This window comes from Anthonomus grandis, chromosome 12, assembly GCF_022605725.1.
Source record: "Anthonomus grandis grandis chromosome 12, icAntGran1.3, whole genome shotgun sequence".
NCBI classification, from domain to species: domain Eukaryota; kingdom Metazoa; phylum Arthropoda; class Insecta; order Coleoptera; family Curculionidae; genus Anthonomus; species Anthonomus grandis.
The window spans coordinates 11,938,920-12,227,277 of NC_065557.1; the positions used below are offsets into that span (position 1 = coordinate 11,938,920).

The window sequence follows — 288,358 nt, forward strand, 5'->3', positions numbered from 1 at the left end:
TGAAATGAACGTTTTGGCTTATGTGCTCAGTGCTCTGCTCAATATCAGTTTTTTTTCCATAATAGGAACAAAAGGGAAAACATTTAAAATGGAGACAATATGTTTAAACACATACCAAAGTTAAAACATTTATGATAAAACAAAAATTTAAACTTTGTTTAACGACAATGCTTGTTTTTTTCTTATTTTAACGAGTACTGGCATCCCTGAGATACCTTCATGACATTGTTTAACACCCTGTATAGTATATAGATATATAATATCATGTTCATCACAAAACCTTTTTTTTGCAAATAATTGATCTTTGTTTTTTTGTTCCTTGTTTCCAGAAGAAACCTAGCTATTAATTTTTTCTCCAATCTAGAATAAAATCATACATACAATTGCATATGTAAAAGCATGTAATTAAATAAAATCATAAAATGTTTAACAAACTAATAAATTATTTAAAATTTGCAGTAATTTAATATATTGGCCACTTAATTTAATATTCTGGTCACCAAAATAACATATTAAGCTTTCACCTATCGCAAACAATTGATTAATCATCATCGAAATTTGCATGTATAATTTTCGTTGAATTGTGTCTTTTTACAAATCTAATAATAAACTTGTTTGGAATGTAGAAAAGAAAGTAAGCAAGAATTTTGGAAAAGAATAAAATAGAAAACTGATTCACCCGATATCTGTAAAAGATCTTTACAAAAACCTACCACATAATGATTAAAAAAGTTCGTTATATACTCTTTAAACCAAACTTATCGCAGTTCAAAATTATTTAGTTTGGGCATTAGATGGCAAAATAATTTAAAAATGTAAAGAAAATCTAATGCTAAAACTAACCAACTTTTAGTAAGCTAGTAGGCTTTTTAAAAAAACATAATGTATTGCTTATGTGTTTTTTGTAAATGTTTGCCCGTCAAAAGCCAAAAGATCAAGTTATATAATAATAATAGTATTAACATATGATAATCCAAGGCACTCAAAAACATCTTGAATTTCCAAAACCTTGTATTTCTTACCACACAAATTTAATGCTTTTTTTACCCTCTTATTCAGCACATATATTGAACCGATAATGATATCTTAATTCGATATACCCATGATGGATCATGCAAATGTATTCCTATATAATATAATTTAAAAATAAGTAAATACAAAATGATGTTTTTTTAATATAATAAGATAAACTACGGCAGAAAAACACAATTTCTAGATGATCCAGACTGAAATTTGGAAATGAATTGATGATATATCTTTTGTTGAGGCAGAGGTGGAGGAGTTGTAACGTATTATAAAAATTATTTACACATTATTGGATACCGTGCACCTTCATTTTAATTTTAATGATTTTCAAACCGCCTTGGAGGAGCAAATTAAATTACCAAAAACCGATAATTTTTTTTGCATGGAAATTTTCAATGTTAAGTTACTAAATGTCTTTACTTTTTAACTATTGATTTTAATAGCCTTGTTTATTCAACTATATAATCAACCCTATAAGAATTGCTACTAGCAGTCAAACCTTCTTGGATCTCATTAGTATTCAGATGAACTTTCTTTGACAACATCAGATAAGAGCTCAGTGCAACATATTATATAATATCTTATATAATATTTGATCAGATCTGCAATCGGTTACAGAAAAGGTTTTTTTTGACATACCAACTGGCCAGCTTCTCTCTTTATCGTAAAGTAGGAAAAAACAAATTAATAAAAAAAATCAGTTCAAATTTAAAACCAATAATATTTTAAGTCTACTGAGATCAGACCAAATTCAACTGAAAACACGTAAACACTTTACTTAGTTAAAGATGTTAACTTTTGTTACAAATAATACCAATTTACATATATATGAAACCTATACACCCTAAAATTAATGCTATTATTAAGTAACTCTGTATCGTCTTTATTCTACTACAATAAAATTTCTACTACTTTATTCTACTACAGAAAAGGTAAAACTTATTAATGACAACCTAACGATATAAATCAATCTTCACATTCCTATAAAAACATCGAAGTTTACTAAAAAAACGACCTCTAAATAAATGACACGATTCGTGAAATCATTAACGATCGCTTCAAAAAAACTAAACTGGAAGTCCTTATGTAATTTAACAATCGTGTTTGCATACTATTAAAATCCTTCGTTTATAAAATTGAAAAAATATTATTGAAATTCACAATTTATTAATTGCAACTTTAAAATATGTTGACTTCCGTGATAGTTCCTTAAAACTAATAAATATCTACTTGATCAATAGGTACCAATATGTTTGCTACTAAAATATTAAACTATTCAACTTTTATTGGAGATACTTGGTCCTCTGATGTTCTTTCTATATTATCATATCATTCGGTTATTACTTGGATCGTTTTTATGCCAATTATAATCAGCTCTATCTATCCTCTAAAGAATCAGATTTGACAGTTGCTCTAGAAAAACTAAATATTGACCTTCAAAAATTATTTTTATTATCTTAAAAGTACTGTCTGCTTCTAAATTCCACCAAGACGAGGGTCATGCTTTTCGGGTAAAAGCAAGCAAGAGAGCGAGTTACAAAATCATCAACAATTTACAAAGTGATAACTAAATATTTTCCCTTTTCTAGGTGATTTACCGACCAATACCTCTACCCCACGAACCACCTTTAATAGAAAGACTCTTCTCAACATACTGGGGCCTCTCCATTGTCTTCGGAGGAGTCTCCATTCTCACAATCCTGTTCATAGCAGCTGATGAATGTAGACAATGCTTTAGCAAGGCTGGAAATTTGGAATATCCAGTCTCATTGTCGAAGAAATTCTGGGCATATGGAAAAAATATTGAGGGCGGGCACCTTAAGGAGGTTTATACCGTTTTGGGGAGGTTGGGCTACAAACAAGATCAAAATCCTGGTAATTTTATAGATTTAAATGTAATAATACTCTGTAATAATTTTTTAATGGTATTTCAGGTGAGAATTGGGATCTACTCTGGTCTCACGACTATCCATTTAGATCTCTTAAATCTGAACTTTATAACCTCAAGCCGTACCAGAAAGTAAACCATTTTCCTGGATGCGGTTATATTACTAATAAAGTTGACTTGGCGACCAGTGGGTTACCTTACATCCCACCCGCTTTTAAACTACCAGAGCAAAAAGAACAACTCTTGGAATACTCAAAGACGCATCCCAATAGGACTTTTGTGCAAAAAAACAACGACCATAGAAATATTAAGATCGAAAGGTTGCAGAACATCGATTTGGACAAGAGTGGTACTTTCGTGCAAGATTTTATTGATAAGCCCCTCTTGATTAACGGACATAAGTTTGACATTGGGATTTATACAATTGTTACTTCCATTGATCCTTTGAGAGTGTATATTTATAATGGAGAGGCTCTATTAAGGTAAGCTGAAGTAATCCAGGAGCTTTTTGGGGAAAAATGGCCAAAAGAAATTACTGATAATTTTCCTACCTTTGCCGCTAGAGGGTGTATTATCCCCATATATAGTTACAAAGAAATACTATTTCTATAGTTGTTTATTTGATAAACTTATTACCATTGATAAACCCTATTAACTACCTACCCGATTTGTCCTTTAAGCTACTAGATTATTTATTGCTGAGATATAGTACCTCGTCGCCCTTAATAAAACATTCTTTATATTCAATAAGTTGTGTTAAATTTTTAGGTTTTGTCCTCAAAAATACTACCCATTTGATCCAACGAATTTGGACAAATATGTTGTAGGCGACGACTACCTTCCAATTTGGGAAGTGCCTGCGCTAGACTACTATTACAATCAATTAGGTTTTGGAATGAGAGAAAGTCTTAACGCGCATCTACGAAGTCTGGGAATGGATCCCAGTAATATTTGGACTCAGATTGAAGACTCCATTAGACAGGTTTTGTTAGCAAAAGAGCCTCTGATTGCTAACGTACTAAAAAGGTATTAAATAGATAACATAAATTAAATATAATACGATTACTTCTTCTTTATCTTCTTCGTCCCTTTTTCTTTTTTACATAGTGTCAAAGATGTAAGTATGGTTTATAAAACTCTATACACTGTACCTAACAAATCCTGGAATCCCTAATAATTAATCCTTGGTAGGTGATGAATCTATGTTTTATCAATCTATAAGTTATATCCTTCCTATTGTGATGTTAAATACTACTGAGAATATTATTGCTTAGGAGTTCTGTCTTTTTTTGTTGTCGTATCTAACAATTAAACCACATTACTGACTTATCTTTTAATTAGGTTTAAATACAAAAGCAACTTCTTTGAAATGATGCGCTTCGACTTCGTTATAGACGAAAATCTAAATATTTACCTGCTGGAAGCCAATATGAGTCCAAACTTATCCTCAGCTCACTTTCCACCCAACAGACTGCTATACCAGCAAGTTTTGTATAACGTTCTCGGATTAGTGGGAGTAGGAGAAAGGATACAAAAGGGTAGCTTAGAACCTAGGTAACACCTTTGATAATATTGTAAGAACTTAAAAATAATTCTTCTATTAATTAGATCCAAAGAAGATGAAGCGATGATAGTATCAGACAAACATTTGGCCACTTATCCAGAAAAATGCAACAGCCAAATGTGCAAAACCAGCTGCGTTTCACCGGAGTGCCAGTTATGCAAACCATGTCTTTCGCCTGAAACTAGAAAATATTTGGTGCAAGCCTTTAAAGAGCATTTGAATCGTGGGGATTGTAAAAGGGTGTTTCCTCCTATAGAGGTAAAAAATGTTTTTTAGGGTAGCAAATGCTTGAATTTATTATTTTTAGTCACGTGAAGAAGCTTTAAAGCCAGTTAGTGACAATTATTCTGCAGAAAACCAGTTGCATTACAAGTGGTTTAAAGGCAAATGTCTTTTGGATAGTACTTGGTGTTGAAACTTCTTGCCGGAATATATTAGAAGCAAATGTTTTATTTTCCAATAAAGTGACTTTATTAAATTTTTAATTCAGATAAAATGTAAGATTTTCACCATATTTATTTTATTTATGTATAATGTAAAAAATCTAGTAGTCTGTTAATAAAAAGAGCTGTTATTCAGTTTTTTTTTAATCAATGACCGAAGGGCCTCCTCGCAATATAAAAACAGAATGACTTAAGTTTAAGAATATATGAAGTCTCAGTCTCAGGAAACCACAGGTAACCACATATTGCAAACCAGAGCCTTATATGTTTCGCATAATAAAAAATGTAGATTTAGTTGAAAGCAACATCAGACCTAGAATTACAAAAATAAACACCGTGGGTTCAGTGATTAGGCTTATACTACCACAGTATAGGTAGTATCTTTAAATCGAAATTTTATGTTTTCTTGACCTTGGATTATTCTGTAGATGATTGATTACAACTATATCTAAAAAGATTTATTAGAGACATAATAGATATTGCAATTAAATTCCTCCTTTTGAATAGGCCATCTTATAACATCCGAAACCTTACAGATATCTCTAATTTTCTCGTTTCTTTTCCTATGGTAAAGGTTATATCGTAAGGGTATCCCGTTATAGATCTTAGAACTCATATTTCTGTTGATCTTAGCATACGTTTGGTAATTGTATTTTCTGCTTTTGTTTCTTCTGCGTACGCCATCACTTACCTACACAACACACATTTAATAGATTCTAACTTTGCTTTATATGCTCATGTGTTTCTTTCTCCAGATGATGTCTCACAGATACCCCAATATTAGGGCGGCTTTTGATGTCTGAACTCTTACTTCTTCGTTTGGTTTGCTGTTATTCGTTATATTTGCTCCAAGATATTTGAAGGTCATCATTTCTGAGTAGAGATTTCCATTTTAAATTTATCCGTGACTTTTTCAAAGTTTTTGTAGTTTGCCCTAACCTTCGGAGACTATTTTTATTTTTGCATTACCCATTCGATATCCCCTTCCGCTGTGTTGTGTTTTGATACTGATTTCGTGCATGATGATGTTAAAGAATGACGGGCTTAGATTGTCTCCTTGTCTGATTTCGATTTTAACGGTTATTTTTTTTGTCGTTTATTTTCTACTTTTACGAAGATATGATTGTCGGGGTTTAGCTCTTTAATGATAGATACAATATAGAACTTTTCTCTTTTGTACAAGTTTTGTGACGTCTGTCAGTCTCACTTTGTCAAAAGCTTGGGTGAGATTTCAATAGCTTTTTTAGCTATTTGACGAAGTATGAAGACGGCAGCTATAATAGCCGATCTATTGTGTCTGAACCTGTGTTGTTCCTCACTTATTCCAGTGCTAGTCACTTTTTCTGTATATTTTAATGAACATCTTTGAAGCCGAACTCAGAAGGCTGATTCCTCTCTATTTTTTAACTTTACCATCCTTAATACGAAATTTTCTAAAGAGGTCAAAACGCAAAACATTAGTAAAACTCACATTGTTTAAACAAACATCCAAAATCATCCAAATCTATATTGGTATAACTTCATGTTTGTAATTTATTTACGTCTATCCGAAAATAAACACAACAGAAGAAAAAATAGTACTACTGGTAGGTAATATTTTAAAATCCAAGCGTCTTTCAGATAGTATTGTCAACCAAATTCTATATTTATTGAACTTCTGCTTAGCTCAAGACTTCTTTACTTTCAATAAAACTTGTTATCGGCAACGCGAAGCTGTTTATCTCTTTTTCTGCCAAATGTCTTATAATCACATACTCTCAAATAAGGAAATTAAATTTTATAGAAGATACGTTGATAATTATTTTTTAATATTAAATGGCGACGCAGATATGGCAAATAATTTGATCCAAAAATGTAATTTAATTCATTCTAATATCAAATTCACTCTCGAAATGGAAAACAACTAAGCTTTAAACTTTTTAGAAGTCACCATTCATAGAAGAGTTAATCATGTAGATTTTAGTATTTACAGAAAAATACATATTATATTTTCAACATAAAATGGCAATTTTAAGCCCTTATATCCAGATTTAGAGATTATAATTCAGAAGTCAAAATTGCCAAGCAAATAGCATACAATAATGGTTATAACCCAAATTTTATCGATAAAAATATTAGGAAAATTAAAACAAAAGAGAAAATGTCTATGCAACACAAAAAACAGTTACAAAATATATTTGTATCCCGTTTTTAAATAATATTATGAATAAAAGTATTTTTCAAGCTTTTTAAGTATATTAACACCTGAAAAATCCTAATAAGGACCCATTTGAACACTATATTAAATTCTCTATAAACACAAATTTGATCCGGCAAAGATTCATTGTCAAAGGTAAAAATTTTATGCGTTTGGATTTCTTGGAAGGCATAGAAATCAATAAGGAGATGTCTTCCTCTGACAAGTGCTTAAATACACAAGCTGAATTAAGAAGAAACTTTGTTTCTCTACACAGGAGAATAAATAGACTTCATTCACTATAGTTGTGAAATTTGCATACCCATGTTGGCTCATTTGGTGAAATACTTTGCTTATTTACCATCAATTCCGATAAATTGATAAAAACAACAATTCCAAAAAATGAATACCACTCATTTTTATGTGTAACTTACATATATAGGTTTTTTGTAATTTTAAAAACCCCTTTAGCAAGAGGGTTTTATTTGTTAAATTTTGGCCCGTAGGTTTAATAATTTTAAAAAAAATCTTAACTTATATTCTTCTCACCTTAGGTATCACTGATAATGGCTATTTATTAGCCGATAGCGCTTTGTTATTGGTTTTTGAAAAATAATCACACGAAATTCAAATCTCTTCTCTAATTTTATGACTTTACAACTGTTAATCAATCAATTTTAGATTCAAGAAGTTAATCAATTTTATGACTAACCTTACGAAATGTTAATCTTCAATAAAAATAGTGTAGTATATCGAGATCTTTAAAAAATTTGTAGCTTAAAATTTATCCAAAACCGTTCGTCAGATACTACAGGTACATTTAGAAATTAAAGCTGCAACACTTCCAAACTTTTTTTACCCCAGAGTTATAAATAAAACAAATGTACTTTGTTATTATTTTACTAAATCCTTTAACACTAATATAAAATCTTAAATATATACAGGTATCAGACAAAACAATAATTCTAAAAAAATTATATAAAAACCATACATTTACGAAGGTCTATAAAACATCAGTCATAAAGTCTTTATTACAAATAATTTTGATAAAAAAGTTTTAAATTAAAATCATACCTTACTTGGTAAGAAATATCATGATTTTCATGGATATGGTTTAGCTCTGATGGGAACCACTTCCACTTTGTAAGACTCCACTTCCCCCACTAATTTCATTTGAAACTCTCCCCTGCGAAATCTGGTTGCTTAATGTCATAACTTTTTCGTTCAGTCTGGCATTGTGTTCTTTAAGGTATTGTATTAGATCAGCCTAAAAAATGAACAGCAAATTGCTCAAGCTAGAAACTGAGTCATTAAAAAGAGGTTTAGAGAAAAAGTATATTAAAAAAAAATTAAGGCAATTAAAAGTTTTTTACTGACAAAGTTTAGTTCTGAATTTGATTACAGTTGTCTTGCCATGAATGCCATATAAAAAGAATAATTTAAATTTTTCTGACCTGCTTCTCTAATAACTCATAAACTTTGCTGCCCATCTCTCTATAACCCACTTCGGTATGGGGAACACCATCCACTTCCGCAGCATTAGTCCATTCGCTTTTTAAAACGTCAGGTGGCGCTTGTTGCTTATTAAATTGCATCACTTTATCTGCACAAAGTAAAAAATTGATACTATAACCTGAATGATAAAATGTAGTTACTTACTGATATAATTGATATTAACTCCAGTAATAACACAAAATTCCAGTGTGATAAGCGCACACAGGTACGCTTTTGGTGACATCGTTCCTCCGTGAATGCATTTCTCATAAAAATTGTCAGGATAAAAATGCTGCATTAAGGTTTGAACGAAAAGCAGAGCTACAGTCCAGACAGAGACGATTATAAGTGGTAAGCCCGAGTGTGTTTCAGTTTCTTTATAAAAGTCCAAGTAGCCACTAAGGCGAATGTTAAAGTGAATTGTCTTTGTGACAATATGAATGATCTGTAATGAAAGTGAAATTATTAATAACCTTTGCTATGATATGTTTATTATGTACAATCAACTTTCAGTAGTTGATCATAGAGTAATATAGAAAATACTAGCTAATAATTAGATTTATTTGATAGCGTTTTTAACAGTTCCACTCGATCTGTCAATTTTAATTATGTGCAATGTGCTTCTCAAAATATTCATATTTATAAATTAAATCATGTGGATGTACTAAGATAAAAAACTAAAAAATAAGGGGACTGCAGGGTTTGACAGTGTTCCATTTTTTCATAAATCATTGTGCTTCTGCTTTCACTGAATCTCGGTGTACACATATCAATTTGTCACTACCCCAAAGTACTTTTCCCAATGTCTGGAAACAAGCAAAATTTGCCGTCTTTAAATCACGAAATATGATGGAGAACTATCGCCCAATCTCCATTTTGTTTAACTTTTCTTATTTTTTCAGTGTAGATTAACGGTTTTTCTGTGAAATTCATATGAGGTTATAAAATGCAAATGTCAACTTGAGATACACAAATTTTGCTAAGATCTTTGATAGGTTGAATAACTTAATTTTTTTGCAAAAAGATTTTTAAGATTCAATTGGTTCAGATCATCTACCTGCATTGTCCAAGTGTGGGCCCCATTGGAGCAATCTTGCTCCATTTTTGTTTTTTATTTCTATCAATGACTTTTCCAATAGTATTGGCAGTAAGTTTCTACTGATTGCTGATGACATGAAGGTTTTTCGTCTTGCTAAGAATTGTCATTACTGCATGCAGCTGCAAGCAGGCTTATAAATGGTCTGAAGTTAACAGACTCTCACTTAACCTCTGTTTATGACCTGGGGGTCTGTGTTGACAAAGAGCTTATCTTTAAGACTGATATAGATATAGATCATCTTTAAAGACCCATTGCACCATTATATATACTTCATTATCAATTATAAGATTAACAGAACTATTTCCTAATACCTCAAGCAGAACAATCTTGTTTAACTCCCTAGTAAAATCACGTCTACCGTATGCATCTTTATTATGATTTTATGTGTTGTTTTAGTGACCCAGGCCAATTATGTTAACTTTTAAGGGTTAAGTTGAATAAGGGGTCAATAAAAATCCAAGCTGTTCAATTTTTTTTCCCTTTTAAATCCAATGTTTCGCCCTCTATTAAGCCTTCTTCAAGGAGAACAGAAAAATCAAAATTTTTTGTTAGACTGTAAAAAGAGGAGTTTATTACTTTTTGACGATATCAAACTGCTTGTGTGTAAGCAACAAAAATAATGTTTTGTTACTGTTTACATGGATATAACTTGGGAAAACATTATTACACCATTCTTGTAACCCCAATTTGTAAGCTTTTCAGGACACAATTGGTCACTATCAAAGGCAGAGCATTGGATAGCAAAATCATTATAAACTAAACCTTGATATTTCAGGAGAGATTGGAGCTTTTGCTGATGACTGTACAGCACTGTGGTGGACAACCCTCTTGATCTGCAAAATATTATTGTTCTTGATGTTCAAAAGATCAAGGATTGGTGTGATGCTAATCAATTAGCTCTTAACCTATCAAAAACTCAGGTTGTTAAATTTAGAGGCATGCACTTGGAAAATATTGTCGTTGAGGCTCAAATTTTGAAGGTTGTTGAAGATTCCAAATATCTGGGATTGAACATAGATTACAGCTTAAAATTTGACTCTCATGTGAGCTGTCTAAATAGGAAGCTGGCTTCTGGTTACTATAGCATAAAAACAACTGTAAGGGAACTTGGTCCGATTATTGCACGGACTAGTAATTTTGCCTTGGTGGAATTACATTTAAGATACTGTACTTATATTCCATTCTGGGGTTTCTGAAGCCAATATCATTTTCAATCACCTTTTGTTCGACAAAGAAGAGCTGTTCAGTCATTGTCTCTGGTACATCCACATACTCATTGCAAACCACTGTTGATTAAAAATAAAATCCTTTCCCCACCAACTCTTTTTGCTTTGGAAACAGTGTGTATTGTTTACAACCATCTTTCTAATTTCTCCCTTATTGTAAATAACTGTAAATAACTCCCTTATTTACATGGGCATTAAAATGTATAACCACTTGCCATTGAGTGTTCATTGTATTGAGAATTTGGAAATGTTTTGAGATAAGTGCAAAAACCTTTTAATTGACCATCCATTTTATTCTGTTGATAAATATTTTTTGTTTTAATCTTTAGTAGCATCTAGTCTCTATTAGGCTTTTAAGATTCTGTAATTTGACCAACAATTGGATTACTAAAATATTTCTGGCATTGTTAAATGTTGCTATCCCTGTGAGTTCTATAAAATTTTATTGTTTTAGTTTTTATTTTTTTACATATATTCAACAACAAAAGACTAAGCAAGCTATTTTATATATTTCGTCAACTGTAGCTAAACAAAATAAAAAATTTACATAATGCTTAAACTGCTTGTTAGGAAAATTAGCAATACAACTCCTTCTGGGAAAGCTAGCTAAGGAGCAAAATTGTCATTAATTTTATTTGGATCTTGGACATTTACAGAATAGAAAGATTGAAGACATTTTTTTAGATTATAGGTAGCTCTCCATTATTGAACTGTGTGTGATGAAATTGCAAGTAATTTCTTTTTTCTTGTCTAATCATTCCAACCACAAGATTAAGCATCTGTCTATAAAATTCCCCATGCATGAGATTTTTAAATTTTAAACCTTGACAATACCTTACCTTTTTTCTTATAAAAAGCTGCACATTTGCAGTTATCCACAGGTTATAAAGCTTAGTCTAAATTATTTATATAGTACATACTAGATATTGGTCTATATAGTTCATGTTTAGATCATTTTTCTAGGCATAAAATGTAATTTTAATAAATAAACATTCAAATGGGTTAGGAATGCCATGACTGGACAGACATTTATGTATGCATGGTTTGTAATTTATCCATCTAATGAAAAATCAAGCATCTGATTCCTCATTAACATTACCATGAAGGTTTACTATTTACTTTTAATTGATATTGTTAGCCTTGTGGTTATAAACATGATTATCCTGAAAAATCATTATTATTCAATATTACAAACTTCTTTTATTGCAAATGTTTGTAATAATATTAAATAATGATTTTTGCAGAGACCTTAGAATGACCTCATAGATGTTGAAATGTTGTCTAATTATAAATGTATGATCATAAATATTTAATTTAATCTAAATTAAAGACATGTACTATTAAAACTGATTTCAATAAACAAATAGTGCATTTTTACCATAATGTATATACTAATATTAACTATCAAATTTTCCCACCATACACATTATAAAATGTTTGTTCAATTTTTTTTCATTTACCAATCATATTGATTGTAATACATGAAAAACAAGTTATTTTATTTATCATGGGTATATATTTGATACCCAATCTTATCAATCTATACCACAACCTTATAAAGAAACACTAATCCCTAAACTGATTGTATATTATAATTATTTAGAAAACAAGTTATAATTCTTTGAATAACAATCATCTTAACTTTGGTCTAAATAGGAATTAGCTCGGGCATTTGCCTATATACCTATAATAGTTAATATCAAAGTAGTTATGTTCTTTAAATATACTTACATAAGTAATAATCCATAAAGCCACATGTAGGTATATTATAATAAAATACTCTCTACATTTGCTGCTGTCATCTGGATGTATGGCTGCATAAACTATGGCAACAATATCCAGAACCAATGTGAAAAAAATATGAAATGTAAAGAGTGGTACTGTCTGGACCTTCTTAAACCCACCAAAGGATTCCAAGATAGGCTGTAGCAGCTCCTGATCATTCATGTTGACTGATTCACTGAAAAACGTAGCTCCCTAAAAGAGAAAATCAACCTTATCAGATGTTAACCTACAATTTACCAGGATGCCGATAAACAAAACATGTTTTTATCAAAAATACACACCCCGGTGTTAATATGGTAATTTCTAGATAAGCTAACCATAATTACACATACTTTACCGCAAAATTGCAATCTATGCTATAAATAGTCATAAAGTGAGACAGGGAAACTTACTGAAACTTTATATCTTCATAATAAATAAAACATGAACAAAGGCAAAAATAAAACTAAACAATTTAATTTGACATTTATGAATTGACATTATTTAAGACAGTTAAGGCGGGTTCTCACTTGTTAGTTTGACTGAAGCGGTCTTATTGATTCAGTGATACTGTAGAATTAAAAAAGCGACGCTTTTATTCACACGTTTCATGTTTTACTACATTCAGTATTCAGTGATCAGTTTGTTCTAATTTTATTTTACCCTGGTGATTGATTTCGTAGGCTTGAAAACGGTTAAAACAAAATTAAAATTAGCGGTTCGCGAAGTAGGTTTGCAATTAGCAAATGAATTACAAAATATTCTAGTAAATCAAAAGAAAAGAAAACGTCTTAAAATAATGGGTCAAGTCATAGATATTGCGAAGAAATAAATGCAGTGCTAGTGAAACGATAGTGAAGTAATTGGCTTTGGAAGATTGCGATACCTATAGAAACCACTTAAGAATAAGTGAAGACAAATCTCTAGAGATTCTACAAAAAGTTGCTCCAAAAATACAAAAACCGCCATGAGAGAGGCTTCACCAGGCAAACTAAAACTACAAATAACTTTCCGATATTTAGCAACAACTCGCTGTCCTATACATAATGTTTTCAAAAAACAGTATTTCTCAGTTTATTCCACATATGTGCCATGCAATATATGAAGCTCTGCAAGATTTTATGAAGTTAAGTAGGAAAAACTTTACTTTAAGTTATAATAATTGTTTATATATTTAACTACCATTTTATACCAAGTAGTGCTTGAGAAATGATATCTTGATTTTATTGGATAGAATTCTCTTAGAATAGAAAGACTATATCGTAGAATCCGCGGCTGCTACTGAGTACATGATACATTACCGTTATTTTGACTCCAATGGGATTGAACTGATTCAGATGAGTTATGCAAATCTAGAGGCAAAACTGCGTGAGTACTTGTAGATGATGAATTGCTACGTAGCTGATCTTGATTTTGATGACTACTATTTAAAATATGTAAGCTCTTCTGCTCTCTTATACTCTGAAGATTCTACTGGCAAATAAGAGCCCTATTAAATGACATTTTTTTAATTGCAGCGCAAGGTTTTTCAAAATAAATCAAACTCGTCTTCATCATCGCTCTGGCAAGGTTTGGCAATCTTTTCCAGTTTCTTGACACTATTTTCATTTGTGACATGCTGGACGTTTCCTGACTTCTTTGTGTTCGTATGGAAGCCTGGCTTGTGACTTCATCGGTATTCTGGGTATTTCCCTGTTCAACATCCGAATGCGACTGGCGGCTTGCATAAGTATCCTCAGATGCCGCCAGTTATGCTTTAAGCTTCTGAAAACAAAAATTAATTTATAAAGCACCTACTAAATCTTTATAAAGTACAAAAAAAAAATAATGACAATTCCATAAAATCTTAACTTTTTTTGCAAGTACCAGAAATAAAACAAGAGTGGCAAATTATCCAACGAGAATTCTATACCCGCTGGAATTTTCCAAAAACTGTTTGGGAACGATCGAAGGTAAATATACGATCGAACGTAATAATACGCCTACCGCCACAAACTGGCTCTGAATATTTAAATTACAAACATTCCTACAGCATTATCTTGATGGAGTCGTAGATGCAAATTATTACTTCTCGTGAATAGGTACAAATGCTAGAGTATTCTCGAAATCGTCTTTTTATGATGCTATGAAACAAAATAGTCTTCATCTACCCTCAAAGGAAGTATTTGTAACAGTTGATGCGTTTTCATTAAAAAACAACCTTTTAAAATCCTACAGTAGATCTGGAGCCAATTAACAGAATGCCAACAAATATTTAATTATCGTTTATCAAGAGCACGACGAATCGTTGAAAATGCATTTGGTGTACGAGCTTCCAGATTTAGAGTATTTGAGAAACCGATACCCTTTGCTACAACTCCAGTAACCAAAAGTTCATGGTGTGATGCTCAGATTAAAGGAATAGCACCTTTAAGTTATAATTATTCGAGTAATAATCAATGCAGCCAAAGCAATTCGAGACGCATATGCAGAAAAATGTTTAACTGCTAAAGCAGTGCCTTGGCAATTAAAAATGATTGTCAAAAACAACTAATGAGAAAATTATTATTTTTGTTACACCAAATAATAAATTATATAAATAAAATATACAGCGAATCTATTTACTACTCCTCTTCTCTACTTTGGCTATATTTTTTAAGCAAAAAAATATCAACATAAATTTTTTAACTCAAAAATCTTAAAAAAACTTTTTCCTGCCTTTTAGAACCAACGCTTATAGAACCAAATACTATACGTCGTAATTGGCATAATTGAGAACACGGCTTTTATAGTCCCCTCTTAATTTAAGATGTAAGTAATTGCTGTACACTGTCACTTGTAATTTTTATTAAATTTAACTTTAAAAAAAATGTTTCTTAAAAACTTTGACACTTAAGGGCTTAAAATATATGCCATTGCATATACCATAAAAAGTTAAGGTAAGAATGTACAAATTATTTTATCCTGTCTTAAATAGTATTGGTTCTATCTCCTGTAAAACCCAAAGAACTTTTTTATACATATTTAATTTAAGAATTATTCATATTACTTTTATAACATGTGATACATCAATTTACTTCAAATTTTACGCAGAATCATAAAACATTAGATTCTTCTACCACACGTTTTGTGAACACACTGTATAATATGTCATAATAAGTTTAATATGTAGCTATTTTGCTTTAAAAAATAAAGACACCTTGGAGGAAGGGAAATTAGAGGTACTTTCCTTTGCCTCACACACCCCTCTCAAAAATACATCGGCTATTTGCATGTTGCGAAGCTGGACACAAGCATTTTCTTGTTCGGCCCTATTTTTGTGTCGTTAAAGATACTCCAAAGGCAATCATATTTTCTATAATTGTCCAAGAATGCATCCATGTATTCGTCACGAAAAACCATTTTGAATAGCGATTTTCGATATGTAAGATGTGTAAGCAATAGAATTAATCTAAGTATAACCCCAAAACATACCACACTGAACAAATGCAAAAATGTGTGCTCTCACGCTTTAGTTTCTATTCATTATTGGATATAATGATCAGTTAAAATCACAAAAAGTAGCAATGGTTTTTACTTTAAGTGAAAGTACGAATATACAGGGTGCAACATAAGTAAGGACTTTAATTTTAAGGGGTGATTCCTTGTAATTTGTTAATTAAAAAAAAGTTAATATAAACATATATCCAGAGACGCTTTTTTTTCGAGATACAGGGTGTTAAACTTTTTTGTTAAATCGGTTTTTCTTTAATTTTATAAGGTACCTCTTGGCTTATTTGTACGCGTATGCTTAATTTCTGTGAAAAATAATAGAAACTTACTAGTTTTAAATATCATCAAATTTTCTCTAATTTATTAAATCAAATGCTCGAAACGAGAACTACGACTCTCAATACAAGCATGCAATCTTGTCCCCAGCGATTGTCGCACACGTTAATACACACGTTAATGCACACGAAATATTCCTGGAATGTTGCATATGACATTAGAAGAATTTACAATTCTATTTCTTAAATCATTTTCATCCACAACTGGCGTCGCATAAACAAGCGATTTCAGATATCCCCAAAAGAAATAGTATAAAGGATTCAGGTCTGGGGATCGTAATGGCCATAGCTGAGGTTCCACCCGACCAATCCATTGCTAAGGAAAAATGTTATTAAGATAGTTTCGAGCAACAAGACTAAAAAGAGCAGGTGCACGTCGTGCATAAACCACATTGTATTTCTTGTGGATAGTGCTACTTCTTCAAACAGACCTTTCATCTAAAAATTGTCTGTAAGCGTCACCATTCAGCCGAGAACGGAAAAAATGCTTCTCGGCTTTAGAAGAGCAATTCTATCGCTCCGATCATCTTATCGGATGGATAAGATGATCACCAAGAATTTCTGCCCAAACATTTAGCGAAAACTGCTGTTGGAATTCACTTTCTCCAATGGCATTGGGATTTTCGTAGTCCCAAAATGATTATTGTGGAAGTTTCGGATGTAAATAGAATTTTATACGTAAAGTTTGGATTCTGCGTATTTTTTTGATGAAACCACCGGTCAAACTCTAAGCGTGTAGGAAAATCTCTTGGCAACAGTGCTTGCACTCGTTGAATGTGGTATGGATAAAGTAATTTTGAATGCAAAACCCTCCAAACACTTTGGTGACTAATATCAAACTGTAAAGATAATCTTTCGCGTACTAGTTGTTGGATCGTCTTCTATTGCTTCCTTTAATTATTGAATCAATATTATTTTCTTGTTTACCAACGCACTCAGCATTAGCAGTTAAAGATCCATTTTGGTACAGTAGGGCATGGGTCTTGTGAAAGTCCTTTCTGATGTAATTGATCTATTAAGAAGCGTGGTAAAGTCGACGGGTCTGTAAGCCCATAAATAAAATGCATTTCAGCTAATTTGACGTTATTCATAGTTATCAGCACACTAAAACACTTTCAACTGACCGTACCTGGTTAATGTAAAAACTTTGGAATGTTCTTATCAGAGCTATTTTTATACATGTGCATATTATTTCAAATAAGAACAATTTCCAAGCATTTTATTTTTTTTATGGAGGCCAGAGACAGGCTGAAAAAGGGTTTTTAATTGTTTTCTCTAAACAAAATTTAAGGGACAAAAATTTCATTTTAATTTTAATTGTTTTATTTAAAAAAATGTTAACATTCTGTATCTCGAAAACGAAGCGTCTCCGGACCTATGTTTATATAAACTTTTTTACTTAAAAAATTACAAGGGATAACCCCTTAAAACTAGTCATCACATATGTAACACCCTGTGACAGTTTTCAACTATATTTTTTTTTTACTTAGAGACGGGAGAATTTTGCATGTTTCCAGATATTTGGGAAAGCTTGTGCAGAGGGATAATTGAAAAATGATATAGAGACGTTCTCAGAGACGTAGTCACGTAGAATAAAAGAAGATACTCATCATTTAAATTCTGTCTTATAGAAAACACATTTTTGTGAAATTTAACAAATCGGCTTTGTCATCATTTACTACAGGTATTTATTTCTTTTTATATTAAAAATATTAGTATTTCTAATATTTTTTTAAAATAATTTATCTAAGTTTCTTCCAAAAATTATGGTTTTAGTTCCAGGAATATGTTCAATGTCCTTTCACTATAGCAATCACAAAACAAATAAGCAACAGATTACTTTTAGGAAATTTTTCACAATATTCAAGGCACAAAATTCAGAATTCCTTTTGCCAGTCACAGAAAATTCACCTTTCCTATGGAAAATCTTTCTTGCTTTATTTTTCTTAGTTTATCTTAGTTGTCTTAGTTTCAGTTAAAGTTCCCACCAAGCATTTAAGCATCTCCATGGGTTTCAGATCATTCTGGATTTCTCTGGGGCACTCACCACTCCCTTTGGAGAGTTAATATAGAATTATATCGAAATGAAATATATATATAATTTTAGCTATACTGGATCTCTCTATTTACAGACAGAATAGATAATTATGAGGCAAGAAATTATTTCAGTGATGCTAGTAAAATTGATTAAGTCTTATCTTCAGGATAGGGGATTATTTGTTAAAGTCGGTATTTTGTTATCTAAGAACAGGCCACTGAGTTTAAGTCCTAGAACGTTCCAATTCTTTGTGTGATTGAGCCTGGCTTAAGATACTGCAATTTTATTGATGTTGGTTTGACTGCAACTGTTTAATCCGAATCTCTCGATAGTTAAGATAAATTTTTGCCGTATTCGCGCCTTGATAAAAACAAATGTGGTTGGAAGGTTGCTTGGTTGAAGCTGACTCAAGCAGAGTGAGAAGAATTGGAAAGATTTGCAACATGAGGTTTTGTTAAAATGTTTCACTGTTGATGAAAATAGTTCCAATATTCTCACAAACTTCTTCTGTTTTAGGTCTAATTGCAGATAATGGAAAAATTTAAAAAAGAAATATTAATGCATCGACATTTAGTTGGGCCTAAAAGAATTTGCTGTTTTTAATATTCAAAAATAGAATCAAAAAGGAATGAGGTTATCAAGTTAGGCTTATGATTGTAGATATAAATTCAAAAAATCCATGCCGATTTGGCATAATAAGATATTTAACTGAGTGAAAAAGATTGCTATGAATGCCGAGCTGAGTTTTAGAAAATATAGAAAATATGGAAATTGGATGAGAGCTTTTAACTATATTCTTTTTTGACTTAGAGAAAGAAACAATTTTGCATGTTTTCAGGCAATTGAGAATAATTAAGTGGTGTTTAAGTCTATTATATGAATCATATGAAACATAATAAATATACTACATTAATAATATATAACATAGAAGTAGTAAATAACATATTCCTGAAATTTCTTTAGTGCTTTATCGATTAATGGAAATCGCCCTTTATGAGATCTGTCTGTCAAAACAAATTATCGATCACGTGTTCACTTTGATCAGCTGATTGTCATTTTGTATTTTGTGGTTTGTTTTTATTTTTCAACTCCTGAAATCTCTATGTAAGTTCCAAGTATTTTGCTGACCATTGAGCTGCAGATAACTGGAACTATATTATTTAGAACAAATATTACTTAAAAAGATTTCTCACGGAAAAGTATGAATAGCTCTATTAGTACCTCAAACAATTGTGCAAGTCTATTTTTCATGTTCACCCTCATTCCAAATTTCAATCTTCAATGCGTTCCTCTGTAAGTTATATTTTATCCACAAGCGTTAACGAGCCGAATATGTCACATCCGGACTATGACCAAATATCCCATGATCACGCCGCCCTACTTGTGCTTGTTAAACACATTGGAGCCCAACTGAAGCCCAAAACTTTTTCAAAATTCTATGATCGCATCGCCAAACTGAGTCAAGTGAAAATAACGGATTCCTCCGGGCAAGTGCGTACCATATTTGTAAGATACATTAAAGAACACCCAGTTGAGAACAGTGACTGGGGTGATTTTCAGACTCACAGAAGACTTATAGGATTAATATCCTTAGGGAAGTATGATTCCCAAACTGAACTTAATGAAGTATGCAGAGTGCATGAAAGTCTAAAGGTAAAGTACAATAATACTCTTTACGACTCAAGAAGTATTTTATTTGGACCTACTAAGGAGGTTGAATCACCTACAAGCCCTATTGATAAATCCAGTAGCTCTGAAGAGAGTGAAGCCATTAAAAGTGAGGTTAATGTAGAAAAATTTACTACCCCAAGCAATTTTAAAACAAGAGCACTATTTTACGATGAAAATTCTCCTTGTGCAGACCTGGAGAATCAAATAGTTGAATTTATTAATTCACTGTTTTGGGTCTTAGAGTCCAAAAGACAAGATAGATCTAGGGAAAAACTAGAGCGAGTATCATCATTACTACTTGCTCCCTTTGAAAAAAAAGATTTTGTTGGTCTTGACATGGAATCTAGGCAAAATAAGAAAAGATGCACAGGAAGAATGACCAAACATCTAGGGGATCTTTGCCTGCAAGCAGGTTTAGTAGCAGAGAGTTTACAATATTATACAACTGCTGCAGAAACTCTTAAAAGTGTAAATGATTGGTTGTGGCTTGGTGCTGCATATGAGGGCCTCTGTACTGCGTCTGCCCTTGTATTATACCCCAATATGCAAAGAACTGAAAACTTTCAACGCATAGGCAGTCTACCAGAGGGATCCCCAAAAAAACCCACTCAAGAAACCCAGAGCAGTAACATTCCAGTAAAAAAAACAGTACCAAATGTTCTAGCACCAGATGAAATTTGCAAAAGATATAGAGAAGCCATAATACATTTTAGTAAATACCAGAATGCAGGAATTGTAGAGACTGAGGCTAGTTTTAAAGCTGCACGGATAGCAGTGGAGCAAAATCATGCACTACAAGCAGCTGGATTTTTACAGAATGTGGTATATATAAATTTGGCCCTTTCAGAACAGGAGAAGATTCAGAGGTTTGAAAATTTAGCCCAGTTATATACTCAAATTGGTTTTAATAGGAAGGCAGCCTTTTGTTTAAGATTAGCTGCAACTAGGTAAGAATGAGTTACATACCAATATATAGGTTTTAAGCAAAAGTCTCAAGTTCCTTTATCATTAGTGTTTGTTTTGCAATAGCAAAATTTTACATTCCTGCATATTTAAAGTGTAAAAAAGGAAATAGTATAGATAACATTCCAGCATATTCAGCACATCCTTTTTAGTAATAGACCTTCATTGTTCTCGTTTTTTATGTCTATGGCCCATCAACACTTATCTGCTCTTAGTTATTTTTGTGTTATAATCTGCACAATTCACTTTGAATTTCTTTTTTATCTCAATTTTATGTGCCTTTAGTTACTTTTCATTTTACTGCTAGATCAACTTTGTTTCTTTGTTGTTATTATATGGTTACTTTTTTATGACTGTTATTGTGTACTTTTTTATGACCCCTAACATTATGTGCTCCTAGTTTTTAATTTTAAGACTTACTTACCAATCAGCTATACTTCACTAGGAATGTTACTTCTTGTTCTCAAGGGTCACAATCAAATCTTTGCTGATACTTTTTCTCTAAATAAAATGTAGATAATCCCTTATCATACCTGTATTTATTTATTTAATAATGTAAGTTTACGATATAAAATTATAACTAGTGCCATTTGGGCATTTGTAAGCATAACATCTCAATAAACAAATTTACCTTACTAGGTACCTATATAATGAAGATTAAGATGTCCAGAACCAATCTGATGAATATCTGTAGAGGGTTTCTTGTATTTATTGACAAAACTGATACTTAAATAATTATAATAATAATAATAATCTGTTACTTTATTAGTTCCAAACAAGGCTACATAGGCTACTCTACTTAATTTAAAGTACAAAAAAAACTACATAAACCTAGAAACTGTACTTATGACCTAAAAAAAAATTGAGAAAAAAAAAGAAAAAGAAAACATATTCAAAAGCAAACAATCATAACATAATAATAAAAACATAAAAAACACACTACCAGTTTACCTGTACATTTGATGCTTATGGAAATCAAATTTTCTACATTTTTAGGAAATCCACTTTCTGCCAAAAGCTTTATACTTTAGGAATCTTGTTATAAATAATGACAGCATTGTTTGAAAAAGTATGCCTGAAATATGTAAAATAATACTAAGGAATGCTTATCCAAAAACCTTACATTGACATTATGTACTTTATCTCTATATACTAATTTGTTAAACAAATAGAGGAGTGAAGATGCAGGATTAACTCTGTAAAACCAGTGGGGTTACACTGAAATAAATTTTCTATAAAAAGCCAACACAACTCACTATTTTTAAATGATACTCTTTCATATTTTCTAAGGTTAAATGTAAATCTGCAACAGTTAAGTTGCTGCATGGTTAAGAATAGGCAATACTAAGGATTCACAAAGCTTTTTCTGAGCTGATTTATTTTTCAAAATATGCTTTTTTAGGGACTGAAGAAATATGAAACCCAAATCTGAAGTGTTTTTCAGAAATGAGACTTAGATTTTCTGCTTTCTCTGTACATTGTAGTTCTGTTAAATAAATATATAATTTACAATATTTTTTGAATATAAGACAACCTATTTTTTGTCCAAAACATATAACAATATGGTTATGTCTATATTTAGTATATATTATTTTAATGTAAAAAATGCAGAACAAAAAAATTGTAGTGCTTTAAATTTTTTCCCACAAATCACTATTGTTTGTTTAGTTTAATACAACAGTTCTTATTTGGTTTAAGGGCTAAATTATGTGGTGCAAAAAACTCTATAAATATGTAGGGTTAAATTCTAGAATTATCTGTAAATCTTAAATTGTAATATTATGACTTAAACATATTTTTTAGATATGTATCTTCTCAAAATCCAAACCCGAACTGGAACAAATGTTATTCCCTGATGTTACAAAGTTTGCCTGGCCACAAGCTTATTTTAGATCCCGTTGAAATGATTGAGGCTGACCAGGGCTGGCCAACATTGCAAATTCAAATTTTGCAGGTACTATAAACAGGTACATGAAAAAAATCTGCTACAAATCGATTTTTTCTAGGATCTAGTCGTAGCGGCAAAACGAGCTGGTCATTCAGCACTAGCGACCCGTCACATGACGTTCTTACTCCAAACCATGTGGCCTCATTTAAGTTCCACAGAGCAAAAAGAGCTGGCCATACAGCTACAGAGCTTATCAGTACAATGCGAGGGTTCTCCTGTTCCTTTGGTACTGGAATCGGGAGTTGTTGTGCCTCCGGCGAATTTAACAGACATTCCCAAATGTTGTGGATTTATTTTGAATGACTTGAATCCACATTTGAGACCTAGAGTGATTAAAAAAGAGAAGGAAGATACTGGGCCATTCTTGTTTACTCCCATACATTTTGGCAGTTTGGATAGAAAAACTAGGGATAAGGCTGATCCTAAAATGGGTAAGACTTTATTAAATATGTCTTTTTTTTATTATAAATCAGTGTTATAGAATTCTTGTGGGTAGAAAACGAAGTGTGCGAAGTATCTTTAAAATTAGTAAACCCGTTGCCATTTGAATTGAAAGTTTCAAACATGCGGCTGTTAACATCTGGAGTGGTTTTTGAGTCTGCTCCGGAAACTGTTACTTTATTACCTGATATGGTGACTTCTCTCACGTTGAGCGGATGGGCACGTGAAAGTGGTGAATTAGAAATAACTGGTATGTGTCAAAGGGATTCCATTATTTTATTTGTGTACAACAATATGGCCTTTTTTAGGATACAGTACTCATGCCTTAGGTGTTAAATCTAATTGTCGTTTGAAGTATATGAGTGGAAATTTTCCACCACAATATAAGATTGATGTCATACCAAGTTTGCCAATCTTGCAGGTGAGTTTGTGTTCGAATATAATTTTTAAAAAAGACTTTCATCAAATAATTAATGTAAAAAATAAACTTTTGTGGACAATTTAATTTAACACTGTTTTGCTGCAATTAAGCATTGATTTGTACTGCCTTCAGGGGTGCAATAAATGAAAGACATCTTGCAATTAAAAATTACTAAGTGTAAATATTTTTTTAGAAGTGTAAGTATTTTCTAATAATTTGACTACATTAAAATTATTTTTGTTTTTAACATTAATAATTTAAAATTGTTGTATACTACTACTATATCTATGTCTATATGTAAAAATTAAAACAAAGAGGCAACTAAATAATAATTTACAAAGATGGTTTCAGATGAAAATATACGTGTATTGTATACGTCTAATATCCAATAAGCTGGGTGTCCGATAGGTCAACGATAATACAAAAAAGGCTTATGGAGCAACTCATAAGCATCCAGAAAAACATAAAATGACCTTAGTCAAAAATAGATGGTTATTGAGATCTTGGCGCTTTAATGAAATTTGTCAAAATTGTACTCTTGGATCAGATTCTCCATTGTCACAGATCAAAAATTCATATTTTTTGGATTCTAATTTCAGTTCTGCTACATTAAAAGAAATTTATTTTAAACTGAAGTGTGACTTATTTTTATTTTCAATCCCATAATTTTGATCCCTCATACTGGACAAAAAAATTGTACGCTAACATGGCTAGTACCTTAGAAAGTTTGCTAATTTTAATCTATTTTTGAAAACCCATTATTTTAATAAACAGTTTACTTAAACAATAATAAATCAAACTCTTCAAAAGAGTCGCATGCCTCATATAACAGATAATATAACATTTTACTGGTATTGTATGAGATTGAAAGATAAACCAATAAAAAATCAACAGACTAATTCTCATCATCTTAAAAAAAGCTACAAATACTTTTTTAATTCAGTTTGTTTACAGTACTCCGTCTGCTCTGCATTGAATTGCATTTGTATTCATTGTTATTGCACACAGTGCGTTTTTCAATCGCGTTTTTGGCTAAACCACTTATTTTTCAAATTTTCAGTTTGGACTGTTTTTGTCTCGGACACCCTCTATACTCATTCACCCTGTATCTATCTTCTAGGTTTCCACATCTCTCCCTCAAAGTGCATCATTTTCAAACTTTCACGACGATAGTATAGTAACATCCGCCAGCCTGAGCTTATTCCATGGCGAGAGCTCCCAATGTACAATTACATTAAATAACACCAGCCAAATACCGGTGGAAATGCTCGAGGTGACCGTTAACAGTATTCTGGACCAGTCGTTACAGAACGAGATATTTTTTATCGATCAGGAACAAGTTAATTTAATTTTACCTCTTTTGCCTGGACAAACTGCATCCTTTGAAGTGAAGTATGTTCCTTCTAAATATTTTGGGTGAAATTGAAGTTGAGCTTTTCAACTGTTTTAGGATATATGCAGCCGCAAACTTTTTAGCACCAAATATGCCGGTATCACCTAGTATCCCGCCAGATTTGAATAGTGGGATGTTTAGTAGTTTGAGCAACTCTTTGCCTGGAAATTCATCGTTTTCCAGAGTAACCTCCAGGTAACTTTTTTATTAACCTAGACCATATTATGTAATAGATATAAACCTGACTTTATTGGGGCATATTAAAGAATCATTCAAACAAGCATATAGTAGTCATAAAATTTAAACTATATATTTTTTTTTAATTATTTATTTATTTATTTTATTAAGACTAATACTAATATACTAATCTTATAATAAAATTAAAAGCAATATAATAAATCTATAAAAATTTCATTCCATAAAAACAATTAATACAAAAAAAAAATTCGTATATATCTTATTATAATATTAAAATTAGAAACCATCATTTGACAATCAGATATTCCATGAATTTCTCTGTCATTTCTCCAGATTTTCTAAATTAATTAGATTTAACATGTAAGCCCCGTGATCGTATTTAAATATTATTTATAAGCCATAAATCTTAAAAACTTCTGCTGTACACATTCACATACATTCCCGACCTGAGTAAGGATAAACATAGACATTTTATTAAATCAGGAGAGAATCACTGCATATTCTTATCTTTCACTTTGAGTGGATATTGTGGCATTCAGAATTGTGGCATTGAATCATTCATGTATTTTAGAAGATCAGATCATTGATGAATAATATAAATGAAAGGGAAGCGCAGTTGTACCTCTGAGGAACTTCATTAATTGTTACAGGAAACGAATTAGATATGGAGTTATTGATACTTGAGTCCTATCCAGATGGCTCTCTAAGCAAGCAAGTGCACTTAATTTATCTAGAAAAACTTTAAAATTCATCCTGTCAAATGCCTTTGCAAAATCGGTGAAAATTTCAAACCATAATTTCAAACTTCATCTTCGTGAATAACAGCGACAATTATATCATGTTAGATAATATATACATACATGTACTATTTCACTCATTTGATTTTGATGCTACCCCACTTGATTGTGAATTAATTTGTATAAAACTTAAATTATATTAAAAAAATATACATTTATATCAATTTTTAAACCTCCGACATCCAACGTTAAGAATTTTATTGCCTTTTTAGAAGACGGCATGCCATTTACTGGATTATTTTTTATTGGTGATTTAATCATAGATTTTCTAAAAGAGTCTTTTCAAAAAAAAAATAATTTGACTACTAGAAATGTTTAATCTTAGCCAAAGTAATTTTACTTTAACTCATCTCACGCATTGATATGGTTTCAAATACGTCAAGTTTAATTGATGTTATTACAACAAACAAAAATATAGATCGCTGTTGCCACAACGTATTACCAATTTCCGATCATGCTCTAATTTATTCAACTAAAATTGTTATACTTTATTAACCTAAAAATAAAAACAGAAGATTTTATCATAGAATAGAATAAATCATAGAATCTCATTGTTGTAATGATGTTATCCTTCATAATTTTGAACAGGATTCAAATCAATTAATTTGAGATTATATATTTTACACACCCAATATAAATAGTAAATTAGACATTTTTACTTAGGAACTTTTATATCTAGTTAACAAACATGCTTCTCTTAAACGAAAAAAAAAATTAAAATTCAATAAAATATTAACAAAGCTCAGAGACAAAGCACATTGAAGATATTTAAAATGTATGATTCAAGCTTTTTGGAATTATGACAAAGATTTGCGAAATTTTACAAAATATGCCATTATTTGAGATAAAGTAGCATATTTTAGCTTATTATCTACTACAAGGGGTAAAGAATTTTGGACAATTGTAAATAGGTAAAATTTATCTTCTAACAATATATAGTGGCCTTCGGATGTAGCAAACCCTTCATTACTTAATATTTATTATGCAAGCTGTAATAGTGTTCCTGATACGACTTCGAGAATGATTTGTTATAATTCTAATTGTGGGGGTGAGAGCAATAAATTTATGAGAGAAAAAGGATAATAAAAATGAACATACCATAGGCTGTTGATTCCTTTCTTCTATATACTTGAGCTGCCCGTCACTCCCGCTACCGGCCGGTATTTTCGATAATTGGCAAGGTTTTACGGGATTAGTTACTTAATTTGAGTACTAGTGAAGTATACATTCAAATGCATCGAATACATAAAAATGGTTCCCTTTTAAGTGCTTGTCCACTTCTCTCACGTCTGGTTCCTCGTTCATTTTTAGGAGGCGAATGAGGAATTTTGGTGTTAGCGAGCAGACATATTTTTAGATATAGGGGTCATTTAAAATTTACTTAGAGAAGTGAGATTAATATAAGTATTTAAACAATTACTGTAAGTAATGCTAATGCCATTACTGAACACTAATAAATATTCCCGCCTAAATACAAGAATTAAATTTTCAATTAATAGATACGGACATGGTTGATAAAATAATTATTGGAATAAATATAAACGCAATCGAGTTATAACATAAATTAAAAATATCTAACATTTTAAATATATGTTTTTTAAAACAAATATATCCTGAAATTTAGAAACGAGCAATAATAGACCCTTTGCCTAAAGTCTGTAATCCGAATAACCCTAAAGAACTTGGACCTATTAGTATATTGCCAGTAATGTCAAAAGTAATTGAGAGGCGCATCTACAAATAAATAAATTCTTTTAATTATAAACATATAATATAATTCCGGATTCTTAATCGGAATTTCTCACACGTTCTACAATCTGCTTATGTAAACGTAATAAAAAATATTCCAATCCAGACTTGACCCGGGATAAATATCGGCGCTTTTTTATATCAGGGGAGAATGTTTTGCAAATTCTTTTCAGAAAACCTAACATCTTCATAACTCCTAGAAAAATTCTTAAAATATGCTGCTAGAAAAACAATCCTTTAATAAAATAGGCATCAAGGTAAAAAAGTAAGTCAGATGAGTTATTTAGAGGATATCGAGGTAAATATCATTTAAGTAATGTCAAAAATAATTGAGAGGCACATCTATAACCAAATCAATTCTTTTACAAGTACATATAATATAATTCCGGATTCTTAATCGGAATTTCGTAAAGACTTTAGCACAAAAACTTGCTTAATCAATCTAACGCATGTAAGAGTAAATGCGGATAAAAAGGAGGTCACCTGTTTGTGTTTATTAGATTTTAATAAACCATTTGATACCCTAAATCATAAAATGCTACTATCTAAACTTGGTTACTTTGAGCTCTCAAATAATGCAAATAAATGTTTGAGAATTTTGAATCAATAGGTTACATTGCGTTCCGATAAAAAATAGTTTGACTCAAGAGCAATCGGAGTATTTGCCAATGAAAGCAGGTGACCCCAAGGGTCAATTTTGTGGCAACTCTTGTTTTGTGTGTATGTATCAGAAAGTGGTAACTCGTGCTAGTCTTCAAAAAATAATATACCGAGGACTTCCAGTTGTATGTAAAATAATTTACAAGAATCTGAATTAAACGTTAACTTAAATTTAAATGAAATTGTTCAATTTGCATATCAATATAATTTAAAATTAAATGCTTCAAAATCTTGTGTTATTTTCGTTGGCTGCAGCATAAATTAAATTAAGCAATAATATTGTTATACCGGTGGTTACCGAAGCTAGAAATGTTTGAAAAAAAATAATATAAATGTAGAAAAGAAAGAAAATTGTACCACCTAAAAAATATTTTGCTATATAAAACCAAATATGTAAATTTCCTGTTTTATCCTTATTGGATTATGGCGACTTTGTGTACAATACTGCAATCACAGTAAAAGTTGCGAAATATATACAAAAAATCCAAAATACATGTATGCGCTTTGCCTACAATATACCACTTCGTAACTACATAACTCCATAGCTAAATAAATATTCAATTTTATCAGTGGCTAGCAGATGTCAATATCATACACTTTATCTTATTCGCAGAATTATAAAAGCAGGTAAACAACCCAATTTAAAACTATTTTTTAATACGCAGGAGCACTCATATCATACTAGATTTCAAAAGAATTACAAATACCCCATCATAAAACAGCTAACTTTCATTTTGTTGCAGTTCAGCTTTGGAATATGCTTCCAAATAGCGTAAAACATTTATCTATGTACAAATTCTCTACGTATATAAAAAATTCTAGTTAGTTGACCAGACAAGTCGTTAAGTATCTTTAAATTGTATTTTTTTATGATAATATCACTGCCCCACCGTCAAGTCTGTCTTGCTCTTTGCTATCCCTTGGCGTTCCACACCGCTCATGCTTCGTTTTGTTTCCTGATTGTTAGAGACTGGACAATAATTATCATGCCTTAGTATTCCGCCTCCAGCTGACGTAGCTATTAATTTGTTCAGGTTTTGCTTTAAAGGTCTATACCACACCGTTAAGCTTTATGATGCTTATCTTGTGGTTTTGAAAATGGCATTCTCCTTATTGGTTTATATTATTATATTATATTACAAATGCTCTTTTGTGAGTATTTAACAGATAAAAACCGTTTGATTGATTGATATTATTATTGTAGCTTTAGATCTTCAAATTCTGGTCAGTCCAGTTTGGCAGGCGGATTAAGTGCTCTATTTCAGCAACCGCCGATGACGTCTTCGGTAGAAGCTCAACTGAAAATAAGGTAACATTGGAAAAAAATCATAGTGACCTTAATTTTTAACCTATATTTTAATATTAGGTATAGTGGAGGTCCAGGGCTACAATCAGAACATTGTAGAACTAGTACAGTGTTCTTTATGGTAGAATTAATACCATCTCTTCATGTTACTAATTGGGATGTATTACCAGCAGAAAAGTAAGTAGTGACATAAAAATTGCTTCTTTGGTACTGAATAGTTTTATGATGAGTGGCAAGCGAGTTGGCAAGTCAAAAATTAAAAACCTGAAAAAAAGCTTTTGAAAATTTTAATATGGATAATTTTATAAATTTATGTACTATTTGGTAAAAAAAAATCGTTATGGTTTATAAACAAGGGTTTTATCATGTTCTTGAAGTTGATTTTTTTTTTTTAAATTGGTTCTCTAATATCCTTTATTTTAGCGTAAAATTATTTTTTTTTTCGTTTTACTTGATCTGAAAATTAACAAAAATGAGTTTGTGTATGTTAACAACTTAAATTTAAATTTTTTAGTTTTATAATTTTGCTTTTTTCCCTTAGTTTTAAATTATCTATTTAAATTCTAATTAGAATAATTATCTGTTAAATTGTTTGTTCCAAGCGTCGTAACTAACTGTTTCTATCCTAACTTAGTTGGTATAAATCTGTCATATTAACTTCTTAGAAAAATTTTGTTTTTTAATGTTTTGTTAACATTGTAATTTAAGATAAGCAAGGTCACTCTCCATACAATAAAATGCAAAACACGTGCGTATGCATTTCGGCCATTGTAATAGCCATACCACAAAACAGAAATTCCAAAATTTATAGCTTAATTAGTATTAAAAACCTCCCAGAACTATATAAAACACATTACAAAATTCTTAAAATTTATATAAACATTATTTTATGGTACTGACAATAACAAAATTAATAAAATAATTAAAACAATACAGCTAGAGGCGTCTATCATAAGTAAATACAAATAGATAAAAATTCAATCAGGTTAGATCTAGATATCTACATTTTTGGTATGGGTCAAAGAACGATACAGAAAGACTGGATTACATAGCTAGAACAGACTTTTGTTAAAAAAAAATTATCATTAAACTAGAAGAAATTTTGAAGGAGCATAATCCAAATCAGCAAAAGTCCATAAGTAAAACCAATGAGCATAATTCCAATGTCAAGTGAGAAGGTAATAGTAAAATTATACCGTTCTTTGGTTTATTTTATGAATGTCTCATGCTGCGTTGCTAAGTGTTTTCGCTCTAATGAATCACAATTAAAGCTTAATATATGCTTTAGAAATGTAAACAGTTTAGCGAAACACTTAAAGAACAATAAGGGTAAAGTTTGTTACATGGATCAAAGCGGAAGGAGTATTGAGGTCAGAGTAAATGAACACTCCATCATCATTAATAGACATAAAGATACTTATAACCAACACCAATCTTCCTTTCATGAACCATATTCTAGAGTCAGGTCATAACTTTGATCCGGGACCCAATACCGAAATCCTTCATGTCTGTGAACGGGTTAAAGTTAGACTAATTGGAGCTTTTGAAATAAAAAGATCCATAAAATTTGTTTCTTAAGTATCCCCCTGGTAAATAAAATCGTAGCCGACGGACCCGAGCGGTTTTTAAAAAAGCCAATGAATGAACCTGTTACGTTGCCTCTGTTTCGTACTCGATCCGCCACCCTGTATAGTTCCGCTCCATCGCTAAGCATGGCTTTTACACTATTTTGTAATTTCATTGTTTTGCTTATTATTTATTATTATTGTGTTTTTATTCGTTAACTTAAATTATCGGTTTAATTACAATTGCAAAATTTGTCATTATTCGCGATTGTATTCATTTAAATTACTAGGTGTCTTTTCTATATTTATTTTGTTTTTAAATTTCACAAAATTAAAAGTAATGTATGCACCTACGGCATCTTTTCCAAGTAGACTTTTACATATCGTTTAAGGAGTATTGTAAATGCATCGCTTTGAAGTGGGATTTTCCGTGAGGCACGGATGGAGTCGACTATGATTCCTGTGCAAAGGTTCAAAATACCTTTCTTAATAAATACATAAATACAGTTGAAGTTGTTGAGAAGGTATTGGAACTTGAAATTGATAAGGGTAATTATGTATTAGCAGTATTTTTAGATTTCAAAAATGCATTTAAAACCGTTGATAGAAAGATATTATTGAAAAAACTAAAATTTATTAGTTTTGGTCATACAGTATTTAATTGGTTTGAATTATATTTATCCAGCAGGCGACAAAAAGTTAAATTTAAAAATTATATTTCAGAGTCATTAAATGTTAAGTTTGGAGTTCCGGAAGGTACTGTCTTGGGTCCTATTATTCCTATTTGACTGGCTTATTAGCTTTAACAAATATTTCCTTTTTTTGAGGTTGTTAATAGAGTACAATGTTATTATTTAATTTGCTGATTACTTTGTACTGTATTCATTTTGTTGTTCTTTAATTTATTTTCATATGTAACAGAATTATGAAATTTTCGCAATAACGTTCCCTTAACAAATTATTTCGAACTTAGGAATTTTTTTGAGTAATTGAGCATTATTAGATCATACTAATTTAATTGCACAATATTGTATTCTAATATTTAGACAAATGGATGGAGCAACCGAAAAGATAGGAAAAATTACTTATTTATGTTTTTTTTACAAATTTGGACTAACATTCCGTTGCCCATGCAACATTACAATTTAAAACTGTTTGCCACCACTTTTAGTCTCATCACTTTTTTTTATTAAACAGGAACTCCCAATTTTATCTCGTGCTAGACGTGGCGAATCTGACCAATCAAGAAATGGAGTTGGAATATACAACTAATAAACATATGCTGATCGAAGGCCAAGAAAGTTGCAGAGTACCGGTGCCTGTTAATAGATGTCCTTTGTCAAAGTTGTCCGGTAAGAATTCTATAAATAATTAATAAGTTCTTTACAAAAACAACCCATTTCGTTTATTGGATTTTTATCTTAAACTGTGGAGCTACTATTAGTACATTTAATTTCTTCAGAGTATTCCACAAAAACCTATTCACGTATTCTATCGTGAGAAACATATCTAAGTGTCATAGAAATTTGATTATATTTATAAACCTTTAAAATAAATTCCCTTAGACTAAGAGGTTTGTTAGATACATAGCCAAGTTTATTAAAAATGGAAAATTCAATATTTTTTTAAATAATTTGCTTAAAACATCAAGCAAATCCTGTTAGTGATGGTGAGAAAATATAATTGCATTGTACGAATATACATAATATATACATCTATCATTTTGCTTAAAATAATTAATCTTGTCAAAAAATTAAAATAACTGGAGCAAATTTGTATTTTGTTGTAAAGAAAGCACTTGTTTTTTTCTCCTATTGACAAAGAATATTTTAAAAAAATCTCATCATTTGTAATTGAAAGAGCTATACTACTTTTTTTTGTGATATTTTACAGATTTTTATGAGGAACCGGACAAATCTAAAAATCTCACTAATATAAATCGGATCTGTTCGGAGCATATTGCCGATTTAGTGAAACTTAAATGGATGCTTAATGCCACTGATTCTGTTGGTATTGCATCACTTAAAGGTATCACCTTAAACAGTAGAATGTTGGATATTGTTAGGATGTCGCCTTTGGAATGGGGTAAGAGTCATTTAGAACTGTACTAGGGCAAATTTTAATTTAACATTTTATTTTTAATTTTTATTGTAATCTTGGAGTTATTTGCCTAAATCATATTAACTTCTTTAGACGTAAAAATCAACGGAGATCCCTTCAGAGCCCAAGAAGATATCTCATGTGAAGCCGGCGATTGTATGGAACTTCAAATGTCTATCGCAAACAGTCTTGATGCCTCTTTAAAAGAACTTACCTTATCAGTTCAATTTTACCAAGATTATAATAATGGCACTCTAAATTATAGAATGGATACAAGATTGGCCATATCTGGAGCGTCAAAGTAAGTATGAATTGTACGCTTTTAAACCGATTAAGGCATATTTATTTCCAGAAAAATTTTATCATCGCTTGAGCCGAAAAATGTAGCAAGCCATAAGTGTAACGTCGTGTTTTTCACTCCGGGACTATATAAAGTGGATATTCAGTGTTATACACCTGACAGTAGTAATTCTAGTACCGCACCTTTAGTTAGTACCGGTCATATTTGGAGGTTTACTCCCCCTATTGCAATACAAGTAAGATAAACTCGTTTATTGTTACGTAATGCCATTTTTGTTATTTATTTGTAAGTCAAAATACGTATAAGAAGAAATAAAAAAATTCAAAGTTAGCAGTCGTAGTCATTTATCTTTGTATTTTTTAATATTTGATTTCAAACTTTAAGTATAAGGTTATAAGTGATGATGTATATATTTAAATAGTTTACTCAATATTCCTGTTGTTATGAAATAATACTCAAATATGTTATCTTACCAACTATTTCCTACCAACTCATAGGAGAGCGATTTAATTTAAAAAAAAAATATATTAATTATAAACATTTTAAAACTACCGAATTTCAGAAAAAGGCCTCTCCTCTAAAAGACGCACAACCCTCCAGGGAAAGTTAAAGTAACAAATTTTTTTTTCTTAAGTTATTATTAATATTTATTCAACATTATTATTTAAATACAAGCAAAAATTTTAACAAAAAAAAACATCAATGCTCCCAGTTCTAAACTGGCCCATACACGTTTTAAAACAAGAGAACTAAAAATTGAGTTTAAACTACATCTATAATCAACTATAATTTTACTTACTTTTACTATTATATGAATAAAATAAATATAAATAATATAAAAAAACACAATTAAAATTTATATAAAAAAACACAATTAAAAACCAAGAATTCATTTGAATCCCAGGAACGTGGCCTAATTGGTGTCGTATGTCGCTTAATGTTATTATTTTTACGTCTTTGGTACATTTGGGTTTGGTATTTCCCATTTTCAATATCGAAAATTATTATTGAGTATATTTTGTTGAAGTGCACTGCTACTTGCGTTCCTTTGCTACGATAAGTAACAGAACGAGCTTGACAGCTAAAGTCATGTTTAAAAGGCTTCGAAACAAAATCTTCTACAGTCTCCGTCTGATATGATATATTTGGTTGTGGATTGTCTATTGCAGTTATGGTTCACCGTATAAGGTTGTAGACAGTGGCTCTGCAGAGTCACTTAAAATTTCTAAAATGTTCCTTCTTTTGACTCTTTTCTCGCCACTTGTTGGAGGAACACGTTCATTTTTGTCCGATTGGTACAGACGGAGTTCCGACATAAGTAATACTGCTCACTTATTCTATCGGTATCTAAGCTGACAGTTATTAATGTTGCCTTTGCTTATAATCAATGTTGTCTTTTTAATATTAAAATCCAGGCCATATAGCTGCACTCTGTTATCATATTTTAATTCTATGTTGTGGACAAAAAGACCGTTTTGTCCGATATTCCTCAATCTGTGTGTCCTAAGGCTACTCAAAATATGAGTTCTGAATAAATATTGAAGAATAATGGAAAGAGTGCCCTGCTTTACACCACTTAGTATCTTTATTTCCTCTGTTGCCTCATTTCCGATTCTGACAAAAGCTGATTGATTCCAGTACAGGTTAACTATTATGTGGTTGTTCCTTCTTTCCAAGCATACATTTTTCAGAATTTCTACCATTTTTGGATGTTTTACCCTATTAAAAGCCTTCTGATAGTCAAAAAATCATGCAACACGCTATAGTTCATATCTCTGCATCTTTTAAATAAAACTTGGAGCTATATATGTTTTATATTAAATATAAATATGTAATAAAGGTGCTATTTGCTTTTCACAGATCCTGTAGATTCTTCTGTGTATGATTTTTAGAAATAGTTTCAGTAGATGGCTTATCAGACTTATTGTTCTAAAGTCTTCACACTTTTTAGCTCCTGATTTTTTAAGCAAGGTTATGAACTCCGATGTGAGCGGAATATTACCAGAACTATGAATTTTATTAAGCACATTTGCTGCACAGATACCTTATGCTGTCTTCATCAAAAAGTTTCAAAAACTCTATATTTATATTATCGGATCCCGGGATTTTCCTTCCTTCATGGATTTTATTGCTGCTCTGATCTTTTTAATGAGGATATCTGGCCCTGTATCATTATCTACTTTGGAAAGTTCGGCTTTGGTGTCATAAAAGAGTTATTCTTTGTATGTTTTCCAGTATCTTTCAAGTCAGCAACATTAGTTATGTTTGTTGTTCGTAGTTATGTATGTTATGTAGTTAACATTAGTTTATGTTTATATTAGTTATGTTTTTCGTCATTGTTGGTTGGGATGGTCACATGTTTAAGCTAAGACGTCTCAGTTAACTCTTTCATCTTTTGGTGTATGTCAAAAGTATCATGCCTTGTCTGCAGTGTATAGGTTTTTACTTATTGGTTTATTGATGGTTCCTTTAATTTCTGCAAATCATGCTAGCGTATATTACTCTTTTTTAGTCTCTTCATCTTTATCTTGAATACACCGACCAGGGAATTATGAACTGAGAGTCTGTCAGCTCCTGGATGTGCTTTTACTGACTTACAGCTATCTAGGTATCTTTTGTTCATAAGATTAACGTTGATCCGGTTTCTAATTATATAATCGGTTCTGTCGCGAGGTGAAGACCAGATATACAGTGTTTTTATTTAAAAAAGAACCACCCTTAAAAACTTCTTGAAAAAAAGATGTATCACACTATTACAGGACAGCCATTTAACATACCAAAGTATGACGTCTTAATTTTAATTAACGATTTAATTTTTGTTGCCACTGTTGAATAGACAATGCGGCTTACAATGATGTTTCGATGGAGGTTCCCGTTTGAAATATCAAAGTGAGTTTAGCTAGAGGACGCGACAGAAGTTATTAAGGAATGTTAAATAAGAAGTAATTTTGAAATGAAAACATTCTATACCCTCCGAGCTGGGAATTTGAACTATATGTGTTTGTTATCATAAATTCTTGCTCTTGTGCAAATAAACCAAGCAAGTCTCTTCTATCGTTCCTCTCCCTGATTCCATATGGTCCTATGATATTTGTCCGTCTCCCATCCGTCCCTTTTCAATCTTTGTATTAAGATCACCCATAATTATTTGTTAGTTCTTAGTGGGCGAAGTATGTACGTTCTAGTGTGTAAATTTTCTAAAATAAGAAGATATTTGTAGAATGATGGTCTTCGGTTTTTGTCTATGTTTGTTCTAGTAGAGTTGTCCGTTAACGAAGTCCTGATGATGACCTACGGCCGAAAGCGCTAGTCTGGTATATTAATATATTTCTTACGCTGAATACGTGTTGGTATTCTATTTGACTTTCCTGATAGTCAATTACAAGGTACAACTGACGAAATTCAATTTAATTGTTAGTATTTATTTCGGCAATTCCTTCAATATGTTTCTAATTTGGGAATAAAATTCTTGTACTTCCTCGTCCCAGTGTTGTGCTATTCGCGCCTATATCCGAATTATATTTATGTAGATTTTATCTATATTAACATAATTCTTTCAGAGATTAGAGTAACATTTGTGACGGATCCAGCAACTGACTTATTCATTTAAATGCCCACTCCATGTTCATACTCTCCATTCGTGCTTCCCGAGTAATATATAACAGAAACTGGTGCCTGGCCATCGCATTTCACATATTCCTAGGATTGATCACAGAACACAAATATAGGGATTGATTAGAGAGGATTTTCGTATATTAGGATGCGGAAAGTTAGATAGGGATGGAGTTATAGTAGGGATTGGACTAACCTATATCCCCATACAATGAAACCCGAGTCTATAAGGACATTTATGGCGCGATTTTTCCGCGCCATGATTTTCTCTTAACTCGTTTACTGATTACATACTATTTTTTCGATATCGTAGACTTTGGGTTGCCGTTGTCTATAGACATTCTTCGTTAGAGATTGATAGTGAATACTGTTTAATTAAAATTTTAATTAAGTTGAATGAGCCGATCAATTGATCTAAAGAATTATGGAGGCCATATTTCTAAACAATTTCGATGATAAAGTGATGGAAAAATTCATTTCTATGAACAAACGTAGAGCAGGCAATAAGAAAATATTTATTTTATATGTTTTGCTTTATTTGTGCGCGTCTGTTAGTTTTGTTGGACTTGAACACTGGACAAAACCTATTTAGCGAAGTAATTTTATATGACATTATACAAGCTATTCCGTTGTTTAGTTTAAAAATTACGCTTGCTGCGTATATATGTCATTTGATGCTCTAGTGCGCCCTACCAAACGATATCACGATATGCCACTTATTTCTTGTAGAGTAAAGGAAAATTTTAGAAAATTTGTATTAAAAACTCAATGCGTGATTAAAAAGTGAAACTTTACAACCCCTGAGAAGTATGTAAAGTGAGTACTTTACTTGAGTTTTTAATTGCTATAGACAATGTTCATCATTTCGCCATTCCTCTCGAGGAACGAAACGGGTGATCAATTTTTATGCTTGTCTGGAAAAGTCTCCCGCCAGGCTATTCGCCCACTCCCTATACTTTCCTGTCTGTTAAAAACCTGTTTCTACCTATGTGCGCCTTCAGGGAAATGTAGAAATCAAAATCTGAAGACGGCAGGTCAGGACAATATGGGGGGTAGTTTAAAACTCCTCATCCAAAAAAAGAATGAAATTTTCAAATAAAAAAAAAACATGTAATATCTTTAAACCCGCCACTTGTACAGGGTGAGTTTTTCAAAGCGCGGAGTAGTATTATGCATTGATGATATTATTTATCGATGACGTGCTCCTGGACTATTATTTGGTTAAGCATTCTTCACATTTTAAATATATTTTGGACTATACAGAGTGCTCCGAAAAAGCAGGGCACTACAAAAGTTAATTTTTTTAAACAGAACACCCTGTATTGCAAAACATTTTTGAATTCTTTGCGTAATTACCAATCTTTTTTGATAATGGTTTAATATGCCAAAAACTAATAGTTTAGGAGATAAATCAAATTTTGCTAAAAATTTAGAATTTGCACGCATCTCTTTAATATTAAAATTTAGCACCTAAATTTTGAATACAGACTTAATTTTTATCATCAGAAGTAAAATAAAGTTACTTTGATATGCGTGCTATGTAAAATTATTCATTTTGTTATACAGGGTGTTTTTTTTGAAAGGCCAAACTTGCCCAACTTTAAATATAAAAATCTCTCTTATTTTAAATGAAACACCCTGTATATTTTCATGTCATCTAATAGCTTACTTAAGAGCCTATAAATTTTATTAATAATATTCTATCCCTATCTCTAATAGTTTTTGAAATATACTTATATTTCTTCATTTCGTGTTATTTTTTTCTTATAAAATGAAACAAATTTATGGATGTTTCTTTTTATTAAATTCACTTATTTTTATATAATAAAAGTTAATTTCTGTTCAACAAATGTTCAAAGATATGTCCTCCTTGTTCGATACAAATATTAATTCTTTTAATTATATTTTGTCGAACATGGTATAACATTCCTGGTGTTACGGTTTGACAGGCATCCCTAATTCTAATAATCATATCCTCCCTTGTAGTTGGTTTTGTTGCATAGACTTTATCTTTGAGATAACCCCACAGAAAGAAATCTAGCGGCGTAAGATCGCAAGACCTTGGCGGCCATGCAACAAATCCTCCGCGACCAATCCATCTTTGAGGATATTCTTGATCCAAATATTCCCTTAATGCACAATGAAAATGGGGAGGCGCACCATCTTGTTGAAACCACATACTTTGCCGTTCCTGGAGATTGACTTCTTCTAATAATTCAGGCAATTGCTGCTGTAAAAATACTCGATATGAATGCCCATTCAAAGGTTCATTAAAAAAGTGGTCCAATTATACGGTTATTATGGATGCCGCACCATACATTAAGGGACCAATGATTCTGGTGCTGAACCTCACGTACCCAATGAGGGTTCTCTGTTACATAATAGTGCATATTATGCCTATTGACAGCACCATTGCTTTTAAATGTCGCCTCGTCGGAATACATAATATAGTTAACAAAATTTGGATTAATTTCAATTTTGCGAAGTAACCATTCACAAAAAGTTACACGTAGCTGAAAATCTTGATTGTGAAGTTCTTGATGCAACTTAATCTGATATGGGTGGTATTTATATTTCCGTGTTGTCCGGTTTACCGTTGTCTGCGAAACATCAGAAAGTAAGGCTAACCTACAGCTACCAATGTGGGGATCCTCCTCAATTTGCAAAAGAATTTTAAGTTCTTTACCTTCATTTGCCACCCTATTAGCAACATTACGTTTTGGCAGATCCACGCTACCAGTCGTCATAAATCGGTCCATAACAACGCGAAAACTGCGAGAATCGGGTGTGCGCCGTTGAGGATATTTTTCTCTATATAGCCTTTGAGCTAGCAGACAATTTTTATTTGCTTCACCCAAAACAAAAATCATATCAATAAATTCATTTCTTGAATAATTCATTTTTAATATTGAAAACAAATATCTAAAAAACACCTTAAAACAAATCTAACTATTAATCTCTAATTAACTAATGTAACTGTCTTTTTGTTATTGAGATTTTTTTCATTTGTTTCCACGGCGCCTTGATGGATACATAAAAAATACGAGGTGCTTCAAAACTTTAAGTCGGCATTGTCAGTTTTTACAGGAGAAAAACAGAAAAATCCATGATATCTCAAAAACTGTTAGATATAGAGATAGGACATTATTAATAAAATTTATAGGCTCTTAAGTAAGCTATTAGATGACATATACAGGGTGTTTCATTTAAAATAAGAGAGATTTTTATATTTAAAGTTGGGCAAGTTTGGCCTTTCAAAAAAAACACCCTGTATAACAAAATGAATAATTTTACATAGCACGCATATCAAAGTAACTTTATTTTACTTCTGATGATAAAAATTAAGTCTGTATTCAAAATTTAGGTGCTAAATTTTAATATTAAAGAGATGCGTGCAAATTCTAAATTTTTAACAAAATTTGATTTATCTCCTAAACTATTAATTTTTGGCATATTAAACCATTATCAAAAAAGATTGGTAATTACGCAAAGAATTCAAAAATGTTTTGCAATACAGGGTGTTCCATTAAAAAAAAATTATTTTTGTAGTGCCCTGCTTTTTCGGAACACCCTGTATAGTCCAAAATATTTTTAAAATGTGAAGAATGCTTAACCAAATAATAGTTCAGGAGCACGTCATCGATAAATAATATCATCAATGCATAATACTACTCCGCGCTTTGAAAAACTCACCCTGTACATACTCGTACGATTCAAAATGTTATTACCATAAACAGTTTTAAAAACCTAAAATGGAGTTTTTCCCTTCGCCCCTGTGTCCAGAATTCTTAACGCATTAATCTGGCTCATTTTGAAGAGGAGCGGTCAGGCAACACGGCAGTCTTAGAAACATTTTGAAAAAGCATTTCCTATAGCCATGAGAAGTCTTTATTTATTAAAGTAATTACAAATCCTAGAACTTAATACATTTCCTAGATCACATTCTTCATATTATACATTATGGCACATCAAAAATATTAAAATATACATTGTATTTCATTTTAAAAAAAAGTAATATTCCTAAACGCAAAAACTGCTTAAAGATCATCGGGGATCCTCAATTGACTTCCACTCCTACTCAAACTTTTTAACTGAAAATCAAATAAAATGTCATTTATACGTTTTTCTGCTATCAAAGCATCAATCGGGTCCAATCTTCTTAGCTTGGCGGCTACGCATTTGCCGATTAGATCACATTCATCCTCCTCTATTAGCGAAACCGATCTTTTTTTGGTTATAGTTTCATATTCCGGATGTTTTTCTTGGTCCTGGATGTTATTTTCTTGCACCTCATCTACTTGTTGACTATCAGTCTCGTCCTGAAAAAAATAAGAATAAGACGTCAGTATTTTAACAAAAGTTTTAGTGATATTAAAAGTTGTGAAAATGGTGTTATTTAATAAAAAAAGTTGTTATATGCAGTTAACATTTAAAGTTATTTCAAGTTCAACTTTTTTTCTTCGGAAATGAACACTCTAATTTTTTATGTTAATCGAAATAATGGAAAATTTGATTTCATGTGACTTGTAAGTTAAATGTTTTGATGATAGAGCTAACTGTGAAGGCGATTCAATAAATTTGGATGAATCATATACACCAACTCCTATTTATCTTTCCTTAAGTGTGAAGTGTATATTTGAATACTTATTATAAGAAAATGTTTTTTTGTATATGTTTTATGGTATATTAAAAGCTGCAAGGCTCCTCTAGGTACAATTTAATGATATTTGAGGTACTCTTTTAAAAGGAAACTTAAAATTTAATTACCGATAGCATTTCCTCCTTGACAATGTCAGAGTATTTCAATTCTACAGAACTGCTAGCATCTTGCATATGTTGTTCTGACATGATCTGAAAATAACAATAGTAATAATTAACTTTAATGTAACCTAAATTGTAGAAAATTTTTCTGTTTCTCTTTTCAAGCCTTTTAACTTTTGTAACCATTATATCACCTGATATGCTCAACAAACGCAAATAAATTTGATGAGAGCATTTTTGTGCATCGGACAAGTTGTATAGGAATATTCTGAAATAGTATTACTCACATTCGTTAAATATGCTGAGAAGAGATAAAGTACCTATCTACTCTTAAGGCTAAAGGTATCGTGAAAGCACTGGGAGATTTTAACTTAAAGGTTTAAAACGAAAAACAACATTGAAGGACCATTGGTCAATTCGGAAGGACCATTTCTGAAGAAAAATATGCCCCTATGTTGAGTGGCACATCAAAGGTTATATATAAAAAAAATCTTTAGATGGTACACGCGCCTTTTTGGGGATCTGTGCATTGAAACTTTACCTAAAAATAAAAATGTTTTCTGCTTGGCCTTTAACAAATCCAAACTAGCTCTAATGCTAATAAATTCAAAACACTGTCTCTTCTTACTGATTTGTATTTATAGTTGCACAAAAAAAATTCAAAACCCAGATAAGGACAAAAAGACCACTGCGTTCAAAGTTCAACTTTTTTTCTTCTGAAATCTATTTTTTATGTTAACTGAAATTATGGAAAATTTGATTTCATGTGAGTCGTTGAAGTTAAATGTTTTGATGATAGAGCTAACTGTGAAGGTGATTCAATAAATTTGGTTGAATAATAGACACCAACTCCTACTTATATTTCCTTAAGTGTTAACTAGGTATGTCTTTATATTTAAATACTTATTATAAGAAAATGTTTTTGTATATATTTTATGGTATATAAAAAGCTACATATAGAGCTGGATCCTCTATGTGCTATTTAATGATATTTGAGGTACTCTTTTAAAAGTAAAGTTAAAATTTAATTACCGATAGCATTTCCTCCTTGACAATGTCAGAGTATTTCAATTCTATAGAACTGCTAGCATCTTGCATATGTTGTTCTGGCATGGTCTGGAAATAACAATAGTAATAATTAAATTTAATGTAACCTAAATTGTAGAAAATTTTTCTGTTTCTCTTTTTTCCTGATATACTCATTAAACGCAAAAAAATGTGATGAGAACATTTTTGTGCATCGGACAAGTTGTATAGGAATATTCTGAAATAGTACTATTCACATTCGTAGAATATGCTGAGAAGAAATAAAGTCTACCTATCTACTCTTAAGCCTAAAGGTATCGTGCAAGCACTGGAAGATTTTAACTTTAGGTTTAAAACGAAAAACAACATTGAAGGACCATTGATCAATTCGGAAGGACCATTGATTACCTACCTACAGGATGACTTAAAAACTTTTTCACCCTGTAGTTCCTAAACGGCCTAACCGATTTTGTAAAAATTTTGTATTAAACACCAATCAGGCATCTACCTACAAACATTTAAAAAGTAGCAAAGTTCCAGGGCCCGATTCAGAAAAAGGGCCCTTGAATTGAGCTTTTTGACTTTTTTCTTAACTACATACATTTCTGAAGAAAAATATGCAACTAGGTTGAGTGGATTGAGTAGATGGTACACATATCTTTTTAGGGATCTGTGCATTGAAACTATATCTAAAAATAAAAATGTTTTCTGCTTAGCCTTTAACAAATCAAAACTAGCTCTAATACTAATAAATTCAAAACACAGTCTCTTCTTACTGATTTTTATTTTTAGTTGCCCAAAAAAATTAAAAACCCAGATAAGGACAAAACTATAAATGGAGCGAATTCATAAAAGACATGTCAATGAAAGCGGGAATTAATTTTTTTTAAAAGGAAGAAAAACGTAGCAGATGGATGTCAACGCGTTAAAATCTATAAAATATTTTCAAAATTATTACCACTGATTTTTCTACATTTTTGCGCTTTTATAGGTTTGCAATCAAGCGGTGAATCAGTTGAGGGTTTTCTTTAATCTCGTCGCAATAGAAATTTATCCGATTTATTAATTGATCCCTAGTTTCGATTGGAACACTCTACAGTTTTTGTTTTAGATGCTCCCATAAAAAGTAATCTACAGGATTAAAGTCTGGCCAAGGATGTGGACATCTGCGTCCAATCCACCGATCAGCAAATTGTTAATCAAGATAATTTTGAAAATCAATTCCAAAATGCGCGGGTGTCTCATTTTGTTGGAAGTATATGCCTCTTAAATTTACTTCTTCTAACAATCCCAGTAAAATATTTTGAAGAAAATACACAACAGCCGTTAATCGTTCGGTGAAAAAATGTGGTCTAATTAAACGATCATTTATTAGGCCGCACCAAACCTTAACAGCAAAATTATGTTAAGAATTAGCCAATCGTATCAAATGTGGGTTTTCATTTGCCCATACGTGAGAGTTTCTTGAAATAAAGACTCCGGCCCTTGCGATCACATAGCAAATGCCAGTCTAGGAAAGTCTTTTACTTTTCTCTAATCTTTGTATTTCTTGTACATGGAAAGGGTATAAATTTTCATTTTTTGTAGGTAACCATGCTCGTGACTGTGGTACCGCAAATTGAGCAGAAATTCGCCTAGTGCTAATGGTGGGATCTTATTTCACAAGGTTGAGAATATTCTCTTCTTGAACCACGTTATTAGCACCCACTCTCACGCAATGTACTAAAAGTTATGGCAAACGTTCGGTGATTCGGAATTCTTTAATCCGTCGACTTTTGTATTCTTCTGCAGTAGCCCTTTGGTTACCATTACAGAATCTGTACACAAATACGATATGTGCATACTGAACATTTGTAAATAACGTCATTTTTACAATTGAAACGTATAAACTTTTTGCAGAATATGTGTAAAAATATGTCTGCTAGCAAAATCATGCTCGAGATACTGAACGAGAGGCTGAAAAATGTCATCCTCAGACAAATACCAGACAAGGACTTTGACAAGATAAAATGGTCGAAATTCTGTAAAACTTTTGCCGAGGTGGGAACAGCGAAGCTTCTGATACACCTAATTGGCGAAGGTATAATTGACTCATATTGATATTCTCTCTGACACCTTCTCGACTGCTGCTGGGTTGAGACAATTCTGCATTTTATCTCTCCTTCTCTTCCATATATATAGTGAATAAATTTTTAGGAAGATTATAGAGGAGACGTTACGGACTAGAAATCAATAATTTAAAGACTAAAGTAATGATTGTTGACCGTGCTGGCTATCAGTCATCGGTCAATCACTTTTAATATTTTGGATCTGTCGTCACCAGTACCGGAGATTCCGGAACTGAAATCCGTAGGCGTATCCGCTTCGATAAGGGTATCGCTATAGCACGAAACTCATAAGCGAAATTCACTCGTATCTGGAAGTACACTTCAAACACGTACACTTCAAACACCAAACTCAGGCTTATACGAACTTTTATTTTTTCCTAAGCGACTTATGCAGCAGAGACGTAGATAATGAAAATGGCAGACCATCAGAATTGACGCTCTAGAAATGTGGTGCTATAGAAGAGTGCTCCCAATTCCCTGGACAGTATATCGCGCCAATGAATCAGTTCTGAGACAACTGCGAATCAAAACCAGACTATCCACTTATGTCAGCCAGCAGTATTTAAAAAACTTTGGACACATTGCCAGGAGATGAGAGGCAATGGAGAAGCTGATCATACAAGGAAAAGTAAATGGACCAAAACCGAGAAGACCTTCATCGTCACGATGGGCACCACGGTCAGGATATAGAATCCTGGAGGAAAACTATTGATGGACTTACTACATGATGCGACCACACCCCTCGAGGCGTTGACGGATGAGGGATAAGTAGCAGTGAAAATGAGGACAGTTACCAAGAAAAACAAATCAAAATTCAATAGGCCAGAAGCGCTAAGAGATTTTTGCCAAGACCTAAGGCTAGAATGAAATATACGTCTTATTAGATACTGTGTCCCCTCGTATAATACGGACAGAAATCTGGATGTTGACGAAGATTGGCGTGAAGGAACTGGACGCATTTGAGATGTGTCTATATCGACAAATGCTGAGGATTTGTTGAGTAGAGAGAATAACTAACACAGTAAGGATGATCCGCTATATGTTGTATGCAGGTGATAAGACGTATGCATAAAGAAAGAGAAGTACTCCTAAGAATTAGGAGGAAAAAGAAACTATTATATATTGGACATTTCATGAGGGGAGAAAACTATTAAATATTGCAGTTACAAGGAAAAAACCAAAGAAGGAGACGAAACTCATGACTGAAAAACTTGAGGAGTAGTTTGTAAGAACCACGAACTGTTAAATAAATATGAAAGTTTGATTAAAATATCTGTCAATACTGGAGAGGCTTGTAAGAATAGTTTTACACACCCTGTTTACATATACCCTACCTCTGCCAACTCTTGACCACAATCCTGTTCATTCAAAAAACAAGCAGCCGTCTTTTGTCCGTTGTCGCACTCCTCTGACTCTTCCTCCGTCTCGACCAAGAACAACAACGCATCAAAATACCACAGTTTCGGCCGGTATACATCTTCAGGATTCGTTTCAGTCTCCTTCGACTTAAGATACTTTTTCAGTTCTTTCCGAAAGGACGTTCTCATATTGTTGATTTTCTTTACGACTTTGTCCCGGTTCGCTGTAGGATCCACCTCTTTTAATTTGTTGGCGAGCACATCGTATCCTCGATCTTTTTTATTCCGATCGTTATATTCTTTCGAACTCACTTTCCATAAGAACGGCATGTTTCTGTAAAGTTCTATGAATTCGCTGAGCATTTTTTTATACGCATCGATTTGGTACGCCATAACCGTTATGTTCGACTTTAGAAGCAACAGTTACGCGAACGAGAGAAAGCGCTGAACTGAACTATCGAGTTGGGCGATTCGTCTGTCGGTCGGGGAACAATCGTGGTCGTTCGCAAGCCAAACGCTTACCATCAACAGTGGAAGGTCATTCATTATACAAATCGTGTTTTCGTTCGTTACTTATAGGAAACCGCATAGAGGCGAAATTTTGCAACGTCGCGCGTGTAGGAGTGCGTGCAACAGAGCACTGCCCCGGCCGGCCCGAGGACCGAGGAGGACGGGATTAGTAAACATCTGACTTTCGTGGGAGCTGCGTCGTTTGGCGACAAAATGTCCCAAAATATTACGCGAAAATCCAAGCATTTTTAAAATATCTATTCTAATGCGGGTTTTACAGACATGAAAATGTGTAAAACCCGCATAGAATTGTAATCTTAAGATGTTTAATATGCTGTGTTTTGCATAATGAAAATTAAAGCGTTATTCTAATAAAAAATAAAATATCAACTCTGATAAAAATATAATAAAAAATCAGAAATAAAACTTTAATAAACAATCTTTACAACATATCATTTTTTTAAATAAAAGGCACAAATAAACCGCCTTCTTTCGCTAAACAAAAACTTAACCTATCGTAAAAGCTATTTCGCACCTCCAAAAGAGTTGGTCAGGTAAAATGGAATTGGCACCTTCGACAATTTTAGTTCGCAACTCCTCTAAATTTGTTGGCCTACTAAACTCATGCTTGTAAATAATCTCCTTAAGGTTACCCCACAGATAAAAGTCATCTGGAGATCTAGGAGGCCATTTAATATCGCCAGTCCCACTAATAAGGCGGTTAGGAAAACTATTTGGTAAAAATTCTTTTACCCTAGCCGCGTTATGAGCAGGACAGCCATCTTGCTGAAAATAAACCGATCCCAGGTCTACATCAGGTAGGATTTGAATGGCAGGAAGAACTTGGTTTTGCAGCAACTCAAGGTACTTTTGGGCGTTTAAAGTGCCATCAATAAAAAATGGCCCTATAACATTGTCGCCCAAAATACCTGCCCAAACATTCAATTTCTAAGGATACTGGGTACGAAACTGAAAACTTCTGTGCTCGTTTTTCTGAGACCATTCTTCATTATTCCAGTGTGTTTGTTTGCAATTTAAGTCTCCTCCTATTAGTGCTTTTTCATGGTTTATTAATAATGCCAGCTTATTAGTGTTTATTTATCCATAAGGCATATTGCATGCAGTGCCTATTCTGATGTTATTCGTTTCTAGAGCTATGGATTCAATATCTTCTGTGTTTATATTCAACTCTCTGAATTCAAGATTATCCCTGAAATAAAGAGCTACAGCCTCCGCCAAATTTTGTGTTCAGACTCTATCTCTGACTTCTTTTAAGAGACATTGGAATTCGTTCAGGTTTTCGTTTACATTTACATTATTAATATTAATATTAATATTATTATTTGCATTAGAGGCGCTGGGCACGCTTTGGTTTGGAAGGCTTGGAAAATTTGTTTCATATTTTGTTATTTGATTGAAATGTTTTTGATTTGCTATTCTCGATAAAATCAATTATTACCGGGTACTTTAAGCAATTATAGCTGTGGGCTTTCCCAAATAAATTGCACATTTTAAATACTCTTTTAATACTACATTGGACAACACTTTAAGGAATTTTGGTACCCTTTTCCAGATGTTTCAATTCTTGGCAGCTCTAGCATTGTATGTGTGTGTCTGTTCTTTTTATTTTTATTATAAGTTTTGTTTAACTGTAAAATTAAATTCTGAGAAAACTAAATGTATGATTATAGGTACTAAGAATAATTATAAAAAATTACTGATAAGAGTTTTATAATAAGTTTTGAAGGTGAAACTATTGAACATATATGTACAAGAAAGTACTTCTATCTAAACACACAATTAAATTTTAGACATCATGTTCAGTATATTGAAAAGAATAACAATCCACATAATTATCTTCTTGGACCAGAAAGGTTATTTACAACACAATTATTTTGCAGCAATTTAATTAAAGAGATTTTCTTTAACAAGAGAGATCTACAATATGTAGATCTCTCTTGTTATCTTGTAAGCAGGACGATATAAATAGATTCCAGGTACAGCAAAATAAAGTTATGCGAATATTTTTAGGCTGTGGTAAATATACGCCAATAAAATATGCAGACTATGCTTAATTGGCTTTCAGTTAGGCAAAATATTAAAAGGCCAAAGGTAGTATTGATTTTTAAAATTCAACAGATCTTATTACCATCATCCCAGATGTATATAGATCCGCACGGAGCGGTTTTAAAGTTTTCTCGCTATCTGAAGCAAAAGGGCTGCTAAAGAAAGCACTATAGTTTTGAGGAACTGCATTACTCTTCAGATATTTTTGGTTTTCGGTCCGGAAGTCCTCATTGTTGAAATGGTTTTTACAAATGTATTTACCACGTAAGCTTTCAACTGGAACTCCAGTCAACTTAGCGTTTCCTAAAATATTTAAAAGAATCTTAATAGTTAATAAAGCATAGACGGGCAAAAAAAACAATAGTAAAAACTATTTAAATACGTTTTTATAATGAGTTTAGTTGTGACATTTGTCCTTTAAAGTTTTTGATTTTATAAAAATTGCACGTGCATATTGAAAGATATTTTACAAAAGTTTTATTAAAGATATTTTTTGATATTTTAGAAAAGAATTAAACAATTGTTTTTTTTGGAATTGGAAAAGATATTTGTTTAAATATTAATAGCACAAGAAGCGAACTTGTACTTTTACTTACCCGAATTTAATATCCATTGATTGCAAATGTCCTTAAGTTTCACTGGAAACCTAAACATCCTAACGGTAGAATTTCTGCGTGAATTGTCACAATTAAAATATTCACATTTATTTCCACATGGACGTTTTTTAGCACTTATTTTATCCATTTTTAATTTAAGACTTTAAAATGAAGACTTTAAAGACACAACTGCGAAAATATTTTTCTATAATAACACACTAAGGAAAAAAGACCAATTGGGTTTTTGGGTATTTGGAATGCTCTCATTCGTCGAGAGCAGGTCATGTGAGCGTGGGAAAAACCCAATATCTAATTTCGGATTTTGGGTATTTCCTTGATCATACTTATTGTATAATTAACATTTACAATTTCTACATTGATATACATTTTATGAAACAAAAATATAATTAAGGATGCTTTAAATTTATTCTGTTATTATAACTATAGAACTTACTATAGAACTGCTTTTAATTGAAATATAAATTTAATTGACATACATATACTTTAAGTATGTATCTATAGTTCCCTCCATCAATAATCTATTTTGTGGTTTCTTTTATCAAGTATCAATGTAAACTTCGTTAAATGTAAAAAAACCTCTTGGTCAATACCCCAACCAGGACACACTAAATTTATAAATTTAACTAAATACCCAAGATCCAAAATCCTTTATTACCCGCCGTAACGCAGAGGCACGCAACGAACCGGGATGCTCAATTTAGCAACATAGATTAATAATTCTGGCTTGGGATGCTAGAGCTCACTCAGGTCAGCATCCTTTTAGGCAGAGTTGCCAGATTAGGGGATTTTCCCCAAAAATCAGGGATTTTTTTTTATTTGGGTATTTATTTTTATGGGGATTTCTGCTGAGGAAAATAATTTTCCTTTGGGGTATTTAAGCGGATTTAAGATTTTATCACTTACAATTCAAACTCCAAACTTTCCGAATATATTATATTCTTGAAATTATTCTACATAAATTTTAATTTTTATTAAATGCAAACATCGTGGCGCTCATGTTAATGCAATAATGGCCGTTCACAACAACGAAAAAGCAGTCATTCGAGAAAGATGTAAAGATTTTTTAATTACTCTCTGTCTTCAAATTCAATGCCGACTATCATTAAACATTGACATTTTGGAAAAAGTTGCCTTTTTTGCCCAGAAAATGCCACGTCACAAAAATTAGAATACCTGACACAACAACTTTAGCCAGTCATTTTAAAAATCTAATCTGCCATGATATTGATTCCACTGTTAACGAGTGGAATGCTCTTCACGGAATAGAGTGGACACCTTCAGAAGATCCTGAGACTTTTTGGATTGAAGTCCAAAATAAAAATGCCGTAGGTGAAAATCGGTTTCTGAATATTTCAAAATTAGCTTTATCACTTCTTTCTTTACCATTCTCTAACGCTGCAGTAGAACGGGCGTTTTCAATAATGTCTATAATTAAAGATAAATTACGAGACCCACTTTTAGTTACGAGTGCGGATGCCATAATGAAAGTACGATTTGATCTTGTAAGTAGCAGTTGTGTAGCTTTTCTACAATCAAAAGCCATGCTTAACAAATTTAATTCTGACATGTATATTGAACATACATATAGAAGTATGAATTATACCAAGACTTTTTACCTTTTATGTATTTATATTTTCTTATGTATTTTTGTGTTCATTGTTGTATTTGTGTGTCATTTAGAGTAAGCCTCGATCATTTGGTCTCCTTTTTATAGTTGTCACAAAATGCAACTTGAAAGAGTCCAAAAGAGGTTTACCCGGTACTGTTCCTACAAGTTGAATATGCAGGATAACCTACTTGACATGGAGGCAATATTGGGACTTCAATCGTTGGAATCTAGAAGGATTCAAAGTGACCTCAGCTTTATGTATAAGGTTATTCATGGGCTTATTGATTGCCCTGCTCTCATCAACAGCTTTAATTTAAAGGTCCCTGCACGCACCCTAAGGAGACATGAACTATTTGCTTTACCAATCTGTCACTCCAACTATTCTTTACATTCTCCAATCTGTCGTAGTCTTGCCTATTTAAACTCTCACTCTGAACGTGATCCATTTGCGAGCTCACTCTCTGGATTTATTGGTCAACTGGGTCAAATATTTTAATTTATTGTTTTCTTATTGTGTTTATTTCTTGTGTATATGTTTTGAAGACTGTCTAATTGTGTCCGTGATAGTAGTTTTATTATGTTAATTATACATCTTTTACTTTATTTAATATTGTAACCAAATCTTTTGTAAAATGGGGTTTCCCGTATATTGATTGAATAAATGAATAAATGAATACTTAGATATTAGTTTTATGTTATTTGTGTCTTAGTTTTAGACCAACAGACCAACGATCTTTTGTGTAAACTTTTGTTTATTTAGGTACTATTATGTTTATTCTAAGTCGTAATAATATAGTGTATTATTAACATTGTATAGGTACATTAAAATTTATTTTTCTACTTTTGGGGATTTATTCGTTAAGCATCCTATTTTTGGGGATTTTATGGGCATGTAGAACACATTTTATTTTGAGAAAAATCGATTGAATTTACTATTATTATTATTTAAAAAAAAATGGGGATTTTTGCTTTTGAATCCAAATAGGATTTATTTATAGGGGATTTTAAAATAACAATTGGGTAAATTCCGCTGACTTATCTGGCAACCGTGCTTTAAGGGTCCCCAAATTTAACATTGGAGTATTTATTTATCTGGTGCGGAGCTATAGGCACAGATGTAAATAGCTCCGTGCGATTTACATCTGTGCTATAGGTATACATCTGTGCCAGCATATTTTAAGTCATAATAAAAGAGCCGGTATCCATTTATATAACATACAACAAAACTTTAAAAATCATTATTCTAGGAGGGATTATGCCTTTTAAATGATTTGCCAACAAACATAAAATCATCGTCAAACCACAGCATAAAGAAACCAGCAGTCGCACTTCAATAAAAATACATTGGCTTGAATAAGCGAGGTACAATAGTGATGGTACAATAGACAATTTATATATAAATTTTATTTATAATTTTTATATGAAATAAAAATCAATTTTTACTTTTATGTATTTATTTTTTCCAATGCCCAACATCATAACATAAACCTATTTGCATAATATATCTAACACACAATAAACAAAAAAATAAAATAAAATTTTCTATAAAAATTTAATCCACAAAAGTCAAGGTACTCTTAATTTGTGTAAATCAAAATATGCAAGTATCTTTTAAATTTATTGTTATTTTGTTATTTGCTAATAAGAACATTCCTCTAATACTATTCTGGCATTCGTTTTCAGTATTCACTAGAATATTTCTTCTTAACTTTGACTGGTAAATACAGTGATAATCATGGGAAGAACCGAATTAAGTGTCAGTGAGCGGAAAATTATTATTAATTTGCATAGAGAGGGAAAATCATACACCAAAATTGCAGAAGTGATTAAAAGAAGCAGGTCCACTATACAAAAAGTAGTAAATCGTTTTCAAAATGAAAACAGAATTGAAAATAAAACGCGAACAGGACGTCCTCGGAAGCTGTCAGAGCGCGAATCCCGGTACATATTAAATGAAATTAAGAAGGACCCAAAGAAAAGTGCCATACAAATATCATCAGAGTTAAGAGAAATGTTTGGAGTATCTGTTCATGAAGAAACTGTTCGCCGGAAACTTAACCAGGGTGGATACAAATCCTGTAGTGCACGTAAGAAGCCCCATGTTAGCGATATTAATAGAAAAAAGAGACTGGAATTCGCTGAAAAGTACAAGTCTATTGAACTTGATTTCTGGGATAAAGTTATCTGGTCAGATGAAAGTAAATTTAACATTTTTGGGTCCGATGGTCGTGTCAAGGTGTGGAGGAAACCCGGTGAAGCTCTTAATCCGAAAAATACAATCAAAACAGTGAAACATGGAGGAGGTGGAGTAATGGTTTGGGGTTGCATGGCAACTTCAGGTGTAGGAAATATTGTTTTTATCGACGAAACAATGGATCAAAAAGTATACTTAAATATTTTAAAAGAAAATTTACGTGCCAGTGCTGAAAAATTAGGGTTGCATGAGAACTATTACTTTCAACAGGATAACGACCCTAAGCACAAAGCTTATACAGTACGTCAGTGGTTGGTTTTTAATACTCCCCATCTGCTGGAAACTCCTCCCCAAAGTCCCGATCTTAATCCTATAGAACATTTATGGGATGTTTTGGGGAGAAAAATTCGGCAACATGTGATTCATAATAAATCAGACTTAAAACAGGTAATTTTAGAAGAGTGGCCAAAAATATCCAACGATGTGACGAAAAAACTAGTTCATTCAATGCCAAATCGCTTAAAAGAGGTTATTAAACTGAAGGGTTTTCCCACGCGTTATTGACAGAACTTTATTAGCCCATAGTCTGAAATGTACCTTGACTTTTGTAGATTAAATTTTTGTAAGAAATTTTATTTTATTTTTTTATTTATTGTATGTTAGATATATTATGGAAATAGGTTTATGTTATGATGTAGGGCATTAGAAAAAATAAATACATAAAAGTAAAAATTGATTTTTATTTCATAAAAAAATTATAAATAAAATTTGTATTGTAATTCTCTATTGTACCATGACTTTTCTGGGCCACTGTACATAGTACAAATATTTATTTTTTAATAATAATAAAGTTCATACATTAACAAAATATTTAAACAAAAATAAACATCGCATTTCTACATCTAACAACGACGATATAGAAGAATACGTGCAGGAAGTTAATTAGGTATGTACCATAAATTTAAGAGACCATTATTTGAGTAATTTTAAAACAAAAAGTTCATATAAACATATGTCCAGAAATTCTTCGTTCTCAATATACAGGGTGTTAAAATTTAACAACAACTAAAATATACGCCACTGACTTTAGTGCAATTTTTATTATGTTCTGTGGATTATACAAATAAAACTTTTTTGTCTCTTGAATTTTTTTCGTATCTTGCTTAGTTAATAATAAATTCCAAAAGAAACTTTTCCCCAAATTCCTTGTGTGATCCAGGGATATGCGATTAAGTGGACTTTTTTTTTCTCGAAAAATAAGCAAGATACGAAAAAGTTGTATTTGTATTTGAGTAAATCAAATAAGATATTAAAAATGGCACAAAATTCAGGTGCCCCAATTTTTTTGCCACAAATATTTCTTCAGGTCCCGTTCGAGATTACACTGAACCTAATAAATTTAATCATGTTAGGGGTAAATTAGCTCCTTAATGTTATAAATAACACCGCCAGAGAACTTGCGGACCTATGTTCATATGAACTTTTTGTCTGAAAATTACTCAAACAATCGCCTGTTAAATTATTTATGGTACATACTTAATTAACACCCTGTATAGTAACGCTATTTTTATTATAGTACGCGTACTTTAGATTAACATCTGACTACATAGTAGTTTAAGGATTTAAACTAATCATACAAATAAAGTAATATTTCAAAACAAATAGAAACTCTTAGACCAATAAATAAAGACAAATATTTGGCAACAATTCAAAACAATTTTAACATCTGCAAATTTTTGTTATATTATTAAGTACCAACTAAAGTAAAAGTATACAATTTTGCAACTCTTTTAAATATGGCAACACTGTTAAAATGGCAGAATTATAAATAATTTCCTTAAAAATCCAAAAAAAAAATTACATTGCTGCAACTTTAATTGATACTTAATTATGTTATTTAAGCCATACAGCCAAATTTGCAACTATTAAAAACTTTGGCAAAGTCAATTATTTTGCTTCATTAATAATTTTTGACATACCCCTCTTTTAATACTGTTTTGGGAAATATATACTGACGCTGTTCATATTTTGATTTGCAAATTTGGATAAATCTTTCTTAGTGTCAACAGAACTAGATGTAAGATTTTCCATAAGCGAAATTTTATAACCTATATTTTTTTTTAACTTCTAAATCGGCAAAAATATATCTTGCTGTTATAGAAAACAATTGCAAATTTACATAACTATTGGTATTAATAATGGAAGGTAGTATACAGTTTTGCAACAATGTTAAATTTTTTTTCTTAAAAGTTACACAAAAAAATATTAATGAAGCACTAAACACTTTGGCAAAGTTATTTATTTGACTTTGCCATAGTGTTTAGTAGCTGCAACTTTGGCTTTATATCTTAAATATACCATAGTAAAGCGTCCATTAACTTTGTAGCAGTGTTTTTTTTTTACAAATTTATTAATACATTTAGATTTTCGCCATTTTAACAGTGTTTCTGAGCTTAAAAAGAGTTGCAAAATTTAATACTTTTATTTTAGTTGGTACTTAATAAGCAACGTAACAAAAATTCGTAGATGTTGGAATTTTTTTATCTATACAGGTTTTAGGTTTGTACGAACTGTGCATCACGCTATTTCAATAAATAATATTTAGAACAATATATAATATATCATTTACTTATTTCTCCAAATAATTAATTTCCTATTTCTATTGGGAACCTTAAATTGAATATTTATATGTTTTATTGTGTAATATATCCTAAGCCTTGCATATAGTTTAGCAAGATATTTATAGGGAAAACTTTGACAGGGATGTGTGTATTCCACCGTATTAAACACATTGATTAATTTCAGCACAATATTGTCTTGAATTGAAAAGTCTTCAAAATTTTTTTGAAACAAATTTTCCAAGCATGTGACATATCGAACAAATGTTTTATTTGACATATAGAGGCTTCCAAATGGTTCAATTTCAGTATGACTGTAAGCTTTTAGATAACAAAATAAAGAGCTCTCATCTATTTCGTCACATTCTCTTGCGTAAGTTTCACATTTGTCACACGAATGAATTGATAGGCATTTTTTAATAAGATATCCACAAATATAACGAGTAAAATTTTCTATCAGAACATTACAGTTATAATAATCCGTTGGCATATCTATTGAAGGCTGATCGATTGGTGCTTCATTTATGTCATTGTTACTTATGTCCACAATTTTCAAAAGAATTTCGGTATTATCTTTTTCACAATTTTCTGATCCCGAGTGAATCATATCCAAACAAAAGCTTTTTTTGAATGCCCTTATAAACTGTATGGAAGTTGGATTAACAGAGTTCCCACCTTGTTGCCTTACCGACCCAAAAAAAATTTCTAAACAGTCCTGGTTAACTCTTCGAGTCAATAAAAATCTAATTTCATTAGATTCTAATATGTCCCATAAATGCAACATTCCATTAATAGATAATTTCCAACCATGAACACATTTGATTGTTTTTGTTATATCATCCCCTTTCCAGTTTAAAACATGCAAATTGTTAAACATGTCTAAACACTCTAGCAGATATTTCTTTTGTGCAATATCTCCATTGTAGGCCTTGTGATATTCTGTTGGTCCTGTGGACGATGATGAATTCAACATATCGAAAAGATTAATAATTTTTCTAACAAATTGTTCAGTTGCTTTTGCACTGGGTGGTAGATGGCCAAACCGAATATAAAGATTCATTCCAGTAGCAACTGCATTACTGAATAATTGAGAGGCATACTTGACCTTCATTTTGTCGAAATTTCCAGGAGAAATATGTGAATCAGTCAATTTGGGGGCTGCTCTAACCGAATATTGTTTATCATGTTTATAAAATGTTTTGATAAATTCCCATAATATGATTTCCTCATTTATAATAAACTTGTATTTCATAAAATTATTTCTGAGCGCTTTTAATAAATAAGGGACATCAAAAAGAAAAACGATTTTTAACTCATTGTGGAAAAAATATGGCGAATCTGAAGACACATTTAACAATTTAGACAGCTGGATATTGTTTGATCCCATATCTGATACTACCCCGACCACTCTTAAAGTAATTTCATTTAATTTGGAAATGACATTTAGAATTATTTCTTTTAAGTTTTTACCAGGACACGTGGAATTAACGAAATAGTAGGCAATAGGTTGTTTTCAGTTGTTGCACAAACCTCGAACCATTATAACAGTTGCTGCTAAAGCAGGTTTGAAATCTCTTTTATTTTTAATACCGAAATCTTCAAAACCTATTATTTTATCTGTTTTAGTATTATAAAATAGGTTTGCTTTAATACTCATTTCGTCAACACAGAGTATACATAATTAATCTAACTTTTGGAAACTATTAACCTTTTTTTTAAGGGTTTCAAAAACGAAATCATTTATCCCAGGCTGCAAAATAATGTGCATGATAAATTTCTGTAAAGTTTTAACGCTTGGTAAACAAAATGTAGCGCTTAAAGAATTTTGTATAATTTTGGTCCTGTAAAATATAAACTGAGGCAATAATTTTTGAAATCGTTCGAATATCTTTTACCTTTAGGTTTCTTGAAACTTTGTTTAACTTGAATATTGATAAAATTAGCTAACTCTTTGGACGGGCAAAGTTTATGTGTTAATTTTGCATAATCCTCCAAAGTAATGGATTCTAACAGACTGTCTGAACTAACTTCATTTGTTCTAGCTATTTTCTTTTTTAAATTGTACCGTACGTTTTCCAAATGCCTCAACTTCCTTTTCAGTCTATTTTTTCTTGGAGTGCTTGATGATAAACTTAAGTCCGTTTGAGTTTGGTGGGATTGCGCAGTAACGAGGCAAGATCTACTAACAGAAGCCACATCAGATGAATGTGGGAAGGTTTTAACTAAATCTGAATAAAATGAATAAAGTTAGTTACAAATACCAGATGTAAATATTTTTCAAAATGTTTACCTTGGCATAATTCTTTGGTTGAATGCGAAGATGTGCTTTCTAGTGCACAAAACAAAGTTCCTACAGAAGCTACATCGGATGATTGTGGTAAAGTTTCATCTAAAATTGAATAACATGTATAAAGTTAATTATAAATATCGCACGTAAATATTTTCAACATTTTTACCTTGACATAATTCTTTCGTTGAATGTGAAGATGTGTCTTCTAGCGTTGGAGAAAAAGTTATAACAGAGGTCACATCGGATGAATGTGGAAAAGCTTCATCTAAATCTGAAGAAAATGTTTAACATTAGTTTAAAATACTCAATGTAAATATTTTTCAAAATTTTTACCTTGGCATATTTTTCTGGTTGAATCTGAAGATGTGCCTTCTGCGAATAAAGTGGGCACTGCATTTTTTTGTAGTCTGTTGTGCAAATCGTTTAGAAACATCTTGTTTTCAAAATGCCTCCCACAAATTTTATAAGAAAGAGTATGGAGGTTCTCCTTTGTTATCAAATCTTCTCTGCCAGAAGCAATTGCCCAAATCCTTGCCCTGAAGTAAAAAAAAAAATTTACCGCCGAGCGCAACATCGTAGTAAAATAGTTGTCATCCTGTATATCCATAGAGAGACTGATTAAAAATATGCTAAAAACGGATTATTGTTGGGCACACAAGTACGCAACTTTTTTTTTATTTACCCGACCCTGTATTTCTAAAGGTTTCCGATTATTCTATTCCTATATTTATCCCCCCCTTGTACCTCATTTGATTCTAATCACCCTGCATAGATCTGTTTTTTCTCTATTATATAATACGAACTAATTATTATAAATTATATTAATCATGATATTCATGATAACTTATTGCTATGTACTTACCTTTCTGATTCTCTCGGAAATCTAAAAAAACTCAAATCACAATTATTTGAATTGTTCTTACATAAAACAGCCGCACAACGACTCATTCCCCGCGATTCTGTAGCCATTTTAATAAAAATCCCAATACAAACACACAAAAGTTTTTATAAAAAACGCTACGCTTTGTAAAAACGCTATCAAAATAGTAACTAAGTACGGCGCTGAACTAAGCGATACACCTATGAACACAGTTCGATAAACACTGAGCTCGGCATCCGGAGAACATGGCTGCGGTATGGCTAAGGATGCTATTAGTTCGCTTACAAATTCGAGCGGAGTGCGACTGCTGGTTTCTTTATGCTGTGGTCAAACATTAAGGTATTTACTCGATTAGTTGATAACTATATCACCGAACAATAACAGGACAATAACAGGACTAGAAGGTTCACTTAACGCTCCGCCTCTTCTTATGCCTATCTCACTCGAATATCGGACGCTACTCTTTTTAAGTCTCTCGAAGTCGCTCCCGAGCGAAATGCATATACCGGCTGTCTGATATAGCATATTTAAAGTAGTATAACAGTTGTCTCAAAGAGTAGCTATTTGTAGGTAGAATTACTATACTGTGCTAGAACGTTATAGCGATTGTTTTGCGATTTGGTTTTATTAGGGATTTTATTAAGGATTCTGATAATTCTGATTTTATTAAGGATTCTAATAAAATGCCACGAATGTGTTGTGTTAATAGATGTTTGACTAGAGAAGGGACAGAAATATCATTGTTTCGGTGGCCCAGTGATGAACATAGGTAAGAATTTATAGAATTGTTTTAGTATAATCGTATATAATCGTATAGTTTTGAATGATAATTTTTTTAATATTTTTATTTTATGCATAATAGAGGGTAATAATATTATTAAAATGAGAGACAATAATAATAATAATATTTTTTTTTCATATTCGTCAGTATAAAAGAAATTGTAAATGATATTTCTAGATGTCTTTATTCTTGGGGATTTGTTAATAATCATAGGTATACCAATATGACTCCAGAAGAATGTAGTAATAAATTAAAAGTCTGCGAATTACATTTTCCTCAAAAAACCTTAATACGTAATACCGTAAGAACAAATCTGCTGTATAACGCTGTCCCGTCAAAAAATGTATGGCAAAATAGCGGAGAAACTAGTGTGTTCATTTTTTATACAGATAAATTTACCTTGATTTATTTGATGAATTGTAACAATTTGTTATAAAACATTATTGTTAAGATAAAATAAGAAAATTAATATTTCAGGTGAGGCTAGAAGATTAAAAGAACCAAAAGCAACACAAACAAGTGTAGAACAAGTATTATTCAGCAATGAAACAGATTAAGATTACTGTTAATGTCGTTTTTCTTATTTTTTAGTTATATGATTGTATGCATGTAATGTATAATATAATAATTTAGGATATGTTATAATTATGATCTTCAATCAATTAAACAGTTTAAAATATTTTCTTTTTTATTTAAATACCTACAACTAAAACAGAATGGGTCACAATAATATTAATTATATAGTTTGATTGTTTTGAAACACCCCGGTAAGTGAACCTTTATTTTATTTTGATAGCCAACGCCTGCATTACCCTCGTACGAGCCGACACAGCTGAACACTTGCGTGGTTTTTTTGCGATCGGCGGCTCGTATTTGAGAGCGCTACTTCAAACACCCGACCGAGAGTGGGACTTCTAGTCTTGTTATTGTTGGGTGACTATATTTTAGGATTATAATAATTACATACGTTTTGTGTCAATATTAGAATTGATTGAATTTAAATGATAATTGTATATTCAGATTCAACTAGCAAAGTACTAAATAAACAGCATATCATTTCAACCCCATACTTTAATGGCATATAAACTTTTTTGGTGATCTTGATACCTAAGATCAGATGCTTTAAAAAACTGACCTTACAAAAACTATAAAATAGACGACTATAGCAAAGTCTGTATTTCAACTTGTTGATATATATATATACACGGTGATTCATTAATATTGCACGAAAATGAAATGCCGGTTTTTTTGGGTTAAATTATGACGAAAAGTTCCTATAAACATATGTCCGAAAGTGCTTCGTTTCCGAGATACAGGGTGTTCAAATTTTCTTAAAAAATCGATTTTTTATTAATATCTAAGAAATGCCTTTGCTGTTTGCAATGTCATTCACACCATTTCTGGAAATCTTAATAATGTATCTTTTTGACATATGACAGTTGATTTGTTATTCCAGGGACGTGCCCACGGGGTAAGCGGGTTAGGTTTTTTGTACAAAAAATAGCACCTAGTAGATTTTTAGAACCTCCTGTACATTTTTTGGATGACGCAACTAAAGATGGAATTGTTTCAACTCTTGGGTGTTTTTCGTATCTCCCTCCGTTTTCGATAAAAAAATTAAGAATTGCTTTTTTGCATCCCTCTGTAAAAATACAAGTAAATGCTTTTAAATCACGCGAAAGCAAAGAAATAATTTTGTTCCTAAAATGTAATACTTACCTATTCATAGTGTCGAATATCAAGTACAGCATTAACAACTGCTGATCTAAAAAATACTGCGGAATGTTGAAATTGTAAATACGTATTAAACAAAATTTAGTAAATACTATTATCGTTTTAGTTTTTGTCGCATTCTTTTCGTTGCTTTGAAAATGCAATAAATAAAATACCAGTTCATTTAACATTACTAGGTGTGGCTCAGTGATAAGGTGTTGTTTTTTTCCTGTCAAGTAGACAATTTCCTCATTTTTGTCTAAAATGGAGTACACTTATAGTGAAATGTGCGATATGCACTTTGTGTATGGTCTTGCTAATGGTAATTCACAAGCAGCGAGGCGTATTTACGCGGACAAATACCCTAACCGAGTACTTCCTCATAGTCAAATGTTTACTCGCCTCCATCAACGTCTCAGAGAAAGTGGAAGTTTTAAAAAACTTACAGTCGACAATGGACGACCCCGCACAGTTGCAACCGCAGAAGCTGAAGAAGCAGTGCTCCACGAAATCGAGGATAATCCTTCAACGAGTACAAGACAGATTGCTGCCACTTTAAACATTAGTCAGCCAACAGTGTTTAGAATACTGAAAAATCAGCTTTTGTACCCGTATCACATCCAGCGGGTACAAGCACTTTTGCCAGACGACTATCCTCATAGAGTGGCTTTCTGTCGATGGTTACAACAAAACATTGTAGAAAATCCTCCTTTTTTATCAAAAATACTTTTCACGGACGAAGCTAATTTCTCCAGGAATTCGATAATGAATTTCCATAATAATCACATTTGGGCAGATGAAAATCCACATGGAATAAGTGAAAGTCGCCATCAACACCAATTTTCACTGAATGTTTGGGTTGGAATCATTGAAGACCACTTAATTGGTCCTTTCTTTTTGCAACAAAGGTTAAGTGGAGAAGTGTATCGGCGTTTTCTTCAAGAGGAGTTGCCAACACTATTAGAAAACGTCCCGCTTGACTTAAGGTACCAAATGTTTTTCATGCATGATGGCGCTCCGGCGCATTTCAGCTTAATTGCTCGACAGTATTTAGATAGAGTATATCCCAATCGTTGGATAGGTCGTGGAGGTATACAACCCTGGCCTGCGCGATCTCCCGATCTAAATCCAATAGACTTTTTCCTCTGGGGCCACCTCAAGCAATTAGTTTATACCACCCCCATCGAAAATGTTGAAGAATTAAGAAATCGTATTATTGCAAATTGCGATATTATTCGAAACACGCCAGGGATCTTTGAACGTGTTCGCCAGTCAATGCGTCGCAGGACAGACGGATGCATTGCAGTTGGAGGAACTCATTTTGAACAACTCTTATAGCGTACGTTTCTTAGTCCATAGCTTTTCATTCCTTCATCAATTTACTAATGTTTATTCTAAGAATTTAATTAATGTACCTAAGTTTAATTAAAACTATTTTTCAACAGGTAGTACAGTTAATGTCATGTCAAAATTCCAAATTACCGTATTTACTATTCTTCACCCTGTAAATCGATAAGTAGGCATTTTATTATGTTTATTTAAGTTTTTTCAAACGTTTGCATTAAACTAATTTTTTTATCGAAAACGGAGGGAGATACGAAAAACACCCAAGAGTTGAAACAATTCCATCTTTAGTTGCGTCATCCAAAAAATGTACAGGAGGTTCAAAAAATCTACTAGGTGCTATTTTTTGTACAAAAAACCTAACCCGCTTACCCCGTGGGCACGTCCCTGGAATAACAAATCAACTGTCATATGTCAAAAAGATACATCATTAAGATATCCAGAAATGGTGTGAATGACATTGCAAACAGCAAAGGCATTCCTTAGATATTAATAAAAAATCGATTTTTTAAGAAAATTTGAACACCCTGTATCTCGGAAACGAAGCACTTTCGGACATATGTTTATAGGAACTTTTCGTCATAATTTAACCCAAAAAAACCGGCATTTCATTTTCGTGCAATATTAATGAATCACCCTGTATATATATATATAGACTTTGACTATAGAATACGACTATATTATTACGACTTATAGAGGTTCTTGTACTACTTGAAAATTTTATTCAGGCTTTAACAGCTTGGACTTTAGTCCATCAAGAGTAAATAAATTCACCCTAACAAAGAAGTAATTTCCTTCATGCAAAAATCGATAAAACAGGTCAGAAAACCCTTTGGTCCTCGAAAGAAACATGCCGAAATTCGACACACCGCACCCATGGGCTTAACAGAAATTATATTGGAATTTCCTTTGTCTGCTTTGTTGTTCACCCTATACGAAACGTAAACACGACAGGGCAACACAGCTGATCTAATCAAAGCACATGGCTATAACGATATGGCAGCGTTGCAATAGTTTGGTTGTTAGGAGGCAATTCTTGAGCAGAGTGAGTGAAAAAAGGTTTTAGGGTATTTGAAACTGAATTAAAAATATTAAATTTTATAGATGCGCAATCTCTTTAATAAGTCTTAATCCGTATCAGGTTTTCATGATAAAATAAATGTTAGTCTGACTCTGATTCGAAATTGATGCAACCGTAAAATTTAACATCATCGGATTTTGATTGGAATAGCTGTAGAAACAAACCGTTATCATGCTAGAAACAAATGGTTATCAGATCAGATTTAAAATTAATGTAATAATTCCGGTACCATAAATACTAATTTTATGTAACTACCCAACTAGTACGTTATATACGTTATATAGCGTAATATCTTGCGATATACTGTTTTTGTTATTCTAGATATATTTGTTTGCAACTCGTAAATAATATACAGAGAATATATCAATCCTGTTATAATGTTATCTATCATATGTCAGTATGACATATTTAACCAATCCCAATATAACATCTAATATTGCTCTTGCAACGTCAGTCTAACGTTTAAGTGAAATTTACTTAAAGATCTGCAACCATCTTTTATATATTTTATGCTTGGTCAGTCTCTGTTTCTCTTCTACTGGTCGAGTTAGGTCTGATTTAATCAAGCAGTATTTACAGTTTTTCTCGTAAGTTTTCTGTATTTGTGTCTCCTTTTTGCGACTTTTTGGGTTCTAATAGCTGCCACTCCCACGTCTGTCCACTATCAGTTGGTGAAAGTTGAGGTTTGATTAGAAAGGTAGGTTAGCATTTAGATAGTATAAGTTTAAAATTTGTTTTAACTCGAAATTGTTAGAATTTCAAGCGATAGGCCATGCCATATCTAATAGTATATATTGTTTGTTTAATTGCCATATTACTGATAAGATATTTAAATAAAAATGTATGTATCTGCTTTTAATAGATAAGGTTTTTATTTATACTTTACATAAATACAATAAAAAGGTGAGGTAGGCAGGCACGACTTAATATTTTTTTGAGTAAGATTTTTAAATGCCAATATTCATAGAATAGCCAAACTCAAAGGCGATTTGGATTTGAATCTATATATACAGCAGTCTATAAAATTTTATTTAAATTTATAAAATACAATTTATTGAAATCAAAAGAAATACCAAATTGTGTGATCATTTATCTTGTAATTATCAAGTTAGCACGGTATTTATTTTTCTTCATACCTAATAGCTTTGACTTTAAATTTTAGCTTAAAACAACTTTCAAAAAGATAATTTCTTGTTTTAGGTGTGGTGCATCAAAAAACGAAAGTGCTCCCGAAAAGACTTTGAGATAATAGACAAATACAAAAAAACTTGTTGCTCTCTGATTCCAGGCATACCAATAATGCAATTTTTTTTCAGACATATACACTACAGTGACCGCGATAAAATAAGTTTCGTCTCGGTCCTAAAACACAAACAAAATGCATTTTTGGAAAATGGCGTTACGGTTTTGTTTCATAAAAATACCTTAATTATGACAATTATTAAATCAATGATGAAAAGGGTTAATGAATGTAGATTCGCTAACTATGCTGTCGTGTTGCATACAGCCCAGACTAAAGTCCAGAGTTTAGAAAAGTGATTTTTGCAAAAACTGATGAAGAATGTACGGAATATTTTCGGAGTTTGATAAAATATTATTGTCAAGAAAATTATAAACATTTGAAAACATACCTCAAGACGCTTTGGAAACGTCGTCAATTCTAGTGCTTCAATAACCGCTGTGACTCAATTACTCGAGAGACGATTACTAATAATTACGTTGAGTCGTCCATTCGTATATTTAAAGACGTTATGTATTAGAACATTGTCGATCTTGTAATGTCTGTGCGTTAGTTGACTTTATAGCCGAGGTATTTGAAACTTACCACAAAAGGCCAATTCAGAATAGTTGGCAATATACTAGCCGCCTAGTATATTGCCGACACAAAGTAGCATATTTAAAGTTTACTAAAAAAATTGATGGTTCATGCATTACTTAATTTACAAAAAATGTTTATCTCGTGACATCGCAATCGGACAAGCAACTTTGTCTACACTAGATACTGATATTGCTAATTCAATTTAAGAAAAATGTGGAATTGAGATTCACACGGTCCAAATATTAACTACCGATGATAAAAAAGAATTAGCTTTAAGAGAGAATATACCTGCAGATTTTTTTAAAGATATGAATGATATTCATATTGAATCTGCAGAAATATCAGAAGATATACAAAAAAAAGTGTGGAAAAAAGAAGAAATAAATATACCTATTACAGTCTTTAAAAGAGTCAATTGAAAAACACGATTTCAAAAAAAATCATCTCTAGGCTGTTAAAAATCTTAGCCAAAATTACAACTCGAGCACAGGCAGGACGTTTTTTGGTGGGAATAAAAAGTGTTGATTAGCCCTAGGCTAGACTTAGCCTTTGTACATTTTGTTATAATAAAGGCATTATTAATTTATTTATTTATTTAAAAAAAGTGTAATTCAGCCTGCTTCAGTATCGTCTCGCCAATCTAGACCAGGCTTGCATTCAGCAAATGCAAAAAGAATTCAAGCTGATCGTCAAACAAGTATAGAATTATGAAAAAGACCTGGAAAACGTTAAAGAAACCTTGTCGCAAATATTGTTTAATGACACGAGTGTAAACAAGTCATTGCGTGTTATAAAGCAAAGTTTTACAACTTTCCTTGATTTTTACCGACGCCTAATGCATGATAACATAGAATATGCTATGTAGCAAGAAAATTGTTGTATAACATTGTGTTATATAACTTTTTTTCTTGAATTTTTCCAACAAGTTTATATAACTTTACACATTAATAATTACAACAATATAACTTTATTAACATATTTTGTTACATAGACTGTACCCGGCTTTAGGTGAGTGCACTGGACAATCCTAGGAAATACTCAATGAATTAGCTCCCTGTATATGTATTTAAAATCATGAGCTCAAGTTTAAGAGGCGTCTAAAAACCGATTTTTTTTTTTAATGTTTACATAGGTAGTTAAGTTTAAACATTTTATTGATAAAAAAGTGAGGATAAAGTAAAAAAATGCAAAATTTTAAAAATTATAATGGATTTTGTATTAACGTATAATTCACAATTACACCCGGATTAACTACACTCTATTTGCAAGTAGCCATCACGTTGATCATTATATATGCTATTAAACGCCTTCATAAGCCTCAATATAATGCCTTAACTAGCCAAATTCTGTAATTTAAAAGGATTTACATCACTTATTTAATTAAATTACGAGATATTTTTACCACTAACCAAAACTCTTTATTTTTAATCTCGACACTGTAGTTTTATCCGGAAGATGCTAACATCGTTAGCGAAACACGTGAACGAACCTCAAATTTTTTTAGAAGGATGTAATTAGTTTTGAAATTATTAAATTAGAAGGTGTAGGTTAGTTTATTACGTTGAAGTTTTGTTCATCAATTTGCAATAAATTCGTATTAGTTCTTTTAGACATGTATTTAGAACAATAGTTAATAATTTATAGTTAGAAATTAATTCCATAGCTAATGATTAGATTATAGTTTTGGATATAGGTTCTTATGGTTGCGGTTAGTTATTCATATATATGTTTTATTAATAAAAATATTTATTGTTTTAACTATAAAATAATTTACATTTAACCTCATCTTTATTATTTAGCTATTAATAATTAAATATCTTAAATAATGTTTTTTTTTAAATGTATGCTAATAATATATTAAATTACATAAAATATCAATAATTTAAATAAATAATACCTATTTCTTAACACCTGATAAATGTGTTTTGTTCGCAAAATAATGTAAAATGTAACTGTATTATGCTTTTATTATCTAAAATTGAGTTCACAGCCAAGCCCAATTAAAAAGTGCCCCAGACAAAACCAAAAAATACTACTGGGGATATACTAAAGCCACTCCCATTTTTGTCAATAAGATTGTTGTTTTATTTTACGTGTTTGTAAATTACAAAATATGTAATTATAGGGATACAAAGCGATAAAAAATTCTATCAATCTATAATTTTAGCACCCAAAAAGTTTCAAGATTGCCTCAATATATATATTTTTTAATTATAGCAAAATAAAGAGCTAAAAAACCTTATGCAAGCCGACAATAATTACATATTTAGTGTATGTAGAAAAACCTTCATAATTTCCAAAGTTTTGTATTTTTTTCAACCATCCTCACTTTTTTATCAATATTTTGACCACACTCACTAATTTTTTTTTGTAAACATCTTTATTATCTCCAATAATGTTTACATGCGTATATTACAATAAAAACTCCCTAATCAATGCATGCAAGCATTAGTCACGAAAGTAACTATTTTAATTCTATACACTAAGCCTATGCCTAAAAAAAACGTATCAAAGAATATTTTATTTTTTTTGAAATAATTACTAAAAGGTTGAACACATCTTATATTTTCTGGCAATTCATTAAATACCTTAAAAGCTTTTGCAATAGGATTTCCTAATCCTATGTTAGTTCTTGTATAGTTCTGATAAATGTTATTTACATTTCTTGTTGGATAATTATCTATCATATTCGTAAAAGTAATGTTTTTATTAGATTTTTGCTTTTTGTAGATAATTTTATATACTAGTTTACATTGTTCTGTTTTCAGTATTTTATTTAACTTATTAAAATGTCATTGTTCATAAAGTGTATCTGTATGAGTAAGCCTATCGTAATTAAAAAGAACTTTAATACATTTATTTTGAAGAGTTTCAACAGTAGTAAAATTAGTTTGAGTACACACTTCCCAAACAGGGAGTAAATACCTAAGGTGAGACATCAAGAAAGCATTATAAATATTATTTTTAGTTTTTGCAGTTAAATAATCACGACATCTGTAGATAACTGCAATAATTTGCATAACTCTTTCAACAACGCTGCAGATATGTTCCCGCCAAGTTAATGCTTCATCAATTATTAAGCCCAGATACCGAATTTTCCCAACTTTTTGTGAATATGTACCAATATTGAAGTCATCAACTTGTCTATTTTTTTGTTTAAATAACATGTATTTTGTTTTATTTGAATTAATTTTTAATTTATTAAAATGTAACCAGTCCATATATATTTTGAGATCGGCATTGATGTTATTCTCTAGAAAAACCTTGCTACTACCTGAATAAACTAACACAGTATCGTCGGCAAAAGTGAATTAACGCGTTTAATACATACAAGGAATAAAGCAATGGTCCGAGTACGAAACCTTTTACTTTAAAAAAAATCGGTTTTTAGGCGTCCCTTTAACTTTACTTTAGGACCCCTATCGTTATGTTAATGATATACGTTAAATCGTATTTTCTCACTAAACCACATTAGTATCCTAATGCGTATTAAGAATCCATGTAAACGTGGTAAATAATAAACTCATTATATTCACGAATCAGCTCCCAGTAGGCGGCACCCAAATAAACAAAGAACTAGAGTGGGGGAAAAACGGCTCCAATATCTGTCAAACCCGAGCTAAACCTAAACGTCACGTCAGCTGTTTTCTAGTTTTGTTGACGACTGGTCTGACTCTGAACTTTCTCAGCTGTTCAGTGTTTTGGTTAATTCCAACGAATCGTTATCTCATTCCATTCATCTGATTTAACATGTCGGAACAAGAGGCAGCGACTTCAAGTGGCGAGAACCCAATGGAAATTCCCGAATCCCAAGAAAAAAAGGAGGAATTCGTCGAACCCGATGCAAAAAAACGTAAAATATCCAAGCGAAACGACGAGACAACATTTAAATTGGAGGACAGACTGGGCGGTATCCTCTGCTGCGCAGTTTGTCTGGACCTTCCCAGGGCCGCAGTTTATCAGGTAAGTGACCATCGGTTTGTCACACATCCGGGTTTTTTTTTTGTATTATGAACTGTTTATATTTATATTAAACCTGATATCCGAGTTACGTAATTCGACGATTTCCTGGGTGCCGTTTTTCTTTGTTCTATCTGTGCTGCTGCTGCGGCGCCTGGGCACTGCACCACAGGGCTCTATATTGATTTTTTTACTTTGCAGCAGGCTAAAAATATTCAAGGCGTAGGAGGTGATACAGGGCGTTTATTTAAACCTCTTTTATCACCCCCTCAGCTGATCTTTGTGGTAGGTAAAATTATTTTAAAACTTCCAAGAATATCTGTTTTAAAATATTTTATTTGCCTTGTTTATTGTTGGATGGCCTTCAGATTTTTTTTTAAATTGTTTTATTCACAAGAAGGTATGTATATAAAACATGCTATTGGATTTTCACAAAGGGTGTGTACACAGGCAGTTTTTATTAGAACAAATTTAATTTATCTAGTGATTTCTAACTTTTGTTGTTAATCCCTTATTTTTCTAATAAATTTAATGCAGAATCATCCTTCATATTTATTTATTGTTCAGTACTTTTGGCAGGTAAGTACCTAAAGCTGGTCCCGGTAATAATATATTAAATGAACATAATTAATTTGAAACCAAATACAGGGTGGGACAGTTTGTGCAGTTAATACTTAATGGTCATCAGTCAATATACACATGTCCAGATTAAATAGTTATTAATTTTAATAAGTAGAACAACAGATACACAATATTAAAAATTACTTAAGGAAATGCTCCAAAGCTATTTACTGGAATCATTGAAGCAATAAATTTGCATTGGTAATTTTTTACTCATATTTAAATATTGATTGATTTTTTTAAAAATATCCATTGGTGCCACAGACTGGAAAAGGGATAATTAGATGTCAACCTCAGTAACTATGCCTCTGGCAAATTTATCAAAATCATTACATAAAGCACTTCTATAAAATGGTAATCAATCAAGTGGTTCAGGAGTTACAATAAAAAAAAGCTGTCTAAATAGGAAACATATTTAGTTCACATATTATACAAGTTCACTTTTTACCTAGATCACCCATTTTATAAAACATCGATATGTTCAAGGTTGTTAAATAATTGGCTTTCAACAATGCATACAATGGTTACATTTTGCTTTGCTATTTCTTAATTAATTTAATAACAAATAAACTTTGAATGTATTAATTTATATAATTGGGTCAACTACACTCTGATATATTTAACATTTTCAATACAGATAAGCAAAACTTCACTTTAGTCTAAAATCTAATACTATTATTTGGTATTAGTATGCATGCATATCTCATCTATCAATGTATACATGAAAATGGGTAAAGATAATAGTTTCAGTGAAGTTCTTAGCACTATGGTAGCAAGTCTAGCGAGTAGTGGTTATAATGTTAAATTCTTTCTTCAAAGACAAATGTGAAGAAATGAGAAGTAGTTTTATAAATTGATATTATTTAATACTGAGCTGTTATTTCATAGCATGTATATGTGGCTAGATGATGTAATAGTGTTCGTATATAGATGAAAGTCCTTTCAATTTTTTTATTTCATTTAGTTTATGTTTTGTTATGTCACACCAAATCAGTGCTTAATTTGTTTTTGGTTTTAACTTTGCACTAATTTTTCTGTATTCCTGTTTTTTCATATATGCAATAATTACATTGCTATACAATTTTATAACTTAAAGCTATACATTTTTTTACCCTGGAAACCCTTTTAACCTAAAATTTACATTATTCTTCTGTTACTATACAATCTTCTTCTATAGGAAATAATTTATTCTAATCTTAAACCATTTGAATAAATTCTTGCTTTTTAACTTTTTTTTATATATAAATCTTTTTTTAATCTTCTCTTAAGTGTGCTTTTCCTATTTGCATAGAACAGTAAAATATATAAAAATAATATTTGTCTAAAGTGTCACATTTAATTATTCAAGGTACAGGGTTATTAATTATATTATGATATCCCCTAGTGCAGTTATAAAATTTAGGTGGTACAAAAAACATTAAATGCATAAATAATAGGGTCCTTTAAATTACTAGAAATATCAAAGAAGTTATATATTTTCTTAAATATCTATTTCTATCTATTGTGTAAATTCTATCAGTTCATACTAAGCCATAATCCCATTGATTCCTAGAGTTAAGGTCACAAAAACAGGTACCATAGTGCAAGAGTAATTAAACCAAGGGATCATTTACTCAATTTATGCTAATTTTATGCCCCTTTTTACCTGAAAACCTTCAGGTATTTGTATGGTTCAAATCAAAGAAATATTGTTTTTGCTTACATAAGTGTTAGTGAAATTGCTGCAAACTAGCCTTTCAAGCACCAGTTGCACAAACAGTTTATATCACTCCAGAGAAGTTGTATCATCTGCATATATGGTGAAGGATACCAAGATGTAATATCATTGTTATATATAAAAAATAACAGACTACTGAGAACAAACCTCTGATATACACTTGCATTAATTGAAGTTTTTTAGTTTTATTAATAACAGAACACATCAAAAGGGAAAGGTAAGTGTCTAAAGGTTTACAGGCTATTTACAGACTCAACAAAGTTCAATTATTTTTGTTGTAGCTTAAATGTTCTTTGTGCATAAGCGGGATACCAGTTAACATACATACAACTGCATAGTAACCATGATATGCTGGTATAATATATGGTCATTAATAAGGATCTTAATTAACAAAATAATGAATTACCTAATACTGAAAGAATCTTCTATCACTGGACCAACAGAATATATGATTTATTGAATGCCATTATTGTTGCAAGTTATAATTAAAACATCCATTACAACCTGGAAGGTCTGACTCAAATAAGTAGATTTTAATTAGTTTTTTTTGGGGTTTTTAAAGCCGGTCAGATCATATTTAAAAATAGAAAAATTTCTTAAAATTTTCGGGTGAATTCAATTTGGCACTAACACATATTGTTTTAATGGCAAACATCCTGGTTTGATTAGCTTATATAGTGAGCCCTTAGATGGTAAGGGTACATTGAGTAGCTGATTAGCATTTTTTTTATGATTGAAATACAGAAAACTCATTTTTTTCTTGGACACATGAGAGTATGATGTAGTACTGGTAAGTGAAAGCATTTTTTGAAAATTCCTATAAAAGATCCTATAACATTTGTGTATGGTCTTTTTGTACCACATATGGGTGGGTGTCAAAATATAATATAGTGAATAACTTTATACTTTTTGCATTTAATAAGAAAAACAATATTTTGCTTTAAAAGGACCACTAAAATAACTTTTCTATAAGGTGCCACATTTAATATTAAAAAATCCAAACTATATCAGTTTTTTTTTATTTTCTACTTTTTACAAAGCTGCAAGATCTTATTTTAAGAATGACCTAACTGGCATTTACCTTCTTAACTAAACATTTAAGATCCTAAAAAAATCTTGTTTATGGCAACATTAAAGAAGCTAATTTTATTTATTTGCTACAAACTAAGTATAGTTGTTAACAAATGAATAAAATATATAAGTATGTAAATATTTATTTAATAAGTAGGTATTAAATAAATATATTAGGTACTAAATATATATGATCTAGTATAGTTGATAAAAAATTTGTATATTGATGCAAAAAAAAAGTAAAAACTGATTTAATGAACATCCATCGCCCCAAGGCATCCGTTCTTGTTTAAAGGTTGCCATATGCACTAGAATGCATCATCAAACTATAATTATTCGTAATTGCGTCTATTTTCCTTTACTTCATCCATGCGTTAAATGGTAATATGAGTCAGGCAAAGGTTGGGCTAAAATCTTATATTGCGCATTAAATAATAATTCTCTTTTCCACTCTAATGTATTGACCATGTAAAACTATATAGTTTGTTTGTTCGGATAGTAATTTAATTCTTAAATTTAGTTTTTAAGCTGCTCGAGTTTTGTTAAATTAGAATTTACACAAAAAAAATGTTGATCTTATTGAAGTTCAATAAAAGTTTTAAAACTTAATTTCGTAGTGGTATTATTCACAAATAGATTTAGTTTAAATCCTTATCCTTTATCCTACATGAAAGCATTTATTTGCAATATTGCCTATTATGCCTAGTAGAGAAAAGGTAGGTTGACAAGCATAAAAACTCGATAGACGTAACATACTTAAATTGGTTACAGTTACGTGGTTCAATGCCAAAATATTGCATGCGATATTATTTAATGTAGGCAGTGTGCTGAATTTGGCACGGGTTTATTTAATCATATTTTGGTGAGTATCTGTGTACGTATATATAGGTCAAGGCTTTTTCATTTCATTCATTTGATTATGAAATACTAGAAATGAATTCATACCTATTATTTTGGGTTTTTCAGGATTTGAAGAGGAGTGGTAAGTCCTTTGTCCTTTTTACATGTTTCAGTTATGATGTATGACAATCTTCTAAACTTCTTAATAATTGCAAAAAGAGGTATTTAAAATCAGAGTCAAAGTTCAGGAGGTTAATACAAATACAACCTTATCAAATTTGATTTTTAAATAAATTGTTAAATTGGCTGGTGCATTTTAATTATTAATCAAATATTTACGCTATATATTTAAAAGATCATATGTTTATCATAATATGGAAAATATACATAGCAAACAATAAATTACGAAATTGAATAAGAGCTCACAGACATTATTTTTTACGTCATTATCTGCAATTAGTCTAATAATATGGCTTTTAAAAAATCTCATTAGTTTAATAACACGCCATCAAATTCGGTAAAACTATTGGAGTACTTATAATTAATGAATCTTTATTAACACTCAGAATTATAAGGCCAAATGGCTTTTGTAGAAATGTAATTGTCTTTATTTATAAAGGCCTTTAAATTGGAATTACCTTAAAGTGAACATGGAAAATATGCCCGAAATGGCACATTTTTTATGCACACCCAAGTATTATTTCCTCTAATTGCAAATATATAATCATTTTTCTTTTCTTTTTCAGGTATTCAATTAATAATCTTCCACCGTTTCCTCGCTAGGAAACTGCGGAAAATTATTCTCTGGCAAGGTTGCCATCAGTTAAATTAACATTTATTGTGCCACATTTAACGTTTTTTATATCTATAGTCATAATTACGAAAACCTAACTAGATTTTTCTTCTGTCCCGCCTTTGTAGTGTACCAACGGGCACTTGATGTGTGCCGGATGTTTTACGCACGTGTTGGCGGACGCCAGGTTACGGGACGAGACCGCCACGTGTCCCAGTTGCCGCGTCGAGATCTCGAAAACTTCGGCAACCCGTAACTTGGCCGTCGAGAATGCCGTGAGCGAGTTACCGAACGAGTGCCAGTTTTGTAACAAGGAATATCCGCGAAACTCGCTCGAGAGGCACGAGGAACAGGAATGCGAAGAGAGGTATGAAGTTGCTGTCAATATTAATCTATTTTCTTTCATTCAAATTCTATTATTCATGCTCATATGCCTATATACGTCAGAAAGAAGAAAATCATGTAACGCAACACGTGTCAACGTTACAATTAAAATAACACTACTTATAATGAATTGCAGGAAAAATAAAGGAAACACTTTATTTATTTATTTATTTATTCATGACGGGATACTTCATTAAATAACTTAACGATATAATAATAGTATTCTACAAGCTTAAGGCCAAATGTTTTAACTATTTATGAGTTTACAGTAACGATCTATGGGAGAATTTTGACTATTAAGTGTATGCACTCCAACAAGCTGCTACAATCTATATAACCATTAATTAGCTTATATTTGAACATCATACCCGACATATTCCGCCGTTCTAACGTAACGAGATTTAAACGACTCAATTAATGCATAATCATGATCAGCAATAAACAAACCCATCCTGAATGCGCAAAATCTTAAAAAATTATGCTGAACTCTTTCCACAGACAAGTTGTGTACTGCCTGATTAAGTGACCAAACTATGGAGGCATATTCTAGCTTAGAACGAACTAGAGAGCCATAGACACTCCACTCTTTATAGTATCCGATAAAAAATTCTTAAAATGCCTGAGCACAAATGCACAAGCATTTTTGATGATTTAACTGTAATTTTGTGTAAATGTTCATTGATAGAAAGATTCTCTTGAAAAAAGGCTCCCAAATCTCTTACGTTGGTCACATATTTTAACTGTTCCCCATAAGTAAGATAGGAAGTAGTATGTTTTCTCATCCCCTTATAAAAGCTAATAAAACGGCACTTTAACACATTCAGACCAAGCTTACTATCCTTACACCAATTAGCAAGTCTATCCAAGTTTTCCTGCAAAAAGTGTCTGATCCCCTTGACAGTAAATCGTTTTCATAATTTTAAAGTCATCAGTGAAAGCCAAAGCAAAACTATTCTGAAAGCAATTAAAAATAGTATTTGCATACCCATTGACATATTAACTCCACTGCAAGTATGGACTACTTCTTCAACTTCAAATAAATTAAAGAAAATTGGAGAACAATGTTCCCCTTGAGGTACTCCTGAGGTAACAATAGTCAGACAACAGACAAAAAAAAATCTATTTTCACCCTTTGCTGACCATAATAAAAGTAGCGATGCAACTGAGTACAGTAGACGCACCAAAACCCAAATCAAACAAACTGATCAAAAAAGCCCCATGATCAACTCGAAATTACATTCAGATAGGGTTGAGGTATTCTTCAGGGTGGAGTATCACATTATTAAGTGAAGAAAATGAAAATCCAAATCTACACTCTTTGTGGTGAACAGGGAAAATTTGGAAGATTGGAGAAAATTTTTTATTTTTTTTTCCTTAATGACTTTGAGATGTTATATGAATGTGTATTTAGAAAATTAATATATACCTGGTCTATTCAAAAATTATCAATGCCAAACATTCCATGAACATGTATACATACATAAATAAACATACCAGGGATTTTTTCTCAAGGTTCAGACATTACAGTTTTGGTGTTTTGTATATCGATCAAGGTTATGGAACTTCTCAGAATATTGATATAATTTTTTTACTTTCTCTCCACCAAGTCCCATTAATAATCTTGTAAATTTTAAGTCACTTAAAGGTTATTATGAATCAAGCCATTAAAATACAGTCAAAAAGATCAGCATGAAAATGACCTGATACATAATTATTATTTTTATTTTATTAGATAAAAGCCAAGAATTTACATTCTGTATAGCTCTATCAACTAAGTAGGAATTACAATATATTTGAATAAATCTTTAAATGTCAGCTTCCAAATTTAAACACTAAACATGTCCAATCTATCCAGACGATTCTTGAAACAGTTCACAGAAGGAGCAGTTATGACATCTACGGGTAACGAATTCCAAACATCAAACACTCTATTAGGCAAAAACATTTGACGTGTTTTTGTTTTATACATCTGTTTTTTTAATTTTAAAGTGTGACCGCGAAGTCTAATATCTCGATTTCTTTCAAATAGTTCGTTTAGATCACAGCCCAAATAATTATACAGGATTCTGAATGTAAAAATTAAATCACCACGAAGCTTTCGTTTATCAAAAGTTTGCATTTGAAAGTCTCTCGCTGTAGGTAGATCTCAGCATACGCAAACCATAGATCGTGTAGCGCGTCGCTGCAACAATTCAAGTAAATTTTTGTCGCGCACCAAGTCCGAGCACCAGACGGGACCCGCATATTCAATAATAGGCCGGACAAACGTAGTATACAACTTCATAAAATTGTGAAATGGAATTTTAACAAAAGCCTTTTGTAGCACGAAGAATTTGCACGTTTCACAATTGAGGCAATATGCTGGGACCAAGAGAGATCCTTAGTTACTATTATTCCGAGATCACAATAAGATTCGACTTTTTTAAGTTCAATGTTATTTATTTGGTAGGGTAGCTGGTGAGAGGCGCGTTAAGAGGAAGTAACCATTCACTGCACCACTTCCAAATAGTGTCCAGATCGGTTTGCAATTGTTGATGAGATGTTAGGGAACTGCATATATTTTTGTGTCGTCAGCAAACATTGATACGCAACATTTTAGTTCTGAAGGTAAATCACACGTGTAAGCCAAGAACAGGAGAGGGCCGAGGATGCTCTAAGTTTAAAAACATTAAAGGTTTAAAAAAAGATAGAGGATAGAAAAAGATAAATAATTATTTGTTGCTTTTATTATCCTCATCTGTCTTGTCACTTAAAAGTGACATTACCATCTACCAGCAATTAATGACCTTTATACATTGAACCTAAAACTGAACATTCGTTTATCATTCTAATACAGCTTTAATTGCTTTTCTATTCCTACTTTAATGATATTATACAATTGATGATGGCATTATGCGTTTTCATGTACTTCTTTGTACATACAAATATGCCGTATTATTTATAATACATACAGCAATTAATAGCCATACGTTGAATATCCTAATTTGAATAGTGGGTGTTGTATAAGTCTAACTTCCGTATTCGAGTAATTTTATTTTATTGTAATGGCAGACGTGATTTAACCTCTAGTGGATCATCTTCATCATTACCATCGTCAATGTTTTACCTATAAAATAAAAAAGCATTTACTCGATTGCGATACTAGTTTCGCCATTGAAACCAAATGACTCCGCTTCAAGTAGCCTGAAAGTAAATTCTGAATTTTCTCTTTGTTAAAGGATTTCCGGTTGTAAATTCTGCCGCATAGGGTGCCCATGGAGAGGTCCAGAACACGAACGTCAAGAGCACGAGAACCAGTGCGCCCATCCACACCGTACCGGTGCGGAGGTGATGGACTCGTTGCTAGTGATGGACCAAGAGCAGGCCGAAGAGAAAAAGCTCTACGACAACATTTTTGACTTGTTGGGGTATGAGAAAATAGCTTTTAATGGTGAGTAAATATATAAATATTAATACTTTTTGAAGAGGAGTCCAAAAATCTGAAAAACATGAGAAATTATTAAAAAAAACTCCGTTTGTGGTTCTTTGTTTTCCGTTGTTTTTATAACATTAAATATTATTTAGTTATAAATGTTTAGTAACAAAAATGGATAAGTTAAAGTTACACGCAACATGGTATTTTTAACTCAGATTTGAACCTCATAAATCTGTATGTTCTTAAAATATATGCAAGTAGCCTCTTTATTTAAAAAAATTATAAGCAGACACTAATGTATAGCCTAATCATTAATTATATGGATCTGTACCATCATATGAACTTGTGGTAAATCTGGGGTATGTTTGAAATCCACTCTTAACCGAAATTTGGATCTTATCGGTAGCAATTATGACAGATAACCACTCTGTTATCTGAAATGGTGTGTTTGAGAACCTTAAAAGCACACTACCACGTTTTTTACTTTAATGCCAAATTAACATATAATTCAACCAACTTTTTCTTAACTTTTTAGAGAATCAATTTTTATTCATTTTGTGTTTACACTTCACTCAACTTTCTCGGTACTAATGACTTTATATTTCATTCTTCTAGAAATTCAGTTGAAGCCATATCGTACAGACGAGTTTGTGCACAGACTTTTCTACGAATCCTCTCGGTTTTCGGCATTTAATAATCAGTGGGTCGTAAAGGCCAGGATAAATAACTGCCACAAAGACCCTACTCAAAGTTCAGAACGTGATATGACTTATCAGGTAAGACCAGTTCAGCATATGCAAATATTTCATTAATTTTCAGGCAATCCAATCAAATTTTAAGGTCTTTTTACTTTTAGTGATGTCTCAAATTTAATAATTAAAATAAAAACTTTAGATAATATGAGTTTTAACAAAATTCGTTTGAAAGGCTGAAAACAACCAGTAGTACAGCCAATGCATTATTGTTGGCAAAACTTTGTTCTAGATCAGAAAACCTGATTAGTCAATTTTTTACAATACTTATTATTTTAAAAATACTTGTAATTTTTTTAATTATCATTCTTGGAAATCTTCCAATATAACGCCCCAACAAGTTAAAATATGTTTGTATTGTATTTCTTTATAAAATTTAAAGTTTCCTCAATTTGTTGTAACAAAGCTCTTGTTCGCACTGTGTTTTGGCGGGCGAAACTAATTCTAGCTGAGTATTAAACCTACAAAGATGCATTAAATATTAAATCATTTTCCACGGATTTTTTTCAATTTTTCAGAAACCACCGTTCTCATCCACTTGTGATACCATGCATTGTCTTGGTGAAACAGCAGTTTTTTCTTGGTCATGTGTGGCTTTTCAAACTTATTCGCCTTTAGTCGCTCAGCTCTCTGCAACTGCGCTCTACTGTGAGATCACGTCTTTGATTAAGGTATGTCGGTGGATCCATGTTTCATCCATTGTCACATACCGACATAGAAAATCTCTTTTACTCGCTTAAGTAGCTCCAAACGACGCTCTGAGTCGTCGACGCGTTGTTGATCATAATCATCGGCCATTATCTATCCACTGCAGAATGTAGCCCACCTTCAAATTATTCGTTCGTTCCATTTAGGAAGTCGACCAACTGACCGTTTTGTTATACGTGGTCACCAACATAATAGTCTTTTTGCCCATCTTTCCTCTGGCTGTATGGTTATGTGTCCATTTAACGTTGGATATTTTCTGGATGATGTCATTTTCGTTTGTCGACGAATGTCCTCGTTCTTGTACGGTCTATCCCATGATGGACATCAGCCATCTCTGAGCTCTTTCCACAGCTCTCTAACTTACCCTAAGGCCTGTTGGCGCTTCGAGCTGGTCATCGTCTCTAGGCCATACGCCATGACCGGCAAAACGCATTTAACGAAAACATCTATTTTTAGACTGTTCGGAGTTTTGCTCTTGAAATATATATTTTAGCCTACCAAAAGCTGCCCATCCAAATTTGATGCTTCACGAAATTTTGGCTGTTTGGTTTTCTTTGCCGAGTCTTATGGCATACCCTAAATATACATATTCTTGGACAGTTTCGATTCTTTCTTGATTGACTGTAATCTGCTTAAAATTTTAATTTTGGAGAGATTCATCTGAAGGCTCACTTTTGCAGATTTCGTGATGTAATTGTTTGAGCATTCTCTGGAGTTCATTGAATCAATAATAATAATGTCATCACCAAATCGCAATTGATTGAGCATTTTACCAACCACTCTCATACAGTTTTATTCCCAATCCAGTGTCTGAAAGACGTCTTCTAGCGCCAGTGTGAAGGGTTTAGGGGATCTCCCATTCTTCTTATTATTTAAATTTTCTTCGTTATTGTTATTTCCTGCTCTGGTGGTTGTTTTAAATGAAACTGGTTTAGAGCACTTTTATACTGATCTGTATAGACGGCACTGTATTTTATACTGCAATGTTTAGAATTAGGATAAGAGACTGATGGGGCGATAATTTTCGACTTTGGTGCTATATTCTTTTTATCGATATTTTTAGTTTGTCGATTACTGCGTCTTAGCAAGGCTGGTTAATATTGACCTCATATACACCTATGAAAGATTTCTCTTCAGTATAGATTCTCCGCCATATTTGGGCGTTTCTGTTGTCAGTCTGTTTTCTCCAGATGTCTTACTGGTTTTAATTTTTAAATTTTTTCTCATTTCGTTGATGCCTCTCTTTTGGGATTTCCTCTTGTGGTGTTTGGTACCACTTTCTTAATTCCGAATTTACTCAAATAAACTGCTGCTACTGGAATATTAATTTATTTCTACTTTGTAGCAACTATTTGTATGTGGAGAATGGGCACCCAAGTAAAAAGTATATAACACATCATTTGCACTGATCTTAATAAGTAGGGATAAACTTCCGCTTTGTTGTCAAACTGAATCGTAATAAATTATAATATCATTCCAATACACTTTTCAATACTAGACCTCTGAACCGGTGTTAGTGATCGATGGCCTAAAGAGTTGACTGATTGTGGATTTTTGTATAGTGTTTTGTAGAATTGTTCAACTACTGTCAGCATTGATTCTGTTCTTTGAATCCGTGAGTTAGTAGAGTTGAGTTTATTTTTGCCTCTGATTCTATTCTTTCTGAGTATTCTCATGTTGACATTTTTTTCTATACATTCCTTTATGATATTTGTGTTATGAGTCCTGATGGATGTCCGTATTAATTGTTTTATTCATTTCTTTCAGTTGGGATCTCGTGTGTTGTACCAGATAGATCATCTAATGAGAGTTGCACTGTGTTTTGCGCGTTGGATAGTTTTCTGTCTACGTCCAGTTGGTAGTCAGGAATGTTTTGGGGAAAGAGATTTAGATGGTGACTTTTAGTGTCAATGAGTTATGATCTGTCTAGTTTTGTGTTAATTCTAACTCGGGCCCTAATTTACGAAGGACATTTCCGAAAAAACGCTCAAACACGTCGCAAAGTTTGGCATTTTAACTTTTTTTTTTCATCAAAAAAATATATACAATACAGAGTATGACTCACTTGTAACAGTAGTTAATATCAACTTTTTTATTTTAATTGCGACAGCCTGTATATTACTCAAGTTTTGGGTTCTCCAGAATATTCTTGATCTGCTTCATGTACAATGTTTAACTGTTTCGGAGATTTAAGTTGCCGATTTATTGCAAAAAATTAATATTAAAAACAAAGAAAATTATTTGATTACATAAATTCGTTAATCTTAAATAGAATTTCTTCTAACGTTGCTCAACATTTCAGGCGTGACCGAACTAATCTTGTGATTTGGTAATGGTGCTTCATCTTGTCAAAACTCTATATTTGCTGGATCAGTATATAAGTTTATCAAAGTTAGTACGACATTATTTTGGTTCACTCAACAAATAACAAAACATGCTCTGATTCATCTTATCATCATCATTCACTTGATCTCATTGATATCTAACTTTACCCTCATTTGTTAACAAAAATCCGTTCTCCTATCGAAATCGTCTTCCATAGGTTCCTGAGTTGGTATCAATTTATAGGGATGCATTTTATTTTCTTTCAATGTCTGACTAATGGATGAATGGCTAACATCGAACATTAGCGCTGCTTTTTGGTCAGAAGAATGTGGATTTTCCTGAAACTTTTACTAACTGTCCCTTGGGATATATTAGGAGAATTGGAAAATTTTTCATGGATAAGCGAGCAACTTGCATTTGAGTTATATTCATCTGTAGAATTATTTTATGCGTTTCTGTTAAATGAACCATTCTTCTGACAAGCTGTTAACGGAATTCAAACGACTATGACACTGATAACTATTGCTGACAAACAATAATTTCCATGGCCAAGCATCTTAAACCAAAGTGAAAAACATAATTTTATTTATTTTTTTTTTGCTCTCATATTAGTAAGAAGGTATGTTGAAATAGTTTGTTTACTTTCCGATTATCAAAACTGAAAGACTAACAGAGAGCAAAGGATAACACTTTTTAAGCCATTGCTAAGCTTGTACAGTATTTTTTCCCGTTAAAAAAGGAATTTTGTCAGCACACGAAACACATTTTCTTTAATTTTTTTTAAAAAGTAGCATCACTTAGACCACTGTAACTCAAAAACTAATTGTTCTAATGTAACAGTATCGTCTAAAAATCATATGAATATGTCAATCAATAGTGGCGCCATCAGTTGGTTAATCTTATTTTTCCATGTATGTATGGAAGATAATTGACCAAAATGAACAAGATTTTAACATATATATTAAAATTCCGAACGTTAAAGAAAGAGTTTTAACTTAAAATCAATTTTTTTTACAAAGAATTTATCAATAGAGTTCAGTGTATCATGTTTGCCATTATATACATATTTGCATTATAAGATATTTTTGTAATTTCTTAAATATCTACATTATCTCATTTTTTTTTATAATATTAAAAGCCCACTTCATTAAATATTTCATATCCCAATTAAGAGTTAATAAAATACTAAATTATATGACGGCCCTATTGGAAAATCGTATGTATAACAGAAAAAAGCATCATGAATCTCCAGACTTATTTCTATTTGACGTCACTCTCATTTGGTTGGCCACCCTCTTTAGTATTTAATGTATTACGATGATTGAGCACATAACATTTCTGTAGGTTTCGTCTGTTTCGTTTCAGTTAATTTTAAAATCAAAATCCCCTACACCTTTAAGCTTAAACTACGTAGTTTTAAGAGGACCGGTGGGCGACATCAAAGTGAAACCACGCATATACGAGTTTGACTTTACAGAACAAAATAACGAGAGCCCGTACGTGTCCCTGCCTTTACCGGACACCGCGGAATGTAATCGACTGTTGGCTGCGAAAACGATTAATTTCAGGTAAAGTATAATTTTTCTTCTTGTGTGCATCTAATTTAAGTCATTTTTTTGATGTGACTCACTAATTAAATCGAATATTTCTTGAAGAGACTAAGTAATATTAAGAAATTTGGAGAAACTCTCCATATTTTTGACTTTTTTTTGATAAAGGTGTAAATGAATGCATTATTTAATACAAAATCAAGTAAAACTTGATGCGAAATTGAATTATAATATTGAATACGAAAAGTCCTAGTAAGTAGTCTGATGGGACTACATACTTACTGTTCAGAGCTGTATATATTATTTTTAAAAAAAACGTTAGCATGGAGAGTTGAAGGATATTCTTTACGATTTACGGATTGTATTAGTACCCGACATACCTATAGTTTTATACAGGTCACCCAAATACGTCAATTTTATTTGTACAGCGGACACTTTGTAGATAAATATTTTTCCCCTAGGAGAGGTAGATGTTCTCCCTAGAATCTTGGGAAAATGGACATGGAGGTAAATTGGCACGTCGTTTTAAAGGGAGTTCAATTTTCTTTTTAGTGGTATCCTACTTCGTTACTTTTGGTCCAGAGATTTCCGAATATTCGCATTTCAAAGTTACAGAAACAATTAAACTTACTACGTACAACAAGAAAACTTCACCAGGAATTGACTGGCATTCTGCTGCAATTCGTCTTTTAAGATCAGCAATATCTGCAAGTTGTGTTTTGTTAACAATGCATTTAAGATATCCCCAAAGAAAGAAGCCTAAGAGTGTTAAATCCAGTGATCTTGGAGGCCATTCAATTGATCGTCTTTTAGCAATCGATTTATCCGGGAATCTCTCGCTCAACCACTCTCAGACCAGAAGAGAACAATTAGGTGGAGTACTGCTTGAATGTTAGCAAATCATCCTGTAGAACTGAAATACCCCTTGTACTATATTGAAATTGAAATTGTCGAAACAGTGGGCTGCCAAGGCAGTTGTGCATATAGGTCTCCTGATGGAACCGTCGGTTACCAGAGCCCAACGGCCTTAGAGAAACCGATAAGGCTCTCTGGTCTGAAGGACTTAAAGTCACTCGGTACACTAAAAGTGTTACCCAAGTATTTAAACCTGGCGCGCGTGAATGCTGGGCACTCCGCGACTACATGGTCAACGGTTTCATCCATCTCACAGCACCATCGGCATTCCGGGTTGTCCGCAATACCAATGGCATGGAGATGGCTTCTTAAGTGCCAGTGACCGGTTAAAAGACCTGTCACCAGCCGAATTTCGTATCGCGTCTTTTTAGGCGTAGTACATTTTTGGTGAGACAGGCAGAGGGCCCACCTATGTGCGCTTTGGCCTGTCTCATACCAGAGGACTCAGCCCATTTTCGGTGAGGCCACTTGTCCAGCAGACCCTTCATTGACGCGACCGCTACGCATTTGCCGATACCAATTATGGGTTCCGGCCCCATCGGCACGTTCTCGGATCCCAATCTGACAAGAGAGTCCGCTTCCTCATTACCAGCACGGCCTGCGTGGCTTGTACTAATAATAAGACTTTCTTTAAGCATATTAAGGTAGAGATCACATATCCAGTTTCCTTCAAAAAAAAATAAAGGACCAGTAATGGCATTTTCAAGAATACCAACTCAAACATTAATTTTTTGCAGATATCGTGTATGTCTTTCTCGAAAAATATGCGGATTTTTATCACGCCAATGCCAGCAATTTTGTTTGTTAAGATTTACATAAAAATAACATTCGTCGCTTTAACAGATGTTCGAAAGAATATTAGGGGTGACGTTGACTTGATGACTTATGAATTTACAAAAGACTATTGTTTTATCGAAATCATCGTTATAGAGTTCTTGAAGTATCATTTTGTATGTATGGAGTTTATGCATTTTCAGAGCCTTTCTTACTGTCTCGTGTAAAATTCTTGTCTGCTTTGCTACTGTCAGCAAGCAGCTGGTAAGCTTTGCAGCAAATAATCCCAAAACAACAATTTGATCTCCTACTTTTTATTTCTATTATTCGCCGAACCAGTTTCGGAGAACTTTGCTACCAGATCCAGTACATATCTGTGACTTACTTCACGAATTCGATTTCTTTCATTGAAAACCAATGCCGTCCTTTCCTGCGCACTTTACAACCTCTGTTTCGAGTGCGAGTACGCACTTAAGAAATAATCCTTTATTTTAAGCACAAAAACAAAACTAAGCTTAAAACACTGTTCCATATAAAATTGCACAGTAAAAAATGAAGAGAAAGTCCCTTTTCTGTAATAAACAAAACAAAAAATGTAAATGCGCCCTCTTAGCAACTTATCGTTCAAGAGTGGGTTTAATATGCGGCTAAGAGTACGCACTATTTATAAAACGCATAAGTTGCACAAAACGCGCAAGTGGCAACAAATAAAATAAGGAAAAAAAACCTGAATTTGTTCCTTTCATCGGGAATGCACTGTATAGCCCTAACGGTCGTTTAAGAGTGAGTGGAAAAATCGTCTAAAAGTACGAGCAAGAATATTAGTAGTAGAATATTATATTATAATGGCTTAGTTTGATCTACTATAATTATTTTCTGTTTTTAAGATTTTTTTTGTTTAGTTAATTATATTCATTTTACACTTGGTATCAATTTTATTGTTTTGTGTATAATCAAAAATGGATCCTTTTATAAAGTTTGTAAATTTGTATTCACAGATATATTATTATTGTGTAATAGTTCAGCAGAAGGAATTAATAATTATTGTTAGAATGTATTTCTTCTCTAGAAAAATAACCAAAATCACACTTATGCTCTTTCAGAAAAAAACTATTCAATTATATTTAAAAAAGTTCGGTATCTTTTCATCTTAATTTACACTTTTTTCTTTTTTTTTTCAGGTTGATAATGTTTTTAGCTTCCAAGTAAGACATAACATCTCAAAAGTAACCCTCGCAACGCACGTGTTGCTGAATTAATTTCACTTTTGAAAACATTATTGTGCTGTAATAATGAATCCTAAGGATTTATGACATTAATTTTAAATCGACCGTATATATCTTTTTAAATGAAGGATCTCAGACTCGCTAGGTTTAGTAATTTCGGTTGTTCGCCCATTGATGTAAGTCGATTGCGCTTGATATGAAACTTGAAGAATATTATTAAATTTTAAAATTCGCTTTGACACTACCGTTCATTGTGCAATAAAAAATCATTAATTTATTGTTAAGTAAATTTTTCATATTTTAATTGTTTCTTTATATATTCTTCGGCTTTGTTCTTGCGCGCTTTTATTTATAAGGATATTATATAATTTAAAATATAGATTAATCTAATATATTATTATCTTAATTTGCCAAAAGTATTTATTTAAACATATATTGTATATTTTCACTTTGTTATAGTTTTCTTATAGTAAATATGGAGGCCATATTTACATTTTAATTATTAAGGATTTATATAATTTTTTTTTAGACCTTAGTTTCTAATTGTTCTCCTTTTATAGCTACAGACTGCTCTGAATTTTATTAATTTTAGAGCTTCTATTTTAAGGGAAATGGTGTTAATAGAATTTTAATTTTTTAGTTTCAACATACAAATAAAGATCTATTTAACTGCATTCGATGGCTTTTATTTTATCAAATCCAAGCTTATTTATTGGATATGTCCAGCAGGATAAACCCAATGCAAAGACAAGTTAATGCAAATTAGTGAAGTAAACTTGAAGTAGCCCATACATTAAACTAAGAAAACATTTTATATGACATAAATGACATAAATAGCGCTGATTTGAAAACAAATTGCTTGAATACCGGTTAAAGTTTTAACTTTCTGCGTGTTAATTATAGTATTTGCAATAAATTTGATGATGACGTTAAAAATTTGGCAGATGGCAGAATGGCAAATGATGCTCGAGTCCATATATCGAAAGAGTTCTTAAAATGGGCCTAAAATATTGGAATCCACGTTTATTTTCAGTTAAAAAAATTTCGATATTCAGGTTCTTGATTTTAACCTTTAATGACAAGAAATTTATGGCATATCCCTAAAGGCAGAACAACTATCAATAAGGTTACTGACAAAATGGTGTATATTCACACAGATTGCAGACGAGCAGTCTAGGTCACAATCGGAGGAGGTGAACCAAGTAATTTGTAATAACTTATTTAAATATGTTTCAGGTAAGTAATTTTAATTATGTTAATTACCTAGTAAAACGTTTAAATAGCAGGAGTTTTTTTCTGGACCTTTTGTTTTGCCATTCATCGAGTAACGGGGTGGAAATCGCTCGGGACGTGCTATTGCCTGTATGTCTACATCATGCAGCCTATACCTTTAATTTATTAGTTGAAAAACAGGCATTGATTTTAGAAATGCAGACAGACTATGCTGCTTTAATAATTTGTTAACCTCTTGTGACTGGAATAACTGGCTTCTTTATGATGACATAAACACGGCTCTGGCTAAATTTTATGAAATATTGAATGCTATAGAATTTCAGGATTTTTACCTGTCAAATGCATAAAAAGTTCTTAATTTTCCAAGTGGTTTGATTCTGACCTCAAGAGGCTTGTTTTTCAAAAGAAAATTGCCCACAAAAAATGTATGATGTAAAGAAATTACATAAGAATTATAAGATATAATAATATCAGTATATAAAAATTACAATGATTACTTTACCTTTTCAAATCTAAGGACTTCTTGTAGGGTTAAATCCGGGGAATGTTACAATTTAAATGTAAACAATCTGTAAAGTACGCTTAATGCAATTTATTTTGGAAACATGTCAATATGAAACGTAATTTAAATAGATTACCTAACTCCATGCATTTTGCTAATATGGCAGGTAATTCCAATACATAAATTGTGCATCTATTTGCCAGGCATTTTTCAGATACAGATTTGGATTGTGCTGTTCCCGACAACCAATTTTCAGTTCATAGATATATTTTGCTTAATTAAAAGTGTTTAACAAACTTCAAAAATTGGCCAAGAAAAATTACTCTAGGACCTGATAATATTCCAAATATATTCCTAAAAAATTGCTTATTTACCATCACTAAACCTCTACATATAATATTTAATAAATCAATCAATACTGGTATATTTCCAGAATAAAGAAGCATAGTTAAATTATTCCAGTCTAGGGAAGCGGATGATATGAGTAATTATAGAGGGGCATGTAGTCAGTCCGCACTTGCTAAATTGTTTGACAGTTTGGTGGCGGATCAGTTAGCAATATCTTGCAGAGGACTTGTGAATGGTCAGCAGTTTGGGTTTTGCCGAAACCGTTCTAGTACAGATACAAAATACTTACAAAATAGCTCTGCTACATGCCTTAGAGCATGGCTTCCAGGTAGACGCGATCTACACATAATTTCATTAGTCATTTGGTCTGGTTGGAGAGTTTTCTTAAGGGTAGAACACAAGCTGCAATAATCAATAACTCGGTTTCCAATTCCTTCCCTGTAGCATCTGGGATACCTCAAAGTTTTCATTGTGCTCCCCTGTTATTTATATTGTTCATTAATGATCTTCCTGAGTTACTAAGCTATTCAACTGACCTACTACTATTCGCTGATGACTGTAAAAAACTATTCGAACTGATTCTGATGCATTGACGCTTCAATCAGATTTGAGTTTTCTCTAGTTGTGGTGTGGACTCAAGAAAATAATTTGCTTTTGAATGTGAGAAAATGCTGTTTTATTAGTTTCTATCGAAACAAAGCTAGGATACCAACTCAATACAGCCTTAATAAAACTCATTTATTATACTCCCCTTCTTTTAATGAGTATGCTTCAGCAATTTCTCTTAAGGGTATGAAGATGTTGGGTCTAGTGATGAGAAATTATGGTGATTTCTCTTCATTTGTCATAAAAATGCTACGGTTGTATAGTCACCTTATTATGATTTGCAAAAACAAATGGTGGAACGGGTGCAGAACAAATTTTTGAGATTTATGGCAACCATGAAAGTTTTGAGAAATATCATAGTTTCATAGAGTTCGATAGCTTGGAGCATAGACGGGTAGTCATAGATTTATGTTTTATTTTCAAATTAATTAATGGAAAATCGGATTGTCCTCAACTATTGTCTTAAATTCATTTAAACGTTCCAAATCGTTCCCTGCGTCACTTAAATCTATTATGCATACAACATTACTCGACAAAAGACATAGGTATCTCATCATGTGGTTTTCAGGGTTATTTACTTCTTGTTACACCTAGTATACTAGGATTATTCTTCTTTTTTTGATAAAAATAGAGTTTCCCGTAAATCTTGCAATAAATAAATAAATTTTACGATTTTGCTCCAATAGACTCGCAGAAGTACTTACAAGTATAAAATTAACTGTGGTTGGGACAGCTTTTGGTTTGTAAAAGTGCAGCTCTCAATATTCATTCTATTAGCAAAGATCGTGTCCATCGGTTATATTTATTTTAACTTGCTAGAAAATCGCCTCAAGATCTATGAGGAAGATATTTTCTAGGCAACTCCAAACCGAGATTAAAAGTGTTTAAAAGTAGGTATTTAAACGAAAAACTTGATATTGCACAATCTGTTTACTTCTAACTATTCCAACACATTAGAGAGTAACAGAGGTAAGATGTTCAAAAGTTTTGAAATAAAAATCCAGGTTAAGTTTTGGGTAGACACTTTCTATTAATGTAAGGAACTAACTATAAAAATAAAATTCAAAGAGCTTTTTCTATGTATTGACGAAAACCCTCAATTTGTATGATGGACATGTTATATGTCTGAAACATGTAGGATGAATAATTTTTAAATAAATTTAGTGGAGGATGACCGAAGCATTTTCAGTTACCCTTTGACATATTAACTCCACTGCAAGTATGGATTACTTCTTCAAAATTCAAAGAGTTAAATGACAATGCTAAGCGCATAGCTGTAGCTGAAAAGAATATCTATCTCAGATGTGCTAAGAAGTTGCATTTAAAAATGAATATGCATTGAAAGATTATCCTCAAGATGATTCCAGTGTACCGACACTAGGTGTCGACTATATGCAAAACATATTCTGACCCCAGGTTCAGATTTAAGGCATTTTTTACCTGCATTAACTTACAGCCTCGGTTTTTGACATACATAATGTTAAAATGGGTAAGACATATTTGTACATTTATCATGAAGGGTTGGATGTTCGGGACAAAACAAAAACCACACAACTGTGAAAATGTTGGCTTCATTAACTCAAGTAGAGGTTTAGATAGTAATTCAGTACCTCCCAGATTTAATTTCCACTTGCTTTATCATGGTTTTTTATTAAAGAGATACCTTAAAAGTTAAATACCATGATAGAGCGTATATACACTAAATATGTAGATATAGTAAAAAGTTATTCGTCTCCCACTGCCATCAGATGTTATAAGCTCGATGGACTTTGTATAGAATCAGCCTATCCTATAACATCAAAATACCCAGAAGAATTTAAAAAAAATGCTTAAGAACATAAATTTAAAAGCTTTAATTACCTGATAAACACGAACTAAAAAGTTTTTATAAAGAATTTTATTGTGGCCGACTGAAGATGGTGACTACAATTTCGTTTTTTTCATATGTTTATTGAATTATGTTTCTAAATACGAATATTTCAATTGATTAACAGAATTTATTTAAACAAAAAGGCTCAAAAATATACAAAAATCGATTATTGGGCGGTATAATGTTGCTTAACGAGTGATTGCATTTCCTTAGCATCTGCTTCGTTCAAATTTTTCAAAGGAGCTCTGGCCAGTCCAACATTCAGGTGTGTCAAATAGTTCATCGCAACCTTCATTGTGGGCACCCAGTGACCTACAAAATACAATAATTATTTCAGCCTTGAGTATATGCAGGATAAGAAAATTTTTTTTTTTTGCAATATCGGTTTTATTGATTATATTATATAGTGTCCCATTTTAATTTATAATTGGCGATAAAAAAGCGTGAACCATCCAACTTAAAGGTCGAAGGTGATTTTCCTATATTAAATTATTTTTTTATGTCAAGAAATTAGTTTGACCTTGAAATTACTTTCAAAAGTAAGGTCAATATGCTAGCGTTGATCAAATATCTAATTAACTATGCTAGCTACCTCCGTCGCAAGCAGCTTCTACTGCATTTCACAAATTCTAACTGCCATTTCTAGTTAGATAAACCCATTACGTATTGTGACCGTTTCTGTGACCTTGAAAATACAATTTTCGTACGCGGTGTAAAAAATAGTGGTTTCAAATTAAAAACTCACTTAAACCTTGAAATACAGCGTTAAGGTCAAAGTTATTGGATTCTTGCTTTGCCCCAGGAACCCTTTGTATAAAACTTCTTTTTCTTCGTATCGACTCAAAACACCGAGTTCTCCGCAAATCATAAAGATACAGACAAAAGATCATACTGTATATTTTTGAATATTTAGAATCTTTATAAAATTTTTAAATTCTAGACATGTATTCTAATTATGCTTAAAAAATATGCTAAACATATATAGTGTTTAATTAAGAAATAAATAATTTAATGCTAAAATTGTGTAGGACACCCAATGATATTCCCAAATAATTTTTTTTCATCTTGATGGTTTTTATAAATTTGCATATACAGTGCCTTATACATTGATAAGACAGTTATTACATTAAATGTCGATGTAAGTAGTAAGCCTTGCACACCCTGTATGTCAGCCATTGCTTGAACATTTATGGAATATAAAATGTGAAAAAAATGTGTTTTGGTGGATTAAAATTTAAATTTTAGTAGAATTTTAAAGCTGATAATTGCCAAGAAAAATCGTTTCGAAGGACCAAAATCTGAGCAGTCATAACTTTAAATAGAAACTTTATGATACGTATCTGGGAAAAGATCTGTGTCAAGATATGAAAATATTTTAGGTGGTTCTTGAGATATGTCTTAATAAACAAAAGTTTCGAAGGTTCAAATTTAGTGGCTGTAAGACCTTGGTAGACAAAAATGTCTCTAACTCAGAAAGTTTATAAGGGACAAAAAACGTGTTATATGAAACTATTGAGTAAGAAATTCGTTCGAATTAAGTTCTTTCTTTGAGTACTCTTCCAAAATATTCTAATTATTTCGTGCTAATATTTTCAAGCATAGTAAACATTTGCTAAAAAATTTAGCAATGCTGCAACCATAACTACGTTTTTGAATTACAGAATTACGTTTTTGCCCTCAAATCCCTCGTCAAATATTGTTACATACCATATTTTGCAATCACTTTACAGGTAGCAGTAATTTCATCCTGCAGTTTTCTTGCTTCTTCTACCTGATTGTTTTTTAAAAATTGAGCTATTTTCACATGGTGCCTCGGCATGAAATTCAACGAGGTTGCAATAATCGAATCAAATCCTAGCGCTAAAGCTGGTTGTACTAACTAAAACAAATTTTGTCATAGTCATATGGAATAAAAATATACTTCATAGAGTTTTTACTGTGTCTGCTCCTAAAAATACAGCATATCTACCCCCTGCAGCTTTCAAAGCGTTGTAAGCTTCAGTCAAATCATTCGAGGTATATTTAATCCCATGAAAAGTAGGAATTTGTCCTACAGAAAGATTCAGAAACTGCTCCATGTTAACTATAAAAAGAAGAACGTTTTATACCCGTTAAAAGAACAATAATAATAATTTATATTCTTACTATCGACAGCACTCCACATAGGTATATGATAGTAAAGTAATGGTGTGTTCGGTGCGGCAGCAGCAACATTTTTAAGATAATCAATCAAGTCTTGAGGGGTTTTCGGCTTAAAGTACAAGTCAGGTAGACAAAGAAGAGAGTCAGCTCCTATTTGTTCGGCGTGTTTAGCCAATTCCAGAACGTCCGGTAAGGCGCAACCTCCTACTTGGACCATTACATGTTGCTTTGTTGATTTTCCTGCAGCTACCCATGCTTCTGTAACGGCTTTTCGTTCTGCTACGGAAAGTAAGGGACCTTCTCCAGTTGAACCAAGAGCTGAGAAGAAACGACATGTTAAAATGGGTCTTAATGGAAGTATAGGTAACGTACCTAAAACGGCTGATATCCCATTATCGTATAAGAATTTTGCGTATTTTGGTACTTCTGATACATCCACTGACCTAACAAGTAAAAAGAGTTTTTAGTAGAAGAATCAAATGACCTAAAAACAGAATTTGCCCTGAGACTAAAGTTGAATCACTAAAAACGATTATTAAATTTTATTTTCAGTTGGATTTCTTATTTGGAATAGGATCAAAAAAACTGTATTTTTACAATATTTTAATATTTTTTTTGCATCGTCTGCAAAACGAATTAGATTTATATGTAGAATGTTATACACAGGTCATTTGTATAAATCATGAATAATAGGACCAAGGACAGAACCTTGTGTTATACTAATACTTATGTTTTTGTTACTCAAAATGCTGTTATTAAAGCCAATAATCTGAGTACACTACTAAAGGTACAAATAAGACTTAATTAACCCTATACTTCAATTACCTACCCAGCTGATATAATTTTAGTTTCTGAAGGATTTAAAGAGAGATACGACCAAATGTCTTAGTAAAATAATAAAAGAAAGCAGTTCCCATTCTTCTGTAACTTTTTTAGTAACATTATCTTTTGCTGAAGTCAAATTGAGCACTACCAAACTCCTGTAAATATAGTAATAATTTTCGCCTTGTTAGTAATATTTAGCTTACGAGTTTTGTCAGTGAAACAACGATTAATTATCATTAATTAGTGTTAAAATTGAAGCACTTCCTTCTTCTACTTATAGCCGATTGGATGGAATAGAAAGGAGAGATCAGATATAAGAACAGACGTATCTGATGAGATATAATGCATCTGAAACTGACAAAGAAAGAATTAAAACAATAGATATTATTTATAATTGGATGAATTATATTTCATAGGCTACCATCAACAGGCAAACAGGACTTTCTACTGGATATAAAATCCTTCTATTCCAAAAAAATAGGAGCCAAAAACTAGAAAAACTTCTAAGTGAAAATGGCTTTGGAAAATGAAACATGGGGAGATATTGAAAGATGTGCTACTAGTTTCGAAACATTTCTAAAATCAGATCATGAAAGTGCATGCACCAACTCATACATTCAATGTAAAGATCGCAAATTAAATCTTTCAATTACTCTCGCTCTAATCAGAACGAGGGACATACTAAAGAAGAAAAGTGGAACACTGAAAATTGCTGGAACCGATAAAGCTTTTGGGGACTATCCTGATAATCTTTCAAAGTTAATTAATATTACAAAAAATAATAATAATTTCACTATAAAAAGCTGGCAGAATACATACATAACACAAAACAGGTCTGGAAGGTGGAAGGTAAAGAAGCAACTAACGTAAAAGTAAGATCAATTTCCGATAATATAGAACAGTTTTTGATAACAACGGTATAGAAATTATAGATATTGCAGATGCTTTTAATTCTCACTTCAGCATAATTAAAAAAGTGATGGCAGGTAAAATTAGAAAGCCAAAGCAAAGTAGCTTAAATCCATCGACTAATCCAAGTAAAAACTCTATATTTCATAAACCTAAAATGCAAAATGAGCTGATAAGCCAAATAATAAGCACTCTAAAGAGTAATACTGCATCTGGGATTGACCAATTTTGTGCATTTTTTTAGGAAAAATATCATAAATATCTTACTCTAGTGAATTTAGTATTTGAAACTGGTAAATATTTTCTACAATTTTCAACTTCATTGCATAAATCCGGAGACAACAAAATTCTTAGTAATTCCAAACCTATAGTTTTAAACAGTTATCTTTCAAAAATAATGTAGAAATGCATGAAACATAGACTTGATGAATTCTTAGAAAAAAATATTGTTTTGTAAAAATTAATTAAGTTTTAAAGAAAATATGAGTACAGAAGATGCGGTAAACTGCATTACAGAACAGATTGGAAGATGTTTTGACTGTGGCGAAAAGTGCATGTTTTTGTGCATTTTTCTAGACTTCGTCAAGGCGTTTAAAACAATGGCACATGATATACTACTTAAAATGCTAGAATATATTGGAATCTGTGGAGTCCCTTATATGACTTTTTTAAAAGTTATATTAAACAAAGAACAAAAAGTGTAAAAATAAATCGATGTGTCAGTTTACCAAGGTTGATGGAATATGGTTTGCCTTAGGCAATAACTGTGTCAATTTCGTGTTCTATATAGAGTTGTGATCTAATGTTAACATAATGTGCTTTGCAGATGATATCGCAATATTGATTAATTATAAAATTAAAGTTTGATTTGATATAAGTTATTTGACATTAAACTCTATCTATTACGCAACGCAAAATTATATTTCACGAAAACGACAGTAAGAACGAAGACAGATCTAATGCATGTGCATTAGATCTGTGTGTCTTCGTATGTTTAGGTGTTACTTTACACAACAATCTAAAATACATCTTACCGCACCAGAATATAACTCTTAACCGTACGATACGTGTTTTTTCACTTCAATACTCTTAACGAAAAACAAGAAGAGTTAAGCTTTATGCAACCTTAATCTATCGGTGTTTCCCACTCTAAGTAACGAGTTCTTTACTCTGGGATAAAACATAGGGATGGTCTCTGGGTATTGATCTTGAAATTGGATAGTTCTGAAATATAGGAAGTTAAGACGACTGATTTGTCACAATTGAAAAGAGGTTTGTTGCTACTTTAGCACCTCTGATCCGTGGCCCAATGTCTGATCTGGTTTTTGATAAAGAGTTCCTGATGTTTAACCCAAACCGAAGGCTATTCGAATCATCTGCAAAATCAATAATTAAGCTAGACGAACCACGGTCTGAGGCAGGTCATTAATATAAACCAGGTAAAAAAAATGACACTTCCTGGGGTATTCCTAATTCAACATTAAGTAATTGATGCAGAAAATGTTTTGCGTCTCTCCATCTCCCATTCTACCAACACCCACTCAAAGACAGTAGAGGTGTAGAGGTGTTATTGATTCTACCCATGTTAAACAAGGACCTGCAACTCCCGTTTATTTTAAAGAAGCTCTAACCTGTTAAAAGCTTTGGACAGGTCTAGGAAAGCTCGTAAAGTTTTCATTTTACTTTCTAAATTATTCGGCAGATAAAATCGTAGGTAGCATTTTCAACTGATCGGCCTTTACGAAAGTCATGATGTGAGTCAACGAAGATGCTCCTAACTCAAAGAACATCTGTAGTTTTGCAAGCATCGCAAATTTTTAAAAATGATAAGCTAATAAGCTTATTGGTCAATAGTTTACTCTTTTTTAAACATCTCCTTTCTTACGCAAAACTTTAACTATTGCCTCTGGAAAGTATCCCTGTTTAAATGATAATATGTCTGCTTATTACACAAATAAAAGAGGAAACGCTATATAAGAAGCGACATTTTTAATTAAATTTGTTGCTATTTTAATTTAAAAAAATCAATAAAAATATATAGCTTTTTCAAAAATTTCCAATCTAATTGTTACTTTTCTGCAAAGCATATTATTTTTTTCTGGCTGAAAAAAACAAAAACTATAATTTTCTGATGTCTGAAAAAGACAGAAAAAATTCCCCCTGACAATTCGAAAACACTTATTATGCACCTACAGAATTTTATACTATTGGTCTTGAGAAATGAGAAGTTTTTATAGAATATGCCTCACACATAAACAAAGCAGTCATAAGATTTTTTGAATAATTTTTTCAAAGGTTTTAATTTTATTTCTAGTCTTATTTTAATACCACAATAGCAATTTCTCGACAAAAACCGTATTTCAGGAAATTCTCTCCTATATATAATAATGAATAAAATGCTTTATACAATATTTCCTACATAAAACTATATGTAAACCTTATCCTAGTCCTTGAATAAACTTACTAAATAATTTACGTAAATATTCATGGTTTTTGATAGATATCTTATCTTTTTGTATAACAAAAACCACTCCAGTATTAAATTAATTTTGATTGTTGCTCTTAAGCCGACAAAAATGTGCTTGTATCGATTATAATAATTTTACATACGAGTTAATGATGATTATGAATAAAATTTGATTTTATTCAATCGAATATCAATTAGTCTATAGAAATATATAAAGTATATGCCTAACTATAGGATGTAAAATGACATTTTAAAGAAAACCATAAAGATAATGTTGATGGATAACTTATTAGTAGGCAAGAGAAATTAATTATAATGGGATTCTAGAGAATATAGAGATTTTGCAAAACTACATATATAACCTTGAGTTTAGTTGTGGGATGGGATCGAAGGAATAAAAACAAACGTCACTTTATGTACTGACCAAGTTTTTATTCCTTCGATCCCATCCCACAACTAAACTCAAGATTTCAAACCTATAGGATCGCAACTAGAATTTATTGAAGATTACATATATAACGTTATCTAATTGTAGTTAGAAATTAAAAATAGGAGATGTATGTCTTCCTTATAAAGTACACTTAGATAGTGTTTTTTACATAAAAAACAGACTTACCAATCCTTATTAAAGGCGGTGAACACTGGAGCCATCAGCCCTCGAAAAGTGAATGTAGCCTGAAAATAAATATATAATATATATCAAAGTTAAATATATGTATATCTAATAAATATATAAACGTATCTGGCATTGGTTAATCAAAAATTTAATATATTGTATAGTTTGCTGTAGTTTATTAGCTTTACCATTATTTTTCTATTTTCAGATGCTGTCGACCTCACAACATTTACGTTACTAAACTGTTATTTCAAATTTTTTTTATGAAGTAATGTTATTTGCTATTGCTTTTCTGATAAGGCACCAGATAATATATAAATACACTCCATATATTTATCACATACATACACATGGATATAATTAATTGTTAAACAAATACATTAGTATCAAATATACTAAGAATAAAAGTAACGTTTCTTGGTGCCTTCCAATCTTTTGCAAAATGCAAATATTCCGGTTGCAAATTTTTTTATAGAAAACATTGTTGCTGTATAAAGTTACTAGTTAGAAGTTGATACTATATATTTAATTATTTTTTTAAACTTTTATATTAACGAATGTACTCTGTAAACATTTTTTAAAAATTATCAATTAAGTTTTTAAAATGTTACATACACTATTTATATTAAATAAGCATCCAGAACTTTACAGAATTTTGTAAAAATAAATTAACTGAAATTAATAAATAAATTTAGAATAACTAGCCTGTAACATTTTACGAGCCTCCTCTTTTACCTTGTCTAAGGTTTGATGTCTGTCACTGTCAAACATTTTTTGGGGTTATGTTAGAATTTTTACCACGTAAACAAATAAAAAATTATGATTTTTTAGTATGTTTGTTTCTTTTAAATCTTCATTAAAATGGTGCTAAAACGGTCAAAATATGAAGGACTCGACGGAAGCTCTTCTGTACAACCTAGAAATGAACCTGTCGATCCCGATACTACGATACCACAAGAAATTGAGATGGCCTCAGTTTCAGTTGTTCCTGATGGTAAAAACCTAATTTTATTTAAAATACACCTTTGTTGCCTAATTATAAGGGTTAAATTACTTAATTATAAGGTAATTGCTTATAAGAAATGAATTGCAACTAAATATAACATAAGTGTTGGGATAGACAGTTAAAATTATGATGCTGGTTCTACTCATAGTAAGTAATTTAATAAATTAATGCTTATCCTTCAGGAAAACATCCTCGGTATGTTTTAAAAAATTTTCTAGATATGCCATAAGACAATAAGTAAAACACACTGCAAGATGGAAATATCAGGTTCTATTTAAAAACTTGATTATTGTTCCCTTAACAAAATTAAATTACTTAGATATCACAAAGGAGAATTCCAGATTATATTAAAGTTGCAAAAGTCATACTGATTCAATAAAAAGAAAGAATGATTGGCCAATTTCTTTAGTCCCAATTTTTGGTAAAATCTTTGAGATCTTACTGAATAGTCAAATAGAAGTTTAGTTTGAGCAGAATTCATTTTTGTTAAGCCACATGACTTTATCAAAATTCAATGGATAGATTGGTCAGGGACTTGTGTGACAAAACTCTGGAGGGTTTTGATTTTTAAGGTGTGGTTTCCACTCTCCGTAAACATTTTACGATTTTTCAAAAGCCTTTGATTGTGTTGAGAATAGCATAGCATAGTAGATGAATAAATGAATACATAAATATTTGCTATTACAAGCTCTTTACAAAAGGGTCAATGAGTACAGTCCAAGATATACTGTGACAAATTTTGTCTCATTATATATGTGGTACAATGCAATTGAAAACTCTTTAGCTATAAGAGAGGGACCAACTGTTGTTTGTAGTTGCTGCTTACAATTATGGTTTCCTTCATCATGTATAGAATATTTGGCTCATCAAAAATGGATAATAAACTTTGGAAATGAATTTATAATAAAAATATACAATGATGGTAATCAGCTCTGTAGGTCCTGCTTAACCCACATTTATAAGAGGAATTTAACTAAATATTGGTTTGGAAATTACAAAATTTGATTTGATTTGGGAACAAGCAATATTGGAAATGATCAAGGTGACTTTGAAGGTTCAACAGTACCATCCTGAATCATTTTATCTCTTCATTGATCATTTTTTGTTTATAGGGAGAAACAGGGTAATACCTTTGCTTAATGGGTGAATTATTTGTAGACCAATTGGACACTACATCATTAGAGACAGTGCATTTGTTTAGCAGTCAAATATTCTTCACACTTTCCACAGCCTATGTCCGGTACAATACCCATATTTTTCCAAATGATCAACTCTAAGCACTATTTTAAATCACAATATAAAACTTTGTGATAAGGGTAAGGAAGTCAACCTTCCCATTGATTCAAATTACAGTCACACAACCTCAACATAATGTTTAGAAACTTCTTTTGTTTGGCAAGATTCTAGCTCATCTAAGCATGATCTTCAAATAGTACTGTTTCTGATACTTGTGTTCCAAGATCAATACCAAGATATTAATGGAATTTTAAATTTTTAGGTTTTTATCAATGTTTCATATAATCAATAGCTTTATGAGAAGAGTTGAAGAACTATGTAGGTGTCATATAGTGGCAAAACATGCTAATGATTGGGATATTTTGATTGCTTTAATAAAGAAACATTTTACACACAAATTATGAACAAAGATTCTCAATAGAACACAGGGTCCTGAAGATATTCATATATCTTGTTCCTGAGAAGTTAAAAGACCTGACAACATTAGAAGAAAGGATGGTTTCAACTAGAATACCATTAATGCAAATGAGGCAAGTTGTTTATGCTAGACAGTATTATATCACTGGTCAAATTGTTAATGTACCAGTAATTGATACCTCCACTAACATACTTCTGAGGAATCCAGATGACACCCATACTATTAAGGTCGAGCTGAAAAGAAAAATGAATTTTAAGTATTCCTATTTGCTTAAAACCATTAGACTTCAGTTGTAATAAAAGCAGGAGCATATTTGTGCCAACAACCTCTTTATATTCAAAAAGGTATTCAAATCTCAGACAATTGGGAGGAAAATATTGAAGAGTGTGTTGGCTTTCAACAAAGTATTGATGACAATGCAATTTGAGAAAATTTTAGTTGCTACTCACAGGGACATATGTGACTATTCAACAAGAAATAGTGATAATCTAATACCAGCTTTCTGGCAACTGAAAAGGTGTCAGAATGGCCCAGGCTACTGGTCCATCAATTTTTTTTTTACATATAAAAATTAGAGAGTTACCAATATATAAATTTGAGGAAAAAGCAAAACAAATGTTAGTTTCAAATGCATATTATTCAAATGAAAAGTCATTTAACTATTGTCTATAGTCTAGCGCCTATGGTGTCTATATGTCATCAGTGTTTTGTTTAAACTCTAAAGTTTTTAATCACTATATTTTATTTTTATTTATTAAAGTATGTATATTGCTTTGTGTAACTTTAACATGACTAATAAAAAATTTGAATTTGAATAAAAGAATAATAAAGTATATATATTATATAATATAAAGAATTTGAATTTGAATTGGCAAAAAAGGTGCTTAGTTTACTCTTAATTTAATCATTTTTCCTGCAATATTAAGATGCATAACAATTCATGGTTTCTAAGTTAACAAATGGAACATTACATTTAATTTTACCAAGATCATATGGTCATATAGTTTTTAAAGTCAGCACAGTGGTGCATAATGAAAATATAGATGGTTAATTGTGAGAGACCCTTTTTAGAGAGAGTACTAACAAATTTTGATTTCAGATCAATAATACAAACCCAAATTAAATTGATAATACAAACTTAAAGAGTTTCATAATCAGACTCTAAACCAACTTTATGAAATACCTTTAGATCATCAGCAGTGATAAAATCAATATTCAAAACCCGTTTTGATAATAACAATGTCAATTAATTAATATGTTAATGATCAATAAACTGAATACAGAATCATTTCTAGCAGAAACCCGATGGTGTGGCAAAGATTAAAAAAGACAATTCTCAAACCATCTAAAGAGGTCTGACAGATTTCTGCCAGCCTTTCATATGTGATGACAAAACTTGTCAAATGCTTTGCTTCAATCTGTATAAGTTACATCTGCCTGATTAAATAATGAATCATTTGATTTGTAAATGTACTGGTTAATGAGATGCTTGAGAATATTCCTGAGACAGTTTTGTTCCTAGTAAATAATGGTTGAAGTTTCAAGTGAACATTCAGTGGATATTTATGGAGTATATTGTACTATTAGCATTGTATAGCTCTATTAGCACAATATTCCCATCACACCAAGAACCTCTTAACTTGAGTACCAGAGATTGTGGATCACTGTATGAGACATAGTAATATGGAGATTTATAATTAGGAAAAAAAATTAAGAAAGTTGACCAACATTAATTCCATAGATTATAAAATACAAAACTATTCAAAGTGAAACAATAACCTTCAGTAATTACAAGCCACATGATCATTCTTTATTTTGATGGCTGATGTAAAAAGTTCAACTTAAAGTATTGACCTTAATTTATTATTTATTATAATCCTTAAATTAATAAATGGAAATATTTTAAATATTTTTCTTTATAGTTAAAACATCACTTATATAAAACCATAAATAATTGAGACTTTTGATTCATAAAATAATAATCAATTTCAGATACCTGCTTCATAACGAAAACAAATGTACAATTTAAAAAATCAAAATTTGAAAAGCTTTTCTATTATTTATGTATTAATTATTAAATTCCCTTATTTTGTTTTAATAACAACGAAGCAAAAATAAAAAATGTTTCTTCTAGACACATTTACAGTCACGCAAGCTGTAAATGCTCTGGGATTTGGCTGGTTCCAAGTAAAACTCTCATTATGGACAGGCCTATGCTGGATGGCTGACAGTATGGAAATGACCATTTTATCTATACTATCTCCAGCATTACATTGTAGCTGGCACATTACTAGGTAAGGCCTTCACCATCTTACTTTTGATCATTTAAAGATATAATTACATAGAGAGAATTTTTCTGCTCCTAAACAGCTTTCACTAACACAGCTTTGGGATCAAGGTACTATATAAAACAATTAACAGAATGCAACTTATTACTTTATTTTATCATATATCATTGTTAAAAAGTAATAAGTAATTTTGTACCTCTAGGTATCAACAAGCTTTGACTACAACAATTGTCTTTCTTGGAATGATGCTTTCGTCAACATTCTGGGGAAATTTAAGTGATAGATATGGACGGAAACATGTAAGGGTACTTTCCACATTAAGTCTTCAATTAGTAAAACTATTTTTATTATAGGCACTTAGCTTATGTGCGGTTCTGCTATTTTATTATGGTCTTCTCAGTTCCATAGCACCCAGTTTCATGTGGATGCTCCTCTTAAGAGGTCTAGTTGGATTTGCTATAGGATGTACACCTCAATCGTAAGCGGGTAAGAGATTTGTTTGGGCCATTGTAGCAATGTGTGTTCACGTTTTAGAGTAACCCTTTATGCCGAATTTTTACCTACTAAGCAGCGTGCAAAATGTGTAGTCTTGCTTGATGTGAGTGTTGGAATGTTTCAAACTCTTTATTTTAGTTAATCCGTTTGTTTTTTTAGTGTTTTTGGGCATTAGGAGCATGTTTTGAGGTAGCTTTGGCATTAGTTGTTATGCCGACGTTGGGTTGGCAATGGCTGTTGGCATTATCAACTGGCCCTTTACTTGCATTTGCTATGATTTGTCCGGTAGGTACCTCATTCTTTTTGCACCACTTTTGTAAGAATAAATATTAATTTATTTGTTTTCTATTAGTGGTTGCCAGAATCTGCAAGATACCATGTTGTAAGTGGCCAAACAGATAAAGCTTTGGAAACTTTAGAAAAAATTGCCAAAGACAACGGAAAACCCATGCTATTAGGCAGGCTAGTAGTAGATGAAGCCTCCCTAAACTCACCTCACAGAGGGCGCCTTAGGGACTTACTTATACCTTCTTTGAGGCTCACCTCACTTCTTTTGTGGTTCATATGGTTGGTGTTTTAAAATATTTTTTTTTTCTTGTTATATTTGTTGTAATAATTCTAGGGCTTCTTGTGCGTTTTGCTACTACGGGCTGGTTCTGATGACGACTGAACTATTCGAAACTACAACGATTGTGTGTAATGATGGGTCGCAACCTGTGCAAGGATTAGATACATGTGCTGCCGATTGCAGGCAATTACAGACAGCCGACTATGTGGATTTACTGTGGACTACTTTGGCTGAATTTCCTGGTATTTTTTTTACAATCTTTATTATCGAGAGATTTGGAAGGAAGAAAACTATGGCAGTGCAGTTTATTGCTTATGCGGTTTGTTGCGGGTTCCTGGCTGTTTGTCCAGGAAAGTAAGTTCATTTTCATTTCATCATACACATTTTTTAAAGTAATTTTTAATCAATTTTCTTGAAAATAAGACTTCTGAAGGATATCTGGTCTTGTGTGTTTACTCCCGATTTTGCAATTTCTAAACGGGTTCATAAGTTTTTTAGACAATAAGATATATAAGCCTTAATAAAGTTTAGCATTCTTAGTGGTAAACGGAGAGAAAGTGTAACAGTTATAGGACCTCAAATAAAATTGATTTTGCCGCTCTTTTTGTTTGTTTCTGATGAGTTGTCGGGGTATTTTTGTTTTAATTTAGTTGCCATGAATACAATGACCGGCTTCATAATGTTTTCTTATTCCATCGTTAGACATAAACTGATTTTTTAAACAGAAATAGTCCAGAAGATGGCCTAAAAAAACGCCGAAACGTAGGCATCTCTTTTGGAACAAAATCGGTTTGATTTGAGGTTCTAAACCTGCTACAGTTTCTCTCTATAAATTGTAAGATTGAAATGGTGCCTAATCTGCTCACCATACAGCTATATTTTAATTCTTTTATTTAACGGTTTATAAGTAAATAGTTTTTTAAATAGACATTTTTTATTATATGCAGATGATTTAGAAATCTTAAGTCACTATGGGGATCTTTATAGAATTAATAGAGCAAAATAATTAAAATGATACTTTAGATTTCTAAATGTGTGTTTATTGCTTTTTCAAAATTTTCAATTCACGATATTAGTATATTTAAAACAACCTATTACGGTAAAGTATCGTAATATGTAGGTGTAATAAGACCCTACAGATATGGATGTTATTTTTTAAAGACATTTTGATAATACTATACTTATAGAATTGAATATGTTGAAAGAAATTTTTTAAAGAATTGTTACTTTCAAAACCTAAAGTCAGTACAATTCTGTAAGAACTTAATTATTTCGATCCGTCCACTTTCGCAATAATTAACTCAAATGCATAATAAAAGGTATGCAGTATGTTAAGAATAATTTTTGTTAAGCATATTTTATATATTTGGTAGTCCTTAATTATGACTTTCTAAATTAGTCGTCTCATCAAGAATCCAAAGGCATAAGGCATCCAAATTTCTATAAAACTTTATACAGGATGTCCAAAAGGTAGGTGTGAAAGCAGACCTAATTTCGATTGCATTTCAATTGTTTATTGCAACTTTTGCATTTTTTTCAATAAGTACCGAAATTTCACACTTAATCGGTAATAAAGCGCAATTGATATTTAAGTTTCAAAGTTTATTTTGTTTTTTCTTATGTTTATTGAATTGAATACTATGAATTCCAAGCATCTGTGTTAACTGAGAGAAAAAATAAAGACATGAAAAATAATTGTAGATTTGAAATAAAATACTGTTTGATGCTTGAATAAAATTAAATAAAGTTGCTTTTATCGATCAAATCTTTTTAGAAATACGCCTAGTTACTGCCTTTTATTCTAAGTTATTATTCATGTTGATGTCTGGCTAATTCTCAAAAACTAGAGCCTCTAATGTGGGGTAATTTCAAGTTTTAATATTTAATAAAACACAATTTTGTTTAAACCATGCTTAAAATATGATACGCTAGTTCTAATACAGACACGGGCTCTATTTCTTATCTCTCCATTTCTCACCCTTTCTCCTTCTTTTTCGTGGTGATCACCCTTAACTTCATCTCTTTTTTAATTCTGTTAAGTGCCTGATTGATTCTGCTCACCAACTCTTCCCTCGTTGTCTCTGTCGAGTATACAAGCTTCTTTGCCCAGCCCCAGATGAAAAAATCCAGAGCAGTTTAGTCAGGTGATCGAGGAGGCCAAGAAAAGATTTTGCCTCTACCAATCCAACCCTCCGGAAAAACAGTTCTTCAAATAATTCCTGACAGCCAAGGTTCAATGCGCTGGACAACCATCTTGTTGGAAGATCATTGGCCTTTCTCGTTTTAAGAGTCCAGCTTCCGCTAGATGATCGGGGATATCATTTTGCAGAAACTGTAAATAGTCGATTGTAGATAATGTGGCTCTAAAGTTTTGCCTATTACTCCAACCCACACGTTGACAGAAAATCTGCTCTAAAATGAATTATATTTTTTCCAGTGCGGATTGCATTCTTGGTAGCCCATTCGTAAAGGTTATGGAAGTTGGTAATAACCTCTCTCAAAAATTTGGACTGGCAGAAAACTCTTAAAAAAATTACGTCTTTGATGTCCATATTCAACAAAAAAAGCAAAATGGCATTCTTCTTGCAGGATTTTCTTTTTGTCGTCCACACCTTCTATATATGGTACTGAGGAAGCCAGTTTAAAAATAAATAGTGATCTTCAGTATTTATACGAAAAATCGACAAATATGCAGCTTAAACTTAATCCAGCCAAATCCGTAGCAATTGTGTTTGCCAGTGACATTCACCGAACGAATATAGTTAATGATCTACACTTAAAAATATGAAATAAAAAGATAACAATTAAAGATAGTGCAAAAAACTTGGGTCTAATTATAGATCATAAATTACGATTTAAAGAACACATCCCTACAAAATTTAAAATAGTCTATTCAACCCTAAAAATGCTTTATCCACACAGACATTATTTAAATCAAACAACAAAAAAAACATTATGCGAACCCTTAGTCTCATTTCACTAACTTTTGTGACTCAATTTATGGCCCATGCCTGGATAATGAAACGAAACGTCGAATTCAAGTTGTTCAAAACTCCTGCCTAAGATTTATTTTTGGTATACGAAGACGCAACAGCATTACTTATAAGCTTAAAGATGTAAAATGGTTAGATATGGCAAGACGTAGAGAGCTACATTCAGTTTCTTTTTATTATAAAATTTTAAAAAATCGCACCCCTCACTACCTCTTTAATAAAATTAAACTAAGAACTTCAGCACATCATGTAAACCTAACACAAAGATATCTTGTTGACATTCCAAGACATCATAAGGGAATTTTTAAATCATCTTTTTCCTATAATGCTGCCAAGCTGATAAATAAGTATAAAATTAGTGATTTAACATTGTCAGTCCGCTCATTTAGAAATTCAATTTGGAAAAAAATGTTTGTTTAATATGTAACTTATTTAATTATACAATATGTGACGTAGCGCTGCATTTATAGTGTCATCTCTTCTTTTCTCTCCTTTACGCCTTCTTTTCTTTCGATCTCTCTTACTGTTCTCTCTCTCTTTTTCCTTCTTTATTTTGTAAATATATTCTTACATATATTATTATAAAAAAGTAAATTAATAAATATACAGTTTACTTCCGGGCTTCAACAGCCCCTACGTAATTGTAAGGATGCTGAAAATTAGGCCATTTAATCCCGCACAATTATATTATTATTATTTCTTTTACAGCAATGTAATTATTGAATTGTTAATTGTATTTGGAATTAATAAACGTTATTATTATTATTATTATATAGAAATGCCAAGGTCTCCAGCTTCTTTTCTTGCAGTAAGATCCGCGGAAAAAGCTTCCAGTATTTGTTTGTCAATTTCATGATCAGGGTTGACACAACGTGCCGGGGTGTTACCAATACCAACTTTACTAAGGCCATAGGTAGTAGTAGGCCGAGAGCCATTCCAGTGAGCTCTTCATTGGTAAAAGCTATTTCACAATAGTGTCCAATAAAATGTGAAGGAACTCGATTTAAAGAACAGTAGATGCACTGAACATGAAGTTCGTGATAACCATACATATTTAATCACAAGACTAAATGCGAAGAAGCAAGACTAAAAACACTTTTTTGTTTATTAAGTGGTTCCCCTACCCTATAGTGCAGATCGACAAAATGCTACCAGTTTAGGTAAACTTAGTTTACATGAGCTGCTCCACAATAGAAGTGCTATAGTCCTAATTCTAAGAACTCTAATGAGAAGCCCTAATCTAGTAACTTTTGTTTATCTCAACTGTCCCACAATAGAGGCTTCTGAGAATTGGGCAGACATAAGGCAGGCATAAATGAATTTAAAATAAACGGCAGTAACTAGGCGTATTTTTTAAAACGGTTTGAACGATGAAGGCAACTTTATTTAATTCCTTTCAAGCATTAACCAAAGTATTTTATTTCAATTTTACAATTATTTTTCACGTTTTAATGCCTCTATTTTGTCTCTCAGTTTACACAGATTTCTGGAATTCATGGTATATTAGACAAAACAAATTAAACTTTGAAATTTAGATATCAATTGTAACTTGCGCTGTATTACCAATTAAGTGTGAAATTTGGGTTAATATTGAGAAAATACCCTAATTTAAAAACAGATTTTGACTTTAAATGTTTGAAATTAGGTCAGCTATCTCCCCTTAAAGTATTGCATCTACCTTCCGGACACTCTGTAGAATAACTTATGGGTAGCATTTCTCACTGTCCAATATATGCAGTTTATATAATGTCTGATGTAATAGCATACCTTTTTTCTTTTAACAACTGTTTATTTTTTAGGAGATCTGTTTTAACAGTAATGTTATTCTTCGCACGAGGCATTATAGCGGGGGTTTTCCAAGCTGCGTACGTATATACTCCAGAAGTATACCCAACATCTTTAAGGTCGATTGGAGTGGGGTCCTGTAGCGCTATGGCTAGGCTAGGAGCTATGGTTACCCCTTATGTTGCTCAGGTAATTAGGCAAAGTACATAATCTAAAAGTCACAGTATAAATATTTAAAAGATGTTTCTAGGTAAGTACGGTTAAATTGTTTTAAAAAGCAATTTTAGGACACACATTCAATAATCAAATCAAATCAAGATTATATCTTACATACTTAAAATTTTGTAATCCTTAAACCTTTTATTTAATGACAAGGTTTTAAAAATGTGATATACACATACAGGTTAAAATACTTGCTTGCTTGTTGTGTATTTTCTAGTCTGGGTGGTAATGCTTTTGCGCTACTTGTGAATGCACACTCTGTGCGAGCTGAAATTTTTTCCCAACCTATGTCTTAGGATACGTTGGGAAAATTTTAGGGGAAGGAATAGAATTCACCGTAGAAGGTCTGAGATGAGATCACGTTTTCGGCCCATCCATGAAAAAATTGATTCGGAACTTTTTTTTTCTGTCAGGAATACTCGCGTAAATTTTTGTGCTCCAATTTAGGTACCTTTTCTTTGAATTCACCGGACAATAGTGTAAGGAACTGCCTGTATTTAGGTAGTCATGTAATTTGCGGAAATAAAAAGAGGTGACATTACATAAGTCGACCTGTCTTTAAGTGTAGTAGTTATAATTGTTTATTGTCTCCACGAACAAGATATTTAATTTAATTTTTCCAGGGAATTGTTATCCACCCAAAAACGGTTTAGAAGTTTTCTCTTTTTTTCTGAGAAAATGATTGCTACCAGTTGTCTTTCATTAATATTCATCTTTCATCTGTTTGCCCATAGTATCAGTAGGCTGTTATTCAGTCGTTGTGTTGTAGCTAACTGGTAACGATTGCTGTATCATCGGCGTACAGGGCGAGCTATGAATATCGCATGTTTTGAGATGTTTGCCTGGTAAATATTAAATAAAGCTGGTGAGCCTGAAAGTCATTACAAACATAAAAAAATGCAAAAAGAAAACTAGATTAAGTAAAAGAAATAACTAGCCTTGAAAAACAAGAGTGATTTTTAACTGCTTCTTTAATTTAATTTACAGGATCATTTTTAAGTAGGTAATTTGCTAAATAGCTTCACAGCAGTAAAGGATCAGACATTCGTTTTCAAACTTTTTGCATACAGCATAACTTTTAAAGTAGTGTCGACGTGTAGTAAAGTTCCTAATTAATTTACACAAATCAATAATAAGCCTTATTTCAATTTTTAATTTTTATTTATTTATTTCCACAACAGTTTTGTTACATTTAAAAAAAAAAAAGACAAATGTTACATAAGCGTTATGGAATTTCCTTATAAAAGAACATTAATATAAAATCCTAAGACTAAAAACAAAAAAAAAATAAAACAAAGATAAAACATCATGTACCTATACTTATATTATAGACAAAATTATAAACGAGGACTGTTAGAATATTATGACTGCAGTAATTATATCAGAAAGATGCAGGAATGGAAAGACAGTTAAAATGTCATATTAATTTAATTTATCCTCCAGGAGTTCTTGTACAGAGTAATATGCCTTTTCTATCAGCAGGGCCTTCATTAGATTTTTGAATTTTCTGATGCCTAAATTTTTATAGGCGTTGCAGGTACCTTCTATCTTTGTACTTTTGCTATCGGTCCAATAGCATATTTTTGAGTTTTGAATGCTATCTGCCAATCAGTTGGGACACCCCAAAGCAGAATGCTTCATTTAAGGCTAGATTCAAAATGTGCATAGTACACAATTTTCAATATACCATTTTGTTTTTTGTCTCATTCGAAAAAATCTTAAACAGAAATATTAGATATTCTATATTAATAATATTATCAGATATTATAACTAGTTTTTTATTAAGGTCTGGAATTTGACTTTATCTGTTTGTCTAAAATGTACCTCAACAATCTTATTATTTTTTACTTCTATATTGGATTATATTTCTGGTGCTGTATTTTGTGTTTAAAAAGCAATGCATTTGGTTGTTTCAAAGTTTATTTGTATTCCACTGTATATACACCATGCGTCAATTTCTGAAATCACTGTTTTTGTTTTACAAGGAAAAATGTATCATCTGCAAGCATAATGACATCTGCAACTGTTATGGATAAAGGTAAATCATTTATATATAGGTGGAATAGAGTTGGTCCTAGGACTGACCTTCATGGTATCCCTGAGTGTGTCCCTTCCCATTCTGAAAAAACAGATTCTCATAATTTTACTCTCTGCCTGCCATTTATTAAGTATGTTGTAAGCCATGTATGTGCGACACGCTTTATCCCGTATTTAAGAGCTTTCCGAAGTAGTACCTCAAGATGAACACTATCGAACGCTTTTCTGAAATCACACGATGAGTCCATAGGTGATTTTGTTTTGTTCGACTGATTGAGTGTTGTCAGATATTACTTTTTGAACTGCAATAGATGTGGACTTATTCTTTATAAAGCGAAACTGACTTTTACTTAATATGTTGTTGTTTTCCATAAAGAAGTCTGTAAACAAAAGATTTCTTTATTAGTTTTACATTCAAACAATTGGGGAAAATGCCTTTTTGAAAAGATCTCATTTATTAAAATCTCCAGTATAATTCAATAATTTTTTTGAAAATTTCTGGTTACGCCCATCATCTTTAACGTAATTTCTTTAACAGAAAAATTATGTCCTATGCATAAAATACTTAAACTAAAATAAAGGTATTCATTCCTGTTCAGTGAATGGGCCGGGTATTGCCGGAAAAGACGGTGAAATATCGGTGGCCGTTAATTAGCAATTAACGGCTTATATACTTATATAACCGATACTATTATCCCTAATTCATTCTGTTTTCATATTATTTCTAACAATTTTCATTGTTTTTTTAATAATCGGATAGACTTTGTCTAGCTAAGGAAAGGTACAGCACGTGTTGTTCGGCTCGGTTGCGCAGTAAATTTGTTTACGCCACTGCCAAAGTAACGGTATCGATCGCCCCGATTTGCATATAAACAGTGCCGTTGCATTAATTCTTATATTTGTGTTCTGTGCCTTTTAGTGTTTATGTCTTAAAGGCGCGCTACTGTCGCTAATCGCGCGTTATTAGGGGACAAAACTTGGCGCAGCTTTGAAACAGATGGTGTACCTTTCCTTAGCTAGACAAACTCTACTTAAAATGCAGTGCTGGAATAGTTAAAATTTTATGTTTTTGGAAACAAGTTATGTATAAAACCCTTATTCGAATAACTCTTTTTTGGACGTTAAAAACTTGGTTCTAAAAACTCCTCAAAAAAGTACCCCATACACTAACTGTACAGAATAACAAAATTGTACAAGTTTAAAGACATATACCATCCATACTCAATACTTTTGTTCCTATCTGTAAGTGGATCTAACAGATAGGAACATTACTTAAAGATCAATAATAAGCTTAAGAAATTTATTTTGAATTATTTGTTGCATTGATTTATCATTAATAACCATGATAAATTAATGCTAAGAAAATTGAATACGTGAATTTTTACAGTGTTTAGGTAAAGATAATTGAAGTTTTACCGAGTAGGAATAGGAATACACCAATAATAAAGTATGCATTTTGCAGGTTTTATTGAAAACATCTATATCCTTTGCTACATCTACGTATGCATCAGCCGCGGTGCTGGCAGCGATTGCCTGTTTGATACTGCCAATAGAGACTACAGGAAAGGAGTTACCAGATAATACGGTGGAACATAACCAAGCCAGTACGAACAAGTAACTAAAAGACATTTAAATAGTAGGATCAAGTAATTAAGCTAAAAAAGTAAGAATTCCGTCCGATAAATGTGCTTTTATTTATTAATGCTTTTTATTAAGTCACTTATACAAATTATTTAGTAAATTTATATTTATTTTATTAACGTGTCGAATGCTGCACTTAATATGAACAATTGATACATTAAATTTATAGTTATTAGGCACGTTATAGGGTTACTAATGCAACTTAAAACCAAAGCTCTTTACACTTACGGCTATTTGTACTTATTATTTATTTTAATATTTATTTTTCTTTGCATCAACTTTATATTTTTACTGATAAGTTAGATCAAAAACCATTATAATAGATCTCACATTTTTTGATAGAGATACTGTAAAAAATAACTTCTAAAAGTTATTGGTGTACATTAGTACACCACATTAGTATGTACAACATAGTAAAAATCTTTTAAATTACCAGGTGTGTCGCAAAAGTATCTGACCTACCACCATATTTCTCCCCTAAGTCACCTAATTGAACAACGCGATTCCACTTATAAAGGTTGTTTGCTTTCCAAGGTAGCCTTTAAAGCGTTCGCCCCATTAGTTTCAATCATTTTGAAAGAACTCGTCCATTATCTGAAAGACACCTACGTAAGTAGAGAAGTCTCGGTCTCCAAATATCTTTTTTATGTTACATGTTTCGCTTAAAATAAAGCATCATCAGACCTTATAAACTAGTAATATCTCTCACGAGATGCTGCGGCTTCAATCATTTATATATATTCAAATCGGAATTACATCAGGACTGTACGAAGGCTGATGAAGCTCTATATACATACATACAGTAGTGGCCATAATTATAGCAACAAGTACATTTTTCCTTCAAATTATATGATGTGGTAGATTAGAAAAAAAACTGGTATATATTATGATGTATTTTTTACAAAGCTTTTTATTTATGTTTATTTTTTTGGTACTTTATAAAAGTACGGTAAGGTTGGACAAAATTATAGCAACACGTTTTAGAAAAATCAATTTATTTATTCTTCAAAGTCAAAATAAGATTACAATACAATAATCTTCTTCAGTATTTAGTATAGTACCCTTTAGCCCTTATTTAGCTTAACAGCAATGCATATTTTTGGCATGGATAAAATAAGTTTGTTTATAACATCATGATCGATTGACAACCAAGTATCCTGAAGAGCTTCGAAAAGTTCTCCAGCATTTTTGAAATTCCTGGTTCTACACCTGTTATCCACAATTTCCCAAAGATTTTCTATTGGATTTAAATCCGGAGATTGGGAGGGCCACTTCATAACATTTATTTTTTCATCATGGAGAAACTCTTTTATTAGCCTTGAAGAATGTTTTGGATCATTGTCATGTTGAAATTGATATAACAGCGGCATATTTTCTTCAGAATAGGGTAACATAACATTCTTTAATATATCCTTGTACATAAATCGATCCATAATCCCTTCTATTCTGTGAAGAGGTCCCATACCATACCCCGAAAAACAGCCCCACACTAAAACTGAACCACCACCATGCTTAACTGTAGGAGAAGTGTACCGAGGATTAAATCTTTTGCCTACAGGACGTCGAACGTATGCAGCACCATCACTTTTAAATAAATTGAATTTTGATTCATCGCTAAAAATAACTCTGCGCCACTGATCAATAGTCCAGCCCTGGTGTTCTCGAGCAAATTCAAGTCGGGCCTTCACGTTCTTCTTGGAAAGAAGAGGCTTTTTTGCTGGTCTGCGTTCAAACAACTTATTTTCAAATAGACGCCGCCTTATGGATCGTTCACTAAGATCGGAACACCCACTTGCCATCCAAAAGCCCTTTAATTTTTGAAGAGGACAAAAATGGGTTTTGCCTGGAAATCCGAACAATCATTTTGTCACTTTTTTTTGAAGTTTTCCGGGGACGTCCCGAACTTTTTTTGGGTACTACCAGCCCTGTGTTATTGTATCTTTTCACTATACGTGATACAACTGATCTGTGAAGAGCAAAATTTTTTGCAATGGATGACTGTTTGATGCCTGACTTATACTGATTAATTATAAGTTGCCTCACTTCAACAGACACGGTTTTACCACGACTCATACTGTTATTTAAATAAGTTAATAACTACCAAGAAATCACAATATAAATTGTTTCAATATTGCACTTCAACAGATTGAAAGAGCACTAAATTTCAAATGTTGCTATAATTATGACCAGGTGAAATATTTGCAATTACAAATATTTATTGTCAGAAAAAAAACAGGTAGGCTTTTTTTTATTTGAATGAGAAATTTTGTTTAAATATTAAGAGGCCATCTAAACCAGTGGCGTACTTTTACGATTAAAACATACATATAATAGTTATTATTAAATATTAGTAAAATTCAGATTTGTTGCTATAATTTTGGCCACTACTGTACATGTTTCAGTGGTACATAAGAGCTGTAGAGCTTCAGACCCTACCATTAGAAAAATTAAAAAAATGTCTTTAAATGTTATTTGTCACCCTAGAAACAATCGATTTCCATATAAACACGCAAAATTTACGCAAACGCCGTCAACGAAATCGAGTCGTCCATCATGAAGTCAAGAAGTAAATACCCCGTCTTCGCGCTGCTTATCATGTAAACTAAACTGGGCGATAAAAAGTGGGGCTTCGGGTTCAATATTACTGATACTCTTACGTCGCGAGTTGCGACAGCCCTTGCCCCTCTCTTCATAGTTTTTTCGTCATATTTGGTAATTTGTAAATTAATAACCTGAATTAATAGCTAACACGTGGAGATGTGGAAAAATTGAAGATCCCACTCCAAATGCCACAATAAATAAACTTTATATACTTTTATATAACCTTTTTGACCACACATACGGTTTTTCCTTTAGGAATGGCAAATAATTTGGATATATATGTATGTGGATGGGGTGCTAATGGGCTGCGGCTTCTGCAGTCCAAACGCAGAAATAGATGCTTACCGGCAATATCTCGGGACGTTTTACGGTTTTGAAGTCGCTTGTGGAGGTGTCGCGTTTTATTTTATTTTTTTGAGCAGTTTACTGAAAGAATTATAAACCGCAGATCTGTCATCTTACCGAAATATATTGGGATTACATTGTACCCTATTGATCTTAACTGTAGTTGGTAGCCACAAAACTGGGAGTTACACCATGGTTCCTAGCTACTGGTGATTGTTAGTACGAGAGTACGAATTGCTTTACTATTCATCCATTTAACTATCTGTGTTTCATTAAGCTCGCTAAAAAGACTTTGATTGAAAAAAAAATTGATCATTTTATTTTGGTTCGATTAGTCTTTATCTTTTTTATTCTGTAACACTGGAAAAATATTGTGTGTCATTACTATCGCATGAACCGATTCTCCTGCTTTTAGACTCGTGGACTACTCGCTACTAAACTCGCTTAACCTTTAACTCGTTTTGCTGGTAACAATCGCCATCACATATATGCAGCTAGGTCAGATACTTTTGGGACATACCTCTTTCGGGTGTGATACACACTCGACAATGCTGTAAACTATACAGACGGTATCCAAAAAGGGTATCAGCAATCTATATCTACGATTGATAGCATATCAATCTACATACTACTATAAACCAAAAGTAAATTGTCTAAATAATGTAGGTTGGGTTTTGAGCACAAGAAGATAAGCCATCCACACTTTTACCTTGATATTAGGCTCCTAAGAGGCCAGTAGCACACTCAATAAAGTGAATAAAATAATATGATCTTCAGATCACATTATTGGGTGTACCTTACCCTTTTTGGACTCCTTGTATGTTGACTACAATATTTATTAAAAAATCTTGTACCTATACTTAGTAATATGTGGGAACTACTGTACACTAACTAATGCTTTATGCGTTTCTGATATTCGTAACTTGAATGTGATAATTTGGTGCTGGGATTTGATATATTTTCACTTATATCAATTAAAAGACACTTTATGTTTTTCTATTGTTTTTTATTTTTTCCTGACCAGATCAAATACTGTCTTCCTATTTATCAAAAAAGTATGGCCAAACAAACAATACACACATTAAGCGTCATGTTTATTTATTTTCTTATTGACATATTAAATCCTTTGTTTCACAATCAGCTCCCTGCTCTCAAAACCAATAATTATCATCTTTATAGTCGCCAATGAGAGCTTAAGGAAGTGTGAGGTAACAGAGCAGAGAGCCGGCTGCATTTTTCTATATTCTTTAACACGGGATCGCGAATCAGTTTATGCCCGAGAGCATGTACTAAACGCCACTTGTAATGCCAGAAGTCCGTGATAAATAGCACACGTTATAGCAAATCTGCATCAAAATGGAATTACACTAACAGCATTCCGGTTAGTACTTAGTCGAAACCTGGTAAAACCACGTGGCAGAGGTTATGTTTTAATTTTAAAAGAGACACATATAAATACAAATATAATAATGAATAGTTTCGCTGAATTCCCTAATTGCTACGGTTAGAAAAGAATTTGAGAAAAAACCTTCAGAATAAATTTAGAAACCAAAGAGCAGAGTTGAAGTAAGTGCGTAATGATTCAGCTTAAACTTGTCTTCTTGTTTTGTAAATTTCATTTCACAACAATTTTTATGGTATATGATTTAATAGGTTATTTGGTAATTTTGAATGTAGTCTTGTTTAAAGAATGCCCATAATATATAATTTCATTTTATGGCTTCTCTTAGAGCCGTTTTACACGGCACAAAATTATTCTAAAAATGTTTTTAAGTTTTTTATTACAGCTAATTCTAATCCTAACTCATAAAAAAGTAAGCAAACGTATTTTAAAACTATTGTTAATTATGAGCAGCAAATATAATACAGCCGACAATTTTCGAAGGTAAATTTTGAACTAATTTTAACTTTGCCATTACAAACCACAAGTCTAACAAAGAAGTAATTTTTTATAGATTCATTCATTTTTTCCCGAAATGAATTTTAACTAAACTTCAGTAATTTTTCTTTTCTTGCAGCAAGGTATATCAAAATATCAATTGATATCTAAAACAACATGGGCTATTAAAAACACTATACAAAACACACCAGAAGCAAAAAAAAATGTAAAAGATATTATCAATGCCACTTCAACACAAGACAAATGCGTCTTATAAAATCCAGTTGCAGGAAAAAATAATTGCCCTGCTCAAATGATTAAACAATAAGCAGACCTCAAGATATTCTAGGGCTTTTAACAAGACAGACCATACTCTGACTAGAAATTGGCCATGTTTTGTAAATATTAAAAACGACCATAATTATACGAAAATATAGTGCAGCTGCTTTAAGTAAACGACCAATCAGTGATAATATCATTTAAGAAATTTAAGGATATTTTAACATTGTGTCAGCTTAGCATAGTTTTTGCATTTGTTTTTCCAAAATGGAAGAGTACAGTAACAAATATCAAGAATTAATGTCAGACAGAAAATATTTTCAACAAGAAGGACTTTTCAAACATAGGTATGGCAAAAACATTTTAAAGCAACTTTTGGTTCTAGATCGGGTAAAGATACATTGAAAAACCTGGAAAAGAACTTGCCCAATACAGACAAATTATTGAAAATACAGCAAATCGATGATCATTACGCTGTGTCAATATGCACTTCTATAATGCAGAAAGCTGCCAAATTACTAATTTAAGCTTCCGAAATCATGTTCGTTAATGCCACAGGCAATTGTGATGTGGAAAATTAAAAAATTTATTCCTTTGTCAGTCAGTCATCTATTGGGTGAATTCCTATAGGAAGTGTATCACGTAGCCGTAAAGAATTGAATTGATATTATGCCCACAAAGGTGATATCACAGGTAATTATTACAGATGACGACTTGAATGAACGAAAAGTGCTCAAGATTTTTTGGTCGACTTCAACACTTCTGTTGTGTGCGTTTCATGTGTTGAAAGCCGTATGAAAGTGGCTATGTACTTCTACCAATCAAGTAGATCATGAGAACAGACAAAAATTGTATCGCAGTTTTAAAAATGTTCTACAGAGCAGTGAATCGGAGTCCATACCATATTATTTGCAAATTGTGACCAGTATCCATTATTCAAAAGTTACGTAGAAAAATTGTAAAACGTAAACACATGTGGTGCCTATACCCTAGAAAGCCATTTTTAACTAGGGGATCTAACACTAATAATATGATTGAAGTTATATTTCGACTATTTAAAGATATTCCCTTGGAAACAACCAAAGTCTATAATCCGACTCAGCTCGACGATTTTATTGTGGTGAGTATCTCACATGTATTACAAACAAATTGAAAATAATCATCCATTATTCTCAAAGAGACTTAGATATATGACCAAAGGAGAAGAAAGTATACTCAAAGTCAAAGTTTCACAAATCAAGCGTCTATTAAAAGGTTACGCGTTTCGCCGCATTAGGTCATCATCAGACCTCATCTAAAAACAAAAACTACACACTGACTCTCACTAACATAATTAAAAATTTAAAAATATTAAGCATATTACAAACAAAGACTTTTGGACTTGGTGCTAAACAAAATAAATATACACCGATAGATATACTCCTGTTAAAAAAGACATTTATCTCAAAAACATTACTAAGACAGATTACTTGCGATATTCTGTTTTAAGATCAGACAAAAAATAAATATATTATATTGATATGGAAATATGCATATGTTCTTGTCCTCAGGGTCAAATATGCAAGCATCAGGCGACAGGCTGCCGCCATAAAAAAAATAATATTAATCGTGCTTGAAATATTTTGTAAGAGCAGCAAAATCAAATTTTATATGAAATTGCAACAAGTAGTAAGTCACTTTCACAATTACTTCACCTTTTACCTCTTGAAAATATTTTGGATCAAACCATTTAGTCAGATACAAATGAAAGTAATAATCATTCAAATTTTTGTGTAGATAATGTAGCAAATGAGATAAGTGGTGCGGATTTTTAACTAAGCGGTGAAGTAAGCGCTTAAATAATTACCATAACATTAACAACCCAAATACAAAATTACTGATCAACTGGAAAAATATCATTTATAAATTTTTTCAAGTGATCCAGACAACAAAGTAATAAAAAAACTTTAAGATAATCCTGAAAATTTTCAGGTGTAGTGGAAGCCTGCCTTTCAAACTACACAAAAATATAAATAGTTCATCATCTCTATTAAGTGGACTGTACACAGCATTTCAACCTTATTCTTCTTTAAAAAGACAAATGGCGCATACAAGAAGAAGAGGCATAAAAATTTCTGTATAGCCAACTAGTGTAGCCAGAAGAAAAACTAAGTTCACTGACAGAAGGCGGTTTTAGTCTGGTAAAAAACCAGCGAAATTTAGGAAAAACGAAAATATAGCTCCTCATAGCTTAGCTCCGTGTGTTGAACAAAACCGAGCTTTAGGAGGCCGAAAGACTGCAAAGTGATATTTTTGTTACATTTGAAGTAGTGTATAGTGTAAGTAATGTGTTTTTTTGAATAAATAAAACAATGTATTTAACGTAGTTTGTAAAAAAATATTATTTTTCCTTAAAATTAAAACCCTTTTATTTTTCACCAAATCGAAATTTGTTATAAAAAAATGTATTTAAAATTTTGTGTTTCCCAAGTTTCTACCTACAACAGTAATAAATGCATAGTTAATAAAAATAAATAATGTCAAAAAAAAAATAATTAATTTTTAATGTAAATCAACAATCTTGAATATTTAAAAGTTATTTTTAATTCAAAACATTCTAAACATGTAACTTTACAACTTAGCACTTGAGCAATAATACATATATCTTCTTCAGACCAGGTATCATAGATGATACGTTGAGGTTTTATTTTCTCAAACAAAGCGCGCATTAATATTTCGTTCGCAACCAGGAATCATTGGCGATGCCCACTGGCAATGCCGTTTATATTTTTTTCCGCACGCGATTTTGACATTTTCAGGTTATAATTTTATGCGGTTTGTTTACGTTTGGACTTGTGTTGCTTGGACCAGGACCATGGTTTTAAGTAGAAATAAACGTAAGTATAGAAAAATTAATTATTTTGTTTTGTTTAAAACATAGTTTGTTGCTTGCAGAATTACAATTTAATAAAAAATTTTGAAATAAGTTAAAATTTCGGATGATTTGGATAGTTTTAGTTAAGGTATCATTGGTTATACCTTGGGATTCTACCGATTCAGATATATATTATATTATTATTTTTTAGTTGATAAAAACTACTTTTAGTTTTTATTTTTTGATGATAATATTTTTGTTTTAGGACCTTTAACGCAAAAGGAACAAGATTCAAGATTTAGCAGACAACATTGATTTGAACCAGTCGGATATCGGAGAGCTGTCATCAGAAGATGAAGAAGAGGACCTGACAACGCATTTTGCTGAAGATGAAGAAGATCAACAACCCGACTCTTCATCATCAGACGATGACCTACCTTTGTCCCATTTTCTCCCAGCAAGAAAAAAAAGTTGGGGCCGAACTGCTAAGCTAGAGGTACATTCTTTTCCATTTTTGAATGATGCTGCTGATGTAAACAAAGAGTTAGAGTACCCCATTAAATATTTAGAAAAATACATTTCAGACGACTTTTACGAAGTTACGACTTTACACAAACATGAGAGAAGTAAAGGATAAAGATCGTTCTTTCGAGACTACTTCTGATGAAATAAAAATGTTTTTTTGAGTGTCGATATTAATGGGAATTTACGGACTTCCAAGAATTCGGATGTTTTGGTCCAGAGAAATGAGGGTTCCCATGATATCTGATAATATTACCAGAGACCGATACTTTGGTTTGCGCTGTCGTCTGAAACTTGTAGAAGATGACAAGATATCAAGGGAGCAAAGGAGTTTAGATAGGTTTTGGAAAATAAGGCCAATGCTTGACAGAGTTTTGAAAGGATGTAGACAAAATAAACGTACTGAGGCGGCATCAATCCACGAACAGATGATACCATTCCATGGTAAAGTATAAATGCGACAATTTGTGCGTGGAAAACCTGAACCAGTAGGCATTAAGAATTTCGTAATGACAACACCAACTGTGGAATTCCTTTGGATTTTTACTTGTACGAAGGAAAGGGCTCATCACTAAAGTCAGCGCTCACTCCTGTACCAGAGAAGCTTGATATAGGTGGCAGAATGGTACTCAAACTAACTGACACTTTACCAGCTGGTGTTTCAGTTTACACTGACAGATATTTTACATCAATTCCACTAATAGATGCATTATTGTCCAGAAAACTAACCCTAACAGGAACCATGTTGCTAAATAGGCTTCCAAAAAACGCAACATTTTTAAAAGATAACGATTTAAAAAAATCAGGTAGAGGTTCCCATGACCAGTTGGTAAGACAGGATTCCAACGTCAATTTAGTAAAGTGGTTTGATTCGAAACCTGTACACTTTGCTTCATCATCTACTGGCGTTGAGCCACTAGAAACATGTTCACGTTGGTCCATAACCGAAAATAAATACATAACAATAAATCAGCCTGCAAAAGTAAATGAATACAATTTAAAAATGGGAGGTGTGGATCTACTGGATAGAGTGATTGGAAAGTATCCTATGCGTGCTCGAACAGACAAATGGACGATTCGAACCCTTTATCACTTTTTTGATTTTTCAATTGCTGCTAGCTGGTTAGAATACCGAGAGAATGCTATGTCTTTAAACCATGCAAAGAAGGATATTATGGATTATCTTGATTTTAAACTCTCGCTGGGTAAGCGAGTTTAAAATCAAGATGGGAGCGTAGGTTCGTATCCTATCGACTGCGCCAGTGATGGAATTATATATGAATAGTAACTTTTAAAAAAATTAAATTTATTCAAATAATTCTGCACAAAAAAGGGTTGACTATCTATTTAACTACTCGAAAATTAAAAGATAAGTGAAAGTAAAACTAATTATAGGAACTAATATTACTTATAAATGCTTATTTTGCGATACAATAATAATGAAATAATATTATATGAATAAGCAGGATTGTCCGGTCATCGGGGTTATTGGCCTGGTTGCATCACTTAACTCTCGTTAATTCATTCTGCTAATGAAAGCAAAAATGAAGGAAATAATATTGAGGAAGAAGAAGATGAATTACAAACTTCTCGCAAGCAAAGAAAAGTTGAGTCCGTACCAGACAAGAGAGACAGAAAAAAAGGAAATAAGCATTTACGTACTTTCATGAAGGACCAGCAAAAATCACGATCTAAATGTCGAAAACCTGGCTGTGGAAAATTAACATTTGCAAAATGCACCTCCTGCAATATTTTTCTGTGTTGTAGCGTTGACAGAAATTGTTTTGAGTTATTTCATAACATTATAAATATTATATTAGTTATGAAATAACTCGATTAATTAGTTCATATATGATACGTATTTTTTTCCAAAAATATAAAAAAGTAAAACAAAAAAAATTGAAAATTGTTTTAATAACATACTACCTACAAGGATAATGTAATAGACTCTTGGGTCTGAAGAGGATATGCATTTTTGAAGAAACCTCGTATACAATTGTATTTTAGGATTTGTACCATGTAATTTTTTTATAAAAAATTACCTTTTTCATGCCTATATTTTTCAAATAATTATATATAAGCGTTGATTGGCGGTAAGAGTATAAGATGATTTGCGATAACGCGCTGTTTAAGATGGAGATTTTGCGGTCGCAAGTGGCATTTAGAATACGACGTTCAAGCCGATACGAGATCCCATGTGGCATATAGAAAAATACAGCCGTCACAACCTAATGTGAATTGATTTTCCAGTCAAAAACAATATACTTACGATTCGAACAAATTCCGCGAGGTGAGAATGGAAACCGAACACGCGTTTGAACGTACATCCGATAAACCGTCGATTCGGCAAAATCCTGTAAAGTGTGAACGAGCCCTTAGATTGTTAAAAATTAATTTAGGTTTGCGCTATGGTGTGCGCCTTTTATTAATGTACAGGGTGATTTTTATAAGAAGGTCATGCTTTTTGGAGATGATAGGGGACGTTCAAATATAACTTTTGATATAAGACACTATGGGTCGGAAATGCCTCAGAAGCAAAATACAGGGGGTTAAAGTTTTAAAAAAAATTAAGAAATTAATTTTTAGTTTTTTGACTGTTTAAGATATCGGTGTCAAATTTTCTCAATAAAGCTACCTAATAAAGATGCTTTAAATGTAAAAAGTAAATGTTTTAGTTTCAACCAGTGGCGTAGATCAGATAGGCATTAGAGTAATTTTTTAATTAAAAAAAATAGTACGCCACTGATAATCAAAAATTTTAAGAATTCTTGGTTTATTTAACAGAAAAAAAGGTATCCTGCATCTTTTTCCCAAAAGGCACCATTTTATCAGAATTTAAAAATAAATAACTTTAATAAAAACTAAGGAAAAAAAAATCGCCTGCAGCTACTGGCAATGCGAGCCACATGATTCTTTAACTGGTGTCAAGTAAATAAGTAGATGAAACTGATCCCACAAATAAGATTACAAGGATTTCAAGTAGGGGATCTCGCTGGCTAAGAAACCATGCAGGCCACCACAACCAAAAGCTTGGCAAATGTCTGGGTGTTTAGCCCCTTGTTGAAGATGGGTCAACAGATGCAGAACCTTTTGTTTTTTAATTGGATAAAGTTGGTGTCCAGCAATTTTTCGGATACTTGTATTTGGTCTCGCACGAACTCATCGGATTCGCCGAGTGTGCATATCCGCTAACTCAATGCCACGCAAATTGCAAAGAGGGACATGATAACAAAATAACTAATAGCTTTGACGGTTGCTAGGATATTTTTGACATACGAATCAAATATTTGTTATAACGTCATCTTCCTGATTAATTTAAATAAGGTAGTTGTTCTGCCGTTGCTTGATTTTGAATGTTATGCAGCGATTTACGTGGAATGAATTGGCAGATATGCATTTAACCCTTGGTGAATCCAGAGGAAATGCTGTATTGGCTCGCGCGATTTATGCTGAACGTTTTCCCAATCGAATGGTCCCAGAGAGAAGATTTTTTTCTTAAGGTCGATAGGAGTCTACGTGAGAGAGGATAATTACAAGTAAGTACCTACTTAAAAAAAATAAAAACAAAAAATTAACATGTACTTTTTGTTTTAGGTGAACCCAGGCATAAGAGTTCGTGCAAGACCTATTCGTGATAATATTGAGGAGGAAATACTTCACAATATTGAAGAGGATCCAAATACAAGTACTCAAAAAATTGCTGATCACCTGAGGATAAGCCAAACGTTGGTTTGGAAAGTTTTGCATGATAACCACCTTTATCCATTTAAAAAACAAAAGGTTCAGCATCTTTGCCCCAAGACTATGCTAATAGGTTCGCGTTTGCCACTTGGTATCTTCAACAAGGGGCTGAACATCCAGACATTCGCCAAGCTATTTTGTTTAGTGACGAATCAACGTTTTGCCGAGAGGTACATTCCAACCCAAGAAACAATCATGTCCGCTTCTCTTTGTTGGTGGAAATTGTAACAGAGTGTTCCTAAAACATTTACGTTTAAAGTTTGCAGCTTACTACAAGGTCCAGTGTTTCCTGAAGCCGGGCAGTTCAAGCAGTGAGGTGATTAGGACAGCATCAAATTTAGTTAAGGACTTTACGAAAGAAGATTTTTTAATAGTAATGTTAAATGGAATTTGTTCTTCATCTGATGTTTTAAAAAATTTAATTCAAAATCATGTTGATACAAACACTTTAGTGATGAAAAGCCCTTATACTTATTTAAACCATAATGTTATCTATAATAGTAATAAGGCCCTTTATCGTACTTTTCATGAGAATAATATTAATCTGTGTGGGATTTTGGAGTCTAATCACGCCAGTAACTTTGGTTCAGACTTGGCATCATTATTACATGCACATATTTTCAAATATTTTAAAATTAATATTTCATCGAATAAATTGTCTTTGAATCATCAAATTAATGAGTCTGAACTAGTTACTGATCGTGAATTGGATTCTTCTTTTTTATAGACATGTCCACGAAAGTTGAGTCTCATTCATGTTCATATTCTACTAGTAAAATTGAAATTAACTCACTTACTTAAGTCTCTTTAATCTTAATATACAATCCCTAAGAAACAAGATGGATGAGCTTCATCTTTTGCTGGACACATGTAATTTTCCTGATTTTGTACTTCTGACTGAGCACTGGTTGAGGCCTAGTGAATGTTTTTTAATATCTGATTATCTTCCTATATCAAATTTTTGTCGTCAACAATCTATACATGGAGGAACCATGATCTTGGCTAGGCAAACAATTGAAACGATTTTTTGTAATATTGATAAGTATGATAATCTTCTGTTAGAGAATGTTTTTGAATTCTCTCTTTCTTTTTGTAAGCGTTTTAATTTATATATTCTTTGTGTTTATAGGCCACCTACAGGAGATATTGCTATGTTTCTGGACAAACTTGATTCTATTTTATCCCAGTTGTCCCTACACTCTAAGGTTGTATTGGCTGGTGACTTTAATATCAACTACACTGATGAAACGTTGCCACGTACTTCTCTTTTAAGTATTTTAAATTCTTACGACTTGAAAATGCACGTTCTTTCTCCCACACGAATAACTTCTTCATTTGCAACTACAATTGACTATTTCTGTACAAATTTTGATGACGTTTTATGCACAGTACTCCCATCTGGTATTTCCGACCATGAAGCTATTCTTGCTAAAATGCCATATAATACTGTATCATCTTCATCTCATTATATGGGAAGAATTTTCAGCAGGAGAAATTTCAATGCTTTTTCTGCTGCTACAGCTTCGGTAAATTGGAATGCACTTGAAACGGCTTCTGACCCACTTACTTTATTTTTTCAAGTTCTGTGTGATAAGATCAATCAGTGCTTTCCTAAAATGAGGCTTAAAACTAAGAAACGAAAACCATGGGTTACAAGAGGCCTTAGAATTTCTGCTAAAAACCTCCGTTTTTTGACTAAATTGTGCAAATATACCACAAATGAAAATATCCTTGTATATCATCAGAAATACCGTAGTCTGTACAGAAAGACAATTAAAGCAGCAAAATCTAATTATTATAGGGATCGCTTAAATATGTCATCAAATAGGCAAAGAGAGTGTTGGTCGATTATTAATGATTTTAGACATTGCCATAGAAAAGTATCGGAACCGGAGTTAAGACCTGACCCTCTGATGAAAACCCTCATGCTAAATTTAACCGTGGCTACCAACAAAAATTCTCTGTAAATGTTTGGGCAGGCATTGTAGGGGAGAACTTGATTGGTCCGTACATTTTGCCAAGACGTCTCATTGCAGGGAATTATTTGTGAACTTTTAGAAGATGTGCCATTGGATGTTCGGCAAATAATGTGGCTTCAACATGATGGTTGTCCGGCACACTATGGTCGCGTTGTCAGGGAATATTTGAACCAAAGATATCCTAGACGTTGAATTGGGAGGGGAGGCCCAGTGGCTTGGCCAGCGCGCTCCCCCGATTTAAATCCCTGTGATCTTTATTTGTGGGGTCATTTGGACCAACTCATTTATTCTACACCTGTGCCAGATGAACATGATCTTTTGACTCGCATTGCAGTAGCTGCAGGCGAAATTAAAGATAGGGGTGAAGTTATTCAGAAAATTCACGACAATTTAACATTACGCTGCCGGCTCTGTATCCAACAAAATGGCGGCCACTTTGAGCACCTTTTAAATTAATTATTAATTATTATTATTTATTATTTAGTATTTTTTAACGTTATCCAATAATTTTTTTTCCTTAGTTTTTATTAAAGTTATTCATTTTTAAATTCTGATAAAATGGTGCCTTTTGGGAAAAAGATGCAGGATACCTTTTTTTAAATAAACCAAGGATTCTTAAAATTTTTGATTATCAGTGGCGTACTATTTTTTTTTATTAAACAATTACTCTAATGCCTATCTGATCTACGCCACTGGTTGAAACTAAAACATTTACTTTTTACATTTAAAGCATCGTTATTAGGTAGCTTTATTGAGAAAATTTGACACTGATATCTTAAACAGTAAAAAAACTAAAAATTAATTTCTTAATTTTTTTAAAAACTTTAACCCCCTGTATTTTGCTTCTGAGGCATTTCCGACCCATAGTGTCTTATATCAAAAGTTACATTTGAACGTCCCCTATCATCCCCCAAAAGCATGACCTTCTTATAAAAATCACCCTGTATATGAAATAACCAAACTTTCCATTGCCCATACTGACAACGCCGCTGTTTTTTATGCTGTCTTTACGCTTTCCTCTATATTTGTTGATTGGGAAATATTTTAGGTTAGGAAGAAGTGGGCCAAAAAGTAAATAAACATTAAAACGTTTTTTTCACAATGGGCGTAACCTTATACCACTATCCCTTAAGTGGACCTTCCAGGGGCGCCCTTTTGGCCGCCAGAGCCCTTGGTTTAAATATTGATATAAAAATTATAAACCTGTTTAATAAGGAACAATTAACTGAAGAATTTGTAAAGGTAAGTGGGTTAATTTTCTTAAATTTAGGAATTAGTAGGAATAATAAAATAAATGTCCTTTTACACCTTAAGATAAATCCTCAACATACAGTTCCAACACTTGTCGATGGTGATTTTGTTGTATGGGACAGCCATGCTATAGGAACTTACCTAGCAAATACTTACAGCAAAGACCCCAATTTTTATCCTACAGACCCTAAAAAGAGAGCAATCGTGGATCAGAGACTGTACTTTGATATTGGTACAATGTATAAGTGTATTAGGGATATTTGTGTAAGTTTTTTTACCATCCTAATTCATAGTGTTCTAAAGGTGCTTACTGTTTTAGTTCCCAATTCTTTTCAAAGGTGAAGATGAAATTTTTGATGAGCACAAGCAACCATTAGAAGAAGCTTTAGGGTTCTTGGATGTGTTTCTTGAAGGGCAAAAATTTGTTGCCGGGGACCATCTAACTGTTGCAGATTGCTGTTTGGCTTCATCCGTCTCTAGCATTGTGGTAAGAGTTGTTGGATTCGGGTCAAAAATAAGTTACTCCCAAACAAACATCTTTTAATACTTAGTCAAGATTTTCATGTCTCTGAAATTATCCTTAGAACTAATTTAATGTGAAAAAAAACTGAAATAAACAAATATGTTTGTGGAATATGTACTGTTGCTTTGGGAAAGTATGCATAGTAATGCATTAACAGCATATTCCTATATAAAATGTTTTTACTTGTCTACAGTTTTTTTATCATTAAATGCAGATTTATATTATAATTTATATTAGTTCATTACAGCATGTTATGAAATATTTAAAAAATATTTCTGTTGATGAACTCTTTGGCTTGTCTTATATAAATATATTTGAAATCAGGAGTATATTTACAGAAAATTTAAAATAGTTAAAACATCCTAACTCGTAAATCGATAAAGCTGAAAAAATTGAGATTTTTATGAAAACTAATATGCAGTCCTCATGTTTTGAAGTAATTCTCTGATTCTTTTTATATTCTTAGAAATTTGCTTTTTACATTTGTGGTTAAAGTTTAATAAGGGACTAGATTCAATATTTGGTGAAATTTTAGAAAAAAAAGTTAGATTGGACTTGTTTCTTAATAAAGTAATTATAATAAAAAAAAATATATATATATATATTTCGACTGATTTTTATTACAAACACAGGAGTTACATTTCAAATTAACATTATAACTAAATTTTCTCACTAATAAAACATTAGAACAATAAAAAAAGTATGAAAGTAAATAATGAAATCTTACTGGAAATCTACATTTTCTTTATTGTCAGTATCATTATTTTGGGAAACGGCTAATTCCTCCAGAATATCATTCGGTTAGCTGGAATAATAGGATGTAGCTTAGAAATCAAATTTTGCTTTCTTTTTAATTTTACACCTCGACATTGTGTTCGGCAAGAAGGTTTTGGTTCTTCCGAAAAGGCATTTTTGTAGTACAACATATTTTATCCCCTTTTAAAGTGCAAATGTATCATATTCTGCAAGTAATAATAATAATGTCTCTATTAAAATTTACAATTAGTAAATTCTAAATGGCGAAGTTGAAGCTTACTTCCTAGCTTAACCATACAAATCAGCTTGAAGTTAGATATTACAAAGAATTTCAAAATGTATCTTAAATAATTGCATAGTTATAAAATATTAAGTTCTAACTGCCTATATGCACAACCGATTAACATTACAACGTTTGATAACCACACAGACTTATGAAATTTACAATAAGTTAAAGAATAGATATTTAACAACACTCTAGGCTAACAGAGATCAGTAATATAACTGCTTATTTTTCGTTTAAATATAGAAGGTGAAATATATTTTAACTCAGGAGGAATTTTATTATATTGCAGATGAATACAGTAACTGAAGCTCCTCTCAAATAAAACAGTTTTATGAAGAGAAGGACAAGGATTAACAAGTAAGGTTTGGGAACATTTTTTTGAAGCCCAAACTTGGATGAACAATCTTTCCATTCAAAAAAGTTTTGTATGTTCATCTCTTTTACATAGACCTTAGATGAGTTTGCCTTTTTTACAGCCAATTTAAAATCATTAAAATCGATCACCTTACCGTACCTTTTCAATAATTGTTCTACCTGGTGATGGAACGAGTTCGCGGACATAAAAGTGTGACCAGATTGAAAGTATTTTATTCCCAAATTCTCCAGTTCAGGCTCGGTAGAGTTTACAACGTAAACAAAAAAAAATCCCGGATCGTAACATAAGTCTCTGTTATATAAAAAAACATTTAAAAAAAAAGTTGAAATTAAATTTTCCTTATTTCGACCCGCAACCCCTTTGCTTAGCACTTTTCGAATAGTACTGGCATATTCAAAAGCATTTTATAGAGTTTGAAACCTGGACTATAAATTCAGCCATATTTTCATTAGGCCATTTTTTTACGACTCTTAGAATTTTTCTCCTGACTTTTGTTGGCTCTAAACAACCCTCCCTGTATACCGATTTTTTCCAAAAACCATACAGTTCTCAAGCCTCCATTGAACTTTTAGTCCTGGAAATTTCAAGCTGAAACTTGTTTTGAACAACTTTTAGATTCTTGTCTTTCTGAGACTGAAACCCCTAAATATAAAAAAAAAGATTATATACTTCTGAATGCACAGGTGTGTCTCTCTTGTCTCATCAATGAATATTCTACAAACGGAAAGCTACTTAGGACATTTTAACTTAGAAATAGATAGATAGGACATTTTAATTTGGGATTATCGTCTTTTCTGCACATAGAACAATATATTTAGGTGAATTTAAGGCATAAAAAATGTAGTTAGGACTTTCTAATTTAGCCAAGGAGGTAGATACCATTTGATAGGTCAATAAAATATAATAAGCCAAAAAAAGATAATTTTGTAGTTAGGACGTTTTAACTAAGGAGGGCAGAATATCCTTATAACAATATTTAACATGCTGATACCTGATTATGTGTTAGTAATTATAGCTTTTAAGAAGCCAGCCTTACTAAGACTATTATTTGAAAGAAGGCTTATTATGCTTTCATTCTATTTGGCTTCTCCATACTTTATTAAAAAGATCATAGGGAAAATTGTTAAATCTAGAATGGCAACCTGTCTTCAAAAACATAAATTGTTAAATGTCAGCCATGCTTACTTAATATTATGGTTTTATAGGTTTTTTTAAGCATTTCTTCAATCATTTTTAAATAAGCGCAAATAATTTGTAAAGAGTAAGTATGACCTCTCAGCATAGTCCACAGATTTTTTTTTCTATTAATGATTATTTACTTTGCTTGCCCACTATAGTGCTATTTTATAATTAGGAACTAATAACACATTAAGACACACTGGTTTTCATGACATTAAAATAATATTGAAATAGTGTAATGTCTTCAACTTTACAGTGAAATTTTGATCCTATTTGATGGTAGCTTAAAACAAAATCCATAAATAGCAATGTTATAAGTTTTTAGGGCTGTTTATTGATCAGGTTAAAATTTGATAATCATATGCAGATTTTGCAAAAAAGGTGGGCATCTTTATCTTAGGCTGTAAGGGCTGAAAGGATAGGTTTGAGAAATGATGTTTCAAAGGAGGTATAATTTGTCATAGTTGAATTCCACTTAAGGTATGGAATAATTTTTTGAGATTTTTCTAGCTATAAAAATGCAAATCTAGCAAACACGTAGATTCGATCTGTCATTTTCTGAGGGTATAGGTGTCAAAACTACTACTAAAACTACAAGGACTACAGAGGCCATATGGACTCAAATGAAAATCTTTGGCAAATTGTTCTTTAAATAATTAAAATCTCAAACCATAAATTTTACTCAACATAAGAACACAGGTGATGTACAGCCATTACTGTATCAATACAATTTGGAAGCCGAGTTTCTTGGTGTACACATTGATACAGGATAAACATCTTGTTAACCTGTAAAAAAAACTAACCAACAGCTTTTTCAGCTTGATTAGACAATTTTGATAAAAAAATTGTCACGCCCTATAAATTACTTTTGCCAGACTCAGATATCGTTATCTAACAATATGATACTTACGGTACGGTACAATATGATAGAATTGGTCCAAGAGCATGGTACAATGATTATATTTTTCATACCTTGTTTTAAGAGAACGTTATAGGCCTCTATATTTCAGATTGGTCAGTAAGCCAGTAACACTAACCAGATTTAGAAACAATAATTTAGGATATACCCCTTAAACGTCATTAATTAAAAATTCTATTTTTTCAAAAGCATTTTTTGACCTACACCAATTACTAAAAAGTAATTGAATTTCGTATTTTGATTAATGTATTCCAATTAGCGACAATTCTGGTCGAAATATTGACTAAATATATATACGTGCGGAAAAGGTGAAATTTTTATCCTAAATCCAAAAAGATTTGTGTACAAATATAGCCTAAGCTCTAAGGTTACAAAATTATTGATTATATTTTTTAGGCTGTTGGTTGGGATATAAAACCTTATCAAAATGTATATAACTGGTTACCAAGAGTTGCTGAGACTATACCAGGGTATGCGGAAGCAAACCAGGAGGGTGCAGAAGCATTTGGGAAGGCTGTTAGAAGCAAACTGGCTCCTGGACAAATCTAAGTTTTTCAAATGCTTTTATTTACTAAGTTTTTTGAATACACCAATTTTATGAAATTAATTTGTTAAAAGTTTTCTTTTAATGAGATGCATTTCAAGAGTTTTCCACAAACTGCAAACCCACTTGAATCTTTAAAACTTATTTAGGGATCTAAGTGTGTTTTTTTATATGTTTTTCGATGAATATATTTTGTCATATTTTTTCAAGTTTATATGTTTTATTTTGCGTGAGTATTAGAACCACATTTGTCAAGATACTTTATATTTTTTTATTGCTGAGTGCTGAGAACTTTGAAAAACAATTATCAGGAGCTACATTGCAGGCCGGAACGTGAGGGCATAAACTGTAATAATGTCTTCACAAGTACAGTTTTCAATTCAATCAAAACTGTAAAAGAGTACTAAAAGTAAGTAGTACTAAAATATAACACAGTGTTATATTTTATTATTATACACATATAAAGCATTGTAAAATTGTTAAAAATATTAAATTAGATCAGGATTTATTTTCTGAGTGCTAAGAATTATTTCAGGTACGATTTGTTATAGATTCCATGCTGTGAGCAGATTGAGCAATTAAGGAAAAAAAGCACAAAGATGGTTGGATATGGCATATTGTAGTATGGCATATATTGTAGTATTTGGAAAATATTGCCAGTAAAATAGTTTTCTGGAAACTAAAGGGAATTTTAATTTCGCCTGGCAGTGGACGCAATTTCATGTTTTTTCCACATGCTTGAGGTATTTTTTTTGTTTATTTCAAGCAACTGGAGCCTATTCTACTGTTTGGGACACTGGGACTATTATTGTTGAATGCTGAAATGAAGTTTTATTTTCTCCAGGCAGTTGGAGATTTTTAATTTTCTTCAGGGACTTTGAAGTAATTTTCAATTCATTACAGGCAGTAAAAATTCGCTTTGTTATTACAAGGGTTGCTATTTATATTTTGAGCATATTAATCAACGGGTAGTAATTTATTAAGATTAATATTTTGATATTACTCCATGACGATCAATACACTTTTTGCCTAGGCTCTAGTCAATGTAACCCTATTTCGATTGAGGTAATAAGATGTGAGGTCTATGACTTAGTTGTTTCAGCTAATGTGTGAAAGCTTGCACTGTCACAATGAAAAATAAACCCTCGTTGCTGCTTCTTTTTCCGTATTTCACTAAACATTTCTCGTAATTGTAAAGTTGATGATAACAACTCAAATACGAAACGTCTTTTTGAAAATCTGACACCATTTCGTAAAACGCAGAAAGTTACAATGAGTATTTGATTCTTTTGCCAAAAAATTTCGGATACTTTTTAATTTCAAAAGGGCTTTTTAATGATCAGCTTTGCCTTCATTTAACCCACCTCGTATTCGAATCTAGTTTCCGAAATTCCAATGATGGGGTTCGATTTTTAGACACCTTGTACAGGCAATATGGAACGTTTAATAATAAAGCCTTTATTACTTCCAATTAACAAAAAAAAATAGTTTAATATAATATATAAGAAATATACTAAAGGAGTAAAAGGCAACTTCAGCTTCGTTTCTTTTCAGCCTAAATTTAAAGAAAATTACGTATTTACAAAATAGTTGTTTATTTGGAACTGTATTTCTATATAATAATAATAGCATGGCTTGCATATTATGACAAAGTTAATAGTATATTTTTTTAAATCTTAAAACCTTAAGTATTTTGTAAAGTTCATACACAGACATAACTTTAGGCATTGCAGAAATTAAACACATGAAATGTTTACGGTTTAGTTAATTTAGGGAACTGAGAATACAAATGGATGCAACTAGCTACGATAAGATAAAGGGTAATATTAATTAAAATGTTCACATGTGACTTATTTAAATGTGTTCTAATAGTCAAAGTCAAAATATACTTTATTTGCTAAGTTACTTGTGCTAAAAGCTTCCTAATCCTAGAATTTATAATACAAGTATTTATTTGGTTATACAGGATACAGGACAAAAACAGAATACAGAATCGTTGATATACAGAAATGTTGATTGTACATAGAAGCATATTTTATATAATCAAAGAAAAAACCAAAAAAGAAGAAAAGAAAAGGCGAGAACCAACATAAAACAAGAATAATAAAAAAAAATAAAATAAATCTAATCAACAGATATATAATTAATTTTAAATATTAAAATGAGTCGTTAAAATACTCTTCAATGCTGTTGTAAGCTTTTGGTAAGATTAATTTCTTTAGTTCTCTCCTAAACTTTTTAAGGTCTGTAACAGTCCTAATCGAAAAAGAAACATGATTAAATATTTTACGACTAATAAATATAAGAGAGTTTCTCGTAAGTGAGGAGGTGGGTATTGAAGAGATAAGTTGCCCACTTAACGAGTATTATGACTGGTGCAGGATGGTGGACTTACGGACTTATGTATGAGTGTTGCAGATTCAGAAAACTGTTAAAATTCTTTCAGCTACAAAAAGAGGTTTACAAGAGACTCTCAGACCAACACCACACAGATACCTTAATGCTTTTTTCTGAATAGTAAAAATTATGTTAAGGAGTCCCTTGGAGCACAAACCCCAAAATGGCAACCCATAACGGATATGAGAGTCTATTAAGGCGAAATAAACTGAACGAGCAAACAACCCCCCCAACTCATGCCTGGCAACCCTGACTGCAAAACAACCAGAAGATAGTTTAGCAGCGAGGCCCAAAACGTGGTTGTCAAACCTTAAACTCTCATCAATGAAGAGGCCGAGAAATCGACAATAATCCCTACCATGTAGTGAGCTCTGCTCATCAAACAAAAAACTCTCTTCATTACACTTAAAGCCCAGAACAAAAGTCTTATCAATATTGAATACAAGCTGATTGCAGATGCACTACTCTTTAATTTTGTGAAGATCCTCTACTATGAGAGATCTGACTACTTTTTGATCTTTGTTATGCCACAGAATTGTAATATCATCGGCAAACTGAACCACTAGTCCATGCAGTGATAGAGAGCTTAAGTCATTAACGTATAATAAAAATAAAATAGGACCCAACACTGAGCACATCTTAAATGAGGTACACCACATTTAAGATGTGCTATTCCTGATGAAAATCCAGATGCAACCACCCTCTGGGTGTGGCCAGACAGGTATGACTTCAACCACCCCAAAGCTTCCTTGCTGCTGCAGCCTCCTTGAAGTTCATAGATAGATACACAATCTCCAAGAATCTGAAAATGGCATCCTGTGTGCCCTTAGATGACTGAAATCCATACTGATTAGGGGACAGCACATTGTATTTGGTCAAAAAAGAGACAATTCTCTTTTTTGCAAGCCGCTCAAGAACCTTGGAGAGGGTAGACAAAATTGATATGGGACGGAAGTTAGAGGGTCGGTCCAAGCTACCACCCTTATGAAGAGGGATAATCATAGCTTCCTTTAAACAGGATGGGAACTCGCCCCGAAGAAATGACTGATTGATTGCCCAAACCAAAGCACCTAAAGCGCTCGCAGGCAGAAGTGACTGCAGACGTGAAGAAATACCATCGGAACCCGAAGACCTATGATTGTTCAAGCACTGAATTGTTTCAAGGACCTCGGTGGCATCTACAGGGTGGAAAAAGAATGATTGGTTGATAGCATTCCGATTAAGATACTGCAATGGATCGCCGTCACTGGGAACTGCTTCCAGTAACTTCTCAGCAATATTAGAAAAATAGTCATTGAAATCATCGGGCCCCAAGTCCGATTCAACCAACCGCCGACGAGAAGACTGCCTACATTCGTTAATGATTAACCAACTTTTCTTCTGTCTGTTACCGGACGAATCTAAGCGCTCATTGTAATACAGTTCCTTTCTGACTTTTATCAGATGCCTATTAATTTTTCGATAATCCTGAAAATAAGTCCTGATAAATTGATTGTCAATAGATTTGAGAAGTCTTGCTAAGCATATATATAATAGTTAAAGTAGGAACTTTTGCCTGTTAAGAAACTGAACAGACATTGTAAAATTGTTAACTCTATATTTATTGAAAGTTGAGACAAGTATAAAGAGAAGACTTTATATTTGGTTAAGATGAACAAGTATAGTTCAGATATACTTTCGCCGAACGTTTAAATTATAAACATCTGTTCGAAATCTGATTTTGGTATAAAGGTAAGGTGGATATTTAAATTTAATTATTTATTTATTTATTAAGGAGTCAAGCCTAATACAAAATTATGTAAGTAACTAAATACAAGCTTAAGTACCAAAAATCAAAATTAAACATAAAAGATTCATTGACTATTAACTTAGTTTATAGATGAACGCCGGATTAACCTCCCAAAAAATCTTCAAAGGTTGAAAGAAATCAAGGCTATGTAGCTCATTGTCCAGTTTTAATGTTCGAGGAATTAATTAATTTTTTACCTTATAAAAAGGTACATGAAAAGTCTAGATGGAACGTGATGTATGTGAAATATGGAAAATCTATAGTTGAATGAACTAACCTATAGAGAATTTTGAAGCTTTCTTCTAGCTGAAAGGTTTTAAGATTTGAACAGAGTCTCATAATAAAATTCTTAATCATTGTAAAAGCTCTAGTAAATGCCTGCAAAATTTACGCTCCACTCTCTCCTGTTCAATTTCTGTTGAGGTACTGCGATTAAAACTACCTGTAAAATCTGGTACTACTTTAATGAATCCTAGCAACTTTAGAGATTTATTAATAATGTGATTCAAATATAGATTGGAATCAAATAGCAGTCCCAAATCTGTTATCTGTTGCACATATTCTAAGGGAGTACTGTTTATATGATAAATAAAGCTACATGATTGTTTTGCCTTAGGAAATTTGATGACTGCATTTGGAGATGTTGAGATCCATACCATTGGCGTGGCACCAAACTGCCAGATTATTGAGGTTAAACTGAAGTACGAGGCAGTCATCAGGACATACCACTCCCCTGAACAAGGAGAAATTGGTTATGTTTAAAACAGAAATTGATATCATCGATGAAAAAGTTGAAGAGCAGAGGATCCAGGTGAGACTGCTAAGATGTAAAATTGTTAATCCCCACAATTTGAGTTCTACCAGTAATGTAGGTCCTCAACCAGTCCAAAAGAGAACCCGATATACTAAGACCAAGAAGTTTACTGAGTAAAATCTAATGATTGACCCTGCTTTAGGATTATCAATAAAATAATTAAATCTGGTGCTGTATCTTAATTTACTTTTAGTCCATTTTTAGAAAAACGGTGATATTTAACGATTTTTGCTGAGAGCACCTTTTTTATGCAAAAGGCATAGAAGCATCATAATCTGATACCCAAATGAGCAGAAATTGAAGTCTTGGAGAAATGGTGTTAAATATACCAAATATCCCACTGGTTTCCACGCCCGTAAAATTATTTTTGTTTAGTAGGTTTAAAAGAATAAACGTACTAACAAGAATTTGTTGTCTCTTAGCCATAGTAAGCCATCCCCATTTCCTCAATTTGTAGGACATAGGATCTATTCTTTCTACATCCACAGAGTCCAGAAAGGAAGCATGAAGAATTTTTAAAAGCAATATTGCATTCCTTAACTTAATTTTTAAATGAGTTATTTGCAGGGCATAATAAAAACAATGTAAATAAAAACAAAAAAAGTGGGATTCAATTTAAGCAGATGATTTGACGCAGTAAAAGATCGTTTTCTATTTAATTTTTAACATTATGAACCTGATTTATGGAAAAAGCTTTAAATAAAGTCCAGTGCAACGATATATTAGAATGGTCACCCGTCAAAACACCAGCATTTTACTTCTCAAACAATGTAAATAGAAGGTGGATGACATTGTTTGGCAGGTGGAATGCTGGTGTTTTGACGGGTGACCATTCTAATATATCGTTGCACTGGACTTTATCTGTTATGCTTTTTGCTAAGTTAATTGGATGTGGGGTCAAAAGGTCTTAAATTTTAATACTGCTGACGTTTCGGCCTATATTTGGACGCTTGGGTGAATTTCTTCATGCGGCGTCACATACATATATACAATCATAAAAATATAGTAAACCCCCAAAAAAAAGATTAGTATATACAACGGTATTTCTGGTTGAGTGGAACCAACTACTGATTTAATTAAAACTTGTAATAATTGAATTATATGATTATTTAATTATAAGTTATAATAAATTAATAGTTGCCAGCATTTCTGTTTAAGAACCAAAAAAAAACCATTGTAAAGTCCAGTGCAACGATATATTAGAATGGTCACCCGTCAAAACACCAGCATTCCACCTGCCAAACAATGTAAATAGAAGGTGGATGACATTTTTTGGCAGGTGGAATGCTCGTGTTTTGACGGGTGACCATTCTAATATATCGTTGCACTGAACTTTATATATTAAGCATTTTTTTGTGATTCACTACATTTCTATGGCTGTACATATGTTTAAGGAAAATGGGTTTTTACTTTTTCTCCCCTTGAGGTTCAATATAGGCCGAAACGTCGGCAATATTAAAATTTAAAACCTTTTGACCCCACATTCAATTAACTTAACAAGAAGCCTAAGCGATTTTTGGGTCACAGAAACAACAATTTAAATATCTGTGACGTAAATGTGATATAACAAATACGGTGATAATTCTGCTATAGAGTAAAGGATCTAATATTAGGCCCTGAGGAATTCCAACTGCCAATTTTTGTAAGTTTGAAATCTTGTCCTTTAAAATGATTTATTTTAGAAAGAAAAACACTATTGTGATATGTGTATATATAATTTATTTGAAAGGATGCACTCCTTGGAAGTAATAAGTCAAATTACAATAAATTCTGATTGTACTATAACTTTTTAGGCAAGTAATTTATACAAATAACCACTTAAATGAAATAAGTAAACTTACTCAAATAATACTAGCTGATAATAATAAACAAAGAAAAATGTACAATATTTTACATAATAAGAATAATTATATTAAAAAGTAAAAATATAAATGCCGTCTCGCTCGCAGACCCTCGTGCCATTTTTTGATACAAGGGCTAAATACTACAATATATACAAATAACGTTAATAACCTATAGGCGTTGATTAGACAAAGATTTAAAAATAAAACGGTAAAGCGGCGTTTAGTTTTTAACGAGTTAAATTTTCCCAAAATACCCCTCCACAACCATTACTTCTAAAGTAGATAACGCATTAAAGGCTTTTTCTTACAAATATAGTAATACATTCTCATATGTTTACTATAAAAATCTTTTAAGGGTTGGACAAGCAGTGATTTTGAGAGATACACGGATAATCTTATTCCAGATTATTTAAAAGTTTAATAAGAGTGCGTTGAAGTGTTATTTACCCTGTTTATGTTTATAAAAAACCCCAAAATCACTACACATCGATACCGTTAGTGGGTTAGTGCATTATGAAAAAACGTTTTACTATCTACAGGCAATAAGAAACAATTCTTTCTCCGAAAGAAACTTGTACAGTTAACAAACAGCATCGTTTCAATAAAAAAAATCCTTAATATACTACGGAATTGGAATAGACACAATTTTCATGACGTGTTATCACAGTTCGCTAGTTGATCATGAAAATGTTTCGATCCTCACAAACGTGTTTCGCCCCCGCATTTACATTATATTATTACTTTATTTATAGTTTGGAATTGGAAATCTCTTGGGGCTAGCTTCACGTCGCGTTCGTTGTGTTGTTGATCAGACGCTGTTTGAGATGTTTGTTGTAAAGCCATTGGTCCTCGCCTATTTTCCTAAATAACTAAAATAAAAAGAGAATATGAATTAAAGTTCAAGAAGTAGTGCATTCTGGTAGTGGACTCGCAAACTTTAGGTCTCCCTACACTTATATAAATTCAAATAAATTTACATTACACATATAGGATTTTTTGAATCCGTGTAAGTAGTTAATATCCAAGAGCTACCTTTGTACCCTAATTATAATTACCACTATTCTAGGTATACGTCTTTTAATTTAATAACGTTATGAACAAAAAACTAAAATAGAAGAAAATTAGCAAGAACACAATAAATTTTTTTATAATTATTTAATTATTCGTTATTTTAGTACAAAAATAATTCAAATTTATATAGGAACCAACCTGGCTCACACCGATTTAAACTCAAATTATATAAAACTCTACCCGTCGAACAGTCCCAAATCATTTGCTAAACCAAAATTTCACTTTAGTCTTTTTCACTTTTTTTCTGTTATACAGGGTGATTCAAGATTGAGTGCAGAGATTTCAAGGGCATATTTACTAGTCAAAATAGGTTTTTTTCATGAAAACGTATGTCCTAACTTGTTTCATTTTCTAGATACAGAGTGTAAAAGTTTTTTAATATATTTTTTTTTGGTTATGAAAATCTGCTTTTGTATGTATCTGTTACTTAAGCTAAGTTAAATTTTGACAAGAAATTAAATGAATCTCAATAATCGATGCGAATTTATTATTTGTTTTAATAGGGCCAGGCAGAGATTTTAATTTTTTTCCTGGAAACAAAGCTAGATACGAGTAAGGCTCAAGAGGCAAGAAAGTTACATTATCGACCGCTTAATCTAAAAAAAAATTAAATTGTCAAAAAAGCGGTGGCGTACCATAATTTTACCTATAAGTATCAAGCAGGTAGCCCCCTGAAACGCCACTGGCATTAATAAATTTATTTTATTCCCACCAAAGGAGGGCCTTTATGACGACAAATAAACCTACCAAATCTTATTTAAATCGATTGAAAGGATTTTGAATAATTGATAAAAAATCGATTTTATTAAAAAACTTTTTCACTCTGTATCTAACAAAACGAAGCAAGTTAGGACATACGTTTATATGAAAAAAAGTTCTTATTTTTGGCTGGTAAATACGCCCTTAAAATCTTTGCACTCAATTTTGAATCATCCTGTATAACTTGATAGATTTGAAGAAATTTAGTGGCTTTTCCATATATTTTTCGATTATCACCCACGCATCATATTTTTACTTTTAGTAAAATATAATCCTCCCCATCCATTTGTAGGATTCCATAGTCTGGCTGGTTAACAAATTGATTGACTATAGGCCGAATAATATTCGAGCTACGATTAGGGGCTATGAAGAGGCCGATATTCTTAAATATTATTCTTAAAATTACGTAGAGATAATTAAAAAAAAAACACGGAATAAATAACCACAACAAATAATAAATAATTAAATAAATAAATAATAAAAAAATTATTAATCCTGCACAAATAATAAAGATATTTTTACGGATGATTTTTTTGATGGATTCTCCTTTCAATTTCATCCAAAAAATTCTCGATTGACTTGAGATCTGGGGCCGTATTTTTAAAACCATTAGACTTTGATTCGCATACGAAATTTGAGGATTTCGCATGAAAAATCGATATTCGTATTTTCGACCGCTTCGTATGCAAACTTTTTCGCATGCGGTGTCAGGAATGGGTATATACCATTCGAATTTCAAAGTTCGTGTGCGATTTTTATTTGATTCCGTCACTTGTCTTGTTTTGATTTTAAACTAGCTTTGTTTTTTTTTTAATTTGCGTGAGTTAGTTAAGTATTTTCGTAATGTTTTTTTGTTGTTTATTGAAAAAAAATAACAATAATCAAATGGCAAGATTAAACAATCTTGTGCAAAGAAACGTCGCCGATGCACTGGAATGGACTGAAACTCTGGCAGATAGAAGGAATAGGATGTACTCTTCATTTATTGACTCATTTGAAATGCATTCAGATGCTCAATTTAATAAATTATATAGATTAAGCAAGCCTATTACGATAGAATTGATGTGCTCTTTATGTGCTCCAGAGACTGTGTAATCTGTCCGCTACTTTTATCCACAAGGCTTGTGCAGTTTTAGCTGAAAAAATCTTGGGTGAATTTGCCCGACTTTAATTTCGGGTGCTCTTCCATAAATGAAATTAGTTCTTTCTTTTGCTCACTCGACACAAAACCGCAATATTTTTTATATTTTTTTAATCCATCTTAAAAAAAGTCAATTCGAAAAACCCAGGAAACGCCATGAAAGAAACCTTAAAATTCCCTGATGTTTTTAAACTTAAATTTTAGGTTAGGTTAAAAAATCTTTATCGTCTTCATCCCGTTTGACATGGCCTCCAATAGCACTCGCCTTTGCTACGTTGCCACTACATTTCATGTTCGTATGCGAATGAAATTTCGAATGCTGTTCAAAAATGCACTTTTCAATTCGTATGCGAATTTTGCCGCTCGACTTTGTTCGCATTCGAAGATTCTCGCATGGTTTCGAAAATACGGCGCCTGGGCTTTGGGTTGGAAAAAGCACGATATTTTGATGTATGCTTTGGGTCGTTGTCATGCTAAAAAACCCATCTTAAGCACATGTTGTCTTCTGCCCAGGGTAGCATCCCGTTTTTTCATATGTTTTGGTGTACAAAACAATTCATAATACCTTGGATTTTGACCAATGAACCCATAACAAAGACCCCAACGCAATCCCTAAACCACGATTCCACCACCACCATGTTTTATTGTGGGTCGCGCATATTTTGGGTTAAACCTTTTATTCACTGGTCTCCTAACCCAGAAAATGCCATCTGATCTACACAGTTTAAAACGACTTTCATCTGAAAACACTATTTTCCATTTTTCGCTCTTTAAGTAACAATAGTAATAAGATGCTCTTTGGAAAATCGAAGTCTAATCTCCCAGTTTTCATTGAGATGAGGGGATTTTTTCGGTGACTTTCGACCATATAAACCAGCGTCCTTCAGTCTTCCTTTTATAGTCCTTACCGATATTAAAACATGTTTCAACGGTTGTTTAACTCGAGAAGCACTAATGAATACATCTTGCACAACCAATCTCTTGATATTTTTATCCACCACCCTATCAGTTTTTCTTTTCTGCCACTTTTTGGACCTCCTTCTAACATTATTAAAATTAGAAATGTTTCTAAATTTAGGTCCTTTGCTATTTTACGTTGCTTTTCAGCATTTTTTAGTTACTCTAAATGTTTTTTTATGTCCACAGACAGATTTACACCCCTTGGCATGTTGAATCTTTATACTTTTAAATTCACCACAGCAACAAAACTCAAGAAGAAATAAATATAAAACTTAGTTTCTATACATATGAACTGCTTAAAAACAAACAAAAAATATCAGCAAAGTTTTTGTAAAAAAATTTATGTCTGTTTTTTTAAATATTATGGTATAAAATATATATATTGAATATTTTTTAAAAGTTGCTCTATTGGTGAGCGATAGCGTATATTGTTTTAGGTATCTACCACAGACATAGAGGTGTATGTTTCATTTTAATTTAAAAAAAAATACCCACCCTCAAGTCATCTTAACTTTACAATTATACTTAAAAAAGAAAACTGAATTATGAAGAAACAACAAATAAAATACCTAAATCTAGCCTATAACTTACGGCTACCAAAAAATTAGTCAATAAAATCTCTGGACTGTGTTTTAATAAAATTGCTTACCTTAGTTTGCCATTCTTTCCCGTTCCCCTTCCTGTCCTTGGCCTCATCTCGCTGCTTTTGTTCTAAGGTCTGTTTCGCGTTAGTCGCCTTATCGATATCGTTAAACCTTAACCCTGCCGTCACTTCTTTCCATAGTCTCCTAGATTCGTTCTCCTCCTGTTGACTAATTGGTCTTACTTGCTTCTTTATTATGTCTAAGGCGTTTACGTCGATAAATAATTCTGGATCAGGCTAAAATAAGGACAAACCATATGATAATTATTATAATTCGAATTACGAGACAGTTTTACCACCAACCAAAATTCTTCATTTTACTCTCGACAGGTGTTTCGATAACGATTTTAGCAGATATTTTATGACAAGTTAAGAAACATTATTAAGAAGTAATCTCTGATAGCAATATAAATTATATTAATAGATTTATATTTATATATTAGTAGTTAATTTCTATAATGATATAATTTAATACTGAAGTTTTATAATAATTAGTAATTGAGTCAGCGCTCTTAACATCTGAAAAAATTATAAATTGTTCTTTTTCGAAATTCTGCAGGTTCTTGTCAATGTTTTCCATATGATGTTAGCTTCGTTTTCTATTACTATTTTCGGGATTATAAAGACTTTTTCTATATCGATTTGATAAGTGCAGAGAGTGGAATATTGACGTTCTTTTTTAACTTAATTTGCGTTTGCCAGGAATAACTAAAGACTAGTAAGCGAATTTTCTTCTTTGACCAGTATTTATTTGTATAGACGCAAATTGACAATTCATTAGCTTTACTGACAAAGATACTTTCTTTGTTAAACATTTTGAGTAAAAATGTATCCGTAAGCAATTGTCTTCTTAGGGACAATGGAGGATCAGCAGCTTCTACTTGAAGGGCATCTATAGAGGTGATATTTCGCAAATCAATGCATTTACGAAGGCCTTTTTGTCAATAACTTCTATTTCCTTGAAGTGGCATTCCGCAGCCCATCAGTCCCTTATATACCCTTCCATAAATATGAAATGGATCCAGATCAAAATTACCGTAAAAAAAGAACAGTGTTAACGTTTAAAACAGAATTATCCGTCCCGTTACCCGAGAAATTTTCAGTATTTTTTTTAATGCAATTTTTCAGTACGAGTTGTTCCAAATGCAGCCTGGGGCTTTTTATTTAATGCTTTCGTTATTAACTAAATGAAGCACCCGGGTTAATGTTGGGGGGTTCCCTCCCCGGTATCAACGTCAATTTTCTTATTAATTACAACAATTAAAAAGACCAAATAATAAAATTCAGAAAACCGACGAATTATTACACCTTCTAGGCGTTTAGACGTTTTCCTTGGAGGCAGAAAATAATGTGGAGGCCACGTATCAACAAAGGAATCTGAAAGACAACAAATGCAGAAGACTATGTGGTATAAATTGAAGGATCCAAAACTAAACATATGAATGGCTATGCAAAATGGGTTGTTCGACTAATATTGGAATGACAAGTTACAGTTCTGAAGTCTGAATAGTTCTGAAGATATTTGAAAGAAACCGAATATTCGTGATTTCATTTCTATTTTTTTACGACTCTATTTAGATAGATATAACAAAATAAATTACTTAAACACTAATATAAACATAGGTTTAAAAATAACATAATTAAAGCAAATATTCAAATACAGGGTGTCATTGAAATGGTGTAAAAAAATTCGGGGGGTGATAGTACTCCTAAAAATTTTAAAAAAAGTTCCTATAACTATAGGGTGGAAAATGCATATTAAGGGAGTTAGGGGCACTGAAAGGGTAAATTTAAAAAACGGTTTTTTGAAATTGTAGGCTTAAAAAACGAGATAAAATTTCGAAAAAAAATCCTCTGCCATAAATTTTGACCCAAAATCAAATGGTGATACTGAAAAATAATTTGGAAAATCGGAAAGGGTAGTTTTTGCAAGGGTAGGGGGTTAATTCGTGAATAACTTTTTTTAGGTTATTTTCTTCGCAACGTGGGTTCATTTTTTAAAAACTACATACTTTTTCCTACAAAAAAGGTACTCTTGTTGCACATCGCCCAGAACGATGGTTTTCGAGAAAATTGAAGGCAAAAAGTTTGCTCTGATGGGCTGCTAACTGGTTAAACAACATAAACTTATGAAAGTTATGGGGTTTCAAAAGTAAACAAGTAGTTATTAAATAATTAATTGAAAAATCTAAATTTCATGATTTTTAAAACATCGTATTGCTTTAAAAAAACGAAATAAACCAATTACCAAAATTCCTTATTAAATGCATACTTATTTGATTCATTAGCCTAGTTTACACCGCGAGTACCAAATATTCAGTACGCGGACTAAAACCTCTACATATTCTCAAACCTATTAAGTCACAATTTGGAATAATTTACGTGTAAACTTGTCAACTCGCGCACGTTGAGTTTGAGAATAGGGGATTGGGTCCGCGTATTGAATATTTGGTACTCGCGGTGTAAACTAGGCTAATGAATCAAATAAGTATGCATTTAATAAGGAATTTTGGTAATTGGTTTATTTCGTTTTTTTAAAGCAATACGATGTTTTAAAAATCATGAAATTTAGATTTTTCAATTAATTATTTAATAACTACTTGTTTACTTTTGAAACCCCATAACTTTCATAAGTTTATGTTGTTTAACCAGTTAGCAGCCCATCAGAGCAAACTTTTTGCCTTCAATTTTCTCGAAAACCATCGTTCTGGGCGATGTGCAACAAGAGTACCTTTTTTGTAGGAAAAAGTATGTAGTTTTTAAAAAATGAACCCACGTTGCGAAGAAAATAACCTAAAAAAAGTTATTCACGAATTAACCCCCTACCCTTGCAAAAACTACCCTTTCCGATTTTCCAAATTATTTTTCAGTATCACCATTTGATTTTGGGTCAAAATTTATGGCAGAGGATTTTTTTTCGAAATTTTATCTCGTTTTTTAAGCCTACAATTTCAAAAAACCGTTTTTTAAATTTACCCTTTCAGTGCCCCTAACTCCCTTAATATGCATTTTCCGCCCTATAGTTATAGGAACTTTTTTTAAAATTTTTAGGAGTACTATCACCCCCCGAATTTTTTTACACCATTTCAATGACACCCTGTATAATTATAGTAATCCGCCTGCTTGGACGCATTTTCGTGTCTGTCTGTGAATTTTATGAATCGCACGCTGAATAATTCTTGCGGGGATAGCCCTGATCTCCCTTATTAGGTTTTGAAGTAACGCTTTAAGATTTTGTTGCTTATTTTGATAAAGACGGTTTTGAAAAAATTCCTAAAGAAAGTAATCTAAAGGGTTTAAGTCGGAGCTTCTAGCGGGCCAACGTACGGGTCCTTGGTTTCCAATCCATTTGATAGGGAACAATTTATTTAATAAATTGGTGACGCATCGTCCAATATGGGGTGGAGCACCGTCCTGTTGCCACCATAGTTGACGTAATACATCCAAAGGTTCTTCCATTAAGGAATCCATTATGTTGGTCCTTATTAATTCTGCATATCCTTCGGAAATTATATTTCTTTCAAGAAAAAACGGGCCGATAATTTTATTGTGCTACATACCGACCCATATATTAAATGATTTTTGTCCCTGCGGTCTTACTTCTTGATTCTGCCTTAGGTTTTCTATTGACCAATAGTGTTCGTTATAAAATTACGATACAGTTTTACAACTAACCAAAACTCTTTATTTTTACTCTCGACTCGTGTTTCGCTAACTATGTTAGCATCTTCGGGAGAAGATTAAAACTAAATATACTAGCACTGTAAAGAAAACGTTTTTAATCCTATTAAAAATATATTTTTTGTCTTTCTCTTTAACACATGAGTCCCTATTAATATAAAATTTTTGAATAAGTGCGATACATCGTTGGTTTAGCAACATAAGGGGCTCATAAAACCCGTAATAAAAAATTCAGGGCCGTATTTAAAAAAACAAACTTGATAATGACAGCTCAAATACGAAACGTCTGTTTGAAAATCTGACGACACCATTTTGTAATATAGAGAATGTAGAAATAAAAATGAGTAATTTATTTTGTTATATCTATTCAAATTCAGCCGTAAAAAAATAAAAATGAAATCGGCAATATTCGGTTTTTTCCAAATATTTTAACTATTCGGAATTTTTGAAATTTCAAAAGGGCGTTTTAATGAGCATTAAATTGCGCAACTTTGCCTTAATTTAACCGACCTCGTATCTCTTCTAGTTAATGAGATCCCAATGGTGAGGCCCGAATTTGGGACACCCTGTACAATTAACAGCAATATCCATAATAATAAATTGAAAAAGCAAATATTCCCTTCCTAGAGAAGAAAACTATATTTTAGGTATTAAATTAAGCAGCTGAGCCACTGACTTGTATTAATTATTTGCTGTAGCTTGTGTAATCTTCCTTCCCCAGATACAGTTTCTATAATTTTGACCACTACTATTATTTATCTTTAACATTTACTTCACAAAGAACCAAAGAGCATTTTCAAGATTTACTCATATGAGATATTTAATACTAAAGTTATACTAAAAAGGCATCAAAAGATATTGCAAGTTACGCGAAATCTCAAATTACCAAATAATACCAGTAAATTCTTACCCTATCTGGCCATTTAGCTTCCATAATGCCGGTCCATTCACCGTTTATACTTAAAAATGGTTTTTTATCGTCGGGAGCGTAAACGTCCGCTTGCACCTTATGTTTTTTATTGCCGTAAAAAGGCTTAGTAAGGAATTCAATATCACAATGGTATCCCGTTTGCGGACAGTGAATATTAACGGTTCCACCGAGCTCTATCCAGGGGGTGGTTAGGATCGATCTGCCGTATCCGTTCGGGAAAGTTACGATATACTCTTCGTTGTAGTCAAGTACCTAAAGGTAATTAAATAAATAGTAAACTACGAAGCTGTTGATAAATGACACTTACTGAAACAACACCTTGGCCAATATTGTACACACAGACGGAAAGACCTAGGAATTTCGATTTCGTGTAGACATGCGCGTTAAAGCTTATCCGTTTATTAAAGTGTTCAGCATAAAAGGCAGAAACTGAAAGGCAAAGAAACATAATAATAATGCAAATATATGTAATTGTCTTCTTTTTATTGTTTCTCGTGCCAATACCAATGTGTGGCTAAAAACACGAGCAACGGATGAATTTCTCATTAACTTTAAAAAAAGTGCGCGTTTTCGAATTGTATAAACGGTTTTCTGAAGGCCAAAAGAGCATCGAAGATGATTACCGTCGGTCGACCCTACTCTACTTTAACTCCGCAAATAGAAAATCAATAAAATTAATAATAATAGTTTAGCAGACGTCGAGATCTTGCAATGCTATTCTATCTAACGGTCTATCTAATATAACGTGCCACTTAATATTACTCCCCAATATGACAACTAATAATCATAATAATTAGTGATAATAAAAAACAACAACCACAACTACCTATTAAAGAAAAAACGAATAAAAGTAAAAATAACCCTGATATAACATTACTTTAAAACCTAACTGTCGAATATATAGCAGTTATGTTGTTTAAAGTATTGTCGCAACTATTGGAACAGAGATGTCTCTATAATTTTATCAAAGACGGGAAATAACTTTATTGGTCGAAAACCTGCAAGAATCTTTGGACTGGTTACTTTTTGCTATTGGAATTATTCTACTATTTTTTAAATAACTTGACATTTGTCCAGTTGATCTGCTGTACTGTTTAACTTATTTGTTAATGATCTCAAAAGTGGTGGTAGCGTGTTTTTAATGTTGATGCCAAATTGTTTCTAACTATTCTTAATAGTTCGTCTTAGATGTTTTCACGAATCTTTCGAATCACGAGTTAAGTTTGTATACCAATTTTTCACCTTTCTATTGCATTTTGCGTACCAGTTACGGGCTGCATCGCCTAGAAATGTAATTTTCTTGACGTAATTATTACAACTACAGACGAGAGTCTGACTTAGGTTTATATGCATAAAATTGGGTAAAATGTAAATTTTCTAACTTTTTATCACATATCACGCCCTAGTTACAGTATAGATCGGTAAAAGTTTCGTTTTTCTTACGTAATAAAAGCAACTACAAAAAAAAAATCGTCATTTCACAGATATTGTTAAAGATTCATGGGTCTTTTCCGGGCTAGGAAATTTTTTTATTTTCTAACTTTCTACAGCATTTTACGTTCTAGTTAGTCCAATCCTAGAATTGTCGTTTTTCATACGTAACTAAGGCAACTACAGATGAAAATCATCATTTCATGTGTGATCCTTAAAGATTCATTTATCTGAGTTGGATTGTTATGTCTAACATTGGGTATTTTTTCACTTTCTATCGTATTTCAAGCCTAGAAATATAGTTTTTCTTATGTAGTTGCCTTCTATATGGGGTGTCTCTGATTAAATCAGTACTATTGGTATCTTTGTTCATATTTAAAATACAGGGTCGGGTAAATTAGTAGGATTTTTTCTGTTCTAATAGCCTAAACCTAAATTATAAATACATTTTTGTAAAATCTAAATTAGTAAAATGTTTTTTACGTATATTGAAAAATGTGATATGTTAGAATGTTACCTTGTATACCAAAAAAATAGTAAAAAAGCGCTAGAAGAGTACCGCTATAGATTGTAGATACTTTTTAATTCTCTACAAAAAATTTAGATGTAGCTAAAACGTGTTTAACTAGAAAAAGGAACCAATTTATAGTAAGCGAGGATGTTGAAATATCTATTTTGGCATCTTTTCAAACTCATATGGAAAACTCAACTAGAGATTTAGCAAGAGCTTAGTAACAATATGGGGGATCTTAATGAGGCACAAATTTCTGCCCTCTAAATATCGACCAGTACAAACATTGTTGCCTGGCGATAAAGAAAGAAGACTTGCTTTTTGGAACCGGTGACGTAATGCATATGAAGGAAATAATAATATTTTAAACTGTATAATTAGGAGCGACGAAGCTAATTTTTTAAAAAAAGGTATGTTTCAAAATCAATAATCCAAATAATAGAACCTGTGTTTTATGATGGTACTTTGACCAGAAGGAAAGAATATGTTGACCTCATAATATCTGTAACGCTGGAAGATTATTTGGATAATGTTAACTTGGAGAGACGGCAACAAATCTATTTGGATGGAACACCTCCCCATCAACTAAATGATGTAAGAATATTATTGAATAGACTGTTTAACGATAAATGGATTGCGACACGTCTGATTCATTGGCCACTTAAATCACCAAACCTAACCTCTCTCGACTTTTATTTTTGGAGTTACATAAAGACTGAATTGTTTAAAAAAATATATAGAACCGTTGATGAACTTCAACACGTATTCGGCAAATAATTGGATAAACAGATGGAAAGTATTCAAAGCTACAAGACGCGTGCTTCAGTATGCTTAGAAATGTATTAAACAAGATGGCGATGTTTTTTCTAATTTATTGTAAATTAAGTAGGTTTACTTGATGTTATTTTTACTGCAAAGCCAACTTGCCTAAATTTGATAAAATTATTGAAATCGCTAGAACTTTGTTAGTTTTAGATTTAGGCCATTAGTATAAATAAACTTCTGGTAAATCTTCAGGGGATTCCATTTAACAAAAGTACATTTTAAACATTTACTCGAAAACGCGATGTTCAATTTTTTTTCTTTTTTCACCATTTTAATCAATCCTATGACCAGACTATTAATACTCCTACCAATTCCTAAAAGAAAAAATCCTACCAATTTCCATAGTATAGTTAACATAACTAAATAATTAACAAAGATGCCAATAGTACCGATTTAATCGGAGGCATATATATAGAATACATGTGGTTCTCAAATGAAAAGATTTTTTAGAAGTTTTTAAAAAATGGGAAAAGGAAATCAATTTTTTGACTTATGCGGTAAATAAGTACTATTTTATGTTATAAATAAAGGATCGTCAGCCCTCTTTGATTATTTCGACTAGTAGCCAATCTCCTATAGCACGATGAAGTTATAATGAACTTTCGATTAATTTAACGGCACTTTTTAGTAATTGTGTTTAAATATTAATAATTTCTCCTAACTTACTCGGTGGATGATGCGAGACTTGTTCAGCAACGAACGTGAGCTGATCCTTTTTACACCACGGCACTGGTCCATCCGAAACAGTTTCGTCGCTAGAACCGTTACTTCCTCCGCAACTTTCAGGCATATCCCAGTGGCATCTGAACATTTCGCCCAAAATAGGATTATAAGGTTTCTTTGCCACAGAACTCTTTCTGCCGGCATGGTATGATGAAAGATACCACCTTACTACTTGTAGCATTCGGTCTCGTGGGTCTTTTAAATCGGCTATTCTGTAAACAAATCAACATATTATTATTTAGTTTTATTCTATTATTAAAAACCATACCTTGTAAATAAGTCAGGGTGAGCAAAATAATCAGCATACATCTCTAGTAACGATCGCCTTTCCAAGATAAACGTAGGTAAAACCACTTTGGTCAAATCCATCCCGATTTTAACCTGAGACAAAAGATGCCTGATGACGGATCCGTGGCTCTCCATCTCCACGTCTGGTTCATCGTCATCTTCATATAAAGCTAGAAAAGTACCATGTGTAAAACCCAAATAAATAATATCGGTGTTAACGATAATCTAGTTTCTTTGATGTTAAGCCGCAATAATCAGGACGCATATGATCTTTTGCATGCATCAAGTTGATTTCTTCGGTCGAACGTATTTGTAAAACCATTTTTGAAACAAAAACTTGTTTTTCCACAAAATGTTTCCACGCATAGGTTCCTCTGAAGTAAATAATAAGAAAATCGAGACGTTTTCATCCATATAGCCGTATTGATCTTAGACAGTAATTTGTTTTGCATCTTTTTTTTGCGAATTTCTAAGAGATATATAAAATCCACGTCTGACAGTTCTCATCACACACTTAAAATTCTGTATTCTTTATTCGTACAGACGCGATTTTACATCTTATCGCGAGCAGGGTAGCTCGCGAGTGTATTCAGGGTAGCAGTGTTTTCTGATTTTGATTCTGCCTGTATTTGATTTAAGAAGCGACTCCTCATAAAGTCGAGAACAGTGTCCAATGTCAAAACTGCAAAAACGATCATCTGCTATTGCTATGAGACTCAGATAGAGGGACAACATTTTAAAAGGCCTACAGACCGTGCGGATATATGACAGGAAGGAGGCCATAATAGATCGGGACTGATGAAGACAAATCGTTAACCCAGACAAGATCCACCAAAGGTCGTACTGTTACCAAGAAGAAAACATTGCTCACCTTATATGTAAGATTCACATGACAAAATGTGGAGAAAATAGTTTGTATAAAAAGTGTACAAACAAATATCTAGTAAAATAAAGTAAAATCGTTTTCAGAAGACAGCACGTTGTACTTTGTCTTAAGTAATGACGATTGTAGAACTATAATATCCACACTACTTCTAATTATTTACCCTTAACATTAGTTTTAGGATTTACGAAACTGAATGTGAAAAAAATTGTTTATGAATATTTGAAAATATAGGGCCTCAAAATGATTTCAACAAGAACAGACCTTCGTCATTTGTGAACGTTAAACAAAAACATCAAATTCTGTTTTTCATGGCAGATAATACTCTGAGATTATTTTTAAAACTATCCCTGCATAATTTATTCCCGATATACTAGCTCCTTTTTTTAAATGGCATCCCCATTTTTTTTGAAAATTAATAAACCATATTTCTTTACAATGCATAAACACGTTTTTTTCCATTGGGTGAATTACGCAGAACATATTGTCTTGAACGAAAAACACAATTTCAAACCTTTAAATTTTAGAAATTTTTGTTGTATTTATTCATTTATTATTATTTGAAGCACCGTTAGTTGTACGTTGATACAAGTTTTTGGCAGATGTAGAGAGCCTGCAAATATCAATAAATAACATGATACCTGATATGTGTTTGTCGATAAAATGCTTATATGGTATTGATACGAGAAGTACGGTGCATTTTTTCCCAAAAAGGTAACAGTCATCTCCGTTAACAAAAAAATTATGTAATTTTTTTCCAATTAGCTTAAGGTCTCCATCATATTAAATCATAATTTTTACGCAAATTCATTGCCTAACGAAAACGACGCTTAAAAAATGTATTGGAGTGAAATTTTTAATACAAACATTCTTTTATATAAATGAAATAAATATATTGGCATATAGTAGGAAGTAAAAGTTATATAGATATTTAACTGTGTGCCGCAATCCTGTTTTATTTATGATCACAGCATTACGACAAACAGAATGAAAATGTTAAATTGGCAAAGAAGAGCATATTTTCAGAATATACCTCATTTTACGAAAACAAAAATTAATTGATCACTAGTGAATGCTGAACAAAACCCTAATTCTAAGTATTTTTTAATTAATTTTTTTCTTAATTTAAAAAAAAAAATTATAGATATTATTAATAAAAAATATAATAATACAACCTCCTTATTTAATATAATAATTTTTACTCAAAGAACGAAAAAAATAAGCATTTTTACTGTTCCCTTTTTTAAATATGAACCTATAGTGTGTACTCATTTGTAACAAAACTCTATAAAATTAAAATTTTCAAACCGAAATAAACATACATCAAAGATTTAAAATCCAGACCTATACAGCTGAAAATAACAAGAAAACCTGCAAAAATCGTCAAAAAGACTCTGAATATTAGTCCAGTAAGGATTTTTAGGTGTACAGAAGAGTAAACTGGGAGAGGAAAGAAGAGGAAAAAAGCAAAGCTGGATGACTCATGATATTCTATAATATACCTATTCTATTATATACCTTATGGATCAAAGACATAAGTGTAAGAATAAAAACGAGACAAAATGTTTTGCATTGTTAAATTTACATTAAAAACCAAAGCAACTTAGCGGCAATAATGGCTTCCAACCCACTATCTAGAAGACCACATGTGGAGATCAAAATAAGAATATAGAAAGCTCAAGTTTCTTTTGTGAAGCTGAAGAGAACGTTATCACAACTTAATGCTGAAGTTGGGAATGGAGATATGGTATGCTGCTATATCTTTCCAGTTCTCTTGTACGGCATAAAAAACAGTTGGGTAGACAAAATTAATAACAACATAGTTCTCAATGGCAATTTAAAAGTATTTAAAACTATGAAACGATCTTGCATCTTATTATTGAGGGAAACTCCTAGGCAAGCGTAGTCCATGAACAAGGAGAACATCGTGGTTAAAGAATTTGACATACTGGAAAATCTACAAATATAACATTTCCGAGCAGTAGTAGATAAATAGTTGTCAACATGACAGCCAAGGATTATTGAACGGTCATGGTACCAGAATAAGAAGGATTTTTACAAGGGGATTGTCATATTTATTAAGTAATTGTAAATAGTAACGTTTTCCTAAAAGAATAATAGGAAGTGAATTTTGTTGTTAAAAATTGGTTTTACGGACACGTTGCATTGTGTTCCAAAGAACATTGGAACGTGCGCACTATGTATGTCGCTCAGATCATATAAAATAATACCTTCTTACCATCATAATCCAAGTCTTCTTGGTTACGGCTTTTAACCGAATTTTGGCTTCCTTTTCGGACGGACTGAACCTTGGTGTGTGGAGAATTCGCGGTAATTGGCGGGCTCGATCTGGACGTCGGTATTTGGGTCGTCTGGCCATCGCTATCAAATGATCTAAGGCTACTGAAAAAAAGAGACAATTATTGACTTTATTTTGGGGTTAAACAAGTTTTTTCATAAAAATTACTAGTCCTATGGTTGAAACCTTTGGTGTGATGCTCAAATTACGAGACAGTTTTACCACTAACCAAAACTCTTTATTTTTAATCTCGACACGTGTTTCGCTAACGATGTTAGCATCTGCGGGAGAAGATGAAAACTCAGTTATTCTCAACATTCTCTTCAATCAAAGTATACAGGTTTATTCACGACATACGACACAGAATATGGCTAAACTACAATGCAAAAAAAATAAAATAAATTTGCTTCCAGAAGTACCTTTGAAAATTATTTTTATGACATGTGGAATTTTACTTGATTTTTGGATTTGACCTCGTAAATCAATGTCAATTAAAAATTCCTTGAAATGTGTTTTCTCTTTTTTTACCATATTTGCACTGAGGAGCACTAAACTTATTATTTCAAATGTCATTCATTTTCACTTCCTTCACTCTTCCTTAATACATATTAAGGAAGTTTTATTTTTTTTTACCCTATAGTTTCGCCCAAATATTCTATGTCGTATGTCATGAATAACCCTGTATATTATGCAGATGATAATGCGTTATATTTTCTTATAAAATATCGTTTTTTTAAATGCAATTGGTAATACTACAAAAGAATGCCAAGTAACGACGCACCTTACATGTACACTCTTAATAATAAACCTCCAGTTACTACGCTTTAGCCACTAAAACCACACTTGCATAAAAAAATTGTATTAAAAAAAGTTTATTTATTTTTTGAGGTGTCATAAAAACGGTGAAAGAACAATAGTTAAAGCAAGCTATAAGACAAACAGAGATACCTCATGGACTTATTTCAAATATGTATGGTCAGGTTATGTTATTGAATGTCCTAAATGTGGAGAGAGAAGAAATGTAGAATCAGGTAATTAATTTATTTTATTCGGTTTTATATAATTATTCGAATAAGTTATAAAATGTGCACAATTATTTTAAACGAAAAATTTAAATAATAACTGAAAAAGACTAATTTAATATATTTATTGCAGACAACATTGATATGGTAAGAAAAGTCCGAAAGACAGTGCTGCCCGAACAGAAATCGTACATATTTGGCCATGAGTACGTATTATTTTTTGGTTTATTCTAGACTTCTTAGAACATGTTTCCTAATCTTCATTTTCACGAGTCTTCCATTAAAGGTAAAGCCATGAGCAGGGCTTCTCAAATTTTTTTTAAAACTAATAAAAGCTCAAATAAAATATATGGCTTCATTTTTTCAAATTCGCCAACCTTGTGTAACCGATGTATCCGTCGGCCCGTGATAATCGCTTACTCATTAGTGCGGCACGTGCCCTTTAAAACGTAAAAAAAACTATTATACATAAAATAACAAGGTGAAATTTTAAAATATTCATGTAGACCCATTTATATTATTTAAATTGGATCGGTCGACTTTTAATTTAATATAGAATAGAACATATAGACCGATGAACATGTTAGATGATTTATTTATTATTTGAAATCAACGGGGAAGTTTTTAAAACAAAAATTAAATATGATGGCCTTGTAAAGCGCAAAATTTCCGAATCAGTAGGTATTTCCAACTCCCGTAATTTTCAAACTTTGTTTCGCCTAAACTAAACTTTTCCAATTTCAGTATGTATGCCTCCTCAACATCTCGCCTAAAATAGTACTCAAAACGTGATGCCTACTCTAACTAGGAGTCTAATTAGTTTTTTGACCTGAAAGGCTGTTAAAGGGCGTCCGAATAATTGTTCCAGAAAGGAACGGTAATACGGTTTTCGAAATTAATAGAGCGTAGCGGGAAAATTGATTTTCATTATCTTAGGAAACATCGTGTTCAAGGAGTAATAGTAATGAAAGCCTAAGGCCAAGTTTCAGATTGACTTGGAGGTTTACTTAATAAATATAATATTCTCGTTGATTAATTTTAACCGGGTCTTAAACTATATATACTTTGCAGATCCACACCATAGAGAGAAAATCAACTTAGGGTTCCTAAGTAGACTAAAGGCAGGTATACTGTCCCGGCGTTCACAATCCAATCTGAGATGAAATATTTCCTGTTTTGTTAATAGTTTATCTTTTCTAGATTGAGTTGTAATAAGTATTTCCATTTGCTTTAATTCGTAATTACTTCACTAACTGAAATACCAAACAAATTGTTGGGATATTCGAATGTGCTTTCAGGCGAAAATTATAAAGATTATAAGATTTTTTTTATTTTATTTTTAAAATGATAGATAGTTGTTGCGAAATTTAGGTATTATGCGAAATTTAAAGAAAATGCAATTTTAAAATTTAAGATTGCCCTCTGGTGGTTATTTTTAGAACTTAGAAATATTTTCCATCGATTCTTTATGACCGATTTATCCAATGATTTTTTTGACTCCTAAGTCATACGACGAACGGCTCCCGAGATATGGCCGAGGAACAGTCTTATTGGGTCACCCGGTATATGCTAATTATCGTATATCAAAAGCAATATTCCTGGCATATGTTTATTACATATGAAGAGAATAATCGAGTTTCACATCAGTGAGATTTTCCAGTAGCATAAGTTGCTTAGAAATAAGTCACCCCTTGACAAAAATATGGTGGTTCTAGTTTTTTCAACCTCTATGAGTTATTCCATGCCGCATTTTTTCAAATCTCATAGTTTTCAAGATATTCACCTGGAAAGTCTTTACATTGACACTGAAGTTGAAAAAAAGTTGCAGGCATAGGAATTAATTATTCCTAAGATACACAAAAGATATGCTTAGTATATATTATAGAAGATAAAAATATATTGCTGACGTATGTTTTATCGCGACCTCGAATATGCCTATCATATGCCAATTAGATATCCTGGGCATATGCATGCAATGTCAAAATAAATATTTATATTTACTTTTAACTATACAAGTGCAGAATCTGGATGATAAAAAAAACTTAACTAAAATTAAATTAATAACGACTGTTTGTTTTTTTACTGATATAATTTTTTTATTTCGTTTACATCAGTGTAATACAGACAAAATGTATCTCATTCAGATACATTCTGCAAGATCGACAAAGGGTCAGTAACAGAATATCTATTTTTTCCGAAATTCCCCATAAAAGTTAATGCATTTATCTGGATCCATATAGCCCTAATAACTAATCTTATTATTTCAAGTGCCTCTTAAATATTTTATTCTATTTTTCGAAGTACATATTTTAGTATAGTAATAATCCTTGGAAGTCCTATATAAGTTGAATAACTAGTATACGACAAAATGTTCACAAAAATAAAATCTTTTGCACGTAATCGATTTTTTTGCTAAACACTAAATTTACCTACATCAAAAAATATGGCTAAATACTCACCTTTTACGTCTAAAATTGAGTCGGTTGTTAATAAGGCGCATCATATTGCTGCTGGACTACAAAAACTATAGCACTCACATTTACTTTTACCTAATGTAGTTCAAAACTAATTATGAACGTCCTAAAATATTCTCATTTACTCAAACAAAACCCCATAGATCTCACTTACATCAGTAAAATTTAATGAGCAATAAAATTGGTTTTAATTGATCTAGATGATTTTTATGTTGGACGCAAATTGTTCTATAAAACCTTTGTTGGCTAAATTTGTAATCCTTGAAGGGGCCGGATTTATTAAGCTTAAAGGTCGATACCCTTAAATTGGCGATTAATCGAGTGGGTTGTTTACGGTGTGATCTTAGCACCGAAAATATTTCCAAATAAAAAATTTATGACCATTAGTACGGTTAGGCCAAATATTTCTCTTAATAGTAAACACTGTAAAATAGAATGTGTTTAGCTAAACAATTCGATTTAAAAAGCTCCATCCAGCCTCGAACCTTATCACCTTTTGACCTCGTAAAATCATCAAACCCCCTTGTTTCCGACAACAACTGGCCGTCCTAATGTGCACCCCAAAGGTTCAAAGATCCACATTTCCCCACAATAAAATGACTAACTCATTTTAATATTAAACGTGGCGTGAATAATCGTTATAGAGTTACCGAATTATTTGGCTTCGTGTTTTTTTTTCGTGAGGGTGAGAGTGACATAGGGTTGCCGGTAAGCGTCACGACGCCTGCTTGGGAACTAGACGCGACGCCGATTGCCGCCGCGCCAGGGGGTGGAAACGCGAACGGTGGAAGGAGGATGAAAATAATTGGGGAGGAGAATGCTCGGTGCACCGCCAGTGGCGGAGTTTGCACGACCATAAAAATAATATATTATTATCTATGTGCTAACTTAATTAGGTTTAAAAAAAAAGAAAAGGAGGAAAACCACTGGGTGCCATTTGTTCTATTTTTAAACTCAAATAACCCAAATTTCAATGAAGCTCAAATTCCAATATCTTAAATTCCAGTAGCTGTCGCTTAAATATCTGATGTAATTTTTTTTCTTTTTCACTGGTGGTAAAAATTAGACTGTTAAAAGAATTAGAAGTTAAATATTAAAATTACTCAGTTCAAGATATTTAACAAACTAAATAGGGTTGAGGGTTGTAATTTTTAAAAGAAAATTTAAATAGAGATCTGGTAGGTCTTTCTTGTGCCCAACTGAATTATCAATTTTACCAGTTTACCTCATATTAAATTAACCAAAAGTGAAGTAGAACGTTCGAAATATTAATGAGCGCCACCAGATTTTTAGGGCTTTCAAAATATTATTAAGAGGACAAGATTTTACATGCCAATCGTTTAAGGTCACTTCCGACTATTAAAGAAGCTCCTGTGTAGAATAAAAATCACAATCAAATTATTTAGAATATTTGGTTTAAATCATAGTGATAGACTCACCCAGTACCCCTTCATTATAAAAACGAAAGAAACAAATAGCTTAATTATTACATTTTACTTTGTTTCCTCAGTAACGAAGTATCATACACTGTACAGGTAGTACCCTCAGCTTACTCAATTTAAATACACTTAATAAGGCAAAACTCTACAAGGTGAGTAATCAACTAAGAAAAGATTTAAATGTAGTCAATAATATTAAATTAAAAAAAAAATAGGTAGTTATAAATAACTATAAATTTAAAAACAAAGAAGTAAAACAGCTGCAGGTATCTTTTTACTATTGAATACTTGACTGGTGTGGTGTGGTGTAGAAACCAATCTACACAAACTAATTGGTATCTGCTGCGGTGTAGAAACCAATTAGTTTGTGTAGATGGTTCCAGCTACTACAGGGATAGTATGTTCCAAATCAGTTCGTCACAATCCCAAAGGTTCAACTCAACCACCACGTACCGCAAATTTCAAAAGAGAAGCGGTTTACCCAAAGGGTAAGTCGAAGTCCTGGATAAATCCAAAAACAAATAATGCAAGAAGTAAAATTTCTAAAAATTCCTAAGACAATAAATGTAAACAGTAAATTAAAAAAAGAACAGAGCAAAATGCTCCTAATGGGACATTTACAGGAGAAAAAGAATGGGAAACAGCGCATCGGCAACGTCACAACTGGCAACAAGGAGCCAGCGGTCAACTGTTACTTCCACCGTCAATTCAAAGATGAGGAACAAAAAGGAAGTTACTGTAATTGGATGGGAATTAAAAGACCACAGCCCTTAGAATGGTAAGCAAATATATTTTTATTTCTCAAGGACTCAAGATAACCAACCATCCACAATCGTTAAGAGAATTCTTTCAAATTTCTCAAGCTTTTCCAGACAGTAATTGTTCAAAAAGTAAGATGAGAGAAGCTTAGACCTAATGGAACTACTAATACTTTACCACCATAATCGGACCTAGTAAACTACCAAACAGAGGACAAGCACCCAAGAATGCAGCATTTGTGTTGCTTTTGACCCATTTTGAAATATATGACCTTTGGTGAAACTATAAACTGGTCCAAACCACTACACTAATTTAATGTAAATCTATTGTAAAAATGATGATAATTAAAAAAAATTTATTGACGCTATAATATAGATTTTTTACGCGTAATAGAAATCCTATACAGGGTATTTTGTAGGTAGGGTAGATCTACCAAAAGAACTTGCAGTGCACAGTATCTTTTTTTCTAGATTTATCCTGTAAGTCCAATCAATTAGATATGCAATGGGCAATATTATGAAAAATTCGAGGTACCACGAATTAAAAGATCAATTTACTTTTCTACAAAAGGATATCGAGAAAAGAACAGCTCTTCTAAGCAATCGGCAAAATTGTCAAAAATGTAGACGTTTTAAGTACGAGTGTAAATCTCTATGGGAAAAATCTCACCGTATGTTACAGAGGTTTTAGAAAATAAAAAAGTCTGGCTTCATTCGTCCCTAATTTTTAATTTGTGCTTTAAAACGTAGCGGTCGACCGACAATGCCATGTGATGAAAAGATAAAAAGCGAAAGAGTTAAGAAATTCAGTTCCTCTGCCTCAATTAGCTTAAGCCACTGAAAAGCGATGAGTGCTTTGGGACAAGCGGAGGCCTATAAATTGGTAAAAGAACCACTTGTATCTGTATTGTATTTAATTGTATCTGACCCAGGTGCTTCCACTAAATACACAAATGCAGATCAAGAATCTTTGCAAATTACCTCTTTACTTACAAGATTACCAACTTCAAAGCAAGAGCTTTTATAGTAGAAGCTGGTTTATAGCGTAGTCAGTATAAGTTGGTAAAATCGCAAGCTCCAAACCTTTTTCCATCATATAAAAACATACAGGCCGCAAAGAAGGGATGTTACCCAGAACCTGACACAATTACTGTTACAGAAATGTCTGCATATCTTGCCTTACAAGCCGCATTAAATCTTACAATTAAACGTTTAATTATGGCTCAAAATGACGTAATTGGCACTTTAAATTGTGACTAAAAAAATCTTTATTTATATTCAAAATGGGGCTGACGGTTTTGTTCCCCTCCGTTTGGTGACTACATCAAAAATAATGTGGCAGAATCTGAGGCCAGGGTCTAGAAGATACTGTCGTCCTTTGAACATTTAATTCATAAAGGAATCCACAGATGTTTCGGTAAAAGAAAAAGCAAACACTAATTAACGCGGGTGGGTGTTGACCCTTTAAAAGTAAAACATGACATGGTATTTTTCATGATCGACGGAAAGACTTGCAATGCCATAACGAAAACAGCGTCTACTCAAAAGTGTTACATATGTAAAGCTACATGTAAAGATTTTAATAATATTAATCAACTTCTTAAAGGGTCAATAAATTCCGAACATCTCGGATTTACACGGATGGATAAAGTTAGGTGTCACAGTTTAATAGTTCAGGTTTATCTTTATACTTTTCTGGTATATTAGTACAAGTTGTTCTTAATTGACTAGTATTTGTTTAATATATTATAAGTTTTTTTATACTATTATATTTTATTCATGGAATTTTGGAGCTGCGTAGCAAACATGTACGTATAATTCGCTAATATTACACAAAAGTGTAACAATGAAACTGTAATCTGTTTTACAAAAACTAACGTTTTTGAGTCTAAATTTTGATGTTTATTCCGCTTCCACGATAAATTTTACTAGAGAATTACGTTTACTGATTATTAAATAATTTTATTTTCCAAACAAGTAGCCTTTTATATGTTACTGTTGTAAAAATGCAATGTAGAATATCTGATTAAACGGCAATGCAAACACAGATTTGTTATGTAAGTAGTATTTCTGCGGTTAGATATGATTCTAAATTACTATTATTATTTCTTTTATTGTTGTTACAATTTGTAATACATCTGTAAAAAATAACAATCCATTTTAATTAGCATCTGATTAACTGATAATAATATTAACTGATAAAAGCACAAAATTTTCTTTAAAGTATATATTATTCATTAAAATGATAAATGCATGGGAAACTTATTCACAAGTTAAGTGTTAAATTAACTTATTAATGAGCACATGTGGGCGTAATGCCGCACAATTTATATACTATAAAGGCAAATGCCTTGTACCATATGAAATGAAAGAAATATATTCCAGCAAATAGCAATATAATTCATCAAATAAAAAAAAAAGAAAAATTTAAAAGAACAAAGATTCAAGGAAAAATTTAAGATGCTTGAGTGCTCACCTTTTTTACAGTATTTTATTTTCAAACAAACCTTAATCATCAGGTAGTTATATAAATATTTTTACTGTTTTGGAGCTTTAAAACTCACTTTTAGTATATATAGTATTTGCTTGTGACTTTTTATTTTCTGTTCTTGGCTCAATTTTAAATAGAATACTAAAACTGTATTTGTTTTGAATATGTTGTACAAATTACTATTGTTTTTAACTATTTTTATCTTTGTCTTGGCTGTACAAGTACAATTTAAGAGTTTATTTTACATTTTTATTTAGTTACATTTTAATATTTAGATATACCATGTTGCTTTCTACACAAGAAATCTTATGTCAATGAAGCATGATTTGAAAACAAATCATTCAATACCTCATGAATCTCCATTTTTAAGTTTTAAATTTAAGAACGGCAATTAATTAAAGAAAAAATAAAACTTACATGGGAGAGGGCAGCTGACTGTTAGTTGGATAATCGTTGGCATCGAAGAAATCGTCTTCCCCTTCGGAGCTGGAGTATGACATTTCAGGTACCACTAAAGCCGTTACCGAAGCTGGAAAAGAAAACCATAATACAGAAGACAACAACATAATATTTTTTATTTTGTATATTTGTATATTATAAGTTTCAAATTAGAGTTAAAAGAAGTTAAGTCAATAAAGTTAGTTAAGAAGTTAAGTCTCAACTAACATTGAGATACATGTTGAGGTCACTTAAACACGGGGTAATCAGCCCTATATGAGAGATCCATCCCATCAATATTTTCATCCAAATTTAAAGTAGGAACATAGACAAAACATATATACCATTATAGAGTTAGTTAATTTTCAATGCACTTACTCACTATGTATTGTAAATTACTAATATTATAGGTTGGCATAAGAAATGACTCCACTGTATTAGTATTATGAAAATATATTGTTTCTTACTCGTATATTTTCTGCTAGTATAAATCCTATCCGATATCCTTCAACTCCTTGTGAGGATTCTTTTTTTTCTGTTTTACTTTCTTTCTCCCTCATTCTCGACAATTTATTTTTTTATATATGAAAATAATTGAGAACATTAAAGATACGAAATTGTAGTGCTAAACATTAAAGATAAACTATACTAGGTTCCTAGTCTTTTCTTTAATATTCCTAGAGATAGTAAACGACACAGTTTTGTTGTGCTTTTTTCTATTATTAAAACATTAGAAAAAAAGCTTTGACAACATTTTGATGCATTCTCAAGACTGATGTATGAAACAAACTGATTTAAAAAATCTATATAATTTTTCTTTATGTATGTACTTTCAGTAATTCTACAACGACCTCTAATACATTTTGGATAATGTTCCCAATTTCCCTAATAATATAATTTCCTAATAATAGTGGATAACAAATTAATGCGAAAGTTTGAGGGTCTATCATAAAACTTTATATTTTTCAGATAATCCCTACAAAAATATATCTACTTAATGTAAATGTCATAGAAATTAGAATAAATAAACTGTTTACTAAGGCCTTGCGTAGTCGCATCTTAACTAGTGAATACTGGCTTGGGGAGCGAGAGTTACAAATTCTTCTGAAAGCTGTCAATGTTTCGGAAAAATGACTGAGTTTATCCATCAACATTATTCTTTGGCGAATTTGACATTTTTGATATTAGACAACTTTACTTTATACAAAATAGAAAAATTAATTTTCCCTAATAAAATACCAAGTAATGAACTACATTGTTTTATTGATGTCAAAAATTATTAAAGAATTTTTCTTTCCTTTTTTAGTACCATTTCTGAAAAATTAAAATAATTTAATTTAATTCCTAAGTAGGCAAATTGTATTATGTTATAATTTATTTCGTATTTTTTGCATTTTGTTTGGTATACTAACTTAATAATTGCAGAGCAGTATACATTCTCTAGGAGCCAAGTTCCTCTCATCTTCACCACTCAAATCGGGTCCCTTTCAAAGCAGATTTTATCTTCGGAAACAAAAAATAGTCGCACGGGGCCAAATCTGGCGAATACGGCGCGTGTTCGAGCACTGGAGTGCGCTTACCGGCCAAATACTGCTTCACAGATAGCGCGTTATGGGCAGGTGTGTTGTCCTGGTGCAAAATCCACAAGTTGTTTTTCCACAACCTGGGGCCGATTCTTACGAAGTTGTTCTCGCAGTGTTGCCAAAACTGACAAATAGTAAGTCTGGTTGACAGTCTAACCCTCTGGAACCCATTCAGTCATCACGATACCGTTAATGTGGGAAAAAACGATCAACATTGCCTTGAATTTTGATTTGGACATCCTTGCTCTTTTTATTCTGGGCGATTCAGGCGTCTTCCAATGCATCGATTGCCGCTTGGTTTCAACATCGTATTGAAAAATTCACGTTTCGTCGCAAGTAATAATGTTTTTCATCAGTCCGGGATCTTCGTCTAACCTTTCAAGGAAATCTGAGCAGACCTGTTGAAGCAAGAGCTTCTGGTCAGGAGTCAGGAGTCAGGTTTTTTGGCACCAACTTCGCACAGACTTTTGTCATGTGTAATTCCCCGTGTAAAATTTTTCTAACCGTTTCTTTATCGGCATTTACAGCCTCGGCAATTATCCGGGTGCTCATTCGACGATCTGCACGCACAATTTGGTTGATTTTGGTCACTGTTTCCGGAGTTGAAACAGTGACAGGGCGACCTGAGCGCTGGTCATCTTCAGTGCTCTCTCGGCCCTCACTAAAGCGCTTACACCACTCAAAAACACGCGCACGAGAGAGAGAATTTTCCCCATGGGGCTCTTGCAACAATTTATAGTCTTATATAGTCACTCAGTCGTTTTTTCAATTTAATGAGAAATTTAAGATTGATGCGTTGCTCTTGTTTTTCGTCATACATGGTTTTCGGCACGAGAAAAAAACACGTTCGTTTCAAACCGCTACTGCAGGAATACTATAATAGTGACGAAAAAGTGTTTTGGTACGTGCATAGACAAGATATCTAGATACCCAACGCACTACTCTTTTTTTTTCCCCATCCGTCTAGGGCGCCCTCTAGGCACGCAGTCTCGTTATTTAATAGCCAGACCTCGTATGTAGGTAGCTAATATATAGTATGTAGTTATATTTAAGATTTTTATTGTAAAAAACCCCTTTACTGACATACAAATAAACGTTTTTTCTGTAAGAATTATCAAAAATATAGGACAGTATAGGTGAGAAGATATTTTGATTTTGGTTAGTTGTAGACTTAAACTTTTTGTCATTCTTGCTGGACTATTAACATAAGTTGGAATAACTATGTAATATGACTAGAAATAATGTAACCAAGTTGATTAGTAAATTTAAATTATTAAGTAACTTATGAAATTAAATTATTATAAATCCTATTATAACTAATTATATTTTATAACTAAATATTAATATTTTTGTATTGACCAATGATCCAATTAAAAGCATCGTAACGGAAAGTAATCTCCATGCCCAATTATTAAATTTTTGATTATTTGGTAATTACTGGGTAAAATTAATTATAATATTAGGTTTCCTGTGTACTGTAATTCACTTATGTAAACATTCATTAAATATATACCATTAAATTGTACTGAATTCGTTGTTTAACTTTTTTTCCTATTTAAATTACAATAAATAGCTCTTACCAACGTCATTTGTTTTACTTCTTAAGACCTGCTGGTATCTATTTTAAACTGTATTTTTTTTTATTTTACAAGTAATTAAGTTTAACATTATAATTTTCCAAAGCTAGAAGCTTAATGGTATAAACTCTCCCTAATAGTACTTTAAATTATGTAATAAATTTATTTTGAGCCCTTGAACTTCAGGGAACCCAAAACAGAAAACTAAAAATACCCAATGCGGGCTTAAGGGATTATTTCTTTCCCCTTCATTAATAAATTATTTCAAATTACAAACATAATATTGCTGCTAAAGTCAGTTACAAATGAGTGTGGCTCTTATAAGTGTATTTTGATGGTTTTCTTGAACCATTTAAATTTTGCCTTTTTATTATTAAATATGGAACTTCAATTCCTTTTAAACTATTTCAATAAATCATTAGTAAGCAATTTTATTTCTTGCAATATCATTACGTTGATTCTTCATATTAATAAAATATTTTCCAAATTTTACTATTTTTGTGTGTCTAACAGGTATCTCATAATTTACTTTATAACAACTATTTAATATCTATACTTTATTTAAAATTTTAACTTACGAATTGATCGGATATGCCTACGTCCATTTTCCATACATTCCGACCCCAATTCGATTCCCTGTTGAATGACAGCCTCCACTGGCACAACATCTAAAATTTTAACAAATAACAAACCTAAATTAACCACAAAAAAACTGCAATGGAAACACAATTAAACTGTTCGTTATAAGATACATGACCAGCGGTAAAAACAATAACATCGGATATTTTATTTAATTTAATATTGTGACATCGAGTAAATAGTACGAGAGCACAAAACAATTGACCGTTTGAAAAGTAAATAGTTTTAGATAGAGATCTCGCGATAGGAGAGTGATTGATTAGTTGTTGTCGTAAGGCTATAGAACATTTTTTTTTATTTACGTACATATCTTTGTTTTTCTGAATATTAGTAAAGGTGTGAGTAAAATAAAACAAATGAATTTAAAAAAAAAAATAAAACAAAAGAGGGCTATAAAACTAAGCATGATAAAAATAAAATAAAATTTTGCAGAGATGCAACTGCAAAATAGAAATAGCCAAGAATCCTTTGCATAAAGCCCAACTCATGATAATTAACACCATTTATCTAGGTTTTATTTCAATTTAAAATTCTATACACTTTCAAAAAACACAAGGGATTTTAAATTAAATTTAAAAAATGCCAATAACCTCAAAGCCCAGATATAATAGATAAAAATAAGTATCGGAAAAGATAAAAATATATTTTCATCAACGAATTATCAACACCCAGGTCAGAAATTTAAGAAACTAAATTAAGCTGATATTAAACTTAAAGTGTTCATCTAAAACTCAATTGTAAGTACTTTATTCTTCATTTGAAGTTTCATTATTAATATTTTAGGAAGAGGGTGTATAAATAATACGACAAAGAACGATAAGGAATTCTATCGTTTTACTATTTTACCGAAATTGTAGATATAAATGTCTGACCTATATTTAAGTTTTAACTAATTAGATGGACTTATCATCTAGTTGTATTTCTTTTAATATTTAATTGTTTTAGGGTGTAAGTTTCAATTGAAGCCCAAGCACTTACGAATGTTATACAGCGTCAGCTAGCTTATGAATTATTACTTCCTGTTAATAACACCAGTAAACTCAAATATAGTTATTGTTATATAGACTTTAAAAACTGTGATTACTATTCTATGAATAACTGTTTTGCCTCTATTCCTTGAGAACAGGAGTGTGATACAACTGATAAGTGTGTCAACTATAAGTGTTCTTTACTGTATTCTTGAAAGGTTTGTTCCAGTTAAGCATTATAAACCCTCTAAATTTCCTCCTTGGTTCAGTCGTGAATTACAAAATTTAATCGTAGAGAAAAAAACACCATATAAAACTTGAAATCGATTATACTGATAATCGATTATGAATTCGACATAGTACTTTCTACTTTAAGAAATGAGTGCAAGGTTGCTAGCGATAGTTGCTTTCAACCCTCCATTTCTAAAATGAATCATGATTTTGCAGAAAATTCAAATAACTTTTGAAAATATGTAAACAACTTACGAAGGTCAACTCCTATCCCAATAGTATGCAGCTAAATGGAACATTTGCTGAAGGTGCTAAGGATACAATTAAATGGTTTACCTGTCATTTTTCAGCAACTTACAAGACCATGAAGGTACAATTTCCAATTATATCGGTAATAATTATCACATCTTTAACCGATGTCTTCAAAGCGATTAACGGCCTCAAAACTAAATATTCTCATGGACCTAATGGCATACCATCAGTTTTATTACAAAAAATTGTGTGTGTTTCCCAACCAAACTCCTACATTATCTATTTTTTCTCTGTTTTGATTCCGGATGTCTTAATATTGTTAATCCGCTGAACTCCGATATATAAAAGTGGGAATAGGAATGACATTACCAACTACAGAGGTGTAAGCATACAATCTCAAACGCCCAAGATTATTAACAGCCTTTTGCCCAAGAGCTCTCATGGCGTAGTCGGAATGTAATTATTCATCAGCAACAGTTTTTTTGAGGGTAAATTTACCGTAACTCATTTGCTTACATTGCAGCAGTACGTACTTGTTGGACAGTATCTCCTTTGAGACCCATAAGCGTTTGACAAAGTGCCAACTATAGACATCTAATCCAGAAGTTGCGTGCGACGAGTCTGGATGACAGCCTTTTAAAGAGGATTGATGGATTTTTGTCGAATCGTATTCAGTTGGTGCGTATAAACAAAGGGTTTCCCAATAAGAATGATATGGAGCAAATTCGATTAACTCAATTTTCGGCTACTTTAGGGAATACATTTGCATTACTGTCACGAATGCAGCGTTCTATGTTCGTTTTCAAGTCCTGTGTTGTTTGCGATTTGTTAGCATAAATCAAAGACTTAACGAAATCTCATGAAAAATAATTTAACGGTGTTAAATCGCAGCTCCTTCGAGGGCAAGCATTTGGTCGAAATTGTCCAAATCCTCTTAGATCTCTCGCATCAAATGCAATCAATGTTTCAGGACACTTTTCTTTCAATAAATCAATGGTTTCACCAGAACTATGACAAGTGTCACCATCCTGTTGAAAGGAAATGCCAATCAAAAACAGAGGCCACAAAAAATCCTATATTATCGTTCGACATCTTTCACCGTTAATTGTAAATGCATTTTCTTCCTCATTTTTGGAAAAAATATGCCCCCATGCTATAAACTGCAGCAGATTGTGAATTTTGCACAGGCTTTTGAACAATCTCATGTAGTTTATTTTAAAAAACGACAGTTCTGTTTGTTCACATAACCGTTTAGCCAAAAATGAGCCTCATCAGAAAAGATAATTTTAAATAAACAAAATCATTGTTAAGTTTATCTTCAGCCCAATTGCAAAACAAACGACGCTTATAATGATCAAGTGGTTTCAGTTCTTGAGTCAACACCATCTTGTAAGGGTATAAAGCCAAATCCTGCCTTAAAGTTCTCCAAGTTGTCATCCTTGAGAATCCAAGTTCTTTGTACCTACACATTCGCATTCTCGGCAACACTGGCTGTTACCGCAGCAAATTGTCTGGATTTCTTGCAATTCGACGTCGCTGTGGTGCTTTTTTATCATGTAGAGTAAATTCACTTTGAAACTTTTTCACGATTCGACGAATTGCAACCACAGTAGGAAGATTGTTTTTTCAAAAAATATCACGTACCGAGCTACTGGTTCGAACAATAAATCGATTATTTTCATAAAACTTTTGAATAATAATGAGACGTTCTTGAACCGTGTATTTCACCACGATTAAATGTTAGACTATGCTGAACCCAACTGTCAAATATACCTCGCCTGTATGGTCACCTTTTTATTCGAACCATGTTGAAACAATTCAAGTCGTTAACAAAAAACATTTATTTGTTCTAGCTTTTAAGGCTAGCATAATTATAAGATAATAAAGGATATACTTAATATCGACGGTCTTAAAGTTAGGACGACTTGTTCGGATTTACTAGCATTTTATAAAATATTATTTTTTTTATTGCCCTGGTATTTTGGAAAGTGTGCCATTCAATGTTAATATGATTAATAGATGTCAGAATCCTGCTATGTTTCGTTTGCCGTCATGCTAATTACGAATTCTTTTTTTCTTCAATCACCAGACTGATGAGAGTATTTAATGAACTTAATATTGACCCTATCGTAGATAACTCTGTTAATTCAATTAAATTAAAACTTAAGGAAATAAAAAACCGAACTTGTCTCTAAGGTTATAATAATAATAATGTCATAACTTTTTGTTATTTTCCGATTTTTAATTTTTGCAATAATTTTGTTATTTTCCATATTTGATTATTTATTATATTCCTTATAGAGGTCACTTTATAGTTTTATTATTATGTATATGTTTGTAATTATTTTATTTTATTCTTGTAAACTGGATTTATCTTTGAAATAAATAAATATTTTTGTTATTATAAGTACCATAAAATCAATGTTTATCTATAATTAATATAATAAGGACTTTTGTGGTGTGTTTTATATAGTTCTGTTAGGTTTTTAGAGATATAAAAATATAAAGTTTAGAATTTCCGTGTTTTTTTAGTATCTGATGAAAACCATTACAGCAGCCTAAATATTTAAAGATGTTTTGCATTTTATTGTCGGGAGAACGACGACGTTCCACTCCTCTGCTAAGTATGGAATTCTACACTACTAATAAGTATTACCTCTACAAATATATATGAAATTACTAATAACGATTCACCCTACAAATGATAAATATAACCATAAATGACATTAAAATAAACAAATGCATTTAGGGGTGTTCTTTCTTACTGCGACTTGGTCTGTTTTCGCTTATGTCTGGCTCTATCTTATTCTATGCTACTTTTCCCCTGGTGAGGTCGAGATATGGGAGGGGTTGATAACCTTCCTATGCACGGTGATTACTGCTTACGCAGCAGACCGGCAAATCCACAAATTCATTCGCAAAGACTTCAGAATGAACAAGCGAGGGGTGATTGTGCAAGCAGAAGGTGTTGATAACTTGGAAATGGTCAATACTGAGTTGCTGGTTTTAGATGATGTCCATGAAGATATCAAACAAGAATACATTTCAACTCTTAAGGAGCTTAGGCAACAACACCCCCATACGGACATAGACGTTCTTGAAAAAATGGCCCACGAGATCCTTCTTAATAAAGGACCCAAGTCACGAGCTTTCTATCGGATTCAAGCAACGAGAAAGCTTATGGGAAGTGGAGATCTAATGCGGCGAATCTCAGAGAGAGCCCAAGGCGACTTGAGTGAAGTTAACGCAGAGTTGCAGCGAGAAAGTGGAGTTAACGAATTCACGCAGAGCGGATCAAGAGTTTATTTTGATCCCAGCAAGTATACGGTTTTGGAGAGCTGTGGCCAATTCTGCACAACCTGCCGGGAGTTTGGGATCGCCCATGCTTGCGACAGTGATCATCCTAGATGATGACCATGGTGGATTATTCAAGTTCGAGGCTCAGAACCACGAGTTGGTTGAAAGTGTCGGAACTTTCAACCAACAATGCCAAAGAGAAAATTGGGATTTATATGTATCAAACCCTTTTGGTATCCCAAAGGACAAATGTTTTTTAAACTAAACGCTATTCTGGTTTTTTAAGAATCTGTCAATTTCAATTCTTTCAATTTCAATTCTTTCAATTTACGTCTTTGGACCTTATTTGGTTTGGAGAGAGCTATATCAAATTTTTCTTAGTTCTTGATTTTTATGCCATTTTGCCCAGGTATTGCAAGATGACGTCTAGAAACGCTAAATGACGTCTTGTTTAGGTCGTTTTTTAGATGCACAATTCATAGGACGTAAATGCCATTCGAATAATATATGTTTTTAACATCTATTTAAAGCCATCTAGTTGGAGTCAGTGGAGAAGATGTCTTTTTTAAAAGGTCTTCTTATATGTATATATTTTTAACGTTTCTGTTGACTCTATAAAACTCGTTACTTTTATATAGTTGAAACGTTATTTTGGCTGCGATATTTAAACGTAATTTTAAAGTCGTCATAAGATCGATTGTCATCGCCACTCTGACTCGAAAGTGCGATTAAGGAAGAAGAAAATAACATAACTAGAAAAATAATAAAACCACTTTGACTACCTGGAATGGGAACAACATGGCTTTAAGAGTCTAAACGAAAAACAACTACTCGCATTATCTGGAGAAAGTAGAACTATAAATTAACCAAGTGAAGAAAAAAAATACGTGGGTTTGATAAAATAATAAACATACCTCAATTGCCTGAAACAATAATACATTTTTCAATGCATAGAAGTACAAGAAGAAAGTGCTTTTATTGCCTGATTAAAAAGGCAAAGATATAATGCATTTCTTTAGTAATAATTTCAAATAGTTAAAGTCTAAAGATATTTGAATTTCATCCTAGAAAATCAGAAGAAATACAGAGAAATCAGGAGAAATACATATATATTCCAGTACATTCCAGTACAGATATTTCCAATACAATTATTTGCCCGGGATATACGTATTTTTTTCAAATGTCTATAAATGATTAAAAAATGACCTGTGACAAGTGACGTGCCACCAATTTGAATATTTCATTAAAACGTAGTAATTATTTTCATTTACATAATATGGATAATTTTATTTTCTTTATTTTTTAACATAATTAAGTCCCATTGAAATTTTAATTTATAGTAATATGTAAAAATTAATAATAAAAATTTATATTTATCGTTTTTAACGTATGTGTACACGTATGTTATGTAGGATGACATGAATAAAGTATTATGTTTTATGCATTGAATTACATAATAATTTTTTATCTTTAATATTGTCAACAACTAGAGAAAAACCTATGACTCTCCCTCTATTTTCAGATACCATTGGAATTTATGACGTAATTGGTTAATGCAGCTATTTAATGTGTAAGGGGGTGAAAAGAGTCATTATCTATTACTACACCTGTGTAACTTGGATTGCTATAAATAAAAGATTTTTCTAATATAATTATGTAGACTTTTTTACCCCCATTTCCTAAACTAAAAGATTTCCGTAACAGAGATATACTCCTGAATACTTATTATTAATAGAATGTATAAACTGCCGCAAACACACTTTTTATTATTTGCCTATGAACTAAATCAAGCGGAACACATGTTCCCTGACCAAAACAAAAACCAAATTAAAGCGACAGACGTTTCAGTTCTGTTAATAGGTAATTTATCGGCAAAGCACGTTTGTGTTCCGGTGACGTTGGACGCTTTAAACTTCTTGAATTATTTATTTTAAATAGCCGTTCTTTGCAATACATACTTTCAACCTTTAATAGTCGCAATATAATTTTAAAGGTTAATAAAAAAAATACCTTCATGTATTGATGAAGCACTGTTAGATGTCCCTGGCCTTTGGGTGTATATTCCATTGATTGGGTGAGCTGTATTCTAAAATAAAAGTATTGAAGATATTATATACATACATATAAAAGAAATTAATTATACCTTTGCAATTTGAAGTAAAACTATAGAATGTTTAACGTTATCAAGCATATTCTGAAACAAAAAAGAGTTTTGTAAATATACGGGAGACTTGATTTGTTAAAGATGCTTACATTGGCGTGTTCTAATATAGTTTCTAGTTTGGATTTTTCGTCCTGGTCTGTTAAGGAATCAATTCGGTCTTCCAGTTTCTAAAAGAAAATGGGAGGTTTTCTTTAATTTAAATATTTGCTAATTAATTATTTTTCAATCATACGCACTTCAAATAAACAGACCATTTTTTTGAGATAATCTGAAAATTCTAAATTAAAATAAATTTCTGGGGGATAAAGGTTATACAGGGTGTCCGGAAAAAGGAGGCCAATTCGCCGGTCACATATAGGGTGAACCAAAATAATGCGACTTTCGTTATGTCATTTTTTAAATGGGCGCTCGGTTTTCAATATACAGGGCGTCAAAGTAATAAATATAGAATCGTTTTTTTTAAATAAGTCGAGTGTTTCATAAGATATTAAATTAAAATTTGGTATGAGGGGGTTTTTTGGAACGAGAAATTGAAATCCGGTCACGGATTTGCTATACCTTGCAGAGGGCGCCACCTGCGATATATTGCATGTGTTAAACATACCAAAACTTTTTTGTACCCCTGTATAATAAAGTTCTAGTAAAAAATTCTTATTATCCAATCTTTTCTTGTAAAAAAAGTATTCTTAGTAAATGTCGGCCTGAGAATCCGTTTATTAGATATCTTAATTTTAAAATCTAGCTACTTCTTTCTAAACAAATTGGCTGACCTCCCGGATCCAGGAACTTTTTACGTACTGTCAAAGTAACAAACTTAAATGCTTCTGACGCTCTTTACAAGCTTCTCAATTACTCCTAAAATAAATCTACGTTTTTTAATTACATATTTGTATTTGGTGTGTTTTCTTACAACTTATAAAACCATAATGGCTCATAGACCAAGAAATGTACCCTTTTCCGAAATCGCGGATATGTTTTTGATGTTTGGCAAGTTTTAAATGTTATTGTAAACGGTAAATACCTGTCAATTCTTAACTAGGAAAATATGACTCCAATGCTAGTTTAGCCGCTAGACGCTATACCCAGACATCCCCAAACCGATTTCATCCCAAAATAGAATATTTTTTAAATTTGATTAACTGCCTAAGGGAGACTGGAAGTTTCAGCGAAAGACGGAAGGGTAATTGCGGCGGATCTCGTGCGATGCAATCAGGACAAGGAGAAGAAATTTGAAGAATTGTCGAAGAATCACCAAACATTAGTACTAGGGTTTTGGCTGAACGGGTGGGAAATATTAGGAAAACCGAGACACATCATATTTTATGGAGTCAACAACTTTATCCAATTCATGTTCAAAAAGTACAGGGTCTTTTACACGACGATCCCAAGGCAAGACTTGCCTTTTGTAGATGGTTATGTGAAATGAATAATAGAAATGTGGATTTTATAAAGGCGATTCTGTTTACTGACGAGGCCACGTTCACAAGAAACGGCATGACAAATATCCATAACGCACACATATTGGTTGAACAGAATCCTAGGGCCATAGTTGAGAGACATCATCAAGTGGGCAGGTGTTGTGGATAACTTTCTTTTAGGATCTGTCATTTTACCAGGTAATTTGACTGGTGAATTATTTATGTTGTTTCTACAAGAAATACTGCCCGATTTGCTTGATGATTTACCTCTAAATTTAAGACAAAATCTTTGGTTTCAACTTGATGGTGCTCTGGCTCATTTTGCCAGAAATGTTAGGAACTATTAACATCAAGTATTTTCTAATCGCTGGATTGGTAGGGGTCGAGATGCTCCTGTTCCGTGGCCACCTCGTTCGCCCGACCTTACACCTTTGGATTTTTCAGTCTGGGGATGTATGAAAAATTTTGTGTATATGGTTCCGATTTTAAACGAGGATCATTTAAGGGAAAGAATCCTTGCAGCTGGAGAGTATTTCAGGTTGAAACCAAATATTTTTCAAAGCCTTAGATTTTCATTAATAAAGAGGGCTTGTATGTGTATACAAACAAATGGAGGTCACGTTGAACAAATAATTTAGGGTGAATATTTTATGATTTTGTTATAATAAGTAATTTAGCATTAATTTAGAAACAATAATTTACGTTTATTTTGTTAACTTGTTAAAATGTATCTAGATTTTAAAATTAAGATATCTAATAAACGGATTCTCAGGCCGACATTTACTAAGAATACTTTTTTTACAAGAAAAGATTGGATAATTAGAATTTTTTACTAGAACTTTATTATACAGGTGTACAAAAAAGTTTTGGCATTTTTAACACATGCAATATACCGCAGGTGGCGCCCTCTGCGAGGTATAGCAAATCCGTGAACGGATTTCAATTTCTCGTTTCAAAAAACCTCCTCACACCAAATTTTAATTTAATATCTTATGAAGCACTCGACTTATTAAAAAAAAACGATTTTATATTTCTTATTTTGACGCCCTATATATTGAATACCGAGCGCCCAATTAAAAAATGGCATAACAAAAGTCGCATTATTTTGGTCTACCCTATATGTGGCCGGCGGATTGGCCTCCTTTTTCCGGACACCCTGTATAAAGAAATATCCTCTCTGGGTCCTACAATATCTATATGAATTCATCCTTTGATTAAACAGTAGAGTGTAGAGCAATCATCCACATTATGCAAATCTTTACTGTTATACTAGATGCAATATAATATAAATTAGGAATATATTAGATCTTCAGTCTAAAGGAATTGTTTTATATAAACCTTTTACACCACTACGCTAAATACTTTAGTAAATTTAAGCTATTCTGTCCCCGAATATCATAATCGTGTACAGTACTTCTGAGGATAAAGCTAATATTGGAATGTCAAAGTACTTGTGTAACTTGAGAAATATAAACACATACATTAATTATAAATATACTCTAAAGACATAATCTTATATTTTTAATTGTCCGTTTTTGTAAAGTGTATATTGGTTTTATTAAATACTGTGCTGTTGGCAACCATACCACTTGTCAAATATGAGTATGTTTATTAATTACTTACCAACTGTATTGAATATATCAAAGTGTTTGTTTGCTTTATGCTGACGATTTTAAGTTGTTTAAACAAATATCAAACATAAATAATTGTATTGGTCTACAACACAATCTGGGGTGTGTTTACGTGGCTTACCAGGAATAACACGTGTCTGAATATAAAAAAATGCACGGCTGTTACGGTTACTTAAAAATTAAATTACTTTATTTAGAAATTATAATTCTAATCATCTACAGGAAAAGCTGCTTGCTATTGACTGGAACAAGGATAGCTCTGATGTAAATTTACTGGCAGACTCTATTATTGGGGATATTGAGACGATCTTAGACCAAGTGTGCCCTAAAGTCAAGATTATCCAAAAGCATAAATATGTGGATAAAAAATTGATAACGTCTGACATTAAAAACCTTATGCATGAAAGGGATATTTTATACAAAAGGGCTGTTCTTTATAGGAGTGAGGGTGCCTGGGATGAGTATAAGGCAAAAAGAAATATTATTGTTAATAAAATTAAGAGTAGAGAAGGAAAAATTTAATGCAGAATGCATAGATGAAAATAAAAACAACCCTAAGGAATTATGGAAAAATCTTACGACTCTACTACTAACTCATTTTACCAGAGCCCCTGAACCTAATAAGATCTATTCCGAGTTTAAAAAAATTTCAATGAAAAGAATGAAACAAATTCTAAAAAATCTGAAAAACGTAGGAGTAGGTGAGAGTGGTATATCCAAGGTTGTGCTGTCTGATGTATCTTATGCTGTAGGTGACCGTCTGTTAAATATTATAAACAGTTCTTTAAGCAACGGTATGTTTCCAGAATCCTGGAAACTGTCTACTGTTATTCCTGTTCCAAAAGTACAAAATACCATTAATCACAATGAATTCAGACCCATTAACACCGTACCTGTCTATGAAAAGCTCCTTGAGGTCTGTGTAAAAGAGCAACTTCTTGATTTTTGCAATCAAAATTCAATAATCGTTTCCAATCAATCAGGTTTCCGTCAGAATCACTCTTGTGAATCAGTGGTTGTCGATATTTGTGATAATTTTCTCAGAGCCATTGACAGTGATAACTATGTTTTAGCCGTATTTTTAGACTTTAAAAGAGCTTTTGAAACCATTGATAGGAATATTTTAATTCAAAAATTAGAAATATTAGGAATTAAGGGTAGAGTCTTAAACTGGTTTAAATCTTATCTATGTAACAGAGTCCAACGTGTTAAGTATGTTAGTTGTCCTTCTGGTGTTCTTGATGTTATGTTTGGTGTACCGCAAGGCACAGTGTTAGGTCCATTATTGTTTTCACTATATATTAATGATATGATAAAAGTAGTCAAAAAATGTAAAATTGCTTTGTTTGCAGATGATACCATGATTTACACAGTTGGTAAAAGTCTTAATGAACTGGTATCTAATATAAACACTGATCTTGCTAACTTATTTAGCTGGCTTTGCCACAATAAACTGAGTTTAAATACCAATAAATCAAAATTCTGTGTCTTTAACAGAAAATCAAGATTGAGCCAGGTAGACATTGACGCTATGGACATTATTGTAGATGGAGAAAAAATTGAACCAAAGAATAATGTTTAATGTTTATCTTTTATTTTTAAATTGAAACATCGTCTGCTACCAGACTATATCTGTGATAAATTGACAACTTTTAGTGATGTTCACAATTATCTTACTCGCAACCGAATAGATTTCCAAGTTGACAGATGTAATACAACTCAGTTCCTCAAGTTAATATTATATAGGGGCTTAATAGACTTCAATAGGTTACCGGCTAGTCTTAAATCCAGTGGCTCTTGAGAAAATTTGTTCTAGATATTTAGTATTTGTCTTTTTTATCTTTATTCTGTGTTATGAATTTTATATTTTGTGTGATATCATTATACGTTTTGTTTTATTTATTATTTTTATTGGTTTAAATTATTTTATGTCATTTTAAGTTTTATTTATTATTTATTTTGCCTTAATTTTATTGTGTGTTTGTGTTCTGATTTTTTAAATTTTAGCCCATTTTATATTTTAAAATTTTATTTTCATAACTCATGTTTTATTATTTATTCTTTTACGTTTAGCTTAAGATTTTATTTATATGATTTTATTTTTACATTGTATATGTTGCTTTTTCTTACCTTTTTTTTATATTCCCACTCATATGTGAATGCATAATCTTAAACATGTTTATTTGTCAACAATACTCGTACCTCATATCAGCACTATTATTGTAATGTTATCCTTATTTTTTGGTTTGTTTTGGTTTTTAATTTTAGTTTATTGCTTTTTAATATTATATTAAATGAATTACTATGTATTTTATTTTTATGTAGCAGATTTTGCTAAATAAAGATTATTATTATTATTATTATTATTATTCAGGATTACAGCATTGGGGACGACTTTATCAAAAGAAAAAGTGAAATAAAAGATTTGCGGATTAACTTCGAGGCGAATCTAAAGTTTAATCATCAGTATAATTATATAACTAGTGAAGCTTATAAAGGTCTAGGCTTTGTCATTCATAACAATAAGAACTTTAAAACCAATACAATTATAACATATAACACACTTGTTAAGACTCATGTTGAGTATACATCTATGTATCTATGTATTGCAAGAGTAAACTCTTGACCTTTCTAGCTCTAATTATTTCATAATTTATTTCCTTTGCCCTAAAAGAGAGAAATATAGTTACTATATATTATTTGAGTTGTTGCTGAGAATTTTCTTGAGCGTAAAAACATTTTCAGGCACTTCAACTTTTAATTCTTGAAAAATCTTCTTCAGATCTGACATTTCATCTCGAAACTCTCCCAGTCCCACCACTACCAAATTATTTTATCTGTATTCATTTAATCATTAAACATTTGATCCTTTTGATCTCGCAAGATTTTCCTGTAAGTCTTTTGTTTGAGACTTCAGTTTATCCTGTTCTTCTTTTAACTGTATAATTTGAGTTAGAGATTTTTGTATTTCGTCTGTTGTATTAAGTTAAAAATCAATGATTTTTCCAGATCTTCAAATTTCTCTTGCAACATTTTTAAAAAGTCATTATTGGTTAGGTTTGGTTAACCTCGACAACTTGATTTTGTTTTTTATTTTGGTTCCGTGTTGACGCAGCACTTCGCTTTTCATTACCTTGATTTCTCTGTGTAGGTTCCTTATCTCTAACTTCAAAAACGGATAAATTCAATCACGTAGCTGAAAACTCATTGATTTTTTTCAGCAGTACAGGATACACAAATCCATTATATCTTAGAAGATTTCTCCCTCTTACTTTAATTTTCTGAAGTTTTTTGATAGATACGTACATTTTTGATGCACTCATCTTTGACACCCTCCACTGCATTGAACTCTATACGATGTTTTTCCTAATTTGTCCAGGCAAACATTAAGTTTAGACACTTAAATAGCGTTACCGTAAAAAATTGTCTTGTGTAATTCGATACAATTACATCGAAAAACCATCATTCCTTTGTTATTTGAAAAATGGACTTTTTCACACTGTTTCATTTCTAAATTAGCCTCTGGGTGTTCCTAGGAAAATAGATTTTTCTCATGAAGCTTTCCCAGTTAAAATGAAAAAAATATAATTTTATTGCCGTTCTTTATGGTATCTCACACTGAGATGGAGATCTAAGAATGAAAATTTAAGTTTTCTACATTTTTTACATATCACCGTTTAATTTCTAAATTACTAGCTGGATCATCTAAAGATTTATTTTTATTTTTAATTAATCCAATTACAATGAAAAAACATAATTTCACAGCCATTCTTTCATTTGAATATTTGTTAATTGACCACTGTTACATTTCTAAGCTACTAATATGGACCGTCTGAAAAGTGTATTTTTCTTGCATAGATCACCCAATTACAATGAAAAAATATTATTTAATTACCATTCTTTATAATACCTTAGACTAAAATGGGGACATAGGAATGACAATCGAACTTTTCTTCTTTTTTCCACATCATCTTTTTATTAAAAAAAAAATAAATTACTGCCTAGATAAACACTGGGTTTTTCTTGAGTGGTTTGACTAATCCCAATGACTTCTAAAATAATTTTTTGGCCACCAATCCTGCCCTCTCTTAGCCTCTAGATGGTCGCATCCCGCCACGTAACTCATTTTAAATATTGTTAACGGATTTATGCTAATCACCTTGGCAATATTCGACCTATCATAGACTAATTAAATCAGTGACGTTTTTTTTTGAAAATGGCACACACAAAATTTGTGTTATTCTAAACAAATATCTACGTCGTGCCATTAACCTTTACCTTAAAAACAAATTAAAAGAAACCCGAATAATATATGAGCTGTTACGTCACTTCGGTATATCGAAATATTTGTACGGCTCATTTTTTTTTTGGTACGTCATCTGTTTGAAATCTAATATTTGAATATGTATGCCTTTGCTAATTTATAACCGCTTTAATTTTTCATGTTAAAACGGTAGGCATAGTTTAAAAATATTAATCGTATTTTGTGTTTTTACAAGGTGTCCCAGACCTATTTAGACATTAAGTATCTTGTAACAAAAATAATTGTTTGGAAATACTACGTTTCTTGGTAATACACCAGACATCACATCAATCTCGCAAGAATTTATTTTTTTGGTTTTTGAATTTTTTATGAGTAAAATGGGTAGACAAGTTATTCTAGAGAATTGCAAGGTCTTCCTTTAAGAAATGTAATTTTTCAACTATAATTTCAGCGTGAAAAATGTGAATATCAACAGAAACAATTTAAATTTTAAATATAAATACACATTCTTATGCTGAGTATGTATATGCAGCAGTCTATATAATACCAACTTCTCACGATTTTGTACATAACAATTAACATTTTCTAAATCGCGATTAATGATGAGCATATACATGCTTTTTAAGCTGATAATACTGTAAGCGCGAAATCCTGTCATGGACTAATTAAAAATGAATTATGATTGTTTTATATCTCATTATGAAAACGAATATTTTTTTTTACAGTTTCGCCTTACTTTCGGAGATATCCAGAAATAAATTTATATCCACACATTTACTTCTTGAGTAAAAAGAGAACATTTTACGCCTTTGTTATTTATTGTATTTAGTAAATATAGAGGTGCAAACAGACTAAAGTCCAGCAAAGTATCTACAGACGAATTTACGTTTATCTAAGAAAGTGAAATTATAGTTTCATTAATAAATAAATGTATATCCATACTTGATTAGGGGAATCTTTGGGTAGTTTTTATCATCATTTTTAATAATTAAGAGATAAGAGAATATAAGAGATAGTCTTTTCTAAATTTACAATTCATATAAATAGTAAGCTGCAACAAAATAAATAACATATATATAGGTATATATATATACTTTATATTTTAATTGTAAAAATGGCATTTCTGTTGAAATAAATACATATGATACAATTAAGGTATTTTTTGTTTCCAACTTTCTTTGTACCCTACTAAGATTAAAAAGGAATAAGACTTTTTAACAGCATAAGCATGTAAAAAAAATGTATAAGCAAACTGGCTTCTCTATAAGCAATCTGGCTTCAAGGTATTAAAATTAGCAAAATCAAGCTTAAAACCTAGCTTGAATTTTGCTAATTTTAATATCTTGAAGCCAGATCTCTAATAAAGCAGTGCAATAAGAAATATGTTGTAACAGCTGAAAGTTTTCTAAAGGAAAACAATAAATTCCTCTGGGAATTTGCAAGATCTCAGTGGCATAAGGGCACATCCACTGTGGCACCTATTTCTAATCTATCTATAATGTGAATACTAGTAATGTATGCTCCAACTATTGTCTTATAATGATTATTCATTTAAATTCAACTCAGCATCTAATCTGGAAGTAAGTCCCATTAATGCTAAGTCAGCAATAAATTAGATGTCAATAAAGAAGCAGAACACTTTCTACTCTTTATCAAGCGCTGCACCTGATTTTTATTCATAAAATTATTGGAATGAGGAAAGTTCTGGGAAAGTTAGAAGTTGTCACTTGTCTATCCAATCTTTAAATTTAGTAGTAACTAGAATCTAGTCTCTAATTAACGTCCAATTGGCATTTTCCATTTCAACACTTGTTGAACAGAGTGCTGAAGGATTTTTAACAAATGTTTTGCAGGACGTTTAGCTAATACTAATCTTTGCGTAATACGTAAATGATTGCTTTTCACAAAATGTAACGATTTTACTAACTTTACATTGATAGTTCAAAGTAAAAAAGAACTTATTATACATTATTGACACATTACATAGAACATAATATAACATAATATAACAACACAACAACACCGAAAACCAAATGCAATCAATTCTTTGCTGTATCCTTTCTATGGTTGACTCACTGTGTTCACTGATCAGCATACTACATTAGCTACTGGCCAGATGCTGTAGCAAATAGGCAATGAAAGGGTGACCAATGAACACATTTGCGCATTTCTTCAGCGAGTGATGTTCAAGGTATAGGGAAGGATGAAGCAAATCTTAAAGATAGAGAGGTATTAAAAACTATAGTGATTCCCAGTAATTTTCCCAATGTCAATTTTCTCGTAGTATAGTTATCGCGAACAGAATTTTTCTTGAAGAGAATGTCGCCCGAACTTTTTTAAATTACTTGGGGGAGTCAATAAAAATAAAAGTTTTTTTTTTAAACGCAAATGGTTGGATGGAAGTACTGAATAACCCAACCCAACCGTGAATAAATCTTATTACTGGATAAAATACTATTACTCCAGAAAAATAGTTGTTCGGGAAAAATAATATTAGGTAAAACGGTTTCGAGAAAAAAGTACTCAGGAAAATGATCGTTCGAGAAATTGAGTGTTCGGGAAATAAGTAGTTGTTTAGTAAAATGGCTGTGGGACAATAGTTTTCCGGAAAATGGCCACTAGAAAATATTACAATTCGGGAAACGGCATTTGGGAAAATGGGCCGGAATGACTAGAGTAGACCAATTGGAGGAAAAAAATTCCGTCCTTAAGAACGCAGTTGTGGAACTTGACAATTTTTTTTATTTTTTCGGTTTAATGAGATCACCGGCAAATTAGATCAAGTACTTCTTAAATTTTGTGACAGGAGATCTTGATAATTATAGATTTGCTGAACATAAGCCTAATCATATTAGACCCAATTTGATTTAATTTGTCAGGGTCGGAAAAAATAAAATTTAATTAAAAGGCACTACAGCTAGTGTAGCTCATAATTTAACTCATTGGGAATGAAAGGAATAAAATCCTGTATGGATTTGTCAAAATAGCCAAGGATAAAAAGTTTCCAGCTAAAATTTATAAAAGTAAATTAATAAAAACTATTGAAAAGAAACTTTCCTGGAACCAGTAGTCATCATTGAAGTGTCAAAATTCCGAGAAGCCATTTATACTGATTTTAGCAAAGCTTTCGACAAAGTAAACGATTCTGTTCTTCTCTCTCGCCTGTCTAAACTAGGAATTTCGTCTCTTTTGTTATCCTGGATTGATTCTTACTTAATCAATCATGTGTAACAAGTTAAAATAGGGAGTTATGTATCTAACCGCTTTCTGGTCATTTCAGAAATTCTTCAGAGATCACATCATGACCCGCTTCTTTTTAGTCTAGTTATCATTGATCTTGGTCATTTGCTGATGTTCTGAAGGTGTACAGACAGATTGTCTTTCCAAATAATTGATTAAAATTTCTTCCTGGTGTCAAATAAACTGACATGGTGCTTAATGTCAGCAAGTGCTGCTTTATTGGATTTAGCAAATGAAGAGACCATCAGACTGTTCAATTAACAATGCCATCTTAAACCAGGGTGAATTGATGAAAGGCTTTCTATCTAAGGGTCTATTTGGATCCTAAGCTTAGTTTTATACCTCACTTTGATGTTATCATTTCTAAAACAAACAGACTTCTGAGATTTGTGAGGAGATCATGTAAGGACTTACATCTATTTCTGCTTTAAAATCTTTATATATTTTCTCGTTTAGGTCTAATCTTATACCACTTAACATCATGCTATGCAATCAGAAATCTTGTTCCTGTCTCCAATAAATATTAATTTAAGTAAACTAATTTTTACATTAAAAAGCTTACGATACGGTTTGGCGAGAAGCACCACTCTATAAAATGAACAGAATCCACCATGGCCCGATTATAATCAAAATAAAAGCATGTTTTTTAAAAACAGGAAAATAATAGTTAAAATTGAATATAAAATATTAGATGAACAAAACATTAATCACGGTGTACCTCAGGCAAGCTTTACCAGCAACATTTTCCAATATATTTATGTTCCAACAACAAATAACAATGAAATTGCACTAATTGCAGACGATTTTCAAGTGTACAGCAGATCTATTAAACAAGAAATCTCAACCACAAGAATCCAAAATCACAAAAATCAATCCTAGATAATAGAAGATAAAGACGAATTTAAATACCTAGGAGTAACACTAGACTGGAAAATGTTTAATAAACACTGCAATGAAGTCAACAAAAAAGCACACAGAACTACATATATCAAGCAAGACTTGGCAGAAACATGAAAATAAGACTAGCTAACATCTACCTAAGACCTACTATTGGTTATCCATACCCAATATCATCACTTACAAAAACCCACATTAACAGACTCTGTGCTAGCAACAGAATAATTGTTACGATTGTGTTAATAAGGTTTACGTCTAGCTAAATCCAGACCAATTGAGTACGTTCTTACAGAAAGAGCAACAGCATTAACTATCAAAATTACAGACAAGAAAACCTCACCTTTGTGAGGAAACATATCATAATTAATGAATTTCTTGGAAGTTGAAACCATCAAAAGAGAGGTGAACTGAGTAGCTTTAAACCCATTGGTCTATTATGTTTACAAATTTTTTTTTAAAGAGTTGTATATTTAGACTTAAGATTAGTTATACAATTAAGATCGATTTAAATAATAAATGTTTAAACAAATGCAAGGCAAATACAAATAGTAGTAATTAAATTTATAAAACACTAAATAAATAAAATAAATGTAAACGTTGATATCTAAATAAAATAAAAAAAAAAATTAGTTTCTAAGGATCTGGAATGCCCAGTTATTTTAAATAGTAAAAGAAATTTTTGTGACCTAAAAAAGGTTAAATCAATCGATGTTTATTCTTTAACTTGTCCGAAAGTCAATAAAACATAAAACCATGAATTTTTAAAATGCCTATTAACAAATAATTTATTTATAGATAAATCAAGCTGGTTATAAATAAAATATGATCCTGAGGTTAATCTTTTGCAAACAAAGCGGACATTTCAAAAACAGATTTTTTTCAAACAATTGACAATTTTAAAAATAGTTCACAAAAACCCTTATCATATAAAACAAATATGTGCATTAAAAACAGTATCCTCAGGCTGGATCGTTATATTTTTTTTGTAGATAAGCAGCTATAGAACATTTATATAATATAAAATTTGAAAACTCATTAGTACTTACCTTCGTTTGGTCTATCATGAGCTGAAGATAAGCGTCCGCCTCGGTGACCTTGTTATCGAAATCCTTAATAGTCGGCGATACATGACCTGGATCCCATTTTGTCTGAAATAAAACCCAAGTTATCTTTTAAATTTAACGGATTTATTCCCACTTACTCGATTAGCATGCCTAATAATAGTGTCCTCCAGAGCCTGAACCCACTTATGTCTTTCTTCGGCATCTCTAGCTTGAAAATGAAACGTTTTATGATCCACAGTTATCGTGAAGGTGCTATCATCTTCATCGTCTATCCCTATAACCGCCCCTTTTAACCGTACGCACCCTCGACGCACTCCTCTCATCATTTTTTCTTTAGACTGTAATATAATATTTAATTTAAATACTTGTAGACTATATGCCCTTTAAAAGTACATAGGGGCATTAGAGCTGAAAACCCGACCAATCGACTCCGCTTTGGTCGATTATTCATTCAAAAGTCCATTAAGCTCTTATTCTGACTCACTTTTATGTGGAATAATTAATTCAAGTCAAGAATTGCATGCAATTCGGTTTAAGCCTTAGAGCTAAATTGTATCGATTCGTTAGGTATAGAGTTTATAAGGAAAATAGAAACCGTCAACGTGGTTTAGGAGTTAATTGTTTGATGTTAGAATTACTAGACATAAGCAAATGGTAAATTAAGGAGTACTTTATCATTTGTGGGCTCTGTATAATACTTTATATAACATTTACATAATATTCAGCATTTAATGTTTTAAGGTACTGATTTATACATTATATGTTAGGTATACATAGAAATTTGACATACAGTTGTAATAAGTATGAAAAATTGTTGCAATTTCATAATTGTAAATAATATTTATAGGGTATATTGCATTTTAATATCCTGAAAGGGGTATTAAAATGCAATATCCTTACAATGGTCTTTACCATAAAATGTTTTGTGATATTTAACTAAAAACAAATGTTGGGTCACAGGTAACAAAAAAAAAAATATACATAAATGTAATATAAAGCAAAATTAATCACACAACATCAAAAGTTTTAAATTAACATGCCGGAACTGATAATTACAAGTAAAAACAGATCGAATAAATATATAATCACAGAGTCTTCTGCATCTAAACCCCTTATCCGTATTTATGTATGTATCCAAGATCTAACTCCTAAGAGAAGATTATTAAAGGCTTTCTTGGCAAAGTAAACAAAAGACTTTTTTACCAAAGTACTCCTAGGAATCATTAATCGAATATTATTTACTTTGACAACTGAATTGCAAAACTTCTTCTACTAGGCAAACACTTTTAAGCAAATACAAGCATAAGAGTTTAAATATTTTGTGAGATGAAAATGTATTTATAAGACTACCTAAAAGACATTTAAGAGTCCGTTTCTGTAGAATAAATATTGAAGAAAAACTGGTGGTATTACAGTAACCCCAGAATGCTATTGCATAAGCAACCTGAGACTCAACTAAGAAGTAAACAGATCTCAGTACAAGTGGCTCTAAATAATCGGAAAGCATAACAACTAGAAGACAACTTTATCAAAAGATCCCTGGATGTATTCCTCAAATTTTAGATTATCATCAATTGTAAAGGCCAGGAAAGTAAGTCAGTATTAATCATTTATTCTAGTACCTCAACACTACTTCCATGCTAAACGATCGTATAACAAGTATATTAAGCAAAAGGTCTATAATATCTCCTCCGATCTTATAAATCAAAAACAGCAGGGACCAAGGATGGAGCCCTGAGGTACTCAACTGCCTACGACCACATACTTAAGTAAGACTTTAACTATTTGAAAGCTACACCTCTAAGCCTATAAACAACTCAAGCTTTTAGAGCAACACATTATGATCGACACCGTCGAATGTCATTGAATTTCGACAAGTCACAGAAAATTATTGCTGAAAGGAGGTTTTCACTTGTACCTTAATAAATATCTTCTATACAATACAATACAATACAATCGCTTTATTGTCGAAAAATTATAAATTTTGTAGACAAAGCTAATATAAATAAATAAATAAACACATACAAGTAAACACATGAGTACACAAAAAACAAAAACACAAGACATTTAGATTTTATACAAAATAGGTAACCTATTGTACATGGTCAAATTACTTATGTTACTAAATGTTTATAAAGTCAGAAGTTGATATTAAAAAGAATATAAAACAATACAAAAATGTAAATTAGGTAAAAGAAGTATACAAAATAAGTTGAAGTTAAATTACGACTATTATCACAATTAAAAAAGTCTTCTACTGTGTATAAAGCCTTTTCCAATAGTAAAGCTTGGCGAAAACAGGAAAACGTTGTCATAGATTTAGTCGTAAAAGGAAGATGATTGTGCATTTTTTGCTCTATAGAGTATAAGAAGTTTTTACTAATTCCGACCGTGGGGTTGGCAGATGAATATCATGCTCTGCTTTTTTAAGTGGATAGTTATGAGAAGGCCTCTTTGGAAATTCTGACACATGCTTTCGGATTAAGCAAACAGATTCAAATATAAACAGTGAAGCAAGAGTTAATATTCTATGTTTTTTAAAGTATTCTTGGCAGTGAGCTGTACTGTCAAGTCCCAGTAAATAGCGTATCACTCTCTTTTACAACTTGAATACGCGCTCAAATTGAGTGGCATAGCATGAACCCCAGAATGGAATGACGTAACGAAGAAGTGACTCAAAAAGGGCAAAATAAACTGATTTAGATGTTAAAAAGCTTAATTCTTTGGAAATAGATCTTATGGCAAAACATGCTGAGCTTAACTTTGTGGATAAGGTGTCGATATGAGATTCCCATTTTAGAGAGCTGTCTAAAATTAGTCCCAAGAACTTGACAGATTCAACAATATCCATGCTGGTTTTTTTGTAGAGAATAAGGTTGAATGGTACTTTTATATGATACAACCTTGGTTTTAGAGATATAAATAATAGAGAAAAATATAATAGAGAAAATAGCGTCAGATGTCGCTTTTTTTGCTTTGAAAGCCAAATTGAGAACTGGAAAGGATTTCATTTGCAGTGATGAATGTAAAAACCTCTATTCTTCACAGGCCACTCTATTCGCTTGCCTAGGGAAGGAGGAAAAATTGCACGAAAATTTGCTGGAGTATCAGAGACACTCTCTTTATATAGAGCCACAACCAAAGCTAAGTTAAGAATGCTGGGAAATTCACCTCTCTCAAAAGAGACATTTATGTTTGATGCCCAGTATTGCTAAGGTGAAGAAGCATCCTAATCGATACGTCATCATATAAGGGATTCTTTAATTTCAAGAATATCTATACTACCGCCAAGAAAAATGAATTAGGGACTCTCTTGCCTATCAAATAACCGAGAGGATTTGGTCTAGGATTGAGCTGAGAAGATAGAGCAATAAAGCTCATTTAAAGCTCATTTGCGGACGATGACTCATTTTTCCTCTTATCTTATTGATAATGGACATGGACTTTAAAAACAAAATTGCTAATTATTAAAATTAGCACAGTATTATTACAGTAAATCTTGTTGGCGTGAACAGAAAGTATTTCCACCAAGATTCTTTTTCAGATAATGTAGGCATCTTATGTTCCTAGCTGAAGCTCTGATCCCCTGGTCAGCCAGCCTTACCAACATTCAAGTGATTTTCTCAACTGTACATGTATGGGAAGTTTAAATGGTAAAAGTCTAATACTAAAAAATTTCTTTTTCAAAATTTTATATCCAACATTTAAATATCTTGTGGTGACCAAAATGGACTATATTCTGCTATGATGGCATATTCTATTATGGATCCCTATCATAGAATATGCTTTTTAAACATTTATCCCCCTGATGATGGACACTGCTTCGTCCGAAACATGTTGGAAATTTTAAGCTTTATGTAGAATAAACGGTTGGAGGAAGACTGTGTGTTTTTCATTTTACCTTAACCTATGACTCCACTGCAAGTACGGACTATTTCTTCACTATTAAGAGATCCTTTGAAGTGCAACTAATAAATCCCAATAGCTTCATCACTTTATTCTCAGTAAAATGTATGTATACTGTTCCCTCAATGTCAAAACCACGAATGTGGAAATTTTTGAATTTTTCCGCTATATGCCAAAACAACGAATGTGCTCTCTTAAAGTAACTAAATAGAAAAATTAAAAATCAATATAAATTTAATTTAATTTTAATTGCAACTCGAACAGCGACCAATCTTAATTATACATCAGCACTCACAACAAAAAGGGTGTATTTTTAGTGCTCGTTCCAATATTAAATAGGGTTTCCTCAAAACTACAAATTTGCACATTCGCGGTTTTGGCATTGGATGAACAATATGGTAAACAAATCCAAGATCAATGTTTAATATGAATTCTTTATCGTGACCTCAGTTTATAAGTTTGCTTATTTCTTATTTTTTGTTGGATATAGGTCAAAGAAAACTACTTTAGACGATCAATTGTATATTTTGTCGACGTTTTGATCATCCTCAGTACTCTGACAGATACATAAAAAGCAAATAAAAACATTAAGTTAAAACTCGTTGAACCAGTTTTATATAATTGAATCACATTAAATAAAATTAATTATTTTGAAAATTTATTATAAAACTTAACCAAACTGTAAAAAAAACTAACACTGCATACAATCTCTAAACCTTCCAAATTTTGAAATTAAAAGGTCCCAATAGATAATATTAGGAAGATTCTATCAAGATCAAAAACTTGTATATACACTTACATATATTGTAGATCGTCCTCGTCAATAAGATTAACTGTAATGTCATAATCAATATAAGCAATTCATAGATGCACGAAAGGATTTATGAATTATCTAGATCTATCCAGAGTTTTTTAATTTTAATTTTTTTTTTTTGGTTATGTTATAACCATCTGTGTTGGGAGATGAATTTGGACAATCGTTTCAAGCAGCCAATCCACTTATCAATTCTTTATAAGAGAAAAAACAAAACATAGATAAGGTTTGTTGTTGTAAATATTACTTTCTTGGATAAATGTACCTGGGGACTCACATAGTGTGTAGATCTTAGGCTATGTACGAGGTGTTTTTAGATTAGACTTTTATGTTGGTAATTAGGTTAAAATAAGCATTACTTAGATTGTCAACGTCCTGTTTTTTATCAATGCTACTTGGGTGTTTTTTAATTTCAATCATTTCACTTAAGAGTCTTTAAAATTTTGCTGTCTAGATAGAATATTTGTGTTTTTTTAATTTAATGAATGTTGACATATTTCGAAGTGCTCAGCAAGAGCGATTAACTTACAAATTAAAAAAAAAAACATTGTATAGTTTACAATATTCATAACATCATTAAAAAAAGAATGTAATATTACTATGTTAAATTTTATTATATTTATGACAATAATATTTTTCACACCTAATTGATTCTCGGTCATTGGTGGCAAAAAAACTATTAATTTCTTATCACCATTATACCTATATCACAAATTTATTTTTTAGTATATACATTACTAACTAACGAAAGTTTCATTAAACTATTAAGTCAAGTCAAAGTCAAAAATAGCTTTATTGTTACGTAACATCATCTGTTGTTAACAAAGCATTATATAAAACCTTAAAGATAGTTGACAACATAATCTTTTACAAAAATATAAAAATTTTAACAATTCTTACATACATAGAATATAGAACACACTTAAACAAAGGGTAGTAAGAATTCACATTACGCTGCGCAAAACTCTTCACTGTCAAAAAATTGTATTTAAAAACTCGTCTAGAGAATAAAATGCTTTAGCAAGCAAAAGTTTCTTTATATTTTTCCTAAAACGTTTTTCACAATTTATTAGCCTTATATAAAGGGGGAGGTGGTTAAAAAGCCTTCTGCCCCCGTACACAAAAGAGGACTTAATCTGCTCACTTTTTGGGATAGGTAGAGGTAAAGAGAAGGTTGTTCGGAGATTGTAACCCGAGGAGGGGGGGCCAAGCTGATTACGATATTTTTTGTGGATAAGACAAACAGTCTCAAAAATAAAAAGACATAGCAATGTCAGGATAGAATGTTTTAAAAATAATGGCATACAGGGGCTACAAAAGGGAGCTGCACACATGTAGCGTATGGCTCTTTTTTGCAAAATAAATAGAGAGCTGAACAAATACTGAGAGCACACACCCCAAAACACAATACCGTATCTCAAATGAAACTCAATAAGAGCATGGTAGGCAATCTTGGCCACATCAAGTCTCACAGAGTGTGTTATTACTCTAATAGCATAACAGTTGGATGATAACTTCCCTATTAAAGAGGAGATATGATTTTCAAATTTTAATTGCTTATCAATCGTCAGACCCAAAAATTTGCATGTTTCAGAAGGACTTATTGTTTCATTTTGCAAAGTGACAGTTCCAAGGTTACATTTAAAAGTTAAAATATTAGTTTTAGAAATATTAAAAGTTAATCTATTAGATTCACACCATGACTTTACAAGAATTAAATCTTCATCAATGATATTCCTTAATCTCTTGGTGTCAGTGTCATGCCAAAGTTGTTGTTTATGTTGTATCATCCGCAAAGATAGCAAATTTGCCCCTAACTGGAATTTGAGAGATATCATTGACATATAGCAGGAACAATATTGGTCCAAGAATAGAACCCTGGGGTACACCAGCATCCATATCCAGACGGGATGACATATCATTGTCAAAGAATACCCTTTGTGTTCTTCCAGACAGGTAAGAACGAAACCAGTCGAGAGCAACTCCTCTGAATCCATAGGTTTCTAGCTTCTGCAGCAGTATTCTTTGACTCACACAGTCAAACACCTTAGATAAGTCACAGAACACCGCCGCCGCACTCTCCCCAGCGTTCAACCCCATGTACAGACTCTCCAAAAAATTGAAAATAGCATCAGATGTACCCAGTTTCATCCGGAATCCAAATTGCTGATGGTTAAGAACATTATGCCGTTTCAGAAATTCCATCATCCTAGTTTTACCAATCTTTCTACAAGCTTGCCAAGTGTGGGAAGCAGGGCTATGGGTCTGAAATTTGATGGGTCATCATAGTTTCCACCCTTAAATAATGGTATAATCAGTCCTTGAGTGAATGTGGAAAGGACCCACTTGAAAGTGAAACATTTAACACCTCAGCCAAAGAATCAAGGGTTGGTAGCGGTAGCGCTGTTAGGACCTTTAGTGACAGCCCATCCGATCCAGAGGAGTTCTTATTTTTCATAGAGAATAGAGCTTCCATTATTTCACTAGAATCTGTTGGTCTAAAGAAAAATGTTTCAGGCACCTTAATGTTGTCTAAGTATGAGCGCGGATCTCTAACACACTAAGGAAATAATATTGATAGACCCAAAGCAACACCCTGGAAAAAATGATTGAGTGTTTCGGCCGACACCGTGCTATTAGAAACAGAAGGGTTCCCACGTTCGCCTCGTAAGTCATTAACAATTTTCCAAGACTCTCTAGACTTATTTCTTGATTGGTTTATTTTACTTGAGTAGTATAAGTTTTTTGCCAATTTCACTGGATCGCGGTAAATTTTGCGATATCTATTAAAGTAGGATATGAATTTGGAGTTGTCCAGGGCAAACTTTCTTATGGAGTGCAAACACCGAAGATTTTTACCAGAAACCAATAGACCCCTGCTATACCAGGGTCTTCTCCTTTTTTCCCTAATTGTCACCAAGGGGAAAGTTGACTCAAAAACATCCACTAAAGTTGAATGGAAACTCTCAAAAAGATCACCATTGTTAAGTATAATACCATTCCAGTCTATTGAATTACAACATTCTTTAAACTTACAGAAATTTTTTCTAGTGAACAACCTTCCGCACTTTTTTTTCTTGAGGTACACTTTTTTTCACTTAGAAGAAAGGAACATAATACGGCCTCATGATCAGACAACCCGGCATTTACAATTCTACATGCAACCTGCGTTTCACAGAGCGTAGAGCAAATATAATCTAAAAGTGATGCTGAATTAGCAGTGATACGAGTAGGTTGGTCAACATGCAAAGTTAAATTAAAAGATTGCAGCACTCTATGTATTGACAAGTGATTGTTAGAGTTATAGAACATACATTGATATGTTATTTTAATATAGAAACTGGAATCCTCAGCCATCCTCTGTTTAATTAACAGTTCTAGAATCCAAATATAGGATACTTGACAGAGATGATCAATCTTTGAATGAGGTGAAAAATTTGCTTATTTTACCTCTTAGTAAGCTTGACATCCACTGTAATAATGATAAAAATTATGAGCTTTCTAAAGCTTTTGATATATCTGAGCATGTTATAACTGATGCGGTAAGAATAAATATTGCTCTGATAGGAACTATCTCTCTTAACATCTGTAAATAGATATTGCTAAATAGAATTGATATTGCACTTAATACTAAGAGTTCCACAGATATCCATACCTATTCCCATATTTTTATTTATCAATATTTTTTTTCTTTTAAATAAAAAATATGTTTGTTGATGATAAAACAATCAGTTATAGATCCTTATAAAAAAGAGAAATGACAGCTCCACAAACCTTAGTAAACAGGTTTATTACTAATAGAAGCCTATGACTGAAAAATATGTTTTTATCCTTCCTAATGATAACCATGAGAAGTTTGAATAAATAGCCAAGAGGCCTTTTTCATTCCTACTTGAACGAGTAATGTTATTTCAACCTCAGGTGTAAATAAACTAAGGACCTTGAAGCCTTTTCAGCCATCCATCCTGTGTTCAGAAATCCATCAGGTAAGTTTACAGACTCCTTTTAAGTCCTTTAAAGCAGCCAAGGTTGACTCAATGCATTTAACTAAGAATGGAATTTGGACGATCAGGATCTTCTTTTTAGTGGACATGAATAGAGTTCAATATTTTTCTAAGAATTTTAGAGAAAGAAGGCACTCTTTATAATACATTAGAATTAAGAAGTTATTTAATGATCGAACTAAAAACCCAAATTGAAAATATAATCAACAACTTGCATAAGATTATTTCTTTGAGCAAATGCCAAAAAAAAAACAGCCGTACACGTAGAACAATACCAAAATTAAGTTCGCTTCATGTTTATTAAAAAGTGTAAATTCTACTTGACACGACACACGCAATTTCTATGCCCGTATAAAATTCACAAAACACTTAATATAGGCCTCATTTATCGCAGCCTATTAGCCATTAACTATTAAATTATTGTAAATTAGAAAAAAAAATGATATGAAAAACCGACAAAATAAAATTAGTACCAGTTATTAAATTTAATGCTGAACTATTTGTGTTAGTTGTGTTAAAAGACTTAAACAGTATGGCCACGGTCGCGGAATATATTTATGATATTATAGAGGAGAAGTCAGGTTAGTAAGTTTTATTGGACCTAAATGAGATACTTTTAATATTTAAAATAAAATGGATGATTTTATGGACTAAAACCCTAGTTTAAATATAAATTTCCTTTTTAGATAAAAGGGTGTCTGATTGGGTTTTCATGTCAAGCTCAAAGCCCACAATTGCCATAATTGTAATCTATTTGGCCCTAATATACTTGATTTTACCCTCGTACATGAAAAATAGAAAGCCTTATGACTTAACATCAGTTATCAGAGCCTATAACATATTTCAAATACTTAGCTGCATCACCCTTATATACTGGGTAAGAGTAAATATTGTATTAACGACAAATAAAAGTTAATTTTGATATTAAAATTTAGATAGCAACTTCAGGTTGGGTGCAAGGCGAGTATAGTCTAGGCTGTCAACCGATTGACTATTCCAATAATCCAAAAGCTCTATCGTTGCTTCAAGCTTTTCACTGGACGTATTTTTTGAAAATTACCGAATTAGTTGAGACAGTATTCTTTGTTCTTAGGAAAAAGTTTAATCAGGTTTCCAACCTTCATGTGTACCATCATGCCTCAACTGTCGCTTTGGCTTGGTTCGGTTGTAAGTTTATTGGAGGTAAGTAGAATTCCAGAAGTTTGTTTTAAGAAAATAAAAAAATTATTCTCATTACAAGTAATTAGGAGCAATTCAAAATTTGTTTAAAGATAATTATTAGCAATTAGGTTTTTCCGTTTTTTAAAAACAAAAATGTTTGGATTTAATTGATTAATTATTTATTACTTAACATGGATGCAAGGTTAACAACTTACCAAGAAAACAGGAAATGTTTGTAAAACATTACAGATTGAAATTTTTATGATAATAATAAATAAATATTTTAAATGGCAATATACAATAAATTATTGGTTTTTATCACTATTGCACTTTTTTCATATTTTGTTCAAACCTTTTTCAAAATTAATTATGTTATTCTCTTTTATTCAGCAAAATAAATAAAACTTGCTCAAAGGTGTGTGGTAGTGTACAGGAGTTTAAGTCAATCACAGAACTTTTTAGAAATCAAATAAATTTACTGGACAACATGGAAATTTCATTAGCTCCATATTTTATATAATTAAGTTATTATCCATGACTAGCATTTTTTCAAGAGATATTTATGCTTTTGTGTTAAAAGAATCGGGAATTTAGGAGATTTAAGAAGTTTTGGGCATGAAATCTTTAATTGAAAAGACTAGGACAGATCTTCACCAGAAAGCATTAATTATTCAAAATGATACAGATGCAATCACTCTTATCTCACAATTATATGCCAAAATGCAAAAAAATTTAAGTAAAAAACATCACAACAAAGAAGTTGGATCTCCAGAATATACAGGGTGTTCCTTAAGACGTGCTAATATTTAAGGGGGTGATTCCTGGAGCCATTTTAAGAAAAAAAGTTCCTACGAACATATGACCTAAAATTCTTAACTTTTGAGATACAGAATGTTAAGGTTTTCAAATTTTTTAATAATAACTTAAACAATATTGTAGACATTTACATGTATTCCATGCATCAAGACGCATTTTTTGATGTGCAAAAAGAAATATTTTCTTTGCCAGTGGCGTCATTCTTAGTGAAAAAAAAATTCTACGCCACTGCTTTTTCTTAAAATAAAAATTATTTTTAAAATCCTGAATCACTTTTTAGCAAATTTGATTTTCTTGATTTTTTTGTCCGACGCATGGTTTTCTAAAAATTTGATGCGGTGTGAAAGGGATGCCACTGGCAGAGAAAATAATTGCACATCAAAAAATGCGTCTTGATGCATGGAATACATGTACCAAATTTCAATATTGTTTAAGTTATTATTAAAAAACTGATTTTTTTTGAAAACTCTAAGACGTTTAGGACATATGTTCATAGGAACTTTTTTTCTTAAAATGGATCCAGGAATCACCCCTTAAATATTAGCATGTCTTTAAGGAATACCCTGTATATAGAACTATATGACCTAGTGATGACGAGAGAAAACACAAAATATTTATAAATAATGCATTGGATATGCACATTTTTGCAATATTCATCATCAGAAAATTGTATTCAAATTTGCTATACTCATACCTACATGAATAATTTACAATGAAAAAGTGTTTTGTTGAATGAAAAAAGTTATTGACCTGCATTTCTATCTTAATTAAAAAAAAAACTCAAAAATAAGTTAACATCTGGTGTAGACGGTGTGCCTAGCTTCTTGGTTAAAGATTGCGTTGGTGTCCTGGCTGATCCGCTGTCCTGCATTTTCAACTTAATACTGTCAACAGAACAAATCCCTGAAATTTGGAAGACTGCTAAAATAATACCTATTTTAAAAGCTGGGGACTCTGATCAAATCGTGAACTACAGGCCAATCTCATTACTTCTCAAAAATTTTCGAAATTATCCTGAATCAGTCGCTATTTAGTCACGCAAAAGAACTCATCTCTGTAGACCAGCATGGATTTTTTAGCAGGCGATCTTGTGTTACTAACTTATCCTGTCTGTCTAACCACATCTGTGAATCAGTTGATGTTAATACTCAGTCGATGTTATTTATACCGACTTCCAAAAAGCCTTTGATCGGATAGATCACTATATTTTGCTGCATAAATTAACTCAGTATGGTTTTTCAGGGAGATTATTTAATTTATTTCATTCCTACTTGATTGGTAGATCTCAATATGTTGAATATGAGTCAGCCCTGAGAAGGCTTAGGTTCATAATTAGAAGTTCTCAGAGTTTTACTTTGGAATCTACATTAAGACTGCTTTTCTGTTGCTTTGTGAGATCAAAACTGGAGTTTGGCTGCATTATATGGAACCCGCTCTATCAGAATCATGTTGGTCTCCTTGAATCTGTTCAGCGTAGATTTGCTAAGTTTTTGGCCTTCAGGCAGGATGGCATTTATCCGGTAAGAGCGTTTGATCATCGGCAACTATTGGAACGCTTCAATCTACATCCATTACATCTCAGAAGAATGATCTTCTCTGTAAAATTCCTGCATGGGTTACTAAATGGATTCATTGATAGTCCTGTACTTCTTTCTGGTGTACGTTTCATGGTGCCTAGGCTTAATGCTAGACACCCCCTAACATTCTTTCTGCCAAGGCCTCATACTAACATCCTGTTGAAATCGCCACTATATACAATATGTGCTATATTTAATCGGATCTGTCACATGTGCGATATAAATTTCTCTCCGGTTCATGTGGTTGTCGATATCTTGGTGGATCATTACTCTTGGGATTAAGACCCATGTGTTTAAGTTATAGTTAGTAGGTATATTGCCGTTAATTTAATTTAATTTTGTTGAATATGTGATTATCGTGTTAAACTCTTATAATTGGGTTTTTATATCATATTAATAGTTATTTGTTCTAATTTTTTGGATAACTTTTGAGAATGTGACTTTACTTTATTTTTTTCTTTTCTTTTCATTCTTTTAGGTTTGTTTGTGTGTTTTTTTTTAACTATATTTTTCATTGTTTTGCAACTGTTTCCTGTTATTGGGCAAGTTGCCTGTTGGAAATAAAGGCTTATTATTATTATTATTAATTTTATAAAAAAAATATTTTTAGGTGGGATGGCATCTTTACCAATAATGCTAAATAGTTTTATTCATATTCTTATGTATTTGTACTATTATTTGGCCAGTTTGGGACCTAAATGGCAAAAGCGACTGTCGCCATGGAAACCAAGACTTACAATAGCTCAAATGGTAAGACAATGTTACATTGTATTAACATACTATTATGCAGATATTTATTTTCTAAATACTTCAAAACCTTCAAATCAATTAATATATTTATATACAGTTTATTACCCAATTATCTTATCTACAATCACATTAGATTATTGTGGATTTTGTAAATATTATAGAACTTAAGAGCTGTTATTATAAATAATCAAGTGTGTGAAATCACATTTAATTGGGTTCAACTTACATGATAAATGTATTCTCCAATATTATTATGGTAAAACTGGTTTTCAACTGTTAAACATTGTTATTACAAAATAGTCAAATACTATTTTTAAATGTCTAGACTTTTAATTTGATCTCTATAGTTTACCCATGAAAATTGCCAAAAAACAGTGGATTCAAAATATATGTTTTCAGGTACAATTCACATTATTAATAATCCATGCTATAGGATTCCTGCAACCAAGCTGTGATGCTCCTCGAGTTTTCGTGATGTTTTATCTCCCCAATGTGGTCCTCATATACAAGATGTTTTATGATTTCTATAAGAAATCTTATAATAACAAACAAAAACAAGCGTAAATGCAATAAGGATTAGTAAATGGGAGTTTTTTTAAATATATTTGTATTTACTTTTTGTATAACTGTGATACCTCATTATTACAATTTTATTTCTATCAAGAAATTGGGCGAAAATTTTCCAACAACTGATGATTGTTATTTAAATAATGACACAATTAAACGTTTGTTAATTATTCAGAAAATTGTCTGATGAACTAGCAAAATTTCTAATACAGGATATTTGCATGTAATGAAATGAAACTGTTTGGTAAAAGTATGTACTGTCTAGAAATGAATGTAGGATAATTTAAATTCCATGTGTATTGTATATATACTTTATGCAAATAGTAGTTAAATAAATTGTTCCAAATTTTAAACATAGTGTTTAAATTATACCCAACCACTTCAAATTGCAACAGAATTTTGTTTACAGAAGTTTTAAATTGAGCCTATTGGAAGCAAGAACAACATACAGACTATAAAATAAAATATAGAGAATTATTTAACATCTAAGAATCTTAATTCTGATACTTTTACTTAGTTTTCATGCTTTCATAATTCATACTTTAAAATCTTGAACAGTCACTTTTCTTTGATTTTTTCAATTAGGGTAGCATAAAAAATTGTAAACTTAAGTTAATAGTTTGATTACCAGAAATTAAGCATAAAACCAACAAATTCACTGATCATTTACTCAATTAGTAATTCTATATCATTTACTCACTTAGTAATGATCAGTAAATTTGTTGGTTTTATGCTTAATTTCTGGTAATCAAACTATTAACTTAAGTTTACAATTTTTAATGCTACCCTAATTGAAAAAATCAAAGAAAAGTGACTGTTCAAGAAATATGGTAAGCTTAAAACATTGAAAGGCCTTTCAATGTTCTAAGATGGTAAGTATGGAATTATTCTAAGAGATAAATGTTTTTGGGAAATCTATAATACATTTATTTGAATGTATCAGTGCTCGAGATATGGAAATAAATCTATCAAATAAATGCAATATGCACATTATATTATAGTCTGTCTAGAAAGTATCTGGAAAAAAAAGCACAGTCATAGTTTTGAAGCAAATATTTTTATTATTTGAATTATAAAAACAAACAATCCATTTCATTTATTTATTCAACCTCCATTTAATTCTAAACACTTAACTAAACATCCAGGTACACCAGACACTACTCAATAATGGTAGTCCAGAAAAAACCTGTAAAACGAAGGGAATCAAATCTTCTTTATTTCATGGAGGTGCTCAATCTACGTCAATCTTCAATAATCGCAATATGATTTCAATGGGACTAAGATCTGGTGAAACTACTGGCCATGGAATTCTTGTCAGTTGGTGTTCGTGTGTCCAAGCTTGAGTATAGGCAGAAATATGGCATCTTGTATTATCCTGCTGAAAACATCACCCCTCTGGATATAAAGTATGAGCCATTTCAAGAAGAAAAACATTTAAAAAATCACAATACTTTGCACTATGAACATGTCATAAACTATACACAGTGGCATAGCACCATGTTCAGATATTGGAAGATATGCCCCAAACCAATATTTTGGTAGGCAATTTGGTAACATTTTCTCTTGACAAGATTTTGAGATAGTTTACACCAATCTGCAAAGAACTCTCATCAGACATAAAAATATTGCTAAGTTTATCTCTTTGAAAATGTTGACAAAACTCCATTCTTTCTTGCTTTTGTTAAGATGTTATTCCAGGGATCCTTTTTTGTTTCCTTCACTAGCAATTAAATAAGCATTCACAAACATTTAAATTGTTTCCGTGTATCTGTCTTATATCTCTACTACTAATGTCTCATACACTGCACTTTTTCCACATTCAATAAATTGCACTAGTTTGTTAACATTTCAAAAACCCTTTCTATACAAATTTTCCACCCTTTCTTTATTAAATATAACTTTAGCTGGATCTAACTACTTCACAACTAAGGTACAACAAACTGGTTATCTAAATGAATATTAATTTGATGACCTTTTTACCTAAGTATCAGTTTCATACCTAATAAATCCTAGAAAAGTTATTATATGTTAAATAATAAGATAGAAGTATGGTAATGTATATTATTTGTTGCCTCCACAAATATTTTATTTTGCTATTTACTTGTCAAAGGTGCTGGTGAAAGGCTTTGTCAAATGCACCTCCGATGATTTTCATTCAAATTGAGACATTTCACCAAATTAAAGTTTTTATTAATATTAGAAGAAGAGTTAAATTAATGTAGATACTCAATATCAATGTATGCTTTCTAAAGATTGTAATGAATTTAATATATCACTCAAGTAATAACACAAAATATTATAAATTAATTGTTAATTATTACTCTTAATAATTGATATATTAGTGAAAATAAAAAACCAAAAGTCACCAAATCATTAATAACTTATCAATGTTATGAACTAAGAAGAGGGCATGAGAAAGGGAATCAGAAGTGCCAACTTGCAAGATTAAGCGACCAGCTTACATTTAAACATATTTTTTTATTTATTAGATAGGAACACAGCAGGACAATAAGGAATGGATAAAAAGGTGCATGACATCAAAAAGTATTTTTTTTTACTTATGACTTTAAAACAGATTATTACAAAAATGTTGGCTATGAAGCAAAATTTTCATGGTATCTTTTTTAAATTTAATTTTACTTCTTACTGATAGGGCTTTAACATTTTACAGGAAGTTTATTAAATAGTGTAGGTCCATAAAAAGTTATAAATCTTTGACACATTGAAGTTTGCATATAAAGCAGATATATATTCCTATAGAGGTCTTCAGAGGGATACCTAAAAGGTTTTTTTTATATTATACCACCATTTTTTCAAATGTACTATTGGATGCGCCACTCCATATGACAATACAGCATCTTAGATTAGATTCAACCAAAGAAGAAGGAGCAGTAAAGAATAGTAAGCAATTTCTTAAGGATATTTTTAAGTTGATAAAATTTGTAAAATATATTTCTTATTTTTTTATTTAATTTTTATTTATTTACTTTCATTAACGTTTACAACATTTACAGAATACAAAGGTCTATATATACATTTATCACTAAAGAAACTAAACTTTGAAACTAGCTTAAAAATCTAATTATAGAGTTTAATGAGGAACAATATGTAACAATATGTTGTTTGGCAGAAAGAGACATGAAGAAGTAAATGAGTTTGGGTTGAGTAATGTGGAACATGGATTGAGAAGAGAGCAAGGGAGTCAAAACATCTTGTTATTTCATTTAGAATCTTAAAAGCAAAACATGCATCATAGTACTCCCTTTTACTTGACAATGGATTTAGTGATAGATATGACATAGTCTGAAAGAAGTGTACCTGATCATGAAAGGATAAATCTCATAAACTTGACAAATTTTCAAAAGATCCTTTACTAAATCAACATGCTTTACAGTTGCATTATTAATTAAGTATTCTACAGGGTACAGACTGCTTTTGCTACTGAATCTCATAAAGCAAAATTTATTAACGTTAAGAGACATCTCATACAATTGGCACCAAGAAAATATTATATTAATGTCATTTTGCAGAATTTCAATATCTAAAGGAGAGCAGATTTGTCTATAAAGTTTTTAAATTGTCAGCAAATAGGATTGCAGAATTAAGAAGGCTATATGATGAATCCACTTAAGATTTTGATCTAAAAAAACTGTCAAATATTGAATTTTGTTAATTTTTGCTATAACTGAACAATTACATTAAGTATTATTTATGCTGTGTCCGCTAGGATATGTTTTTAATATTATTCTTCAAACATAAATTTATCCAGATATGTCAAAAATTGATTTATTTATTTAAGAATGGGAAAAGCCCATTAGCTGTTACAAAAATTACTCACTTGCAATATAAAAAATGCAAGGGAATCATTGTTTGCTAACAATTTCAAGTGATTCCTTTAGATTCAGTCTAACAATGATTGTCAGGTGTTGCAAGATGAATTTTGCGATGTTGCATGCTTGTGCAAATTAAATAGTTTCAGATTAAATGTCAGTAAGTATGCTTGTATGTCATTCACCCTAAATAGTAATCCCATAATTTTTGATTACACCTTTAATGGTGAAAAAGTTCAAAGAGTACCCCAAAAGAGGGGTCTAGGAGTAATTTTTGAGCCAACGCTTTCATTTTATCTAAACAATTTCTGGATTTATTGTTAGAACTACCAAGGCGCTAAGTGTTAAAGTGAGTCACCATCTTTTTGATAGCTTAGTTTTGACTTGGAATATGGGTCCATTATTTGGTCCCGCTAGTACAGTATCTGGGTGACAATGGTTGAAGGCATTCAGAGAAGATTTTTGAAGTGCATGTATTTTAGGAAATTTGGTATATATCCCCAGAGGGGCTATGATAATGATCATTTGTTTTTGATAGAGTATCTCTGAGTAAGAGAAGAATTAGAATATTTTTGTGCACTCTTTTCAAAATAGTGAAAACCAAAATAGATTGTCCTAACATTCTTAGTCAGTTAGCTTTTGCTTTAAACAAAATTAACACTCTCCATTTATTCTCACAACATTTATAAATATTTTAACTTATATGCTTTTGATATTGACATTGATTCAACTAGTCTGAATTGGTTTAAAAAATTATACTAAATAAACTGAAACAGAACTGAACTGATCAGTGATGCGTGTTCGCTATTTGTTATTGTATTTTATTAGTGCGGGTAGTTTCTGTGTTATGATGAACATTGTGTATTTGCTCATTTTTGTATTTCCTTTTATTATTTATTTATATTTATTTCAGTACTTTTTATGGTATGTTAAGTTAGTGTCTGTAAGTGGCCTTGTAGCTGTTGATACTTGTAACAAATAAATAAATAAATATTTCCAAACTATTTCTGTGTAACAATACAGACACTGTGTGCTTTTTTTCCTGTGTGCAGGCTTTATTGCCTCAAGTTGATTATTACCTATTAGATTTAACTAAAAGCTTTTATGAAAATTGAAAAAAATCCATACTGTGTAACAATTTATCTAGAACTTATTTTATTACAATATTAAAATTAAAACTGATTTGGGGTAGTAACCTTTAAATAGTTTCTTGAAAATTATTTTAATCACTAATTAATATTCAATTTCAATAATTTTAAAATTTTGTTTGAGGACTGTGTATTAATGGTATTTTTCCAAATAAATGATTACTACTAATACTACTTACTAGATTTTTCTGATAATAATACATGTATCCAGAAGCCTTCTGGGGTTCTTAGTGATTAGTCAAAGTAATGTTAGTTGAGGAAGTACAATTTAGGGTGAAGAAGAAAAAACAATGTGTGGCATGTGTTAATTTTTAAAAAAATATCTGGTTCAGATTTCAGTCCACAAATAGATTGGCTGCAAATATGTGCAATTTAATGACCTACTTGACTCCCATCTTTGCAGTTAAGTTTGAGTTAGTAAAGGTGACTAGGTTATCATCTTAAAGCTTCTATAAAAATTACTTGTCTCTTTGGGGCATTATAAATATTATTTAACTACGTCCGTTTAAAACAATAACAAAAAAACAAAAAGGTCAGTTACCTGATAACAGAAAATGTGGTAAGAACTATCAATGTAATTTATAAAAATAAGATTATATTATGTTTCTTAAAGAAATATAATAACCCACCCTTAAAACTTTTAACTAGTTAACAGACAAATGCATGAAGGTCCTCACGGTGGTTTGGAATTAGGGGCTTATTAAAACGCCCTTAAAAATCCGATATTCTGGATACATTGCCAACCATTTAGTTTTACTTACCGTGTAGTATGACAACAACCCCGAATTATCGTCCAAGACGAACCACCGGTATTGCCATCCCTTCATAACATTGGTCCATTTGCTTAAAGAACCCTCCATCACTGCCATTTCACGAAAAAAATCATTAAATATTTAATTCCAATTATTAAATTAGCAAATTACTGACACACTTGCCCATGGTTTTGTTGTTGAACTGCAGAAATTTCATACGTCACTGTCATGTGTGACTTGTGTCAACAAAAAGATCAATGACAGACAGACTTTGATAAGAGTTTGCCAGGTTGCCAAGTAGGTTAGCCGGTATTTCTCTTTGTCACACTGGTGCAAACAAAGAAGAATTGTTATGCAGGTTTATTATTGGAATTAATTTAGTTTTTATATTTAAAACCTGAATTTATTGAATTTAAATTGTTTTTGAATTTAAAGTTGAATATTCATATATGTCCCACAATCCACACGTTACGCCACTAAAAAGTTGTTCTCAAGACTAAATTCGATTTCAAAATTACATCTGGAACACTGTTTTATTTTTTATTATATTTATTGGCTCAATTAGTTGAATGTTGCTTTTAAAAAACTAAGGTGGAGAGAAATAATTTAATCCATATTTAAAAAAAAAATAATATAAAAGATTTACTCATAGGGTTACCTTATTCTTCTAAGATTTCTTCAGGTAAATACACCCTTTTTGCTGATGATATTACAGTTAAATGTGTCGAAAATTCTTTTGAGGCAGTGGAGCAAAAAATGAATACTTAACGCAGAAAAGACACAAAAAGTTATCACCACTCTGAGACCAGTTGAAATATTAAGGAGTCCCACTGTTAAATTTCTGGGAATCTGTTTGGATCCTCTTCTACAATACCGTTCCCACATTAATGTTGTTGCTAGGAAGCTCAAAACTTCGTTATATACGCTTCGATGCCTTGCTGGTTGTTCCTTTAAGACAGCTTTAAGAACGACCTACTTTGGCATTTTTCATCCTATTACCACGTGGGTATGCTATTATAGCATGGAATCATGCCCCAGATAGACACAGATTGTTCTCATTGTAGAGAAAGGCAATCAAAATATTGAGTAGATTGGGCTGCAGGGAGGACTGTAAATTAGTTTTCTCCAGCATAGGTATTGGGATTGATATAAAGTACATGGAGAATCACACAATTAAACTAGAAGTGTAAACAGACTGGTTACAATCTATCAGCACTTTCTAAAGTGTCGGAGTGCTTCGGGCTATAGTTATATAATAAACTCCCTATCAGTTATTTGGATTTAGAGTATCCTAGTTTCGGGCATAAATTGAAACAAATCCCTTCATTCACATAAAGATTATTTAAATTTACATTTTTCTTTGTTATACTAGTATCTAGGAATCGTATATTGTATTTTTTTAATTTTAAATATACTGGCATAAAAGAGCGAATTCAGTGGTATTCGATCGAGTCTCTGAAGTGCCGATATATCATGATAATGCGAAGGCATATTGCTTGAAATCTCCATAATGTCGCGCTTTCCACGTTTGTTAGGTTTGAATTAAAATAATAGAAAATAGTCAATTAATTTATTTACACACTTACACTATGAAAACACGATCACTCACGACTACTAGAGATATTTATTTTTACTGTATTTATTTACAACTATTTATGTCTGATTTAAATCTCGCGTCAATATTACGCACTTTACTTCACTGAACTGACAACTGACTGCTATCGGCGATGCGGCTCCTTATATACTCGGCAGAACGCTCTTTCGGAAAATGCCCGCTAACCTTCGAAACGTCTTGTGGTGTACCACTTGTCTCAATCAGAAATATCGTTACAATACCTAATAAGCGAACTCACGAAGTCAGCGGCAAAGTAACCACGGAAATAATAAGGCTTAGGGCGGCAGAGGCAGCCTTCTTTGTAAATACAGCAGTCTGAGTCTTAGCTGCATTAGACTCAATCGGATTGCACTCACTCCACTCCAAAATGATTTTAGGGTCAGCATTAATAGTTGTTATCCTCGCGACGCCTATAGCACCGGGTGTCGGCTGAAGTCATCTGATTTGGCAACTTAGAGGCAGAGGCCAATCTGCCATCCGTAAAGCCGTAAATTGTAATGGAAGACTTGTCGAGAACGTCGTTGGATGTTCTCGAAGAAAGAGGGGAGGAAGGAAGAAAGAAGAGGAAGAAGATGCATCTCTGAGAGACACCAGCCTTAATTTTAATACTCTGCGAAAAAAGGTCTGTCCATCAATGACAACCTAAATGATCCGTTCTCGAGAAAGCTCCAAGTTCCCAAGAAGAGCAACGAGAGTTCGTGGAAAAATATAGGAATACAGTTTCTTTAAGACGTTTTCATGCCAGACACTATGGAATGCCTTTAAAATATTCAGAGCTATTGCATCGAATTCACAATATTTTTCGATAGTCTCAGTTCAAACATGCGTGACATAGGCCAACAGATCGACAGTAGATTTGTGTTTTCGAAAACCATACTGACGGTCGCTAATGTTGAACTCCAGGTATTTCAAAACTTGTTGGTTGACAAAACTCTCTATTACCTTGACGATTGCTGGGACAATCGGACGGTAATTAATGGGTACTGTCCTTTTTCCAGGGAAAAGACCTCTTCTGCATGAACAGAAAATAGTTTGCAAACTACTATATTTTAATACTATTAGCGGTATTTCAACAGGGCCATCTAAGTGCCTTGTTAGTGTTCAAGCCTTTAATAACTTTTTCGAGATCTCTGTGATGGAAGACTTTGGCATCCAAGAAGTCTTTATAAGTCTACGGCAGAGTTTAATGCAAACATATGACATTGCGGTTTTCCATTATAGCCATTGCGTTAGAACTATCTTCCTAGTCAATGGTGGAATTTTTTACCTACAGAACCCTTGACCAACTGCTTTTGCTAAAGACTATTGAGAAGTTCATTTTTCAATCTCTTATTAAATTTTCATTGCAGGTATTAATCGTTTGCTTCCACGCATTTCTTAAGGCAACAAAATAGACACGATTTATAGGCTGAGATTTTGGCGCCATTTGCGATAGGCAGGATTTTTGTTGTTGACTGCCTTGGTGCAACTTTTATCTAACCACAGTTTGCTGTCTGACGAACTTTTCAAGGTGTTCGGAATATAAGCGTCTATCTGCCAAAATCAACTCTGAAATCTCGCTCCACATGTTGAAGGATCATCAGTCCTGAAACAGACATCATTGCAAGGAAACGAATAGAGGAACTGATTTAAATGTATCCAGTTGGCTGATCTATAATGCCAAACTTAAGTTTTCACTTCTAGTCACATGTTGTGGTTATTTTTATGTTTTAAGTCAGATATTACATAAGTATATGCAATTGGCTAAATTGTGAAATTTAATTTTCTATGTATATTTGACTTGTGTGATTGTTTCCTTAGACGTCAAGCTAATGACGCCGCCTCTTATTGACTACGGTCATATTACACTTTACGTCTTTATTGTTGTCTTTGACAATCTTGTTTTTTTTTGATATCGAGTAAACGAACGGATATTTTTTGTCATTATTTTTTTAGGTGATGCAGAAACTCAGTTTTTTTCTTTTTATAATATTTTGAGAAGGATGATTTAAAAATAGTACAGATTTACCAGCGAAGAAGGTATATGACATTTATTTAACATTTGTTGGACTATAAACGAGCACCATGTGGTATTAAAAATGTCTGTAAAAGTATTTGTCCACTATACTTTTATTAAATTTATATTAGATTTTTTTCCTTTCTGTAGCAATTTCAGCATCACATATCGCATTTTCCTTGGCCTAAGTCCTAGCATAAGGCAACCTTAGAAGTTTATATATCTTACAATAGACCTGGCCCCTGAAGGCCGTTAAATCGAAGCGAAGAAGATGCTTCTCCCGTAATCATCCGGCTTGAATAGGTTTATCGGCTAGGGTTGGGAAGTGATCTAGAAAAAGGATAGTTTTAGAGGGAAGAAAAGGACATGACATCATGTCATAAGAGGACTTCCGCGTCATCCTGGTTATTGTTCTTTGTCCTATCCTTTCCTTCAAATCTTTTACCTAGCCCTAGCCTGCAGGCAATAGTTTGCCTGCTAAGGTAAAGAAGAGGTCTAAGGTCGAGCTCATCTTTCATTTTGAAAATTTTGAAAAAAAAATCGTAAATTAAGGGAGAAATTAAATACTCTAGTATTACTATTCACTTTTAAAGTTTATTATAAAAATAAAAATAATACACTGTACAAAAATACAATCACAAAGGTCCTAATATGTAATAAGGCCATCCCATTTTAGGTAACTCTAGTAAAGAGTCAATAAAAATGAGCATACTTTTGCAATATTTTATCATTTCTCCTAAAAGATCTTAATTCTAGAATTATAGAAACGGAAGTAAAAACCATAGACTAGATAAATAGATATGTTAAAGCTTTTTATGAATTTACAATCATTTAACTATTTTTTTCTACTACATTATATTCTAAAAGTATAACAAAATTACGAAATGAATCTGAAAAAAATCCAAATTGAGCAAAAATTAAAATAGATTTTTAAGAATCAGGCCGGGCTGTATATGGCAGAAGGTATGTTAACGACGGTTAATGCTCATATGTACTCCACACCGGCTGCCCGCCAATCTTCTTATATGTTTTTCTGTACATAAGTTTTATACCGTAGATCCTGAAATTAAATAACCACAAGTAAGGTCTTATCCCATTAATATGCCATCAAAAGCTACCATTAGGAGAAACTTTCACTTCAACAAGATCAGAACCTGAAGCATCTTGTTCTTGTGCAGGATCATCAGTTGAATTGGCTTCAGCAGCTTCAACAAATGCTGAAGAAAGCTCACCGCTTAACTTACTCACTGTCTTTGAACCGATATCGTACATATAAATTTCCTTTTCCTTGGTATCTTCAGATCTACAAAAAAATTTTATTTCAACTAACCAGGGCAAAACGTTTTCATAACCAAAAGACACATGTCTCGCAACTTCCTTAGAAGAAGATTCAATCTACTGTTAAATCTTCTAATAATGTAAGAATTTTTTCTGAAGATGCTATCATCGTTATCAAAACACGTGTCGGCTACATATAATAAGCTTTTTGGTAAGTTTGCTCTTTAGATTCTTACCCTGTAACAAGTAAAACAACAGCCTGCTTAGAAGCTGAAGTTTTTTTCTCATGTTCCAAAAACTTAAGATAATTTTCCTTGCTAGGATCATTTAGCAGCTCCTTCAAAGGCTGATTTTGAATAAAGTCAATGTCGTCATTAGGTTTAGCTTCTCTTGTGGGCCTCGTCGAAAAATCGTAACTTATCGGAGCCAATACAACGACGCTAGAGATAAGTTTCCCTTTTAATTCTGGTACGTCTGGGATTGGGAATTGCGTGCCGTTAACTTTAAGAGGTAAATACCTAAAACCAAATATATCACTTATCAAACTGTTATATATACCAACAACTACCAACTCACCTATTGTAAGTATTATCATTTAATACAACAGGATCGACCTGCTTAGCATCTTCACTAATATATGCTTCTTGGACTTGTCTTCCTTTCTCAGTTTCTGGATCATATTTCACCACTTTCATTTCAACACCTTGTTTTGAACTGGGAGCCACTTTAACCTCACTTACTTCAGATTCTTCCGCAGACATTTCCGCATCATCCTGTAATGAAGTAAGTTCTCTTCTACCAGTTAAAGCTGCAACCTGTGGTACTGGTTCGCTACCTGCGGCTGCTAACTGTTGAGCACCACCTGAAGAATGTAAAAGATGCAAAATATCCTTTAGGTCTTTTCAAGTATCTTACCAGCTCCGTAAAAGTTTGCCAGTTGCTCTGGTGGTAAAGCTGACAGCGGAATATCTCCAACTTTATCATAATCTAAAATCGAAATATCAGCATTGTTAAGGATGCCTGAAGAAAGAAGTTGCTCTCTTAAATCATCAGGCACTTCATCAGGTAGTTGTGCTTCTAGAATTTTTGGATCTTTGGTGGTCGTTGACGGTTTCTCTGGTTCTTTTGTCGTTGTTGTGGGCTTTACAGTAGTAGTAGTAGTAGTACTTGGATAGGACCTTGAAAATTAAATTTATATAAACAGTCATTTAAAACTAAAAAAATCATACCTTGTAGTACTATACCCAATTGATCTCTGATTTCCAAATACCTGGTTGCTACTTTGCTGTCTATTCAGAATTTCATTCGACTGTTGCGAATGTTGTCTAGAGTTTTGATTATTCTTCACCTGTTTGTGTGCTCTAACGTTTTGGTTTTCTTGGGAGGAAGTAAAACTTTGCTGAGGAGAGTCCTGTAGTGGTAAAGACTGAGTTAGCTGACCTGTTGCCGGATCTACGACAAGATGTTGCTCGAATTTTGGGAGGCTATGAACAAGCTCGCCTCCTGGAGGCAGGACATTTTGTGCAGTCCTCAAATTGTTTAAGTGTTCCTGATAGTGCGATTGTTCACTCGACTTGACATTTTGTTGTAGTTTCTGTTGATATTGATTAAAATTTTGTTGGACAGTCTCATGTTGTAGAACAGCAGGGACTTGCTGAATTGTAGGCTTATGTTGTTGTTGTGGCTGTTGAACAAGCTTATACTGATTATTTACTTCGGCAAAGCTCGGCTTGTGCTGCGTGACTGATTGCTGTGCTGCACTGAATCGAGTTTCTGGTCTAAATTGAATACTTTGACTCACGTGAGGCAAATGCTGAGCGGCAGATTGTTGATGATTAGTCACTTGTGTCGGTTGAGGTTGATTAAATGATTGATGGGGTTGATGAGAGGGTAATGGTTGTGAAAAGGTTGGCTGAGAAGGTCTTAAATTCTCAAATGGAGTGTAGGGGACAGGTTTACGTTGCCCTGGAGGTGGCACGTCTTGAAATTGTGGTTGCGTTTGATATCTAATCTGTTGTTGTGCAGGTACTGAAAAGCTTGGTTTAGATTGATATTGTGCAGGTGGCGGATGAGAGATCGAATGTGCGAAACTAGGAAATGCTGATGGTTTTGATTGTTGCTGCGAAGGAGGTGGGTTTGATGGTTTTGTATATGGCGGGTTTTGGTAAGGATATTTAGAGGGAGGGAAAAATGGTGGCGGAGGTCTACTGTTAAATTCTCTGTTAGGAGGGTGACTGTTAAATTGGTTAGAAGATGGAGGAAAGTTACTGAATGGTCTGTATGGCTGTGGCTGTCTATGATCGGTCCTATATTCGCTTGAATGATAGAAATTATGCGATGGCCTTTTAAAGTAAACATCTGAAAATGATGATAGCTGTCGAGCTCGTGGGAATTGTTCTTCAGCAGGTGGACTAGCGATAGGTCCAGGATAGTCTTGAGGCTTACTTGATCTCTTGCCATAATCAAAGCCTTCCTTACCAAAGGTTACTTTTATGTCATTACCAGGACTGTGGTATACTTCAGAATCTGGCTTAATAATCGTTCTTAATGTGGTACTAGGCTTGGGAGGTTCTGTCACTTCATTAGAGTACCCAGTTCCATAACCTGTTTCGTATCCTGAAGGCTCAGGTTGGTCCTTCCATTCTTCTTCTGGTTCCGGCTCTTCGGGAACAACAGGACTTATTGCCGGAATTGGCTTATCGTAAATAACCGCATCTTTACCATAACCATTGGGATTCTTTTTATATTTTACATAAAAAACTTGCACCTCCTCCTTTTTCTTTTTTTGCGGAGGCGGCGGTGCTTCAGTGGGAGGTGGTGGCAAAGTAACATTCGATTCCTTAATAATAATTTCGATGATAGGTTCCGGCTCCTTAATAAACACGGGCTTTTCGATGTACTTGATCAGCGGCTTGTGTGGTATGTAGATCGTGTCTCCACTTCCTCCACGGTCAATGGGGTCGCTCACATGGTTGATATCCGTTAGGTCTTGACTGGGATCTATAGCGGGGGATAAAGTGTTAGTATCATACAAGGGATCGCGTTGAGAATAGTGGATTAAAGGTTCCATTTGAACAGCGTAAGGAGGTGCGGGAAGAGAATATGGTCTACCTTTACGATAAAGACGGGGTGGACCCGGATGGTACTGTGTTGGTTGGGAGAATGGGTGCTGGGGTCCATTTGATATCCTTCTTTCTAAGTGGTACGTTTGTGGGTATCGCTGTAATATACCGTAATCGAGTTGGCGTTTTTCTTTTTTCTTACTTTCTGGTTCCGATGAGTGGGCTACCGTTAACAGCGAGCATATCGCTACCTATTAGAGAAAGAAGTAGTCAGTTAATGAAAATTTTATCATTGTTTGATTATGGTTATAATTGCACTCTTTGTAAATACTTTTATGTATATAATTGATTCCCTCATTTTCTGCCATATTTAGCACAGTAATTTTAAGTTATTTTGATTAATTCAAGTCAGACTATTAGTAAATAAATCCAGTGTAAATATATATTCGAATAGTCTTAAGTGATCGTGTTTAGTGTGTACCTGTAAAATAATTAAGTTGATTATTTTTGTGCAACGAGTATTTTAATTTAAACCTTAACGAATAGTAAAAACGCTACAATATTATTATTGTCAGCGTTCTGTTACATATAATCTTCTACTTAAAATCAGTGTGCCAATAAAATGTTTATTGTCTCATATCTTTCAAGCACCCTATTAGGCTACCAAATTGATTCTTATTTATTTAAAGAATCTTGTAGCCTAAAAAAGAAAGAGAAAGTTTTTCAATTAGCATTCTGGTTAATTTAAAACTTTAGGAAAAATTGCGAGTTCTCAGACTAATATGCTTATATATTTTTCTTACTATTTGAAATTTAGGGAGAGAAAGTTAATTTTCATTTGGCATTTTTTTTATATAGGAGAAGGATGCGTCAGAAATCGTAGATTTTGGTTTCCTGTTGTTGGCATTTGGTACCTGGATCACAATGGTGGTTCGAATTTTATGCAATTTATCAAGTCGATTAGATTTTATTTGATACATATCTGAATAATTTTTGGTAATGATCAGCGTGCGTGTAGTATTTTTTTCGATCGTTGAAAAGGTAAAGAATTTGCGATTTTCGAGCCCTTTGGTGAATGAGTGTATCTTATCGAAAACTATAGCAAATAAATAAAAGCAACATGCCGACATAAATGATTATTTTTATTAACGATTTTTTTTAGACTAGAGCTTCCAAAGGTTCAACATTTAAACAAAAGCCGATTGCATAAAACGTTATGTAAATTTTCCATTTGAAAATTGCACATTGCACTTACACAACATGCCCGTTAGTAATCGCACTTTCAATCGTTGTTCCTAAGCAAACAAAATCAAAGAAAATTTCTGTACACCGTACTATCTTATTGGATTTCTACATCGTTCTAGATAACATCCATTTCTATTATGGCAAATCGGTGAAATTATTTTCTTCTTATCGGGTCTGCACTATTTTTATTTTAACTCTCTAGCAATAAAAATGCATAAAAAGTAACGCGGTTGGCACTCCAATCCATTTTCATGTATCGACACAAGAACAGAATGTTTTCTTTACAGCCATAATTGTTGTTAATGACATTGGACGGTTGGCAATTAAAATTCTTTCAATTGTCAAGGCGGATCAATGATGACTTTTATGGACCTTATAAAGACGTTATCGTTTATAATGTTGCGGAGTGCGAAGACATCACTTTTTAATTAAAACTATCTGATAGAGATGAAAGCAGAATGTTTATAATGTGATTAATTAAACACTCTGCAGAAGTTTATTTATTAAGGATTTGGTATTTAAAGTTGATTAACACTATAGTTCGTTAAAATCTTATAGCCCTAGCTAGTAGCACAGAACTTCCGGGTTCCGCCGACCAAAGTTGATTAATGTCGGATGTGCCTAGAATGTTTGTTTAGAAATGTTTTATATTAATAAGCTTTGCCTAGATCAAAAACAATTTATTTTATTGACTATATATTTTGTGCTCATTTAGAGCATACTTTCTAGACTACTTTACCAATCTTGAGAATATTTTTATTAATTAAAAACAATGTTTTTGAAAAGGTTTTCGTTAAAGAAACTGCATTTTTTCCAAGAGTTCTATATAAGAACGTTTCTTGTACTCAAAACAGCTTTCTCAGTAAAAGACAACTTTGTTAGCTCTGTGTCATGTAAACTACCCATAGACAATAAGTTCTCAAGAATAAAACATGATGGAAATGTGAGTATCCCTAATGCCCTTAATGCCTCCGTGCAATCCTGTCTATAACCCAGTCCTACCACATTTCTGACCGCTTTACATTGCTCAAATTGAGGCAGCCCGAGGTGCATGTCCTCAAGTTGGAACACCACATGATGAGACATGCGAAAATCGAAGACTGCGAAATAACTTGCTCGAACCACAACTTGAGAAATGAATGTCCACTAATCTAACTATATGTTCATTCCATAATATAGGTTGATGTGCACTCAAAAATTTTAGGATAAGGCCTGTATTAGAGCCTCCCAGATCACTTATGTCAAACACTATTCTGCAAATTTTTTCCTACTTTAAGCAATAGTTTATTAGATGCGAAACAAGCTTCAGTCTTCTCAAACGGAAGCTGGTATTATATTGCATAATCTACTGAGTTGCCATATACCATGATTCATTCATATATATCATCAGCAAATAGAGTGAACTTACTTTCTTGGCTTATGTTTAGATTTTCCTTATTCTTTTACATCATAAGACTCTCTACGAAGAGAAAATTAGTACGCCAATGCATATACGTGGACCTTAATTTTACTAACCCCGCCACTGGGTCTGTCTGTCATTCTTGTCGGAAGTCACTATAGTTTTTACTCAAATCATATGTGCACATTGCACCGTTGCTCTTTTCGGGGCCTTGTACGATTTACGGAACACTGAAAAAGCTTCCACTCCTCGACGTATAGATGGCAGTAACGGAGCGAAATTACTATACGGACTGTCAAGCATCAAATCATGTCATATAAAATATGGCCATTTTTAATAGTTTTTTAGCTTGCAGAGGCTTGCTTTTTACTTCTGCCGAAAAACTGTGCTTTATTAATCACATTTTGCGAAAAATCTTTAAAAAAATAATCTGTTCTCATATGTAGCACAAAATTTTTCTAGTGTTGTTCTAAAAAGGCAGTGAATTATATTGTTGTAAAACAACTGAAAAATTTTAATGCGAATGTAGAGATTGCCGATATAGCATTTTCATAAGTAGTTATTGCAATAAACTTTTATGTGAAAATGGCAAGTACAAATATAAACAACAAAAGTGACAAATTGATTCTGAGAAGAACAATCTGTTGTGTTAAATCTATGTATACCTACCAAAAGGCACAGATTTCCTGTTGTTTTACCAGACTCAATATACAAATGTATTTAATACTTATGTTCAGCTTCAACTCGGCTTGAAATCATGAAAATCTTAGTAGTAAACAATTTGAAATTCTATGTATGTGAAAATTATTTAACTCCTGATTCATTCATACCGAATTCAAGGATTTAAATGTAAATAGTTTTCTTTGTGACCATCCGCAAGGTCGTAGCTTTTAAAATAGCCGACATATGGCATTTTTGATGCCCATTTTTGGGCTCAAAACTGACGTCAAAAAAATACTCGATTTCTTAGTTCTGCTCGGATTCCCTTATAACCCGGTATTTTCGTGATCTACTAGATGAGAGCAATCCGCTGGTATAGTTAGTTCGAATTAAAATTTCGAAAAAAAAATGATTTCTGAAAAAAATCGATATGGGGGGGGGGTTTACCCGAAAAACGAAAAAAACTCAAACTTTGAAGGCTGATATCTCGGCTTCTATAGGAGCTATCGGGAAAATTCCAACGGGTTTGTCTTAGTTTCGTCATTTTGAATTCAACGAGACCATCCACAGGGTCGTAGCTTTTATAATAGCCGAGATAAGGCATTTTTGATGCCCATTTTTGGGCTCAACAATGCCCCTTATCTTGTTTTATATACATATCTGTAATATATTACTTTAATTATAATATTAATATTGTTATTATTTGTGTGATTTTATTACGTATATTTTAACTTTTTACTTTTTTTTCTTACTTGACTTATGTAAATCCTATTATAGTATTTTGACATGAATAAATTAAATTGAAAATTGAAGAAGGATCCTTAAACCAGATGCCATACCTTCAGTAAGCATTCTAGGCTTAATAAAAGGTAAGTTAGAATGTTCTTCGTAATCTAACCCAACCCACTACAGGTGGTAAGCTTAAGCTTAATTATTAATGATAAACTGTTTGTTCTTAAGCTTTAATTTAAGCTTAACTTAAAATCATTCACAGACATTCCATTTAAAACTGTCTCTTTTCAGACCATGATTATTAAGCACTGACACTTTTGATCACATAGAGCAGCAGCCGACAACAGAATATGCTGACGTGAGAATTGAATGTTGGAAATTACACCCAGGTCTTTAGTAATACCATAGTATCCTAGATAAACAATATGTCAAAAAGGGGTAAGATTTTATTTTTTTGATTGATTTTAAAAATTAAAACTGCAAAATACGCTTTTTATTTCTAAACATTGGAGACCAAAATAAATGTGAAGCTCAAATAACACCAAACCTGAGAGAAGAGCAATTTCACCAGTACAATGCAGTTTCAATGCATATTTATTGCTTCTTTCATTGCTAATTTGCTGTTATTTATTTAATTTATAATATTTACTAACGAACATTACTAGTAAAATGAGTACGGGGTAATTCCTTGGTGATTTTATTACATTTTTATCGGCTTCATACATTTACTATAACCTTTTACAACAGTGTAGAAATTCTACTTTGCAAACTTTGCTCTTCATACAACAATGTTCCTAATTAAACTTGTAAGTTTATACATAGTGGTATTCGGATGAATTTTGATATTTTATTTAATGTTGTATAACTGTTAATTTTAATTGCATAACTTCGAAATTTTTTGCTACATTCTCTTTATAATACAAATATACATTTTGTCTTTGGTTGATAGTTATTTAACTTATAATATTTTCTAAGAAACATTACTGGCTAATTGAGTATACTGGCTAATTGAGTATACGGTAATTTCTTGGTCATTTTATTAAATTTCTATTGACCTATACATGTACTATAACCTTTTGCAACACCCTGTATAAATTCTACTTTACAAAGTTTGTTCTTTATACAACAAAATTTGTAATTAAATTAAGTTGTAGAATTAGAAGAATTTTTATATTTTAATTAATGTTTTAACAAGCGAGTACAATTGTTAATTTTTATTATCCATAGCTTGTGAATTTTTTGTTATAATCTCTTCTTATAATATAATAATACATTTTGTGCATATTTTTTGTTTAATTTCTGAAACCCAGACCTATTATGTATCTAGTAGAAAATAAGTCTTTCAGGAAGTATAGTACGCAAATAACAAAAAGTGACTTTATTTAACATTGGGACAAAAAAAAAACTCCAATATAACACTGTTTCAATCTGACTACTACAATTTTAAAAATAACCACACATTTCACACTATTTTAAAGCGCACGGTATGGTAGAGCAAAATTAAAACCTGACGCCATAATCAAATTTTAAATTACCCGCTATTATGACGTCACAAACGCATTTCCACTTTCGGTTAGTACTACTTCTCAACCTTGAGAGGGTGCAACAGTCAATCGACGTTCAGTGTTCTATTGGCTCTTATGGGAGTTTCCTATCTAAGAAGTATTAATCTATGGCTCTTTGTAGATTGAGATTCGCTTAGAATCTTAGAATATAAATTACCATCACATCTTCATTAAAATATGTAAGTGCATTAAAAAACAGTGTTTCACTGAGGTGAGCAAGAAACAGCCCAGAAAACCGGTCATCGAAAAGCTCACGCCAAAACAGCTTATTAATTACCGTAAAATGGGGTGAATAGAAACAGTTTCGGACCTTTCCTACTCTGTTGCTAACATGGTAGTCACCTTTTTGACAACAAAAAATAAGGAATCTACAGGTCTCGACTTGTAGATCAAAAAGCGCATAATAGATTTTTTTTTTTAAATAGAGGTTTTTCCACAAAAAAAAAACGCTCTTTTTCTTTTCACCCTTAATGTGGGGTGAATAGAAACACCCATTTAAATTGGTCAAATTTGCCACACGAGTGCGAAGAGTAACACCTGAAAAAAAATTTAAATTGATAAAAAAATATAAACACACAAAAAAACTGACAAAAACACCAATTTTACAAAAAAAAAAACATTTATTTCTATAGAAATGTAACAAGTTTGAACATATTACTTAAATTAAACAACTTTGATGCAAATTAAATTTTAAAATGTTTCTTCTTGACGTAGATGCTTCTATCTCGTCATGAACTGGGAAAACCTCTCCAACAACCTGGCTAAAATGAAAGGTAGAAACATCCGGAACTTCTGGAAATCCATAAATATATCCTGACGAGTGTTTAGTCGGGCGACTTTTTAAGAAAGTGGCTTCAATGTCATTTTCTATAATATTAATGATTTGTCCGATAAAATATTTATTTCTTTGTCTATTTCGATATTTTGTTGGAAAACACACCAGAAGCCAGGTTCTTTTATCTATTAAATCAAGCGAAATAGGAGAAACACATCGGAACAATTTACCCTGAAAGCAGACTGATGCTGATGAATTATTTGTATCCAACTTATTCTCGGACTTATCGGTGAAACTTGGTAGTGCAATGACCATTTCTGTCTGTGAGTCTGCATCTGAAGAATGATCTTGGTCTTTTTCCATTTCAGAGTCTTAACTTGAAGAATTATCTTGAGCTTTTGCCATTATTGACATGAAATTACTAAGGGTTAAATTTATTTCCGGATCTGAATCTTCATCTAAGGTTTCTATACGTCTTTCTAAATCATTATCCTCTTGATTGTCTCTTTAAACGTGCTTTCAAAATCTGCACTTGTAACGCTTTTGCCAGCAGGAACTTGAATTTTACGACGTCGACTCTTCACATTTTGACCATCGCCATATCTCATTGTTCTTAGAAGGTTTACCAAAGAGCTATTAAGTCCTTCTTCAATGTTCTGATTCTCATCATTTGTCTCGTCAAGATTTTGCTGCGGAAGGCGTCTCAAGACTTCATCTCTATCTAGTGGAATTCCAGACTTTCTAAAACCAGATTGTATGTTTTTTCCAGCTTTAGGCTCAATAGCCTTTGACAAGTCATTTAGCAAGAAAGGGAATCTGTCCTTTGGAACCGTGCAATGCTTCGAACCAGCCCTCATTTTCCATTTTTTAAGGATCTGTCGCCAAGCTGTTTTAAGAGGGCGGAAAAAATGCCACGTCCAGAGGCTGGGTCAGATGAGTAGAGTTAGCCGAGAGAAAGATAAATGAAATACTATTTTCTCTCCAAAGAGATACCGTACTTGCAGAAAAATGTGAACTCAGATTGTCGCCAATTAAGTACTTCTTTCCCGGTAGATCTTTTACTGCAGGTATGACAGTTCTCTTTACCCAATCTGAGAAGGAAATCGCATCAAACCAACCTGATGGACTTCTATTAAATCTGACGTCCTTTGGTCCTCCAACTGTCCAAGATGTATACAAATTTTTAGCTTTGTAAACCACGTATGATGGGAACAATTTTCCATCAGCTGAAGCAGCGTACATAATAGAAACGGTTGACTTCGACGTATTGCAAATACGTTCTGGATAGCGACAGTCCCTTTTCGAGATTACTTTCTTTCTACCCGGATCGTCAGTTAAATTTGTTTCGTCGTAATTTATTATGTTTGATGGCGGTACATTTTTCAACTCCGTCGCTAAATTGTCAAAATAAGCATTGATAGTATTGGGAGAAACAGCAGCTCTTGAGCGCTTGATGTTTGGGCAGATTCTAGATCATAATTAATTTTTGTAACGTTTTAAAAAAGAATAGACTCTGCCAGGGATATTATCTTTAAATCACGTTATTGTTTTACCTCTACTGTCTAGGTAATTTTTTATCATCATCGTGACGTCCAAATGGTCAAGTGGATACCCCCAATCAGAACAAACTATTAGTTGATGGACTAAAATATCTTCTTCTTGTTTGGTTAGGGCTGTTTGTCCTCCATGACGCTTTAGATTTCGGTTTTTGTGGTGCCGATAAAGCACAGAATAATGAATCTTGTATGTTTCGTGAGCCACTCTATAACTCATCCCGCTGTCAATTGAAGCAAGTGCTATTTTTAGAGTTTTTTCATCAATTTTCTTATATGTTTTACCTCGAGGGTCCGATTTAAAAACGCGAGGCATTTTCCTGCAAAAGAAAAAACAATTATGGGGATAGAGACAGCGGGTGAATAGAAACAGCGTGTTTGTATTTACCCAAAAATTACTTAAAATTGACGTTATGTATTATATTACATCATAGCAAAAAAAAAGCAAGACAAGCAATTTCTGAAATAGGCAATGTAAACCAGCCACCCATTTGAAGCGTTGGGAGGTTTAATTCTGATGTTGATTTTTTTTAAAAGAAGTTTCCCGTTTTTGTTGCTATTCACCCAGCAGTTTCTATTCACCCTATTTCACGGAATCAGTATAAATTAAAAACAAGAACGGATTAAGCATGCCAATATTTAACATAGTACTTGCTGACGACGCATTGACCAATCTAACGCACTAAACTATATGAATACTGGGAATTGCTAGGCTATTAAAATCAAGTTTTTCCTAATAAGAAGTGCTTGATGCAATCAAACCCTTTGCTTAAGTGACATGATGTAACCAAGAAAAAGCAAATGATTTCTGAATGTTCAAATGATCAGACGAAGATCCTCGAAAACTCTATATACATTTTCACCCACACTCCCATCAGAAATTATAAAAATGTTATCAAAAAAAAAACAGTTTGTGAAGGCTTCAGTTATGCTGGTGCTGGACGTCTTAAAAACGTCTTAAAATATTTCTTTTTTTTACATGAAAACAGAGAAATTAACTGACAAATTATTAAAATTACCTAAGAAAAATTACAGAAATCAATGCCATTCTGCAGTAATTTTAATTATGTAAGACTTTTATAATTTCTATCAAGAAGACATCAACATTTGGCATATAGAATGCAAAATACAAATTTAACATTACAATGATAAAAATGTTCGTGGCTTCGCAATTCAGGAAGAACAATAACTGTTCTCTTCGACCATATCTGATTTTAATAAGTAGTCATTTATGCATCCACACTTTATCTCTCAATAAATCTTACACGGATCACTGATCGCCCTGTATTCTCTTGGCTAACACAAATGAAAGTTACATAAAGACTGCATACTGAGTTTACAATTTATGTCATAAAATCTATTTAATATTACTTTTATGGGTATGGGTATGCTTTTTCCTTTCAAATTTTGTATGCCAGTTGTTTGCATTAATTAGCGAAATAAGCCCGGCGAGGATGAAATTGTAACACATTTTAGGTCTGATGCAATTTATTCGTAATTTTTTTGATCAACTATTAGGAAACCTTCACAAGAATTAAGGAAAATCAATTAAAGATCTGGAAAAAATCAAAATATCTTTAGAGAACCATTTAATCAGTGTTAGTTTTCTAATGAGAAAACAAAGGTGGTGTTTCTTCATGTCATCCTAACCCAACCGTTAAGATTGGTAAGCATATCAGCGGCAATTCGTACATTTGTGAAAAACTATGAAGCCAAAATACTATTTATAATTAGAAGAGGGTAAGTGGATACTAGTAGTAAGTGGAGGTAATGTGTAATTGTGAACTATTAACACAAGTTGCATATCTAATTCTTTTAATTTACTTGTCAAATAGGCAAACCAGTTCGGTAAGCAATGAAAAGGTTCTTCTTTAATATTTTATCGTTCCTTCATTAAAATGAAGAGGACCGAAGACCACCATCGCATACGTATTTTAACACTTCTTTTTTCTTTGGACTTAAATAAGCCTGAGGCTGGGGCACTTACCTCGATTTAAATGGCAAACAAGGAATGTACGAAAAAAAAAGTCAAGAATAACCTTTAGCCGCTAATGTTGAAAAGTACAGACCTGCTCAAGGACTACATGCATGAATAATTTTCCGGAAAAAAGCATTTACAAATGAACATTTTATTGGAAAAAAACTAGATAGCTTTAGCTTCATGTCCCTAATGGGACTTCATCATCTTCATCATCATCATTTTTTCCAGAAACAAAAAGAAGTTCATGGATGGTATGAAGTGGATGGATGGTATGAAGCCAACGAAACGTCAGCAACTCCTAGTGATGATTCTACAAACGAGACAAGGTTCTGGTTCATTAAAAACATTTAAACAGTTAAACGTTCTCCACTTATATATGAATATTTTAATGATGCCTCTATTTTTTTCCATATCATCTTGGTTGGACCATATCGGAATTAAAGTGGTGAAAGGTTTTTCATGATGCAGCACTAATAAATAATTATTGTGTCATCAATAATAGCCGATGTTACGGAAGAGATAACGAATTATCCGCCTTAAAGAAAACAGTAATAACGCTCAACGCCTACAAAGGTAAATGGATTGTCGATTTTTTGCCTTTTAACCTATAATAGTATTGTGTTATGTAAGTTTCCTTTCCATTTACGATCTATTTGCACTTATACTTGTGTATCTATATATTTGGTCTGGTTGGTTAATTGAGCGGAAAGAATTGTATTCTCGAGTTGATAATGCCATAATGCTTAACTTACATAATAAAAAGGTTATTTGGCTAATATTTTATTATTATCGATTCATTAAAGTACATCGAAGAGGGCTCTATTAAAAATATTTTGCTATTGGGATAAGTCGAGAAATAGAAATATTCCATTACATGCTTTGCATCAAGTCTTGCATTCTTCTTAAGATAAGTCGCCCCAGTCTCTGATTAGAAAAATATCATGAGCCTCAATAATAGGACATATCCAAAAGTTCTCACATAGAATTTCTCTCCAAGAAAAAGGAATCAATTAAGCAATCCAATGCAGATAACAGTGACAAGTTTCTTATTCAAAAGAATCTATGATTTACTGGTCTTCTTCTTACCTAAGTTGTCTTCAGATGAGAGCAACATTATATCCATAACTTCCCAAGGCCCTACAGCTTACCTGTCTCTCAAAGAACATACTTCGTTACATTTTTCTCAAAAATGTTGCGATTTGTGCTTGTCATATCCTTCCAGCTGAAGTTTATCAGCATCTGGAGAAAAACCACAATTTTTCTATGCTAAAGCTTCGTTCTAACCTTCCTTGGTTATGATTTGAATATAATTAATTAGGAATGCTTTGAGTTTTGATTATCTCATCTTTTTTTCTAATACCTTGGAAAAAGCTCAATCTCAAAATACCTTTGAAGTACTCTCAAGCAATACATGTTTTTAATACAAATTGTAGATAGTATGACTTTGGTGTTTTTGTATTAGTGAAAGAATACCAGGATCCTGGATGCAATCTTAAACGTGTTTATATATTTTTGTACAGTTTGATACCATGGTTCTGCCTAGCTTCTCAGTATTAAGTTCCTCTGGTATATGTTCCAGAACTTCATAAGATGTTGTAGGGATTCACCTTTTACAATTGAGTCTCCTATTTTTGTATTTAAAGTCCTCTATATTTTTTTTCTTTAGGTGCTGAGTTTCTTAATTAATTCCGAAATCTCTAAGAAAGCTTCTCTTATTCCTCATTTTTAATCGTCTTATTTCTTGGACTAGTCCTATTTGACATGATTTACCTATTTTTTGAGGAGCATTTACTATTTGCAGCATAGCAGGAATCGATTCACAGAGAGTTTTTTATGGGTGTTTTTGTGTTGGTTATATTAGCACTTAAAATAACTTTTTTCCAAGAAACCAATATCAAATACGAACAATTTCTCGCAAGCTCAGGAAAGTCAATACAGAGCGTATAACTGTCATTCTTATAAAAAAATGGCTTCAAATAAATAACTAATTTATTTAATTTTTCATAATGACTCAACACAAAAAAACACTCAAACCGAAATTAATGATGATTAAGTCAAGGCGAAGCGGTAAGTTACAAGCGCTTCTCAGTTTTGTCACGAAGAAAGAAGAAATTTCGTTACTTTCCTTTTCAAAGAACATACCTGGGCCAATAAGCGGCGTGCTTCACCGTTAACCTCTTTCTTACATCCGCAGTACGCGATGAGTAAGAGTTAAAAAAAAAGTGAATTGCCATTGAATTATGTATTTTACTCATTATTATTGCCATAACAATGCCATTATTCACACGCTGGCGCGCCTACAGGCGTCCTTCCTGCTTTTTGTTTAAGAGGGTTGATGAGTTGCGACAAATTACCTTGTTCGGAAGTAAAGCTCCGTAACAGAGATTAAATACCTGAATTCTTTAGAGATGACTTTCCCATTTAACTTGAACTCCATATCGTCGACAAACCTGAAAAGTTTGTAGATGAAGGATTCATTTCTGCGAAATTTCTTCTTGTAAAGAGTTTTGCCCTTTTTAGAATTGCCTTTGGTTTATCCACTTAACCTACTTACTACTTTTGTTTTGATTTTCTAGGAGTAGCTTACTGCTACTACTACTACTACTAACTATACCTTGGCTTTTGGTTCTTGTAGACTTTTTCCTTTAGTTTATTTAATTAATTTATTGTAAAATAAGTAGAAATATACTTAAGTATGACTCCTGCTAGCTTAGTACTAGATCAGCAATAATAAAAACGCTAAAAAAGTGTCAGTTTGTCCATCACCAGAATATAAGTGTGATAAGAATGTTCAAATACCTTAAACAATCCATTCGTATACTACAATATTATATTTGACTATTCCTTTGATTGTCTCTTGCCTATTGTAGATCTAACTTTTACCTTCAGTTATCACACAAAGGAAAGATCACCTTGATTGAGTCGGTTTGGTTCCATTTATAATGTGCTCTTTTAATGAAAGAAAGAAAAAGTTTAGAAGAAAAACACCCAGGAGACGCCACACAGCTAAGAGAAATTAACAAAGAGATATCCAAAGCAATTCGAAGAGATGTAAGGTTACATAACATTGAAAAATTATCCAAACTAATAGAGGAGAACAAAATAATGAAAATACTAAGGAAAAAGTCATCTGAAGCCAAAATACAAATATTCAAGATTACAAATAGTAAGACTGGCCTAACCACGACTAATAAACAGGAAATTCTAAAAACTATGCAAGAATTCCATGTGGGTTTCTACAAGAAAACGACAATAGCGGAAAGGAGGAAACATAAACATTTCCAAAAACAAAAAAACCAGGGGTCAGAGAATATATCAGATATCACACTACACAAAATTAACAACAGCTTAAAAGACCCGAAGAAAAACAAATCACCCGGTGCCGACGAAGTTTGCATTGAAAATATGAAAATGGGAGAAATAGCACTTCATAAAATACTAAGAAAATGATGCAATGCTTATCTGAGAAATATTACAACGCCTAAATAATGTGATAAGACCATTATATTGCTGCATAAGAAAGGTGATATAACCTAAATACAAAACTACATCAGCTTACTGTCGCAGATTTATAGACTCTTCGTAAAAATCATTAGTAAAAGGTTAACAACATAATTTTTATCAATCAAACGAATAGACAGGGTTCCGTAAGAGCTATAGCACCAATCATTACCTCTACAAGGTAAAAATTCTTATTAAAAAATATAGAGTACATACAGTAAGCCTTTGGTGCTCGTTTTCGTGGACTACGAAAAAGCTTTCGAATAGTGTACAATCGTAATATGTTCAAAGCCCTCGCCGACTGTGGCCCATGGTTACACCAAACTTATCGAGCACATTTACAAGGCAGCGAATGCATAAGACTCCATAAAGATACTACCTCAAATCATTTACTAATCTTTTGGAGTACATGTTCAAGCGCACTAAGATTGAAAACTTTGGTATTCACATCAATGGCGAGAAGCTGGCAGCTTTGCCTTATCGACGACCTGCTATTAATTACAGACAATTTGATGAAGCAAAAGAGATACTAAAAGAACTGGAACTAGCATCGAAAGAAGTTGGGCTGAATAGCAACATCAGCAGGACCAAGTTCATAATAAATCTAGTCACCAGTAAAAATCTAAAAGTATGGTCCTATAATTACATCGGGCATGAAATGCTTTGATGAGACAATCAAACTTGTGAAATCGGCAGAAGAATAGGTCTTACCTGCGCAGCTTTTGCAAAACTGAATTTACTCGTATAACCAGTGTGTTCTGCATATGTTGACACTTGAAGCCAATGTACTGTCTCTAACAAAGCAAATGCAAGCAAAATAAGAGTGACACAGAGAAGCATAGAAAGAGCCATCTTGACTCTCTCTGAAAGATAGGTTTCCGAATACGGAGATTAGAAGAAGAAGTAAAGTTACGAACGCCATCGTAATTATATCAAACTGGTAGGCCACGTGGTGATGGTGGTGATTGAAGCAATGCAATAAGGAGACTATCTTGGAGGATAAATATCTTGGTATCATGCAAGCTTAAAAAATAAACAAAACGAAATAAAGCTAGAAATGTCCAAGTTATAAAAGCTATTAAAAGCATAACAGCAAGGATCTAATAAAAGCCAGTAATATGTATGCTTATACCGCGCTTAGTAGTCTTTTGCATCATCAACTGGAGCCAAACAAATATTGTGAAATTAAAGCGGAAAATTAGAGAATGCTTGAGGACGAACAAAAACACCGTTCTAAAAATGTGATAAAAAGGACGACGTTGCCATGATGTGAAGGTGGAAGAAAAATCACTATTCCTCTTCTTGGCTAAAAAAAGCTCTATAGAACTGCAGAATTATCAAATCTCAATCAAGCAGTTTGCCAGGTCGGCCAGTCCATGAAGGAACGATAACCGAATGATCACTAAAGATCACTTCGTAGCAGAGCCGAAATGAACCGAATGAAAGCAGTATGGGATAGAGAGAGGTGGAAATATTTATATACAGCAGTAGACGACTATACAGCTGTTTGATCATGATGATGAAGCTCTTTTAGACCACCCAGATACTAATTTTCAAACATCGTCGTATAAAAACTAATACATTTTTTAAATATTGATTGATTTTCAAGATCTGCTCTCATACAATCTCTTTGCTTGATAACTCATTTAAATGTGTTTTCAGAAACCTCTTAGTGATATAAATACCTTTATATTTCCACAGGGCTTCTCTATCAAACCTAAGATTCGAGATATAAGTCGATATTTTCAGCTATCACTGATGAACATTCTCAATAAGCTGAACATAAAATTTATAAAATCAGTAAGGTCACATTGATTATGATTCCATATGGTATAAAGCCATGAATAATCAAAATACTACGAAACTTCATTCTTAAATTGGCACTTTTTTAAGAAGAATATTTAAATTACTTATAGGATTCTTTTATACGCTACTTTATTGCATGTTAATGAATGCTTAAATTCAACCAATCCTGCTAATAAAATAATTTGGTGGTCAAATCCAATAGAAATTAAAAGAAAAGAATTACATCAGCACGTTGTTAGTCAAATAGGTCTATTTGCAGTTGAGGGTATGTTGTGATATTGTTAGAGCATATAAAATGACGATAACGCTTGATAATTTTATTGATACCATCTGATTTGATTCTTAAGAATATGACAATTACTGTATTTCTTACAAGTCCTGTATTAAATCCACTTAAAGGTTGCACCAAATAAAATTATATAAGTTGGTAGTAAGATCCAGAAGGCCTCAAAAGAAAAGATCCAGACCAAATAAATGAGTGGTGTGTATATAAACGTATATATTCTTAATTAGAACTGAATTAAAACCTCATTCGTATCCTATTACACCCTTGATGGGACGGAATCAAATTGATAATTAGATTAGCAGGGTTCAATTATAAATATTGGTCAAATACGTTGTTAGTCAAATTGTAGAAGTAATGATTATTAAACCTAATGATCGAGGCTTTCCAATAATTGCACTTCTTCAAATCAACTGTTTTATTAGAGGAAACTATATTTCTTACGAAAATCTGTATTAAAACCACTTGCAGTTCATTTGCTCCATTGGATTAAAAGATAATTTGATAGTTAGATTTCAAAATGTTCATAGAACTACGTTAAAAATATTGTTGGTCAAATATGTACAATGGCAGTATCAGAGTAGCAGTAATTCTAAAAGTGGTTGAAAAAAATGCATCTTTTGATGCATTTTGTTATTTACAATACTAAAAAAATATTTATAAGATCCATAAGCCTTCAATGAAAGCAACAAATTTATTAATGTTCAATCACTCGTCAAATCTTCAAACCTTAAACAAATTACCCTTTAGGGATCAACTCTTCGATCATAGAACCACATTAGTTTTAGACCTGTCTTAAAAACACCTTTATTTGTGGGTTCTATTGCACCATTGAACCACCTGTTACTCAATTTAATGCAACTTAAATAAACGAATGATACCACAAATCGGCAAAACGAAAGGATGGCCTGTACACAAGACACTCGGACTTTCACATACATATTTTAGACTCGTATATTTTGATGGGGTCTTAGGTAATTGCCAATAATAAGTTGACGTTATCCCTGGCCTAGTTTCCATGAGAGGTTTTACTTAGTTGCAATAAATTCTAAGTAAGATGCATGTTGTTAAGAAATGTCAAATAAAGTGCGAATTTTTTTTCTATAGCTTTTTTCCATTATTGATAAAATGAATAAAAGTTGTATTAATGAATTTGCTCCACTAAGCCGTATCACCTAGGAACCTCATAACATCTTGCTATTAAGCTTTATTAACGTGATTTACTTTCATATATTTGTTATAATAAATAGATAGTCGAATCACTTGATTTATTCTCACAAAAGGTAGATCATAAATCATGTTAAAAAATAATCAGTTAAGTTCACTAAATAATGTCACTGTCTTGCGAAAATTCTTCTTTAGCAAACAACCATCATGTTAAGAGTTCTTTTGTGGTTGACTACGATCATTTGAAAATATGATAATTATTCAAATTAAATATTGATTCGGAAATGAGGACGGCCTTTAAAGAAAGTGCTGTCTTGTTTACATTTAAATGGTATCAGCGGTTTTGAACGAAGGAATGTTATAATGGGTAATGTGGTTTTTAATCCGTTTTCGGATTTATTAAAATTAAAAGATTAAAACCGCTGATTGGGTTGTGTATGACCTCATTAAAGAGTTTGTGAAGAAAAGTTTGAAAAGTGAGAATGTTTTCTCTATAACCGCGTAGTGAATAAAGGAGAACAATTTTTATTTTTAGTGACCTATTAAAGTTGTAATTTACATTACTAAGAAATATCATGGGTGTTGTTTTAAATTTATTGCAAGTGATAGTATCTGACATATTTTGAGCATTGACATAATTTATTTCACTAAATATTTATCCTAAATTACAAAACGGATTTTGATTGAACGAAATGCTGACGAATTATTATCGTAAATGTGTTGTTTTATCCATCTTTGCACTTATTAAAAATGAAATTAATAAAAATACTAACAAATAAACAGCGAATTTCCCATATCTTGATAGCCATCTCTTATCAAATCCAAATATTAATTCTGAGAGTCAACATCAACTGAGATGTACCTGTACTGCCTTCAGCCGACTGCTGAAAGAAGCTTACGATAACCACGATCTAAGCATTCCAACTAAGCTTTTTGTTTATAACGCTTTCGTAATCTTTGACATACGTTGGTAAGACAAACGTTAGTGGTCTTTGAAAAATATTATTAATGATACTGGAAATAATTCGAAGGATCAACAAACCAGTATTGATGCAATATTCATCAAATACCAGTTACAATGTACAAGTCACGTAGTCCAGATACACGACTTCCTAAGACAATTTTTTACGGCCAAATGAAAGAAGGATAAGGAAATCGTAGTAAATAACAAAAAAAGTTATTAGAGTTCGCCCAGTGCCCGTCTTAAAAAATGTCAAATCAGTAACCCTGATTAAGAAATATTGGCCGTCAACCGTTCTTTATGGCGACCACGAGTAATGCAGGAACTTGATCTCTGGGGACAGGGGATGATTACATCATAATTTTCACGATTTTTTGTCAACAAGATTTTTATGTAAATGATCATGAGTACGACATGTTAATCTACAATTTATCCAAAAAGTTTAATTTTTATACAAAAGGTTAATTTTTTATAAATAATCGCAGGTATTAATTAAAATACCTGATGTCAGTCGAATATTGTGAAACCTCAATAAATCAAAACATATCCATCCTATTTAGTAATTTTTATAGTTTTGATTTACCGAAAATGAAAGCAATAGACACTATTTTTGCGAGGAAATGCAACAGCCAAAGGCAATGCTCAGCAATTAATAATATGAAACAAGGTTTTGGACGTGGATCAGGTTTTCCTTAAGAATATTACTTAGACCTGATCAAATGAGCAAAATATTTATAGCATCATATTACTAAGGTTAAGGACTATGATAATATATATATTTTCCTTAGTACATTGTTTTCGTACCCGAATAAATTTTCCAATATTCGACGTTTAGCAGCTTTCAGCTAGAGAAATAATATTCCATGATCTAGAATATTCCTTTTAGAGCATAGGTACCTTAATCCGCTATCTGGCGGAAAATTCGAATTCTTAAGCTCTAATTACATGGACAAGGCAAACAGCAAACAGTTAAATCTTCAACAGATGGCGTTCTTGGTCGATTCTTGTGGATCGACATTAATGTTCGGAAGTTATCATTAATGCTCATTGCAAACCTGATAGCCTTTTAAAAATTAAACTTTTTAAAAGTTATAGTGTCTATTTATAGCTTTCCTTAGGATAACTACCAGAATAATATTCTGTTGTGTATGTTAGAGTGTCCTTATACTTCATCTATAATATACCTTAATACGCAATTTGGCGGGCAATTCAAATGTTTACATCAGAAACCAAGCCAAACATCACCAGTAAATGTTGTCGCAATCCATTTCAATTACCTATCCCCAAAAGCTGGTTTTTGAGTGAAGCGTGAGGTTGTATATAAGAATATAACTTAAAATAAGTTTCAATTAAAAAAATTATAGTAAAAAAACTGGCAGATCAAACTAGCACCGATTAAAGACAGCAGTTTTATCAAAATCAGATTCGTGGCACATGAAGAACGACTTCTTAAGAATAAATAAATAATACTCAATTCGAATTTCAGAGTGGACTCGGCACTCGAGAAGCTTTCTTTTCCCTAAATGTGCTAATACAAAGATGTAGGTACATGAACATAGATGTTTATGCTCGTTATAGTAAAGCATTCGATTGCGTTAGGCATCAACAGATGCTAGATATATTATCAGCAAGGAGATTGACAAGTGAGACTAGACAGGGAGACTTGACGGATGCTGTGTAAATGAGGAAGGGAGTATGGCAGAGGTGCATTTTGTCTCCGCTCCTGTAAAACTCTGTTTTATTTGATCAATGGCAAAAATATTGAACAGGTATCATCCTTCAAATATGTTGGCATTATAAGCAACTCGCTGTCTGAAGCTGATGCAGTTCTCTACCAGTCTTGATTTGAGCTTGGAGTTTATACCTTCAGTGAATTATACGGTTGTGAAGGCTGAACTCAAAGAGGCTTTTGGGATCTATGCATACATTCGTATCTCAATAATTGACCGAGTTACAAATGAAGAGGTATTAAGAAGAATGAAAGAGGCAAAAAAAGAGTTATTTTAAAGAGGGAAAAATAAGATACATACGCTATCATAAGAGCTATCATAAGAGGCGCAAAATACGAAGAACTGAGGCTGATAATTGAAGGAAAGATTTAGAAGAAGATCTGTTCGAAGTCGTCAAAACTCGTGGTTGAAAGATATTTGAAGATGGTTCGGGTGCACTTCGACTGAGACTTTTAGAGCTGCTGTATCCAGGACAATGTTAGCCTTATGGATCGCCAATCTCCGTAAAGAGAGAACGTGATAAGAAGAAGAAGTTTTTCAGAATTTAAACTTTATTAAAATGTATATTTCTTTTTAGTTAATTCAGTTTTAGTACTAGAAAAAATTTGAAAAGAAATTTTGATGTTTACCAGCTTGCAGGGTCCAACTAGACCGAACAGCATAATGAGAATATTCCGTTGTGTCATTGGAGTATCTTTGCGTTGCTGATAATATATCTTAATATACTATTTAATGGAAAATTAAAATTTATATCCTCGCGAAAATTTAAATATTATCAAATATATTGGATTTAAACATTTTGACGGATTTAATTTTTATTATTTCTTTGTTTTCAACGGTTTTATTTGAAATTTACGTATTTTGTAATATTTTTGGAGGAAGCCCAAGTTTTTCCTACTTTTTATGAAGAAGTTAAATAGTAAAAATCCTTCAAAATTTAATATGGATATACTCCATCAGATAGCGTATGATTATTGAGGAGATATAAATTGAATCTGCGTAATGTTTGATTTTAATTTTCTTTTAATTGAATTAATAGAAGATTACTTAAATTATTACTCAAAAAAGTGAGGCACAAATTTATAAAAGCGCATTTTTAATGTTTTGGCCTTTATCACAAATATACTAATTGACATTTACACTCAGAAGGAATAATTTTTTAAACTTAATTTTTTGGCACAAATATGATGCCTACAAAATCAAACTAGTATAGCAGCCAAATGAAGATGATTTTGATCGTCGTGCACAATTTTGTGAGTAATTTAGTAATACATCGGGAGAGAAATTTGCTGTAGAATATCTGTTTCTCGGACGAATGCTCCTTTTATTTATATGGTGAAGTCAATAGACGCAACTGTCATGTCGATACTGGAGGGACACTAATCCATCATCTATTTTGAGAAAGTTCTGCAGGACGCCATCAGTCCCAGAATAACTGAGTTACTTGAACAAAATGATAGAAAATGAATTGATGTTTTAACAAGATGGGACACCACCACATTATGCTGCTGCCGTTCGTCATTTTTCGAACGACGTATTTCCTGGACGATGGATTGGCCGGAAAGGTACAGTAGAATGGCCTTCTAGATCTCCCGATCTTACCCCTTTGGATTTTTTGATGAGGTCATCTAAAAACCTTGAAGATCTTCGAAATAGAATTGACAACGAATGTCAGTTAATAATGCCCTAATTGTTCACTAATGTGCGCAGACTTTTTGAACACTAATTATATTTTGTATGGACGTCAACGAAGATCACTTTCCACATTTAGTAAAATAGGTGTTAGAAACTTTTAATTTTTTTCTTTTAAAATAAGGTTTATTTTTTTATTCACATTCTTCATATTTCTTGAGAACGAATTGATAAAATAAAAAAATAAAAATATGGCTATGTCGAGAATAAAATTACCTGTAATTCAAGGTATTACTCGATACCTATTCCCTCTTAAAAAAGTTGACATGGGGACTCTGAGAGATGAGGGGATACGCAATTTCTGTCAGTAAATGTCCGCCTCAATATTAAATTTGACGTGTTCGGCCGTTTTTGACTAAATAATTTATTTTTCAAGATTTTTAGGGTGAACAGTTTTGTTTCGAACACCTTGTACTTACCTTAATGTAAATATACTTTTATATCCCAAGGAATCCACTAAATTTTGACGTTTGAATTAAGGTATCTTTACATTACTTTTTAAATATAGCTTAATACGAAATTCAGCGAAAAGTTTAATTTATGCCCTCACAATTACCACTATTTTATATTTTTATTTTAATTAACGTTAAGTTACATAAATAGCTAAATAAATATTACAATATACTTTTTCATCTTATCCAAAAATCCCCAAATTTAAAATAAATTAAAGTTACTTCCTGTAAACAATAATACAACCAACTCTACTTCTTTGAGAGTCATCAGATCATGACTGAACTTTCAACAATTCCCATACTTACACAAAAAGTGATAATCCTCATTCTGTGAAAATTAGAAAAAAATCGCACTCGCGCACTATCCGATTAGCGATTGACTTCCGCGGAAATATTTAAAATGCAATCCTGTCTATAATTGGCAATCCGAAACTATAATCCCGGAGCCAAAAAAAAATTGATAAACTTATCGTTTTCGAGAGGTACGATTATCGACTAAGTCTGAGGAAGCTGGCCGATAATACCGGCAATCTCTTGGGCTGTTGCTTCTTCGGCGGTCCGGCGAGAGGGGCTGTCACAGGTGTGGGAAGAAAGGGGCCCCCCTGTTGTAGAAAGTGGATTTTTGTTTAGCCGCGGGCCTCTTCTATATGTGAATACCATACCGCGGCAACTATTACAAGAGATATGGTCTAATTTGTGAATTTGGTTGACAAAGATAAGAGTTGTGATCTTAAAACAAGATTTTCTTTAAGTCACATTTTAAAAAGCATTTTTGAATTGGTTGACATAAAAATTAATCTAGACCTATATTTCTGTTCATATTTTAGTATAAAAAGTCCTTCTCAATTACGAAGCGGTTGACTTGGTTGAGCAAATTGTATATTACTTAAGGGCGGACCTATAGGAGGCTTAATTGCGAATTTGTTGAAAATTTTAGCATCACATATGCTCAAAATCCAGGGATATAACATTATTTTAATTACAAAGTGGTTTCAAGTTTTCAAATCAATTATTTTTTGTCAATATAAGTGGAGATACCCCAATAACAAATTAATTATGACATGATATCAAAATACTGATTTTGTAAGAAAACTTAAAATTTATTTACAATATATGCAAAACAACAATTAATTCGTAATCAAAATTTAAAAAAAATAAAACCGAAAAAATTAATCTGAAATGTGACCTCCTGGTGCATTAATATTTATACGAAATACATCTGATTATTGTGAATTGTCCGTCTGTGTTGTTATAATAGAATAATATATTGAGTTGTTGATAGAATAATACATTTTTACTATATAAACCCTTTATAATTACAAACCCTCATAAAATCATCTCTATTTTGATTCTTATAGATGGTTGTACCTATTAATGTGGAAACACTGTACATGGAAGGAAAGTAAAACTCGTAATAGTAAAAATAGAAAGAAAATAAGTGTTTTTAACTGAATTTGTTAAATAATGTTGACGTTAAAATTTGATGTCCAGAGATTAACTCTGGACATCAAAATTTAACGCTTGTTATCCATCATTGATGTCATGTCTCATGTCATGTCATGATGTCATGTCATCATGTCTACCATTTTTAATCGTTTTTCCGAATGACAGAAATTGTTAAAATCTACTATTAAGTCTCTTTTTAACTAAAAACCTCTATATTTCTGCTATCTTTTCATGTAGAAAAACAGCCCATAACCAATATGTGGTGTAAAATTTGGACTGTCTAGAGGATGTTAGGAAACTATGTTGAGATGCTTTCACCAAAAAGCCCACGGTCTATAATTCAAATACTTTTATTTAATTTTAATGTTATTTATATAAATTGAATAATTATTTATGCAATAACTTGAAAGAGAGTTGATAGGTTAAAAGGGTCGAACGATATATATGGACTTAAAATTTTCCGTTTTGGGTGATATCCCTATGACTAAATTAACGCAAAAACAACATAATTTTAGTACAAAAAAATCTCTTTAGTAAAAATTACATTGCTTATTAACCAAAATCGGATCAAACCTGGCCATAGCCAGAAGATCTTCTTTTCTATTATTAACAAAATAATTCTACTTCCTTTATGAAAAATGAAAAAATCAAGAAGATTTAAAAAAAGAAAACAAATATGGAAAATATGGTGATTTGGAGAAAATGAAAATGGAACCGTAAAAAGTAAACTTGATATTCTGGTGAAAGAAATATCATCAAGAAATAAAGAAAAAAACCAAGTAGAGCAAGAAAAAAAGAGAATTAATCAAGACTTAAATATGGAAAATCTGAAAAAAACCTAAAAGGTAGTTAGATATACAAAAACAGTAATGAAAATGAGACGAAATGCTAAAGAAATTGATAAAGATAAACTGATATTTAATGCTTTGATTAAGGTCTAAGAAACAACTATTGTGTAAGATGAGTAAGTCATGTATTTTCTGCTTCTAAATTCAACAAAAATAAAACTGAATTATCTAAAGTTTAATTTAGACTGGCCGCTCACATCTTAGAATATGTATCAGGTGGCAGTGCTTAGCTTTTGAATTAAGGCAGATGTCTAACACAATATGTATTTGTGGTCAAAAAATTGGTTGTAAACATAAATTATTAAGTTATTTAGAAACAAAAAGAAGCATTTACATACCGATCTTCATGAGTACAATTTTGATATAAAAGAGGAAGACTGACGTTTGACGACTTCGTTGGTCGAATCTCAGCTATAAAAAAATGCTTGAAATCAAATCTGCCTTAATGAGGGTTTATTTTTTTTAAATAGTACCAAAGACGTCATTATAAGGCATATTAAATTAGGATCCAAAATGTTGATAATTATTTTTGCCTTTAATTATTTTAACTACAAACCAGTGTCGTACTATAGCATAACTACGATAAATCCGCCTAAGCAAAAATTTACATGTAACATCCGGATTACGTCTGAATGGGTTCTTTTCCATTTTTGTTTACTTAATTGATGTGTCTGGCCCACAACCCGCACAAAAGCCTTGGTCTAAAATGTCACGAAATTTGTTAAAGAAGATGATTAACTCCGTGACATTTCAATTTTTTTTTAAAGTTTACTCATTTACCACTTTTAATTATTTTAGTTACTAATATCTGATATTTGCTCTTATTAATGACAAAATATACAGTGACCGCCTAAAGTTCCGCATAAATTTGATAAAAATTAGAGACATGATTTTTTGAGAAAACGCTTGGACCCGTCGATTTTTATTTTAAGTTGCGCATTATTTCACATAAATTTTTGTATACAGGGTGGAACAAAAACAAAGATATGACGTCATCGGTCATTTTTTTAAATAGAATGCTATATTTTTTATTGCATTTATGAAATATAGGCGAAATTCCAAGCAAGTTTTGTATAACACACCTTATCTTAAAACTCAACTGTTTCAGAAATATTTACATTTAACCAACAAGAAAGCAAGTAAGTACGTCTATTTACAAATTAAGATAAAATGGAGGATAAAATGTTATAAACTCTGAAAACTCTTATTAATGTATTAAGTGTTCAAACTGATCCTCATTTACTTCTTGGCAGAAAGCAAGACGGTTTACAAACTCATGTAAACCACTATCAATTATTTCGGGTGATATACGACTAATTTCATATCTAATTCTATTTTTCAAATCTTCTACGTTGTTTGGCTTCTCAATATAAACTTTACTTTTCAGGTACCTCCATAGAAAATAGTCGCAGGGATTTAGGTCTGGTGACCTGGCCGGCCACTCTATTGGCCCTCTTCGTCCTATCCATCTTCCTGGAAACACTGTATCCAAGTAATTACGGACATCTCGAAAGAAATGTGGCGGTGCGCCGTCTTGCTGAAACCACAAATTATCTTTCGGGACAGCAGGGTCTTGTTCGTCTGGGTATAGGGCAGCCAAAGCAGGGATAAGATCTTCTTGAAGAAAATTCAAATAGCGTTGTCCTGTTAAGTTTTCTTCGAAAAAATGTGGCCTTATTACTTTATTTTCCGCGATACCAGCTCAAACATTAATAGATTTACGGTACTGTGTATGAGCCTCAGTTGCCGAGTATGGATTTGACACTGGCCAGTAGGTACCGACAATTTTACGACAGATTTACGACACCGTTTAAACAAAAAGTTGCTTCATCCGAAAACAAAACTCGTAACACAAACTGACGGTTATTATTGCAAATGTTCATCATTTGCTCGCAAAATTGGTTTCTTTGATCAGGATCGTCCTCATTTAATTCGTGTATTAGTCTAATTGTATAAGGGTGGTATTCATTTGCTTTTAAGATGCGTCTTACTGACGTTCCGGCTATATTATTATCAACTGAAATTTGTGAAGTTGCATTGTTTGGATTTTCTTCGACGGAGAGCAGAACGTTTAATTTTGTTTCTTCAGAAATTTTTGGACGACCTGATCTTGGCAAATTCCTAACATGACCTCAAGTTATGAATTTGTACTCTATTTTACTAACTGTTGACTGAGAAATAGGATGGTTTGGGTATTGGGCATTAAACAGTTCACTTACTTCTTTTTGCGTGCGCACTCGATCCCCGTACCCTAGCATCATCAAAATTTCAATTCGTTGGGTTTCCGTTAAATTAGCCATAATTTATTCTAATAAAAACTATTAATTTTCGAACTGACAGTGACATTCGAAAATGGAGATGCTTTACAAGTGCAACCATGGAAATAGAAACAATTGGCAGTGTTTATAACATTATTTTTATCCTTTTACCTTAATTTGTAAATAGACGTACTTATTTGTTTTCTTGTTATTTAAATGTAAATATTTCGGAAACAGTTGAGTTTTGAGATAAGGTGTGTGGTACGAAACTTGCTTGGAATTTCGCCTATATTTCATAAATGCATTAAAAAATAAGCATTCCATTTAAAAAAATGACCGATGACGTGATTTTTTTTTGTTCCACCCTGTATACAAAAATTTATGTGAAATAATGCGCAACTTAAAATAAAAATCGACGGGTCCGAGCGTTTTCTCAAAAAATCATGTCTCTAATTTTTATCGAATTTATGCGGTCACTGTATATTAATCTCTTTAATACAAACAAGCAAGATCATCTCTCATTCAGATTACATAATTTATTCTGTAACAAAATGAAGTAATCTTACATTTTTAACTTAGATTTCCGTGTTGACATGCGATCCTAAAATTATACATTTTTTAAAAATTGGCTTAAGATCTTAAGTCACCTGATTTCATAATTTAATGTCCTTTGAAGTAACTTTTACTTTCACGTATTTTTTAAGTTAATTGTAAATAAATATTGTATTACGAACTACTCTAGTATGTAAATAGTCAAAAATTTTAGCTTAATTTTATACACATAAGGTCAAGTATCAAATAAGTCACATAACTTGTATAGCATTTGTTGCGCAATAAAAATTTCATACAACACAAACTGATTAGCAATCAGATCATACATTTATATTTATTTACCATACATCATAGCTTCTATATTTATTAACCAACTGATAGTCAACTACTTTCTATGATCTTTTTATAAACATTGATACACATGAATTGGGTACAAATGTATCAGTAATAATGCCCTGATTATGCCGTCCATAGCGTGAGAAATAAACTAAAATTACACAATGAACATTAAATTGGCATTTTATTTTGTAAGCAAGAGGCCAATTAAATGATAATATTAATGTAATGGTGGTCAATGGGTGGAAGTTATATAATGAGAAAATTATGTTGAATAATACTTGCAAGCATATCCTAACAGAAACTGCTTTTAAATTAAGTTTCCTTAAAGCTAAGTCTAAATTATTGATCTAATACAATGAAAACCTTTTTCGGCTGTGGCAATCTAAAGCTTTAACATTTTGAAGCACGTTTTTCGTTATTTGTATATAAGTGAATTCATTTAAAAACTGCAACAGTATATTACTACATAAAACAGTTGTGCATTGTGGATGATCTTAATCTATCTGACCAAAATAATCTTGAGGAAAGAAAACCTGCACGAGGATGTCATAAGAAGAGAAATTGCTGTCACCAGAATTCTCTTGGGTTTTATCTTTGTCTGGGGTTGATATGTCCCGTCATGCCTTATCGAGAGTTACCAGAGACCAATAGCCTTTAAAAACTTCATTAGCCAATTTATCAACTTGGTCCACACAGTCAACGGCCTTACTCAAGTCAGAAAACCCATTAGTATTGCATTGTCAACCCATCAGTATTGCTTATGAAAGCATTCCAGGATGTACGGGACTAGGTAATTTTGTCCTTTCTTTGGACTTTTTCACTAGTTTTTTATATATGTGCAAATGACCATAGTTGTGGGGAAATTATCATCCTAATATATCATATTACCCAGTAATTCCTTCCCTCTATGGTGATTATTGTATCTTTGGACAATAGTCTGTATTCTCTTTTACTAATTCTTCTTTAACCTTGTTTTCATAGATTTCAGGGGCTATCATCATGCATTACCCTTGTCTGCTGGTAGAATATATAATATAGGTTATATTATTCCTCTAAGATATTTTAGTGCGGTTCCTAAATTCTTCCTTCCATGTAATTCATAACCTAACCTCGCTAAGTTTGTTTGTCTATTTCTTGACCTGTGATAATTTTTGTGAATTTTGCACTTTCAAATTGAATATCAATTTTGACGAACCAAGCTTGACTTGTTTCACCAGAATGTGTCCTATAAGAGCCTATAAAACCTGTAAGTGAAGTATCCTATAAGACCTGGTTAACCTGTGAGTATTTTGATAATGAACTCCAATTATATGATTATTATGTATGCCCAGAGGATAGATTGAATGTTCTCGTGACGGAGAAGTGCTGATTGCAGTACTTAGGAGTGTAACCAGTCGGATTTTATTAAGTAAGGAAACTGAGGCACTGTTTGTTTGTGTAGCCTCACAAAGCCCTAAGCTATTAGTGGCTACTTCATAATTTTTGTGCAGAAACCATTCTAAGAAGTATGCTGTTTTTGTGGAAGGTTTGGAAAGGACTGGTGGAGGCACTCCCTCATTATTAATTGTTGGTTGTGAGCGATTTTTATCTGCCTCACTTGGTTGGACGAGGAGCTTGGATCAACTGCTGTTGCTATGCCCTCAGCATCACCTGGTAAAGCCGAATATGTTCAGACAGCATCTTATTTCAGGTCAACCATATTTCAAAGGATAAGCTGGCTCAATTCTGGAATTGCTATTGGTACCCTTTCCATTAGTTTTAACAGAAAATCATCACCCTCCAGTACGTACTGTTGTAAGGAGTGTGATATTTCACAGTGTAATCTTTCAGCGTGTGAACAGAAATTCAAGTAAACTGTAAATTATTTATTTATGTACTGACTGCTTTGCCTCTTTAAAGAAATATATCGCAAAAAAAATCCATATTGGTTCTCATTAAAGTTAATAGTTGCAAAGAAGAGGGCACACAAGAAATATTCGAACTTATAGTTGGATGTCGATCATCGTGCTTTTTCGGTACTACGGTCAAGATATAAAATTGAAAAAAAAAACATTGCTATGGTGAATATGTATTTCTTACAGAGCCATTTATCGGGAATAATCTGCGAAATTTTTAAAAAGGTGTAAACAATAAAAGAGGCAACAGTATATGCTTTCAAGATATATTTAACGAAGACGTTAAATGTTTTTCTGGTATCGATATAGTAAACCTGTTTTCTATATATTTTTTCCGAATTGTATATCAGTATATCTCTTAATGTAGAGTTAATTAGGTTACAATTATTTTAAATGTTTCTCAGTTTCACATAACAATTTCTGAAATGTATTCTCAGCTGAGTACATTGGATGTTCGCAAGGGTCCCGGCTCCGATTGGTCTTAAAGCATTGCAGCGTTATTATCTCAAGATCTTTAATTAATCCCTAGAAATGAGTGTTTTTCCTGATATTTGGAAATCAAGTTTTGTTACTCCCATAAGTCTGGTGACAATACTTAGATTAAGAATTATAGATCTGTAACTATCCCTATATCAAAACATTTTAAGAAAATGGCTTTTTGCTGCATCATCTTGGTGTAATTAATGACAGACAATTTGGGTTTATGACAGGGCTGTCTACTGAGCTGAATGTTCTTACATTTACTAATTTTGTTATCCAGTTTTTTCAAAAGGGTTGTCACGTACATGCAGCGTATACTTCAGTAAAGCTTTTGACCGCGTCAATCATGCAATTTTGTTAAGCAAATTAAAGTACACTATTAATGGTCCCCTATATATGTGGCTGAAAAACTATTTATCTAACCGTAGGAAGATTGTTAGACTATGCATTTTTGAATTAAATGAAGTACAGGCTCCACCTTGTGTTCTTCTTTACTATGTAATAGTTCGTCCTCACCTAGAATATGGTTCAGGTAATTGGTCGCCTCATTGTAACAATCATATTCAGATGTTTGAGCAGGCACAATTTTTTTTAGATACATTGGCTTCAAAAGGAATGTTCCATACTCTCCAAAGCCGTCCTAAACATCGTAACCTTTCAGTCTTCTATGACATCCTCAATTCTGGATCTTACTGTCCAGATATACTCGGTGAAGTCTGCATGTTCTATATAGGCAGACCCGTCAGGCACCCTCCTTCCATATTGGATTTCACTGAACCAATTATTGAAATAATTTCTTTGTTACCAGGACAGGCAAATTTGCTAACCAGTACTTGGGTCAGTTAGATTGTTTTACTAATAGAGCTCAATATTTAAGCTGTTAAAAGCCAAAGTGATGCGAAAATATTTAAGTAAAATTGTATCCTATGTATTTTGAAGCTTTTTATCTGGTATCATTATGATTTTTGCGCAATGTGTACTGTAGGATAGGTTTTTATTCTCTTGTAAAATGTTTTAATTTTTTTGTAAATTGAACTATTTTTCTTAATATGGTTTGTCTTGCTCCATGTACCTATATTTCACTTACTAAGCTTGCCTTATATAGGGTGATCGTAAAGTAAGGACTATTTAATTTAATATCTCGTAAAAAAATGTTTTTTTTTAAATCGCTCGGACCCGTCGGTTTTATTTTTTTTCGGGACATATTTTGCGAAAAAAAAATTATGCAGGGTGTCTCAAAAAAGCTTTGCCAAAAAAAATTTTTTTTTTCATTGCAACCCAATTTTTGCCCTTAGAATTCTAAACATTTTTCGTATAGCATGTGCGATACCTAAGGTCAAACGTTTTGGAGTTCGCCAATATCGCAATCGACAGTTAGTAAGATTGAGAAGAAATTAAGTCAATTCGATCCTGTTCAGATGTTGTCGTCCTCAAGTTAATAAAAACAAGCAGTTATTTATTGGCGGTTCAAGATAATCAGTATGTAGCATCTAGGCAAATGGCAAGGAACGGAACGGAATTATTGGAAAAATAAGTGTTTTTAAAATACTACATACAAATAAATACCACCCTTATAAGATGCACGTTCATCAAGAACTCTTGGAAGGAGACTTCAAAGAGGCGCCTTGAATTTTGTGAGCTCTTGCTAAATATGTGTTTGGAGAATCAAAATTTAGTGAAAAATACCCTTTTTTCCAATGAAGCCACTTTCTGCTTGAATGGTGGTGTAAATACCCAAAACTATCGGTACTGGTCCGATGTGAATCTACACTGGATGGCGTTGTTGGTGAAATTATTATCGGGCCTTTCTTATTTGAAAAAAATTTAACAGGTGAGAGATACCTGAATTTTCTAGAAGACGAACTTGTTCCGGCTCTGGCTACCCCTTTCTCGAGATTTGCCACACCATAACATCTGGTTCCAACAAGATGGTGCTCTCCTCCATTTTGCTGTGGTAGTTTGAACTTATTTGCAAGACACTTTCCCAAACAGGTGAATTGGAAGGACCGGTGTTGTTGAGTGGCCACCAAGATCACCCGATCTAACACCACTAGACTTTTTTTATGGGGATACCTTAAAGGAGTGGTATTTAAAAGCCAACCGTCAAATCTATATATATTAAAACAACACATCTGTCAAGAAATACGTCGAAAAACGCACGAAATGGTTCGAAATGTGCAGCAGGAATTTGTGGATCTATTAGCCTATTGTCAGTTGACTAACGGAGAACATTTCGAACAGTTATAACAATTATTTAATTTTTCCTTTTTTTCATGACCTTTTAAATTTTGAATAAGAATAACTCCAAAATGCTTGAACTTAGGTATAGTACATGCTAAATGAGGGTCAATTTAAAAAAATTTATATTTTCTATTTAATCATATAAGTGATTAAATAAGCCATCGACTACTATACTATATACCACAGGGTTGGAGACAGTACTATCCATCCTGCCAGACAAAATAATATAATCTTGTTCTTAATCTGCAAATAGGTCAACTTATTGCAAAACTGCCACAATGTTTTACAATATCTGCCATTTACCTATAATGCCTATTTTATCATAGTGAAACAGACAACTGATACTCTTTTGCCTTCTAATAAATATCATTCAATTTTTTTAATGATATGTCTCAGTGATGAAATGGATTATATATTAAAGTCATGCAGTACCATAGAAAACTTCATAAAAATAATATACTTAATAAGTAGACTTAATAATAAAAAGAAAAGGATGCAGTATCATACTAAAATTCTTTTTTATTTATTGCTGTTTTTTAGAAGTAACAGATGCTTTTAATGAAAACCATCTTACTGGACCTGATAATGACTATTTTATATGTAATGCAACTCATTATATAAATCAGTGCAGCAGTATCGAAGACTTTTTACATAATGTACATCGTGGGTAATTATAACTTACCAGATCTAAAGCTTCTGGATGAAGGTAATACTTAATGTCAGATTAAGTTAATTACATTCTTTTTAGTCATAGGTATGTTCTGCTGAATTCATTTAAAAACAGCACTACTATAATAAAATATTAAGTGCAGTCATGAATTATGGTATTGGTGCTTTTATGCCTATAGAATTATCATTGGAATATCATGTAGATCGTATCACAAAATCTCAAATTTTCAGTACCTACTCTTCAATTCACATTACCTATTTAAAGTAATGAATTTATATTAGGTTTGTTTAAAAAATATATAAAGAACACATTCTTTAGCAAAGTGTCTATTTTCATTACTGCAGATTTAGTCTCTGGCATGATATCATGCCGTTCTACTCTACTTAACTTTAATAGTTTAAGTACCTTAATATTACCACTACTGTTCTATTCAAATTCATAACAAGCCTTACCTTAAATTTTATAGTTAATTCAAGAAACCAGATTCCCACAACTGGTTTCCTTCACATAAGAAAGCCTGCGACAACGATGGCTTCCAAATTATTATTAAAAAATTACTTTTAATTACATTTAGTTTTGGCATGACCATAAATTCGCTTGTTGCGAGCAGTAAATGAAAATAGGTCACGTCGACGAGACACAAAATCTTGGAATGTAAAATAAAAAATTATACGAACAACTTTTCTTCAGACCGCCCCGAGCGTGAAGAGGAAGAGTGATTCTCGAATACTTGATGATCTTCACTTTGATGCACCGATGACACCTGTTTTGCCGATCTGCTTTTTAGTTTTTAATTTGATGATGAGATTTACGTAGTTAGCGGAAATATTTTTATAGAAATTTAATAATATTAAGATATATGAGTATATTATTTATAACTTCTTTTTGGATGATAGTAAATTCTATATAAATGACTAAAAGAATAGAAAAGGGTAAAGTTTGTTATTTATTAATTTCATTATCAAATAACACCTGATATTCTATATGCATTTTAAAGTTTTATTTACAGTAGTCATCACAATGTTATGATAGGGGTTAAGTTAAAGCTTCTTGATTCATTAATTTATTTGTTCTTTAAGGCATAAAAAATACGATAAAAGGTACTTACCATTTTGTCGTCTTTTCATGCGTTTAATTTGGTACAATTAGGCAGTAGCATTTTCTAAGTTCAACAATAATTAGCGACTATTACACATTTTCTCACGTTCATTGAAATCCAATGTTAAAGATCAGTTCTCGGCTTATTGTACTTTAGACAATTGGTTATAGTTTCGTGTGTTTACTTTTGTATACAATTTTTTATCGAAAATAGGTCAAAAATAAGGTATGAGCAACTGGTGGAAATACAGCAAAAAAAATATATTTTTTTTAAATTTATTATACTTTTTGCTCATTTAAATGCACAGATGTCGTGAAAACCTGAATTTATCATCTTTCAACAATCTATCAATAATCAATTTCTCTATAGTGATATTTGAATGTGGAGTATAGAATAATCTACTAGAAATGTTTTTTTACCATAAAATTAGTTGGTTAATAAATTTTTTAAGCCCTCTGATTCCTAAAACCACATATGAAAGAATACTGGAATGTTTCAATAAAAAATCAATTTCTAAGTAATTTAATAAGTTTTACGTATTCTTATTTAAAAATTCATCAATTAATGACTTATGACTTAAGGGGGTTGTACGTGAAGTAAGATGTATTATTTTTAAAATTCTGAATCTATAGCTATTGCTACATTCACTAGCTTCACCAGAAATCGCTAACATATTTCGATTAAAAATGCATTTCTCAGATCATTTCCAAAAAATAACTAAATTCAACTGAAATGGATGGCAAAATGATGAATGGTGCTCATATGGAGGCCAGAATGTCAGAATTGTTATGTGAAGGGGTTTTTTAATTAAATTTCGATCAAACGAATGCAATTGTTTCAGTTTTAAATGGTGATTGTTGCTTAAAATTAGCAATTTGTTGCGATCTATTAAATATTTTGAAATTGCTAATTAAGATGTCACGCCATCCGCCACTAATTTATAATGTTGCTAGACGGTTCGTCCGATTCTTTCGTTTTTGAATGTCGTCTCTGTCTCTTGTAAGTTCTTGTGTACAAAATTTGTTTTATAAAATCCCTGAAAAAATCATTAATTTTCAGGATAAAAAAATAACTAAGAGAATACAGATTTATTCAAAAAAATTACAATATAATTAATAAAATCAATTAAATTTAAGTTGCAAAAAAAAGTGAATTTTTTTTTTGTTCATTCTCGTTAGTGAAGCCACAAAAATGTCATTAAATTTAGTACATTTTAAATCTTAATTTTACTTTCTATGCAAAATGGATTATGTCGAATAAAAGCATAATTTATACCTAACCTGCATCTGCATAAAAAAATTATTTGGGGCACTGCAAACTGAAAAAACACCAAACAAATATTCCATTGAAATTTACGCTAAGAAAAATGTGGTCGCAATTGTGCCACATAATCTCTGTCAAACGAGATCTTCATGTACCAATGGTTATGGCTTTTTTAATATTAAATACTCTTCTCTACATCAATAAATAATTATGAATTTGATGTTGAATATAAATTTTTTATAATTCTACATTTCCAGTGACTCTTAGACTAATGAACCTTCTGAAGATATTACAGGAAAAAAATCCTTTTATATCAACATTTATTTTGCTTAGTTTAAGTAAATCTTGGCGATTTTTACTAATATGTGAGCTACTAGCCTCATTTCCCTATTGTAAAATTCTATTTGCACTTTCGACATCCGTTTCAGTATTTTAATGTATACAATTGTAATCGTTTAGCGAACATTATATAATTTGAGAAAATATAAAATTAAGTTAGTCCAAACAATGTAAAATAAATAATAAAACAAGTAATGACAATGCTTATTCACTTTATTAATAAAAATACGTAACTTATCACATAAATTAATTAATTTTTACTACTACTTTTGGATTTATCCGATTGCCAAACCTTAAAAATTCCTCTCGCATAAAACCACTGCTTAACACTTTGGGTATACAGAAATCTGGTACTTTTATTAAATACAATAAAAAACAAAAATAGTATAAATCCTTGTAAGGAAGCAGTTATAGTATATAAGTACGTAAATAAAACATCTCCCTTAATTTGGCCTAAAAACCCAAATCCCCAGTTCAATCCCAACATGAAGAATAGCAATAAAGTCAGTCTCCACTGAAACAAAATGTCATGATTCGTGTCGATACACTCGGTTTTTTTATGGAAGACGTTATATATAATAAAAATAAATATAATACCATTTATTGTTAAGATCATAAGTATCGGCAGCCACACGCCTAAATATAAACCCAGATTTGAAGGATAACATACATTTGCCAAACCCTTTTCATAGTTTTTCGGATCAATACAAACTATACAAATGACAGGAATTAGGGGAAATACCCAACCACATATCAAAGCTTTTATAAGAACATATTTTGGTGGACCTCCTAGTACCTCAACAAACCTTTTGAATTGCAAGATGGCCACTGTTAACATCCAAGTACATTCAGATAAAATTGCATAATGGAGGATAACACCTATAATTGTACAACTTATCATATACGTTGCGTAATTTCTCACATATACACTGGTATATAATGCAATTATTTTCAAGGATATTGCCACAGCGAAATTCATAAGAATTATATTGCCAGTATTTCTTCTCCATTTTTTAAACAGCATGGCAGTCAGCAGGATGACAATAATGCCAAATATTGACAGACCACATCCAATGCTTGTAATTAAATCCAAGATTGGATCATCATCCAGCTCGTTATCATTGGCTAATAACATGCCAAAATGTGTTACATGGGTATAACTACAAATGGCCATTTTATTTTTTCTTCTTTTATTATTATCCTTCATCCATTCTCCTGGAGTACCATTTCCAGAGTCACCTGAAGGATCTGGATGATAGTACCAATAAGCACATTGGTTGCTATCTTTAGTGGATTTGGTACCCACATTGTATATCACTGAAACATTGCCTTCCAAGTTACTAGAATTTACAAGTCCAGGAAAAATTATTCCAAATATCTTAGATGTGTTTCGCTCCAAGCTAATTTCATTAAATAAAGCATCGTTGTAAAATAAAGAAATTGCTATGGTAGTATTTTTTGTTAAATTCCTAATTTGCTCTACCAAACCCTTATCAAAAAGCACCATGGCTGACACAGTCTCGTTACTGGAATAATTGGCAACATCAACGTAATAGTCCAGAAGCTCTATAGAACATATATCAGTCTCGCAGTCATGTACAATAATTCCAGTCACATTGGTGTTTTCCAAATTTTTAACTATAAGTGAAAAATTATGTTGATGATTTTCTGAATTATCCAAGAGTCTAGCAATTTCGTCAATGCAATACAAAATAATATCGGTGGCCGAATGAATCTCTTGAGACTCACGTAAAACTTCTCTAGGAACTTTGAATAAATTACTAATTATTCTAGTAGTTAAGCCTGGAAATGGCCCATCATATAATGTGCCCGTTAAAATTTGTGATATAAGAAATATGTCTATTGCAACTAAATTATTGTGATTTGATGAAGTTATGGCGTCAATTTGGGTAATTTTTTCAATGCTGGTTAAATTTGATGCTAATATTTCTTCTAAGTCCGTGGTGATATTATGCATACTAGCAACTAGTGCAAAATGGGTGACGTGGTTAAATTTGCAAACGGTGGAATTACTGTAAACACTTGACTCTACTTCTTGGTTCCAGTAGCCAGGCTTACTGGATTTTATGTGATAATTCCAGTAAGAGCATGCACCTTTAATGGCATCTTTGTATTTAATCAAAATATTACCTTGAAGTGTTTCTTTTATGTTTGGGATAAGCACTTCGACAATGGGAAGTTTAGGATCCAGATTTTCTTTGGAAGGAAATAGGACATGTTTGAAAAAAATTGCAATTACTATTTGTGTATTTGCATCCCTAATTTGTTGATGTAATTTTGGGCTTATTGAAACTATAAAACTATTATCAGCATTTAGTTCTTCTTCGTTTAGTATACATACAACTTCTTGGTATTCATCTATAGAGATGCCATAAAAATGTGAAGCGTCTTTTTTGGACACTGTAACAAACAACACATTTTCACGTCTAGCCTCGTTGGTATCGTCAAAAGTTTTAAAAATTTTATCAATATGGTACAAAATTTCATCTGCAGCTTTATAAGACATTTGAGCTTTAAATAATTCTTGTGGATCTAAGTTCATGATTGAGTTAACCAGGTCTGCTAAAGTGTCTAAGGTGAATATTGACAAAGGCATTGTTTTAAGTATCTGTAAGAAGCCTTCGATAGTATTAGCTTCATTTAAAAAAAATATACTATTTTGCTGAAATAAGCTAGGTTCTAAAAAATATGGATTAGACAAAGATTTGTTCCTATAAAATGAGGTCGTATCTTGTTCCAAATTAAAAGCGGAAGTGACAAAATTTACAAAACACATTTTAGAGGATAGATATAAACTGTTTGTTGCAATATGACTAAATGCTTTGCGTTGCAAGTTAACGTAATTCATAAAGTGTTTTTCAGGCATATCACCCAAGTACGTTTGCAAAGCGTGATTATTTGTTGAAGCACTAGGTTGCATTAAAGATATAGCAAATGTAGTAAGATGATAAAACTCACAAACAACGTGCTGGTCCTTGGTGTTACTGCTCTCAACCTCCCAATAACCTTTAAGAGTACTATTGTATTTCCAATAAGAGCAATTATACTTAACAGTGGCTACATTTTTAGTATACATTATAGTGACAGGCCCTTTAAAGGTTTCGTTAAAACCTGGAAGCAAGATACTAAAAACCAATTTAGGATTACTTGTGACATTATCTGAGCTGATAAACAGATTACTTGGTAAATAAAGCGATACAGCCATTTTGGGGTGATAATTTGCATAATTCTTTTTAGCATAATTTAAAATTTGATTATGTAAAACCGGTGATAACATTATTATCGTATCTATAGTGGTAAAATTCTCATATCCTTGAAGCCATTGGCTGTCATTCATAACACAATAAGTTAAATTTACTGAACAATTACTTAGTGTTAAACCGCTAATGTTCTTAGTGATTTCTAGAATCTTGATAGCAAAATTGCATCCAGACTGGTGTCCTACATCTGCCTTGATTATGGTTTGTTCTACTGTATCTATTAGGGTATCCACAAATTTAAATCTTTTTTGTGCTTCATAGATGGTTGCTGCTGGAACCTTCATTATATTATCCATAACACCTTAAATAGAAATGTACATTATTGCAATAAAAAACATACTTAACCCCAAACTCCTTTATTTATGTTAAAAGTGGTAAGAATGGTGAATATATAGCTAATATGAAGTAAAAATAGAAATCAAATGATATTTCAAAGTATATTCTTTGTATCTTTAAATACTGATGAAATAAATATGACTTAGTTCAAATCCTACTCTATGAACCTTTAGTTTTTGTACATAATATAATGTAATCTGTCTTAATCCTGTCAAGATTTTATTTTTTTTTTAATTTAGATTATTCTTTACTCTATGAGTATTTCTGTTTCAATATTAATAACCTCAAATTCATATTTATAAACCTATTTATCACCTGCTTAAAGAAAAGTGTGAAATATCAGAAGAATTAAATTTTGTAGTGATGAACAAAGTATTATATAACATATAAAATGTCACCATGCACATATACATCTATTAAATAAGAAAATCTCATCCATTTTTCACAAAGAGACCGACGTATACAACAGACGAAAAACAATGAAAAACACAAAGTCATGGCCTTACAACATTTATAAATAAATAAACATCAAATACAGTAAATAAAACAAAAAAACAGTAAATAAACATCTCATGTTTATTTACTGTTTTGCCAACGTTAGTGGCTTTTTAAGGCCTGATGATGCTCTGAATAGAGCGAAACACGTGTAGCTTTAAGTAAATGTTGTGAGACCGTGACTTTGTGTTTTTCATTGTTTTTCGTCTGTCACATATACATCCTTAATGAGTTGCAGGTGACTAATTCACGTACTTAGGTATAGTACGATGGTACTATACCTAAGTAGGTATAGTATAGGATAATACGATGGAAAATTGATAAAGAATTAGATAGCAAGGAGAGTGTATATGATAGGTTTACTTAAAAATGATATCCTATAGATCTATAGGTCTAGGATTTTATTTACATCTTTCCTTAATCTAAATTTTTTCTAATTTGACATTAAGATTGCTTGGTATGGATGAGAGAAAATAGCTGAATTCCAGAGAATGATTGAAGAACAATAAGTACTTTGACCAATAATCTGAAAGATTTTAGTTCCGTTTAATGGCCAAATGGTATTTATTAATAGATTTATTTTTAAGAAATGGTTTTCTACAATTCTGTAGTTCTCAAGAAGGCCAAATTAAAGTAAATTTAATTAAAACGATAAATAAGTTGCTTGGGTCTCATATAAAACTTGGAAAAGTATCTAGCATTCGTAGTCAGCTCAAGGATTTAATTTGAATTTTAGAGATAGTAAGACATCATGATACTAACAAATGTTGAAAAATCACCAGTGCGATTTAATGACATTTTTACTAATTAAAATGTATAAGAAATAAAAATTGCTTTACAAATCAACAACTGCACTTACCTATCAACTGAGTTAAATTTACTGTCTCATTTCCAGTAATATTGTTCAATTCTTCCATGAATCCCATGACAACAAATAGATCGAACTTTGATAAACTCTTATAACTTTTCGTCATTATGTTGACCAACTCCAATATATCATTAATAGTTAAACCTGAAACTCCAGTATTTTTCAACTGACCCAAGACCATCTTAACTGATTTGGATGGAGTTAATATAAAGTCTTCAGAGATAAATGTAAAGTTGTTAGTAACGCAAAATCTATTTAAAAACTTGCCCAAATAAGTATTTTTGCATGGGTCTTTGGTAGTAATGTTTACTTTATGTATAGTTTCGTTTTCAACTATACTCTCAACGATAAAAGGAGTTCTAAAGTTGGTCAAGTGATAAAAATTACAAGCAACAGCTTCATTTATTCTTTGTGTATCTTCTATAACCCAGGATCCACTTTCAGTAAGATTAAATTGCCAGTAAGAGCAGTTATAGAGAGTTGAATACGCATTAATATTGGCATAATAATAAATGGATATAGGGCCTTCGAAGGTTTCTGGAAAATCTGGTAGTTGTATTCCAAACACTAAAGTAGAGGATTTGGTACTATCCAGTTCAATGAATAAATTTGATCCATAGTACACGGATAGGATCAGTTTGGGAATATAACTAGCGTTGGTTTGACTGTAAGTAATAATTTGATTATAAAGCTCATCACTGAGAACTACAGCAGCCACCGCATCTTCTTGACTCAAAATGCTTGAACTTTCAGAAATTCTTATGTTGCAGTTTTTGTTGTCGGTGCAATTGTAAATTTGAATGCCCCGTGCATTGTATTCGGCAACGTTAATTAATTTAACTGCAAAATTTGAGTGTTTGCTTTCTTCAAAATCACCATTTTTTAACGTTTGGTCGATTATCTGAAGAAGAATGTCGGTTGATTTAAAATTTAATTGGGCACTGACTAGGACTATTCTTTGGATATCCATTAGAGAGTTTATAACACCTAAAAAAATACAAAATGTTTTATTAGTTAAGTAAAATGGAAAATTTGTTAGCGGTTCTATATATCTTAAGGGCTGTAATATACAGTTCTTAGCCTTGCACAAAGTCGACTTCTTAGAAAAAAATCAAGAAACAACATGATTTCTATTCTTTTCTTGCTTATATATATTAAAAGTTTGTGAAGAACTCAAGGGTATGGTAATAGCTCCAGTTGTAACAACTGCTTCAGATGATATTGATACTGTAAAAAGCTCATCAAGGTTAGGTTTTCTTCTAAATGTAAAATATAATTAAAGTTTCTAGAAGACGACTCTTCGTTAGAATCTTAGTGACTTGTCGTTAGATCTTGGTTGAAGAAATATTTTAAAAGTCGATGGTTCCAGTATAATGGGACCAATCTAGCTTTTTCGCAATTCTCACTGGTATGGATTCAAGTAGTATCTAAAGTACTGCTTTGTAGGCTGAAAAACTCTTATGGAGGATTGATGGGCTCTGGGTAGAGTAAGAGCCAACTCATTAGAAATTGGTAAGAAATTTATTTAAGTGCTATGACTGCTGTTTGTAATGGGTAGTGGTAAACTAGAGCTTCAATAAGATCTCTAAAATGTATATTTGGTTAGTCTCTTCTAAGTAAATAAGTTATATGGATTATATTAAATGACCATTTAAAATTGCGATAATGGAAATAATTGAGTGGTTCTGGAAAGGGTCACCATATCGTCAAAGATCTCTTTTTTTTAAATGTCTAATATTAAAGGGAATATGAAGGGTAATTATTTTCTTAACAGTTTTTTTTGCATTTTCCATTATGAAGTCAACCTGCTGCAAATCAGCAAACTCAAAATTGAATATCAGCTTCTCAAAAAAACATATACAAAACCGCTAATTTTTAAATGAAAATATCTGTTTTGAATACCTATTGACTTACCAGAAAAAGTTTCAATATTTGGCTTCTTGAGAGAAATATCCCTAAGGAAGTTCACTGTAATAACCAAATCCAAAGTATTAAATACATTAAAATATTCCTTTACTTTTGTAAGTAACCTGTTCAAAGCATCTTCAAATTGATCATCATCTGTTTTGCTTGAAATATCTAGTAAGTCCTCAGTTACTTCAGATTTTGGATAAAATTGGCATAAGTCTTTAACGTCAACCCAATAAGCTCCATCTATAAAATTTCCCGTGCAACTTTTCTGAATTAAAGTAACGTTAAATGTTACACAATAACCAGTGGACGGATGAGTTTTAGATCCTATTTTTACTCCAGGCCAATTAATATTCGTGCCCATATGCCAGGTGGTGATATTAGGGCAATAATCCACTTTTCGAAAATCCAAAAAAGAAAATAATATTTGAGATTTTGCGATATTTCTTAATAATTCAAATTCCTCACTGCTACCGGTAGCTTCTGAGGAGGTCAGATGAAAAGTAATATTTAACTCCTTTTTTTCTTCATCAATTGCATTAATCTTAAAAATCCTTGGATAGAAGGTAGTGGTAGAAGGAATCTCGTTTCGGAATAAGTTCTGCAGTGTTTCCAAGTTCTCTGGTGTCAGTGGAAATGATGATAGTTTATGCTCATAGTTTTTCATTTTAAAAATTGCCACATATTCAGCTTTAAAGTTTTTAAGCAATATCACTTTAGATGACACAATTTTTAAATCAGGGTATAAGAATGCTTCACACCAATAGTAACCTGGTCCTGACTGATCTAGATCTAAGCCATTAAACGTTATCATATAGTCTGTATCACTTGTGTTTTGAGTCGTAGTAAAGTTTTCTATTGGGGCAATAATAGTTTTTGCACCCGAGTTGGTAAAACAATAAGCTTGAGGCTTCTCATCTTCTCCAAATAGGAAGTTTTTATATTTGGATATTCGTAAGTATAAAGTGCTATAAGAATCTTCTTCTGCTAGCTCAATTATTCCTTCTTCTGGCGATATACTTAATTCATAAAAAGAGCAAGGTGTATCGGAGCTTTCAGCTAAAATCCATCCTCTACTGGTAAATACCCCAAACTGATTATTATACTCGACTTCAGGAGACCAATAAGAATAATTTAAAGGTGTTAAGGAGTTATGCCATATGAAAGGTGTATCAGATTCCATTCTGTTTTGCAACCCAATTCTGCAAGAATTTGTAAATAACAGATTCTGGTATGGGGAAAGAAATTCTGCCAAAACTTGATCACCAACCATCCGACTCTCGGCTGAAAAAAACTTTTTTGTTACCATTAGAAATGACACAACTAGATTGGTTCTTACTTTCACAAAAACATACGGAATTTCCTTGAAAATCACCAGGTTGACATCCTGGTTGAAGATTTTGACATAAACTGGTCTTCTGATGAGGTACAGCATCATAAACACATATTCCTGTATATTTGTCATCGCAACTGACGGCTTCTACATAGGAAGTATTATGATAGATTAAACATTCCTTATCTGTGAATGTACCATTGTAAAATAAGGTTTTACAGCTATCAGTGCAGAGCTGATATGGTATTTTGTACTTGTAAGTTGGTTCAATGTAGCGATAAACATCTAAAATATTAATAAGGAAGATGTTTTCTTGCAAATTGGCATTCTTAAATAAAATTTAAAATATTTGTTTTTCCACATCAACTTGGAAAGGACGCGTAGAACAGTTGGTTGGTAAACTAAACAGTACTACAATAATTATTAATACAAGCAATGGGACAAAGCTGCTGGAAAACGCTGAACACCAACCAGTCATTCTTTATAACGAAGGCAAATATCATTATAAATTATCAAATAGCTTCTATGCCACGTCTCATATAGTTCAACTTTCTTCAGAGATTAAAATTTTCTTACCAGCGTCTAAGTGGTAGAGAGAAACCACTATAAAGAATACGTTTTGTAACTAAAAACCCTCATAGCATATAATATGTAATACTCGTTGTTTCTAATAGAAAAAAGAGGTTATGGTTAGGGTCACGGTAATGTAGGAAAGAAGTTATCAGGAATTTGAGGTAAATTAGAAAAGATACCTCCACTGGAACAGATGATTTCAGTCCACTATCTGTTAGTCAGTACCAGATAGATTTTGTAGGTATTAAGGTCATCGAAAGAATGCTATATTAGTTATAGAGAACGCAATATCAAATGATGATATTGAGAATATAATGTTACAACGCTAAAAATCTTACATTATACTAATGGACATTATGCAAGGAAATATGTAAAAAGAGCAATAATAGTTGCAATGCAATTGAATCTCGTTGTACTTACCAATTCCAAGCTGATCAGAGACATTTCTTCTAACAGGCATCCAAACAGGAACTGAAAATTTGAAAATCTGCACCACATCATCCCATGGAATTCTATTTGCGTATTTACAATTGGGAGGAAAAGTAGTTTCTTTAACTGTTTCAATGCAGTATCTAGACTTGTGAGAAGTAAGACCCGGTGGGCAAGGATTTATTTGATGTTGAATTTTTGGACAGTCTGGTTCAGAGCCCCAATCATCTAAAACAGATTTTAAAATAAACATACATAAAATAATGTTTCATTGAGAATTGCTTACTTTCTTCACATTGCCTCTTTACAACTCTGAACGTGTTATCTAAGCAAATTGGATCGGAGGCTGTGTACTCATTTTTCAATGTTTCTGGCCAAACTATTGTTTGATTTAGCTCTGTTACAGTTTGGTTTACTGATGGGCATGTCTAAAATGCATATATCGATTCTCTCAATTATTTTTCTACAACAATTCTACATGGTGTTTTTATGTTTTACAAGAACTAAAAGTTTTGGGATTATTTAGAACAACTATTGAAAATGTTCCAAAATTAGGTAGCTGCAAATGATGAATAAGTTACCAGGATTTAAATAATTTAATTATCTCATCTACGCAAGTGGTATTTACAATACGACAGTCGAATTGTTAAATCTTTTAGGAAATATACATATGGGTATTGCCATCATACTGTAAACTTACGTTAGTGAAAATGCAAAAACTCCCATGTTCTTACTTCATGCTTATGGATAACAAATAAATATTCTGATATCAGGTAAACAAAAAAATGGCAGATGGTCGTGGAAGATAAATTAGCGAATTGGAACGTCAAATTATTGCCTATTTATTACGTATTTAATGTTGATCGATTATATATAGGTAATTGCATATGTAATCGTGTGCACAATAAAATGACATATTGCTAATGATTATTTAGCTGGAGTATGCACAGTTTCCATTTATATACTAAATTTAAAGACGAAATACGGGGGATGTAAACTCGAACATTAATGAAAATGTCTGAAAAATATGATAATAAGAAATGATCATTTTGAAGAAAATGGGAGACGTAGCCTTAGAAGAGAAAATAAATAATTAAGATTTAGTAATAAATAAGTTTTGTAAAAGGAAAATATACTAAAAAAATACAAATTCCAAGAAAAAATTCAATATGCCCAAAGAGATCCACTTTTCTATACTCATAATTGAAAAAAAGTCAAGGTCTTACAAGTAAGTGTGACTTTGAGTTTTATATGTCCATGGACTATCTGAACTGATAAAAACAGTGAAACTCAAGTGGCGAGAATGTGTTCTGTTACCACTTTTTTTTTAACCTTTACTTAGATGGAATATTTACGGTGGAAGAGGATTTAGTGTTATCCCACTGAACAATGTACTTTTCACCGAAAACATGCAAGACCTTCAGAAAATAGTAAATCATGTTATTATGTAGTAAATCATGTAAGAGGATACGTAAATACAATTTTCAACTATTCCATGGATAGTAAATCAGAAGTAAAGATTCGCATTCAGTCAACACGTAAATCCCTGGTGTAGATCAAGAATTCTGAGGCTAAAATATTATGCATTTCCAGTTTTCTTGCATGGAGTCTTAGACTCTCAATGAGATGAGATATATGAGGTTCTATGACTCGTTAGTATAAAGATCTGTTAAAAGAAGAATGATATTTTGGCTTAAAAACTTAAAAGAAACAGTTTCCAAAAGTATGTAGAGACAATCTCATAGAAAAAGATACTTAAAGAAGAAAAAAAAAACAATTAGTAAAAATTAAAAAACTACATAAAGAAGAAACTTTTTAGTAGTGAAAGGAGTAGACGAATACAACAATGAGATAAAATATTAGCAAAACTAGAAAAATGAAGTCAAGAGACGTGTGGTGGTAAAAATTTGATTAAATATGACATAAAAAGAAGAGTTGAATATGTCATAAAGTTAAAATGTTAAAAGAGTTTGGAGAAAATAAACAAAATATTACAAAAATAGAAAAAATCCAAGCAAAACAAAAACTGTCATAATGAAAGCCTGTTCATAAAAGTTAAGACAAATATGAACAAAATAAATAAAAAAACCAAAAGAGAGATCAAACATTAAACCAGCATCAAAATTTCGCATTTATAAAATAATAAATGAACACAAAATGAATCTGAAGAATTTCGTTATAAATTAGAAAAATAAGTGAAAATATAAAAATTTTAAAAAACATTGAAGACTCGAACTTGTGACCTTTTGTTCATACGCTTCAATCCCCTGATGTCTGTTGACTATGAATTGAAAGCTTTGGACAATAAATTATTTGGTACTTACCAGAACAGAAGTATAAGGTTCAGGGGAAAAATTAGACTCAGTTTTTGGACAACCTGTAGTAGTAATGGTAGTTTCTATAGCAGCAGTATGAGTTGTAAGTGGTGGTGGATAGGGAGGTTTTTCAGATATATCTGCGTATATAACAGTAGCAAAATCACAAACTTTACAATAATTAGAATCTTCATTAGTACTATATCTTATTGACATAAATATGACTGTACCGAGTAGACTCAAGGTAAACTTTGTCATTATTTTGTAGAGACAGCTGTTATGGTAATACCTAAATGTATATAACAGAATGCTAGCAAATACTTAAGAGCTTAAGGTTTCAATTCTATATCGATATCAGATAATAGTAGCATCTATACCGAGAGGCCAAAATCGGAATTGGAATATTTTATTGACATGTCATCAGTTTAATCAAAAAGAATAATTTATATTTAATGACTAGATTGAAAACAATGTTGAATTATTACTTAATGATAAAATTTAGCAAATCTTAATTTTCCTTATTTAAACATTATAAAATTATTCAATTATTTTGGTTACCCTATATAAGGAAACTGGAAAATTAATTAATATTTCGCTTGTTTGGTATCGTATGACAGGAATATGATGTTTATTTTAGGCTTATTAATAAGTTGCTAATTACAAACTAATGTCACTGGATAAAGAGTATCTGTAGACAATTTTATATTTATTTATATATTACCGATTTTTTAGATTCATCTTAACTTACAAGTACTATTATCAAGTTTTTATAATAAACAATAATAAGCAGTTACGTTCTGTGAAAGTGTCATTCTGAATTAAAGACTTTGATGTATAAAAAAGTCGTAAAGATACTGGAGTTGCAGTTTTTAATAAGGGCCAAGTCGGAATCCGGAATTCGGTATTCGGGAAGGAAGTTAAAGGAACCCTTAAAAACCGGTATTTCATTCAAGTTCAGATATTGTTTGTCAGAATTGCTGAAAAAAGGTCCTAGTAGGTTATTAGTAATTAATTAAGTGGTGCATACAATGATTTTTAAATAATTATTCTCTGGATGTGGTATTTATTTATTCATCTAAAGCGGATTTCTTACATTGGCACTAGCACCTACCATCTCTATGTCCTTTGACCTAAACTTTTTTTTTTAGATCTCTACTAAAGTCATACCAAATTTATTCTTGGTTAACTCAGTGTTATTGTTTTTCTCAGCGAGTGTTTTAAAGTTTTCTTAGGGCCCATCTTGGATAATTAAGTGGTATATTGAGTTTAGTAAGCTTTTTTTCGAGAAATTTATTAGAGATATGCTCTCATTTTAAGCTCAAAAATGTTAGTCTTGTGTCTCATTTTAGCTCAGTTTACCTTTTAGGGTCTTTAACAGATCTACTAATTTTTTTCATCTCTCTTATTCTCCGTATTTCTTATATTTATATTCCTGTATTTATATAGGCCTTTTTTAAATCGTCTTTTAAATAGCAATGGTCTAAGATCAGCATCAGTCAAAGACCCAGTAGTTTATATTGTATATAAAGTATATTACTTTCTTAAATTAAGGCTGTGAATGTCAATATATCTAAAGGAAACAAATCATTATATTCCTATTTTCTTTATAAAATTCGTCGTCTCTATTTTTTAAGCTTTTCTTCTTGTTCTTTTTGCTGCTTTTTGTCTGAATTCATCTTGCTATTCCTTGCCTGACATCATTTGCTCGAGGTCGACTTTTTTTATGTATTTTTTATTTTTGCTTAAAAATATTTGAATGCTACTAACAGTATAATATGCTCAATTTATTTCTAAAATCTGTTTAAAAATAATCTTCAGCTCTTATATGTTACATTTTCGTTCAACTTACATCAGATCCAGGACTTCAATTTTTTATCTTTGCTTCTCCATTTCTTTTCCTTGTTTACCTATTTTCTAATCAGATCATTCATAAACAATGTTAGGTCTCTTTGGTATCTATCACATATTTCATCTAGATCCTTATTTTTTATCAATTTACAATCCAAGATCTTTATCAGATCGTTTGGTTCCTATCGCGTTTTTTTCTTATTGCTCTCTTTACAGTTCTCGGATTATGTGTATCTTTTTTGTATCTTTGGAATACTATTGAAAGAACTCGTCCATTATCACAAAGAGACCTACATAACTAGAGAAAAAATAAAAAACTCTCGAACACAAAACAAGTCTCGAACACAAAACATCTTTTTATTTGTCACAAAGGTTACATGTTTCGCTAATAAAGCATCATCAGACCTTATAGCTTGATGACCTGCTAAGTACTAAAGTGCTAAGTAAAAAGATGTTTGGAGACCGAGATTTGAAGTTTTTTGTTTTTTATTTTTTGTCTTTGGAATACTGTATTTAAGAAGCCTTAACTTGGAACTGACAATACTTCTTGTTTTGCATCTAGCTCGTCCTGGTATCCTTTCAGAGTTTTCATAATTTTATTCCATTTACTTCATCTCGTTCTTCTTCTTCGCCTCTTTTTGTTATGCTGTCACTTGTTCTTTCTGTTGTTCTTATCTAAACCCATTTTTTTCCAGATAGCTTTAGTCAAATTTTTTATCCTTCTCGTTATTTCTTACTACTTCCCCATTCTTATTCGGTTCTTCGAACTAAACTTCAGATTTTTTAGATGAATCTTCTTACCTGTTCTTATCTCGTTCTTATCGTTTCTTTCTCTTTCATATTTACTACTTCTCATTCACACAAGTATACAAGTAATCATTTACACAAGTAATTTTTTTAGTGTAAGTAGTAATTTTTTAAGTTTTAAATAATTTTTTTATCCTTTTCCTAGTTTCCTATGAATCTCTAGTTATCTCTTCTCAAATTCTTCACACTTTTTTAATTCAATCTAAAGACTCCAATCAAGATTCCAACAAAAGGACTATTAATCTAAATATTGTCAATTTGATACTATTATTTAATAAATTTAAAAACTACATATTGCTCTACACGGTCTGTTTAACTAGCGATAAAACGTTCAAAACAAAAGCTTTTAATTGGTATGATCGTTGTCAAGATTTTAATGCATTGAAGAGACCATTCTTTAGTGGAACTTCTAATTGTAATAATATATATATTTTTTACATAACTTTTTACACTTTCTGAACAGATAAATCATGTTAAAAATAGTTACAGTTTAAGCTTTCTTTAGTGCGCTGGATCATGTTAATAACGACTTATTAGAAGCAATATAAAAAAATTAGCCGGTCGTTATGTGAGCTGGTGTGTAATCAGAATTTTATACCTTAATTAGATATTTTGATAAGGATAATGTGTTTCCGTTTTAGAAACTAGATATGAATCCGGGCTCTATTATGGAACCAAAAACAATATTTTTAATTTTTGAATTATGTCTTTATATGATTGACTGTCACTGTATCTAATTGGGTAATTATATGCTGTCGATTACGCATTGCTCGAAAAATAAAGCTAGTAGGTTTTGTAGGATCCAGTTTCAATTTCCAATTTTTAAAATTATTGTTACCTCCTCCACCATTTCCAAAAGAGTGTTCCAATTTTGACGGAAAAAGACCTATAAAAGCTGTGCTGTGATGGTGGGGATACTTCAACTAAAGTAATTAAATAAGCATTACCTTTGATTCCAAAATATTCTAATTTGTTTCATGATAACTGGTGTGACACAGAGTCAAAAGTCTTTGAGAGGTCACATTAAATGGGCATGACTGACACTTTCAAATGTTTCTTTCTTGATCTTAGCCCATCTTTCGCATTCTTCTATAAAATGATATGAAGTTTCTTTCGTCACACACCACAACTTGCACCCAGTGGACAGTGTCCTGTTAGGACTCCAGTCAAGTCCGTTATAATGCCTTTGTACCAGGACACCAGCTACCTTATCCTAGCTCTAGTATCACTTAATACATAGCGTGAAAAACACAGTTTGAATCAGAAAATCTAATAAAAATTGCTACAGAGCTCTTAAAGTCATTCTTCAAGGCTTCAAAGAGGAAGCATGGTTTATGATTCGTTTCAGAACCAAATTAAAGGCTAAAAATATTCAGGTCTAAACCTGATCAAGATGCAGGCAGAAGCGGAGGCCACAGTAAGAGCTGAATTTACGTAACGATTATCCAATGGAGAAAGGGACTTGCATACTCGATATGTTCAAGGAATTCCTATGATAATCCAAAAATCTATCGCCAGCACAGTTCAACGAACACCAGTGACTTGAAGAGGGAAGGAAAGGGCAATTGCCATATACAAATCTATACCAAGTAAATGTCTTCAAGTTCCTGATAAAACGCACCGCGTTATTGCTCAAGTTGGATCTGTTATTGTTCCAATTTATCAGCATAATCTTACATTACTTTTTCAGAAACTTTGGACTTACTCGCTCTTCAAAAACTGAATTCTACTCTACATATTATGGGTGATTTTAACTTCCCTTATGGTATAGAGGAAAAAGAGGGGCTAAGGCGGGCTCCACAGTAATAGAGCCAGCAGTTAAGTGGGTAGGTTATGTCAAATACATATTACTTCCATAACTTATTTCAACTTAACTTATACCTTACCTCACATAAAAATCTTCTCGATCTGGTATTAACACAAGACTTTTCAACAGCTGTCGGCTAAGTTTAAGTCCGCCTTTTAAATCAATGTTAAATATTTTTCTTTAACTTATCTGTATTGCAATTTGCTTATTGATACCACTGAAAAAATACTCGGCCACCATGTAGCTTCAATCTCTACAGATCCTCGTACCACATCTTCAATCTGTCCCTTCAAATTGGTTTGTTCTCAGACCAATGGAAAAAGAGTTTCCTAAAATCTACCCTTCCATCAGTATATTTAGTGCAGTCCCTAAAGTATTTAAAGATTTGGTATCTGACATCATCACCCTTCTTCTTAAACCTCTACTATTTAATCAGCAGTTTGGCCTTAGATCATTCAAATTTACGTAGTTAAACTTTCTTACTCAGATGGACTTCTTGTCGGATGTCTTGGAGTAGGAATATCAAGTCGATACAATATGCACTGATTTCTCAACGGCGTTCGACAGAGTATCTTACAATATTTTGTTGCATTATACAAATTGAATGGGATTCATAAGTACTTGTCTGATCGTAGACTGGATGCTAAAATTGGCATTTTCTTTCTAAAACTATTTAAGTTCTATCGGGAGTACTCTCATTTTGGGGTACTTCTTTTTCACATTTTAATCAATGATTTATTATCTGCCTATTTTTGTTGTTTGCCGATGATCTAAAATTAAGCTGTTTAACCAAATCCCCTAATGATAGGGGAGTTGAGCATCCAACTAAAGGTTAAGTTGGATGTGAGGTTGAGTCTTAAATTGATTTGATCATCCCACCTAACCCTTAAAAGATAACATAATCTAAATAATTTGATGGTTTGGTGTGAAAGAAATGATATGGAATTCAATTCAACTAAATGTATGATTATGACTTTTTCTCATTCTAGAAATACTAATGATTTCGACTAACTGATCGGTCCCTATACTCTTGAAGGAACTTTTTAAAGATTTGGGTGTCACTCTCGATACAAGCACAATACAGTTTTCTTCATTACTTCGATAATGTTATTAATAAGGCTTTCGAGATGATTGGTTTGTTGAGGGGTGTAATCAAAACTTTGGAGATTTGCTGCTTTAAAAACACTCTACTGTGCCCTGGTTCATACCTATCCGGAGTCTGCTTCCTTTATATGATCGACAGGAGATCATGGGGTTCATATTGATGCTCTTCAACTAGTTTCATATACATTTTTAAAGTAAATAGCAAATAATTTGAATATCTTGGATAATTCATATTGAATTAGATATACGTAATATGCTTAATATTGCCCACATCACTGCCATAAGAACTACTGAGTTGTCACTACCCAATACACCGTACTAACTATGGTCTTAATAATTTGCTCACTCGAACGATCAGACTAGCAAACCAACATTAACCTTTTTGAATCTTAGCAAATAGCAAATTCCTGGGACAAGTTTTAGTAAACATTAGTTAGAACTTATTAACTATTACTACCTTATCATTTTCTGTGATTCTGTATGTGAGGTATATTACATAAATTATGTATTACTGTTCTGAATTTAAAAGCTTAACATAAATGTAATTGGGATTGCCCATTTATCAATAAATAAATACATATCAGTTCTTCGGCTTGTCGGAAACTGCTGTTCCTACTACAATTTTCTCCGATGTGGCCAGTTATCTAGGATATGGGAAATTTATCTCTTAGTAAGTCCAACGTAGGGCTCGGGTTGATCGGTGGAAGAGGTGATCCGATAAACTGTTCGCTCGCTGTCTTCCTCCTATTTTCCATTCATCCCTGTTTACTTTGTCAAACTTGAAGGAACCTCCTAACAATACAGTGTCTTCTGGTATCGGTGCTAGGAGAGGTATAAAAGGTTATGTTCTTATCCAATAAAGTTAGACTCTTATTCAATTCCTTTGGTGATTTTAGTTAACATCTCTAGGACTCAATCATTTGAGGTAATCTTTATGGTGATGAAAGTAGTTTTTGTCGCAGGCTTTTAAATATATATATATTTATTTTGTTTTAGACATTTAATCTCTTCCGTGAATTGGAAATATTTTTCATGTATTTTAAGCATTTTAAGAAATTTTATGTTTTATTCCAGGCATTTGTTGAAATTATTTTTTTCCAAAAGTTGGAAATAATTTTTTACGTTTTAGAAGTGATTTTAGAGCGATTTTCTTTGTATTATCCAAATAAGTAGATTAGTCGGTTAGGTTCCGTAGAGTGGCCGGCTCACTCACCGGACCTGACACCTCTTGATTTAACGATGTCAGGTTTTTAGTTTATAACTCTGCATTGAGTTCTCTTAATGCCTATTCTCCTTCCTCAACAATGTGTTTTTGATACACAGAAATAGTCCTTGAAACAATCTGTAATTTTATTGCCTCTCTAACATTCTTCTTTGATAGGATGATAAACTGGAAACGTTATCCCATTTTCCAGATCTTTGGAGTAATTTGAAATGTCTTCCAGGAAGTCAAAATAATTTTTCATCTTATTCCAGAATTTGAAATTTTTTTAAACAAAACTTATTCTGGTTCCAAGATGTTTTTCAAGATACTGTTCCAGACTTTTGAGAGTAACTTTTTTATGCCCTGGACGTTATTTTCATGGCCCTTTTTATGTTTCTAAGGCTTTGATGTTATTTTAAATTTTTTTTACCGTTATCTAGTTTTTTAGGAGATAACCACAGTTTTAGAGATTTTCTTCTTGGAATCATTGACTCAATAATCTTTTTCCTCTATACCATAACACTGATGGCGCCACTGGTACTACTTTGTCTAGGGAGATAATATCATCAAAATGGCTCATTACAGATGATGTTTTGTCGTCCTAATCTCATCATAACATAAAAGTAAATGAGGACCCTCGAAAACTTTTATTTTTTTTAAACTGCTTCTTTCTTTCTTAAATATAAGGAAAGTTGTATTTCTTATCTTCATTACTTATTTTTAGACACAACAAATGAAGCAAAAAAATATTTAAATGGTGTTATTGATATTAAATTCGCCAACAACAAGTTCCTTGATACTATCAGCACAAAAAAATGTATTTTAACCCGTATTTCTTATTTGTTATTGCAAATTATACAAGAAAAAACATTACCTTTATCTCGGTGCTGATAAACGTCACTATCAAAGAACCAACGGTGCTTACATTACCACATACAATAAGTATAACAAAAAAAATTGATTTATAAACTTTTATTTTCTGATTCATAATTTTTAAAATAAGATGAAACTCATCATCACTACTACCATAAAGTGCACTATAACGATAATATATGCCTCAATTCGCTTATTAACGTTTATTAATAATTGTCGTGTTTGTTCAAGTGGTAAAAATCTTGTATAATTTTTTATCTGTAGATAAACAACCATTTTCGCTTTGATGGCGCTATAATAGGAATAAATAGAAATACAGTAATATTTGTGAAAACAGGATTAGTTCATTAGTTCACTTGAACCCTGGTTCAAAAAATAAGTAGGTCATCCAGTGTAACATCATGGAGTAAGATCACATTATAAAAATAAAATTTTATTTCCAAAATAATCCATAGCATCTCCAAAACACTTTCGTTTTTTTGCATACTATTTACATCCAATTACAATTTAAAAATTGCGTCATCTCCCTTCTAATCTCCTCTCTGAATTCAACGCTTCACTTGTAAATTAATTATTACAAGCTTCGAATTATTAGCAGAAAAGCGACAAACGGCCCGGAGGCTTTTAAAGTTCAGGTGGTATTAACCAAATTATTTCAGTTACAACAATTTGTTTCACGTTCCCTTAAAAAAGGATGACTTTCACCCGGCCTTGCGAATCATCACTTTCTATTTCGGCATATCGAGACCTCCGCTGGCCGGACCAGACATTTCGTTGCACCGATGGACAATGGGTTTCCTTGGAAAAAAAACTAATTGGCACCTATTAGTTAATAAAGTATAACAATAACTGTAATTTTGGTGAACGAGGCTGATTGTTAAAGAATATGTTTTGGCTTTTTAATAGATAGAGATATAAGATCGTTTTTTAACAAGTATTAAGTTAAACATAGGAGTAATAGAACTACTCTACTTTCAAACTATTTTTTCAGATTTTTTTTTTATTTCTCCTAATTTTCCTGTTTTACTCTGGGCATCATCAATAAATCCTTATTTTTAGTTACTCTGATTACAATGTGCTTAAAAAAGCATATTGTCACCATTATTATTGCAATATCGCATAGTTAGTCTCTTAAAAACACTCTCTTTTGGACAAGAATTTCTAAAGAAGAAATTTTGATCAGAGCATTATTAGGCAATCTCCATGAAATTTGCTAAATTCGTTAGGGAATATCTCAAACCTCTTTTTCGCGTATTTTTGACTATCGAAAGCGTGGTGTGAGTTGATCGTGACAGAAGAAAATAAAATTAATTTCTTCTAACATGGTATCCTATCAATTCACTGCTTTTCTTTAATAAATGCAATTCTTATTCAATTCATTATATTATCCTACGAATTATGTCTTTCAGATGCAGCATGCTTAGATGTTATTCTTCCCATAGAAATAATTTTACAACTGATTATTTTGCTTATGACAGTCTGTGAATTCCAAAGTCTTCTATTTCTGGTTTCTATATTCTTTTTAACTATTTCGGTTCCATCAGTGTTTTTGATTATTTTAATTTTGATTTGCAATAATTCTGCCAACAGTATTTTAACTCTGCTTTGTCTCAAGACGTCTTTTTCTGCTTCCAAAGCTTTCCATTATTGATGTAATTTAGTATTGCTAATTGAGTTAAAAGGACACATTTCTTCTTATTTTTGGTTTTGGTTTTAGTTCATGATATGCCAGAAGAGAGATCTAAATTATCATAAATCATCAATTTTCAATTTTTTTCAAAACCTCCATAGAAAAGAATTATTATTCCAATATTGTTATACCGCATAAGTGACCTAAAATAACTCTCCTTTAGATATTAAATGATCTTCGGCCATCTTCCTTAGAAAAACATATCCCAAATCTCTCTTCTTATTTATTTTGACTATAGATGATACATTTGCAAGTAGTTAATTCCTAAAACTTAATAATATTAATGGATTTTTCCTGATTTTTACGATCAATACTTGCTTCTGTTCCTAATGCTTGAATTCAAAGCATTATGTGATTTAATTGTGACTACATTTTTTTCAATAAATCTAATGACAAGTGGATTTTTTGTTCAAAAGAATTTCCTATTATAGCTTGAGACCTATCTTTTGAATGCAGCATTTTTAAATGTCCCTCCCATATTGACCCTAATGTAATATGACCTTTTATGCTTCACAAAATGCCCACAAGTGGCTTGACTGTATTTTACTGATTAAATCAAAAGTAAGAATTTGTATTTGAAAAGTAATGATTTTGGAATCCCTTTAGAACTACTGATGTTTCATTTTACTAAAAAGGAGTTTGTGCAAATTTCTTGTTGTTTGTTCCTAATGCCTGACTTTGACTGTCCATCTGTTCTTAGTCAAGATAAAATCTTACAATTTTTTGCTAATTCTAGCAGTGTTTCTGAATCCCCTTCACATCATACTTATTTCAATTAATTTATTGGTGCAAAAAAGGATCATTATTAAAAATCTAAAGGTTACATACATATGTATAAAATTATATTAACAATACTAACAAAAGAACCATTTATTATAGAATTATATTAAAATTAGTATTGAAAAATTTCTCAAATGAGTAAAATGTATTTATAATTAGCACCTTCTTGAATAAGTCACCGACTGTCGTGATGGTAGAATGTTCCTTCCTAAAACCATGCTGCTTCACATAAAATAAAGAATTAAGTTCAATAAAATTCTCAATCTGTCTTTAAGTCTCAAAAATCTTGGCGATAATTGGAACAAGGGAAATAGGGCGGTAGTTTTCAACCTTTTCTTTAGACCCTTTTGAATTAATCCTCCAAATTATTTACAATATGTTCGGTTTTCCTAACATTATTATTGAAGGCTTTGATTATCTTTCACATAGCCTGGGCAGGATTATTTGCTTCATACATGCACCGATATCCGCATGTGGGGTATTGTTGATTGGGCTTGTTTCAAAAAATCAAGGCTATCCCTCATTTCTCTCAAAGATGCATTGAACCACTTGGAAGCAGCTGAACGCCGGGCGGTACTCGCAGATTTGGCAAAGCACCTGGATTAACCATCAATAAAAGAGTCAACAAAAGCCTCAAAGAGCATATCAACATTTTAAAATTGTCTAAATTATCTACCAATGCAAATTAAGTAAGACCTGGCCTGTTATAGGATGATACAAAATTCCCATAGCATCACTTTGGTTAGGTATGCGCTTTTCGAAATCTAATATTAGCCCATATGATCAGACAATGACGGGTCACAACAAGAAACACAAGAAAAGTCATAACAAGAAAACACTCAAGGCAGTACAGAAAAGTATCAAGATCTTCCAATGATGATCTATAGATTGTAAAAATAAGAGACTCATCAAAACTGATCCCAGTAACCTCCAAATTTATTTCACATGCAACTCCCTATGGCAGAACATCGATGGATTTACAATCTCATCCATTATTTATTTACATTTTCTCCATGTGATGTATTAGTTCGATCAAATTTGGAAATTAGATTTAACCCCTGCATATAAGTTTTACTTAACTCGCGGACATTAAAACAGAGTTTATTAATATTCAGAGTAGATTCAAGGAATGCTTCAAGACCAAGTAATTTTGAACGTGAAGGCTGTATATTAAGGTGTAGTATAGTATTAAAATTAAAATAAGTATCATCAGTACGCCCTATTTCGTTGAAAATTGTTTTGTTGAAAAATTACCACTTCTAGTTTACAAACTTCCTTACAACCACGCCAGGCGATCAAACTTACAGATTCAGATCTTGAGTCGTAATATCTGAGTCCACCCCAACCCTAAATGACCTCATATAAACAGCCATTAAATCCATATGAACCAAGATGAGCCAGGACATCCTCTATAGAATTTTCTTCTTGAAATAAACCAGATAGGAAGATCCAGGCGTGATTGTTCCTCTTGCTGGACTTGCTTTCAAAGCCGGCACTTTAGGAGGAGGCATCTTTAGTGTTTCCAGTTTCCATGATCTCGACTTTGCGCAGTTAGATTTCTATTAACATTACCATTATTTACTTCTATAGGTATCAGAAATGTAAGCTAAAGAGTTGGAGTTGGAGATGGCACTGATACATGGGTCTTGAATGGTAGGTTAAAAAGCAAACTAACCATTTTAATATTTGTATCCTTAAGTATGTCTATGTAATTGGTCAATTCCTGAATTTGAAGAGTTAGCTGTTGCCTAATGAAGTCTTTGAGAGGGGCAAGTCAGTCGACTCAATACTAGCAGCTGTCATATCTGCCGTTTACATGGGCAGTTCCAAGCAAGGAATTCTATTAATTACCCCCTTGCTTTCATACAATGGTTATGGTTTTAATACAATGGCTGCTGACATAAATTGAGATCTCTAGAAGTTTTGCTAGACAAGATTGAGACCTTTTGCTATTGGAAGAAATTTATCAGCATATAGTTATTACTATAAAAATTAATATTTTAGGTCATGTCTCTATCCACTAAGAAGAGCTCCAAAATATAGGTGAGATTGAGAGTATGTTCCTGAATCCTACATGATATTGTCGCCTTCTTGTTGCCCTTTCTATGCCTTCATATTTACATCTTGATTCAAAGAGTTGCATTTGTCGAATTTTAATTATCATCTTCGTTTTAACATTGAGGAATCTTTCCAGTGTTTTTCTTGAGTGGCTTTGAGCATTCTTTATCTCCCCGTAAGTTTTTTATTTTGACCTTCTTATATATATGTGTAACTGATTGGACTATTGTGAATCTAATATACATTTTTATCTTTGATACAACATATGGTTGAATTACTTATAATTAAAAAAATATATTAGAAAGATAACTAAATAGCTTTGAACTTTAAACACAAACATTACTAGTAAATTATATAGTAAAACCGTATATGGGCATCTACAAGAACATCACTTGTGAAATAATAATTCCCTTCACTTTTGAGATACGCAAACATCTACAAAATACTAGATTTAATGGTACAATGTAGGTAGTTATTTGCTTTTTCTTTAAAATTTGTTTTATATTTAATTGAATTGAATACATTTTTTTTTAATGGTTAATAGACTATTTAACTGCCAATGCCTAGATTTGTTAACGAGTGGCTTATTGAAGATTCTTAAGATGTATTTTGTTAAAAAATTAGGCACAAGGTAGAAGGTTTCAGTGAAACGTCTACCTATTTTTTAAATGCTTTAATAATTATTATTGTTAAAAGTTGAAAATAATATATGGCTAGTGTTCTTGCATCTGCATGTCATTTAAATTGCTTCCATTTACAAGGCACTAGAATTCAAATTTTCTTTAGATAATCGTATGTGTTCAATAGTAAGTTGAGTAACTTGCTAATGATATTAGAACCTCAGAAGCAGAATATTTAATATCATATTCATAATTTATTAATGAATTAAAAGGGAATTAATTAAAAAGAGTTTGATTAGTTTTATATTTTAGTACTATAGATTGTAATTATATCATAATTATAAACAAAGTTGCTGAACACACAGAAAAGTGAAACTTCTATCAGATATAAGAAGAACATGATCTGTAAGGTGTTAGGAGCTAATATCTTAAATAACATTTTGTCATTGAAGCTATTTTTGCTGCGTTCTACTTATGGCTGATTCTAATTTTTGTAATTTTTGATTAATTCTTAACTGTCTTTGTTGACTTTGTTTGTGCTAGTTGGTCAGTTGACTAGTAAGTATTTACATTATAATATCATGCATTGTGATGAGTATCAAGAAGCCATCAGTATGTTTCTTAATATAAAACTTTCTGATGATGACCCTTAAGGAAATCTAGTTATAAAGCCAATGTATCAAGAAAGAAAGAGCATTGAAATATACATCCCTTAGATATAATACTAGTTAGTCTTGTTTATCACACTTACTTACATCTTGATCAACTTTGATATAAGAGGTTTGTTTGGTGATAAATACCTTAGGTCAGCAGAAAATCCGTTAGAATATTTTTCCTATAAAAAGGTCTTTAAAGATAATTACCAAGTAGATTGTTTATTGATAACAGTCTAGCAAAATTTAAACCTTTGATTGTGGAGATTTAAAAACATATTTACACGTAAATTCCTCCACATATTTCTTCAAACGAGAAAGGATTATACATGTTGTGATACAGCTTTTGAAAGAGCATTAATCCGTCTTTAATATAGTGCTTTGTTTTTTAAATTTGAGGTACTGGTTAATTAAAATTAATGGTTCAAAATGTCCGCTATTTGTACAATAGTACAGCAATTGTTTAAAGTGTTCTCGGACATTGTGAATGATATCGAGTGTAATTTGATGGCATTCATTAATGATACGGTTCCGTAAATTCCCTAAAGTTTCAAACAAATCGAGCGATCTCGGGGGCCATTCGATAGCATCTTATCTAATGCAAAACGTTTTATTTAGAAACTACCATACAGGTCTTACGTAAATTTCAGATTTTCTTCCTGTTAACGTTATGGCGTTAACGGTGTTCTCCAATAAGTCAAGATAAGTATCTATTTCCAAATTTTCCGGTAAGAACAATAACAGAATCAGATTGTGTGATACCTTTTGACACCGTTATCAATTTTTTAACCTTTGTTCTGTCACTTTCTTTTTTATTAAATAGTATAAAACAGTTTGTGTATCCAAATAACCTCAAAATTTTGCTGAATTTCTTTCTTTCATAAATTTATAAGCGAAAGCTTTCTATTTCAGTAGTCTCTACTTTTATTTTTCTAAGGATTCTTTACTCGTAAAAATTTCTGCAAATATCTGGATGATGCTCGAATTACTAGTATTTTGTTAATAAATAAGCTTTAATTTTTTTTTCTATTGGTCTTAAAAACCTGCAAGTAGAAGTTTTCCTCTTTTTATAGTTTCTACTATCAATCTCTGTGATTCTCTTATTGGAAACATTTCAAATATTCACGTTCAAGTCACTAAGTAATTTATTCTATCGACATCAACATTTTGCTGTGTTTTGCTCATGAATCTACAAGTAGAAGCTCTTCTACCTAGAGAAAGTAGAAAAATAATGTGAATGTAGGAAACGAAGATTAACATTAGGCCTACGTAGAGGAAAATTGGATATCTGAAGACCTACTACAACTGTAAATCAAGAGTTGTTCTAAAGAAACGGAACCAAACAAACTTTCATACAGTTGTTGTCTGGAATATAGTACTGAACCTAATTGGAGTCATTAAATGTTTCGTTCTTTTTATTCACAAAATATAGACAAACAATTTTCTTTTAATAATAAATAAACTTATATTAAATTCCAAAATACATTTCAAAAAATTAATTTATTTCTAGGGAAGCCTCTAAATAAATTTTACCCTAAAAACAATCTGTTAAAAATTATCTTGACAATCAGTTTAATAACTGAATTTCAGTTCTGATTTCATTTTTGAACCTTTTATGGCTAATTCTAGTGATTTAACTCTTGAACCTCGGTATTAGCAAACTTGAGGTTTTGTAATGTCACGAGAATATCTTGTGAAGTGTGTGCGTTATTCCTGTAGGTAAAATTCCTGTATGAAAAATTGATCTATGATAGTCTTTCACATTTTAAAATTGAGTGAGTAATAATGTCCGTTTGTGTGACCGATATGCTTTTTAATGATTTCATAATAAAGTTGCTATAAAGATCTGAAGTTTTATAGTTAAATGGTAAAGAGTGTAAGTATTTAATTGCTTTATTTTATAGGCATTGAATTGCCTTAAGACTTTTTTTGTATGTCTCACACTATATGCCAGCAAGATATTGAAGACGAGAATGAACTATCGCAAAATACACAGATGTTAGGAGAGATTTGGGAACTGTATTACACAGTACATCAAGAATACTAGCTGGGCCAGCTATCTTTTTTCCGACACTATCAAAATTTCACCCCAATTCGTTTTCTCATTGATTATAATGGCCCAAGAAATTTTATATTACGTGAATATCGTAAAGAGTTATTTTTGAAATATATTTTTAAGAGTTACAATGAGCTTGTACTTTTTTTTATTATCTATTTACATAGGGGCAATAGCTAAAGGTGCTTCTCAAAAACTTGAGGCTCTCTTAAAACAAAAAAAGGATGTATACACCGCAGCAGCTTTTAACGCTTTACAAGGCTCAGATTCGTTCAATCTCTTAAATATTGCTCTCATATATGGAGCTCTGTACCCAGACATACTCTGAAGCTACTTGATTCAATCCATAATAGGGCCTTACGGCTTATAGGACATCAGAGATAACTAGAAATTTGGAGTATTGAAGCAAGGTGGCGGACCTGACTATTTATCGATACCATGCTCTTCCGAACTGGCCCATATCATTCCATGTAGAGCTATACATGCAAGTATATGCATGTAAGCATATCTACTCAACAGGTAGATGTGACTCTGTGTAGATAATGAATATAGGTCGCTATATCGGAACTCCTTTTTATGGAGAACTGCAAGTTTGTAAAAATAACCCCCAAATTTATTTTGTGTGCAAAAAGCCAGTTGAATAATAGGTTTAGGTCATGACAAATGTATTTTAAGACTTGCTTATATGATTTATCAAAGCAGACAAGAGTTGTATCATGTAGTACCATTATGTAGCCTCATTATGTATCCTCTCAAATGAAGGTTGGTTATGGAATTAAATCCTAGATCAAATAGGACCCTTTAAGCAGACGACATCTTTCGCGTGGTTGCCATCAACAATTTGGACAGTGATCCACATTGTTGATGCTTACAATTTATTGCCTTTAAAGTAACTCTTGAACCAATTAATCACCCACCAGTTTATCATTAACTTCTATTAAGTGATTCAACTTGCATAACACATCTTTTACCTTATGTATGCATCCTTTTACTAGTTTAGGATTAATATAATTAAACTGAGGAGCTTTGGATATGACAAGAGAAGAGATAATGCGTTCAATCGACTCTGGAGTGACTGGTTTCAATCTGGAAACCTAATTCCTACAGTAAAAGATTCGTTTCCAGTTTTCTCTTGCCGCCTAGCCAACGTCACTATCCAAATCATACTCGCAACTACTGCTAACTTTAGATTCATTTGAGGATATTAAGGTAAACATTTCCAGATAAGTTTCCTGACTTTTACTATTTCTTGATCTGAGCTTTTCAGCCTAGTGCAATCTAAGTGGCAACATTTTTGATATTTACGAGAGCATTGTACCTTAAAAAAACATTTTGTTGTTGATTTTCCACAGTTTAAACAAACAATAGTCTTGTTTTTCCTAGGCGCCAAGTAATCTACTTATAAGTAATCTGAGTCGGCAACACTGTCACGATTTGGCAGCAAACTTCACGCCATTCAAAAGAAGTGTCAGGTGTCAGCTGATTTTCAGATAAATTTCACATTTCCAGCGCTCCCTACAACATCCAAGGTTTAGAAGAACCATATTAATTACACCAACTTAATAAAAACATTTACCTAATACAAAATATGCATGTGATAGACATACTTACTCAACTCAAATATTTATTAAACTTAAGTCTTAATAATTTTTTATAATATTAAGTTAAAATAAAGCTGGGGTCAATTAATTGCCTGTTTTAAGAAGATAATATTTATTCAATGAAATTAATTTAAATACAAATATTGCTATAGAAGTATACATTTTGTTTCTGGAAATACTCCCACGCTTCAATATTACCTAACGACACAAATGCAAGACACATAAATAATACGATTTGCAAAAGTTTAACCGTCTAAAACAAAGCCTATTTGCTATTACTCTTAGTTAATACGCCTAATTAAAGCGAGTTGCGGAGCATTTTCCTGATTTTTTATTGTTTTAGCAAAACGGAATTACGACAACCGTATTCAACAAACTTGAAGATTCTGGTTCTCATAACCATTAAATTAATAGGTGCAATCATTTGAATAGCCGTTTTGTGTTGGTACAGTTTTATGTTAAGTTGCGAAATAGATGATATCAGTGCATGATAGATGGTTGAAGCTTGAAACGTGATAGAAAGGGACCAACCTGTAAGCGTTAGTGAATTAAGAAATGAATTTATGGTCTATGGATATTCTATAATTACACAACTTCATTTCCATTTCCAACTATTTTTGGTAAATTTGTAAACAAATTATGAATTTGTGATGGTATTATATTTAATTTATTTGTTTCATGATAGGATTCTATATATGACGAACTTGGAATCATTTCAAAATTTAATATTTACTATTTTTATCAAAAATTTACATCGATTTCCGTAAATTATGAAAGAAGACGATGAAAAAAAAAGAAGAAGATGTCAGGTAATCAAGCAAATCTTCTCTTCAAGGTCTGCAACTATATGTTTTATGTCTGATTATATTTCTTATCATTTTGAAATACGTAATGTAAACACTACGTTTTCATAAATAATTCATATCGATTCAAATACATATTTAGGTTTCAGACTTTAAAATTCTGAAAAACACAGATTTTAAATTCCAAACTGTGATGTAAATTATTAAAAAACCGAAGGTCAGATCTATGTGCACTAAAGCGTCTTAATTTTTCAACCTTTAGGAAAAGTTGAACATCTTAAGACACCAACAACACAACTGCAAATCAAGAGCCGTTTCGAAGAACGTTAAATGTTTAATCTACTGTATTTTCAAAAATTCAGTAGATATATTTTCTACACTATCTTCTCGTAGCATCTCAAGCTCCTTTGAGTCACGTCTCCTGATTATTCAGATCAAGAGAATAGCTTAATATCTTTAAGTATCTTCTATTCCGTTCTTCTGTTTCAGTATAATCTGTTTATCTTGTCAGATTTGGTACTAAATATAAATAAAATAAGATGTACTTAAATTAGATCAATGACTTGATATGAAGTCAGAAAATGCAGCAACAACAAGTTTTTGTTTGTTCTGTCTTACAACAAAACAGCAATTAAAAAAGATCAGTCAAATTTATTCAGTCAAAGTAACTATTTTCAAAAATATCACAGTCAGTCCAAAATTTGATCCTTTCTTGGTAAAAACCTGTAGATATCTCCAATTTTGGTCCAGTAGCTCTACTTCCTGTAATGTTTAAAAATTGCAAATCCTCACTGGCCTTACTGTGGTCTGTTGTTGTTAAATTCAAAGGCTTCCAGTTGAGGTTTGCATGTACAGAATTTTCAATAGGGTTTGGATTTCTACAAAATATTTCAACAATATATAAGAATAATCACATTTTTACAGTGCTTACCCATATTTTGCAAAATTCGTCCAGAGGGTCAGCAACATCCTACTCATTAAAGCATCGCTCCAGTTGCTTATGCTTGGAATCAAATCCGTTGAATTAAAAAGGTATAGAAGCTCATCGCAATGACAAACACCTAATTAAAGATTCTTTAAATTTAAAAATCTCATTTTCAAAAAAAAATCAACATTCATTACCCCATTCATAATCTATATCTTCTTTAGTTCCAGCAAATAAGTCCCCATAACTGTTAGTACCTTTATATTCAAAACTATACAAATAGATAGGCTTATGACCAACCTTATAGTGTAAAAATAATGATTGGTACAGAGGGTAGAAAAACGCTCTATCAGAATATACCTGGAAAAAACATAGAAATACTTTATGTAGAAAAATAATTTTTTTGATTTAACTCACATCTATGAATCCCTGTACAGTCTTAAGGTCTGCCAAATCAATTTGCTCCTTGCCATTAAAATAAAATTTGCTGATATTTTTGTACAGGCTTTGGGTATCGACTGTACTCAGTTGCAATCCTAATAAGTCTTCAGTCAATAACTTCTCGAAATTTTTATTTAAAGCTTCTCTGGCTTCAGATGATCGAATCAAACCTATACGAAAAGATCCATGTCTTTAAAATAGTGCAAACTTAGGATTTAAAAAATAGTAATCATTTTGTGGTATATAAACTTAAGATGGAAGATATCCATCCAATATTGTTTTTAATTTCAAAGAGTAGGTATATATTTTTAATATATACTTACTTGGTGCTCTTAAAACTCCTTCATTCTTTACAACGCCTGTGATCCATGGTACTTTTTCTATTTGTCCTGACAAGATATACTCTAGCGGAGTTTTGGTGAAAAATGGCTGAGGGTTCCTTTCAGACTCCGTTTCTACTACAGCCCCATATATCACAAGGGGATTACCAAAGAAAGTCTGAAATGACAAAATTGTAAGTACTAGCTATGAACAGTCTTTAAATGATATAGACTTACTCTAAAATAATCTTGAGTTCTCATAATATCCTCAGCAGGAACATTTCTTAGGCATTCAATAAGCATTTTATTATCTGTCGAGTTTTCACAACCAACAGATTTCGCTTGTAAGACAGTTACTTGTTTTTGGACATCGTTTAGAGTCATAGCCCAAGCTGCTAGTGCACTTCCGCTTTGAGAAATTGCTCGATGAAACAAACCTAAACAAGATTTTTCAGTAAGTTAACTCATATCTACACTCACTTACTATCTATCCAGACTTTGATCAAGAAAACTAATACTGCTTTCTTTTGGAAAGCTTAGAGATCATCACGTAAGGAAGATCGTCGCGTTTGATCAATGATTTTAATGAAAGTTGTCGCGAGTATCAGCAAATGATTGAGTAAAATAAATGGTAATGGCAGTTAATTTAGGTCTCTGTATGGATCAGGAATATGTTGATTGACAATATAATAATGATGTATTTAAAAGAGAAAATGTATAACTTAATGGGATCTTCTTCTTACTCCTTTTATTTAGCACAAGACATACGCCTTGGAAAAATGCAGCCGTTCTCTGTGACTAATTGCTATAATAATATATTTAATGAACCAACAAAACCTACTTTTTTCTCATTCATAAAATAAGGTCTTTTTATTCGAAATAAGCGATCTGCTAAGTACATTGAGGATTAATCATCATGAAAATTATAAAATGTAAAAGTTAAAAGATCGATAGGGTTATAGAGTACAGACTTGTCGCCAAGAAAAGTCTCTGATAGCTAAGAATTCATCATTATTTTTTCTTTTTTAAATGCTGAAAAAGCCCTTGACTTTGGTAATACATCCATTGAGCCTATTATAAAAGTTTCAATTGATATATTATCCTTTCAGTAATAAATAGGTTCCATATGGCCTGGTTAATAACATAATACCAATAAGTATCATCGAGTAAACATATTTTTTTGCACAAGTATATATAGAAAAAGAAGATACACGAATGAATGCTTAGAAATTCTAAGGAAATTCGAGTTAATGGTAAGTATAGGTTCAGCAACTGAAATATGCTACCTTTCATTTTCTCTAAAATATTACAAGTAATATCAAAGTAGGAGCTGAGAAATGACTATGCCCTATTTCTCCATAGTCATAGTAACGAAAGTCAATTCTGTACTTTGTAACTGGTTTAAGGCAATACTTGGCAATAAGGAGAAAATGCTGAAAATGTCATCTTTGCAGAGAAATTTTTAGAAAAATCTGGGCAATATTGGTGAATGACTTGCCAGATACAAATCAGATATTAACTATGCAAGCATAATAATACCAATTAATTTGGTTCCCTGAGACTGGTGGATGAAGGCAATGCTGGGTAACGGTAAATAAACTAAATAAATTAACTGCTTGACGGAAAAAGTTAGAAAATATCCTGAAGGTTCAAAAACAAAGAATTTCTGCTTCCTTAAGTATCACTACTATCGGCTACACAGGAATTTATTTAAATTTATACTAACTTTAAGTTATACTTTTAAGTAAGTCGTATGGCTTGGTTAAACTACCAGTTCGTTATGATTAGAAATAATTGGCACAAGTTAATTTCTTGGAAATTACTACCAGGACAATCTGTTAATTAACTAGGATAATGCACGTGGAGCACATTAATTAAGTCATCATCAGTTCAAGGCATACTATTGCTTAAGTAGCAGCTATAAAGTTAGAAAATGACTATACCTTATACAGTTACAGCATTTGGGTGTTTGTCTCGTTCTAGATCCTTTAGAGTACCTCAAGGTTCAGTGTTACGACTACTATTATTCTGCATATAAATGATTTGGGCTCATTGAGGCTGCAGATCAAAGTGGTTCAGTTTGCTGATGATACCACCATATTGTGGAGTCATAAGGATTCTAAATACATTAGAGCTTAGGTTTTCGAGGACGTTAGGATTTTATTAATGTGGTGTGCGTCAAACATGCTTGTGCATAATGTGGGTAAGACTTTGATTATGGGATTTAAGTGCGACGTCCAGGGTATGATGTTTAGTAAAGAATTCTCCTTGCAAAACAAAGAAAACTGTAAGTTCATTGGTATTACCATTGATGGGCATTTTCGATTCCAAGATTATGGCCTAAATCTTAAATTTAAATTATCCTCTTGATGTTTTGCAGTAAGTATGGTAAGACATGAGCTAGGAGAAGTGGTTGCACGTTTAGTATACTTTTCTCTTATTGAGTCTCATGTTCAAAAAAAAGTTTCAAAAAAAAATGTTAGATACCTTTGTTCTGCTGGGTTAAAAGATTTTTATCAACTACTCAACATATCTTAAAAAATCCTAGATCTATTATCTCTTTTTATCTTGAAAACAGCTACTCTTATTCATAATTGTCATGACTCGTCAGGTAAATGATATTTCCCTGCCAATCCCTACACCCTCCTTTACCAGAAACTCTCTCATATACCTTAGTAAAAAAATTACGATCGTGTTGCTCTACATATTTGACAAACATTAAATATTGAAAACGTCAAAGCCAAGTTAAAAAAGTTAAAAGCATATTATAGACTTGATACATTTTTTCTTTGATGAGATCTTTTGGTCTGTGCTCTAATATCATTGCCATATTTGTTAATACCCTTTGTTTTGTTCTATTCTTGTTTAATTACTTTCCTTTAACTTCTTTTTGGCAGTAGTTTTACTTATTTTTAATCTTTTTTGTTATTTTTCTTTTATTTGTTTTTCTGCAGATTTGAATTTTTTTAGTTTTCAGTATGCTTATAGATAAGATTTTATCTTAAGTAATATAGCACATTTTCTTTCTTTCCTTTATTTTTATATCTCCATAGTTGCGTTACAAAATTTTAAAGATATCAGAATTGTTATCGGAACTCTTTATAAAAATATAGGAAATTTAAATTTTATAACACTTGTGACATAAGTTCTAAAAGACATTGAAGCTGTAGGATGTCAGAAAGCTGATACTAACGCTGAAGTTAAATCGACGGACTTAATTCCTTCAGAGCCTATACTGAAGGTGAAAAAAAGTCAGCAGTATAAGGAAAGAGAAACTGCTTCCCGAAAAAAAACATCTAAAAGTCTCAACTAAGTAACTTGAAATTGAATCCGCTCGAATAGTAAATTTAAAACTGATCATCTTTACCTTTTGATGCAGGGCTTAATAAATGGTAATGAACGCTCCCCGCGCCTGCGCTCTGTCCAAATATAGTAACGTTGTCCTTATTTCCACCAAAGTTCTCGATATTTCGCTGGACCCATTTAAGGGCTAGCACTTGATCTTTTAAACCATAATTTCCTGGAGCTTCATCGTCGATTGTTGATAAGAAACCTATAAGTTTACAGGTTTTTCACAAACAAACACATAAAAGTGACGTGTTGACTTACCGAATGGACCAAGTCGATAATTGAAAGTAACCAAAACAACATCCTTATCCATAAAATACTCTGGACCTATATAACCACCCCTGCTCGCTCCAGCAATGAAGGCGCCCCAATGGATAAAAACCATCACTGGTAACAGTTCATTTTGAACTTTCTCATTGGAAGCACTGGAAAGCTTAATAAAAACTGTTTTGGAAAAAAAATTAAAAATATTGTAATGTATTATGTATACCTTTGGGGAATAAACATTAAGATACAAACAGTCTTCTTCTCCTTGTATGGACGGGGTAGCAGAAAATAAGTAATTTTTTTGAATGCATAAGGGAGGCTCCTTCGTTGCATCTCTAATTGTTGTCCAGGACTCCGGACTTTGAGGTTCCTAAAATTTATTCAGGTAAATGAGATCTTGGATACCTACAAATCAAAAATTCATAGACTTAGATTTACTGTAGGCATGTAGACTGAATTGCGTTTCTTGATTGTTTGGTGAACACATGAATACTATATCATTGTTCACCAGCTTTATTGTTCTTCGTATAAATCTGTTTAAATTATAGTAGATAATAGGTTTAAAAAGGATATTTACTGCAAATCTTAAATTTCCTAAAGGAGGTTTGGCGTAGGGGATTCCTGTATATGAAAAAAATTGCCTCCCACATTTGGCTCCTCTGATTTGTCCCTTTATTTTTCCATTTTCTGTTACCGCTGTAGGTGCAGCACCACCATTATGGGCAGACACGAATCCAATATGGATTAAAATACTTAAATTTAGTCGTAGATTCATAGTGTTTATTGTTAAGTGACCCACCTAAAAATAATAGAAATATTTATTCCTAATTTTGTTATTAAATAGTAAACACTTTTGATTTTTTGAGATTGTTTGCACTTGAAACAGACAAAAACATATTTGGTGCGGTAGGTTATCTTCAAAGTTTAAACTACTACTTAAAGAGAAATGGAATTCATAATTAATAATTTCTTATTAATTTAATTACTTTAAAGTCAAAGATTATAATTTTTTTTCTCAACATTAATTTGATTAAGAAAAAATGGGTAGTTCTAAATTTACTATATCTGAAAGAACCTTGAATCCTTATTATCGCTTTTTTTAAATACATTTTGCAATGCTTATCCCATTATATAATTTTATTTACGTATATTCTTAAGTAATGATTATAGTCCATCGATTCTATATGCGTTTTTATTTTATTTATTCTTATGTGGTATATAATAAATGTACCTACTATAAAGTACATAGTAATAGTTAACTATTTAGGTAGATTGCATTTAATATGTTTTTAGAAACGCCAGTTCAAGCGATGATGTTTTTAAAATGAATTTGTTACTATACATGAAACAAACTCATATATAAATATAACCAAGGTATTAATAATATATTTGCAGGTATTTTAAAAATACTTTCAAACACATGGAGATGTCTCAATTCCTCAGCTAAGATATGGAAACGGTAATCTTAATGAAGACTCTTGGTATGCTTTTTTTTTCTTCGGATGTTAGCAATTATAACTTTTTTGTAACACAGTTCCACTGAGCTTTTTCTAAACCAAGTCCGTCGGTTCCGCAACGATGATATGTTCGTCTTTTTTCCGAACCCTCTTTTACCTAATATCTTTTCTTGTATTATGGTTTGTAGTAGAAAGCATCGATCTTTATTTCTCATAACATGCCCAGGTATTCTAGTTTCCTTTTTTTATAATGTATACATATTTCTAGATCCTTTTTCATTTTTCTTCGTACTTCCATATTTGTAATGTGAGCTGTCCATGTTATTTTGAGCATTCGACTATATAGCCACATCTTAAGTCCTTCCAAATTTTTAGTGGTGGCTTTGTAAGTGTCAAGGACTCTACGTCAAACAATAGCATCTGTTGCGTCTGCCTTAATTTAATTACCCTATCCGGTAAGGGTAATTAAATAAAAAATATTTTTCTGTAGTTCACTTCTTCGTATTGTTTGATACATTATTTTAATAATAATATGTTAAAAATTTCAAACAAACATATAATTTATAATTCTTAGTAAATTAGGAGTAAAAAGAAATTAGCAAGTCATTTTGTCATTAGTCAACAAGTTTTAATTTTTTTTTAATTCACATCATTATCTGATTTTAAGAATTTTTAGTTCCGAATGTTAGAAATCGGCGCACTAATGGGTTGCTTTTGTGGACCATTTGTTTATTTCTTCAATATGGATACTTGAATTGTATAATTGTCAGATATTGTACTTTTGTGATATAAGACACTACTAATACAGGGTGTCCCGAAATTACATCGCAATATTTTACCAGCTGCATCTTTGTCTAAAAATAAGACAAAAACTTTATATACAGGAATCTTAAATAGGAAAAGTAAATCGTTTTCATGTTACAGGGTGTTTTATAATTCCTATTGAAGATGGTTTTTTGTTAATATTTTCGAAACGCCTGGTCGTTATTTTTCGAAATGTTTATCGTATACTACTGTTATTGTTATTAACTGATTTTACGCTAAAATGTATACAGGGTTGATTAAAATTAGTGGTAGAGTACCTTTTTTATGTAAAAATGTTGGTTCTTTTTAATTTCACTGTCCAAATAATTAAAAAGTAACCAGAAAAAGTTATGACATTTTTATCTCTGCTGACCACTAATTTTAAACGACCCTGTATATTTATAGCATAAAATGTTATAAAATTAGTTAGTAACAATAACAGTAGTACCTGTACGATAAAAATACCGACCAGGCATTTTGAAAATATTAACAAAATACCATCTTCAATAGGAATTATAAAACACCTTGTAACATGAAAACGGTTCACTTTTCAAGATTCATGTATATGAAGTTTTTGTCTTATTTTTAG

General features: G+C 32.0%; 14 protein-coding genes across 32 annotated transcripts in view; 7 read left to right on the plus strand and 7 right to left on the minus strand.

The window, feature by feature from the left end:
• Positions 1-5,056, plus strand: part of LOC126742930 (probable tubulin polyglutamylase ttll-15) — an 11,619-nt gene extending 6,563 nt beyond the window's left edge. The window contains exons 2-7 of the mRNA XM_050449811.1: positions 2,616-2,901; positions 2,961-3,396; positions 3,683-3,940; positions 4,256-4,468; positions 4,523-4,736; positions 4,786-5,056. Of these exons, the coding sequence (XP_050305768.1) occupies positions 2,616-2,901; positions 2,961-3,396; positions 3,683-3,940; positions 4,256-4,468; positions 4,523-4,736; positions 4,786-4,893 (1,515 nt within the window). The 3' untranslated portion in view covers positions 4,894-5,056. The remainder of the gene's footprint in view (positions 1-2,615; positions 2,902-2,960; positions 3,397-3,682; positions 3,941-4,255; positions 4,469-4,522; positions 4,737-4,785) is intronic.
• Positions 5,057-7,983: 2,927 nt separating this feature from the next.
• LOC126742929 (transmembrane protein 192) lies at positions 7,984-13,177 on the minus strand. Of its 4 annotated transcripts, none has more exons than XM_050449810.1 (5): positions 13,094-13,177; positions 12,648-12,893; positions 8,757-9,036; positions 8,552-8,700; positions 7,984-8,364 (listed from the first exon to the last, which is right to left on the minus strand). In XM_050449810.1, exons 2-5 carry the CDS (start codon positions 12,861-12,863, stop codon positions 8,212-8,214), a joined length of 798 nt encoding a protein of 265 aa, XP_050305767.1. In that variant the 5' UTR covers positions 12,864-12,893; positions 13,094-13,177; the 3' UTR covers positions 7,984-8,211. The 4 variants fall into 4 exon arrangements, with proteins under 4 accessions (XP_050305767.1, XP_050305766.1, XP_050305764.1 ...); XM_050449809.1 differs by having other exon boundaries at positions 13,034-13,153; XM_050449807.1 differs by having other exon boundaries at positions 12,983-13,126.
• Positions 13,178-19,575: 6,398 nt separating this feature from the next.
• LOC126743176 (protein brunelleschi) lies at positions 19,576-34,367 on the plus strand. The gene is made up of 13 exons (XM_050450157.1): positions 19,576-21,142; positions 22,962-23,112; positions 23,165-23,537; positions 23,588-23,797; positions 23,856-23,968; positions 25,089-25,360; positions 25,419-25,556; positions 29,970-30,074; positions 30,132-30,248; positions 32,834-32,988; positions 33,530-33,721; positions 33,830-34,037; positions 34,089-34,367. The coding sequence occupies exons 1-13, from the start codon at positions 19,806-19,808 to the stop codon at positions 34,279-34,281; spliced, it is 3,564 nt and encodes a 1,187-aa protein (XP_050306114.1). The 5' UTR covers positions 19,576-19,805; the 3' UTR covers positions 34,282-34,367.
• Positions 34,368-41,514: 7,147 nt separating this feature from the next.
• LOC126743057 (uncharacterized) lies at positions 41,515-66,376 on the minus strand. 7 transcript variants are annotated; one of them, XM_050449983.1, is made up of 8 exons: positions 66,238-66,376; positions 59,141-59,343; positions 58,974-59,078; positions 58,808-58,906; positions 58,588-58,745; positions 43,443-43,526; positions 42,417-42,500; positions 41,515-41,968 (listed from the first exon to the last, which is right to left on the minus strand). In XM_050449983.1, the coding sequence occupies exons 2-8, from the start codon at positions 59,238-59,240 to the stop codon at positions 41,687-41,689; spliced, it is 912 nt and encodes a 303-aa protein (XP_050305940.1). In that variant the 5' UTR covers positions 59,241-59,343; positions 66,238-66,376; the 3' UTR covers positions 41,515-41,686. The 7 variants fall into 7 exon arrangements, with proteins under 7 accessions (XP_050305940.1, XP_050305938.1, XP_050305939.1 ...); XM_050449981.1 differs by lacking the exon at positions 66,238-66,376 and having other exon boundaries at positions 59,141-59,411; XM_050449982.1 differs by lacking the exons at positions 42,417-42,500; positions 66,238-66,376 and having other exon boundaries at positions 59,141-59,422.
• A 3,671-nt stretch (positions 66,377-70,047) lies between these two features.
• On the plus strand, positions 70,048-88,150 carry LOC126742920 (cysteine and histidine-rich protein 1 homolog). 2 transcript variants are annotated; one of them, XM_050449793.1, is made up of 6 exons: positions 70,048-70,388; positions 75,556-75,794; positions 79,030-79,241; positions 79,842-80,002; positions 84,356-84,579; positions 87,432-88,150. In XM_050449793.1, exons 1-6 carry the CDS (start codon positions 70,176-70,178, stop codon positions 87,457-87,459), a joined length of 1,077 nt encoding a protein of 358 aa, XP_050305750.1. In that variant the 5' UTR covers positions 70,048-70,175; the 3' UTR covers positions 87,460-88,150. The 2 variants fall into 2 exon arrangements, with proteins under 2 accessions (XP_050305750.1, XP_050305751.1); XM_050449794.1 differs by having other exon boundaries at positions 70,049-70,388; positions 84,377-84,579.
• Positions 88,151-92,003: 3,853 nt separating this feature from the next.
• Positions 92,004-99,290, minus strand: LOC126743186 (N-acetylneuraminate lyase-like). The gene is made up of 7 exons (XM_050450167.1): positions 99,183-99,290; positions 98,995-99,053; positions 94,550-94,620; positions 94,181-94,495; positions 93,973-94,118; positions 93,743-93,914; positions 92,004-92,347 (listed from the first exon to the last, which is right to left on the minus strand). The coding sequence occupies exons 1-7, from the start codon at positions 99,183-99,185 to the stop codon at positions 92,202-92,204; spliced, it is 912 nt and encodes a 303-aa protein (XP_050306124.1). The 5' UTR covers positions 99,186-99,290; the 3' UTR covers positions 92,004-92,201.
• A 497-nt stretch (positions 99,291-99,787) lies between these two features.
• On the plus strand, positions 99,788-129,068 carry LOC126742921 (synaptic vesicle 2-related protein). Of its 2 annotated transcripts, XM_050449796.1 has the most exons (11): positions 99,788-99,988; positions 103,789-103,948; positions 104,145-104,241; positions 104,296-104,420; positions 104,477-104,540; positions 104,597-104,722; positions 104,790-105,004; positions 105,060-105,359; positions 109,798-109,972; positions 113,505-113,705; positions 128,932-129,068. In XM_050449796.1, exons 1-10 carry the CDS (start codon positions 99,856-99,858, stop codon positions 113,658-113,660), a joined length of 1,551 nt encoding a protein of 516 aa, XP_050305753.1. In that variant the 5' UTR covers positions 99,788-99,855; the 3' UTR covers positions 113,661-113,705; positions 128,932-129,068. The 2 variants fall into 2 exon arrangements, with proteins under 2 accessions (XP_050305753.1, XP_050305752.1); XM_050449795.1 differs by lacking the exon at positions 128,932-129,068 and having other exon boundaries at positions 113,505-117,626.
• LOC126742922 (uncharacterized) lies at positions 125,098-128,784 on the plus strand. Its single transcript, XM_050449798.1, has 2 exons — positions 125,098-125,699; positions 125,758-128,784. The coding sequence occupies exon 2, from the start codon at positions 126,744-126,746 to the stop codon at positions 127,869-127,871; it is 1,128 nt and encodes a 375-aa protein (XP_050305755.1). The 5' UTR covers positions 125,098-125,699; positions 125,758-126,743; the 3' UTR covers positions 127,872-128,784.
• On the plus strand, positions 128,983-133,926 carry LOC126742923 (glutathione S-transferase 1-like). Its single transcript, XM_050449799.1, has 4 exons — positions 128,983-129,125; positions 129,198-129,398; positions 129,454-129,621; positions 133,570-133,926. Exons 1-4 carry the CDS (start codon positions 128,985-128,987, stop codon positions 133,720-133,722), a joined length of 663 nt encoding a protein of 220 aa, XP_050305756.1. The 5' UTR covers positions 128,983-128,984; the 3' UTR covers positions 133,723-133,926.
• A 6,493-nt stretch (positions 133,927-140,419) lies between these two features.
• LOC126742850 (oxysterol-binding protein-related protein 9) lies at positions 140,420-208,105 on the minus strand. 4 transcript variants are annotated; one of them, XM_050449661.1, is made up of 15 exons: positions 207,889-208,105; positions 188,692-188,892; positions 188,537-188,638; positions 176,130-176,207; positions 176,020-176,070; positions 175,887-175,962; positions 169,068-169,157; positions 165,309-165,420; positions 156,648-156,808; positions 153,506-153,695; positions 153,181-153,449; positions 150,055-150,176; positions 149,727-149,999; positions 145,142-145,372; positions 140,420-141,430 (listed from the first exon to the last, which is right to left on the minus strand). In XM_050449661.1, the coding sequence occupies exons 1-15, from the start codon at positions 207,994-207,996 to the stop codon at positions 141,344-141,346; spliced, it is 2,151 nt and encodes a 716-aa protein (XP_050305618.1). In that variant the 5' UTR covers positions 207,997-208,105; the 3' UTR covers positions 140,420-141,343. The 4 variants fall into 4 exon arrangements, with proteins under 4 accessions (XP_050305618.1, XP_050305614.1, XP_050305620.1 ...); XM_050449657.1 differs by having other exon boundaries at positions 156,648-156,811; positions 207,889-208,104; XM_050449663.1 differs by lacking the exon at positions 169,068-169,157.
• On the plus strand, positions 197,651-202,502 carry LOC126742851 (elongation of very long chain fatty acids protein AAEL008004-like). The gene is made up of 5 exons (XM_050449664.1): positions 197,651-197,859; positions 197,965-198,155; positions 198,214-198,460; positions 201,443-201,582; positions 201,982-202,502. Exons 1-5 carry the CDS (start codon positions 197,811-197,813, stop codon positions 202,144-202,146), a joined length of 792 nt encoding a protein of 263 aa, XP_050305621.1. The 5' UTR covers positions 197,651-197,810; the 3' UTR covers positions 202,147-202,502.
• A 3,959-nt stretch (positions 208,106-212,064) lies between the features above and the next one.
• LOC126743163 (RNA-binding protein 33-like) lies at positions 212,065-237,870 on the minus strand. Of its 2 annotated transcripts, XM_050450141.1 has the most exons (8): positions 237,639-237,869; positions 215,880-216,081; positions 213,998-215,768; positions 213,684-213,946; positions 213,345-213,630; positions 213,005-213,286; positions 212,609-212,793; positions 212,065-212,550 (listed from the first exon to the last, which is right to left on the minus strand). In XM_050450141.1, the coding sequence occupies exons 1-8, from the start codon at positions 237,657-237,659 to the stop codon at positions 212,537-212,539; spliced, it is 3,024 nt and encodes a 1,007-aa protein (XP_050306098.1). In that variant the 5' UTR covers positions 237,660-237,869; the 3' UTR covers positions 212,065-212,536. The 2 variants fall into 2 exon arrangements, with proteins under 2 accessions (XP_050306098.1, XP_050306097.1); XM_050450140.1 differs by having other exon boundaries at positions 213,998-216,081; positions 237,639-237,870.
• A 13,087-nt stretch (positions 237,871-250,957) lies between these two features.
• On the minus strand, positions 250,958-270,082 carry LOC126743146 (uncharacterized). 2 transcript variants are annotated; one of them, XM_050450119.1, is made up of 7 exons: positions 269,948-270,082; positions 260,275-260,416; positions 259,980-260,216; positions 258,993-259,271; positions 257,657-258,937; positions 255,734-256,729; positions 250,958-254,344 (listed from the first exon to the last, which is right to left on the minus strand). In XM_050450119.1, exons 1-7 carry the CDS (start codon positions 270,059-270,061, stop codon positions 251,013-251,015), a joined length of 6,381 nt encoding a protein of 2,126 aa, XP_050306076.1. In that variant the 5' UTR covers positions 270,062-270,082; the 3' UTR covers positions 250,958-251,012. The 2 variants fall into 2 exon arrangements, with proteins under 2 accessions (XP_050306076.1, XP_050306075.1); XM_050450118.1 differs by lacking the exon at positions 269,948-270,082 and adding an exon at positions 262,313-262,572.
• Positions 270,083-280,838: 10,756 nt separating this feature from the next.
• Positions 280,839-288,358, minus strand: part of LOC126742870 (juvenile hormone esterase-like) — a 13,221-nt gene continuing 5,701 nt past the window's right edge. For 2 of the 3 annotated variants that reach the window (XM_050449713.1, XM_050449712.1), the window contains exons 2-11: positions 286,086-286,307; positions 285,732-285,878; positions 285,503-285,674; positions 285,261-285,446; positions 282,131-282,330; positions 281,897-282,071; positions 281,550-281,743; positions 281,330-281,492; positions 281,139-281,268; positions 280,839-281,085 (exon numbers count right to left, since the gene is read on the minus strand). In XM_050449713.1, coding sequence (XP_050305670.1) covers positions 280,863-281,085; positions 281,139-281,268; positions 281,330-281,492; positions 281,550-281,743; positions 281,897-282,071; positions 282,131-282,330; positions 285,261-285,446; positions 285,503-285,674; positions 285,732-285,878; positions 286,086-286,283 — 1,788 coding nt within the window. In that variant the 5' untranslated portion in view covers positions 286,284-286,307 and the 3' untranslated portion in view covers positions 280,839-280,862. Of the gene's footprint in view, positions 281,086-281,138; positions 281,269-281,329; positions 281,493-281,549; positions 281,744-281,896; positions 282,072-282,130; positions 282,331-285,260; positions 285,447-285,502; positions 285,686-285,731; positions 285,879-286,085; positions 286,308-288,358 lie in introns of those variants that run through there. The other variant, XM_050449715.1, reaches the window with a different exon arrangement.

Bases quoted from the DNA above. Each gene is read 5' to 3' on its own strand.
- LOC126742920 (XM_050449793.1), top strand. From the start codon at position 70,176: ATGTCGGAACAAGAGGCAGCGACTTCAAGTGGCGAGAACCCAATGGAA. The intron at 70,389-75,555 runs GTAAGTGACCAT...CCGCCTTTGTAG, and splicing joins CCAGGGCCGCAGTTTATCAG to TGTACCAACGGGCACTTGAT. The intron at 75,795-79,029 runs GTATGAAGTTGC...TCTTTGTTAAAG, and splicing joins GAACAGGAATGCGAAGAGAG to GATTTCCGGTTGTAAATTCT.
- LOC126742851 (XM_050449664.1), top strand. From the start codon at position 197,811: ATGGCCACGGTCGCGGAATATATTTATGATATTATAGAGGAGAAGTCA. The intron at 197,860-197,964 runs GTTAGTAAGTTT...TTTCCTTTTTAG, and splicing joins TATTATAGAGGAGAAGTCAG to ATAAAAGGGTGTCTGATTGG. The intron at 201,583-201,981 runs GTAAGACAATGT...ATATGTTTTCAG, and splicing joins GACTTACAATAGCTCAAATG to GTACAATTCACATTATTAAT.
- LOC126742922 (XM_050449798.1), top strand. From the start codon at position 126,744: ATGGATGAGCTTCATCTTTTGCTGGACACATGTAATTTTCCTGATTTT.
- LOC126742921 (XM_050449796.1), top strand. From the start codon at position 99,856: ATGGTGCTAAAACGGTCAAAATATGAAGGACTCGACGGAAGCTCTTCT. The intron at 99,989-103,788 runs GTAAAAACCTAA...TGTTTCTTCTAG, and splicing joins AGTTTCAGTTGTTCCTGATG to ACACATTTACAGTCACGCAA. The intron at 104,421-104,476 runs GTAAGCGGGTAA...TTCACGTTTTAG, and splicing joins ATAGGATGTACACCTCAATC to AGTAACCCTTTATGCCGAAT.
- LOC126742929 (XM_050449807.1), bottom strand. From the start codon at position 13,021: ATGGTTAGCTTATCTAGAAATTACCATATTAACACCGGG. The intron at 9,037-12,647 runs GTAAGTATATTT...CTTTCATTACAG, and splicing joins CTTTATGGATTATTACTTAT to ATCATTCATATTGTCACAAA. The intron at 8,365-8,551 runs GTCAGAAAAATT...TTCATTTTTTAG, and splicing joins ATGAGTTATTAGAGAAGCAG to GCTGATCTAATACAATACCT.
- LOC126742923 (XM_050449799.1), top strand. From the start codon at position 128,985: ATGGGCGTAACCTTATACCACTATCCCTTAAGTGGACCTTCCAGGGGC. The intron at 129,399-129,453 runs GTAAGTTTTTTT...TTACTGTTTTAG, and splicing joins AGTGTATTAGGGATATTTGT to TTCCCAATTCTTTTCAAAGG. The intron at 129,622-133,569 runs GTAAGAGTTGTT...TATATTTTTTAG, and splicing joins CATCCGTCTCTAGCATTGTG to GCTGTTGGTTGGGATATAAA.
- LOC126743186 (XM_050450167.1), bottom strand. The intron at 94,119-94,180 runs GTAAGAATATAA...TTCTTTTTATAG, and splicing joins TATGTGGAGTGCTGTCGATA to TTAACATGGAGCAGTTTCTG. The intron at 93,915-93,972 runs GTAAAAACTCTA...AATTTGTTTTAG, and splicing joins TATTTTTAGGAGCAGACACA to TTAGTACAACCAGCTTTAGC.
- LOC126743057 (XM_050449981.1), bottom strand. From the start codon at position 59,381: ATGTTGCGCTCGGCGGTAAATTTTTTTTTTTACTTCAGGGCAAGGATT. The intron at 58,907-58,973 runs GTAAAAATGTTG...ATTCAATTTTAG, and splicing joins AACGAAAGAATTATGTCAAG to ATGAAACTTTACCACAATCA. The intron at 43,527-58,587 runs GTACGGTACAAT...TGTTATTTCCAG, and splicing joins AGTTGAGGCATTTGGAAAAC to ACCATGCCAGAACAACATAT.
- LOC126743176 (XM_050450157.1), top strand. From the start codon at position 19,806: ATGCGTTCCTCTGTAAGTTATATTTTATCCACAAGCGTTAACGAGCCG. The intron at 25,557-29,969 runs GTAACTTTTTTA...TTATTATTGTAG, and splicing joins TTTTCCAGAGTAACCTCCAG to CTTTAGATCTTCAAATTCTG. The intron at 30,075-30,131 runs GTAACATTGGAA...TTTTAATATTAG, and splicing joins GAAGCTCAACTGAAAATAAG to GTATAGTGGAGGTCCAGGGC.
- LOC126743163 (XM_050450140.1), bottom strand. From the start codon at position 237,659: ATGAGGATTATCACTTTTTGT. The intron at 213,947-213,997 runs GTATGATTTTTT...TTAATTTTCAAG, and splicing joins ATTGGGTATAGTACTACAAG to GTCCTATCCAAGTACTACTA. The intron at 213,631-213,683 runs GTAAGATACTTG...TACATTCTTCAG, and splicing joins GGCAAACTTTTACGGAGCTG to GTGGTGCTCAACAGTTAGCA.
- LOC126743146 (XM_050450118.1), bottom strand. From the start codon at position 262,561: ATGACAAAGTTTACCTTGAGTCTACTCGGTACAGTCATATTTATGTCA. The intron at 259,272-259,979 runs GTAAGTACAACG...TTAATATTTTAG, and splicing joins CTCTGATCAGCTTGGAATTG to ATGTTTATCGCTACATTGAA. The intron at 254,345-255,733 runs GTAAGTGCAGTT...TTTCTATTTAAG, and splicing joins AAATTTAACTCAGTTGATAG to GTGTTATGGATAATATAATG.
- LOC126742850 (XM_050449657.1), bottom strand. From the start codon at position 207,996: ATGGCAGTGATGGAGGGTTCTTTAAGCAAATGGACCAATGTTATGAAG. The intron at 176,208-188,536 runs GTAAGTACTAAT...ATTTTCTTTTAG, and splicing joins TCATGATAGACCAAACGAAG to AAACTGGAAGACCGAATTGA. The intron at 145,373-149,726 runs GTAAGAATTTAC...TCCTTATTTTAG, and splicing joins AAGCTAAATGGCCAGATAGG to CCTGATCCAGAATTATTTAT.